The sequence below is a fragment of the Pithys albifrons genome, chromosome 4, assembly GCF_047495875.1.
Source record: "Pithys albifrons albifrons isolate INPA30051 chromosome 4, PitAlb_v1, whole genome shotgun sequence".
Classification (NCBI taxonomy): Eukaryota; Metazoa; Chordata; class Aves; order Passeriformes; family Thamnophilidae; genus Pithys; species Pithys albifrons.
The window spans coordinates 19,288,498-19,532,290 of NC_092461.1; the positions used below are offsets into that span (position 1 = coordinate 19,288,498).

General features: G+C 41.0%; 2 protein-coding genes and 2 long non-coding RNA genes across 6 annotated transcripts; 1 reads left to right on the plus strand and 3 right to left on the minus strand.

The window, feature by feature from the left end:
- Positions 1-9,494: 9,494 nt before the first annotated feature.
- On the minus strand, positions 9,495-19,867 carry LOC139670855 (uncharacterized). The gene is made up of 4 exons (XR_011697589.1): positions 19,744-19,867; positions 18,469-18,555; positions 9,946-10,027; positions 9,495-9,546 (listed from the first exon to the last, which is right to left on the minus strand). It is a non-coding gene; the product is annotated as an uncharacterized lncRNA (long non-coding RNA).
- Positions 19,868-96,047: 76,180 nt separating this feature from the next.
- On the minus strand, positions 96,048-182,858 carry LOC139671182 (uncharacterized). The gene is made up of 5 exons (XR_011697685.1): positions 179,482-182,858; positions 162,094-162,220; positions 103,491-103,784; positions 103,104-103,163; positions 96,048-96,193 (listed from the first exon to the last, which is right to left on the minus strand). It is a non-coding gene; the product is annotated as an uncharacterized lncRNA (long non-coding RNA).
- On the plus strand, positions 182,325-190,059 carry C4H18orf21 (chromosome 4 C18orf21 homolog). Its single transcript, XM_071553597.1, has 5 exons — positions 182,325-182,905; positions 183,408-183,430; positions 184,133-184,332; positions 187,628-187,836; positions 188,223-190,059. Exons 1-5 carry the CDS (start codon positions 182,487-182,489, stop codon positions 188,374-188,376), a joined length of 1,005 nt encoding a protein of 334 aa, XP_071409698.1. The 5' UTR covers positions 182,325-182,486; the 3' UTR covers positions 188,377-190,059.
- A 2,619-nt stretch (positions 190,060-192,678) lies between these two features.
- On the minus strand, positions 192,679-236,247 carry RPRD1A (regulation of nuclear pre-mRNA domain containing 1A). 3 transcript variants are annotated; one of them, XM_071553598.1, is made up of 7 exons: positions 235,848-236,247; positions 226,371-226,500; positions 225,549-225,655; positions 225,372-225,466; positions 224,343-224,469; positions 224,065-224,240; positions 192,679-197,256 (listed from the first exon to the last, which is right to left on the minus strand). In XM_071553598.1, exons 1-7 carry the CDS (start codon positions 235,996-235,998, stop codon positions 197,107-197,109), a joined length of 936 nt encoding a protein of 311 aa, XP_071409699.1. In that variant the 5' UTR covers positions 235,999-236,247; the 3' UTR covers positions 192,679-197,106. The 3 variants fall into 3 exon arrangements, with proteins under 3 accessions (XP_071409699.1, XP_071409702.1, XP_071409700.1); XM_071553601.1 differs by lacking the exon at positions 192,679-197,256 and adding an exon at positions 221,124-221,206; XM_071553599.1 differs by lacking the exon at positions 192,679-197,256 and adding an exon at positions 221,124-221,218.
- Between the last annotated feature and the right edge of the window lie 7,546 nt (positions 236,248-243,793).

Sequence of the window (243,793 nt, forward strand, 5' to 3'; positions counted from 1 at the left end):
GAAAATAATTTGCTAGGGAAAGTGGGAGAGGAGGCAGGGCAATGGTATGCAAAGCTCATGGAATAGGAAGGGAAGAGGGAGAATAGAAAATATCTGATACACATTCAGGTGTCCAGCTCAAGCTTAGGGGGCACACTGAGTGCAATGTTCTTACAGCAGGCATTTTCCACAGCTGATAGAGACAGAAGGAGAGATGTCTTGCAATGTGACCGATTCTCTCCAGAACTCAAACCCACGCAACACTGCAGTTAACTTAACCAAGGCAGTGGCTAGTGCTGGATAATGTCCTGGACCTCCTGGCCTGATCATCCTGACCTCTGCTTTGTCCCAGTTCTCCTGCTGCCCTTGGTGGAAGGAGTGGCCCAAGTACACTTGCATGGGGCAGAGAAAAAGAGGACCCAGCCAGGGGCAAGGTTGTGGGAGAAGAGGTAGTGCCATGTTCGTGGGCAGACAGTAAGAGAAGAGGTGAGACCAGGGCAGAAAGGCACATGTGAGGCAAGGTCTGGGAGTCACGGTGGGGAGTGGTTGAGGGCACTGAAGCAGCAGGGAATGAGGACATATAAAATGTTCCTCAAGGAGAACTAATGTACTTCGTCTTGCAAAGAGCTGGCCTACAGAAAAGTGTGACTTTCCCTCATCCTGCCAGCCTGCCAGATAACATTTGTCAAATGATTTGGGACGAGAGTATAGCAGCAAGATAAAGATGATATCATCTTCCATTATTAAATCCTGATGGAGGATTTCTTAAATGCAGACATTTGAGATGAATGTGTTATTTTTTCCCTTGACATGTGAGATAGTGAAAAAGTAGGACTTTCTCCTCCGAGTTTAGATTGTGGATTGTCACTGATTAGAGGAACCAGAACTTCTCTGTACTGAGTGGCTCTGAGCCATCTTCATGAGGCTGGTGCAGTAAACACACTCTGACAGTAGGAATTAATGTTATAATCATATCAGGACTGTGAACCATAACTTGTTGATGAAGTTGTGAGAAGTGCACTTACCAGATATAGAATGTATGCAGAGCATTTGATGCATTAAATGTCAGATCCCTACAGCCTACATTCCAGAAATAAAAAAGGATAATTAATTTCCATACATCTTGGCACACTCCATTAGAACAGTGACAGCAGAAGCAAATGCTGTTACAAGTAGTTGCTGAAAAACTCTATTGAATTTGGGGAATAAGAACAGCAATTCAGAATCAGTCTAAAAGTTCATCTCTCTCAGTATCTGCTCTCCATAATGGCTGGTGGCAGAGGCTTAAGCAAAATGTAGGAAGTGAGCGAGCACAAGGTGATTTTTCCCAGATCTTGTCCCACCTTCTAGAAGTCTGTAGTTCGTGGACTTCATGTATTTTCGTCATGTAGTTAAGAGCCCATGTTGAACCTAATTTTTTTTATTTGTCTAACCATTTTATTTCTAACCTTGTTTTATTTTTGACATCAGCAATGTCTCAGAGCAGTGAGTTTCACACTTATGTATACATGTGTGAAAGAGCAATTCCTTGTGTCTCTTTTTAAATCTGCCACCTGATAATTTCTCCAGTTCCCTCCTACTCCTTTCGTGGTGAAATATTATGAAACTCAATAACAGTCACTTGTTCACCATCTCCAGACTGCTTGTTAAGACACTGAGCTAGATTATTTTCAAGTTGAAAAGCTGTACGTCGTGTATTATGTCCTCTCCTCTGGCTCATCATAGCATGGCCTTTCAGTATTCCCTGTAGTAAGCAAGGAAGAGCTAAACTTCAGACTCATTTCTTCCCAGAACTGTTTGCCATCTGTTGTTCTACAGCTTCACCCTAAGTGGTTGTCCTCATCCTGCCTGGCACTACATTTCCTTTCAGGACAATCCATTTTGCTTAGGAACTCCTCGTACTTCACTTGAGTTCTTTTGAAGCACGGGCAGTTTCCCCCCATTTTAGAGACTCCTGGAAACTCTTCTTTTTTTGAACAGCAGCAAATCCAGAGCAGTATTTGGTAAGCAAGGCACTTATTCTACTTTCTTTTTTCAGCCTCTGGAGAATGAGTGAAGTCAGTCAGTACAGCTGTGCTACCCCGCCTGAGGGAAGACCTTCTATTTTACAGAGGAGAGGGAGGAATGCCAAAAAGGCACACAGATGTCAGTAAGGTGCAATGAAGATCTAAAAACCTAGAAATGTGCTTGGCTCAGGAAATTCCTGAACCACTTATAGGGCAAGGGAAAGTGCTCAAGAAAACTCTTGTGGCCAGTTCATATACTCTTTTCTAGATGACAACTTTTGGCCAGAGTTGGAGATAAAGTGCTAGGCTAAATGGACTTTTCGTCTCACCTACTGCAGATGCTGTTACTCTTAAACATGGATAGATCAGCGGAATCATGTTGAGCAGATGGGACACTTCCACTGGAATGGATGTAGACCTGCTGAGTACAGATGGGGAGTAGGGTTAGGACGGGAGGGAGAGTGTCAAGGCCTTTCCATCCTTGTGCTGGTTTAAAGATAAACCAGCAGGAGAAATGGATCCACCACAAGAGAGATTATAAATCAGAGTTACAATTTAATGAAAGATGTTACCATAAATACACTGACACAAAGAGAAATTGCTTTAAACTCACAAAACCTAACAGTACAACCCAGCGTCATGGGACACAAACCCAAAGGGGTTTGTTAGCCCTTGTGCTGAGACCCGCATGGTTCCCCCAAAGTCCAAAGCAAAAAGAAGTGAGAAACCTGTTAGTGCAGGTGATGGCTGTAGTCTGGTCGAGAGTGGCTGTCGTACTCTAGTCAAGAGCGGTGGTCTCCTCCTATCGAGGTCCTGCTGCTCCTCTGGATCCAACGAACCCTTCCCAAGGTCTTACCCACCCCTTATGTATCCTCAGGGAGCACCCAGTCCCTCCCCCTGGGCGGGGACTCACACAATAGGTGATTAACTCTGGGAGCCAGGGGGTACTGTTGAACCGTTGATGGCCCTTAGCAGCCATGCCCCACCCCCACCCCCCCTCCCAGGCTGGGTGTGAAAGTGCTAATGACTCTCTGGGCAGCTGCTGCTAATGGTCCATTGTCCTTGGGGAATTAATAGAGGGGGTAGAATACACAGCTTTGATCACCCCCACACAGTGATAGCTGGTCCCACCTGCTGAACTAGGACAATCCTCTAGCAAAGGTGTGTTAGCAAAGTAAAACACCTGTCAGTGCATGAGACATTCCCTGCTGGGATGTTCACTGAGATGGTTTTTGGCCTCAGTGGTCTCCAGCCTACTCCAAGCACCACTTAGATTCCTCCCTTTGAGGCTTGAGCAGTTTCTTGTTGCATTTGTGGACCACCAAAGGGAGAGGGGAACACGCTGAACCTCGGGATGGTGCTGCAATACTCACTCCTGATCTCCTCCTGAAGACACTTGCATCACTTTCCTTCCATTCTTGTTGGTAAACATATGTAAGCCTGTTTGAGCTGAAAAACCAGAAGAACTCCTACTAAGATTCATGAAACCTCTTCTCTGATGTAATCAGTTTCAAAAACTTCTATTCTGAAAGAAAATGGAAATGCTCAAAATATAGTTAATAGACAGATTTTCAGGAACAGACAAACATTTGTTGGGCTCTTATAATAAATACCTCTGGCACCTTTCTAAGGATTTCTCTCACTGTAGCTCTTGTGGTTTCATGAAGTTTGATAAATAGCCTTTGTGTCTAATTCCCATTCAACTGTTTCTAGATTATGGTATTCATGCACCTTCTACAGACAGAATTAAAATATAAAGTCATAGTCTACTCACTATCCCATGCTTTGGGTTGTGGTACTGACTGAATGGTAATAGGAATCATTTTACTGCATGGGAATAGTTAAGGAAGTGTCTCATTTGAACTGAAAAACAACAAAGAGTTCTGTGGTGAAGACTCCTCACATAAAGCAACATTATGTAACAATACTAGGATAATGCATTAAAGAAATAAGCAAGGAAAAATAGATCTGTCCTTACATACTCAGGATGACTAGGAAAAAGAAGGAAGAAATGACGACTATTATTTCAGGATCAGCCTTCTCTGTTCTGTAAGGGCTAATTACTAGTGGCAAAATTAGTTGCTGTTATCTGAATTATTATAAACTGTGAAAAGGTACTGGGATGAAAGGGCAGAGAAGCAGAAGAGGAAGAGTGCATAGTTACACTGGAGTTAAACTCTCTTTACAAGTATTAGCATTTCAGTGAGTAATCAAACCTCTGAACAGGGTCCTGATCTTGGAAGACTTTTAAACCTGTGAATGAGCAAATCTAACAGGTTTTATTGTACTCTGAATTACCTCTACAAATAATGTTCCTCTCTGTGCACATTACAGCTTGAGCACATGTAATCTCTCAGGTATGTTCCACAGCATGAAACACACCAAAGTCTACATCATGCACCTTGTCAGAGGTTTTCCTTGATGGATTTCCTTGACGACTGCTGGTGGAGGCCAAAAAATACTGTCTACTTTTTATCACAACTCTGTGGTACAGATTTGAAAGCCATCTACAGAAAAAAATGGGAACTTTTCTAGATTCTACCTGTAACACACATGGCTTAGAAAGGTTACATTAATCTGTTTGAATGTTCCCATTTAATTTGTATGTTATGTAGGAACCTTGTTCATTTGCAGAAGTTGAAGCTACACCTTGCTTTTCTTGACGTTCAGACTCTATTTTGGAAAGCTACCCTTTCTGTGAATTTATCCTTCTAGTCTTCTGTATTTAGCTTTGTAATTTTTTTACGCTTAGGGGTGGTTTATTCCTAAACTATAGACACTTTTGGGGAACTAGAGAAAATGTCAAATTGTTTCAGATACAATATGTATCCTTATGAACTCCTACTGGTTCTTAAAGCAGTTTCTTGCTTTCTCAGAGAGTAGGCACAGATATGCCACTATTTCTGCTTCAGGACAAATGAACTGGCATTGGAAATGACATTTTCTTTATGTTTCATCACATCCTTTTTTGTTTATGCGCATGATACCACTGAAGTTGCAAAGGTATCTTTTGTGCCAAGAACGAATACACAGAGTAGCTTATCCTGGTGTAACTTGACTGGTGTCAGTACAGTTGAGCTTGAAATGAGCGTTATGCGTTATATTCCTTTGCATAAGTGATGGTGCAGGAGTTGACTGCAGACATGCTAATATATCAAGTATGATGCACTGTTGCTGCATATTGCTCTTGCTGTGGTAGGAAGGGATGGTGCTCACACCCAGCATGTGGGGCTCTGTGCTGGGCACAGCTTGTTGCTGTGTAGGTCTCCATAGCATTTGCCTGAAGCCAGGATTATTTGCCATTTGCATCTTTCTAGTTCATGAAAGTGCCTTGCAGTCATTCCTGTTCAGTGGGGCTGGTGCCAAGACAAAGCCATTCAGGTTGATTTCTTCTTAAAAGAACTATTGTGCATGCCTGCCTTGGTAGCCCCTCATGTCAATAGTGGATTGGAGTAGTGAATTAGAAGGCACCGGGCACATAAAGACTCTCTCAAATGCCTTCTCAGCAGATGATTGATGAAGTATGAGAGACTGATTGGAAAGCCAGTAAACTTTTTTTCTTTTAGTCCTTGCCTACCTTGTTCTCTGCCAGCAGTGTTTTCATGCATTTCTTTTTGAAAGATCAGGTATTCATGACCTGCAGTTTTTATGTTTTTCAGAAATGTTTGGCAGAAAGATGAACACCTGCAAGGAGCAGCTGTGGGGCAAAGTCAACCATCAGGAAAGAAGCATTGAGTGCACTGCCTCAGGATTTTTCTTTTTTTTTTCTTAATTTTTTTTCATCCTCTCAGCATGCTTGTGCAATGGCTTTCTACATCTAAGGTGTCAGAAGTTAAATTTTAGCTGATATTTTTCTAACAGCTATATGGGACACTGGCACATGGCCATTTATTGCTCCAGGGTGCAGAACAACTCAGAGCTTCATTTTTGCTCTCTGGCCACTGAGGGAAACTGCCCTTCATGCAGGTCCTCAGCTTTGAGTTTATAGGTGGATGTCATTACCATGTTTACATATGAAAAAAAATTTCTGAACACTTCAGTTTTTAGTTTGAAAGAGTCAATACACCTAACTTGTTATTAAAACATGTCTAATGATTTTTGCACAGATATCTGCAGAAAAATAGTGAATATCTATACTCCAAAAAGTTATCTTGCAGATATTTCAGGCAAAGAACAGCTGTACCCCAAATTAGGAGACTCCATGAAAAATAGATGCCTCAGTCAGACTCTGTATGGGTCCTGCACCTGGATCAGGGCAATCCTAAGCACAAATAGACACTAGGCAGAGAGCAGCCCTGAGCAGAAAAACTTGGGGGTGGATGAGAAGCTCTGTAGAGCACTTGGTAATGCACACTTGTAGCCCAACTCTATGCTGGGCTGCATCAAAAGAAGTGTGACCAGCAGGCTGAGGGAGGTGATTCTACCTCTCTGCTCTGGTGAGACTCCACCTGGAGTCCTGTGTCCTGCTTCAGGGCCACCAGCATAAAGACGTTCACCTGTTGGAGCAACTCCAGAGGAGGGCCATGAAGATGATCAGAGGACTGGAGCACCTCACCTATGAAGAATTGAGAGAGCTGGGCTTCTTCAGTTTGGAGAGGAGCAGACTAGAGAGACCTTACAGTAGCCTTCCAGTACCTAAAATGGGGCTGCCAAGAAAGCTGGAGAGGTACTTTTCACAAGAGCATGTTGTGAAGGGCACAAGGGCCTGTAGTGACAGAACAAGGGGCAATAGCTTTAAAATGAAAGAGAGTGGGATTGGACTTGATATTAGGAAGAAATTCTTTATTATGAGGGTGGTAAAACACTGGAACAGGTTGTCCAGAGTTGTGGATGTCCCATCCCAGGAAGTGGTCAAGGTCAGGTTGGATGGGGCTTTGAGCAACCTGGTCTAGGGGAAGTTTTCCCTGCCCATAGTAGGGGCGTTGGAATTAGATGATCTTAAAGGTGCCTTCCAAGCCAAGCTATTTTATGATTCTCTGAAACCTTGACTTACTTTTGGAAAGTCTGAGCAGTGACAGGAAATGCTGGCTCTCCCTCCAGAGCAAGCCCCTCTCACACATCAGGACCCCAGTTTCCCTAGCCAAAATCTGGGCTCTGTATTCAGAAGTGCTCCAGAACTTCTTTCTGTGAGTACTGTGTTACAAATGATATAGCACTAGATAGTTGCTGGACACTACTACAAGCAGAAATAGCAGAAGACTTTGGCTTTTTTTCCCTCCCACTGTATACATCATCATGGCTAGGCTTCACGAATGAACATTTGGGAAGGGCTCTCCCCATGTGGGTGTGTCCTTTGAGCCTGCACAGTGGATTTTTAAGGTGAGGCACAGCGTGCACAGAACTGGCTCCACCCTTTACTCCTAAGGTTCATCTGCCATGGTCGTTTGAGCTTAGATGGTGATAATGAAGTCCTCAGGACTAGAATCTACAGCACCCGGTATTCCCAGAAGGTCTCCCATCCAACCATGGCTGAGTCTACTTAGCTTCTGAGATCTGACGGGATCGAGTGTCAAGGAGGCATTTAACTGCCTTATATATTTTCATTTACATTTACTTTGGATACAGAGTTTGTTTATCCATTCAAGAAATGCAAATCATTCCTCTGTTTTCCTTGTTCTGAAAAAGTGGAGGGCTACTGAGCTTGTGGAAATCCAGGTATCCCACTAGCACTGGCTCCTGCCTTGTAGTACTCAGCCTGTCAATGTCTTCATGTTTTGATTCACATGTATGATCTGTGTGATCAATTGCACAGATTCACTCCCTGTTACAAGGATTTTTTTTTTACTGATTAACTCATTTATAGTCTAAGTAGTCCCAAGCCTACAGTGAAGACATTTCACCATTAGAATATTTTACAAACACTTTTTCAATTATTAGGGATATTTATTTGAACAGCTGTAGTAATGACATGACTGGGGCTCAAAAGTGTATATTTGGAATAAAGTCATCCTTCCTTTAATTGCAAATTAGTGTAAATCTACCCTTCATAAAGCCACAGAGGCAGGAAAATGTCAAGGCTATTACAATGTGGTGTGTTATATTGGTGTAAGACACAATCAGTAAAGGCTCATTTCAATTATAGCAGGGCAATAGACAACTTTTGCTTTTTTAAAGGACTGGAAGGAGAGTTGGGGATAGCAGTTAATACCCTATTCCTTATCTTCCTATAGCATGGTCCAAATATCTTGCCCAATGATGGGAAATATATGTGCTTGCTTGCTCTGATTCAAGGAGCCTAAAGAACAAAGCCAAAGAGTAGCTCAAAAAGTAAATGAAACCAAGAGCTGGGGGTGAATACAAAGAAAAGAAAGTGAACTTGTGTCTGTATTTATATGTGTCCCATGTCCACTTTTTGTAATATTGCCCTAAAGGAAATATCAAAGTGCTTTACAAATGTGAGCTGAGCTATCTAGCTGTGTAATTATTTTTATCTGGAAATGCTATGCTACAATAATGAGCTTAAATCAGACCAGCTAGAAGTTTACCACCTTTAAAAATCTGGTAAAGGTGAGGTGAATGAAAAGGAGTGAGGAATGGAGGCCATAGTAGTGTTAAAAATGGATGTGGCAGACATTTCAGATATTTTTTTTCACTGATTTGACAAAGCTGTGTATTTGATATTTCTGAACATACTTTGTTTTCTCTACTAAGTTTGGAAAGTTCAGTTACTGAAGAGTGCATCCCTTTTCCTTATTAAATAATAATATTTCATATAACATTTTTTATAGAAGCTTGAGAACTTTTTTTTGCCTCTTCCACAGCTGGTGAAAGTTAGTGTGTTTATTTAAAGAATTAATGTCTTTCTTCTGTCCACGTGATGTGGCCATCTAATTGAGAAGATGTGCTGGTTTAAAGGCAAACTGGTAGGAGGAATGAACTCAATTCAAAAAGCAATTAAAAGTCAGAGTTACAATTTAATAAAAAGATTACAATAAATACAATGATACAGAGAAAATGTTGGTTTTAACCCACAAAACCCAGATGTATTACCCAGCCCCCTGGAACACGAACAGAATGATGTTTATTTGCCCCTGTGCTGAGGGCCACGTAGCCCTCCTGAGTCCAAAGTAAAGGGAAAGAAAAACCTGTTGATGAGAATGATGACCAGTCTGGTCAAGAGTGGCAGTCTCAATCCTGTTGGGGTTCTGTTCCTCCTCTGGATCTGATGAGATGTACCTTAAGTCCCAAACCTCAAGATTATATATGCTCAGGTTCAGATGGGAATGCCCACTGCCTCCTCCAGGGCAGGGAGTTCCCTAGTGGTTGATTTAACTCTGTGAGTCATGGGATATTTTTTAAATCTTTGATGGTCTCGGCAGTTGCAACTGCGTATTGTGCCAGTCCCTAATTGCCCATTAGCAGACATGACCCCTCAGGCTCGGTGTGAATGTGCTCGTGCCTCACTGGAGGGGAGTTATCACAGTTGAGTCTCTGGTGTGAAGACAGGAGCATTCCCATGCCTCACAGGTTCCTTTAACACCCAGCTTGTAGCCTGAGGGGTCAGGTGTGCCCTGGGAAGCTGCTGCAGATGATCCATGATTAACAGTTCATCAGAAATGACCTAGAGGATGTAGAATGCACAGTTTTGGTTATACACACATAGCAATAAACTGGTCCCAGCCTCTGTAACTAGGACAAAATTATAAGTCTGAATACTTGTAGTTCTTATCTTCATAATCAGGTTGCAAGTCTCCATGCTAACATGCCTGGCTAAAATGACTTTTTCTACATGGTTAAATGTAGGCCTACTTGAATTTATTTTTTTTTACTTTTGTCAGAGGCATTTTGTTTCAAAACAAGATGGAAATTTCTCAAGACTGAAACTTTCCCCAGTTTTTGATTAACCTCCTCTCAAAAATGGCAAATTTCAACAAAAACATTCTTTCTGCACACCATTTCAAAATTTCCTTTTCAATTTTTCTGTGCAAAGGTGTGTTTTTTATTTGCAAGTCAGCTTTACCTCAAAGGCTGTAGGAAAGCATCTCAGAAGCCACAGTTCTGTGATTCGGTCAGCAGATTTGCAGAACAGGGACTTTCTCCACCTGGGGGCAAAAATTTGTCTTTTTTAGATTTATAAAGCACTTTAGATACTCATGTTATTTTCCCCTAAAAAGTGTGTAAGCATGAGACAAAACACCAACTGAATGTCAGAGACTGGATCAGGCTATAGTAGTTCTAAGTCTTGCAATGTAAAGTCAGAAAATGACATCCCTAAAGGGCAGAAGGATGTGAAGGATGGAAGGCAGCAGCTATGCCACAGAGAATCATGCAGCTGTGTCCCACCTGCACTGGTTGCCCCTCAGTGACTTCATAAAGGAAGAGTTCTTCCACCCCTTGCTTTAGCTCATTACCATAGCTCCCACTACAAGAAAAGATGTCCACAGAGTGCCATGAAACCAGAGAGGAAAACGGTAAGTGAAGAACACTTAATGCTTCTAAATTACCTTCACTACTGTATTGTTAACTTGGCAACAAAATGAGTTTGGAACAGATCCTGGAATTTTTAATTGCTTGAGGCAATCACCTTAGTTATTAAGTCACTGAGGAGGATTCAGCTAAGGGAATCATACAGCAATGAAGTGATGCAGATCCATCACAGGTAGGTGCAAAATGATTCACTGCTTTCGTTTGGGTGCTACTATCAAAGTCATCACTGTAAATTCAGCGGAAACGAGCTAATCTTTCTGATGTGTTGCTGCTTTTTATAAAGAGGTGTCGGAAGGCCAACAAACTTACAATACAATAGAGCATAAGCTGTTAAGTTTGGCACCACAAATAGGATGAAGGGAAATTAGCAACTGATTAATGAACTGACAGTATACATGTTAATAAGGGAAACAAGACCCAGATGTCTACTCACTGTATGATCCCACTTCTGAAAGTATGAGCAACTTTGCAAATACCTGTCTGAGTAAGATAGGATCTGGTCTCTTGTGTTACAGAGCTTGTACAGCTGTAGAGCACATTGAGAGCAAAATGCCTAGGGGAGACATGACAAGAGAGAGAAGACATTTCAAGGACTACCTTAGACAGAGGACAATACTAGATACATAGTTTGAGAGGTATTACATAAGCCATAAAACCAGATGGATAAATATGTTTACAGAGAGACATCCTAAGCTTTGTAATTTTTAAGTGTCAGCCACTTGGCAAGCTATGATCTCTATCTTCTCTTTCTTTTGTGAAAATCATGGAAATTCATCTCAGTTTTCACTTGCTGTAAACTGGAATTGTTCTGTGAAAGCCAGAGGGTCTCAAGCAATTTACAACAGGTGAGGAACTGTGTTTTAAAAAAAGAAGACAAGCTCACAGTATCATGCAGGGCAAGAATTAAAAACTGCCAGGAGTCTCCACCTCTTCCTACAAGGTCTGTGAGATTGTGGAATACACTAGATTTCTGGTGACCCTGACCCACACCTGCTTTGGCTAGTCTGAATGCAAGGCAGATGAGATATTCCAGCTTTTTGTCTTTTACAACACACCACACAGTTTACAAGAAACTTTTCAGTAAATTATCTCAAGGCAATAGTACAACCAGCTGAGCCCTGCACTGTGCAGTCTGTCTGAACCAGTGTACCAGATTACACCTCACCTGAAAGGTGTCATTGCAGTTGTACAGTAGTTGTAGTTGATAATTATATGGGCTTTGCCAAGGCATGCAGAGATGCAGTTAGAAAAGCAAAAGTTCATCTTGTTTTGAAAGTCGTCAGAAATGGCAAAAATGACAAGAATGGGTTCTTCAGGTACATAAACAACAAGCAGAAGCAGAAGGAAAATAGTAGCCTGCTTTTAAACAGGAGAGGTGAATCACTTCCCAGTGATGCTGAAAAGGCAGAGATTCTCAACATGTCCTTCATCTCTGTCTTTACCAGTGCTGTAGGTCCCCAGGCCTTGATGACAAAAATCCAGGTTGATTTGAACTCAGACCCACTGTCAGTGAAACAATTGGTGTGTGAACATGAACTTGACCCCCACAAACTGATGGATGTTTTCTGAGAATGTTAAGAGAGCTGGTTGACAGCATTGTGAGGCCACCCTCCACAGTATTTGAGAAGTCTGGAGATTGAGGGATGTCCCGGAAGACTGGAAAAAGTCTGATGTCACTCCCATCTACAAGATCTTGGAGGGCCCAGGAAATTGTAGGTCCTGGGAAATTTATGAAATGAGTCACAGAATCACAGAATCTTTAGGATTAAAAGGCACCTCTGGAGATCATCTAGTCTAACCCACTGAGAAGGCAGAGTCACCTGAAGCAGGTTATACAGGAGCACATCCAGGTGAATTTGGAATGTCTCCAGAGAGAGAGACTCTATGACCTCCCTGGGCAGCCTGTGCCAGTGCTCTGCAGTGCAAAGTCCTCATGTTGAGGTGGAACTTATGTTTCCTTGTCCTGTCACTGGGCACCACTGAAAAGAGTCTGGCATCATCCTCTTGGCACCTGTCTTTAAGATATTTATATGCATTGATGAGATCCCCTCTCAGTCTTCTCTAGACCAGACAAGCTGAGTTCCAGCAGTCTCTCCTCATAAGAGAGACGCTCCAGGCCCCTAATCATCCTTCTGGACCTCTGTTGGACCCTCTCCAATAGATTCTTCTCTTTCTTGTACTGAGTAGCCCAGAACTGGACACAATACTTCAGATGTGTCCTCACTAGGGCCGAGTAGAGGGGGAGGATCACCTCCCTTGACCTGCTGGCCACACTCTCCCTGATGCACCCCAGGATGCCATTGGCCCTCCTGGCCACAAGGACACACTGCCACCTCATAGACTACTTGTCATTCACCAAGACTCCTTGGTCCTTCTCTGCAGAGCTACTCTCTAGTACGACAGGCCTCAACCTGTACTTATACTTGTGTTTTTTCCTTCCCAGTGGCAGTACCCTGCACTTGCCTTTGTTGAACCTCCTTAGGTTTCTCCCCACCCAACTCTCCAGTCTATGAAGGTCCCACTGAATTGCAGCACAACCTTCAGGCGTATCAGCCACTCCCCTCAGTTTCGTATCATCAGCAAACTTGCTGAAGGTACATTCTATCTCTTGGTCATTGATAAACAAGTTGAATATGACTGGACCCAGTATGGATCTCTGGGGACCACCACTGACTGCAAGCCTCCAACTGGATTCTACTCCACTGATCATGATCCTCTGAGCTCAACCAGTCCTTAATCCACCTCACTATCCATTCATCTCAATAACAGTTCCTGTGCTTACCTATGAAGGTGTTAGGGGAAACAGTGTCAAAAGCCTTGCTGAACTTGAGGTAGACAACATCCACTGCTTTCCTTCATTGACCCAACCTGCCATGCCATCATAGAAGGCTATCAGGCTGGTCAAGCATAATTTTGCGTTGATGAATCCATGCCTACTACTCCTGATGACCTTCTTTCACATGCTTGGTGATGGCCTCCAGAACAATTTGTTCCTTTAGCTTTCCAGGGATGGTGTTTAGGCTGACAGGTCAGTCTTTCTTGCCCTTTGTGAAGATGGGACTAACATTGGCTTTCCTCCACATCTGTTCTCCATGGCTTTTCAAGATGCTGGACAGTGGCTTAACAGCATCTGCCAGCTCCCTCAACACTCATGGGTGCATCTCAGGAGGGCCCATGAATTTATCTTCTTAATTTCCAACCATAGCTTCATCCTATGGGTTGAATTACAGTGTCTATAAAACTCATCACAGCTTTAATTGGACACTTTTAGACAAATGTTCACTATTGCCATGAGCACGTTATCTCCCCAACATTCCATTCCCATGGATAGAATGACTCAAAGCTTTCTTATTTCCTTTTGTTTTTGCTAAGGTCTGGTCTTTCTCACAGAATTAACTTAGCATCTGCAAATAGGCCTTAGAACTGCCTGCAAACCTTTTTCTCAACTCAAAAATCTTTCTTTCTCTCCACATGACATATGAGAAAAGGCTAAGAGAACTGAGAGTTTTCAGCCTTGAGAAAAAAAAAGGCTTAGAGGAGACCTTATCACCATGTTCCAGTATTTAAAGTGTGGCTGCAAAGAAGATGGAGAGTATCTTTTTACAAGATGTCACACAGAAAAGATTAGGGGTAATGTGTATAAGTTACATCTGAGGACATTCTGATTGGACACAAGAGGAAAATTCTTCACAATGAAAACAATTGGCCTTTAGAATAATCTTCCCAAGGAAGCGGTAAATTCCACAGCACTGGACACTTCCAAGATTTGGCTGGACAGGATGCTGACCTATCTTGTCTAGATTATGCTTCTACCATGCTTTTGCCAAGAAAGGTTGGACCAGATAATCCTTGAGTTCCCCATCCAGCCTGGTATTCTGTGAATAATGTCAATTTATTTTTAGAAAATTAAGTGCGGGTTCCAGGCAGTAGTCCTGGATCCTCAGGAGACAGCTTCTGATTTAATGTGAGTAGTCCCAGCTAGAGAAACCTTGCTTAGAAAAGTTGCTTCTCTGCAGGCAACTTGACATGCACAGACAACTTTTTTGTTACTTTTTTAGGGCAAGTGACATAAAACACAATATGCATAAGAAAAGGAGAGAGGTAAAAGCCGAAGTGTAAAGAAGGAGGAGGTCCTCAAAAGCCCCTGTGGTGACGTAAGGGAGAATTTACAAGGTCATGCTGAACCTACTTTAAAATGTGCTGATATAGAGAGGATGATGGGAACTCTTCAAGCCAACTGGGAATTGACTCACTTGTCCCTGTCTGACGCTGCCTCCGCCTGTGAGTAATATTTGCAGCTCACCTTTTTCTTCTTTAAGCAGCTGGTGAGCCTGATGCTGACTCAACTCCAGGGGATGGAAATGTAAGCCAGATTGAAGCCAGAGGTGATCTTGTTTCCATGCATGGGGTTTTATTTTTCATTGTTTTATTAGGATCACAGCCACATCAAAACAATTGGAGAAAAAAGAAGGCACAGTTTTTGCCCTTCATGAATGGCCTTCAGGAATTTTAGCTCTACCAATGGCAGGGGGGAGGTGTTACAGTTTACAACTGGATGAGCCAATTAATTTCTTTCCCTCTCAGCTCCCCCATCCCCCACTCCACCCCCCTCTTGCCATTCCCACACTTGTCTGAGCTCTTTTTGTAGAGAAAAGATAGGGGAAGGTGACTGCGACAGATGAAAGTGATGTTAGTTATGTCAGCTGCTGTTGGGAATGGAGCCGAGGAATCCACCTACTAAGAAATACAGCCAGAAAATAATCCATCCTAAAGAATTACTGCAGTCTCTGCATAGGGCACCTGAAGAAGCTTTTGAAGGACGTCTCTTTTCTTATTACAGTAATATTTTTCAGGTTCACAAGGTGAGCACTGTATATGGGATGCAGCTGGCTACAGTGATTAATGGCTCTTTCTGCTAAGAGTTCCTCTGCAGATCCTTTGGCATTTCATGTATTCAGCAAAGCTTATTTCCACTTAACTGCAGTCTTTCTTTGTGGCCCAACATTCATTTGGACTCTTATGAAGTGTATCTATGTGCTAGTTAATCTCTGCAGTTGGCAAAGGGTCTGCCTATGCAGCATGCTGCTGCTTCCTATTTCCCTTGCCTAGGATTAAGATGATATCTTCTTCCTAACTCAGGCTAGCTACATCATCCTACAAAATCTACTTTTGAAAATAAAATATTGACAACCGTTTCCTCTGAAGCACTTGGTTTTTTTCTTCTTAAAAAGGAAGTGGCATTTGCCTATTCAATACCATGCTTTGCTTAAGAAGATATCGCCTTATTAATACAGGCTATACCTACATCATCCTACAAAATCTCCTTTGGAAAATAAAAATTATTGATAGCCATTTCCTTTGAAGTACTTGTATGTTTTCATCTTGGAAAGGAAATGGTATTTGCCTGTTTGATACCATGCTCTTTAGGTTTGTGTAAGAGCTATCTTTCCCTCTTACGGATATCTAACATGCTTTGCATGAGCCAGTGAGGCTGCATGACTTGATATAGTAGTATCCTAAATGTAATCCATTTTGCAGCAACATCAGTTTGTGAAGGGGAGACAAGCAAGCAAGGGCAAGAATTTGTTTTGGAGGCAGAGCCTGCTGCTGACCAAGAGGTGGGGAGAGTTTCTCTGCTGTGTGAATTTCTCTGGCAGTGACTGTTACAACCTACAGAACCTGGTTGGAGAGGCTTTAAAACCACAAAGGATGTCCTTTATCTGTTTTCTCTCTCTCAAGTGCTCCTCTTGTAATGCCTTTTGTCCCTTCTTCTCTGACTTAGCTTCAAGGTAGGAGCACTGTGGAAAGAGGGGCTATTCAGGACATCAACATCAAGGTGCCTTTTAAAGAAGAAACAATTGCTGAAAATATGGGCAGAGGAAAATGTCTTGTGGTTGATAAAGAGAGCAATCCTCACTACTGGTGGATAGGCAGGTGGGGGAGACAGTAGCTTGGCCATCAATTGTGGCACCTCCTGGTTGGTACAAAGAGTCTCTGTAGCATTGTAGTTATCAAGAAGTAACTGAAATGCTCAGTCATCCTTTGTATTTACAATCGTCACCCCCACCCTTTTATGGCTTTTTGCTTGCTTAGTGACTGTCATGCTTTAGGAATGGTATTCTCCAATTTAGTAGTCCCACTAAAACCATATTGCCACACACTCTCCTCTCCGCATCCAGGTGGAGGCACAAAAGACAAAGATCACAGGTTAGAGAAAGAACAATTTACTGTAAACAGCAATGAGATAAGAAAACAAAGAGTAACAGCAACAATATTAATCACAAAATGTATAAGGCAAAGAAATTATTTACATGCAAAATCCCCCAACAATAAAAATATACCTGACCCTTCACCTGATATGTTTTCTCCCAACTGGAAGTAATGGCCTTCTTGGAAGCAAGAAAGATTCCCTTCCTCCCACCCCTGGCAATGACTTGAGGTGGTACCGAATAGCATTAGAGTCCTGGCCATGCTCCCTCCCAGCTATTGCAAAAAAGTTAAACCTGTCCTGGCTGAAACCAGGACAGTGGCACAACCAGGGTGACAGAAAAAACAGAGCTATAGATTTTCTTCCCTTCCTGTGTGCAACTATGTCACCCCATTGCATGGGAATTATTTCTCATACTCATTCCTTTCTGACTGTCCCTGCTGCCTGCTCTGCAGCCATGAAGTATATGCCAAATGCTGCTCTTTGTCATTTTTTGCTTTTTTACCAGTGTTATTTCAGGGCATGCTTACACTTTTCCATGCCGAGTTCTTTGCTAATTTGGGATTGACCACACAGCACTGCCCACTCACACTGTGTTTTACTTATAAGTTGCTCTCCTCCTTGTCAGAACTCTCTGTGGATTGCTCCGGGCTAACTTGTCTGTCTTGCTCTTCTTCTGACGATTTCTCTGACCTGTCACATAGCTTGGCTTTGGCTGGTGAGAGGTGTGTCTTCTCTCAAACCCATGTCAACCTGTGTCCTATGCATTCAAATCTCAGCTGAAATGTTTCCCCACTTCTGCTTCCTAATTCACCACTTCTTCCTTGGGTTATTATTATTAGGATGACTAATATATCGCATCTGTTTCTTGCATCTCTGCTGTGTTCCCAGCCTGACTCTGTGGGTAGTTCAAGTGAAAGTGAGTAATACAAAGGCAGAGAGCATGGTGGCTATTTAGAGATGGAAGATGGTGTATTCCAGGAGCATTAGTACTTGCTAGGCAAAGGCTTGAGGTGCTAGTGTACAGCTCTGAACTCTTGCAGGCTTTAAAGATAATTAAAACTTCAGTTTGCTGTCAGATAACTAGGATGAAGGAAAAGCTTCACAGTCAGAATGGGATACAAGTTCATCCCAGATGCTGATTCTTTTGATCTAGAGTTTAATTCATTGTATTTGTTGGGGTTTTGATGTTACTTTGGAGATCTCTCCTGGAAATGAGCTTTGTCATCATGTTTGCACGAGCATATGTCTCTTCTGCACAAACACAGCAGATGTGCTTCTGTGTTGAATATCTGTGTATCGGGGAGCCAGAGGAAGGTAAGACAAAGCTGGCAGATCTGACACAACTTGTGGCAGAATAGGGTGTCCAACACATCCTTCCAATCACACCTTACAGACCACAGTGCCTTTGTGTATGTTGCTGCTGATGGTGGCATAGCTAGAGAGATAAAGTAGAGAGGAAAGTTTCCTCCCACTTCTTTCACTTCTATACAGAGAAGGATGAGAATGAACCAGATGAAAAATGAGTTGTGTTTGCAAACAGTTGGCACATTTTGAAACCAAAGTGTGCCTTTTTTATGTGCATGCACCTTTTCAGAGGTCGTTGTTGTGCAAAGGGGAGGCATTGCTCATACCAACCAGGATGGCAATTTCAGTCCAATGGCTGGAATTCACATAACTGTCAAATTAAATGAGTCTGGAGTACAAGCAAAGAGGGCTTCAGAAGGTTAAATCTGGAAGCAAACACCAATACGTGCTTCAGGCTTTAAATTGTGAGTCATAAATGTTAAACACTTGCAGGTATCAGCATAGTATGCTATTTATCACAAAACAAACAACTTAACTCACTGAGCACATTTATAGAGGTCTTGTTCTTCTCCCACGCTTGGCTTCCAGGCAGATGCAGAACCACTTGTGTAAGGAAGGACTCCTTTTCTATAGGACAGAGAGACATGAAATGGCTAATGCTGAATGCAGATATTATTCCAAAGCTGCTCTATCATGAATCCACAAGCATTCTCCACAGTCATCTCTTAACAGTGCATTTACTCCTGTAGTGCATCTGAGAACCAAGTAAAAAAGCGTGTGTTAAGATGGAAAGGAGCCTCATTGTTCATACAGCAGAGTATTTTCATGCATGTTGTTTTCTGTGGCACAGAATAAGAGGAGCAGAAATAGGTCTCAGCATACCTGTGCCTGCACACACTCCCCAAAATCCCATAGCATAAGGTCCCCAGTGATTCCAAGTATGGTTTGCAGTGTCAGTTATGTGTACATTTTATGGTGTATCTATTCTGTGATAGGGTTAAGCCTTCTCCAGCTGACAGCCTCTAGCTGACCAAAAAGCAAGGCTTTGTCACACCCAACCCCCTTGTGAATAATGTTAAAAATAACAGGAGACACAAGCACTGGCCAGGGTTAGCTCCTAGACGCTCTGCAGGATCGTGCTGCAGCCCCCTAAGAGTTTCTACTGTTCCATGCCTGGAGCACAGCAGCAGACAGGAGGAGCTGTGGGAAATATGAGGCCACCGGGCCTCTGCAAGGAGCACTCTTAGTCCTTCTGTTGCAGTGGCTGTGCTGGTTGTCAGTCCTGCAGGAGACACTTGGCTTCCCCCACTGCCACTGGAGGTTGATGTTAGACACCTATGCAAGTCCCCATCTTCTCTACAGCTTCCCTTGTTGTGATTTGAAAGTCAGCTCCAAAGATAAAGCTGTATGATTAGTGTGTCTTTTAAACCAAAGTGTGTATCTTAATCAGTCTGATTTACTATCTGATTCAGCACATTAGCTGCAGACTGTGCAGCTTCCCAAACTCCATGGCGTAATGAATATGCATGCATTCAACAGTTGCAATTAGCAGGCAGCCACTGCTGGGGAAAACAAAATACCCAAGGTCTAATTCTACCCTTCCCATAGTGACTTCAGTGGGACATTAGCTTAAACACAAGCCACTGAATCCAACCTGCAAAGCAGTAGTTAATAGGCCCTAATGTTTCAAAAGCCTATTTAAATAGCAAGGTTTGGGTCAATTCTAATTTTACCTGAATGAGTTTGCCTATTCCTCTGTGACCCAGGAAGAGAAATTGAAAGTACAGAGCACGTACAGTACAGTACAGTACATACGTCAGTGTTTGTTTCAGGTGTTTGTTTCAGGACTGGTCATTTGGGTAAGCTGTCTCCTCTTGCTGAAAGAAATAGAATTAATTAGCAAACTTACAGAAAGTAAAAGGGTTAAGCTTTCCCATTGGGATTCCCAACAGATAGGTTCAGCATTATGCAATTGTCATGAGAATTAATGAGGAAGAAGCTACTGAAGTAGCTATGAAAAATATGAGCAATTAAAATTATATTTCTGTTCTTGTCCTTCAGCTTAACCTTTTGGTGGACCATAAGCCGAAATGTTTGTGGGTTTGTTTTTTATTTCCCCAAGGCTCTTCAGATAGACTAACACAAAATTGAAGCTATGATTGGTATATTCAAGCCCTAGGTTTACTTTCTGCTCACAGCTGATACAGTGACTTGCAAAGAAACACTTTCACATAGTTATTTCATGAAAAAAACATTTCTATTTCACATAAATCTGTCAAGCATTCAAAACCATATGTGAAGTAATTTAAAATGCTTACAGAGTCATGGAACATTGTGCTTTGCTGCATTCAGAGGCAGAAAGCAAGGGCCTGACCTGCAGCAATAGAAATCTGAGCTCAACGTTATCCAAAGATGGAAGAGATAAAGGGATCCTGTTGTTGTGTACACATACAAAAGGGAAGTGTGTAGCATCTCTCCATGTATCTAATTCCTCTTCACACTTGGCTTTTCCCCTTGTTCCACACCCCAGTCCCATCCTTATGCATGGATTGAGGTTGTTGAGATTTTGAGAGACTGTTAACCTCTTGACTAACAAATACCCATGTCTGCATCAAAATAATGTTCTTGTTTCATCTTGATGTCAGCCAAATCCACTGTGTGAGCAGCTCATGACAGCTCACCAATCAGAAGCTGTGACCACTTATGGAACAGTCACTCCTCTGATCAGATCCTCTTTCCTAGATACAACTTCAATAGCACCCCATTCAAGCCAGCTTCTTGCAGCCTGTCCGCTTCTGTGGGATTTTTTAAAAGTCTGTACTGGGGCAATGTCTCCATAATGCATATGGTAAATGTGCATTTGACATATGCAAAGTCCATAACACTCATAGAAACAAGCCGATGCTTATCCTGAGCAGAAGCTGCTAAGCATAAACTAAGTAAGAAACTCTTTTCAGAGCATGTGACCAGCTTCCTTTCCCTTCCTTTGGAAAGGTACTCAGTGTTCCAGGAAAAGGATGACTGGTGCTTCTTCACAGCATGCTAATGCGTCTAAAGATGACCAAAGAAAAGAGGAAAAGGAATACAAGGAATGCCACCTAGCCTAGATGTTTTTTTTTCTCATTTAACCCCAAATTTTCCAACATTAATTGTACATTCTCATCAAATCTGGCCCGTGAAAATTCAGAGAGACTGGTTTCACTTTTGCGAAGCTAAATAGTGACAGGGAAACAAGATCAGGCTTATAATGACAGGATATTTTCTACTTAGCTATGGTGATATTAGCTTCCCTCTATAGGTGCTGACTCTGAAGAGCCTTCTAATTCACACTGCTTGCATTTATTTATTTTAATAAAAAGGAAATAGTTGCATCTGTTTAAAAATAAATAAAAATTGCTGTATTCATAAGATCATTTGGGTTGGAAGGGACCTTTAAAGGTCAATAGTACAAGCTCCCTGTAATGAGCAAGGACATCTTCAACTAGAACAAATTGCTCAGAGCCCTACCAAACCAGACCTTGAATTTTTCCAAGGATAGAGCACCTGCTACCTCTCTGAGCCACCTATACTAGTGTCTCACCACCCTCATTATGGTAATTTAAGTCAACCCTCTTTTAGTTTAAAACCATTACCTCTTGTCTTATCACAACAGGCCCTGACTAAAAAGTTTGGCCCCATTGCAAAGCCCCTTTTACGTACTGGAAGGCTTCCCTAAGGTCTCCCTGGAGCCTTCTTTTCTCCACACTGGAAAAACCCATCTCTCTCAGCCTGTCTTCAAAGAAGAGGTATTCCATCTCTCCAATTTTGTGTCATTTTTCTGAGTCATGAAAACAGTGTGTGGGATTTGCCTACATGTTGTTTTGAAGTAAGAATGGAGCAAGCATTTTCAGGTCAATCCTAACGCCCCCTGTAGTGCATCAGTGCTCTTTCTGTGGTGATACACCAGGGTAAGGGAGCAACAAGCTCACTTTCTGTTTGGATGACCCTTTAGTGATGTGTAGACCTGGCTGGTAAAGGACTTTCTGAGGTCATGTCCAACATCACAAAAGAAAAGTTGGAAAAATGGCCAGTGGAAAAACCCAGGGCCAAAACTGACTGAAAATCTAGGAAACAAAGCTTTGAAATGGATGCATATATGAAGATTGCGCTCAAAAATTCTGACTTGGCACTCCACTAATTGCAATACCTGTATCTCTATTCACACATAGTATTGAGTATTAGATCTACTTGTACCAGGCTGTTGGTAGGACAGTAGAAGGAGGAATTTCTTTTCCCTGGTTCAAGATGTTGTCTTACTTTTAGATTAAAGAAATGTGCTTTGTGGAAAGGAATATATTGAAAGGAATATACTGAATTAATTCCTGAAGGGCAGAGGGAGAAAGGGAAAGGAGATGGCTAATGAATACAGCTTAAGAAGGAGAGTTATTTGGCAGATGCAGCCTCCTGGTCAATTTGTGCTCTCAAGTAGCTGCTGCGATGTCAGCTAGAGGGAAGAAAGAGAAAGGAAGGGAACTCAGCTCCATGATTGTGCATAAAAATAACATTAAAGCTGTCCTATAACCCTCTTCTATCCATCTCCTCCCAAATGAAAGTCTAAGTGGTTTGCAAAATCCTTTCAAATGAGTGTACCCTGGTTCAAACGTTGGGAAGTGCAGTGTGACAGGCTCTTAACGGCAGTAGGCACCATATGTAACTGTTGCTGTTCTTTGTCTATGTGCCGTGCATACATATGCTCAGCAATGAAACATGTGTATGGTAAGTGAATGAAAAGCAGTCCATGAACTCACTCCTTTTTTGTTTTCTCTGTATGAGGCAAGTGGATTTATGCATATCATGTGCACATACATCATGAGTGTGACAAACAACTGGAGCATTTGAAGGCTGTTTTGTGGATTACCTGTCTGATCCCCTGAGGTGTGCCTTGCTAATTTTATTTTCCTTTTAGATAGAATAATTTTCTTTTTTTTTGTTGTTTTTGTTGCTTTAAAAGAAAAAAAGAGAGAGAGAGAAAACCCAGCACATATGAAATGCACTTTTTTTTTCTAAAAAAGCACAGTTACAAATGCAGATTTGGGAGGAGGGGAAGCAAACCTCAGAATTAATTGCTTTCAATTCTGATACTATTTTTGAATGTGCATTCTGATGTCAGGGGTGAGAGGATGAGTAAGTTGAGCAGGGACTGGACTTGGAAAGGGCTGACTGTGCCTCAGAGGTCTTCCTTACAGTAGCAGGGTGGTCCTTCGCTGAGGAGCAGAGCAATCTACATCCCTTAGTACCATGTGGTGGTGGATCCAACCTCTGTGGACAACCAGGAGAGACTACAGTAGAGGTCAGCCCTAGTGGGAGCCCCTGTAGTAGATAAGCCTGATGACTTGCTCTGTCTTCTGATCTTTACAAGGGCCCTTCTGGAAATTAACCCTGTTGCTGAACAGAGTATCTTGCTCCCCCTTCCCACCAGCCTGGAATAGTGAGTGACTCACTTGTGCTAACAAGGAGTTTTCCTGCCATTCTCTGCAGGGACATATTATCCTTATTTTATGGGGAGCAGCAGCAGAAGTACTGCTGCTCTTTCCTGGTACAGAGCAACTTACTCCCCTGGGAAAGTCAGTCAGTTTAATACTTTTCTTCCTTAAGGAAAATAGGACCCCAGAGGCAGTGTGTGACTTGCCCAGACTGGTGTGGCAATTCTGTAGTGGCACTTGGAGTCTGTGAGAGCTGAGCTTGTGGATGTTGCTTCTCACTACCAGTTTGTGTGATCAATCAGCAGGGCCTGATGTGCCGCACCAGAGTAATTGTTACCTAAGCCTGCATGGCTGACTGCTCTTCGTGCTCCTGCATGCTCCCTGTGCATACATATTGACTGATGAATTCACGCCCTGTTGAGTGTTACTGCTTTCTTAATGTGCTGCAATTTTTCCTCCAATATCCTAACCGGGAATGATTGTTGCTATACAATGTCCTCTCTCCATTTGCCACAACCCATGTTTATTCACAAGAGCACATTTTGCATCATCTGTCACTCTGATCTCAGTGAAAGGGAAGTTTGAAGTTCACAGAACAATAAAAGATAAAAATTAGCTGTTATAATTAACTGAACAGCATGAGTGAGCTTTCAAACACCAGACTCTGTTAGGTCCTAATACAATATGCACACACAACAGCCTAAGCATATCTACCCTTCTGTCTGTCCTGGGGACTGGGCACTGCCTCTATCCTGATCTCCACCCAGCAGGCAGCGCTTCACACCACAATCCCAGCTAGGGTCAGGTTATGTACACAGAAAAGGGCTCACCCACACTAACCATCTTTTATTGATGCCTTTCACCATCCTCACTGGACCCCATAAGCAGTCCCAGAAGGGGAGGAGGAGAGACAAATGCCATATTCTTGGAGAAGTATATAATTTCCCAGCCTGTACAGTTTTGAAGGGAAATCCCGGCTGCCACCAATGTTTGTCTGCTGGCCCTTTCCATAAGGTTCAGGTAGTCAGGAGACCTTATTCTTCTTCTGGAGGGAATGTGGCAATTCTCTGGCAGAGTCTGCTGCAACTCCCCACCTGGAGCTGTGCCACCTAGGTGTTCACCCACACCATGCTCAACATCTAGAGTCTGGTTGCAAGAAACATCCATTACTTTCCTTTATGGACTCCTGCAAACCTCGTTTCTCCATGTCTATTTGACACGCTGGTTTGAAGGAGCTGAGCTGGGCCTCCATGGGTCAGTGGCAGTGCTAAAGCTTCTGGCAAGCCCCTGACGTGCCTGCAGTTAGTTCAGTTAGTTCATCATTCTGACAGGAGGTGATTCCATATGGGCAGGCCTCAGAGGCAGGAGCATTGCTCATTTTTAGGTGAGGGCAGTCAATAAACCTCTGGAAGGAGAGTTAAAACATGTCTTTCTCCAGTTATAGACTGGAGAAAGTCAGAGGCAGAGGTTTGGCTGACTACAGCCAAGGAAATGTTTATGTGGACAGTCAACATATATTCCCGTATCATAAGCATCCTCGGGGAAGGTCACTGTGCTTAGGAGCTGAATCCTTGCAGTGAGGCTTTACAGGTGTTCCGACAGCTTGTTAACAGCAGGGAACACAGAGAGTGCAAGCCCTTTTGTGGCTCATTAAAGCTCAGGTGGGTACATAAACTTGGTTTTGTGCTCTTTCTGACACCTGTTTTTGCTCTTTGAAATGGATGATCTGTGTTTAAATCCATGTAAGGTGAATTTTCCCTTATTTCTACTCAACATTTGGTTTTTTTGCTTTAAATGGACTCACATCTAAGAGCTCCATGTCGAGATGTGAGGCAGCCTTTACAGAAACAACACATTTGACTCTCTCTCCAACAAAGCCAACACCATGTTCTAGAGTGTTGAGCATTATGGAGAGGTTTTAATTAATGAATTATAATTAATGTTGAATAGATGTTTCTTGTCATACAGTATAGATATGGAAAGAGAGCATGAGCTTTTAGCACAGTTCAAAGGGGTCAGGAGACAGTTCAGTCTGTCCAAGTCTTTCATAGAACAACTATCATTTTTGATAAAATTTTGTATTGGAGAAAATGTTATACATTTATTGAACTTCTAATTTTTATGATATTGCTTTATATTATTGTTTTATATTAGTATTTTGTACCGTAGTGTTTTGACATTATTGAAACAAATTATTATTTTCTTGCTGGAGAAAATAACCAATGAAACAAAATGTTCTGAGAACTCCAAACTAATTTTTTATTCAGCTTTGGCATTGCATGGCAAATCTGAGACTACAGCTTTTCAGAAAGAAAAAAAATCATACTTCATCTATTGGAATTCCTGACCAGGGCTACTGTAATATTATACTACATGAACCCTCAAAGGATTAACAAACATTTAAATCAAAGCTGACTGAATAAATTGTGATGAATAATTTATTCAATTAATTTTGCTTCTGTTTTCTCTTTACCAGTTTGTCTGTTAATACACTGCGGCTAATTTAGTTGTTGTTTGAAATATTTTACTCACAATTTCTGTAAATTATCTGATTGGGAAAATAACAATCAAATTTAACAGAATATGTTACATAATACAGAATTTAAAAAGGAATTTTATAGCACCATAGGATGTAAATATTCTGGAACTGCTTTTTTGCAAAATATTATCTGATACACACAGGTGTTTGAACTAATTCCTATTTTGACATTTGCTGTTTTCATTGCTATTTTTTATATAAGAAAAATAATATGTAAGAGAATCTCAAGCTATTGGTGTGTATTCAGAAACAAGTCATAGGATGCATTTGATATTCAAATTTTCTTGAATTTTATTTGCATTCATAAGATACATAGCCCATGTTTATTTTCTGATTGGTTCATTTCAGCCTTTCAGATTATTTTCTTATGTGACTATTCAATTACATTTTAAATTCCAACCTCCAACAACATCCTAGAAGTCAATGTTTCAAGAAAGCTTTTGCCCTGAAGCCACTTACAGGTGTTTTTGATGTCCATAAAATGGATAGATAAAGGATGGGGCGTTTGAATAAATCAGGTCTGAAAAGATTGTGTTTTTCCATTTTGGTGGTTGTAATTCCTGAATGAAGTCAGAAGTTTTTAGGTGTTTATTTTGGAAAGGCACACAGTAGCACTTTTCAATGTTTAACTGACTTTACCCAAGGCAGTCTTGACCATTCTCTGCATATCTGCCCACTAGACTTTTTGTTTTTCTTTGAAGGGTGGGGTGTTTTTTTGGAAGACTGTCCCTACTTCCTTCTTCATTGCACTGGAAAACCTCTTTCAAGCTTGTCCCTCACAGCAGTGAACTCACTCACAGGAGGGGCAAGCCTAGCTGTGCCACCAGCCATGGTGTTAAGGAGCACTTCATGCTCCAGTTCCCCCCAGCACCACTGGGTTATGGCTTCTAAGATGGGAGGGGCATGTTACATTAAAACACACATATAGGCAAATAACTAGAAAGAAGAAAGAAAACTTGCTTCTTCTGTATATCAGCAGTGAACTGGTGGTGTGGCACTTTTCCTGCTGGGGCTTACGAGGGCTGAGCAGGCAGTGCAGTTGTGACAGTGACAGTGGCAGTGGCAGTGACAGTAGCAGTGAAGGCAGCAGCAGTGAGGAAAATACTCTCTCTAAGGTGGTCATCAGTACCTGACCTGTTGCTGTGTTCTGGCACCGCACTGCTGACTGAAGAGCTGAAAGCTTTGGGTGGGCAGAGTGAGAGGAAAATGGTTTGCTGTGCTTCATGTATTCTGGCTGTTTGACAGGCACACCTGTGTTTGACATACACTTATTTCTAAATTACTGTTTCATGTCTCTTGTGACCATCTCCTTGAAAATGTATGATATTGATCCAGCAAGGCCTGTAACTCCAATGTCTGAAAAATCATTAATAGTTTGCCAAGTGCATGCAGATTTCAACACATGTTCATAGCAAAGCATAATTGGTACCCTTGTAACCTGGCTGGGAATGGGGCAGTCAGGGCATCTCAGACACTGATCTAAGACATTCTGAAAATGTTGCCCCCTGCCTCATAGTTTTATCATGCTTTTATTAACAGATGAAAATGCTGATCCTAAATATGAAGGTTTCTAAGGTTTTTTCTTGCTTCCTATGTTTACTTGCATGAAACAAGATTACATTTTAACTATGTACACAGAATTTTGATTAAATTACTAACTTAGCCTGACTTTAAAATCTAACTTTAATTGGAACTCTGCTAGAAGCTAGAATAATTTTTCTCCCATCTTTCTTCATCTTTCCCTCACTGATGTAAGCTAAAACTCCTTTGCATAATGCTGTGCCCTGTTCCCACACAGCTGAAAATGTTAGCATGAGTCACCAGTGAACAAACTGTAGCATTCCCCCCAAAGACCACTGAACTGCTCCTATGCCTAGAACACTTTTGCATCACTTGATATCCTCTCTCTGTTACAGCTTGACTCCACTCTATGAAACAGAAATGTTTTCCCAGCTATGATAGCTTGTTCAGTTTGCGATCAGTTTCCCTGCAACAGTGATGGGATTGTGCCCAGAGAAGATTCTCCCTATCAGGCAGGTAAAGGGCAAGGGCCAGAGCCACTATAAGGCCAGGAACAAGCCTTCACAGAACATCTTGAGTACAAAGTGTGAGGATCTCATCTGTGTGACTGCTGAAGCAATAACATTTCTTCCTCAGGAATGTTGAGATTTCCAAACATAAAATAGAATGGGAAAGCTCTCCCGTTTTTCATTGTTTGATAGAGGATAAATATAACTTCCAGCTGTAGCTTTCTTGGGCAAAAGACCATTCTGAGCACACTGATTCCTGTGCAGGTGCTTCAATGGATTTTGAAAGAGACAAGACTTCGCCTCTTTTGCTGTTTAATTTATCTGGGCAGGACTCCATATACCGTTGACAGTAACTCAGTGCGATAGAGCAGGGTGCTTTAGTAAAAGGAGACTTGAAGATGGTGCTGTCAAAGCCAATGTGAAGGTAATTTAAACAATTTTGTCTTAAGAAATGGCTAACAACCTTTCCACATACCAGTAGGATGGTTCAGGAAAAGTTATCAGTTTCAGAGTGATTAATAAAACCTCACCTCTCACTTGGAGCTTAATTCTTCTGTTACAGGAACTATGGCTTTTGCTATTAGCAGAAAGTGGTCTGACCTTCAAATGGCATGACATGTGCTTCAGGAGGAGAAATAGTCTAGGGCCTGTTGGTATCACAGCCTCTGTATGTGCTTTGCAGGTATTTGCACATTTCTCTTCTGCCAGTTCTGATAAAGACCTTACTCTGAGCAAAATCTGGTCCATAACAGCTCTGGGTTATTCATCTGTTGCCTTGTGCAGTATGAATGATGCAGCCCATAACAGTGGACATGGACTCTACTCTGGTCATTTTAAATTACTTTTTTTTTTTTGTCAAGATTTTAGGCTTACTCCCAATAATCTTTTCTGGTTTGGGATTGAAAAGCATTTCTTCAAAGCATTTCTGTTCTGCTTTATTAATGTAACATAATAAATAAAGAAAATCGGGACATTCTTCTAATACTGTCAAAGCATTTAATAAGAAATGAAAGAGGATTTCTTTTGTTCCTACAATTATGACTAGTGAAGCAAACTGTGGTAGTGAACATTATTTGGTTTTTGATAATTTTGTTATTTGAGAGCAGCTTAAACTACTGTGCATACAGTTACAACCTGTTATCGCAGGAGAACATAAGGCAATGAATGCCACATGAGCAGCAATCTCATGCAGGCAGGGAGGAAACAGTGATTTCTGTGGCTAAAACATTCACTTAGGACATTAAAAATATCTGGTTTATGCATGTGCCTCAGCTATATGCTTTCTGTGGCCCTTGGAGGTGTTGTTCAAGGGCAAATCTTCAAAGCCATTTAGGCACACAGCTGTCGTGGGATTAAAAGGGACTTCACTATATAGGTTTTGTCTTTCTGGGTCTGGTTTCCACCAGGTTTCTTTTATATCATGTATATTGCCAATTGCAAGCTTTGGATAAAAAGCACTTTCTCTCAGTGTGTGTCATTTCATCAGTTGTGAAAATGGAGCCAAGAACCAAATATATGGAGACCAAGCATGCGTTATACTGTCCTGTATGTTGGGATGTGTTTATGTATTCATGTGCACACTGTCTCTCCAGTAACCTTTTCTGTCCCTATCTAACTTTGTTAGTGTCAAGGTAAAAATGTTTGCTCTGTCTTCCCTGTCTTCTTAAATGACTTTCCTGACTTTGTGTTCTTCATTTTTCATCTGATTTGAATCTAAGCTATGAAGGAAGATGAACATCCGACTTGCTGAAGAGCATAACTCTTGTGAATAAGAATCCATATTGAAAAATGTTTAAATTATCCACATAAACAAGTGCTTTAAAAGAAGTTAAATCTGTTTCCTTATGAGTTTGACTTCTCATTTTGCATTGTATTGCACTATACAATGTGCGAAACATACAAAGGGCAAATTGGAGTTCTATGAATATGCTCCTGACTATGTGCAATCTACTATATTATACAACAGGAAATTTGTTAAAAAGCTAGACAAAAAATTATTTCAGCACAGGATGACATAATGACGAAAGTATCATATGACTATATGGAAAGGTTATAACTGCGTATTTTAATCATAGCTTTTCCCCAGCTCACTTTTAGAAGGAAATTCTGGAAACTTTTAGGAAATCCCACAAAGCCCCCTGGTTTTAATAGAACTGCATGAACAGAATCTGGTTCCATAAAATTTGCTCAATGAAATCTATAAAAAACCTTAATTAAAACATGCTGTCTCTACCAGTGCTACAGGAAGTCAGATAACAAAGCAACAGCACCCAATATGCTGCTCTAGATGAAATAATTTCCTATTTCATTTGGAGTCCTAACCAATGCTTCGTTTTCTCTTCATTGAGTCCATATGCATCTTTCTTTGTCCTGAAGATAATATAACTGCTGGCACTGCAGGTTGTCCTTATACAATTGTTTTTTAAGACCATGAAGCACATGATACAGTTCTATAGAGCTGCCTTAATGAAATCAAAGGCATTGTGACGGTGCTCATAAGCATTTACACAACAGACTGATCCAGTGGCCAGCACCATGTAACATTTGTTCTGAAATTCAGAGGAGAGGCCACCAAATTCTTCCAGGATTTCACATCATGATAGAGAAAGCAAGTAGCCCCCATTATTTTATTTATTCTGTAAAAAATACTGATCTGAAAATTTTAATCCATGAAGGAAGAAGAGTGTCTAACCCACCTAATGCCTAAGTAGCTACTGTACCATGGGAAAAAGAAACTGAAAGAAAATCCAGTCAAAGTTCATTAGCCTGAAAAATCATCAGTCGTATTTCTCTTTGTGTGCTGATCCTGTTTACACTCAATGTGTTCACATATGAGTGGAAAGGAGATTTCAATCAAGAGTTTATGCAGCATGCCCAGTTTTCATGCATTCGTGTGTGACCTTTTCTTATCCTGAAGGTACAATTGGTTTCTCAGTGACATATATTTTATTAACTTTTTCATGCTGGGATTGCATTGAAGTGATGCTGCTTTTTCTGCCAGGAGTCACATCAGATGACAGGCTTTCCAATCACAATTTTCAGAAACGGTCTCCTGCAGATGTCCTAGGGAGGATGAGGATCTCTTACAGGGTGGAGAAACTGTCCCTACCACTTAGAGAGGTGACCCGGTATGGTTCATGAGCAATATCAGCCTGGTGGGCCCTTTAAAGCTATTTCCATTTTTATATATTCTTCACCACTCTCATCTTTTTTGTACATTTCAGTAGTTCTGCAGGGCTGTGAGATCCAGGGATTTCTTTTTCTGGCAGCAACCATTCAGCTTCATTGCTCCCCTGTAAAACTTTGTCTCTTCTCCTGGGAGTCAGCAAATACAGCATAGGGCAACCAGGGAGGGAAGCAGGGAAAATTGAGAGGCAGTGCAAAAAGAACTATGACCAGATTACTCAAGGAGCCAGCATTTCTGTCCAGGCTGGTCAGTGGCCCAGATGAGTGAGAAAGACAGAGGTTGATCAGACTACAGTGAAAAACAGCTAAGCGGCAGCAAAATCATTTTCCTTAACTGGAGATCTGATCAAAAGCCTGCTTAGGTCAGTGAAAAAAGAATTCCACTGAGATCAGTAGATTTTGGGTCTATCTTCCAAATGTGTTCCATCTTTGGTAATTAAAATATCTCTTGCCACTTCCCATTCGTTTTAGCGTCACAGATCCCACATTTCTGTTATGGAAGAAGTGGACTTGCATATGACTAACAGGTGGGGCATTGCAAGGAAGCTTCTCTGCAGAATCTGGCCTGTAAAATATTAATTACTAGTAAGGATGTGAGGAGAAGAAAAAATACAGAGTGGCTCTCAACCTCTTGGTGAGCTTCCAGAACAGCATGAGGCAGCAAATCCCCAGTTCAGTGACTGCAAAACAAGTTCTGTTCATTTGGAAATACCATGAAACAGAAGTCCAGAGCTTTGTTATTGCCACTTTGGAAGTCAAAAGGATGAAATGAACTGCTTGCTTTTATCATTGCTCCACCAGTGAGTTCCTGCAACAGCCTTGGTTAAGGAAATGGGAAATTATCATCCAAGTTCCCTTCTGAGATCTCATGCAATATTGTGGCCATTAAGAAAAAGGATTGCAGAATTGTAACTATTTGCTGCTATTTCTTTGGCCCAAACATCTCAAGGAATGTTATTCGTAAGAGGGACAGTTTCAGACATGAAGTATACATTTGGTGCTAGGATTCAGCAGGCAGGACCCAAAGATGCACATTCATCAAAGCCCAGTTCTGAGTCTTTTTGCTGCCTGTCATACAGCATCCCAGATGGTGCTGTCTCAGGGCTGGAGGTCTGCTTCCTGCTCTCCAGCACCCAGCACATTTTGAATGCCTCTGTGATACTGAACAGTAACAATGGTCCCGATTGCTAACAGCAAAAGAAGGGGTCAAGAGTGTTTATTTTGGTGCTCTGTCTGCATCTTTGTATGTATCCAGTGGTTTTATGTAGATATAGGCAGAGAGCAGAAGGAAACCCACAGCTCTTTTTCTACCAAGTGAGGAATTACAGAGAAGAAGTCCAGGGAATACAGTAAAAGAATATAAAAGAGAACATAACCGTAACTACCAACACAATACTGTGCATTTTGTTCTGACAACAGAGAAGTGAAGCAAATCTGCCTTTTTTTTCCCAACCATGGATGTTTTGATCACCATTCACAGCTAAACCTTTACCATGCTTAGAGATATAGCTGGGCACAGAACACCTGGGGAAACCAAAGGAGATACCAGGACTGCATTATCACATCCCTGAAGGAGATTCCTGTTGCATAAAATACTCCAGCGATCAAGCTGCAATTACCTACCTGTCAGCCTGAGGGAGAGCTTTGTGAGTGAAAGGCAATAACTGCTCTCCTGGAAGGAAAGCTGCTGCTTGCTTGCAGGTAAATAGGCATTGCTCATCTGCCACTAGCATTGCTGTGCTTGGTGTGATGCTGAACACAGCGAAGTCATGCTTTCAGCTATTCATGGGTACTTTTACCTGAATTTACCTGTATTTTGCATGCTCTTTCCTCTGTTCCCCTACTTGTCCAGCCCTCCCTCACATTAAAAGCTCTGCTGCTTGGTGTATCCTGGAGGGAGCAGTCTGTTTCAATTACTGTGGCAGCACTACACCTTCGCTGATAACAAATAGCCATTCGTGGTCACAGGAAAAGGCACTGTAGGGAATTGTGCCTCCAGTTTGCAGGCAACAGTTCAACTTCCTAATTTATTTTCAATATTCAAAATTTCACCCATGCCCTCTCAGTTTCCTCTGCCATCTACCAACCCAAAGGAAATGCTGGTGATTCTACACATCCAGTGATCCCAGATTTGCCCGGGGTAAAATGCAGCTTCATAACTTCCAAGATGAGTGAGAACACCAAAAATAAGCCCACCTTGATGTTTCTCAAAAAGATTGCTAGGAACTGTTCACAGAAAGGACATTTTCAGTACAATATGAGTTAAACCTCACCAAGACCTGTGAAGGGGAAAGATCTTCTGACTCCTTTGTGTATAGTCAGGACAGCACGAGATGACGTGAACTGCCTAGGGCAGTAGGCAGATGGCAACAGGGCCAAAAAGAGAGTGCCTCTTCCTATCTCCAGGCCCACAACTTTCTGCATGGAGGTCTTCTGTCATCTCAGATTAAATGGTTGAGCACAACAGGTCAGCATGAGCAGAGGTATAAAATAGCACAAGCAAATGTCTGTGTTAGATTTAATGATGTATGCTCAAAGTTGTACTTACCGGATAGCCTATGTTAGGATTGCCCTGGAATCATTGACCATAATTCTCCATGTGACAGCCTGTAATTTCTGAAAACACTACTTTTGCTTCTATTTTAAGTTGTATTTCCTATCATTTTCTTCATGGTTATTGAGGCTGGGTGGTTCTGTAAGAACTAAGTCAGCATGAGAGAAAACAGCAGCATGGGGGAAAAAGAGCAGTGACGGCAAACTTCAAAAGGTTTGGAGGTTCAGGCAGAAGTGTAAGCTTATCTGAACCTCCTTAGTGTGGAAATTGGTAGAGAGCTTCATGAAAAAAACCCTCAACTTCTTGTAAGACATCTGGCAGATCAGAGCTTCAGCTGGGTTTGAAGTAACTTGAGACTGACCTTTCCTGCACTGCTTCCATATTTCACCTTCCTGCCCACCACAAATGAGAAGTGGCAGAAGGACATGACTGGTTTTGGTACATGGGAACAGTCTCCCCACTTCCCCATCCTCTGTTCTTTGTTATCACCAAATTTAAGAGTCTAGCCTGCAAACAACAAAATCCCAGCTATCTAAAGTGTCTTTTCAAAGCTTTACAACAAGGTTTATGGAGGTTGGGAGAGGAAGCATGCAGAGGTGAATAATTATTTCACTTGAGAGGCTTGTTTGTATGGGATCATCCAGATCAACTGACAGCTTCATAATATGGAGGTGATATAAGGGTAAAAAGTAATGTAGAACTGTGCAGGATAAATTCTTCCTGACATACACCCCATGCCAACTTCAGAGAAATTGATGACTTGAGTGGATTGTAAAACGAGTAAAAATTTTGGCCTTTTGTTTTTATGCAAGGCTGCAAAATCCTGATGCTGTGATTGTTGCCCTTGATATGAAAGTCACATGCTATGATTCAGCAGTTTTAATTCTCCTTAAAAAGCTCATTAATCACTGATTATACATGTGTATAATCATTCTGCTGGAAATCTCAATCCAATTTTTTAATGTGAAAGTCAATAGTCATAAGCCTGTCAAGTCTATTCATTATAAAATCCTGTTGTCAAGAGTATATAACTGGACTGTAAACATTTGTTCTAATCTAAACAATTCCACAGAAAGAGTCTGATAAGGGAGGTAAATTAAAAAAAAAGAAAGAAAAAAAAAGAGAGAGAGAAATCCATGTGGCTGGTTTTAGTTATATGTCATTTACAGGAGGTAGCACTAGGTAGCCAGCTCTTCAGGCTCGGGATGAGCACAAGGCTGTGGTGCTCCTCTCTGCTCTGCCAGCAGAGGGAAAGAAAAGGCTGTTGTTACTTCCTTCTCCTTCACATGCTGCAGATGGTTTTCTGTCCCAGGCATAACAGCATTGCAGATCCCGGTGACAAAATCTGTGCTCCAGGCAGAGGTTTCTCTGCCATGAATAACTTTCTAGAACATTTCTTTATCCAAATCCAGGTCCATTCTGTGTTTTGTACAGAAGGGGCAATTGTAATACACAGGAAGTTCCATCAAATCATGTCGTGGTCCCTTCTGGCCTCAACTTTTGTACTAAGATACTCCAAACTAACCCCTGTACTGGGTTCTGGCAGGCAGACTGATGCAGCAGCAAATGTCAAGAATTTGTGCCACAGCCAGTGCTGGAGCCCCCCATGCTGTCATCCCATGCCTTGTGGGTGGGTTTGCTTGGGCGAATCTGACGTACTGCTCAGCAACACTGTCCCAGAATGTCCTGGCAGCCTGTGGCTGCATGCACAGATGGAATAGGGGCATGAGCTTGGATGGGGAGAGCAACCACCTAAAACATTCTGTTATATGTGAAGGTCTGCCTACAATTCATAGCAATTTTTGAGGTCCTCAGCACTGTCTCCACAGCCTTGGGACTTACATCAATTTTATAGCAGAGAGCTCTGTGTTGTTGTGTGGAGAAATTGTTACTTGGATGGGTAAGAAGGCCAGGATGATAAAATGTTTGAGTCCCATCCAGCAGGGGGAATATGGAGAGGCTCAGCCTCTAAGCCCTGAACACCTCCACCTCCACTGCCTAGGTAGTCATGCTGAAAATAACTTTCCCAATTTAGACAGAGAAGTCTCTGATGTTTCCCCTTACTCCCTGAAATCAGGCACAAGAGGAATGAGTCAAGCAAGAGGAAATCTCTGGCTTCTCAGTATGCTCTTTCAGGCAGGTACGGGGCTGTGTGTTTGCTTAGTAACCACAGAAATGGTTTGTGCAAGTCATTAGACATTTCAATATAGAATTGTTATGGCTGGAGAAGCACCTTTTACAGAACTAGATCACTGCATAAGCAACTCCCTGTGATAATAGTATTTTTAAATGGCTCAAGGTTCCAAACGGAGCAAGAAAGCATATCAACAAATACTTAGGGAAACAGTCGTACCTATGAGTCTCAGCTGCATATCCTCACGGCACCCTGTGCCTCTAGGAGTCTGCTGGTTAAAACAGGCCATCTAAATGGAAAGGAGGACAAAGCCTTCTGTAGCTAGGCACTAGATTAAAAAAAAACCTGAAAGTTTTCTCCTTCTTTCTGTGAGTGTTTCTGCTTTATGAAACAGAATCTGAGAGCTGATCCATGGTATCTATAGGATGGGCTCAAATGCACTGTTACTGCACTGACACTATGGCACTATAGGCTATAGTGTTACAATAGGGCTTGAAGGCAACAATTCTTGAAAGCCCCAGGTGTGCAGCAAAAGAGAAGGGTGGACTTCCCTGCCTCTCCCCGTCCTTGTGCTCCACCAAGATAACCACTGTATATAGTCCTCCCATGCAGTAGCCACAGTGTTGATCAATCAGTAGTGTTCAGTGCCTACAAGAACTGCAGAACCACATAGTCTGGAGGGAAGGGCTCTAGGGACATCCCATCTCTGGATCCAAGAAGAGCTAGTGTCAAATTCAAACTTGGCTTCTCTGGGCTCTATCCAGTCAGGCACTAGAAGCCTACAAGGATGGAGCCTACACAACTTTCTGGGGTAATCTGCTCCAAAGTCTGACTGCCCTCATGGTGTAAAGGTTTTTCCTTATAACCTGTCTGATGCATCCTATTTCATTTTGTGACCGCTGTCCAGTTCTATGATCATTCATCTCAGTGAAGAGCCTGGTTCCATCTTCTCAAAAACATCTTCTTAAGTACTGGCAGGCTGCTGGTAGGTCCCTCAATTTTATGAAATTTTTCTTCTCCCTGAGCTGAGCAAGCCTTGTTTTCTAAGCCCCATCTCACACAGCAAGTTCTGCCACCCCAAACATCATGGTGGCCCTTTGCTTAGCTCACTCTGTTGGTCAACATCCTTGTGTCTGGGGACACAAAACTGAAAATGGTATTTGCCATGCAGCTTGAGGAGTAAAGAGGAAATTTCATTGTTATTCACCGTTCTAAATTTAGAGACACTCTGATCAGAAATATTTTTAGTCCTTTGTGATTTAATGTTCAGAGATTTAACATTTATCTCAACCCTAAAATCAGGATGAAGCCCAAAAGAATACATTACTTTTTTTTTAACATTTTTCACAGCAGCACTAATAAAAAATTGCTGAAGATGTAAAAAGGATTCAAAGTCACAATTGTTCATCAACTGCAATTAAAAAATTCTGTTCTTTCATTTCAACGCTGCTGGTTCGTTTGTGCATCGGAGACCATGGGCCTGAGCAAGCACCACAGGTACAGATGTCAGCTGTGAGCCATTTTGGGGAGCAAGCCTGCTTGCCTCAGGATGTCTGAGGGAAGGGAGCAGCCAGCTCAGAAAGGCATGAAAAAATAGGATGGCTTAAGTGTTTCCAGACTAGGACTCTGAAGGTGTTCCTGAGTGTTATAGTGCTAACAGAATTGCACTTTTCCAAGGGGGGCATTAAACACAGTGCTGCTGAGCTTCTAATTCTCCTTGGTGACTTGGAAGGGTTTCTTGTATTGCTGCTGAAGCCTGTCGCTGCCACCTGAGATTACTTCCTCAGGAATTGCAGACTGGCAGAGTCAGTAATACCTCACAGTCCAGTAGAAATATTAATGTATTAAAATATATGTGTATATGAAAAATGTCACCAGTGAATGGCCAAAGCTAAAAGGCTCTGACTTTATTACCCAGACTTTTAGTGGTTCTTTTTCTTTTAATCCTCCAGGCAATACTTCCCCCATCTCTTTGCCTCTATAACCAGATTTAATTTTAATTTTTTTTGAGAATAAATTGCTGAAAATCTTTGGCGGGTCCTTAGAAATGTGATGGCTGCTGTGTCAGGCATTTTGGTTAAAGAAATTCTGCAGCTGAGTTGATGGAAAATAACCTATTGCTTGCTTTTATTAACCATTGCCTGAGCTGGGTTCTTTTTCCTAAAAAGCCAGAACTCTAACTGGTCACAAACTAGTGTTTCATCTAGGCAGAGATTAAGCCAAAAAGTGTCAGGAGTAAATAGCTAACTCACTGGGATAATGTTACCTTAAAAGTGCTAGGGGATTTGAATATATTTTGTGAGATGGCATTTTTGGATTTCTTCCCACTCTCGCTCCTTTGTTTTGAATGCAGATAGGTTAGATGAGCATTGTTTTAACTCACAAAAGCTTTCTGAATCTAAAATGAAGCATTTCAAAATTAAAAAAAAGCAAAGTCAGAAAGATTGAGACAGCATGCAGCCCTCTCAGAGAATGCTCTTTGGCAGTGGTATTATTAGAGGTGCTGGAGCTGCGTCACTAAATATGACTTTCAAAACCTCATAATATCTTCTGTAAAAGCTACCATCCTGTCAAATATTTTTGCAGTTGATCTCTTTGTGGCTGAAACTATAAAGAAAGCTCAACTAAAGTCACAACTATTTTTGCTATAAAAAAGCCACCTCCTTTTCCTTTCGTCTCCTTGCTCTAAACCCTTGGCTGTACAGCATTTGATCAAGCTTTCAAAAGACAAAACAAAATTCTCCCTCAGGCATAGAGCAATCTTGGGAAATTTTGGCTCAAGAGACAGATATTTCTGAGAAAATAAAAAGGAGATCTTGGAAACAAAATCCTGCAGCAGTCATAGCTGTGCATAGCTACGGTGGCTTTAATTATTACTTAGAAAGATGCAGTTAGATATTTAGAAAAGCTGGGGAATTGATATTACTTCTGAAAGACTGGAATGGGGCTGGCAGTTGTGATAAGGCCAGAGGACTCTAAAGAAGCACATCTGCTTTCCAGCTCTGTGTCAGGATAGGGCCATGCAGCAGCAGGCAGATGAAAGGAGGTGCTTTTGTGTCTTTTGTAGTCTCCCTGGTAAATCCTCTTCCAAAGGGAAATGCCGGAGAGTGAATGCAGCCAGAGTGCTCATTCTCCACATCATTCAGGCCGTCTGAGTCTTGAATTGGGAGCTGATGCTTAGCCATCAAAAGGATATTTCATACCTGTCTCGACCTGTTCAGTTACTGGCAATCAGGCAGCCTGCTGCTCTATGCATGTGTGTGAGCCCACACCTCTTTTGGACAGTTACCTACTAATAATAAGAGCTGAGCTGACAGCATGGGGTCATCAATGGTTATTAAGATTTTTATCAAATCTGTCTTGTGTCTAATTTAAATCAGGGTCTACAAATGGTAGCTGACCATCTCCATGACCTTCTGCTAAGCAGTTATATCAGCATTTAATAAATCAGATTTTTCCAACTGTATATATTCCCTCATTTCTATGTTATTCTGACACTATTTTCTCACCATTATATACCTATAATTTTCTTCAATAAACTGGCAAAATTACTATGTCTGTCTCTTTCAAGGCTGGAGAATGTATTCTTCAAACAGATGTTAAGCATTACAAATAGCAAGGAGTAATGATAAATAATAGGGATGATCTGAGTGAAAGATGGCAAGAAATAAAAGAAATAATTTAGGGGGAAAATATTCTAATATCATCAGACAGACAAAGTAAAATAAGAAAATAATTGCAGAAGTTGTGCTTAGTGTTCTTGAGGGACCTGAACACTGCCCCCTGACATGTCCGATGTGCGGTTAACATCTCTCTCAGCTAGGGCTGTGGAGATTATATTGTCCATGGGACAATCTAAAAGGTAGCTCTGTCTCATGTATATCAATGTTGGAGTCACCCAGATTTAGAAGCATGAATGTGTGGCTTAAGTCTGTGTCACTCCCCTTTTCTCTAAGCTGTGAAGTCTGATCTTTCCTTTTGAAAGAAACACAACAGAATCTCACTCCTTGCCTTTCCCATTTCTGTGGAGGTATGTGGGCTGCAGTAAATTCACAAATTTTGTCTCTGTGCCAGCAATTGAGCTACAGGCACCAGAAAAAGCGATTGTATGTGACCAGCCCTCAGACATCATTCTGCAATTTTCTCTGTGCAGGACTTGCAGTGGATGGCACGATTGAAGTCTTATCGTAACACAGCCAAGCTGTATAATGAAACTTTAATGTCATAGTCTCTCCTCAAATGCTATACCTTGACACCTTCATCCTTTTTGTCTTTTGTTCTTTGAACCATCTCCAGTGTTTCTAATTAGGTTGTCTTGTACCTAATGAGGGTTCTCAGTGTGGGCTGCCCTGTCTTGGCACTGCACAGGAGAGACAGTCCATCACCCTCTTCACTATGATCTACTGGCTATGTGGTGTTTCTTATCCATAATGTAAAAGCAGTGAACAACTTGCTGTCTGGTTTTGTTCTTTCTAAGTGCCTGGCATTATTTATTTTGGGTTTCTACTTCTTGGATGACATTGCTTTGGGTTGTGTTAGTAGGGGTTAGTGTAGGTTTTGTTTTACAGTGAATTTCCTTTTGTTACTTCTCACTTGTAATTCTGTAGATACATATGTATTGCTGTGCTTTCGCCCTTTCTCTTCTGTTCCTGAGTGTGCACTTTGCAACATCTTTTGCATCCCTAATGAAGGTATTACTCAGAGTCAAAACTGGAAGGACCTCTGTGAACATTTTGCTCCTGCTACTTCATCACTCTCTTTGCTGCAATTCTGTGTAGGTCTCCTTATCAGTCTCCTTTCTGCTGTGGCTTTTCCTGTAGGTCTTTCTTAAGCAAATTGTTTATGCTCGTTGCTGAACTTCAAGAATGCAAACAAGCATCAAGTTGCTCAAAACTGACTTGGAAAGATTTAAGCATGTGCTTAAGTGCTGCTGAAGGAAGTCTTCTGTTTCAATTTAATTACTTTTATCTCTTACCTTTTGATTCTAGTCTCCTATGTATAAAACTTCAATAACTCCCTCTAGAGTGGGTTCTTTCTTTATCCCATGCCACCTGTTGTTCATGTTTCCAATGCCCTCTTGAAGTTTTCTAATAGCTCTTTTTGTACTGCTTGGTCGATTATTTTACTGGAGATTGAAGATAAAAGTGCTGGGCAGTAATTGCCAAGATCATTCTTCCTTCTGTGTAAATCAATACTATATTTGCTTTATTTCCAGCCTTTGGGACTTCCATAGTTCTCCATGACTTTCAAAAATAATTGCCAATGGTTCTGTAAATTAACTGACTAATTCCCCCATCACCTGAGGATGAGTGCAACAAGACCAGCTGATTTGTACGATCGATATTCAAAATTTCCAACTGTTCCTGTAACCTGCACTACCTTAGTAGCTATTTGGGTAAGATTTTCATTATTTCCAGATGCTACATCCTTTTTTATGTTTTATTCTAGAAAAAAAAAAAACAGTAAGGAGGTAATTTGGCCTTAGAAGAAATACTGGGTTTTTTACCTTCCTCTCACTTATTAATGAAACTACTTTCTGCCCATCTTTATTTTCCCTACAAGGCATTTGAGGAAGACATTCTTATTCCCCAATACTTGAGTTAGCATAAAGTCAGCTAGGTTTCTCCTGTCCTTGTCATTTCTCTTTTCTCCTGTTTCTCCAATTTCTCTTCTATTTGCCGCTCCTCATTTCTGTGTTCTGTTACCTCTGAGTGCAGCAGCTTGCACTGCTGTCACTGACCTATTCCTACTAATAATTGGAAATGTAGCTGGTCCAGAAGGATCCAATCCATCACCTAATTCCGTCCCATCTCTCCCTTGCTGACCTTGTGTCCTCTCACACATGGAATTTTTCACTGTCTTTTATTTATCAGCAATGGAAAAGGAATAGCTTTAGGGCAGATATTTGTGACTGTCTTTCCAAAATACTTCTCCTTTCCAAGAGAGATGTAATAGGCAGGTGTCAAGATTAAGCAAGCCTTGTGTTGCTGGTTCCCCTGAGGTCACAGCAGAGCCCCTCCCTGGAGGTGGCTGCCCATTTTCTCTGCAATTTGCCACTGCAACCTCAGCCAGTGTATGATGTTCAAGCCCAGAGCACTTTTGTTGTTCTCTCTCTCCTGCACTTGTAAGGGCACTGACTTACATGACCTAGCAGGACTTTTCCATCTTTAACTTCTTTTACATGGTTTACCTTTCACAGCACCATTCTCTGAGTCTTTGATTTCTTGGTTGTTTCTTTTTCCCATGGGCTCAGTTTTATACCTCCCAGCTCTCAAAATGTCGTTACTTTAATAAATCATGGCAGTTTACAAGCTGTGTGTTAGACACTGTTCTTGTTGTGCTTGAAGTATTTCTGAATAGATAATTGTCAAAAACTCTTCCCAGATTTAGGGCAGAGTTTTTTTCCTGTCATTGTGGTGCCAGCTCTCAAACTGGTCTCTGCAGCTTTTAGAGTGAGTTGTTGTGTTGTCCTCAGAGTAATGTAATGTAATGTAACATAGTGTGTCAGGCAGCTCACACAACCTGTTTCTCATTTGAAGATGCTGCTATACTAAAAGTATGGTTTTAAGGAGGGAAATTCTTTATTCTCTTCTTTGATGTTGTTTCATGTTAATATGTCTCTATTATGCCCATTTTCCTCATGGTGGAGGCCACTTTCTTTGCTCCAATGACCAGATACTGGGAATGAAAACATTACCACCTACTTGTCTTAGAGGGAGTGCAGGAAAAAGGTTTGGGGGGAGAGCATCATCATTTTCTTTCTCAGCTTTGCTACCACACATATTTCCATGTTTCTGGCTTCCCACTGATTATCTATGATACCATATTCTAAAAACATATGGATAAGACTTAACATATTACAGGAAATATTAAAAGTACTGTCTTGTTACTAAATGCATAATTATTCTTCTTTTGAGAGTACCTTATAAAGACCAAATATGGTACCACAGATGGTGCAGTTGGAAACAAGGTGCTTAATTAAAAAAGAAAAAAAAAAGAAAGAAAAAAGGGAAAGAAACCCCCTGCAACTTTTAATTTGTACAGTGTCTTGATTTTTCTGCATAACCCCTATCACCATGCTGCTCCAGGAGCCTTGTGCCTCCCTCACCACGTTTTTGTGGAACACATGTTGTGTATTTTGCTCTGACAGAAGTAGTCCATGTCCCCTGTTAAATTTTTCTGTACTCACAGATGTTTCATCTCACATAGTTTAAATTTCATCATTACTCAAAAGAGAAAGCTGAATGTTTCATAACCCTTATAAAGGGATCACAGTGACTCCCTGATCATACTGCCCACTTTCTGCTCTTCAGTTGTTTTCTGAGTGGGACTCCATTCACATTAGGTGGGCATCTGTGTTGCCCTCAAAGAAAGCAAATGAAGTTGACTTCTTTCTTGCATGGTTGAAAATATTTTGATGTATGGAAGAAATTCACACTAAACCCTAAATAAACTAATAAAAGTCCAGCATGTTAACACAGTAGGTTGCTAGCTGAAGTCAGTGGCAGCATCTTTTGCTTCTAGGCAATTTGCCCACTATGACTTTGTTCTTTATTCCCTGCTGTCTCATACAGTCAAGAATAGAGTCGCAATTAATATTTGCCATGTTGTCTCATATTCAGACATCAGGTAACCTTGAAAACTGCCCATTCATTAGGCACTCCCACTTGAAATGTATGAGATGTTGTGTAGGAAGACCAAGAGATTGGAAGGTCCCAAAAAACTAATGGCAAACAGACAGCAACATTGACTTTGCGTAAATACCTAGGAGGATGCTCACCTTTGTTGTGGAGGCTGAGTTTTGCCTTTCTGTGCAGGGCTGCTGAAGACATCTCTGCAATTTTTTTCTACTTCTAGTGTCTTAGAGCTGAATGGACAATGACAAGATACAAAGGAATTTTAAAAACAAACAAAGACAATATGAATGCTGAAGAAATCATCCTCCAAGATTTCAGTTATCAAAGAGGTTTGGAGGTGTCTTGATCATGGTCCATTGATAACTATTTGAGGAGAAGGAAGAGTAGAGGGCTCTTAAATTCAGCAGGCAGAATCGTTAAGCAGTCCCTTCAGGCATGGGAAGTGTGTGTCTGAAGCCTTTGTCTCAGTCTTAGCTAGACTGATGGTTTCACAGTACCTAGGGAAACTGCAAGGGACAGGCAGATGCACCCTCCTAGATCACGGCAGCTGAAGAGGTGAATTTGTTTTGCCAGCACCAAGTTGGAGTTTGGCTGTTTTCCATTTAGATATAACCATCCACTTAAGGGTCACTCCACAATCAAATCTGCAGCTCAAGTGGAATGCATTCATGCAAAATCTACTCACTGATGCTGTGTCCATTTATCTCCCCGTCTGTAACACAGAGAAGTGTGTAATATTTTATTTTGTCACACATTGCCCACTTTCCCAAATCTTCTTGCAGCTGTGGGCTGCCTCAAAGATAACAATTCCACACCAAATATAGGTGTTTTGCCAAGACTAAAGCTGAAACAAAGTGTATGAAAGGCAGGTGAGCTCCGATGGTTCACATTTTGCGCTAGTCCTGTTATTTAATGAGAAAGTTCTCCTTATCTGTTCAAAATTTGTTTTGTCTTGCAATACTGTTCAGAAAATAATTTCTTCTACCTTTTGTCTCACAGCAGGTTATCCGGCTGCATTTGTTTTCAGGCTTGGTCTGATTGCAAATCTAAAATAAGGTTCTTTGTTCTTTTCAAACAAAGCAAAAACCCCTCTGAGCAGAATTTGAAGAAAATGATCCGTCTTCTTTTAAAGATGGTTTTGAAATATTTTGAAGGTTTTGAACCGTATAGGCAAATGATAACTGTAAAGTTTCTTTTGTATTGGCTCTATAACCTTGGTAGGATCTTGGAGCTCCTATTAGTCTAGGTAATGAGCAATAATAATAGTGATAATGACACTTCTGAATGTTTAAAATAGATTCTGTGACAATGTGCTGGTCGAATGTGAGATAATCTTAAGTCTAATACAGTTTTAATTCTCAAGCTGTATAAAAATCCAGTTTTGAGATGACATGCCATTCTGAGATAATCTTCCCTGCATAATAAATTAAGAAATTCAGCCCTTTCTACATGCCAGTCACTGAGTTTTTAATTTTATCTTGGAATTTGGATGCATCAGAAGAGTAATGAATAAGAGTTTACCAAGAATAAGGGACCTGCTAGCCCCTTATTTGAGGTGCTTAAAACACCAGCTATTGCAGACATAGCTTCCCATATTTCAAATTTAGTATTTTTTAATTTATTGAAATTAGCTGACTATGTTTGGGATCCTTCTTAAACAAGCAAAACATGAAGACATCAGTAGAAACCCAGCCTTCCAAGCCTGGGACAAGTTGTGAGATTTTGTTTAAAAAGCATGATAACTTCTAGCAAACTATGAATAAGAAGTCCCAGTTATTTTATTTCTTGGCCTAGCAGTTTCAGATGTGCCCAGCAGAGAGCTCTTTGACTCTAAAACTCTTATTTTCTAAGGAATGTGCCACAGAAAACTTAAGCATGAAGAAAGTCCACATCAGGTAGGAAAAGCAAACTATACTATAGCAATGTCTCAGGTCTGTCTTAAGTCAGCAAAAAGAAACTCACTGAGTTAACATCACCCCTGATCTAGGCTCCATTCTTGTAATATTGAAAACTAAGTTAAGCAAGGGTCACTAAAATGTGAAGGTTCAAGGATAAACAAGGATATTAGATAAAGTCAGTTGAAATTATTGTGTATCAAATTCCTTGTTAGTATTACTAAATTTTTTTCCCATTTTTTTAAGACCACCACAGAGCTCAGGCCTGGGTAATTCATGTTTAAAAGTAAATTTTCATCTTATTTAGGGAAACATATTTTGAAGAATATCTTGAAAGTCTGTTGCAGAGACTCTCTGCTGAATGCTGGTACAAAGTGCAGGTAATGGAAAGCTCCTGGCAAAATTTTCTATAAAAATGAAGTGAAAGAAAAATGTTCAAGTTCTAGAATTTTATAATTTATATCTATAATTCTAATTTTAAATATTTCTCCTGATCTCTCCATAACTTCTGTATTTAATTTGCTTAGTTTACAAAAAAAAAAAAAAAAAGAGATATTTCCCTGAAAATAATGATGAATTATTCACTTCTCTTCTTGTTCATGAGTTGTTCACAGACCTATATTTATGGAGTCATTTGTAGTAATCTGTTGTAATCTCTAACGATCTTTACTTTCTCCTTGCTGGGAAGCCCAACCAAATATTCATCATCAGATTTTCTCTGGACTTCATTGATTCACTTATTCATGCTGCCCAGGTCACCTAAAGTTTCAGTGTGGGGTCTCAGATCATTGAATCAGTGATGGCTGGTTTGGACCATGAGATAAAGCATAGGTCTGCAAGGAATATATTTCCCATGCACAAGGAATCTGGGCCCTACACAAATGCAGGCTTTGCAGAAAAAAGCTCAAACCTCTCTAAACATCCCTATGACCAAAGCTTACTCAATCTATTGTAGAGTAGATAGAAAGACGCAGAAAGTTGAAGAATTCACTGAATTCACTCGCACCCTTCTCTAGTTCATCAATGAGGAAGAAACCCAGGCTGCATCTGTTGGCAGAGTAAATGGAGACAGCCTCTTTCTTCTTGCCTGATCTAGAGCGTATTGGGAAATTATTCAGCTTAATGCTGCAATGACAATATTCATTATCAACTTTAGACAAGCAAGTTAGTTTTCTCATGGAAAAGCTTACATCATCACTTTTTATCCTTCTCACCCACAGTCTTTGCCTGAAGGTTGTGAATCTCTCTGAAACATATCAGTTTGGTTCCCTGGCCAACTGAGAAAGTTAATTAGCTGTTTTCTGCTTTTCTGTGCTTGTGTCTTAATGTGTGACAGAGAGTGAACAAATCTGCAGCCAGAATTTGGATGCCTGAGTGACAACACGAGCATTACAGTGTTGCCAGCCATCCCCACTATGATGTTTTCCACACACATAAGCAGGTTGGCCTACTGGAAACATAAGCTTTGTCATCTGCCCTCCTTGATCCCACACAAACCTTAAAAGCTGCAGGAGACCCTGAAAAAAGCTTCTCCACAGTTCAGAGTTCAGAGCTCCCTCTGTGCATCCCTGCCACTGCCCAGTGTTGAGGCACTCACACTCCCAGCCTGGGTGTGCACAGGGTTTGCTCCGGCTTCCAGGAATGCTGCAGCAGTCAGGGAAGCAGGAAAACCAGAGAGCAGATGAGAACAGGAAGGAACTACTGGTCTAACATGAGGGTTCTATACTCAATTTAGGATTAGCATGAGGAATGCACATTTACCCCGGCTGCAGAATTCTGGCAAGTTCCAGTGCATTTGAGAATTTACTGAGAAAAACTGTCATTAGCAAAGACCTGAATGCTTTTTCAAGTTTCTGAAGTTGCTCAGTAACTGAATCTGATCCCTGACAACAAAGATAAAATCTACCTGGTTTTAGTGTGGCTTGCCATTAATGTCTGAGGAGACTTTAATAACACCAGCACATAGTCATAAACTGATCCTTAGTGATTTGTGCATACATATCTCTATCTAACTAATATATCCTTCTGCCTTTCTGTCTAAGGCAGATTCTTTCTCTGCAATTTGTGAGCACATCCTGAAGAGCACTGACAACCTCCTTATTCAGTGGAGCCACCACACTGAGAAGTCATGGTACCCAGAAGGAAAAACAACACTTGGAAAGGGTCATATTCCAGTTTCTGGTATCATGGAAAGTTGTGTTATCTATTCTGCCTGAGTTGCAGCTGTTTATAAGCCTTGAGGGAGAAATACTAAATATCACTTTCATAAGAAAGATGATCTTATTTATTTGAACTGGATTTTGTTTATATGTCCTAAGCACCAAGCATAAATTTGGTGCTTCAGAACCATTCTGCCCTGAGCCTTTGGATCAGGTCACTCTGCCTTGGCACATATCTGACATTTCAATAGCATTTTATACTTACATGGTAGTTGAGATCTCCAAAGTCCCATAACAGAACACAGCCCTGCTTCATCCCCTGCAAAAATGACTGACTGACACAGTGATACTTCAGCTGTGTAATATTCCCATGGAGCTGGTCAGAAGATACAAGATTTAAAGCCCAAAGCTTCATAATGTTTTCATGGATCAGAAAATGTAAGACTTAAAACGCAAAGGTTCAAAATGTTTTCATATTGTGCATTCAAGCTGACCCGAGTTTTTTTCAGTTTCAAAGCTGATATATTTTTCTCAAAAACAGGACTGAGATCAGAAAGAGAATGGCACCACCAGTTTGTTCACAGTCATGAACTTATTTGGCTAAGATTTACAGTGGAAACAGTCTGCTAGAGAAAACATAAGCCATAGGGAAGCTGGGGGGGAAAAAGGGTTTGATCCATGTTTTAAAGGTGGGCCACTTGGATGGCTGCCCTTGCTGTTCAAATACATTTGGTTTATTCTGCTTCCTGGATCTGCCATCAGCTGAGAGAACTAGGAGTAAGAGATGTCAGCAAGCCCCAGGCTACCCAGCAGATCAATATCTGAGTCCAGATGAGAATATTGTTCTTACCTTCCAGGGCTGTGGTTGGACACAACTGCCTCTTCTGTGTTATCAGAAAAGCCCATTAAGAGCAACTAATTTACACCAGGACCAACAGATTTAATTTCTTCTTTCTTTTAAGTGTTTTCTAGTTCTCTGTCACCAAACATTGATTTAAAAATGGACATTTATCTTCCTTGGGCAGAACATTTCCAGAAATTTGCAATCCTTTGAACTTGCTCTCTAACACTGGAAAGTGATAATGCCAGTGAATTGAAGCCTGTGATAGACCTTTTAATAGGCAAATATTACCACCAGATTTACCTGCTGACAATGGAGTTGATGTTAATGGCAGACAGTATGAACTAGGAGAATTTGGGGGTCTTTTAATGCTAAAAGCCTGCAGCATATAGGTTTTTAATTTACAAGCTCCACTTAACATCTACTTGTTGGGAGCCTGAGGCTTGCAAATGGGTAAAAATGGATAAAGCAGTTTAAGAGGTGCTGAAATATTGTTAGGTGTGAAGCTCTGAGTGCAAATACTGTGTGCAATTGCTGCATTAGGTGTGTGCAGAGGTAGAGATGGTCACTGTCGGCTGGTGACAATGCATTAATGGGAGACCCACACACCTATTTGACTGTGTGTTAACAGCAAAGGCAGAATGGCAGCCTTAAGGTCAGCTGCATGCCAGCAGAAATGGGTAGCACTCAGGAAGCCGTTCTTAATAAGATTAGGCTTATGTATATTTTACATTTTGAAACAGGTTCCTCTTGGGAAAGAAAATTCAGTGCAGACATGCTGGAAATACGTTCTTAAGGTGCACCAGCCAGCCCTCCAGCAGGCAGCACTGGGCTGCGTGGGATGACTGGAGCCCTCAGTTGCATCAGTACTAAGATTTCAGGCAGGAAAAATTGTGCTCACCTGCTCACGTCTGCAAATAGCAGGAAAAGTCACAGTCTCTCTCACTGGGAGTTGGTATAACTAGCAATGGGGGACAGATCTGTGTACCAGATAGAACAGGTTTTGCTGTTCTTTGGTTTCAGTTTTGCTGGGGAATGTGAAAAGAAAGGGGAGATAATTATATGTGTTTAAATTATCAGAAACATTTTGTCTCCTTACATGAAGGACACTTACGAAAACAGGAACATCAGAGCAATGGGAGAGGCAACTTGACAAGAAGGAAGCACCTAATGCAGTTGTTTCATAGTGCACAATGAGATCAGGGTTATGAAGAAATCCAAACTGTCTCAGAGCTCCTTCTTTCAAACTAATGAATACCTTGATAACAGGAGCTGGAGTTTCTTGAGAAAGGAGATGGACTGTTTGCAGCAAAGTGGTGATGTCAGTGTCAGTAGCAGCACTGAGAGGTTAAAGACAGTAATTTAATTCACTTGGGCAAGAATGTGTCACCTTTTTGGTCAGGAGGGTCTGCACAAATTCCTCTTCTGGGTTCAAGTTCAACACTTTATCTTCAAAATATCAAGGCCAAACAGAGTTCAGTTTTACATGCTCGCATAGAAGTTCACCTTTTATTCACCAGAAATATCTTGTTTCATGGCTCATAAATATTAAACTAATATAAATGTAACCTCTGTGCTCTGAGGGCTGATCATGAGTAAGAGAATTTAAGAACTAAAATTTCCAAGCTGCAGTCTCTTTTTCTGTAGTTAGCACTCTCTGCTAGAGGCTGAACAAAGGCACCAACAACTGCGATCAACTCAAATGCAGAAAGGACGCTCATCTCGATTCCCACGTCCCCCTCTCTGACTACCTAGTTGCAGAAACTCAACCCAAATACTCCAGCCTGTCTTTGTGAGCTTTGAAAACAACAATAAAAACTCAAATGCCTTCAGTGCCTCATTCACAAGAGCCATGCCCCATGCAAGGCCATTATTGGTTTCTGTGGTGCTGTGGCCATCAGTGCTGCCACATCCTTCTTCAGTAATTTGTTGGCACACCAGTACAGTCTAGAAGTAACCAATAACAGAAATGTCCAAGTGATTTTGTACTTTAACTTCTGAGATGAAAAACTTGGCTGGGAAAAACAGAAGTCATAAGTCTATTCGTCTCACCTTCTTATTGTCTGCTTATCTGGAACAGCTTGTGACATTATTTGGAAACCTAATGTATTTAGCAGATAGAGACCAAGGCTCTGTGAGCTTGCCAAAAGTGAACTTTCATTCACAGTCTTGATATCATGGGAGAGCTATACTTCAAGTGGTCGGATGTAAGGCTTTTCTGATATATATGTGGTGAAATACAATTCAGTCCCATATTTAAAGGAGAAAAAAAAGCAGGTAGAAAAATAAAATCTCTTAGGAAAGCTTCAAGGATGATGACTAGCATTTAAAAGTTGCCCTGATCAGCCTCATTTCTTCTATGGGTCTCTGAGAAAGGTTCTGGGATTCTCCTTTTGTGAAAAAAAAAAGTAAAAATAGTTGACTTAGAATCTCAAAAAATCAAATATTTCCAGGTGCTCAATGCCTTCAACTCCTGCTATTTCTATCTGAGTTTATATAGTACCTAAGAAATCATAGACATACTTCTGAGTACTTCTGCCACTGAGCATGCCATGCTATTCCAGCTAGAATAGCTGTTTTAGCTCTCAGGCTACTCTTACTCCTCCTGCTTCCCTCTTGCCTTGCCTCTCCTGCTGAGCACCTTCCTCAGTCTTGTCTCCTGCCAGCTGTTTGCAGAGAAAGGACACAAAGGCTGCTGCCTTTCCTGATTTCAAACCTGATGCTCATCCCATACCCAAAGACTGAAGAGACAGTCTAAGTAGATGAGCAGAATGATAGAGAGTGGAATTAGCAATAAAAAAAATGATTAAAAGGCCATTCTGTAAATCTGCAGTGGCTAAAAAAAAAGTCCTGGCAGGGGTTGATGATCTCCTTTGCTGGAAATAGTCTCTGGGGCATTGTTATGCTCCCACACAGATGATGACAGATACACAAACCAAAAAGTGATGAGAGTATGAGGTACATTTGCGGAGGGAAGCTCCATCCTCCAGCCAAGCCACTGAACCTCTCCATCTGGAAAAGACCTTGTGCTGTAGTTGTGACTCACAGAGGATGTTATCTCCTCCCAGAGAAGGTAAGTGGGGTTGAGTATCTTTCTGAAGCCACTCAGCTGCTGGGCGTAGCACAGAAATAGGCTCAAACAGAAAAGCTGGTGTCCCAGAGAAGATATCTTAGAATCATAGAACCGATTTGGTTGGAAAAGAGCTCCGAGATTGAGTCCAACCCTTGGTCCAACTCTAGTCCATTTACTAGATCATGGCACTCAGCGCCACGTCCAATCTGCATTTAAAAATCTCTAGGGATGGTGAATCCACCACCTCTTTGGGCAGCCCATTCCAATGCCTGATTACTCTCTCTGGAAAGAATTTTTTCTGATATACAACTTAAATTTCCCCTGGCAGAGCTTAAGCCCATGCCCCCTTGTCCTATTACTGAGTGCCTGGGAGAAGAGACCAGCTCCCACCTGGCTAGAACTTCCCTTCAGGTAGTTCTAGACAGTGATGAGGTCACCTCTGAGCCTCCTCTTCTCCAGGCTAAACAACCCCAGCTCTCTCAGCCTCTCCCCATAGGGCTTGTGCTCCAGTCCCTTCACCAGCCTTGTTGCTCTTCTCTGGACTCGCTCCAGCACCTCAATATCCTTTCTGAACTGAGGGGCCCAGAACTGAACACAGCACTCAGGGTGTGGCCTCATCAATGCAGAGTACAGGGGAAGGATCACTTCCCTGGTCCTGCTGGCCACGCTAGTTTTGATACAGGACAGGATCCCATTGGCCTTCTTGGCCACCTGGGCACACTCTTGGCTCCTGTTGAGCTTCCTGTCAATTAGTATCCCAAGGTCCCTTTCCGCCTGGCTGCTCTCCAGCCACTCTGTGCCCAGCCTGTAGCGCTGCAGGGGGTTGTTGTGGCCAAAGTGCAGGACCTGGCACTTGGCCTTATTGAACTTCATCCCAGTGGAATAAGCCCATCTCTCAAGTCTATCCAGATCCCTCTGCAGAGCCCTCCTGCCTTCCAGCAGGTCGACACTTCCTCCCAACTTGGTGTCATCAGCAAATTTGCTGATGATGGACTCAATCCCCTCATCTACATCATCAATAAAGATGTTAAACAGGACTGGACCCAACACAGACCCCTGGGGAACACCACTAGTGACCGGCCGCCAGCTGGATGCAGCTCCATTCACCAGCACTCTCTGGGCCTGACCCTCCAGCCAGCTCCTAATCCAGGAGAGGGTACACTTGTCCAAGTCATGGGCTATCAGCTTTTCCAGGAGTATATTATGGGAGACAGTGTCAAAGGCCTTGCTGAAGTCCAGATAGACCACATCCACAGCCTTCCCCTCATCCACCAGGTGGGTCACCTGATCGTAAAAAGAGATCAGGTTGGTCAGACAGGACCTGCCCCTCCTAAACCCATGCTGGCTGGGTCTAATCCCTTGTCCACCCTGAAGATGCTGTGTGATTGCACTCAGGATGAACTGCTCCATAACCCTGCCAGGCACGGAGGTCAGGCTGACAGGCCTGTAGTTGCCGGGGTCAGCCTTGCAGCCCTTTTTGTGGATTGGGGTGACATTCCCCAACCTCCAATCATCTGGGACCTCCCCAGAGAGCCAGGACTGTTGGAAGATGGTGGAGAGCCGTTTGGCAAGCTCTACTACCAGCTCCCTCATCACCCTGGGAAGGAACCCATCTGGTTCCATAGACTTGTGAGGATCCAGCTGGCTCAATAAGTCAGTAACTATATCCTCCTGGAATACAGGAGGGCTATTCAGCTCCCTCTCCCTGTCTACCAGCTCCAGAGGCCAGTTGTCTTGAGGGCCACCTGTCTTACTGGTGAAAACCGAGGCAAAGTAGGTGTTAAGTACCTCAGCCTTCTCATCTTCCTTAACTATATTTCCCTCCAAGTCCAACAGAGAATGAAGGTTTTCCTTGCCCCTCCTTTTGTTATTAATGTATTTATAAAAGGACTTTTTGTTATCCCTAACTGAAATAGCCAAATTTACTTCAAATTCCACTTTTCTTTCCCTAATTTTATTCCTGCATGTCCTAGCTCCATCTGTAAATTCTTCATAAGTAGCCAGCCCTTTTTTCCATAGTCTGTAAACTTTCATTTTATCCCTGATTTCTTATTTTATCCCTGATTTTCTTATTTAACCAAGCTGGCCGTCTTCCCCTCCAGCTGGCCTTTTGGCACACTGGTATAGCCTGTTGCTGTGCACTCAAAATTTCCTTCTTAAAACATGTCCAATCCTCCTGGATCCCCTTGCCTTTAAGGGTTGTTTCCCAGGGTATGCTCTGAATCAGTTTTTTGAATAGGCCAAAATCTGCCCTCTGGAAGTCCAGAGTAGAGGTTTTAATGGTGGCTCTCCTTACCTCCTTGAGGACTGAAAATTCTATTATTTCATGGTCACTCTGCCCTAGGCGGCCTCCAACCACTACATCATCTACCAGCCCCTCTCTGTTTGTAAACAGTAGGTCTAGCGGGGCCTTACCCCTGGTAGGCACATTTACCAGCTGACGAAGGAAAATGTTCTCTATACACTCCAGGAACCTCCTTGACTGCCTCTTCTCTGCAGTATGAAGCTCCCAGCAGATATCTGGCAGGTTAAAGTCACCCACAAGAACAAGGGCTGGAGATTTTGAGACATCCGCCAGCTGCTTGTAGAACAATTCATCTCCATCATCCTGGTTGGGTGGTCTGTAACAGACTCCCACAAGGGTGTCAGCCTTGTTGGCCTTGCCCCTGATTCTGGCCCACAGGCACTCAACCTTGTCACTGCTGACCTCAACTTCAACAGAGTCAAGAGACTCTCTAACATATAAAGCCACCCCTCCACCTCTCCTTCCCTGCCTGTCCTTTCTGAAGAGCTTGTAGCCCCCCATAGCAGCACTCTGGTCGTGTGAGTCATCCCATCACGTTTCTGTGACAGCAACTATGTCATAGTTTTCCTACTGCACTATGGCTTCCAGTTCCTTTTGTTTGTTTCCCATACTGCTTGCATTGGTGTACATGCACTTCAGCTGGGCCATTGATTTCATTCTCAACTCAGGCTCTATGCTCTTAGGCCTCTCTCTGGAGAGTCCAGTTGCCATCCCTTCCCCCTTCAAACCTAGTTTAAAGCCCTCCTAACCAACCCTGCCAACTTATGGGCTACAGTTCTTTTGCCCTCCCTAGATAAATGAAGCCCATCTGCTTTGACGAGACTGGGCAACATGGAGTTTGCCCCATGATCAAAAAACCCAAAATTTTGACGATAGCACCATCCCCTAAGCCACCTATTGGTAAGCTGGGCTTTCCTAAACCTCTCCTCATTCATCCTGGCTAGCACAGGAACTGAGGCAATTACTACCTGTGCTCCTGTCCCATGGAGTGATCGGGTCAGTGCCTTGAAATCTTTTTTAATTACCCTGGTACTCCTTTTATTAATGTCATCACTTCCAATCTGGACAACCAACAGCGGGTCTGAGGGTTGGATAAGCTTAGGAAGTCTTTTGGTAATATCCCTAACCCTGGCCCCGGAAGGCAGCAAACTTCCCTGTGGGATGGGTCTGGCCAACATAGAGGGCCCTCAGTTCCCCTCAGAAGGGAGTCACCAATTACAGCAACCCTTCTCTTTGTCCTCTTACCTGTAGTTGTAACCCATCCGGTAGACTGGGGGTAACCAGAAGACCTTGTAGACAGATCCTCCTCCTGACTGTCCTCCAACAGACTGTCCGAGTCCAGGGCCATATACCTGTTTTTTAAGGGCACCCTGGCAGGTGAAAGGGGTCCAGAGGGGGTGTTTTTGCCTCTACGACCAGGCACCTGTTTCCATTCGTCCCCACCCATATGGTCTGTTCTGTCTGCCTGATGGCAGGAGGGGCTGGGCTTCCTTAGGAGTCGAAAGGGTGTGACTCCACCAGTCAATTTCCCTTTCACTCTCCCTTATCTTTCTGAGCCTATCCACCTCTTCCTTTAGCTCTGCCACCAGACACAGCAAATTGTTCACCTGCTCACATTGTATGCAGGTGCTTCTCACACTGTCCTCTGGTAGTAGGTCCAGACTCAAACAGCCTATGCAGCCGGAGGCCTGAGTGGCTGCATCCTTTTTAGAGGGTTCTGTCTGTACTGACACCCCTCTACTGATAACAGGAGCAACAGCTTTCATTTTTTTGGGAGGCATGACTGCCTTGAGCTGTGGGAAAAGGTAGAAAAGAGAAACATACAAACAAATGGAAAAAAAAAAAGGCCGCAGAAACACCCAGGCTTATGCCCTGCCTGTTTGCCCTGCCTGTGCAAAGTGCTGTGCCATGCCCTCACTGATGTGCCATGCCCCTGTTCGCCGCACTCCAGGTCGCTTGCGCTCCCTAGAGATGTTTTTAAAGCCTTCTCACTCTCCTGCTAACGAGCAAGCCATACCTCCAACTCCCCTCTGAGTCACCTGCTGATAGCTGAAGGAGCAGCAAACAAAGTCTGGCAGGAAATGAGCCAAGCAGCTCCCTTCCCTCCATTTAAAGCCTCTCACTCTCCTGCTAACAAGCAAGCCACGCCTCCAACTCCCCTCTGAGTCGCCTGCTGATAGCTGAAGGAGTAGCAAACAAAGCCTGGCAGGAAAAAACCTTACTATACAATTCACAGAGACTCAGTCTTCACATAGTGGGTAATCTTGAAGTCTGTGTGGAGCACCCATGATATCAAAAGCAGATTAGATCCTCTCCCCATGCTGTCCTGATGAGTCTTTCAACCTGTTTTATTCAAGAGCTGATGGCACTTTTTTTCATGGAGAAAGCCAGTGACTCTTGCCCTGTATGAACACATAATGTCCCACTTCAATTTCCATGGCATTTTGCTGTTCTTGGCCCAAATAATTGTTCAGTACTTGTGAGAGCCACAGTATTAAATAGCAAACTGTTTCAGCCCAGGCATAGTGGTATGACAAGACCTGTGACAAAACTTAACTTAGTGCTGGTTTATGTGTCTGTGAGGAGTCACTGTGGCTGTGGTGTGCATTCAAAGCCTCTTAGTACAATGAGAAACACTCCATCAGGCTAGACCTGAAAAGGTACCAGTGTGTCTAAACATCAGAGGTTGCAACACACAATGCTGAGACAAGCAATCCAGGATCTGGAGCCCTGCATTGGACATCCGTGTGCACAGGAAGTCCCACACTTCTGACAGAGGCTTCCAGGCCAGTGTGCTGAGCATGTGGGCTATGCTAACCAGAAGAGTAGCCTAGCCCAGGTGTGTGCTTGTGAGGCAGTAGGATGGTACTTTCATCCCTCAGGAATGGTAGTGTTCATGGGTCAGAAGACGCTTCTTTGTGTTTTCCTTGAAAAAAATGTGCAGATGTCCTGGAGGCCATGGCTTTCCCCAAGAGGCAAGATTTCATTCCCTCGTTAGTCTGGAAAGAACCAAATTCACACAAACTGGGAGGTGTAGACTAGAGGTGAGACATGGTGTGTGTGGGTTTGCCTCACTCTCATTTGAGGTCTTCTGCCTCCTAGGGCAGTGATAAAGGGATGATGGGTTTTGGCCTACTGCTGTCGTAAGAGAAGTCCCTATCTTCCTCTCATTACCGGGTTTGAAAAGAGAATGATGTCTGAAGATGTGGCATGAGTTAAGCATGTTCTGAAACCACCTTTCAGATCAGCTATCTTGAGGATCACAGTTAAAGGTCTAGTTTCCATACTATGGCAATATGTGCTTGCAGTGCAGAAAGCCAACGATGTCCTGGGCTGCATCAAAAGCAGCATGGCCAGCAGGGAGAGGGAGGCAATTCTGCCCCTCTACTCTACTCTGGTGAGACCCCACCTGGAGTCCTGCATCCCACTCTGGGGTCCTCAGCACAGGAAAGACATCAAGCTACTGGAGTATGTCCAGAGAAGGGCCACCAAAATTATTAAAGGGATGGAAGGAAAGGCAGAGAAAATTTGGATTGTTCAGCCTGAAGAAGAGAAGGCTTCAGAATGACCTAATTGCAGCCTTCCAGTACCTGAAGGAAGCTTACAAGAAAGATGGAGAGAGACTGTTTACAAGGGCACGTAGTGAAAGGACAAGGGGGAATGAATTTGAATGAGAGCAGTTTTGGATTAGAGACTACTTTTACTGTGATGGTGGTGAGGAACTGGAACAGGTTGCCCAGAGACACTGGATGTTTCATTCCTGGAAGAGTTCAAGGCCAGGCTGGATGGGGCTTTGAGAAACCAGGTCTGTGGAAGGTGTCCCTGCCAATGGCGGGGGGTTGGAACTGGAGGATCTTTAAGGTACCTTCCAATCAAAACCATTCTATGATTGTAGGTGGGCATAGACCACATGTCAAGCTCAAGGAAGGAGTATTTGCAAAAGCTCAACTTTAGGTGCCTGAGACACCTGAGTGAGTTAAGAAATCACACCAGAGAGCAGTCTGGGTGCCTCCTGGCCAGATGAGGATTTTTCTAATAGTAGTTTTAGATGCAGTGACATGCAGAGAGCTGGTGCTTATCCAGACTTTCAAGATTATTTTGATAAGACAGGAATGTTCTGGTGTATTTTGAAGAATTTGCTTTTGTCATGGAAAGTGATATTTGATAAAGGTTATGGTCCTCATGATCCTTTCTATCAAAGCAGCACACATTACTGCTAAATGAAGCCTGTGACTTGAGGTTCCATAAAATATGCTTAGAGTCTGCATTACAAGATGCAGTAATAGAAGAATTAGCTTATAGTGTACACAGGAGAAATGCTTTGCTCTGGGACAATTTACAGAGGTTCTGGAAAAGGATCGGCAATAATTTTGCTCTGAATCAAGCTGCTGCTTTTATAGCAATTTTTATTGCTAAGTTCATCCTCAAATGTGTTGTTTTATCATTATTTTCCTATTATTCACACTGAAAAAATATCACCATAAAAGTATTACTTGTTCCAGTATAAAACTCAGTTACTAAGGTTACTAGATGAGATCTGTTTGGAATGATTTACAGCTCCTAAACACTTTCCTCCCCCACCAAGCTGACTGAGAAGAAGAATCTGCCCTAATAAATTAACCATGGTAAATACAGACTGACCTACAAATTAAGAAATACAAGGTTAAATACAAACATCGATCAAAGGCAAGAACTATAAATAGATAATGAACTGAAGAAACAATGCCTGCAAAGCAAAAGGCTCTTGGAGTTTTCATGTTGGCAGGCAAATGCTACTTAAGTAGGCTGCTCAGCAGAAGACGAGGATACTGCTTACATGCATTCAGAGGAAATGTTATGCAGTAAGAAACCTCGTCACTTTTACCTAAAGTAAGTCAAGAAAAAATATAAAACATCCTCCATGAAACTTTGCAGGGAAGTCTAGCATAGCTCCTCCAGTGCCAAGGCTGTGACCAGATACTTGGTATCACTGCCTTCAAACAGATGAGAAATTGCTCCTTAGAGTGTGCATTTCCTGTTACTTGACAGACCACCGTGGTCCTGTAGTGCGAAGAGAAGAGTACTACATCCCAAAAGAGCAGCTGATGTTTTGAGACATTCTGGCAGTCAAGTCTGGGTTTCCTCCTGCTCCCTTTTTGAGCAAGTCTTTTTAAGCAGTTACTATGTTTTGCACTGTTCTTCACTTATTTTGGCTTTCTGCTGATGGTGGAATCCAAAGCTGTATTTTACAAATGGACTACCTCCTATCCTTCAGCTTTCTGGTGAATTGAAATCAGTAAAAGTGGGTGCAGTCATTAACATTGAAGCATAAATTATACAGGCAAATGAGCACATCCCTGTGTGTCATCACAAGTCTGTTGCCTTCAGGGTAGTCTCCTGACATGTAGTGAGTGAAGATCCAAAGTCATATGAATGGGGCCCTTAGAGGCAAGCTTTTTTTCCCAATTTTGGCATCTCTGTTTTGAAAGGCAAGGCCCCAAAGCACTCACCTACAGTGTCATTCTTTATCTGGAGCCCTATAATCCACCATCAAAGGTTTTGGGAACACATTGCTTCATTAAAGACATGATCCTTGCTGGTGGTCTCTGAGCCTGTATGGTGGTAAATAATGGATAGACAGCTACCCTTAGAGATGCAGGACATCCCATAGGGAGGTGAGGAGACTAGGAAATTTTCTCTTCTAATTAAAGTCCTCTTTTCATGTAACTGCCCCTGGCAATGGAGAATAGTGTATGTGGCACTGAAAGGAATGTAGAAGCAGATTTAGAACTGGAACGGTACTACTCAGATGAGAACATTGTCTTTGATAACCATGGAGGGAAAAAAACAAGATGGAAAGGATGTGGTTTAATTAGGTCACCAGTGTAATAACTCAGCTGGGGGTGCCACTTGGAAGTATGCTGTAGCAAACAAGCATCGTTTTTTACCCTTAAGCTTCTCTTTCCTTTGCAGGGCTGTGTCAGCTTTCCCACTGTCAAGGCCCTGAGGTTAAGGGAGCAGCATGGTTGAGTTTTGAAGAAGCCCCTGGAGATCATCTAGTCCAAACCCCCATGCTCAATGCAGCATCTCCTAGGGCACGTTACTCAGGATCAGGACTGTTAGCAGATTGCTCAAGCAGTTTTTCTGGTTCTGTTACCCTGCTTATTTCTGTTACCCTGTCTGTGCTGGTTTGATGACCACCATACCCTCTCCGTTGTATCTACCTGCGCCAGCCTTCTTTGTGTTCCCTGGGGCCCTTGTGTTCCCTTGATGACCCAGCTATTGGGTTGGATTGCTCTGTCTTGGTGCCCACCCTTGCTCAAGAGCCCCGGGGTTCTTGGGGTTTCTGTTACCCCGGTGCCTCGTGGCTGGGAGGGGGCAGGGGAGGAAGGCCAGGGCCCCCCGTCAGCCCTGGCCCTGGTCCAGTTCTATTGGTTAATGGACCTTTGACCCTGCCTTTTCCTCAGTTTTCACCCAATCCTGCCAAACCTGGGGACGGCCCCCAGGACTGGACATTACCTCGTGGTTTTTTGAATAAACAGTTTATTCTCTGCCTTGCAACTGCCTGGAACTCTTTGTCTCTCCCTCCCTTCTCTGCCCCCATGGAACAAAGGGAATAGCAGGGAAACCCTTCTCCCTTTCTGCACAGAAAAGACCCTTTTCCTTAAAGCCTATACTCATGTATGGTTTGTATTGGGGAACCCAGGCCTGGACCTGGCACTGCAGTTTCTGCCTCACTAGTGCTGAGAGAGGGGAAGAATACCCTCCCTTGACCTGTTGTTAGTGCTCTTCCTAATGCAGCCCAGGATGCTGCTGGCCTTACTTGCAGTGCACTTGTGGCTCATGGTCAGTTTGCTGTCCACTAGGATGCCAAAGTCCTCCTCTGCAGAGCTGCTTTCCAGTTGGTACGACCGCAACCTATACTGGTGCATACTGTTCCTCCTCAGGTGCAGGGCATTGCATCTATCTTTGTAGAACACTGTGTGGTTCCTGTCAGTCCATTTCTCCATCCTGCCAAAATCTGTATGAATGACAGCACATTCTCCATCCAATTTTGTGTCATCTGCACAACTTGATGAGGGTGAACAGTCAGGTCAGCCAGATCACTAATGCAGTTGTTAGATTGGGCCAGTTCTTAGGTCTGGCCCTGCTGTGGATCCCTGGGATACATATTAGTGGTCGTAGACTTCATGCTGCTGACTGAAATCTGTTGAGTGAATCAACCAGTCTGAAGTTCAACTCACTATCCACTTACCTAGCCTGTATTTCATCAATGCAACAATGATGGTGCTATGGGAGACAAGGTCTAAAGCTTTGATTAAGACAAGATGAACATGATACAGTGCTCTTCCCTCAAGTCCTATAATTGTAAAAAGCTGTCAACATATCTGAGCCTGATGATCCATGCTAATGACTTTGGGTCACCTTCTTGTCCTTCAGGTTTTTGGACATGATTCCCAGAGGGATTGGTCAACACCTTCACAGGGTTGTAAGTAAGGCATACATGTGTCTGTGTTCTCAGGAGATAATTCTCCCATCTTTGTATGTATGTAAATTAATTGTAACAAACTAAACTGGATGATAGAAGACTTCAGGTCCTGCAGACTTTTCTTTCAATTCCTGTCAACTGATTGTACTTATGGAAGAATAGTTGCTGCCCTAGCAAATTGCCATAAAGTGATGCTGCTTGTTAAATCTCTTTCTCCTCCATCCCAGCCTCCCAGTCTGAGTTCTTACAGACTTTATTTCCTCATTGCCATCAACTAAAGGCACATCTGCTTTCTGATTCACTTAAGATGATTTTTAAATCAGGCTGATTCTGCACTTGATTCTTTCTAATTGGTACACTCTGACTTATCACCTTGGAGAAGTCCTAGCTTTGTCCTAAATAATGATGATTAAGTCAGCCTCTTAATAATATCCCAAACAATTTCTATGCAGTTTAATATAATAACTTTTTAAGGCAGTTTCTTGGCCACAGAAATGTGTAGGAGTGATGTGAGCTTCTCTTGAAGCATACTGCTCTTCTTGATGCCAAACAAGAACCATCTTGTCATTGAGGCATTGCTGTATGGGCTATGCTTTCCTACCCTCCCTTTGCCAGCTGCTAAAATATCTTCCTTCTTATCCCTCCATTCTGGCCAGTTTAGTGACCTTTCTCAGGAAATCAGCTGTGTGGTTGCATACTGAGCACACCAAGTTATGCTTACGTACCTGGACACAGCTTCCTTGGCTCATTCACAGCCTCTTGGAGTGGGATTTGGAAAATCACAGAACCTGCTGTTCTGCAGTTCCTGAGTATACGTGGGGACTTTGGCATCTCATCTGTCCGTGATTTGACATTCTTCTGAATGACAGGACTTAAGAGGAAGGGTTTCCCTTTTATCAGGGGAACACAGTGAGCTCTCCCTTGCATGCTGCCACAACGGAGTTCATCTCTGCTCTGTCCTGTAGAGGAGAGGCAGGTGACCAGACCAGGCATGTAAAATGTCGTCTCAGTGTGGCATTGCCTATCCAATGTTTCTATTTTATGTGATCTATCACCCCAACATGGAGCTTTCAATTTCCTGGAAAGGGGGGCAGAGGGAAGGAGTCAATGGATAAATGAAGATGTCTTGACTACTGTTTCATCTTCTCTCTTCTGAATCCTGTGGGCCAAGGTTCCATGTAAACCCTTCCTAATGAACCCAACCCAGGCCCCGAGGAGCTACCTTCCTACAGGCCAAGTCATTTTACATTGTGACAACTATTCTTGAGGTGCAGCTGAAATGACCACAAAGAAGAAATAAGGTACTATGACCCAGGAAGAAAACCAGTAGTCCCACATACCGGGAGCCTAAACATTTTTAAGTGTTCCTTCTCTTCTACTCCCTGTCCTGAAATGGCAGTTTAGTGGGAACAAATTGAAGACGACACATACACACATACACACACAGAGACAGCTGAGCTTGAGGATGGCTGCCGAGATGTGCTCATTTCTGGCTTGCTGCCAAGTAAAAGCTGGAGAAAGCAGTGACAGCTAACAGGAAGCATTGCCTTCAGATCAGGCAATTTAGATGCTGTCATGGTGCCCTCTCACAGAGGTTTTACTTTCTCCTAATGAAAGATGTTCTGAAGGGGGTAAATCCCTCTGTTAATCCACTCCCACACCTTCATAAATTCACGACAGCTGATGGGCATCTTTTGTTCTAATTGCTTTGGTCCTTAGATGACTTCTTTACCAATGTGCCCATTGAATTTAAACTACTTTAACCAGCAGTGTTACCTGCCTGCATATCACTCAGCAGTTATATGTTTTAACTAAGGAATAGCACAGCTGAGTTCACACACTTATTATGTGATTTATAAAATTATAGAAAGATTTGTTCAGATAACCTTAGTGGATTTTATTAATACAGCACTATTAATTTAGAACTTTGATGGAAAGCAAAAAGACAGCTCCTGCAGGCATCTTCAACCTAATTTCTTTTTGGTCATAGGACAGGGTGCAGCAGCCTGTATATTCTGTTCAAGCCTCATCTTGAGGAGGGAAAGGAAAGGGCAGGTCTGTAACCCTTGGAAACTCATGCCCCCTTCTCAGTCTGGCTGTGCTGGCCATGGCCTTCTCATCACTCTAGATCTATGTAATGTGTCAGCCAAGGAATATCTGCCTACTTCAACCTCTCTGTTTTCCTTTAAAAGTTGTTTGTGTGGGTTTTTTCATGCAGAGTTGCTATTTTCTGGTCAGCAACCTTCATCAACAAAGAGAAGGTCATGTCTCTCTGATGGTACTGCCTTACATCAGTAGAACAGTGCCCAGCCTTGTTTTTCATTTAGGGCAAGGTCAGCACAATGACAGTGCATGCTTTGCTGTCAGGAATCTTGGATTGGGTTCACTTCCATGTCTAGTTCCTTTCTCCTGGCTCATTATGGCACAAACATGGTCATAACATCTGGACCTGTGATGAAAATGTTTCAGGATGAGCAGGTGGGAAGATATCCACCTCTGCTTTCAGGGTGAACCTACAAAGCTATAAGTTTAACAAACATGATGATGAAGGGATGTTTAAAGCATAAATGTTCTAAGGCAACCAGATATAAAGTTTGAGTCCTGACCAGATATGTCACAAGAAGCACAGGAAGGCTCTCTGTTAAAAGCAAGCCCTTTTAGACTGAATGATCAGAGAGTACTCATCTTCTGTAGTCTATAAAAGTAAGTTTATATACAGGGAAAACCTCTACAAAGTATAAACAAGATCAAAATGCAGCCTCATTACTGGTTACCCTGGTAAGTGCTGTGCAGCACAGAGCTCTACAGGAGAGTTTCTGAGGAGAAGAAATGAGCCAGCCAAAATATTATCTTCTAGGCTCATAGCCCACTGCTTTCTGTCAGTCACTAGATAAATTCTTTCTCAGGATGATTTCCTTTGCCAAAGGGAGCACAGTACTGCTGTCTGCAATATAGTTTCAAAAATTCAGGTTTCTGTTTATCATCTCAAGCGGTAGTTGGGCTTCTGTCCCTTCACTTGGGTTATCATGTCTTGTTGCTGGCATACGGGTGCAAATCAGGTGCCAGAGGAGAGTCAAATTTGATTTGATGTTGTAATTAATTCTATAGGAATAATAACGCTTGCAGGAATATGACAGCTCCTTCCGTTTTCAAACAGTGATGTTAGGTTTCAGCAAGAGTAAAAATACATCATATTTACTCAAATGCAAAGCATGGGATTAATTGTCAAGCACATTTCTGAACAGCTGAAAGTCTGCCTATCACAGAGAAAAAACGCAGCCTGTATCTGAATGCCTAGGCCCTGCTGAATTCCTTCAAGCCCTGAGAAGCAGCATCAAAGAAGGAAATTGGCAGCAACTATCTAGTTTTTTGTATCCTGCCTCAAACTAATGCAATGGTTCTTTTATCAATGAGCCTACAGGAACCCAGTAAGACTTGCATTCTCATGATGTGGTGAAGGACACCACAAGGTCAAGATACAGTGGACTTGGAAAATGGGAGTATTGAAAGGATCATGTCGTGGGAAGAGTTGTGGTTTGGAGGGATAGTATGATGGGGAAAGAGGAAGAAAGGGACCTAGAAGTGACACATATGCAATTTCTAGCTTATTATTCTATGAATTGGTCTCTAGCTTGATTTGAATTCTATTCATTGATTTCTAGCTTATTACTCATGAATTGATCTATAATGGATAATGAGCAAAAAGGGGTTGCTGTGTCAACCTTGCCCAAATTTTAGGCAAGCTGTCTTTGTAAGAATAATGTATGGCTAAGAAGGGGAAATTCACTGTTCCAATTCATGGGCAGGTTGTGGGATGCTGTTTCTTTGATTGCTCTTCCAATCATAATCTGAGGACTAAGGACTTCATGTCCCTTACATATATATCCCCACAGGGTCTGTTCTGCTATTGACCAGGTTTCATTCTGCCCATATGAGTTAACTAAGCTGATATGGACCAAGGCACAGAGTTTCCTTGTGGACTTGCTCTGAACCCTGGTTTCCATTCCCAGTGAAACAGGGCGTGTTCACAGGTTTGAAACAAGTTTAATGCCAAGGAGAGTCCTTTTTCTGCCCCAGCTCACAGATCCCCACACTCTGTGGACCGCCCAGGTGAGCCTGAAAGCAGTAGAGGTTCTACTGGGACATTGGTATGGCTGTGATATGTGCCATCCACTCCAGGCAAGGAGGGTGCTGCCACTACTCTGCACATAAAGTTCCTAAAAGGCAAGATTCTCAGTGTAGATAAATAGAATAAATACTAACTCTGGTAATATCTCTCCAGTGTGTAGAGAATTGCTTGTCGTGGTGTCTCATCATTCCACCACTCAGCTTTACTGTCATTTTTAGGATAACCTTGTTTTTTAAAAAGCTAAAAAATAGTTTTTCTTGAAGCTAGTTTTTTTGCCCACAGTGTGTTGTAATCCATGGGTGACCATATTAGCTTTGACATGAAAAATTCATGGCTGCAATGTCTTTCTCAAGAAAGAGGATAATGTAGAGGTTTATCACTGTAAAAGTACTAACATACTAATGGTTTTGTTTCAAAATGATGATATTGCAAGCATCTTGTGAAGACAGAAGAGAACCAGGGTAGGAAAGGTACTGCTTTTCATCAAGAATTGGGTGATTTGCAGGAATAACTCCTCTGACTTCAGTGACATAAGTGCTAACAGTAGCTAAAATTTAGAGGTGCAACATAATTATTTTTCCTGAAGTCTAGGACTTAGGGGCATGATTTGAAGAAAGACAGTACAGGGGGAAAAAAGAACTTTGTTGAGACAACTTGTAATAAAGATGTACTAATAATTCAAGTTTACTTCCTTACCAGCTACTATAGGTTCTGTAGCCTTTTCAGCTTGAAAGGTAGTCATAATTTTGCAATATTTTTCTTTTTTACATCATTGTTCTAATTTGTCTCACCTGTAACTATTATGTTCTGTTTTCACTGCTCTTCTGTGCATCCCTTCTCTTCTACGGATTCTGTCTCTACTCCTGAAGTGCTCCCCATAAAACTGGAAGTTCAGCATGGACCGATACAGATCACTCATTCAACCTCTGTCCTCTCTAATTTCTTGTCCATTCTCACCAGTATGTCATGATAAGGACAACAGCTGTATGACAACTGTTATTCCCTTCTGTCCCTATCCTGTCCCCTACCCCTGACCTCCTCTGTGTAGCAGTTCTGCTCCCTCCCAACTGTTTCAATGCTCCCTTTCAAGCTGTCACTTGCTCCCTGTGGGATGCCAGCAGCTGGACTGGTTCTTCTCTGCTGTGATACATCACATTGTCTAACACCTAGTGACACATCTTCATCTGACTGTGGGCCATGGCACTTCGTCTGCTTTCAAGGAGCACAGCTCCCTGCCCTCTGTCCCCAGATGGCCTTTGTCTTTCTGGAAGGCTGTTAGTTGTCATATCCTTCCTGCTGTGGTTGTTGCAGCACACGATGCTTTCTTTCTTTGGAAAGGAGTTTTAAAGGTCAAAACCACCGTGTTCTCTGTGCCTTTGTAGCTCACCAGTGACAAAGTCCAGCAAACTGTACACTGCTAATGACCTGTGCAGGAGAGGACCTGGTAAGGGGCTGCAGTGCAGGTCCCCATTTCTTATAATCTTCTGATAACAAGCGTCTTTGGTTAAGACTAGACTTTGTTTAGTGAAGTAGGGCCTGTAAATGACTGCACTCATTGGTCATTTTCCTTCACACACCCTGGTGTAAGAGCCACCCAGAAGACCAGTATAGATGCAACTTTACTGGGGCTGTTGATGGACAACTGCAGGGAGGCTCAGGTTTTTCTAGAGCAAGGTCTTGTTACATTTTGGAAGAGTTGTTTGGCACTCAGACAGTAGGTTGGGTTTTTTCTTTTTCAGGAAAAATGTAAAAATTCACATTGGTGTATTTCCTGTGATGTGCTTCTACCCTGCACAGAGCTGCATGTCATCCTTGCACCAGGATGGACCTGGTAACCTATCCTAGTCAGGGGGTTGTAGGTCAGTGTGGAATGAGAGCAAAATAGCAGTAATGTTTTATTTTAGTTGGATGACTCTGACAGCTGCTGCCAGTGCCTGGTCCTACCTCCAACCTGCCTCATTCTGAGTGCTCTTGGGGTCATAGTCCTGGAGCATATACCCATCCCTACATCTTTCTGCTCCCTGCATTCTTATTCTTATTGAACAAGGGAAATACATCATGTCTTTTTGTCCTGCCTTACCTCTCTTTCTCTAGGATAACTTCAATCTTCCCATCTTCTCCTCCTCCTCTGTGCTATTTATCCACATCTGTTGATACTCATGTGTCTCCTGCTTCATTGTTCCTCTTACTGTTTTAATTAGGATGTCTGGCACAGCTTAAGTTCATTTCATTTAATAATCTTTTATCTTACTCCTCATTACTCTTTCTCAGAACTTCACTTCTTGCTGTATTAATTCCTCTTGTTGATTCTTTGATTTAACAAAATGAGATATAATGACCATCTATTGAGATCCATTGTCCATTTATCCATGAAAGCATTATGGTCATTTTTGATTAAAATACAGATGGGCTTCAATGGATCTAAGGAATAATTAAAATGAAAGGAAACTCACATCAAGGCTTATTTAAAATTTCACCTGATGCCAAATCTGTATTTCTGCAACTTCACCCCAAATCTCCATTCTGTGCTCTTTTATATTCCACATATCTCTTCAGTATTAGGAATTCACAGACTATTTGTCTTTCATTACCTGTAGTGCTAGCATAGAGCTGAACTATCTAAGTCTCAATTTACCTCCCTAGAACTGAAAATTAGTCATCTGTAAGCAGTCAATTGTGCTGATTACAGTGATCACTAAACCAGCCACATCCTCAACTTACTTGCTCTGTTTTAGGACTGGAAGTGATTGCATCAGCTTAATTCCTGCTGCATGTTCTCACTCTTTACCTGTCTGCCTTTTTTTCCTTTTAATTCACATTTGTTTTGAACTGAAAATGAAGCCTCACAGATTATCCATAAAATATAGCTGCTAAAACTAAGGTACAGTCCTTCAAAAAACAACAGCTTTGCTGTTTCTCCTCTATGTTAGAGGATCTTAAATAAAGAGATTCCTTATAACTCCTTGATTAGGACTTTGTATCCTCCTCCTTGTGCTCATTTTTCTTCTGATTATTTTCCTCACCCCAGATGCAACACAATCCATTCATTGCATCCCAGGCAGGTCAACCCTTTTATAAGGATGACTTTCCACTTAGTGGCAGGTGGAGTCATTTCCCTGCAGCTATGCATCTGAGAGGCAGAGGGATAAGAGAGATTGGCCTAAGTGCTCCAAACTGCAGAGATTTCTCTTTTATGTCAGACATTGTATGTATATGGTATTTCACTGACTGCCAACATTAGTGCCAGCATTGATTCTCTTTGGAAATTCCATATTAAGTTGCTTTTCAAAGGCATAATGGAAAGCTGGTGACTGTTTCTGAAAGAGCAAGGGGTTTTCTATGCCTGGTCTACCTTGTAGCATCCATGTAATACCATTACAAATTCCCTTACTCTAAACTCTGAACAAGGAAATAGACATATGTTTAACACATCCTTCCTTCTTTTTCTCTCAATTTTCAGACCAAAAATAAATCTTTTCTCTTATTTAAACTGCAGTTGTAAGTGCATGTCAGATCACTGGAACCAAAGGATCCATGATTCTAGTATTCCCATCTCGCCATGTGCTTCTGGCTGTCAAAGCTGCTGAGCGTGAATGATATTGAGCTGTCCAGGTCTGCAGGTAAACTTTGCTTCTGGCTTTCTTCACTGAGACTCTGCAAACTGTCTTTGCTTTAAGACCTCTGCTATAAGAAGTCTGATCTCTGTTGTCTGCTCAAAGTGAAATACTTTTCTTTCTGTCCTACATAGTGTTATGTAGAATAGTTCCTCACAAAACACATTCCTCTCTAGGTATTTTTCTTTATGTTAAACCTAACTATTAATTGATTGTTCCCTAAAAAGTAAGCTTACTGAGATGGCAAGAACTGGGTAAGAGGAAGTGTGTCCTTGTGCTGCTGAGCACTGTCAATTGTGGCACTTTGTCTGTGTCTGTGGGTTCATGGAGGTTATCTCTGTCTCCTCAGTTCATCTGGCTGATGACACTTGTCAGGTGGCTTGTGGATGCACTTGATGGGTAATGCCTGAGCTACAACTCATTCCCAAAGAGCCTGAGTGCTGTAGGCTACGGGAAAATATTTGTTAAGGGATGCTGCAGCCTAGGGGATAGGAGAAAGACTTGAGAGCTATTAAAGCTGAAGGACTGGGTGTCTGAGCTCCTCTCTGATGTTGGTGGCACAAATATGTCCAGACGAGGACATGAGGCATGGGTCTCTCTCCCTCAACTCCCACAGTACACGAAGCACAGACAGGTTGTCTGGATGGATGGAGGACAGAGGGTTGCCCAAAAGCTTGCCACAGGAGTCATGCTACCCTTTGTCTGCTCCAGCATGCAGGCAAGGTGCGTGTGCACAGCCCAGCTGTGTCTGTGTCAAATGTTGCTGCAGGGTATTGGCAGCATGCGGCGCCTTCTCCTGTGGGTGGAGCAGTGCCATATCTGGCCTGGCAGGCAGCCCTCTATCCTTCAGGAGAAGGAGAGGTTTCCAACAGCTGGCTGGCTGAGTTGGTGTCTGTCCCAGCACCCTCTGTAGCCGACCTCATCACAGTGAAGGGGCGGGAAGAGTGAAGGGGAGGTACCAACTCGCTTCTCGGGGAATACAATTTCCTAGTTCTTTCTGCACTCATCAGGCACAGGTTATTTCTGCCTGCAGCCTTAATGAAGAAATGATGTCAAGAGACTGCAGTAGCAAACCCAGCCTGGCATCATCATCTTTCTGGTATGGGCTAGACCTGATATACTGCCATGACACTATTTAACTAAGTAGGGTCCATTCAGAGGAAATGCAGAGTGACTGAGCAGCAAGTTTACCATTTAAAGTGAAAATCAACACTTCCCAGCAGTGAGGCAGATCATTAAACATTTTGTTGCATGAGCCAGCATCACTTTTCTAAAGAAAAGTGTCAGGATGTTCAGCCAAATGAGCAATTCAGTTGGCTTAACTTTCCTGACCACTTTCTAATTTTGTTTTAATGAAGACATAATTAGAAGATAATGTCAGTAGAGCAGAACATTGTCACACAATAGCGGTCTCCTGCTGCTGTATAAATGGTAAATGCAGTAAATACAGAAGGAAAGCCAGAATGTTTATTTTCAAAGCAGGAAACATTGATCCTGGGACACTCTTCTGTTTTGATGCCTTTATTTCAAGAATGAGGGGCAGCAGATCCAATCCTTTTTGGCCTGCAGCCACTTCAGAGGGGTAGGAGGGATACTTTCAAGGTGGCTCTGCTGCAGTGGGGATGCAGGGGTGCTAATGGTGGTTCATGGGTGAGACTTCCAATTGCTCACTTTAACCTGATTGTCCTGTGGCCTTCGTGCTGCCATAGGGAATGCAGCAATTGAGTGCCTCAGTCAGCCCTCACTAAAGAATAACTTAGCCATTACAGGACTGTTTATGAAAGAAAACCACCTTTTAGAAACCAGCCTTTTTATTTTTTGACTGGCTGGAGTTTATGATGTTCGTTTTTTCTGGTGAGTAACGTCTGCCTTCCAGCACTGCAATAGCAGAAATAAGGATTTTATGTTCCAGCCTATACAGTTCACCTCCATTGCAATTCAGCCTGCAAAATTATTTCTGTTCTGAACTTCAGTTCCCATTTTTCTTTTAAGTTTTGCAAAACTTCTTTGGGGAGAAATTCTCTTCCAAGGCATTTAAGCCAAGTAATAGCTTTAACAGTTTTTGCATTATGAAGGCTGACAAGATATACTATCTCCTAAAGCTAAGACTGTTTTTTCAAGCAGAAAACTGCATGAAATAACTGCAAATGAGACATGCTAAAATATGGATAAATCTTGGAAGTTAAAACTTCCTGTGAAATTAGTACTTGTTGGAGAGCACTGCCTTTGTTCTGTCAGAAATATTTGATGTTTTGAATTTGCAAACTAATGACAATTTTAGAACACAAGGAATGAATCTTAAATCTTCCAAGACAGTCAAGAAATAATATCTCAATACTGCTTTTCATCAATGACTCTCAAAGTATTTTATCCTGATCAAAATGAGGGCTAGTCAGATATGGGTTCATTAAAAAAATCCAGGGTTTTTCCATTTTGAAGTAGAAGCAAATCCAACCTTTCAAAAATGCTAATAAAAACCAGGACACCCCTAGCACACTGTATGTTAACCACATAAAAGCTGAGGGGGGTTTACCTCCAAGTCCAGAGTAGGCCTTGCACTTAAATGTGCCCAAACCACTGCAATGTTTGCAGTCATTTTGCTCTTGTGGAGGGAGATTGTTCACATTGATGGGGACAAAACCAGCTCTGTGGATTTGTGACTGAGCAGTTGACTGGAAGACAGAAGCAACACTTCTGTATCCCAGTTTTGGCTCATGCAGGTTTGGTTCACGTCTGTCATCTTCTGCAATAGGATATGTTGTCCCTTCATCCATCCCAGTGACATTGTGGAAGTCAGATGCTCTTCACCTGTTTCTCCTTTGTGAATCACAACACTTACCAACTCCCTGCTGCTTTGCATGGAGCACTAAGAAGTTGTTTTAATTTACTCCTCTGCTGCTGAGGTAGAGGATTCTGATGAAATGGGACATCTCCCTCTGGACCAGAGAAACTTGCCTGCCACATAAAATTGTTATGACAGATATATTCCTATGAAAGGCTTGTTTTGTCATATCACTCTTTTATAGCCAGAAAAATTATTTTACCAACTTGCCAACCCTCAAGTCAGCATCTTAGTATCATCTCAGACAGGAAAACTAACATGAAACCCATGGCAGATCTCAGTGTGAGACATAAGCGCTCAGTGTTTTGCACTTTCAGCACATTGCCTGGAACCTGGCTGTGGAGAAAAATCACAATATATGTTGCAATATGTTTTCAGATGCAGTGCTGTGAATCTGGGTGACTACATGAAGGTAAGTGTCATGGACCTGCATTTATATCAGATTCACGTAGTCAGAATTTGGTTTGCAGTGCATCAAGCAATTTTTTGTCACTGCAGGCTGTGGTCTTTGCAATCCCTATCATTTAGCTGAAAAAATCACAGCAGGAGTTGTGTTTCAGGTAATGTTATCTTGTGCAGCCAAAGCAAATGATAGAAAGTGAAAGAAATACAAAGTAACAGGATTGCTCTTTCCCAAACCTGCTCCTGCTGAGACACAGGAGAGGGTCAGTTCCCCCAAACCAAGCTACTCCTCCACCAGATCAGTTTGAAAGCTCCTGTGGACAGCAAGAGGGTATTGTCCAGCTGTAAGCTTCCTTGAGGCCACTTATCTTCCAAGAAAATGCCTTATGCAGCTTACCTATAATGCCAGGAGCTAAAGGAAATAATGCTGGACTTCCCTATGCTTCCTGATGTGACAGCATCATGCTTAGGATGCTGTTTATACTCCTGGGTGAGGAAGTAACCCTCCTTCCCAAAACATGGCCTCTGGCAGCACTCCAAAGGGCAGGAGTCACTGCTCTGGTTCAGTCCCTTTGAGGAGGACACAGTGCATCCTTGCCCAGCTGAGAGAGGAGATTGGTGGATCCAGAGGGAGAAACCTCTGCCTGAGGCACAGTGCAAATAGCGGGAGGAAGTCAGTCACTGTAATGCAAAGACCATCTGAGGCTACTCTCCCACTTTTATTCAGGCCCCTGCAGAGAGGAGGCCGTGGCTTACTGGCAGAAGAGCAGCTGCAATGCCCTGGTGCTCTGGGCACCCCAAGCAGCTCAGAGAGGTGAGACACCAGCCAGAACAGCTGCCTGGGCTCAGCCACCCAGAAAAACTCTGAAGTCATGGCAGACAAAGGCAGCCCTGAAGCATTTACCTTAGCATGAGCAGCAAGGTATGAGATCTGCCTATCCCTAAACCACTCTGCGTTCAGAATGTACTCTCTGCTTCCCAACACCACCAAAGGGCTGTCACTAAAACAGATTTTTGGGGCTGTCTGCTGGAAAGTAAATCTGGAGACAGAAAAGCAAGAAGAAACACATTCCCCCTTAAATGAATAAGGAATTCTTAAGATTTTCCTTCAACCTTTGGGAACATTTAACTTTTCAGTGAACAGCACTAAATATTTCACCTATTGGTATGAAGTAAAGATGTTTTATGGTTGTCCAGACTGAGGTATGATTGACTTAAAGTCTAACAAATAATTTCCTTAAAATTTAACCAATCAATCTCCTCTCACTGTGCTCTTAACCACGCTACAGACACCACCCACTTTTCCTTTAAAGATAACTGGGGAAGGAGGGAACAGCTGTTACCAGTACTTAATGAATGAATGAATTTTGAGCCATCCTGTAATTTCCCTCTTCTTGACTATAAGAACATGAAGAAAACAAGCAGTGCAGAAATCCTCTGGCAAGAAGCAGACTGAGCTCCTGAGCGTCACATCACACCTGTGCTGTCAGGACGCAAACTGCTCCATGGGAAGTTGAAGCAGCTGCTTCCTTAGTAAGGTGTGGGGTGCTGAAGGAAGGATGAGGTCTCAATGGGAGCCTTGACACAAAGAGCTTTTTGTTGAAAGATGCTATGCAAAACTGGGTGTTGTGGCAAAGGGGACACAGTGAAGTATTTCCAGCAGGAGCTGCTAGATTTGTACCAAACCAGTGCGCATGTTATTTTCTCTGTTGGAATATTGTCATTGTCCTTTATTACATTAAAGGGGAACATCTTTATCTCATGGTGATTTGGGTGGGATGTGACATTGCATAATGTAAAAAGGGCCTGTAATATCAAGGAGACAACCGTGAAATAACACATTACACACTGAATTGAACAGCAGGCTCATTTACATCCCTTTAATTTGGAAATATGAACATTCAGAAACCCTCTTCTCCACTGGCATGCCCTTATTTGGGAAACATGTAAATTACATTTATGATAATTTAGTATTTAACTGGTACAAGCATTGCAAATTCCAGAATTTTAAAATAAGCAGGAGCTGTGCCAGCCTTCTTTGCAAATGCGTGTGGTAAAAGCCACCTCTGCGGATGACTTTGAACGCAGCACCTCCAGCTTCTGGACCTGCACTCACAAACACTTGTAAAGCAGATGGGGCAGCTGGGGTGAGGCTGGCAGGGCTGCATGTTTTGTCCCAGTCACAGTCTAGGCTTATCACATTTGGCAGATGGATTTAATTAATAAACCGTCTGTATCACCTCTTCTGCTGTGTGTAGAGTAATTTTTTTGCAGCCTCTGAGATCCTAGAATTGCAGATGAAAACAACAGCAAATGAGCTTTTAGATGTGCTGTGCTCAAATGGTGCGGAGAGGCCTCTTCTATGGTAATCCCACTGCTATGTTTTCCAGTTTCACCTTGGAAACCTTCTACCAATGGTGACTCATGTTCAGTTGCTCATCAGACAGTTTATTCTATTGCCTGTGTAATAGCCTTTATTATGAAGTCATTTCTCTTGTATTTTAATGGGATTGTTCCACTTTTAATTAGAGACCCTTTACCATCTCTGGTGCAGGGAAGATCCATCCTAACAGCACACAAATATTAACTCTCATGCTGATGTTAGCTTGGGCTCCATCCTGCCCTGTGAATTACTTTCCATCATACCCCCCACCCTGCAGTTCCCTTCACCATTCCTGCTGCCCACTCTCTGACACTTTGCAGTGTCCTTTTTAGAAAGTGAGGCTTAAAAATGCATGCTGTGCTCCAGCTCTGGCCTTGCCCAGACTGCATAATGCTGCACCCATCACTCCCTTTTTGCCACACAGTTCCCTCCTTATTCTGTACACCCTGGGACAGAGATTGCTCTCCTCACAGTGCAAGCTCTTATGCTTTTCATGACCTGCTACAACCCCAAGGTATTTTCCTATATTAATGTTTTCTAAATATTTGTGTTGATTGTTCTTATTTCTCTCCAGGTGCATTACTGTCACATTCATCAATATTAAGTAAATTTTATTTTGTTGACTTCTTCCTATGATTCAGAACCTGCCAGGTAATTCTGCAATTGGGATTTGCTATCCCTTTTCACCTATTCATTTTACATTTTATCACTTTCTGTGCTAGTAAGGTTAAACACAGCATTGTCTCATATAAATCAGATGTCCAGAGTACAAAATGAAATAAAAACATTTGGATAAATAATTGGAATTTGAAAGTAGGATTTTTATTTTCAAAGCAAGAAATACAAACTCTTTCTCATTAAATATAACAGCTGGATTTAAATTTTTTCCTCTTGCTCAAACTTGAATAAAAAGAGAGAAAATAAAAACCCCTCTACTATCTAGTTTTAAAAAATGTTGAAAATCTTTGTCAAATCTAAACTTTCATGTTGTCATTTTCATCTGAGCAGTACATCCTCTGGGGGCAAAAATATTCAGAGTAATTCTGACAGAGCCTGTGAGAATGCAATACCTGCCTTTTTTCCTGTCTGTTTCACAGAAGGGACAGTACAGAAATTATTGCTCTGAAAAACATTTGATCCCCTTTCAGGAGAGCTCTGAAACATTTGCCTGCAGTTAATCAGGAGCCATGGATCAATGAGCTTCCATGTGTCTTTGGTGTACAGAGCAGGGACTCAAGAAAACACATGCTGCAGAAACTCAGACAACAGCAGTCCCTAGAGCAAAATTTTACTAAAACAACAACAACAAAAAATCATGATAACACAAAACCAAACCCACCAAAAATATGTCTGAAAACCGGAAATGCAAGCATACTAATTTCTTGACATTGTCCATAACCATAGCCTTTTATATATTCATGCATAATTTCCTACAGAAACTTCCATAGAGAGACAGGACAAATCAGGGGAAATCCCATCTTTAATAAGAAAGGCACAACTAAACAGAGGTCTAGTTAATGCAAAAAGATATCTTTGCTCAGAGACACAAGTCAGCGGACTGAGCTGAGAGAAACAGACAAAAGTCTCATACCCATTCCTTAGGAACATTCACTTTCACCTGTCATGCACCATCATGTGCACTGAAACCCTATCAGAACACATACCTGCTACTGCAGAAAGGTGTAAGATGCTCTGGGCATATGTTGTTCATCAAGGGCTGCTGGTGCTTCTGAAAGTGGCCTCAGGTTATATCTGCTGTTTGGCACTAAAATAATCCTGATTCTTTTCATGGAGATACAAAGACAAACACCATTTGACATGTCCCTGTGGATGGCTGACTCCCAGATGCCATTATCAGCTTGTAGCAAACATTTTAATTTCATTAACCTTCTTAGTAAGTCTACATTGTACCTGTGTTGGTCATTCCCAACAGATTTGATGAACATCAGTTTTGGTTAACCCTAAGGCAAGGATGGGTAGAGGAGAGCCCAAACAGGACTCCTTGATTACCTGAGATTTGCTGTGACAGATTCATTTTCAGTAATTGCACCTGCACACCTGATTTAGGGCTCTTCAGCAGAGAGTAGTGCAAGCTGATTTCTTAGAAAGTAAATACCCAGCAGTCAGGACTATAACAGATGTTACAGATGGGACCAGTAATTCACTTAACTGTGTCTCAAAACTCCTCTTTTCTATACATTTCACCTCAATATTCTCCTGGGCAATCACTAGCCCTGCTAAATTTGTGGTTCTCATTTAATTCCCTGACATGTTCTTTTTAAGGCTTTATTTTCAGTTATTGAAGTACAAGAAATTGCTTTTGGCCTCAAGCCTTGGTTTCCAGAAAGGCAACAAGAGACTTCACTCTCGGTAACTAAAACATGTTTTCTGTTTTGGTATGAAAATCTCTGAGGACCTTTCTGAGCCCACCTGTACTTTTCCATGTTCCCAATGGAAGCAAATTATTTCCTTCTCTGCCAGTGGAGGGCACAGTGCTCTGACCAAGCCCTGGCTATAATGAAGTAACTTAATTTGAGATTAATGTCTTGGGCTTAGAGACTGTCAACATATCCTTCTGCCCTAGGGCTTCTTAATTTATCATGCAAACGGGGTGTCCCCGGACAAGGGGATCTAGCTGCAGGGAGTCAGGGTCAGGGACAGCCCTAGCAGGAGTGACCCAGTGGACACGAGTGCACATTTTTTGGAAACACGCCCATGGCCATATAGGCTGTGGTCACACAACCAGTGGTCATACAGCCTGTGACATGGCTCAAGTTAAGAGACAAGTGCTGCCTAGGACCCCTCCCTGTGGAGGGATGTGGATGCACACACAGAAGCCATGCACAAGTAGTCATTCTATCCACGGCATTGCATCAGAAATGTTACTGAAATACTTACAAATTATGTCTGCTGTATAATCTTTTCTTTCTTTTACCTGGTCTATAATTACAGCACTTACAAACAAACAAACAAAACTTATTGGATTTTTCTGTCATGATTTATGTTTAGGTCTTGGCAGGATCCAATTTTAATTTCAGCTTCAATGATAACACTTTATTACCCGTGTTCTTTATTTATAGTTACACAGTGCTTATTTATACTGATGTAAATATTTTTTGACTTGTATCCAGGGAAGTGCTGCTATCATTGGTTGAAAGAAAAGCAGCTTCTCCCTTTTGAATAACTGGTGTGATTTCAAAGAGATGGGGTCTACAATTTCATCTACCATCACAAAATTTAGCCCTTAATCTGTGCAGAAAATAAATGACAAATACATTACAAAACCCTTCCTGACAGAGTCTGTCCATGCTCTGTTTTCTTGGAATACTGCACAAGGTGACAACATGAATCCCAAATAACATTCAACATGAGCTTGAGCAAGCTAGAAAATGCTCTTTTTTTCTTTGGAGGAGGCAGAAATAAATTCTGTTGTCAAAACCAGAGATGAGCTGAGAAAAAAAAATGTTTTGAGTATTTTGTGCATTTAGATAGCCCAAGAAGATCCCATATGGAATATGAGCAAGTGTTAACAGAAAGATCATTAATCAAGTAATACGCCTACTGCAAGCAAGTCCTACAATGGCCCAGAAAAAAAACCCCAGAACCAGACAAGAAGTTAGCCCGTGGTTAGATAAATAAATGGATGTCAGTGTGGGAGCATTATTGCAGAAAGGAAGCAGTATGAGTTTGGGCAGGCACAGGTCAGGCATTTCATCATCCAACTCCCCAGTACCCCATCACTCCAGTAACAATCACCTGATACCCAATCAGCAAAAAAAGTTTCCTGAATCAAGGCTGCTTGCTAGAGAAAGAGAGCATGAGAGTGCCCACCAGGAGGAGAACTCTGGTTGATCCCCAAGACTGCAGTGTGATCTGTGTGGGCACAGAGACCAGGTTTCCTCTGACTCCAGTCAAGACGAAGGATTTCCCTGCATAGGAAAGTGGTGGGACTTTGGGCATGTTGTCCACATTCCTCCACCCACAATAGTCACTCCTCTCTCCAGGTACCCAGGAGGGACCTCCTTCCCCACCTTCTGCCAACGAGCAGGGCTGTCCAAAGCAGTGTTGCTGGGAACTCTTGTTGTCGCTCAGTAATGCTGAAAGCTGAGAAATACTATGTCAAAAATTTCATGCACAAATGGAAAGGCTTAACTTTGAAAGAATTTTTAATAGAACAAAGTAATTGGTCCCTACGTCAGAGTGTCACCAGGAGGTGGTCATAATTTCCATAACATGGGAGTTATTGGTTCAGAACTGCAGAGTGGGGGAATGGGAGATGATGGCTACTGTCTTGACACTGGCATTTTTGTTGAATTATTTGGCATAGCAAATAAAAAAAGTCAAGGCTATAACTGTTTCCTGTCGTTACCTTAATAATCCTAAATTCTTTGAGGAAATTGCTATTATGCATTTTACACAAAGTATTTGTGGAACAGGTCTTAAGAATTGCTGTTAGTAACAGAGTAACAGATATTAATGAGCATTTTCCCAAAGTTAGTGTACCAGCAGAGAATTTACAAGTCCTAGTGTGCACTAAATTCAAAAAGTACGACTTTAATTCTATCCTGAGGAGTATTTAAATCTGAAAGAAAATTACCATCGAACTAACTAGGGGATCTTGAGCACAATTGTCAGGGCTGAAATGTTGTTACTTACCCAGACAAAAGCAATCAATTCCACCAAAGGTTTTATTCAATAATCCATTGCCGGGAAATGTTTACAAATTCAGATGAAGGGAAAAAATAATAACAATCCTAAATATACCATTAAAAGCTTTGTGTAGCAAGTAAGACAGACATTAGGTCAACTTAGAATTCTTGATTTATGCCAGAGATGCAGCCATGCAGCGGTATGAGAGAGCTGAGTTCCCAGGACTTGTCTAATGAGATGTGATATTTTTCTACATGCAATGAACAGCTCTGTACCAAGTCAGAGGAGAAAGCAATCCTCCAAACCCTCCTTACTTTACAGGCTGGGCAGAGAGACTTTGGGATTAAGTCCAGTTCTTAAATAGGTCCAAATTAATAGCATTTTTTGTCTACACTGAAATTTGATGCACCTCAGAGAGGGAAGAAGGCTGAAGTTGGGAACTGAAAGAAGCAGACAGGATGCATCAGTTTGTCAGAGATGGTTCTCCCTATAACAGATGTTCTTTTAGCAATATGTGCATGAGCGAATAGGTACAGATGTGTGTGAAGATTGGGGGAAGCAAACCATGGTTTCTGAATATGCTCAGACTCTCAGCATGTACTTGTGTCTTGACATCAGTTCACCTTTGATGACACAATATTGGCAGCAAACCTCAGGAAGCATCTGGTTGCCTTGGTAGGTAAATGAGTAGCAGCTGGGAATAAAAAATAGAGTTCATGTGGGGACAGAGGCATTGAAGGGCTTTCTGAGCTATTGATTTTTGCATGTTCTCAAGGGAGCACAATGGGGAAACAGATTTTGTTTCAGCTCAGGTTACCCAGAAATTTCTATAGTTTGCTATCCAATCTAGTTGCCAGATTGATTGAACCTAGTTAGCACTGCATAATAACCAGCACAAATGATCTTTGAAGCAAAATGCTTGAGAAGAATTTGCTCCAAATCCTTGCTAATGGGTTTTTTATCTTAAGTTGCTACACACAATGTTTTCTGTGAATCACAGAATTATAGCATATCCTGAGTTGGAAGGTACCCACAAGGATCACCAAACTCCAACTACTGGCCTTGCACAGGACCACTCCAAGACATGTACTCTTGCTGTCCAAATGCTTCTTGAACTCTGGCTGGTGCTGTGTCCACTCTCCTGGGGAGCCTGTTCCAGTGTCCAAGCACCCTCTGGGTGAAGAACTTTTTCTGAATATTCAATCTAAACCATCCCTGACACAACTTCATGCCATTCCCTTGGGTCTTGTCACTGGCCACCACAGACAAGGTCAGTGCCCCTCCTTCTACCCTCACAAGGAAGTTGAAACTGCAATGAGGTCTCCACTCAGTCTCCTCTTCTCCAGGCTGAACAGACCAAGTGCCCTCAGTGGCTCCTCATACAGCTTCCCCTCAAGGCCCTTCACCATCTTTGTTGCCCTCCTTTGGACACTCTCTAATAGCTGAATATCTTTCTTATATTGTGGTGCCCAAAACTGCCCACAACATTCAAGGTGAGACTGCCCCAGTGCAGAGCAGAGCAGGACAATCCCCTCCCTTGACTGGCTGGTGATGCTGTGCCTGATGCCCCCCAGGACATGCTGGCCCTCCTGGCTGCCAGGGTTCTGCTGACTCATGTTCAACTTCCTATCAACCCGCACCCCAAGTCCTTTCCATGGCACTGCTTTCCAGCATCTCATTCCCTAGTCTGCACTAATATCAAGGGTTGCCCCATCCCAAGTGCAAAATATGGCACTTGCCTTTGTTAAACCTAATACAGTTGGGGATAACCCAGCTCTCTGATTTAACCAAGGTCTCTCTGCAGGGTCTCTCTGCCTCTGAGGTAGTTGACAATTCCTCCTGGTTTAGTTTCATCAGCAAACTTACTTGATATGCCTCTGAGTCTTATGTCCAAGTCATTTAAGAAGATGTTAAAGAGACAACATGTTGAAGTGAATACTGAGGTCAATCACAGTAGAAAGTCAATGGTGACCACCAGCTGGGATGGCCATTGCCCAGTTACATGGCCCAGCTATCCCTTTCTACAGGTGAGTGTCATGTATCAACAGGGTGTTGGGGTTATTCTTGCCCTCTGCTTCTGCCCTCTGCACTGCTGGATCTCAGGCATCCTGAGCCATTTAGCTGCTGAGTGAGCAGAGGACACAAGTCACAGCATCTCTTTCACCTATACTCCACAGATTCTCTTCTGCTGTCCAACCTCATTCTGCTCATACAGGCATTGCAGTCACTTTAATTTTGCAAGAACACTCATGATATTACAATGTATTTCCAAGCCCCTGTATTCCTTGGATTCCTTACATCTTTCCTCACAAGCACATGCATCCAGTGCAAAGGTTGCACTTGCTTTAGGACTGTAGCTCCTTCACATGATGCTGTGCTCACCCTTTTGCTGACACCTCTGAGTCAAAGATCCCCTCAAAATACTTCATACAGAGGTGCAAGATGGCAGTTAATAACTATTTTCACACAACTTTTGGAGAAATATCTTCACCCAGGGCCAATTCAAAACACACATCTGCTTTTCCATGCATCTTTTTCTCTGCTGCTTGCTTAGAGATCATTAGGACTTGATCGCTTCAGCAAAGATGAATGCATTGACAGGGTATTTTTGTGTCCTATTCTTCAGGAATCATTGTTCCTGACAAACAATAACTGTAATTACTACTTTTCTAGACCTTTGGCTGATTGTCTTAGCAGAAGAGGAAAAAAAAAGCAGTGGAAAAAAGAAGGTGCAAAATCAGACATCTTGGATATAAAAATAACCTCTTGACTCTTGCTATTAAAGTTGTTCCCTTTAGATCAGAGCCTATATGCACACACATGTGCACACATTGCTTCCTCTACTCCACAGTGCCTGGGATAATTTGTCTCATTTTAAATTGGTCAAAGTAGATGAAGGGTGGCAGAAGGTTATTTTTAATCTGTTAATATGTTATGGGAGACTGTTGCAGCAAGGAAGCATAGAAGGGGGGAAGCAGAGGGAAAATGTAAAATAAATTTGTCTGAATTAAAGGAGCACTTGATGTGAGAATGTCAAAGCTCCTGGTGCCAGACTTTTATAGTAGCAAAAAAGAACTTTTTTTTCTCCTCCTTTTCTTATTCCCTGAGAGGACATGTCCCTATGTAGAACATGGGAGTCTTGGCTTGACTGAGTCTGTGGTAAATGGATAAGGAACAGCCTCACAAGTGGACTATTCCAGAAAGTTTCTGGTTATTTACATAGCTCAGCATAACAAGGAGTGTCACCACTAATACACCCAGGAGCTATGGATTTTGCACCACACTCTTAGCCTGCCTGACTCTGAGAGATGGTCGGACCTGACCAGACAGACAATCAGAGGACATCCTTTTCCCTGGGCAGCTGTCAGGTCCCAGCTATTCCCACTCCTTTCTCTATGAAATGTCAATATATTCCTGCTTCTCAAGCTTGATATGTCTTCTTTTCTCCTTTTTTTTCTTCATTTTATATAAGAGAATTCTTAGCAATTTCAGACAGGTCCAGTTGTGGTTAATTTATCATGGAGAAAGTAATATCAAATGGAGCAGTTCTGGGGAAACAAACAACCCAGAGCAAAGCCTGCCCCTAATTGATTGATGAAAAGAAAATTAGGGCTGCCTCCAGAAACAATTTCCATAGCAATGGGAATAGAGAGGAAGCTGTGCTGAGGATTGTGGGCAACTCACCGCAGCTCTTTGGCCTCTGAATTGCTGGGCACATCGGTGCTGGCAGTGGGATGCTGGCCAGTGTGCCTGGGGCTGCCACCAGAAGCCAGCAAAGGATGCACCAGGTTAGCATGGGACCACTCTCCCACTGAAGACCCCAAGGGCAGGGCACAGCAGCGTCTGTGGTCAAGCCCAGTTAGGGGTTGTGAGCACAGTGCTGTACTGTGGTATGGACATTAGCTTTCTCCCACAACTCTGTTCCCCCCAAAAGAAACAGATGCTGCATTTTGTGGTCTTTTCTCTTCCCTTTGCATTTCTTTCAGGCATAAAGCAAGATTTTGCCTCAGCCTGAGTCCTGAATGCTACCACTTCAAGCAGACTGACTTTCTTCTATTTTCTCTGTAACAAAGTCATTCAGGAGACTTCCCAGCAAGAGTTTTTGCCCTTCAGAAAAAAATTTTTGGGTACTCTGGGCAATTGGGGCACAATGGCAATTATTGAAACCATAGTCTTTGTTTTTGATGGTTAAGGTATCTTGTTTTAAAATTGACTAATGATACATCATATGTCTTTTATTTGCTTGATTGGAGCTGTCCTAAGGAAGGCTTGACTCCAGGGAAGGAAGTCCACTGCAGGAGTCTCAGGGTGGGAAACCACAGTCATCCACATTGGTAGCTGCTTTTGAAAACTTTGGTCATGCAAATTTGTGTGTGTGGTTTTTTTGGGGGTTTTTTGTCAGGCAGGTCACGAAAAGCAAAATTAAGTTCCTGGCAGCTAAATAATGAACAGGTATTACTCTTAATTTGATGTAGCACAAAAGTACTAGTTTGCAAAATTTTAATATACCTCAGAGAAATAACAGCTCAGAGATAAAAAATATAACCCTAATTCTGGACTTGAAGATTGAAAAAACATATTAATCAATTTCCATAGTTGTCCATTGGCCACGCCTTCCCCAAGTCTTACATTTACCAAGGCTTGACTCCTGCTTTGTAATCACTCAATCCTTTGTAATCACTCAATCAGCACCCAGATAGGAGGAACCATTTCTCACAGCACACAGTGCTGTAGCTGGATTCACGTCTATGCTTTAAAACCATACCCTTTTCAAAGCCAGAACATACACTGCTGATTTTGGCAACATTTTCATTGCTGGTTATGTCCAAGACAACGTCAGAAGAAAAGAAAGACAAGGTTGATGTGATTTTTTTCCACACTGCCTTTGTCTGGCTCACCTTTTTCAACAGCCATTCCTGAAGTAAGTGGAAACACTGGTCACTAAAAAGCCTCTCTCCTAATGAGTGGCTTCTTCATTATTGTCATCAGTACCAGCAGTCTGGAGAACATGTAGAAGAAACTGCCTGAAAGGAAACAGCCCGAAGACAGAGAGGAAAACAAAGGTCTTTTCCAACCTAAACAATTCTATGACATGTAATGCACCCATTGACCTGAAGGCGGATTTCTCTCAAAGCAACATGACATATTTTTTATATTTTACAGCACTGCTTTTCGGGGCAGACAAAAGTTAGCAGACTCTGAGGAGCATACAAATTTCAGCAATTTGTAAAAATTTGAAGTGTCAGTGTATCAGACTTGAGGGACAAAAACAAACTGGAGAGAAAAGAAGTAAGTGGAAACAGCAATGCTGAAGTTGGGCATTGGCAGAAATTTATACTTCTTTGCTAACTGCCCTTTCAACAGCATCTGCTTTCTGGGAAAAACTCAAGCTTTCTGTTGAAAAGCTATGAAGTATTGTTATGATGGGGGCATTTTCGGATATCAGCTTTCTAGTGTAGTAATTAAAATCTGCCAGGGAGGGAAAACATTCTCCTCTGTTGTTATTGCTGTTGAGAATTTTTAGTAAGAAATCTATCCTTCCCTACCTTCACTAGGGAATGCACTTGATGAAGAGCTAGAGCAAAAGACAAACAAGTCGAATGACAAAATTAGACAAGTCAAAGCATTCTGATTTGTTTTTTATCTCCTCTTTGGTACTTTCTCTTCTTAGCTTCTTGTCTACCTTTTTTCTGCTTGTCAGGGCTCTTCTTTTAGTCTATCAGCTTTTTGCATAGGGATTGGTATTGAATTTTCACAAAGGTAATGTTGTGGGCTTGACTGTCAGAGGGTTAAGGGTTACTGCATATGCCAGTCACTGCAGACAGATATTTAGAAGGAAAGGTCATCTGGACAGCCCTTTGCTATAGTAAACAGCAGACAAATCCAAACAAGAAGGCTGAAGTACTGAATAAAAAAAAAATAAAATTAAAAAAGTGTGACTGGAGCCCTTGTTGTTCTGAAAGAGATTTAGGCAAACAACCAGCTGAAAACAATAACAAGCAGCAGTGCTGCTGTCTGAGCATTCGGTCAAACCCTTGAAAGTGTTGTTGCTAAAGGTTGGTAGTTTTGCTATGTGCCGTATTTGGCTCCAGCTTACAGTCTTATATGCCATCAACCCCAAGGCAAGACTACACATTTGCTAGATACACTTGAACATTCCTTCTCAGATTAAACTGAAGCACTTACTTTATGACCTTACTAAGTCTGGATTGGCAAGGCCCTGGTGCTTCTTCACAGGCACATGCAGAGAAGGCATGATGCTCCAGTGGAAGTGGCACTGCTTCTAGAGGAAACCATCAGGACTAATAGGGTAAACACAGAGCAGACATGATAGTGTCAGCTAGAGACAAGAGATGATACCACTAGGGTGGCATTTTAAATATACTTTTATATAGTTTATTTGCAAAGAATGAACATAATGCTCCAAGAGATGAAGAACTCCACCTGCTCTAGAGATGTAGCTATAGCAACATCCACATGATTACATTGCTAATCTGCAGGTGTTGAAGAGGCATAGATAGATGCTGTTGAGTAATTCAGCTTCAAATAGATACTTTGATCTGCATAACAGCTTGCATTCATGTCCCAAATATGGATCATTTCCAATTCTGTAATTTTTTCTTATGAAAGCAAAATTCCCATCCTTTGTTTTATAAGGGGAGTCTTAAAACTTGCCCATGTTAGCTCAGAAGATAACCAGGTCCCTTAACATTGGGTGGGGTAGGAGCAGGGGTAAAAGAAACCTTTTTACTTCCAAAAATGTCTGAACTGTTTCTTGCATATTTTATCTGAGTGACTCCTCAATGGGAATAAAACCAAACAAAAGAGAAAACTTGTTCTACTTTCCTGTATACATGATGTACTGATGAATCAGATGCATCTTCAAATTAAAGACAGTCTATTCTGCTGCAGACACTGGCAGCAGTGTCTGAGCATGTACCAGATCAGACCATGCTTCATTAGCAGCCACATCACTATTAAAAGCATCAAGCTAACATCTGTCCTGCTTTATTCTCCACAAGATATAATTGAACTTGGTGGGGTTGCCTAGGATGGAAGTCAGTGCAGAATATGGCTCATCATCAGAGAGCTCCAAAGGAACCTAGACCTTTGATAAGCAAAATCTGCAATTCACTGATTCAATAAAAGAAAGAAATTAAACAGCTCCAAGAGAAAAATGACCCTTCATTGTATTTCCTTCTAATCTGCTGGAGCACTCTTTTGGAAGGGTGGTTCAGCCACACACCCATCATTTCATGAAAGCTAGTTAAGGACATTTGATGAAGCTTCCAAAGTCTATATCACATGCCCCTTTCCTTCTCTCCTTTTTTAATTTTCTTGCCATCTGAGCAACCCACAGCCCAGTTGCTTCTTTCACTTCCTGAAGCACCTACACTTCCCCGCTTCCTGCCCCTGCTTCATTTATTTCTTCACAGGCAGAATTGTCTTATTTATTTATCTGAATGACTTCCTGTGTCAAAGAAAAACAAATGTTGAATGCTTGCCTTTCACATGAACTGCGTGCATGTGGCAATAAAGTGGACCACAGCACAACAGCCAACTGTTTGTTCCAAGGGAGCCTGTCTTGTCCCTTGCCTAGGATGCAGCACTTCCAGGAAATGCTATCTTATTGCTAAATTCAGACATTCTTCATTCTGCCCCAAAGCTCCCTGTCCCACTGCCTTTCCACTGCTCTTGCCTCCACTCTGCCCTCCTGCCCCACTGCCCCTCTGATCCTATCTTGGTGTCCTGTATTTTGTCACAGCCCCAGAACCCTTGCATCCACTGCCCTGGCCATCTCAGCTACCCCTGCCACCAGGAGCCACCAGACTCCTTGACCTTCTGCTCAGAGGGAACATTTCAGACTCTTTGGCCCTGGCTCCTGTGGCTTTTCCCTTGTGCTCCCCATCACTGCATGGTTCCAGCCACAGGGCCTAACCCAACCCTGGCAAGGTTAGGGGAAAACTGGAGAGGGGAATTACAGCATCTGTCTTGCACACTGAAGGGAAGTGGTGCCACGGTCTTTGTTGTCTTGGTTCTGGGTGTCCTGCACTCTCCAGCCTTGTGCATTGCACAGATCCATCCTGCCTGGTTGCCCTCTATCACTTCCCATTGCAGATGGTCAGTCTGAAATCACAAACTCCTCAGTAAGGCCACGTTAATTGTACATCTCTCTTCTCACTCTATTAATTAAGTCTTCCATTAGTTTCTCCTTTATGTTCCTGATATTGATATCAAACAAACTGGACCATATTTGTCTGCATGATTTCATTTGTCTCAGAATTTTTAATGCAATATTGACATTGAACTATGAGAATTTCCCCATTTTAAAAAAATTAATATTATTATTAAAAATTTACATACACATGCTAAAATATCCTGCACTGACTCTTGGGGGCAACTTCTGTGGACCTTCCAATTTAAAAAATGGTTAACCCCAGTGCAAGCTTTTCAATACATTTCTTAATTAGCAATGTGTCAGGAAATACATTACTCCAAATACAGAGCAGAAATAATTGTTGAACAGTTTGAGGTTTTTCTTTATTGTTATTAATGACTGGGTTGTCTTCAGCTAGTAATGAGTCTATGGCACTGATAGTTTTTCTGCTATTATTCATATGTTTTCAAGAAAATCCTTCTTAAACAAAATCTGAGCAGCCATGAAGTTTTTCTGATATTTTTAGTATCAAAAATATCTTTGATATATCAATTTGCTGCACCTCATGAACTCTTATTTATATGGATTTTTATTACCTCCCCCTTTTTGCCATATGTTGCATATTACTTTTTAATTTGTTATTCCTGCCTTCATTCTTCCACTGAAAGAAAATGTGCTTTTCACTAACATTATTCAGCTCCTTGTAATGGCTTTTTGGCCATTTAATATGTGCTTCTGCCTAATAAGTTTTTCCACTCAGGTTCACTGGTAACTTTTCTCAGTTTGAGAAACTAGTGCATGTGGCACTTAAGAGTCACACAACTTGTCAGGGCAGTGGTGGCAGCTGTGCTTAGGCAGCCTGTGACTTCTCCTTCAGCAGTTTCCTTGGCATACACTCCAATGCCGAAGGAGGACACCAGTCTGCATCTGGCCCAGGGCTGGAAAAGTTTTCTCCTCTCTGAACGACACTGTTTTGGTTTCTCAGATGTGTGCAGTTTACGAAGCAGTTCCCTGACACACAGGCAGAGGAGGTTTTCTGCCCCTGAGGTGCCTACAGTCCTCAAACCAGGAACAGTGGAGAATGTACCACCTCCCCTCTTACAGCCTGTGCCCTGCCCGGGCAGGTTCTATCCAGTGCTTTTAACACTGCCATGATACAAAGCCTTCCAGGCAGTTTCAGTAGGCCAGTTATATCAGATTTCTTCTCATTGGGGATTACTTTCATTTCCTGCTGCTTGTTTCCCAAGTTCCTTGCATTGGTCTATAGAAAACAAAGGCTCTGGTGACACAGGAGATGGGAAGGCTCTCTTGCCAAATGGGAGCCCCTGACCCACATGTGTCTGGCTCATCTTCGCGAACGAAGATTTGGGAAGGGCTGTCCCCACATGGGTGAGGCCTTCCAGCCTGCGCAGTGGATTTTTAGGTGAGGCTCAGCATGCGCAGAACTGGCCCCACCATTTAAGTCCTGAGGTTCATCTGCCACGGCCGAGCGAGCTTGGACAGTGACAGTGAAGTCCTCAGGACTAGAACCTACAGCACCCGGCATTTCCCAGGAGGTCTCCCATCCAAGTACTAATCCGGGGCTGACCCTGCTTAGCTTCCGACCCACATAGACTCGTGGGAATGGGAAGGTCAGAGGGAGAAATAGGTTGGCTCAGAGGTCAAGACAGCGTTGATCTGAACTCTCCCTTTTAATCCTCTGCCTTGACTGCAAGACTTATCCATCCTCCCAAATTGCTTTTGAGTTGTATTGCTCCCAGATGTGCAGAAGTGTTTTTAGCAAGCCCAAATAGCCTCTCAGTTATCTAAGCTGAGAGGGGAATGTCATATATTGCTGAAAGAAAATCTTAACTTTCTCTCTCTATGTGCATGCTGGTTCATAGCAGAAGTACTTCCATCTAGAAAAATATTATTTTGGGAATCAGAATCAGCACTTTTTTTGTGTTTGAATGTGCTATTTTTCACTTTGTTTGGCACTTCAAGTGCAAGGTCATGTGGCAAATCATTACACCAGCAATGTTTATCTCTGTTTGAAGAACTCTGTCAAGAATTGATTTGAAAAAGGTTTGGGTAGTGCCTTTTTGTTTTCCTTGACAACAGCTCCATTATTCAAAGCCTATTTATGCAAAATCATTTGCTGCAGAGACATCTTCAGTTTAATTATAGAAAGAAGCCTTAAAAAAAAAAAAAAGGAAATTCACCAATATTCTTGAAGTAGGAATAGTCTTTTTTAAAATCTTAATGTTAAATTGTATCAGATCCTCACTCATGGATTCTATTAGAAATTCAGGGAAGTATGGAATGGAAAGACCCCTGGGGACCATTTGGGCATGCCCTCGTTCTTGAAGCTGGAGCAGCATCAACCTAGCTCAGTCCAGCCTGTGCACTTACACATACACACACATTTCTGTCTCTGTCTGTGTGCCCATACACACCAAATGGCAACTTTCACTGGCCTTCACTAATTTTAGTAGCCTTTAAAACCTTACACAGGTGCCATATCTTAGAAATACAGCTTTTAACACCAGCTGTTTTCAGTCTGCTAAGTGTTTTATCTAGCAGATTAGATTACACACCCAAGGGAAGAAAGTGACTTAACCACATTGTACAGCAGGTAAAGTGCTTTGGGGTCTGTGTTGTGTCATTAAGACCAACAGGAGGAAGCAGCTAGACTTATCTTAATCTTGCTGATTGCCTCAATTAACACAGTCCCTATAGTGTCCTCCTTGATATCTAATCCCCGCAGTTTCTTGTTCTGCATTTTGCTCTGACAATGTTATCAGATCATTGCTAAGGGTATAAAAGTACATATTAAGTAAGCAAGGATGTGGCAGTTATTTAGAGAAGCCATGTGCTTAATTAACATGGAAATCAAGCAATGGACTATTAAGTCTTTCACATAAGAGAAGAAATGTGCCAGATACAGGCCCTAAAATAAAACGTTAATAGGAAAAAAAAAAAGGAAAGAGGAAAAGTATAGGGAAGGAGGGTAATTATAAGCAGAATTCAAATGTATTGCCATTCATAACAACTTGTCTACCCCTGGCAAACACTTTCATCATTTGGAAATAACTTCATACACAGTAACATCAGCAACGAGCAAAAAAGAAGGAGGCTGTCCTCCCACATATCACACATACAAGATGTAGTGAAATTATCTCTAGACTCATGGGACTTCTCCTTATTCCTGAGGGTAGCCTCTACTCCCAGAGCAGTCCTCAGTGCATTCCTCAGTCATGCAAAGACAAATAAACATGAAGATTCAGATCTAGGGAACTTGATGAAATGATGATCTATATCTTTCCAGCCAATTCAGCAAATGATGTCTCACATAAAAATTGCTGTGCCTAGAAAATAAAATAAAATAAAAAAGAATCCCTATCTGAGTGTAAAAGTCAGTTTTTGGAGGCCGGCAACCTTGAACTGGCAATGAGTGCTGCTACCAGAAGCAATCCTGTGGCTGAAATAGCTTTCTGCTCTCTGATGTGCCATCTGATGCTCTGGACAGATTTCAACAAGTGTCCCAGGGCCAGGATGCTGCAGTGGCTGAGCATGACCATCACAAGGAGAACACTTGTGGGTCCTTTCCCAGGACAGCAGGTAGGCAGACAACATTTCTCCTCCACTGCACACATCCTGTAATGAAACCTCACCCTGAGGAATGTGTCCCAACAGAATGAGCGTTCTTTTCTCTGAAGTCTCAGGATGAGAGCCTTCAGTGTACAGATTTTCCCTTCTTTTTCCTTTTTACTCATCCCATCTTCCCCACAGTGTGCGACATAAGGGATAGTGTTTTGGAGAAGAACAGTGGACAGAGAAACATTCATATCAATGCCTGCATATTTAATCATGTCAATCCTCAAATATTTTATCTGGATCAATCTTTTAAATCAGTTCAGCACTCACTGGCTCACTGGGTAACTGCCATGAAAGAGCACAGCAAAGGCTCTGGATGGTGAACAACTGCCACGAAGAGTTTTTTCTCTCTTCTTTCCTCTGCCAAAATTTTAAACTATGGACACCTGTTTCTAAGCCAGGAAACCCACCCTGTCTTTTGTATTGCCTTTCCTAACTGATTTCTTCACTATATGTTGCAGTGAGATGCCAAGACAGCACCAAAAGGAAACATTTCTTAAAGAGGAACAGATTTCTACTGGTGAAGTCCTGTGTAAGAATTTCCCATCCTTACTGCTCACAATGCAAACAGCATCTCATTTGCATTTCTGTGACTTGAATGTACGTGGTCTAAGATAAGTCATTGTCAGACTCCTGTAAATATTGATGACTGCTCCAGGACCTGGTTTGTAACCATTTCTTTCTCGTGTCAGTATCTGAGAGCAATGTATTAACAGAGATACCGATGGGAGGGAAATAAATACCTTTGCTTAGTGGGTGACAGCAAAAGAAAAGAAGAAAGCTAGGGAGGAAAATTTTCAGATGAATAATGAGTGGATTCAGGTTGGAGACGGGTCAGTCTTAATTAGGAACTGACATATCACTGGCCTCTCACCTTTGTGCTCCCCGCACTTGAAAGGGTGCTTGGCACCAGCCACAGGTCTGTGTTTTCCTCACTTGCTGGTGACTGAAATGCCAGTGATAGAGCCTGTTGTGAGACCAGCATGGCAACCCACCCAGGCTTGGAATGACACTACTCCTTCTTTCATGTGGACAAAAGGACAGAGAATGTGCCAGCCAAAATGCTGGGGAAAGGGGACTGTAGCCACCCCGCCTCCCTCCAGAGATTGTCAGCAGGTCTGGTGAATTGTATTCATGTTGTCTATTGTGAGTAGATCTTGATACCTCTTCTTTCTGCTTTTATCTTTTTTTTTCCTAATGACAGTTTCAACACTCCTATTTGAGATGTCTTGGTGAAGTGCCTGAAGTTACAGAGGGAGTGAGAACATCAATCTGCATCTGCTCTCTCCTGCAGAGAGTTGTCATCAGTCATCTTGTCTGAACTAGCAGGTGAGGGACAGCATGACCCAACAGGCAGCCTGCAGAACTAGGAGGCAGGTGAGGTTCTCCCAGACTGTGCTATGAGAAGGTCACGTCCTTGGGCCTCTTTTTCTCCATCTCTAAAATGAGAAAAACACTTATTGCTCCAATTTATTTCATGTCTTAGTGGAAAAGTACTCGATAAGTGCTATGGTTTATTATTCTAATGTGACTGTAAAATCATGATGTCTTTATTGCAAAATTATCTTTAAAACATGAAGCATTAGGATGGTGACTGAAATCATTAGTATCAAATTGTTCTGCTTTTGCCCTGTCACATTGAAACTTCAAAGCAAAATTGTCCTGTGGGTGTTTATAAGATTTTATGAGGATAACTTGTCTTTTCAAACCTTGTTCAGGAGGGCCAAAAAGCCCCCAGATGTTTTCTTAATGAAAAAGGGTTAAGGTATCTGGCTGTTTAATTCTGAAGTTGTCCCTTAATATTCAAACTCCATACCCACTAACAATCAACATGATGAACAATTAACAGGATAAAAATGAATATCCAATTGTTCAGAAGTGGTGCAGGCAGATGTTCCCCCACCTTGGTCCTATCCAAGGCTATTGAACACACTGAGACACTTAAGGGGTGACAGCTGAGGTGCCCCATCCCTCCCTCTGGCTGCAGCAGGGGAGCAGAGGTGTCTCTGCTCTCTGGAGTGAGTGTCCACCAGCAGGAACCAGGTTTCTCCGCTGCTTTGGGGTGCTTGACACCTCACACAGGGAAGCCACATCCACAACACAACTCTTTTGGGAACAACCTAAGCAGAAATACAGAACAAACAAGATGGCACTGTGCACTGCACACCTTCTGGGCTTGTACATTTTCTGGTCTCCAGAACTGTCCTGTCTTCTCTGTCTTACAGGTTATATTCCCACCAGGTTAATGAAGGTTTGAGGCTTTGTCATCCCCCTCCATCCTTGTTCAGGCTGGACTGCATTACAATGTTATGCTTCCTCTCCTGACAGAAAGTCCAAAGGCATTTCAGGAGTCTTGGTGAATGCTCTCTTCTTTGTGGGGACACAACCATGAACAACCTTCTCCATCAAGAGATCCACTGGAGCAACTTTCTCTCTCTCCTTTAACTTGTCATTCCTGAATCTTCCCTTCCCTTGCATACATGTTTTGCAGATCATGAACATGCTTGTGGTTGCCTATGGTTTCCCTATTTTGAACCAATCCACAAGTGCCAGGAGAGCTTTCTTCTCTTTTTCTTTTTTTTTTTTTTCATTTTTTCTTCATTTTTTCCCAGCCTGGCTATTTAGCAAAAAAAACTAATGGCAAATGTGTTTATTTGCTTTTTCATTCCCTTTTTTCTTCCCTTCCTGCATTTTTCCCCAGCCTGGCTATTTAGCAAAAAAACCTAATGGCAAATGTGTTTATTTGCTTTTTCATTCCCTTTTTTCTTCCCTTCCTGCTCTCCCAAATGATTTTGGGATTGGCTAGGCAGTTTCCAAACAAGTTTGATCAAATGGAAGTGGCTTCAAATGCTACAAATATAGCAATGAATTAGATATGTCTGGAGTTATTCCCTGGCACAGAACAGTTCTTGTACATGTGATTCAACTACTTTTTCCCCACACTGGATGGTCCTGGTCTGTACTCTTATATCATGTCCAGGAACTGCTGGGAGAGACCAAAATGAGGCAAGGGGTCACCATCATCATTGTTCTGTATAGAGGACTGTGTGTCTATAGCCACAGCTTAGTTTTTTAGGATAGATGTAACCAATGGATGTGCCAGCAAATTGAACAGAGATGGAAGCCAAATAGCAGGCAGCCAGAAATCTACACCAGGTTGTCTCCTGACACCAGAGAGCCTGGCCACAGAACATCACCTCCTGACAAACCAGATTTCATCAGCTCAGGAATGAGTTGGTAGTGACTGGCTGAATAGAGCAAGTGCTCCAGGTTTGTGCAGGTGGCCTGACCCAGGGACATTTGCTTGTACAGCACTGCTAATGACTGCTTCCAAAAATGGGTGTGAAAGTGCTATTTCCAAGCCCTTCACCAAAAATTTAACAAGGTCACTAGTTGTATGATGGGCAAAGGAGCCACCTCATCATCACCTCTGTCACATGGTCTGGGGCCCAGCCCTAGATGTCAGAGAGACCATGCTTTCCAGAGGCAATAATGGGGCTGGTCACGATTTAAATGGGAATAAAACCTTTGATGGGCTGTAAACCCACAATCTCACGGTGGGAATTGCCTGTGGTCCCTGAAGAAGTGCAACCCAATAGGCCTGCACAAAGCTGATAGAGGGACCTGAGTAAGACTGTTTTGAGGTCTCTGAACTATAGGGGACATCCTATAGGCAAAGCAGTGGACCACAGCAAGTCACCAGGTCCAGGGCAGGAAGAGACAAGTACTCCTGCCTTTAACTCTTCCTCAGGATTCCGCAAGTTCATATCTGGCTCTGCAATCAGATCTTCAAAGTCCACATGAACGGTTTCCATTTTTGAGAACTTAGTTTCTTCAGGATGACAGGGAAGCCCCTTTTTACATGGGTCTGTGATACACAGCAATACCTGTAAATTCAATGTCAAAAGTGAAGCCCAACAAAGGAAAGACCAATACTGTGGCTCTGAAGCAGCTATTGAAAATGACTACTACCTAGTTTTATTGCCAACCAGTTCATTAGCATTTAAATTGATTCTTAAATATTTTCCTAGAAATTCTCACAAATATAAGCCTTAAATCCAGGACTGGTAAAATTGTGGGGTTTATGTCTAATTTTAGATTTAATTTTTAGTCCAATATGTTGCAATTACATGGCCATGCAATTTCAGAGAGCTGCTTTAAAAGGCAGAGATTTGTGTTTGCCTTTAATGAGTACAAGAAAAAATTAAAAAAGGAAGTAGGCATTATCCCACGTTCCTATGCAAAACTGATGGCAAATCCTGATATTCTTGGACATAAGCACCTCGTGCATTCTAGTTGCACAGCTTACAAATTAAAAGCGGAGACCGAAGATGCATCTTCTAAGCTATGTACAGGGTACAAAATATAAATCCAAAGGACTTGGATAACCCTGTGAGTTAAATGGCGTAGATGTTGGCCAGTGAATACCTATATTCATAAAATCATAGGTTGGAAAAGACCTCCAAGATCATCAAGTCCAGCTTTTGACTGAACACCACCATATCAACTAAACCAGACTGTTCAGAACTTGGTGCAAAATACAAGTGAAAAGGCTTGAACGTCCTTCATCCAGCCTCTGTCTGCACCTGAGGGGGATCAGCCATCATAATGCTCTCTGACAGTACTTGCCCCACCAGGGACTCCATCTGGAGAGGAGCCATGGCTTGCAGGGCCCAGTCACACTCACAGTATGCTCACACTGATGCTCTGTGGACATAAGCGATGGGCCTTGCCCATCTCAGCTGTGTACCTCAGGCCATTAGTTTCTCTGCTAAGTTTCACCACCCACTCTGGAAGCATTAAAAAAATATTTCCTATGGGTACAAAAAGGCAAAACTCAGCACAAGCCAAACTTATGCGGCTTTTCAGTGACCTCTGCAATTGGGAGCATGTTTTCACTACCTTTATTTGATCCTGGTAGTTAATGTCAACCCAGGTCAATCCTTAAGAGTTTTGTGACTTTGAGAGGTGCAATTTCTCCAGATGCAGTTGGCTGAGAACTCTGCTGCCACTTACCTCAGTCATGACTGAAACATGAAAATCTTCAGAGACTGACAACTTAACAAATGGACACTTTAGCAATACTGTTCATCTGCTTGAATCTGTATTTTAATTAGCTGGAGGAAGATATGAAGGCTGCTTTTTCAGGTGTGAGGTACTAGAAGACCCTAGGGAAAAAGAAAGAACCTGTTGAAGGGAAAGATATGCTTGTGCTATTACAGCCACAGAAGACTGACTTCACACAGTTCTGCCCTGCTGAAAGTGCTCCTATCATTGTACATGAAACACACCTTCTCAGGCTTCTTCAGGAGCTCTGATGCAAGAGCCATTTCAGATGATGAAGTACCACAACACTGACAATCACACATATTTGATATTGCATTAAAAATGAAAAAAGGCTTGAAAACATCTTTGTTGAGTATTACTGAAAACACTTGATTTTGCTGTGAGAAAGGCTAGGTCAAGCTCTACATGTTTCTTATCCATGTAACAAGCATTACTACAGGGAGTCTAAGGGTAAAGAGAAATTACTGTCACAGAATTTTATTTTACTGGACTAAATCTTCAATGCAAAGGGTCTGACCACAGTTTTCCTTTAACAATAAAAGTTTGATTATGAACCAAATGTCACGAGTTCAGCAGAGTGCATTTCACTAAGTGCTAAGTTCAGTTCCTTGCCAGGAACATATATCTGTTCATAAAAACATCAGGCTACTTACAACAGATTTTGTACTGTATCAAAGAGGACACTGCACAGATAAGAGATGCACATTTCCTCTCATGGACTTCTTTTACAAAATTCACTGTACTTGTAAAAATCATACTTAAAAATTCAGAAACTTACGTGAAGAAGCAAGGTTAAATTAAGAGCTTACAAGCAAATCCTCTTAATGTGATTTGAATTCAAGGTTAGTAGCTGATCTGAATGGGATTGTGAACTTTCCATCTTTGACTACCTATATGATTTATGATAAAAGATAATACATTTATTTCCAAGAACCCAATCCAAATCCCAGTACAATCAAGAGAAACCTCACCCCTCACTTCAAATCCAAAATCTATCACAGTACCAAAAAAAAAAAAGCCAAACAAATGAATGATGGATTCTTCTGCCTCCACAGAGCAAAATGTGGCTTCATTTTTAATGCTCACACTTCAGCTTTAACTCCCAAACCTGTCTGTTTTGTGCATGTTGTGGAATGCCATATTTATTAAACCATTTTTCATAGATGTGCCAGAAGAATAAAGTAAAAACAAAACCTGCAAGTGTAGGGTTGTGCACAGTCCTGACACCCCAGTTCTGGTCCTGTGCTCAGGGCTTCATGCAACCTTGGTGCAAGTATGAAGAGGAAAACTTCCTACATGGTTTTAACCAGGGTTTGATTAGGCCCTTCACTTGGAGTATATGTTTGTATACTCCCAAAACAGACAGCTGAGCTCTTTCAGTGTTTCCATCATCCAGAGATGTCTGGCATGGCTGAACAATGCCTCACTCTCTCATAGTCCTGTGAGAGGGCTGGGAAAAAACGGTATTAGCAGGAAAGCTTGCAGAGGTGCTTGTACATCCCAAACTAAGATGAAGCAGATCCCTTGCTGAATATAGTGAAAGGGTACTGACCATAAAATAATCATTACTATTTATCTAAATGATCTTGCTGATATCTCCTTTTCTCAGTGACTACATCCTTTTCTATCTTATATAGTTGGAATACCAAATGCATAAACCTTTTCTTCTGATAGCCCATTAGGTATGCTTTTGAGGTACAACCTCAGTAATGACTTCTTTCCAATGTAATTGTATTTTAATTACACATTTAAGGCCAAATTCTTTCCTCATCTATCCCAACTAAAACTCTTTGAAACCTTATTAATTTTAATTAAGTAGAAGTTGATGCAAAATTTCTAAGTGCTGAATTTTGCATTAAAAGTTTTAAATTCATTTAAACATGGCTTTAATATCCATAAGCACTTCAGCTGGTAGTGTGCTCCCTCATTTAGCCTTTCAGAGCAATAACATCAAACATATGAAACATAATGTCCTTTCCAACAGATGATATTAGAACATAGCCCACCTTTGAATGCTTCCTCATTTGTCACAGCTACCTGAGGGATGTTTGCTAAAGGCTCTAACAGGACTTCTCTCTTATTAACAGCAGTGGCAGTGCTACTCCATAAGGGATGATAGAAATTACTTTTGAGTTCTTTTATTCAAGTATTTCTATATGCTCAGTTCCAGAGGAGGGAGGATCAGGCACAGGTTTCATGCAGGAAGCATTCAGAGATGACACCAGGGAGCACAGAGCAAGGAGGTGACCTGTGGCTGGAGATAAACCGTCCCTTTCTAAGAGGTGAGACAGAGCTCTGTCATCAGCCAGTGCACTACGCGCATCACTGCAGCAGCAGCCCTGCTGACAAATTCCCCATTGCATGGGCAAAGAAAGACAGCCTGGAAATGAAGCAAACAAACTGCCAAAAGGGGCTTGGGTCACTGAAAGCTCAAAAAAGCCAGTTTGAAGTGTCTATATGAGCACAGAGTTGATACGAGGAGTTGGCCATGAAAGACTGAGAAAACATGGAAGTAAAACTTTTTACTATCTCACTGAGCAAGGAGGACAAGAACTGACCTGAGAGAGTTGCTTATTATTTTCAAAATAATACTTGGAACAACTGAACCATCAAGAAAGTTATTTGAAGACTTGACCTGGACAGAATAAACTGTAAAGGGACTCAGTAATTGTGCTCAAAACTGAGAATAAAAATAAGGGGCAATAGAGCCTTATGTTTCAGATGTGAGATCTCTGACACTCTGTGTATCTTCAGACACAATATGGAGCCCCTAATTAAAAACAAGAGTTGCTTGTGGGATTCCAGTGTGTAAGGGAAATTATTAAGAGAAACAGATCTAGCCCTGGAGAGATTAGTCAGCATCACAAAGAAGTCACTGATGAGTGCTCAGACAACTATAACACATGTCACTGGGACTCCAAAGCTCTCAGGTGAGGAGAGGGTACTGCCCAGCAGTGTCTGGCAGTACAGCGGGCAGGGGATGGTATGTGGAGTACCACACAGATGTATGTTTGCAAAACCTTTACAGCCCAGAAGGAGGCTCCAGAAATTGCTATAACTTACTGCCCATAATGGGCACTGAGGGATGTGCCTGTGCTAACTCCCAGAATTTTTCTTAAGCAGCCACCCAGTAGCTGCAGCAAAGACCTTGCATCATTTACGCAACATACACTGAACATGTGGGAGACAGGCTTGCCTGAGCAAAGCCATGAAGCGTATCCTTTGGCCAAGCATGAGTGCCCACAGCAAACACTGTCAGACAGGGAAAACAGTGAGCTGGCAGGGAAATAGTCCAGCCTGACCCCTGGGATAAAAAAACAAAAACAAAACCACAAACAAACTGGACAGGTCTACTTGCTTTTAATAACAGAAATGTGTATAGCCACCCCAGCTCATTGCCCCAGCTCCACAGAGACCAGCTGCCTTAGAGCAGCTTTCTAGAATTTTGGGAGCCTTAAGTGTAAAGGGAGTGAGGTTGCAGCTTTTGATATGGAGCAAAACAATGGTGAAATCAGATTTGAAACTGAACAATGGAAGTAAAAGTATGCCTAAGAGAAATTCGTGGGAGAGAATTTTAAAAAACAGCAAACAGAGCTGTATCTCAGTAAGACAGAAGACATTACAGTCATGTTGGACATTATGTGCTGCATAAAAGAGCATGCAACAACAGGTCAGAAACTTGGTGTGAGTTTCAGGGGTACATCTCTAATTGCCAGTTGTGCACAAAGTCCCATGACAGAAAGAGGCAAGTGAGATCATACACGTCTATCTGACCCTTCTATTGCCTCTCCACCTTTGGTTCAAACACTCCTGGCCCTAGAGATTCAGGCAGTCTGTTATCAGCCTCTGCATCAGCTTCACACAAATCCTCAATGTCAAAATCACTTGAATTGTCATTTCTAATACAGACAGATACAGGGCACAGGAAGCCTGAAAACCATTGAAAAGTCTGGGAAAATCCTGAAGATGTTTATTATAAGTGTTGTCATTTATTGTTACAACCCATGGTATTGGCCGGATGTTACAAACCTTGTAGTGTGAAAGAGCCTCAGCACCTGACGCCAGCCTTAAGCCCAAGGGAAGAAGGTTACAAAGGCATTCAGCTTGTAAGGTCATGAACAGACAGGAGGCTGCTATTTGAGACCTCCTGTCTGAGACTGTACAGCCACCTGTCTCACCAGAACACCACAGCCTCAAAAAATCAGCACTCTTCCTCAGGAAGGGACAGCCAGCTGCAGTCACACCAGGAGAGAACAGCACCTACACTGTGGATGTTGTAGGCAGGGTGAAGCCAAAACTGAAATATCTCCCAGCATGAAACAGCAGAGCTGCAGATGAGTCAGGTGAGAGCTGGAGGTCAAAACAGCACAGGATGTCCCAGGGGCTCTCCTGACTCAGCAGACTGTGAGCAATTTAACAGGTCTATTTTACTATTGCTTGTTTCATGTTAATGTTTGCCATTAGTGTGTGTTGTTTGGGTAATGAAGGTGTAAAGAAAGGTAGGATGTTATGGCACAAGGCAGCTGGACTTGTCTCCTTGGGATTGTGGAGTCCCTGTTATCCATGTTACCTACCAAAACTGCTTAAAGCTGTTCCCTGGCAGGCTCCTGGGCTCTACCTGACGGCTGAGAAGCACAGCTACAGCATCATCTGCAGCTGTAATGATTCTTTTCAATAAGGAGCTTGGTCCATTTTTACAAGAAATGAAGGGCTTTTTGACTGCTGCTCAGCATGTGTTACCTGATATGCCAGGCATTCCTGGCAGCCATGAGGAGAGTCAGGTAGGGAGGAACTGCTCTGAATACTGAGCTAAACTTTCTCATTTTGCCAACTCTTGGCAGACAGGTACATTTTTTAAAGGTGATGCTTGCTTCTAAATGCAACACATAACTCGTTTTGCTGCAGTCTATCCATCTAGTGTGCTATGTTTGTGGGTACAAAGTTCCCAGTACCAGTTAGCATGACTCAGAATTAACAAGGAAATACATGTTTTTCTATCCAAAAAACAGCGGTTCACATTAAAATATTTCAAGGTATTCTGCAGTTCTGTCAAAGTTTGAAGCTCACTGTTCCTTTCCTTTTTAAATGCAGAGATGTGGAGCCTAATGATGCATTTCTACATAATTGAAAATGTGCAAACACAGGTAGAGAGGCAAAAAGAAAGAAAGCTAACTGAAAGCAATTTCCCAATATGTGCATGCCACTTGATCTTGGCCAACAGACCCTGCAGTTTCAAGCCATTTAAGCACTCTGGAAAATTCATTCTGGATATGAAACACCCTTATGGGGCAGCTGCAGCGCCTGTCAGCTCTGTGCTGCAGCCAGTCCTCGGGAAGGAGAGGTCTCTTGGTGCCTGCAGCCAGCAGCCTGGGCAGCTTCCAGTCCTCATCTCCTTCCAACAGTAAATAAAAGCATAATGTAATAAGAAAAGCTAATGCCAACGCCCAAGAGCTGATCCTGGAACAAGGAGCGTGAGACTGGAGAAGCACAAGCACAAGCAGCATCTTCCCTCTTCTCCAAGTACTTTACAGCCTTTTGCAGCCCAGACACATCCCAAGCCAGACTCATTTTCTATGTATGCAGTAGCTCTCAGGGGGTTTTCTTTTCCATGAATTCACTCAGCCTTCTCTCAAGGCTGCACTAGTGATCAATGTTTTCCACACAGCCAGTCACACCAAGGAAAAAGAGAATCAATATTCACTTTGGTCATGGCCTCTCCAATACTTGGCCATCCCGTTATGTGTTCTTGTGTTAACAACCACATGTGAGGGATAGGAATGAGATCAGCAGCTTCCAGCAGGGCCCTGTGCCACAGAAACTTCCAAATAATATTTCTTCTCTGTCTCTTAAGGACACAGACTGCAGCCAACACTCCTGTCTTGTTTTTGCACCTTTTTCTGTGCATACAATGCATCTGGCAAATACACATTAAATATAAGGAAAAAAAATCTCAAAAATGAAACCAAAAAGCAAAATCAATGTGAAAAGAGCGCTGCTGAGATTTTGTTCCAGGTACATATATGTATGTTTGTGTTTAGTAATATGCAGAAATTACAGGTGTAACTTAAGCCTTCTAAGACTTTATGCCAGTTTCTCCCTCTGCAAAATAAAAACCCCAGTGGAGAAAGCATGACACGAAAGAACCAAGAATTGTAATGACAAGATGGTCAGTATCACTGACATTTTTCCTTTCATATTTTAAATTGACAGAATTAGCTAAACACCTTTCATACAAGAATTAAGCTGAATTGAATTCAGTTGAGCTCCTGAGTGAAAGAATGAATTATTTTCTTCATTTCCCCTAGGAAATAAAGGTCTCTGCATTACTTGTACATACCATCAAATTAAAATGGTGTGAAGAAGTACAAGTTACTCAGCAGTAAAATGCTGTGGAGTAAATGGGTGGTGAATTTTAAAAATCCTCATCTGAGTAGCCAAGGAGAAACTTCTTTCATGATACACGTAAGCGACATAATCCTGGGAACACCCTTTCCCCAGGTGTGGGCCTTATTTTCAGACTCCTCATGAGAAATCTGCACATTGTTTGTCAACATGACTGTAGATTTATGTCTTTGTTTTCCTAGAAATATGAAACTTTGTACATGCATTCATTTTCAGTCTAGAATTAAACAATTACAATTAAGTCGCACACCAGTCCTTGTAAGCTTGCCACAGACTTTTAAGTTCTTCCTCCAAGTTCATATTTTCTAGCTGAATTGAAGCATGTCTTCTGCAATTAAAAAAAAAATCAAGCATTGATTTAAAGACATCAGACATCAGAAAACTGTCAGACAGAACCTGATTCCTGGTCCGAGTTGTCTCATGATTTTCATCATGTGGTTCATCAGTCCCTGGGCATCTGTGAACTACCCCTAATGTGATCATGAAATGTGATTGAGGAAATAAAGTTCTTGGTTTCTACATAGCAATTGACCTGTGTAAAATGTCCTTGAAAACTGGTATTTCCATTGGAAGAAACTGAAGAATCTATAAATTTAAAAAATTACTTACCTAGTGTCTAAAAGTACTAGCACTATACCCTTCAGAGGACGATGCCAGCAGTGCCATATTCTGCAATTATAAAGTAATGTGTCAGAAGGGGATACTATTCCTATCCCAACCTTTCATGAAGCTTGCCTATGCCCTGAAGCACAAGTTTATTTCACTTACTTTTTGAGACAACTTTTATTCCATCCTGTAACTCAGGGTGGCTTGTTGGAAAACACCAGGTTAGTGGTCAGTTTTCTAAACCCCAGTACAGTATCTATCACTCATCCCCTTCTTCAGCACTATTCTTCAAGAAATTACATAAATCTATTGTGTCTTATGTACAGCAGTTAGTGTATGTCAAAAGAAGAAAAAACTTTCCCAATTCTCATACTAATGTCTAAGTCTTACCTGAAGAGGCAAAGATGGGCTGTGCCATGCTGGAAAGTGCCTCCACAGTCACTGGGGAGAAGATGCTGAGTTGTGAGAGAGTTTCACTTCCACTTTAGTGAAACTGTTTACTAGACACTTGCGTGGAGACCTCAGCAACTTCCCTACTCCGTCTTTGGCTGAAGGCTGGTCACTTTTCATCTTGTACTGGCATGCTTTCACTGTTGTGTGTTGGACACCTTATCCTCCTCCTGTCCTTAGTCTTGATGACATTTGTGGGCATGCTGATGAGGGAGGCACAAGCCCAGACCTTGCCTTTGGGGAGGGAAAAAAAATTAGAAGTGAAATAGATTTTGAAGTAGGAAGCACTTTTCCCATGCTGAAGAGTTACAACATTTGCAAAATGAGAAGGCATATTTTAGTGATTAGTTGCAGTTAATCCTAACAATGCTTTAGGCTTGGTAATAAGTCAAACACAATATCCTTTCCTCCTTGGAGAAGTGAGATGTGGGGTTTCAGAGTGGAAGAACAAAAGCATTGCAAATGAGGTATTTGCAATAATTCCTCCACAGTGGCTATGCACACTACATACCATTTTTCCCTAAAACAGAAATCTGCCTTGAATAAAAGGAAGAAAATGACATTAGGAGAGAGAAGTCATATCTACAAACTGCATGTTAATCAGAAGTTCATTAGGGGAGTATGCAAAGAAGCTTTTGGAAGGTAATTTTACTACTAACTAGTTTTCACAAGAATTAAGTAAGGCTTCCAAAAACATCATTGCTCTAAGTAATTCAAATTATCTACTCTACCTGATACTATCTCTTCTCATGGAGATCACAAAGCAGTTAAATTTTTATTCTCTTTGTTACAGAAATCCCCAAGGAAGGTTTCAATCCATTTGCAAGCACTGCTGTTAAAAGGAAAGAAAAGATACCAGAAGTTTTCAAAACCACCTCCAGCACATCTAGTGTTAAATGCTTTTTGCAGTATTGCCTCTGTATCATAAAGTTCTTTGTTCAGAACTTACCACTGAGTCATGCAAAAAAACCCCCACTCTGGACCAAAACTCAGTCTTGCAAGAGTTCAGCCAAGAAACAATATTTCCTGGCACTTTGTCCCCTTCTTTTTTTATGGCACTTAAATAAAAAAGATTCTAAGTGCTCTGCTGTTTCAAAGTGTGAATGTGCTCCTATTACTCAGAAAATTAATTTTAAAACTAAATGTTGTCGGTTTATAGATGAGATTGTTGATGATGTTTCAAGTGTCAGGCAAGCTCCACATTGCAGGTGGCCACAGATGGCCCAGCCCTCATTCAGAGGTGTGCATATGCACCTCAGACATCTCCTGTTTTGTAGCAGTCCAAAGTCTCGCTTTTATTTAGGCAAATCCCACCTCTGCCACCCATAGGTGGCAAGGACCTTAAGGAAGGTATTGCTCAGTTTCTGGCCCTCTCCATAATGTGAGACCCACATTGTGCAGTGTACTTTGTAGAGACTCAAAAGTACTAGGACATCTTATCCCTCTCACAGTCCAGAGTAGCATTTTATTCTGGCTTGCCATGGAGCTGCACCAGACTCATTTTCCGGCAAGGTCGCTCCTCAGGGAAGCTGAAAGGGTTATGGATCGAGGCAGGTAAAAGCTGGCCCAGCTTCAATCGAAAGCATTTCTTGCTACAGTTTGGTACTGACATACAAGGGATTTCACTGCATTCTGTTTTGTGTACTGATGTTAGAACCACTGCAAACAGAAAAAAAAAGATGCAGAGGAGGAAGCCTATGTGGAATAAAAAGGTCAAAGAGTGAATCTTCCAATAAGCCCCTTTACAAGCACTGCTGTCTGCTATGCTTTGAAACCCATAGGTGAAAATCCAGGGATTCTGTGGACCAGAAGAGCTTTGCTTTCAGCTTTGGTGTACTTAGGCTTCCAGGCAAGGTCTCCATTTTGCTGTCTTACAGGTCCTGCAGCTTGTACCTGCCTGCATAGTTCCTGTGGGTCACAGCAGCTGCATCCTGAGCAGAGCAGAAGGAAAGCGATAGCAGGAAAGTTGACAGAAAGTGGTCTAGTGGAAGGTGAACCCTCCCATTGCAGTGGGGTTTGGAATCAGATGTTCTTAAAGGTCCCTTCCAACCCAAGACATTCTGTCATTCCATGAAAATACACCATTGTAGTAAAGTAGGCAATGTCTATATTACTGTGTTTGGCTGTTCCTCTCCCAGTTGCATCCTGCTGCCTGCATGAACACATGGCTAAATAAAGACTAGTTGTGAAACTGATCAACAGAAGACCAGTAGAAAAGGTGACATAATTGGGGTTTCTTGGTGGCCTACCTTCAATGCAGCTGGAATTTATCTGGGAGAGAAAGTTGCTCACCAGCTACATGGGATCTGGTGCATGAAGGAGTCTCTCAACAAAAAGCACAGCCTCAAGAAAGCCAGAGCTTCTAAAAATGATGATGTTGTATTAATTACTGAAGGAATTACGGAGCTAGAGGGACAAATACACAAATATCTTAAGATACGGCACCTATGACCTCTCACAGAAATAGTGTTGCATTCAGAGAGAAAGCAAAACATTTTTAGTGTTCCTCCAGCATTGCCTCTTGCATTTACTCCAGCACGCTATATTTGGTATGGTTGTTTCTGTAAGAGAGCTACTTTCTAACAACTGTCATCATGTAGAAGCAGCAAACCTCCTGAGAGTTTAAGGCAGCTTTTATTTAGACCTACACTTTGTTATGATACCAAGCTTAGCCTCAGCCATGCTGTATACTGAAATGCCAGTGTCTGTAGCTGCTCACAAGCTAAAGGTCCGTATATCCTTTGTTTCACTGTATGTCACAGTATCACTGCCCATGCAAAATTCTCCTCTTGTTAATCCAGACCTTTAACTGTAGCTCAGATATCTGGAGATGGAAAGCGAGGGTCTTGGCAAAGACAGCATGCAGTGCACACTGATTGGGGCAAGAAACAACTGTGTAGTTGTCAGCACAGAGAAAGGGAAGCTCATATTGCAGCAGCGATATTTGGGATAGAAGGCTGGAAGATCAATTTAATTTCTTTGATGTGCCATATCTTGCTCGTAAAGGTTCAATGCTATTTTTGTCTGCCACATTGATTTCCATTACCATGGATCCCCTTTTTTAGGTGAAGACTTTCTCTGAAAGGAGTTTCCTAAATGTTTTTAGCTTGGGATGATGTTATACTTTAAATTACAACACAAGTACACTCACACACATATGCACCAACTCATACTATCTGTAGGAGATCTATGTATGGTGCTGTGCAATTTTAGTTTTCCATCACAGCAGATTTCAAATTATGGATTTAAATAAAAAAAAAATTTAAAAAACCCCATAAATCATCCAACATGCAAATACAACATCCTGTCCTGTTTACTCCTTTTCCATTCACCAGGAGATTAGGAGATACTAAATGACACAAGACCTTTGAATCTCCCCCCTCAGAAACTCTGACAGCTCAGAAAATGGTTCATTCTCCATTATTGTTCCAGAATATCAGCTTGTACACTCCAGAACTATTTAAGAAATACTGATTTAACTATACTCCCCCACATTTTTGCAACTGCCATCTTTTACTGAGTGTTAATATGCTGAGTGGGACAATGGTGGTGCTTTGCTGCTGTAAAGAAAAATCTTTCTCCTCATAAATTCCAGGAATGGCTTCTTTCTGCTGTTTTAGCTGTTTCATGTAACAAACAATCTTTCCAATACGAGAATTTGGCTCATCATGCAGATTTGTGTCCTTTATAAGTGGAAAATAATAGCAGACAGTTTTCCCTCTGTGTCAGTGCTTTTATTCCAGTTAAAGCTGATAAAATATTTCTTGAAGAGAAACGTACAAATCAGCCTGCATAAGAAAACATGCCATTGCTGATGAGCACAAGTGTGGAGGTGATATTCTGGTGCAGTGCAGTCCCATCCCTGTACAAAGCCATCCTCACGCAAAGCTAAATTGCCACAGCCAAGGCAGGGGCTCTCCTGAGACACTGACCATCATACAAGCATGTAGGACCCTCCTCTGCCTCCACTGTAGGGACCGAGAGAGGTAATGGCTCATCCAGAGCAAAGCAACACATCTCAGCAGTAAACCTTTCAGTGATTGTTGGGTCAGGTTTGCGAGTCTGTGTCAGTGCTGTATGTCAGAGCAAGTCTACAGGAGGAGTCTGCTGTAATGGGGCTGGGGTGGTTTCAACACCGACCATGAAATCTCCCCTTCATGAAATCAAATGAGCAAGTGTGTGTACACCCATGTGGACATACTCACACATACATTTTTTAGGTCATGCAGAAGATCAGACAGCATTTGGGGTTTGACTGGTGGGGCTTGATAGGACACCAGTGAAAGTTCTTATCGCTGAGATGGAGACCATGCATGATGTTAGCACTGGAAGAGCTTTTCAGAGAAGCCTTAGGGTTCTTAGAATAGCACAGTTTCTCTAACATAGCTACAAGCACACATCAAGCTCCAAAGAGCTTCTTTTTTTAGGCTTGGATCTGAGGAGGTGGAGAGGGGTACAAGCAGTGGAAGGCTGACAATGACAAGCAGTAGGCATTTGTTTGAACGAAAATAATAAATATATTAAACTCTTAAAGACTTAAAGCATAAATTTTTGGGAATCTCATCAGTTTTCCTAAATACAATAATGTCAGGATTCTGATGTCTTTAGGAACAAAGAAACAGCATAATTATTAAGATTACAATGTGGCATTTGGCAACATTATAATTGCAATAAATACATCCTTATCTGGAAATACATGAAATAAATGTCTTCTTTTTTTTTTTTCTTTTTACTTCTTTTCTGGGCTGAAGCGTCACAGTTGCTCCTACATAATCATATACACCAGCCACACGATAGCACGAGAGGCCCTGACAGTGTAAAAACGCCACTGTATTCTGCAGTAATTGCGTTGTAATTTTAAGAAATATCCTGAACTCTTGGCATCTTATATCATATTTATTGTTTTGTATATTCACAGATATTTAATGTCCCTATTCTGGTTTTTGGCAGGGATTATCTGAGTGGTTGTTTTTCACTGCTTTCTGAAGGCTTCACCGACCTTCATGGTCAGTCTGGTGAGTTCAGTCCAGCATGTCCAAGTTCCTCTATGGGAATAAGGGGAAGATGTTGTGGTAAGACTCAGACATTTTATTTTCTTAGGCATCAGGTGCTTTCCTACCCTCTAGAGAGCTCAGATCTCTCGCGTACAGCTCTGGGCTTCCCTGCTGCCTTGGTCATGTGCAGAAAGTACAACCCAATTACTTCTTCCATGTGGAGAAGATGCAGAAAGTCAGCAGTGATAAATAGATCCCTGCAGGGCAGAAAGACCCATCCTCTGCAAAATACCAAATGCTGTAGCAAAAGAAAAAAAAAAACAAAACCACAACAAAACCTTGGAAAAACACAGCTTACAACGGAAGAGCCCACGGCCCTGAGTGGGCTGAAGTTGAAAGTTCACATAGTTTTGAATCATTGCTTCAGGCTCTCTTCACAGTCAAAGGGAACTCAACTTACACATTGGTTATATATTTAATCCTGCTTTAGCAGCTGCAATCAAGTCAAAAGTTTTTACTGTTTGGGAGGGGTTTGAGTAAAAGCTGATCCTGCATGTGGGGAGAAAGAGCTTTCTTCAATTCAACAGACCTGAAATAATTAGTACCGCAGTGTGAGCTCCATTTTGTTCAGATGCAGTGTTGGACAAAACTTCTTTGCTAGTCCAGGACTGCTGTTCTGAATATTCTTCAAAGAGGTGTGAGCGCAGACATTTCTGAAGCAAGCACTGGCATTATCAATCACAGCAGCACCCGAGCAAGTGATCTGATTTTAAAAATGATGAAATGAAAGCTGTTGGTGATTTTTCACCTCTGAACATCAGTCAGTGTGTTCACAGCCTTCTCTGGATGGAGGCATTTGATACTAGCCACTGTTTTGAAGTTTTCCCCCTTACTATGTTATGAATGTGGATGCAAAAACCTAAGTACCAGTACCACTATGGTTTGCAGTAAGAAGCACTCAACATTGCTGAATCATGATCATATTAGTTACAAATACAGGTAATGGCCTGTCTTAGATGTCATTGCATTCATCGTTATGATTTCTTTTCCTACTGACGAAATCAGGATATTTGGGGATCTTTCTAATGAAAACAGTGGCATTTGGATATGTATAAAATTCTAGATATTTCAAAACAATTTTCTGTAGATTTCTAAACTTTCCCCTCCTCCCCAAGCCCAATTTTGCCAGTTATGGATCTGTGATGTATAAACATCATTCACTATGTGGCAGAGCACAGCTTGGAAAACCTTGGAAAACCTTGTCCACCTTGCAGATATGGCAATGTTCACTTTTGCAGCTTACCAAGAAGCCTGAATAGATACTATAAATTCAAGTTCCCAGTTTACACATTGTGCTGGTTTAAATGTAAACTACAAAAGAGATTGTAAGTCAGAGCTACAATTTAACAACAATATTACAATAAATGCAATGGCACAAAAAGCAAATGGTTTTAACCCACAAAACACAGAAGTATAACCCAGCACCCTGGGGTACAAACCCCACGTGGCTCCCCCAAGTCCAAAGTAAAAGGAAGCGAGAAACTTGTTGGTGCAGATGACAGTCCCAGTCTGGTTGAGAGTGGTGGTCACAGTCTGATTGAAAGTGGTGGTCTCCTCCTATCAAGGTCCTGCTCCTCCTCTGGATCTGTTGAGTGGTTCCCCAAGGTCTTCAAACCCCCAGATTATGCACCCTCAGGTCCAAGTGGGAGCACCCAGTACCTTCCCCAGGGCAGGGAGTCACAAAATGGGTCATCTGATCCGTGAGTCATGGGGTATTTTGGAACCGTTGATGGCCCCTTAGCAGACACGCCCCCTCAGGCTGGGTGTTAAGGTGTTAATGACCCCCTGGAGGGGAGTTATCACAGCTCTTATCTCACAGGTGTCTTTCACACCCAGCTCATAACCTGAGGAGTCGGGTGTGCCCTGGGCAGCTGCCACAAATGGTACATTGTTCTTGGGAAATGAATAGAGGGGGTAGAATACATAGCTTTGGTCTCCCTCACACAGTGATAAACTGGTCCTACCTGCTGAACTAGGACACACATGCACTGGTGTATTTTACAAGCAGCAGCACATGGTCTGCCTTCAGCTAAGCCTGGCCTGGGTGATGGCAGCCTTGCTCTGGTGGAGCAGCATCTGCATCTGCAGATGATTTCAGAAAAATAAGAGGGCACCACAAAAATACTCTGTGAGTGTAGGACCTCTTCCCAGGTGACCTGCACATCAGAAATGTTTTTATTTCTGAAGAAGCTGACAAATGCATTTGAAATATATACTGATATTTTTCAGGCTGTTTAAGCCATTCAGGGGAACTTCTGTGGGCTGCAGAATAAGTGGGTGCAGTTCCAAAAACCTCTACCCTCTTCTAATAGTCTGATGCCTAATAACAATGAGTTTATTAGCCTTTCCACCCATAAGGCATAAGCATCTGTTTCCATCCATCATGGACAAACTGAATTGCCTCCTATACTGCTGACCCCCGCCCCCGTCAAAAGTCATTGGCAGCAGCTCAGCAGGATCAAAGTATGGTATGGGGCTTGCAGAAAGTGCACCTGCCACCCACCCACACATCCTCACCCAGACAAGCTGCATTGCATAAACCTCAATTCTTTAGGAATCTAGCCCCCAGAATTAATTTTTTTGTATTCTTAATACTCTGCACTTCATTCAGCTGTGCTTCAATCAGTCTTTGCCAGCCTTTCTTGCTCTTGTGAGGCTGGAGAAGTCATAAATATGGCAGCTTCCTTTGAGTGTTAATGCTGGATGCTGTCCATGACTGCTGAGCTGCAATATGTGAGCCAGTGATATCACAAAGTGAGAGTTTATATTTCTTCCTTATTGCATATTTTAGGGTGTAAATCCACAGAGCAAAAAAAATTTATAGGAGAATGAGTGGTCATGGGGAAAGTAATCTCCATATAAATCAGTGGCACATAACCTCTTTCTGCCTGGGACTCCTTCTGTTGGGAAGTTTCCCACCAGACTGAACAAAACCTTCAACCACGGGTGTTCTTTTCTTGTGCCTCACTTAAGGGCAAGGGGGTCACTGACATTGCTTATCCATTATTCATTTAAGAATGGCTCCAGGAAGCAACTTAATGCCATGTATTTTTCACTTACATGAATTACAATAAACTTGCTGCTTCTTCAAGCCTGCCTTCACTGGAAAAATTTTCTAAATTGCTAGCTGGCCAGCATAACTTAAACTGCTTGGGGGCTGCAGCAAAGATCTGGCTACAGACAGCATGAGGTAAGTGATCAGTTTTACCAATGTGGCTCCAGACTGTGGCACTAACTACACTTACTAAAACCTGAATTATTAAGACTACATAACCCAGAAGTATCTGGGCTTTGTTGAAATACACAATATCTATCTCCCTTGCACTGAAAATACTTCTATTTCACAAATTGCCCATTCTCCCTTGAAAGGATTGGCTTTCAGTGGGAGATTTGAGGTTTTCTTGCTTTGCTCTCCTAGCCTTCTTTAAAGTGGGTATTTTAAGTCAATATATCACTAACAAGCCCAGATGAGATTTCAGTGCAGCCTTTACTGTCAGAATCAAAATTACATGAAGTACTGTGCTTTGAGACTGTGATATGTGTGCAGCCAAGAGGATGTAGATTCTGATCTGGCTGGGTGAAATGTTCCTGGTTAAATCCCATCACGTGTGAGACTTTGTGCAACAAACAATTCTGCACTAATAAAACTGAGGGGCTGGAAAGAGGAAAACTTTTCTTTCTGGATCTAATAGGAAGGACATGAATAAATCACAGCTGAAAACATGGAGCAGAAAAGCTTGGTTGATCCTCAAGAGACAGAGATGGTAGATCCTTTGTTGAAGGAAGGCAGCTGAGAAGGAGATGCTATACAGAAGCAAACATCCATCTCTGCCCCCAAGACCTCCTGGCCCTGACCTGAGCAATATCTGGGTCACTGGATGTGGCAGATTAAAAATGATCCAGTTGGCACAAAGAAACATTTTCTGAAGACTAGTGAGATTTGCTGAATTTCAGCTGGAGTCAGATGCTGGAGTCACTCCTTAAGACAGTCTCCAGAAATAGTAGAAGCAAGGTGGGTTGTTAAAGCACATGTTGAAGTCCTTGTGTGAAAACACTTCCCTTGGTGTGGGAGGCAGTCCTACTTCAAGATAAGGTACTGGCCAGATAAGAGTAGCAGAGACCATTCCCAGGGGGCCATAGTCAGTCAGATGTGCTCAGTCTGTGTCCCAGGAGCACCAGAACACCCCACTTTTCCTGAAAGTCCTGTCTCCTCTCCCTGCTGGGCTTCTGGCAGGGGCTGTGATTTGCAATGTGCCAGAGATGAGGGCACAGGGAAGAGGGTAAAGAAGGCAATGAAAACTAGTTTCTTCTCAGCCTCTGCCAAGACATTTTTCTTCTGAAACTTGATCCAGGGCTCTCTGTGAAATCAGGAGGCATGTGGTCATATGACGAGGCAGTAGGTCCATCCCAACAGAGGGAGAGAGACTCCTCAGAAGCAGAAATTGGCTGTATTTCCCTTCAGTGCTCTCCTATCTTCTCAGGTGGGCTGTGGTCTCCTCTCAGGCCATCCCTGGAGTGGGTTTGACTTCCAGGTTCCCCACATCTTTGGGGAACAGTAAGAGGTAACTGGAACTGTTCACTGACCTCTGCAAAGAGATTTCTTGGTCACCTTTTCTTTCTAGGGCCAGCCAGAAAGTATATTCAGTAGTCTGTTGGCAAGGTTGCAAACCCTGGTTTACACCAGCTCATGAAGATCTCCCTGTGCACTGGAGTCACTAGCTTGTTCACACCTCCATGTCATCTACCTGCCCAGCATGCCTGATTCCCAGGCTGGAGTTTCTGGCTAGCCAAGCAACCCAGCAAAGGACCCTGCCCTGTCTGCTGTGAAATCCCACTGGAAGGAAGTGTCTGTCTTCCCACCTGTACCCCACCCCACAGTCAAGCAGGTTTATACCTCAGGGTTAAAGCTAGGTGCTCAAAGTTAGAGTACCATGCAAGTCTCCCTTGAGCTCTGAGTGGGAAGGATGCCTGAGAGCACAGGTCACCTTTCCATTATCCCAGAATTAGTTTCTGTGCAAAAGAGTTGTGTACTTGCAGACAGTGAGGGTGTCATGTCCCTACTTGTCTTGCCTCCCAGAAGCTGAAATTCTCACATAAAGTCCAGATGAAGATGATTTTGGTGGGATACTCAATAAAAAGCATACTGAATGGTGAGACAACAAATCATTTATGTCTCTGAGAAATTATTGCATGGGATCCTTAGTGCTAAGTCCAGATTGTCTTCCATCTAAGGAACCCTTATCTTGCCTCTATCAAACATTAAACTATAATTTAGACTTTACAAATTCGCTTTAGTTGATTCTTACTCCAGCTGACACTGTGGTAGAGAATTGCCTTACTAACTCTCGTGGGGCATTTCTGGTGGCTCTTCAGGTTGCTACATCACCCTCCATACAGATCCTCTCAGAACTGGTGGCTGAGACACACCTCCCATGCCCTTTCTAGGCTAGACTGAAGGATGGAGACCAAGGGATTACACTGACCACTGTGACAAAGGCAGCAGGCACCCCTCATCCTCACACAACCACTGCTCAAGTTCAGATCTGCAGTGAGTTCTTCTCTCCCTATGCAGTCATGCAGATTACAGGCAGCACAACATGGATCACGAACTGTCAGAAAACTTCCCTCCATTTTCTCCATGGCAGACAGATGTGTAGGTGGGGCTTTTTTTGGTCTCAGAAGCCTGCAGCTTGATGATTCACCAGCACAAAGTTTCATGACTTGTACCTTCCAGTGTTGTTCCCTCTTCTGGCTGATTGCGGTGCTCAGTTGGAAAGCTGAGGAGGAAATCTGCACAGAGAGGGTGTGCTGGAGCCAAAGGACTCTTGCAGTGAAGAAATCAGCCTGTGTCTTGAGTGTCATCCCCTTCTAAAATGGTCAGGCATCCCCTTGGAGAGTCTGTGCCTCTCCCAGCTACATGTTAGCCAATGCATTCCTGTGGCATACAAAAATATAGGAGGGTGAGACCCTTTCCAGGCTCTATTGGAAGCTACTTGTCAGTGTCTTCCCATCCTGGCCACAGATGCAGTCAAAGACTGAGCTCTTTCCCAGAATATGGACTGTGCTTTGGTGTGTCACGGTCTCCTGCTGTGGCCTAAATGGAGGTACATCTCCAGCTATGGCCCCATGTAGGTGATCCTGCTCTGCCACAAGCAGGCACTCATATAGCCAAAGCAGGGAATGGCAGCAGGTCACCAGTGTTAGCCCTCTCAAAAAAGGGCAGGTCCTCCCCAGAGAGAAGGTAGGCTGCAATGCACCATAAGTGGGAATTTGAAGCACACAGTTTGGGTAACATAACATCAACTACAGACTACTGAAGAGCAAAGAGCAACATTATTTCTCATACATGCAAGGCTAATACTTTCTACCTCATTTATTACCTATGCTTAATTTACATTCTTTTTCATTTGGCTGTGAAAACACTGTCATAAAGGGAATGCAAACACCATTTAAATACCTATATTTATTTTCATTCTTCCCCTTTCAGTGAAAGTTTTGGTGGCAGACAAACTTCTGATGGACAACTTGCATTCATATCTGTGGGTTTTTAGGTCTGCTGTAGAAATAAATTAGTTCATAGCCAGATATTGCCTTAATTGTTTACATACTAACTTAGGACAGATAATTTATAGTCTTGGTTTATTTAGCAATTTATACTTGAAATTTTCCTGAGTTGTTTGTAGACAAAACATCACATTGTGAGGTGTTTTTTTCCCCCACTCTATAATATTTTACTTTGATTAAAGCTGTACTGAGGTAAAATTGCACATCTCACGCAAAAAGCAATTTACCTCGGTTCTTATTGAAGTTAACCATACTTATTTGTCCTAGCATAATGTATTTTTCTAGCTGCATTCTAACTGCAGTGCTTTATCATATGAACCAAGTTAGATTTAATCAAATTCAGTTTGTGTTGTGAATTTTAAGACATTTGTTCAATTAGTTGGAATAAAAGCAAGACATTTGGAAGGAAGATTAAAGCTAAAAAATGCTGTTGCTCAGCTGGGCATACAGCTCTCCTTGTGCACCTTTCTCATACCCAAATATTTCTCATGCTTGAAAAGGTCCCCCAGTCATTCTTTTCTCTTGCTGTTTCTCAGGTTGCTGGTGATGCTCATGGAATGCGGAAGAGAAGTCATTTTATCAGGTTCCAACACTCAAGGGTAAAACCTAACCATTTTTCCTCCTGTTGTGTCTGTCAGGAGCCTCTTCTGGGCTCTGGTGGATAGGACCCCATTCAGACTTTTTCATGTGTTGGAGTCCACTGGGAAGCCCCAGTGCTGCTACTCAGTTCCTCTTTAGTCTTTCCAGTGCCCCTCGACTGCTTTCATATTACTCTCCTTGTTGCTACCTCGTGGAAAAATTGCCATCACTCACTTGTGTTGGCCCTTCAGACTTGGGTGTGCAGCTCAGGGGAACCAGTGCAGAGGCTGAGGGACACCAGCCACCAGCCTCTAATGACACCTTCCAGCAAGCAAACTACTTTCTCCTTTCACCCTTGCTATTATTTCCACCTCAAATGGCTTTTCTGCACACGTACAAAGTACTTTTGGGCTATCAGGATGTTTTTACTGTTTGCCCTGCATACTAAATACAACATCCATTAATTATTAGCATATCACCTTTATTAAGAATTTTTGATGCATGTTGTTACTGTGTCTTGTTTTCCTCATCTGGGAATTCTTGCCTGACTTGGCTTAGACTCACCAGCCTGAATGACTTGAAAAAGTCATTGTAAAAAAACTGAGAGAAATAAAAATGTCTTAGTGCAGTCAGAGTCCACTCTCTCAATTGAAAATTGTGGTGCTTTTATATTTTGAGACAGTTTCTCAGACAGCCAGACGAGGTGACATTAAACAAATCATGCTAATTACAACACAATTTATGTAGAGAGGTTTTACTGGCCTGCTAGTACTTGGCAGGAGCTGTCAAGTACTAATGTTTCAAAAAAGAGCATTTCCAGTACTAACTTTTTTGGTTCTTAGGGAAATTGAATGATGGAGCCTGTTGAGCTCCCTTGTTTGTGCCAAGGGAAGCAGACCTCAGCCCAAGAGCAGGAGCATGACCTGAGTCCAGCCCGCAGCTTTCAGATAGAGTTGCACAGGCTGTGCTGTGGCCCCAGGCAGATCACTCCTTAATGCACCCCATGCCAAAGAAAATCAGCAAGAATTTCTGTGATCCCTGGAGGCTTTGCATCTGTCTGGCTTTCATTATCCCACACCAGGCATCCTGCTGTGTGTGTGTCATGCCCAGAGGTGCAGACAAGACCATTCCATTCTGATGTGGAGACATTTTGCATGGTTGATGGTATGCTGTACAACCAAGGGGAAGATCACATGCTCTGTGCATTAGTTGCCTTATTAACAGAACAAGGATTAAACACTTACCTATAAAACTTGCCAACAGAGCAGCAAAATTTGTTTCCCAGGAGCTTGTAAAATTCTTTAAGCTTAAACCTGAGAGAAATGCACGGCTTTGCCTCCTATTAACTTACTTTAAGACTGTGTTCATGTCAGTGCTGCTTCCCATCATCCAACCCCAGCTAGTGGTTACCTTCACCTTCACAGAACCAACACAAGAGTGTGGGGCACCCCCTCCTCACCTACGTTGGTGCTTCCACCATAGCTTAAACAGTGGAGCTTACAAGAAGCCACCCTAGTCCTGGGAAGTGTTCAGGTGCATCATGCTGATTTTGCTGCAGGGACAACAGAGCAAAGCTCTGGGTTAGTCCCCTAACTCAAGGGAGAGTGAGATGGCAATGAGAAGGGTCCTCAAAACCCTGTGGCTCAGAGCTAAATGAACTCAGACCCATCATCTGCTTCTCTGAGACAGCTGGAAAGAAAGGCCAAACAGATAACCATCTCTCTCTGGAACAGTGGAAATATGCTAGCAAGATTTTACTCATGTGCTCAAAGGAAGATGGTGTGAATAAATGTGATTTGGAGATTTTCAAATAGTCTGGTGGGTGGGATGATCTTGATCTGGAGGTAGGTTCAGATCCTCCTCCAAAGCAACTCTCTGAATTGGGCTTCCCACACCCAGCTAAGTTGTTCTCATTCTCCAACAGTCATTTGTGTAGCCCATGCCTGGCTTTGGTATCACTTGGAAATGTCTGTAAGCTTGGGCATACCTCTGCAGAGCTTGGACATATTCTTTCTGGGCTTCTTATGTATTTCTCTGAGGTAGATTTGCAAGCAACTCTGCATCTATGCTTCAAGAGCTTCATGCTGCCAGTGGGAGTTTATGATCTCTGATGAGTCCTGGACAGTTGTGGAAATTGCCCAGGAAGTAAGCTGTATTTTTGAAAGGGTCATAAGGACTCTAAATAGTATATTTAGCATCAGCTGGAGACAGGAAGACCTTAATGGGCCTTGGTGGAGGTGGCACTTTTTGCATGAATAAAGGAAATGCAAACTCCTGCTAACCATAATAGCACCATTAAGTCCCACAGTACATGCACATCCAGTGAGTATTTGCAAAAGTTATGTAGAAGAGGCTTGCAGGGTATTACAAGGGATGAAGCTTTCTGGTCTCACCAGCCACAGCAATTTCTGGAAACTGAAGGTGATCAATCAGCGTCTCGACTCAGCAACCTTAGTACCTGCAAACAGCCTCCTGTGGTGGTGACACACAGAGTTCATTCTCCTTTACAGCTGCACCCGATGGCACATATGACTGTCACTTGCTGTGTACAGACACAGTTTCACACTTGACTCACGGTTAGTCCAGTGCCACAAGCCAAAACTGCCGGTGGTTACATGGAAATTCAGTAGGATTGAGACCACATAGAGCAGGGGAGAGAAACAGGCCAGAAGAGTTATTTCAAGCAGATGTTGGTGATAGCTGTTAGTAGAAACACTAAGTTATCAGAAAGAAATACACATATATATCTTTTCAGAATTAAAAACCAGCATCTGCACTTGAACAGGGTTTAGTGATTGCTGAATGGCTCCATAGGCAAGAGAAGAGCTTTATGAACAGAAGGTGTTGCATGAAACAGTTGTTGTTTACACCTGAAACTGGTGTACAAATAAAGCCATCACTATTTACTGCCAAGTCGCCTCTGTTCTGAGCCAGAGCAGCCTGTGGAGCTGCATGACAGCCCTCCCTGCAATTGTTCCTCACAGGTGTAGCTTTTATACATGCTTGCCAATGGTTGTCCAGGTCAACTCACACACTGAGCCATTTAATTCAACAAAGCAACATGTTAAAAAAAGCAGAGAAGGCATTATTCAGAAAGGGGAACTTTGGCCTTTGATGGAAAAAGGAGAACATGGAGTTAATTTTCTGCTTTGAATTGTCCTGCAGCGTTAAGCTTTTTCCAGTGAGTGTCCAGTGTAACCCATGGACAGAGGACACCATGGACAGAAGTTTCCTTGTGCAGCTGTCTCCCTTGCTTTCCCTTTCACAGGCAGCAATCACAGCCCCACAGACTAAATTGTAAAACACCATTAAATATTTGGTCTGAAATCCAACCACTTCCTTCCTTCCCATTTCTGTTCCTTTAATACCCCATATCATCTTTAATAACCACTATCATTTGTTACTCCTGTATCTTTCTCCTTGCTAAAGTAGGTCATATGATGTTCCTTCACCTTGAGAAGATCAATTTTGGGAGTTGTGACCCTCTGGTACCTCTTGTTGCAGCTGCACAGTCCCGGTGATGGCAAACCCCAGCTGCTTCAGAAATGACAGGGAGCCCTATGAACCTCAGCACCACAACTGTCCTCTGCCAAGTGTATGTTTGACTTGAAGGAGCCAGCAAGCTCTGGGTGATTGTGCCCCTGCAAGCCACAAGGAGCCTGGGGTGAGAAATCCACTGATAGAGGGGACATGAGATGTGGACCAAGGGACTAAAGTCCTGCTATGCTCACTGGACTGGGAGGAGCACAAGGAGGTGGTGAGGAGGGCAAGTCTGGCAAAGGAAATAAAGAGGGAAGATGGGGGCTGGAGTAACACCAGGAAGAAGGAGTTGGAGAAGCAGAAAGGATTAGCAAGGTAAAGAGGTAGTGATGGCAGTAGAAAGCATTTTTATACTGTGCTGCATAATCATAGTGCAGTGTAGTCACAGCTACACTTAAAACCCCACAAGTTAGATCTCAGAAAAGCTTAAAATTTACTGCTTAAAACAGTAGGTTTTACCCTTTTCCTTTTCACTTCTCATTGAGAAAAGAGGACTCTGGTCATGTCTTCAGGGTTTTTTTCTGGAAATTAACATTTAAGAAAACAATTCTCACCAAGCTGTGTGACTCAAAGAACTGGGGCACTGGGGAAAACACCAGTTATCACAAACCTTACCACTACATGGCAAGCACCATCAAGTGGGGGATTAGGTTTTCTCTGGACCTGCCCCTTTAAGTTCCTGGTGGCTTTGATCTAGCAGCACAGAACTGAGGTGGGAGGACAGATCACATACTCCTTCCTGGATACTTTCCTTTTGTAGTTTCAGGTGAAGCTGTCATTTAATCTTGTCTAGAAATGGGAACTGACAGTTTCTCTTTGTCTGGGGAGCGTAGATACATTCCATGCAGGCATTCTCAGCCATCCTTAGGTTTGAAGAGCCAATGGGAACCTGAGTCCAGCCCCAGCTAACATGGATTCAGGGGGCATTTTCCAAGCAGAGATTATTCTGGAGTTCACAGTCTGGTACCTGGGCACAAACACAGCAAGAAGCCACACTACATACCCGTACCCCAGCTGTGAAGTACCACAAGGCACAGTGTTGTCCCCTTGGCAAGCTTTGTTTAGCACTCAGCAACTTCTGGCGAACAGCCAAAGTCTCCAAATTGTGTCTGGACAAACTTTCCAAATGGAAAAAGAGCATATTTCTTAGTGAAATATGGGCTGCATTCAAAGCCAAAAAAATCCAGTTTCCCATTCAGACACCAAGTGATAGCCATCCCCAGCCTTCAGATTCACAAATACAAACCCAGATCACCACATCTCTTTAGGCAATGTGAAAGATAATTTGGACATTTACAGAAAATCCAGATAAAATCAAGCTCATCTTAATCCTTCATCCAATGAGACATTTGATGTGTTTGAAAGTCTGTCTCATCTTTTAAAATCACCTGTGGCTCACTTTTAAAGTCTGAAATCATTACATCCACAGTAAATCTCTTCATGGAAGTTCAGCTTCTTGCATTAAATTAGAATAGGAAGTGGATGTATAGACAGATACACAAAATAAAACAGGCAGGCTGGCTTATGGTGATATATACTGTATCTAAGGAAATACATTGGTGGTTCCCTTTATAAAAAACACCTTTCTACAACTATGGCATGTATTAAATGACACTTTTTAATGCATTTTTTTTCTTCTCCAGTAAGAAAAAGTGATTTGCCTGGATATCTCACTTGTCTGAGCCAAACCCCAGGGTTTGTATTGTCATCTGTGACACTGTAAATATGTCTTGGTTTGAGATAAACAACTGCCAACCCCACCCAAGCACAGAGAGAAAAGCCTCCCTCCTAACACCAGGGAAAGGGAGGAAAAGAGAGGGGAAAGAAAAAAAATCACTTCAAACCACGTTTATACTAAAACTACATATATTTCTACAGAAAGGAAGAGACAATTAGAAGAGAGTACAAATATACACTCACACAAGTCTGCAACAACAAGTTCCCCACCTCAACTTCTTAACGAACACACAAATTCTACTGTCTTAACTACACATTACTTAAGAAAATACTTATTCCCCAGGGAGACAAACTCAAGCAGAAAGGAGAGACCCAGAACAACACAATTTACTTTCCTGAGGTACCCTGTGAGCCAGTGGTGGGCCTGGTCCTCTCCATCCCCCCTGGGACAGCATCGTGCGTCCTCCCAAGAGGAGGGCTGAGAAGCGACTGCCTTAACCACTCCCACACTGGTTCCTACTTCCCTGGAGATGATGTCATAATGTGGTATGGAATATAAAATTACTGGCTAGAAGAGGTCAGCTGTTAGCTCAGCCCAGCTCAAGTCAGCTGACAGCTTCGGCCTAGTCCAAACTTCAGAGCCCAAATCTAGGCCCACCTAGGTGAACCCATAACAATTAGATCGCTTTCTGAGGAGTCCAAGCTGACATGATCAAAAGCAACAAATAAGACATGGCTTAAGTTTACTTCCTTGCTTACATGTTTTCTGTCTCTTGAAACATTTCTTACGAGCATGATGAGTATGAACTGGAAGAAATAATATTCAAATTCATAAAGATATGCATGTATATATTAGTCCAATGCAAGATTTAGATTATAGATCTTTCCATTAAATGTAAACCACTCATTTTTCTATTTTATATTTGCTTTTTCTTTAAAACTGCTATATTTTCTGAGATTTGATAGACCACCCAAAGGCACAGATGCTCACATCAACTCTCAAGCAAGTCTTCATGATTCCTTGGAATTCTACTTTTTCCCAGGAAAAAAACCCGAACCAGTAGTTTTTGCCTACTATGTAAATCTATGTTTAAACTATTTATTACCCAAGAGGTTTACACAGTTAAAACTCCGCTAGATGTGAAGCAGCTCCTGATGACATCAGGTATCATTGTCGAAAGTCAACACCAGGAAAACAAAATAACTGCTTCAAGAAACACTACTGCACAGTTTGAGAGATTTCCCATCAGATACAGTTAGCACAGACCTGGCAGAGGCCCTTTTTGGAACAGTCCTCTGTTTAGGAGCACTCTTGGGCTTGTGCTGAGGCTCTCTGGGGCACTGCATCACATCCTCCATCACTGAAATGTCCCTTCCCCTCTGCTCCAACTGCACTGGGTGACAGTGTTTGTCCTCTGTCTTCTTCAGCCTAGGCTGGCATTGAGTATCTTTAGAGAACTTTATGCAGACTGAGTTTTATCTGCACGTTGGCAGGGGATTTATGTCTGCTTCTGCATGGCTTACTGGATGCACCAGCTCTGGTTTCCCACTCAGTGTCTTCTCCTGCTTGACCATGGATGGCAAGAGAAGCCAGCCAGTAAGCCCTTTCCCTTTTCAGCAGTTTCCCAGGGAAAGAAGCATTAACATGTCAGACTGCCAGACAAAACACCACAGAGATTCTCCCACATATTGCTTCGTTCTTACTTTTTTCATGTCAAGAGCTAAAGAGGTGGGTGACAGATTTCCAGTGGGGGTGGAGGGGGCAGGAATTTATGCTGAGCACTGCTATTGCGACCTCTCTGTCTTTTACACTTCAGCGCAAAGGGGCACTGCAGTGAGGCACTAAAACCAACAGCCTATCCATGAAGCCCCTGGATAATTAGTCATTAAAAAAATAAAAAATAAAATAAAAATAATTGTAATCTGCCAAGGGAGGCAAGAGGGCTTTAAAAGGATATACCATTACAGCTATAAATAGGTAAAGGAATAATATACGAAGGATAATGTACAGGATAATGTACAAAGGTCAATTAAATGAAAGGAGGGAAAGAGACACCTGAGTCTCCTTAAAGCCACCAGCGAGACAGCTGTGCTCAGTGTGCTTGTTGCACATATATGTAGCAGGATAATTGCTTGGTTAGAAACTGAAATAGCAGCATGTGGGCATCATCCAAAGGAGCAAGTAGATACACGGAAAGCAAAATCACCATTCCAGCCGTGGGCAAAGTTTCACTGCATGCAGAGTAGATCAACAATTTATTTCTGAAATTTGCACTTTGTAAAGCATAAATAAGCAGAGAGGATCAGCATGCACCCCAGCAATGTACATACCCTCTGACAGATACTGTGTTTGGCTGTATCTAATGAGTGCAGCCCCAGAAACGAGACTGCAGCCCTGAAGGAGCTGTGTGCTCTCACATTGTGGTTTTTTTTAGAAAGCAGCTCAATTAATCTGAAGGTTAACTTAATTAAGTAAATCTCACCTCCTTATCAGGCTCTTCTAGGCTTTTACACCCTACCAGGTACTGTGAAGCCATCCATTAGGCCTTACAATGTGCTAGGTAAATATGTGCTAAATGTATTTCACAGAGAGTTCAGAAAAAAGAAGTAGAGTTAAGCTGAAAATTTTGAGCTTCTGGCCCTGGGAGTTGTGTAGGGCTGCAAAGGAAGATCTGGGTCAGAGCACCCAGCACCCATGGGACTGTGGGAGCTGGACAAAGGAGGAGAAGGTGACCAGAAATGAACCTTCTCTCGAAACACCAACGGGTGTTCACTAAGTCCCAATTTGTGTGCTGCACATTCAGGGAGGGCCACCAAGGCTCTTGGGGCTGGGATTGACTGGAGAAAAAGCACAGCCACCCCACGCCTGCAGCGGGACACCCCGGGGTGCCAAGGGCTCCAGGATACTGGGATAGTAAAAATCACTTCCTACCCATTTTAGAGTCTTGCCTTCCTCTTAGAAAAAAGGAGAGCTCACACCAGCCACTGGATGTCTTCCCCAGCAGGGCGGTCACAGAGCAAACATCCATGGGAACCTATGTGCAAACACGACTGGTGTCACCTATGTCACCTGCAGACAGCGAGCAAACCAAGACACAACAGCCCTGTGCTTCTCATGCACACCAATATGTTGGTGACAGTGCAACATGGAGTCAGTGCAGGGATGCATGCATGTGAACATTGGAGACTGCGGGGAACTGTCTCTTATTCTCACATGATGGAGAATGGAGTTTGTCTTCCCATCTTACAGTCACATGCACTGCAGTAACAAAACCATAAAAGAATGGGACAATGTCACAGAAAGAGAAAAATAAGTCTGAAAGAGGTTTTCAAGGCATCCTACCTTGAATCTGTGTCCCACTTACAGTCTTCCTTCCTGTCCTCACATTCCCAAGTTATAATTCCTTACCTCCACTTTTCCCATAAAAGAACAAAACAAATGTAATATTTCTTGTTGCAGTGAGTGCAATGCCATAATCATGTTAAGAAAACAATTGACTCACTGCTGATGTATATTACTGAAAACTTAATTCTGAAAAGCTTCATCTGCTCATTGGGGACACTTGTCTTGTTTATAATGTCACTTCTGTTACAAGTGTTTTTAAGGACAGATACTTCTGGGAATGAGAGAAGCCTGACAGTCTTGTGAACTTGGCATGCAAATTTGCCAGGCAGATTCAGCCTCTGCTCCCTGCCCTACCAGTGCAAATTAAAAACATGTGCATTAGCCTCATTAGAAGAAAGAAAGAAACGAGAGACACAAAAAGAGGAAGAAGGAAAGGAGGAAGTATGTGGACCTAGAGCAGCAGGGCAGCAGAGGTGAGAAGAGCTGTTTGTACATCACTACTGCTCTGTCCCTCTTTCTGTTAGCACTCCTCCAGTTCTGTACCTGCCTTGAAAATGTTTCTTGATGCTGCTTAATTACTGCAGTCACTGACATTTCAGAGACAAACACATCTCCCAATAACCCTATATTCACCTTTTCCTATTGGCATTTTCAAAAATGCACCACCTCCCATCCCACTCAAACCAGTCATATTAATCTTTTTCCATCTTACTTCAGGATTCCTCAGCAATTTTTACACCTATGTACATGAATCAAAGTAGTTGGTTTCAAAGCTGATTTTCCCCATTTGCTGCTGCTTTGGAGGCATCAGCCCCATAAGTAGGTTAGGATTTTCCCTTTCACCTACTAGAACTGAGTCCATGTTTTAAGGACACATCTTTCTCACCTTCATGTTCATGTCTGCCTCACTTTAGACAAGCAAACATTTCTTTTGAAAAAAATCATATTTGTGGCCCAACCTCCAAAATTTGTCCTAGAGGAACAGCTACATTCACTCTATGCAGGAGATCAGTAGTCAATACCCTGTGGAGGTGAGAGTGTCTCTTCACTGCCTAACCTGGAGAAGACTTGGGCACACATGGATTTGCAGCTTTAAGAAGGCTCCTAAATCTTAGCTGTTTTTGAGGAACTTTAGATGATCTTCATTCCAGTGTCTCTGTCCTCAAATTAAATCACACATGTTGTGAGCAGCCTAACACAGCTAGCACAGCTCTTCATGGTGTTTTTCTAAACCAGGAGCCTTTGGCACGTGAGGTCACACTCAGCCAACAGCACGGAAGTGTCCTCTCTAAAACAGGAAGGACCTATTTCATTGCAAACCACCAGCAGCAAGAGATTACACTTAGACGGCAAATTATGAAAGCATGGCAAAAGCCTGTCCTCTTTCCCCCCTCTTGATCCTTTTATCATTTTTTTCTTACATAAAATCAATAACCTGCCACCTTCCAGCAATATCTTCATTTATAGAAGGCTCAGAGTCCCCCTGAGTTTTGAGAGGTTGACTCTTCAGTAAAGAGCCACATGGGTTCATGCAGACCTCTCCTGGCTCACTGGGAAGGTTAGGAGGAGTGCTCAGGGTGGTGTGCCAGCAGACTGGAGCTGAGCAGTACATGCTGAAGTAGTCCTGTAAACAGTCTTGTGAAGCAAAACAAAACAGCAGCAGAGCTGGACACACTTTGTTGAAAGAAGTGTTAAGTGGAAACATTTGCCAAGCAGTACAGGACTGCCAAACCCATAAACAATTTGAGTCTACCTCCCAGTCCTTGGAAAATGGCTTGGAAAATGTATTCTGTGTAAAAAGCTACACATGATCCTAAGAGTGCATAATTTAGCCTAAAAGTCAGTCTGAATAATTTGTATGCAGGCTGGGAGTGGGAGCAACAGAATAGAGTTGGGGGAAAAGTCAAGTAATCAAAACAAAATACACTTCAGAGTTATGGTGGAGGTACTGGGTGCTATTAACAGTCACTGGGATTGATGCTGGGGCACTTTTAGAAAAGCCAGCAGATAATAAGAAGCAGCAGTAAGGACAAATCGAGGTGGGAAAAATTTAATGCTGTCTCCACTGAGACTGTGGATGGAAAATTTGGAGAGAGATGGTGAAAATACTAAAAGAGGCCAAACAAAAAATTCCGCTAGAATACCAGCAGTGTTTTTAAAGCATGTCCTTTAATAATCTATCATTTGCATTACTGTAACATGTCATTGCATTATTCGGGTAAGCAAACAATTGTTGAGTTCTCAACTTCTGCTGCTGGAAAAGATTATGACCTGGGGGAAAGAATTTCTGTAGTAAATACCTCAGCATGAATAATAAGATGAGGTTATTTAAGCAACAGCTCCTTGAAAAATTAGCGTAACTTCCTAATAACTGTACTACATAGCTTAAAGAAATCTAATTTTATCTCTGCCTCCCACACAGTAAATCTCCCTATCACATTCTTTCCTTGCTTCATTGCTATTTCTTTGCTTAATAATCACCTACTTAAAAGATTGGGGATAGTGTTAATAATGGGCAAATTAGATACACAGAAAAGCAATGTTTTCTGTGCTTTCAGAGGTACCCAGTATGACAGTCATTAAACCAAAACTGAGGCTTGAGAACCGAGCACAGAATCTTGGGCAGGCTGCAGTGGAACAGGGCAAGGATTCTGGCTAACTTAGTGTTGAGCAGACAACATTAGTCAGTGTTGCAATGTTAAAATAGTTAACAACGGGAGCAGCTCTCCCCTTTAGCATTTTTCTCCCATAAATTAATTAAGCTATAATATTATGAGCACTTCCTTTGAGGCTGGGCTTTCCTCTTAGCATGTCTATGGGCAGGCTGGGCAAAGCTGGGTTATCACTGTGATGAAAAAAATGGCACTACATTTTGCCTCTGTCTCCTTTGTTATGTTTTTTAAGCTCTACACAAAGCCACTCACATGCCCAATGGCTCAATCTCACTTCCAATTAAGTCAATGATAAAACTCATATTGACTTAAATGGGAGCAGGTTTGCATCCCAAAGGCTAACAGTCAAGGCTTTTAACAGTCAGACTACTAATAGGGAAAGTAGAAAGAGTTAGAAAATGTCATCATCTTCTCTTTTCTTAGGAGCAGTAATTCAAAGTGAATAGAGTAGGCATGTTCGGTTTGAAATTATTTTCAGGGAGAAAAAATACATAGTGAGTCTATTTATAATGCAGTGATTCAGCTTTCTTATAATACGTGTGGATGGATCTGTTTCAGAGAAGAAGACAGCCCATAAGAATTATTGATTCTCTCTTTAAATAGTTTGCAAGGCCTTTCTTAGCCCTTATTATATTCAGCCCTTACTGTATCACCTAACCCATGCAGCAGCGTACACTGCTAATAAGAGGGTTTGGCCACTTAACTTGGTTATATTGGAGTCCACTGCTGAAAAAAGAGCAATAGACCTGGAATGTTCCAGGTGCTTCCTCAGCACTGGCTCCTGCTATGGACAGAGACAATAGAAGGCCTAGGAAAAAAGATAATTTTGTTTTTCATTTTACGCATTGACAAAAGTAAGGAAAAGGAAGAGATTAAATTAACAATGACCGCATCAATACTGATTTCTCTTGCATGAATAAACATACTTTTGAGAGAGGAGGAGTAATCCACAAATAAAAAAACCTGGAGACAGGGCTGTGAAGACAGCCTGCTAGAGAAGTCCAGCATTTAAATTTCCCACGACCCTTTCAAAGGTAAATGCTCCCATCAACCCAGCTTTCCCAGCATCTGTGTGATTCCCACTCCTCACAGAGGCCAGAGGCACCCACACAGAAGTGCAGCCCTCTGGGAGCAGTGTTTCAGGTCGTGACAGCCTTCTGGTGGTCATAACCAATTTCTTCTCCTTTCCCCCCACACCAGCAAAGACAGAGGAATGCAGAGTGACTAAGCTTCAGTCCCCAGCACACAGGCACTTCTGCTGGCAGGGAGTGAGAAGGGAGGACATTGCCACCACCAACTGGCTTTGAAATCTGCTACCTTGCAGGTCACTGTGCTGCAGTGAGCCAGTGCCCAGTGGATATTCAGCTCATCTTGGCGTGCACCTGGAGCACTGCCAGTGGAGCTCTGTGGCTCCGTCTGGAACTGCCCCAGTACACATGATGAGGCATTCTGGGGAAATTGACACCATGGAAAGTCTGGAACCCTCTGCCAGCTGGACTTGGTGTTCCTTCAGGATGTCCATGACTGTCTCAATTGTAATGGCACACCATGTGTGGGAACAGGGGAGCCTGCCCTGCCCTGCCACTGTTTTGAAAGTATTTTCCATCTATCCCGAGTATTGTTTGTTCATCACCTGGTGGATGCATTCCACCTGTAGTTATGTCTTTCATCTCAGTGCCTTTTCTACTCCTTGCTTTTCCCCTGTTGGCAGAGTGGAAGGAAGCATGTTTGTCTTTTGCAGTGTTTATGATCAAATTCAAACAGAGAATGCTGAACTGTAGCACTGCATGAGTAACCTGGTGTGATATGCCCACACAGAAGAGACAGGTAAACGGAATAGCTTTTGTGAATGACATTCAGGTTCAGCTTGCAGGTTTGCAACTCTTCGGAAAAATTGAAGTGGCTCATGCAGCAAAGCCTGTAAGCAAAGTCTCATGACCCGTTACTCTAACAGGAAGCCAGGTGGCTCAGCAGAAGTTGATGGATTTGCTCTGGATGAACACAAGGGAAACAAACATCTTTTACATCTGCTCCCAAATGTTTGCACTTTTTCTCTCAGTCCGTGATTGGGAAAGTACACCTGCACACACCCACACATGCTCTGTTTTTGTCTCCTTTTCTGTACCACTCTCCTTTCTATGTTTTTTTGATTGTCATGGCTTCAAAATTCAAAACAGTCCCAGTCTCCTTCTGTAATTAAAGCAGAGATTGTGGTTTTGCATTTCTGAGTCAAATATTGAGGACCAATGGCATTCCAAACAACCACAAAGTTGACTCTGAAATAGTAGCTTGGTATAAGTACATACTGCAAAACCTCCTGGAGGGGGAGGCTGTGCAGTCCTGAGGGATGTGGGTCTGGATCTCCTTTTTCTCTCTCTCTTCCTCACCTCCCGATTCTTTCTCCTTCCCAGCCCACTTAGAGCAGAATGACCTATGCTGGGGACCTTTGCCTGCTCCCATTCTATCCTAATGGAATGCCCTAATCCCAACACTGTTCCCTCCTGCTCCAGCTGTACCATATGACCTACAGACCCCTGCTGGGTTCATATAGCTGAGAGCTCTTCTCTGTCACAGTGATGGTGAGGAAAAGATGTACCAATGGCATTGTGTAGAAAATCTCATCAATCTCCCTTCTGCTGCTGGTTCTATCTCATCTTTGGAGAGGAGGAAGAAGGGAGAAAAGCATCAGAAGTGTAGTAGGACCAGACAAGAGCCCACTCTTGACATGAGAGCCAATGGTCTGATACTACGTGCATGATGACTGGCAATGCTGCCATGGTGCCATTGTGTCAACCAGCAGCTGGATGCAGGAGGGTTCAGGACAGGGCTTGTACTGCTACAGAAGCCACTCTGCCTTTAAAAAGGCAGACAACTTTGAAAAATGTCCTTTCATAGCTAGCTTTGCAGGCCAGTGTGAAGAGGGAAGAAAGTTCCTCCCCACTCTCCTGCTGCCACAGGCACTGATCTCACTCACACCATCCCTCTGCCTGGGATTCTGTGTCAACCCTCTGTCAGAGTTATGGGATTGCTCTGCCAGATCTTGTCGTGCTCCCTTCCTTCACTCACACGGAGGGGGACTGTCCCCTGCAACTGGCCAGCCTTGCCCAGCCTGGCCCCATTCAAGGAGCACTATGGGGACCTGCATGCTCACAATGCCCGTTTGGCTTGGCTTAATTTACAGGGACAATCTCTTTTCTGACTACTGGAAGTTCACCCAAGGCTGTTAATGGATGTTTTCCCTGCATCATGACTACTGATAAACATTCTTCATTAAAGTAGTAAATTAATCTCTGCTGAATATATGTGACACAGCCTGAAGCCCACCTCAATCTCCATTAGCTGCATTGTTCTTGCAGTCAAGAGAAGTAAGATTTATTTTAGTCAGTAAAGTGAACAAACACCACCTGTGATCCACTCAGGAAGCTGACCTGAGCTAGAAGGTGATATTTTTACTGTTACATTTTGACTATAACCAAGGCTAATGGTGCATGGATTATTTAGCTTCCAGCAAAGCTGCCTTTTTCAGTTGAAAATGAGGTTTTTGTCAATTAAATACTCAGTGAAACAAAGAAGTGTACTATACATTTAATAATTCAATTTAAAAAACATACTGAAAGAAAGGAGCTTTAAAGTATGGTGCTATAACTGACAGATGACTTTTTTGTGGTCTGACTGAATTGTCACTTTTATTCTCATGCTCTACATAGTGGTCACAGATTGAATCAGCCTTTGCCTTCTATGCAACTCACTGGCTAAAGTAACTTATATAGTGCCACTGTTTTATGGATAAACAGGCTAAGTCAGTTCCTTTATCCTGTCACTATGGAGCTCTGAAAATCAGTAAGTTCCATGTTTTGAAGAAGGATTGAGAAACTCTTTCAGTGAACTGCATGGGACTTTCAAAGTCTAAGTAGAGCTTAAGTGAGGACAAGGATAGTTCCTTATTACATCTCTTTTTCACAGTTAATGCAACTCCTGGAAAATTCAGAGCCCATAAAAGTGCAGGCTTTTTTCCATACAGGTTTCCTCCAGCAGTTTTCCTCCAGCAAAGTCAGAACAGTATGTGCCCATGAGACAATGCCTTCCCGCTTTGTCCTTCAAGACATACTGTGCTGAATTTCCTGCACAAGGATGACAGATAAAAATACAGTTGAGAATTACATATTAGACCTTGCATTCTGCTACATGCTCTGTTCTGGGACTGTCTAAGGGTCTGAGCCTTAATAGGGCTTAACAATTTTAATGCTCATTAAACCAGAGGGGCTGAGGGTACTCAGAGAAGGGGAGGAGGAGAATGGGAAAGCAGAGGACAGGGGAAATCACAAAATGTTCGGGCATGCTTATATAAACCTTGAGGTCCCACACGCAGTCTCCTCTATGACCATCTGAGAACACAAGATGAAATCAGAGCCTCTATGGAGAGAACTGGGATGATCATGTAGACTTGTGCTGATCTCTACAAGAAGTCAGACAAGATGGGAATCACATGTTGCAATTCAGAACCCAAAGGATGGATAAACCTCATATGAAAGGAGAGGAGAAAGAGCCTTTTAAAGGGATACTTTAGGTCTGTTCAGAACTAAGCTTTGGTTCATTATTTGAAGAAAATCTCTTGAAGCAGATAAATTAAAGACAGTAAGACTAATGCTGTGGTGATTATTACTGTCAAAGGCACCTAACTCCTTCAGATTCCCTGGAAAATCCCTGTTCTGCTGCATGTTGCACTGACAGAACTGAGTAAGGGCTCTGACTAATACAGGAAGAAATAGCTCACACCATTTTCATGCTTCATCTATGGTTTCCATAGCAGATTTGGCAGTATCTCAAAGCTTCCTCAGCCGTATACCTATTATCAGTTAAGTTACATTACAGTGCTGCATTTTAATTGCTGGGTTTTCTAAGACAGAGGGAGCTGAATCTAAATATATCTTGAACGCCAGCAGTGATATTTAGTACAGCTACTGTAATTAAGTATTCAGCCATTGCCAACAAATAAACTTCTCACTTGAGCAAATAGGTTTTCTAAAAAACACCTGAATGTTTGACGAAATTCCATTTTCTGTTATTTTAATATCTTTAGGAGGCCTTGGCTTTCTTGATTGGCAGGGTGGCATCTATACTCCCAAGAAATTACCCGTTTTCTATCACAGCTCCTTTCCTTTTATAAATGCAGACACTGACAGCTCTAACAAAGATGCTCAGTTAGGAAGCTTTTGCTCTTGTAAGAGAAATGAAATACTGCTGAGTTAAAACCACTAATTACAGTTTATAATAACAATACTTCCCGGGGGCAAAAAAAAATTAAACTATACTTAACTGCTGGGGTTTGAGTTTTTTTCTTTAAAATAAGGGTTTGGCTACAATCTGATGGCTAACTACTAGGAAAAATGTTCTCAACTGGTACAATCTATCTGGTAGATTCCAGAACAGAAAAAATACCTCTCTCCTGCAGTATAGGCATATTTTTCTGTCAAACCATTTGCTTTTTAATTCCAGTGCAAACTTAATGTATGCAATAGGAAGCAAAGTATTTGAATAAAGATCACTGAAAAAAACCCAAAGTACATCCTTCACTCTGAGTATTTTAGAAAGATCTTGGAATTTTTGCTAGCCCATATGGGATAGTTCAGAAAGGGAAAAATCACTAGGTAAAATGCTTAGGCTCTAGTAAACTTTGCAACTGCAGATTTACACCCAGAGCTCTGCTCTTCTATCCAAGAATGCATTTCTGTTTTTGCCTGAAGTGTTGATACCTCCAAGGTCTTTCACTGGAATGGGAAAGTTTTCTCATTCCCTTTTCCCTTCGAAGATGTCTGAACATGACTTGTATTTACAAATACTGACAAATGGATCTTCTCTAGCAAAAATTTTCAGATTATCGGGTTTTATGGTCCCAGGATTGAAAAAGGCACTGGATGCGGAGATGCACACACAGAGATACAACAACTGGACTTTTCAACCCAGTGGGAATTAAAGGGGTAATAGATGGCAATGGACTATCAGCCTCTAAAGGATTATTTTGCTAATTCATTCTGCTGAACTTGTACCAAAGCTCAGAAGAACAAACAGAAGAGTGTAAATGACATTGAAAACTAAGCCAGGAGTACTGACCCAGAAGGACACTTTCTTCATGAAAGCAGTCTCTGCTGTTTGAATGATAACTACACAGAGTGTCCAGAAAACACCAAGCCTGATCAGAGAAGTGAAGGTAAGAATATTTATTTACATTTCTTATAACTATTTTCCACCCCCCCCCCCCTCCCCCCACCCTGGAAATAGCAATTTAAATACTTATTTTGTAAAGGCAATCTTCAAAAAAATCTATCTTGTGATGATACAAGGTTTAGCTCCTGCTCTTCTTATCCCCTTGAACAGGCATGTTTTGTGTGTGTTGCCACTGAAATCAATCAATACAGAATGGGGCAAAGTCTGAGTGATCAGAGACAGTCTGGAAAAATGCTCTAAATTATTCAGCTCTTATACCAAAATCTAAACATTTCTATTGCCATTTGAGGAGACGTCTCTTGTATCTTCCTAAAAGTCATCAAAATGAAGGCCTGGAACATAACCATTTTTAATAATCCTTGTTATTTTAATGACTCAAAATACAAATCCAGAGTTCTCTTCTGAGTATTTCAGTATTTCAATGTATTTTTAATGCATATATTTAAAACAATATGCCCCAGAACATCCAGGCTAATGCAGCATTAAAACCAAGGTGTCCCTTGAGTACACTTTATTAGATGGGACATAAAGACATGCAATGTTTTAAACAAGTGGCAAAGTTAAGCCAAAACAAAGAAACCGTGTTGCAGCTCCTACCCAAGTTCAGGCACAACTTGAAATCAGCTGCTGAAAAAGTGAAAAATTTGTCCCAGTGAGAAACAAAAAAGTTCAATGCTAATCATAGGCATGCTCTCGGCTCAAAACATGTGAGGGTACTTAATTCTATTTCTACGGAAAACTCGCACCTACAACTGCTGAAGTATAGAAACAAAACTGCTGAGTTACAAAAGCACTGATCATGAGATACTTGCAAACTGTATAGTTTAATTCAGTGATTCTAGTCAAATTTGTAGAAAGAAACAAAAAGATCAATGCCAGTGGCATTGCAAGTACAGTAAGTTTTACTACCTGATTCAGGTCTTTCAATCTGCACTAAAGAACAGGCAGAAATATGACATCTCTGGATCTAGAAGAAAGCTTCAAAGGCTAATGCCAAGGATCACATTCCTGAAACTGCTTCTCTTAGATGTTCAGTGAAGACCCATGCCTGTACCGTGTCTCACTTTCTCTTTACATCTCTTTCATGTCGGTTTCTTCTCCTTGTCTCAGACTCAGTTGAAAAGATGTGCCCCTCTGGCTGCAACACAAGACACGAGGGTTCAGAAAAGCTCCCATGTCCTGTGTTGTAGCCGGAGGTCTCACAATAGTTTAGAGTAAACCCTCAGGCATGCAGGTTCGCTTTGTGGGCAAAGCTCTTTTCCTGCACTTTTGAATTCAACCTATGTGTCAGTCTGTGAAAGAGAAGTGGAGAAGGATGGAAATCACATGCACAGATAACACTGTGTGCTATTGCTACTGTCAACACAGCAAATGGAAAAAGGACCCAAGTAGCCGGCAACCTGGAGCAGAAAGGCCACATTCTGACCTGGAATTAAAAGCTGCCATTCAGTTGACCTCAGCAAGGACACACCAGCTCACAGCAGTTTGTATCAGCCCTACTGCCTTTCCAGCATGATCTCCAGATCTTGAAGGCTGAAAGCATTTCTTTGGTAACTTTGCTAGCACCTGTTCTTTCAATAGTAGATAAAGCTAAGCAAATAATCAGCAACTAATCATGTAAAAACAAATGCTGCCTTTTGTTTCTTGTTTGCAAATTGCCCTTACATGGATCACAACATTTTCAAATTTGTTATGCAGAATTATTTATGAATGCCTCCATAATTCATAATTCCAGGTCTGCAGATCACTCATAAGGAGTTGTGAACATTTGCAAATCACACTGCATTTCTTAATTATATAAGCCATGTAAAACTTATTCCTGATGAGGTTAGTTGTCTAATTAACTAACTGACACTGTGGATACACAGCTCAAGAAATCACTTTTGGTGAACATCCAAACTTTCGAATTTAAAAGAGGCACTGCTGAGAACAGTTTCTGCTAATCAAGGTTGGTACCAAATATCCACAGAAAACAACCCCTTGAAAAAGTTCAAAGAATTAAATTGAAATTCACTTTTGGATCCAACCAGATATTCATAGGTCAGCATATTTTTTTACTGCTTGCTCAACTCAAGTCATAAATTAATGCTAACGAAAATATTCCGAGCTGTTGTTGAATTTCTTATGAGCACAGTATTTACTTGTGTGTGTTCTTTTCCTTGTTGACTTACAATTCGTTCCCAATTGAAATGCCTTGAAAAGCAGAGCTTGAAAATCCCTTTACATGTATATATATATAAATATATAAATGTCAATCCAGTACTGCATATTGCTGTGCATTACAATACAGATCAGTACTTTGGAGCCAGGTATACAAGACAAGATTATTGCTTTCTCTGTTCAAAATATCTTTGGCAGATTTATTGGTTTTTTGTCCCTGACTCTCCATATATTACTTTTATGCTGTCGCTACTTCGTTTGGTACTTTTGCTTCTCCAAACAAACTGGAAGAAGTGGGAGAGGTAATGAAGTGTACTTAGCTGCTGTTTTTATGAAGATGACCGACTGAAAGCCTGTACTGGCACTCTGATAAGTACTCACATTAACAGAACTTAACAAATTGCATAAGCTGTTTGCTCTAAAATGTCAAACTTCTGTTCAAAAGATTTTAATTTTTATTTAAGCTTTCCTATCTACTTTAAATAAAACTCACAGCTATCAACTGTGTTCATTTCCAGATTTATCTCACATGAATAAAGTACAGGTTACAGCTCAGATTAGGCAAAGGACAAAGCTATGAATTAAAAGGTCTTTCTATATGAGGGCATTTAAAGGAATGCCATCAGTATTTTTGACAATAACATGGTTCTTAAGGTTGTCTAATGATGAGTGCAACAACAGTTTACAGCCATTAGTCTGCAGCTTGAAGAACCCCCAAATCTCTGTGTGTATATATTCTGAGATTTTTGCTATGAATTATATAGTTTATCTAGAAATCAGTTATTTTCAGCCACCTGCCTTTCATATCTCAGCTCCATAGTGGAAAAAAAAAAACACTCAACCATTTTTACATTCAGTGTGAAAAAAAAAATCATGCCAAGCTCCATCTGTCTTACCAATTCCCTAAACTATGCCTGTATATACACTAAAAGGAAATCAAAACAGAGTACTAGATACTTGGGACTCAGAATTAATCTGCTTTTTACAGAAAAATTATGTTCAGATAAAGCTAAATGATTCACTCTATCCCATTTCCACAGCAAGGAAATTCAAGGTTAGAGCTGAAATTGCATCCTTAAATATCTGCTGATGCCCTATGGGAAAGCATGAAAATCATTTGAGTTAGAGAAGATTACATTTAATTATTCTATGTTTCCTTTCTTGTGTCTCCTCTTTTTTGTTCACTGAAGACATTTCCAAGAGAAGTTGGTCTGACTTCACAAGCCTCTGTGGAAGGGTGTCATTGTCTGCTCTGTGCAATTTCTCACATAGTAAGTAGGATGCATTAGCACAGACACCTGCTCTATGCAGCGCATCCTTTTACCTTTTTTATGCTACCAACAATGGTAAGTCGATTTATGGATAAATGGGAAACCTCATTCCTCAGGATCCATTTCCCTAGTCTGACAGTGCAATCATCTTTCACTCCACAGCTATAAACTTTGAGTCATGATGAATACTGATGGAGGGATGGAGAGAGATTTGCAAATCACCTCTTGCCTTGTGTTTCACTCCCCTCTCTTCCTGATGTGAGAGGAAGTTGGAAGCTGCAGTGAATGATCATTGAAATTTGGCCTCTCAGCTATACTGGCCAGTGTAATCTTCCCAGTGAGCCATTTGAGAACAATCAGTGGTGATATCAGACAGTCATTACTCCTGTGGTTTGCATAAGTAGAAAGAACAGATATAACACACTCATGTGACCTCAGAGGTGTCCAAAGAGTACTTCTCCGGGTCGGGCAGATGCCATTCCAGACCTGACCATCAAATCAAACCTATAAACTGGAGGTCTGAGAGGAATCCTGACTTTTACCACCAAACCCACACTTAAAATTTGTTGATGTGGCTGGCCCCAAAATGGGATGGGGGTTATTTTGCAGTTCCAGAAATACATCACAGGAATCCTGAAGACACAGAATGTGAGTATGAACTCAAGACAGGGTGATTCTTTTCATCATCCTTAAGCCATTAAACATAAACTAGCACTTTCCTTTGGATATGGATACTGCCTTCTCCATTCACTACTATTACTATTTAAGGGACAAATTTCTTGCCACTGTTAGAATCAATTTTCTTTCCCAGCCCCCAATCTTTGTTACAATTTTTGAGTTTGAGACAAATACCCTTTAGTTCTTCTAATTAAATTTCACTTATGTTCCACACCAGTTCACCTTTTTCTTTGATAAGGACAGTTTTGCTGGAGCACACTAAAAATGGCAGTCATTTTAGAGAAAAATAACTGTGGTTATGTGTTACAGATTACCTAACCACTGTGAATTAATTTGCTGTTTAAGGTGAAACTGTAATAATTACATTTCAGTACATTAAAGTAGCTGCTGGCTCTAATAATTTCTCTTTGAATGAACAGTGCACGCTTCCAACAAACTCCTCAAGAACTGTTTTAGAATGCAAGAAAGAATTAATCAATTCTCTTGTTGCAACACAGAGCAAAGAATTGGCTAACTTTATTTTTAAGAAGATCAAACTCTAATTATTAGTGGTAAAACAATTTTGACAACAAACATAAACCCCTGTGGTATGCAATAGGTACACATCATCTCAGGCAGAATTTGGCCCTCAGCTCTCCACGAACTTCATCTTCTGATCTGTATCCATGGTGAGATTTCCCTCATTCCAGACTCCAAAGCCTATAACTGTGCAGTCTAGGACAAGACCTCTGTGCGACATGTGGCAGTTCTGCTTTGACATGGCCATGCATAAGCATGATCATTATCAGTGATGACTGTTAAACTTTAACCATCATAATTTTTGAGAGTGAAAGAAAGGAATTTACTTTTAAACATGGAAAGCTTTGTATGATATTTTCTGAATTAAAGACTGCAATTTAAAATAATCCTGTAAATTGAAAATCTGTATCTGATGGGGCTGAAGGGGGACTTCTAGACCTAGCTGTCTTAAATATAGATTTTAAATCAATATGAGTAGTTTGGGAACATTTCCATTCAAGGATTTTGTGCCACTGCTGTTAAAGCATTATTAATTCATGCTCTTATCTTTCTCATTTCATAAAGTGTAAGGGTTTGGGTTTTTTTCTGCAAGTCTATTAATGTATGAACTATAATCCATCTTTTTCTATTTCGCCTTGGTATTGTTTCACCAGATCAAAGTTAGATTATAACATAGAGTGAATTTCATAAATTATTTTGAATGATTTTAGAGAAAAAAAAAAAAGAAAGGAGAAAAAAATCCAGGTTAAAGTCAGAAGCACATCACATATCATACAATTTACCAAGAAGCAGTCAAGACTGCTTGAAATAATCTGCTAAAACTCAGCAATAAAAAGTTTGTTTAATTTCTAAAAATGGCAGATGTCATAAAAACAGAGGCTGATGCAAAAATAAAGCCTCCAGAGTCTGGCAGTTCTGTTTGGATGTCAATAAAAGATAATGTAACCTGTCAAATTTGCAAGCATGTTTTATCTGACTACCGTATTCTACCTTCACCACTCAAGCATTACCTTCCAAGAAACATCCGCATCTGCCTGATTATCTTAAAGTAATTCTGATGAAGAGAGCAAGTTGCAAATTAAAAGTGTCTTTCTCTTACTAGTTTTCTCTCTCCCCCATCCTCACTTTTTAATCCTTTAATTTTTACAGTTTCTTGAAAGGTTAAGGAGCTGGCAATTATTTCAATAGCTCTTGCAGCTTTAGGGTAAGTGTCTCATCTTACCTTTATTTCAAGGAGCTTCCCTTCATTCTTCATACTCAATGTCTCTTGCTGAACACTGAGATTACTCCAGAGTTCTGTAACTTGGAGATACTTAGCCATGTTCCTACCAGAGCATACACACCATGGTATTGAAATGGCCTGCAGTTGCCATGGATGGGCTGTCATGCTTCACACTCCACTGAGCTGGGGTTGCACCACCAGAAAAAATTCTAAAGGGTAGTGGTTGTTTTATGCTGATGTAGATATCTTACCTGTCAGGAAAGATTTTTTAACCCCTATATCCATTATGAATTTTCCAAACATTTCATTTTGTCTCCTGTCAGTCAGTACTCACTTTCTTTTACCACCAGTTCATACATTGTGACTCTGCAGAGTTTTGGAGGTTGCTCGACGTTTTCCATTGTTTATGTTCAATTCTGAAAAGTGGCCCAAAATAAGCATGCAATATCAACAAACTGGGCATTTATTTTGAGGCTTCTGCTGACAGTCCTCATCACTGAACTGAGAGAGTTTGCATGATATCCCCATGATATCTCCTCACGTTGTTATGCTTCATGGATTGAATCACCCTGGCCATTGTGTTTCTGGAGAATCTTTCCAAATTCTGCATCAACCTCCAAAGAAAGTCTGAAAGTCATAAAGTTTTTCTTGTTGCTAGTTTTTCAGTTGTACAGCAAACATGCATAAAAAGCATTAATTAATCAAAATCACAGCTATTTCAGGAGCCCAGAAGGATGGAACATTGGGATAAGGTGAAAATGATTGTGCTAGTGATCCTTTGGGATTAGTATTTAGCAAATTTGTCCCTGTGCAAGCGTTCCCTCTTTAGGCAAAGCTAATATATGCTGTGAAAGGGCTGCAGTTCATTATCTAGTGGGTTAAGTAGCACAGGCGGTCCCACGGTGTAAAGGAGAGCACTCTGGACTCTGAATCCCAAGGACCTGAGTTCAAGTCTCAGTGGAGACTGTCCCAGGCAGTTAAATGCCTCTCTGCCATCTGATCCCATCAGATCTTGGATGCTCAGCAGGGTCACCCCGGTTAGTACCAGGTGCTGTGACATCCCCGAGGACTTCACTGTCACTGTCCAAGCTCCCTCAGCTGTGGCAGATGGACCTTAGGACTTAAACAGTGGGGCCAGTTCTACACACGCTGTGCCTCACCTAAAAAATCCACTGCACAGGCTGGAAGGGCACACGCACGTGGGGAGAGCCCTTCCCAAATCTGCGTTCACGAAGTCTGGCTATACATACATAGGTAGCACAGAGAAAACCCACCTCCACAAGCAAAACCAAAACTGAGTCAGGCATTAATTCCTAAATAAAAAGTGTGTCTTTCTTAAATCAAGGAAAAGAGAGTGGAAGGTGGCACAGCACTTCCACTCACTGCAGAAGAAAACCTGCAAAATGGCCACTTTCACCACAGGACTGGCATCAGTTTTGGAGAAAGACCACGGACAGAAATTCTCTCTTGTCAGGCAGTGATGTTCTCCCATGGCCTTTCTCTGCACTGACATGCTTTTCCCTCTGGGCAGCCACCAGCACACACCTGCTGCTGTGCGTGCAGATCCTCCAACGAGGATGCTGTGGTTTGCACAGTTCAGGCTGCTTTGCCTCGCTGTTCCTGCTGGGTGAGGATGCACAAGGAGACTGTCACTGTGATTTTGACAGGCCTTAATTTTTTTTCCACTTCTCATTCGGCTGTGATTCAAGCTGTCCTTCTCCCAAAGAAACACACTTGTGTAACAGCATCCATGTCCTGCCTGCGTGCACTTAACACAATCCTTTCACTGCTTTCTGGATACCAATTTACAAAGCAGAGTTAGGCAGTTAGTAATTAAAACCAACCTAATTACTTAAATAACATAGCACCAAGGGAAGGCATGTGGCTATACACTTGGACTGATATAAAAGTTTCATCTAGTGGTGTCTTTAATGGATACAGTGACCCTCAGACCAATGCCTCCATGGGCTAGAGACATGCCACTGAATATTTCTTTCTGGACAATGAGCAGCTATTGCAGGTTAGCTATTGCAGTTTATTCCAGAAAAACTGGGAGCCCTGCCTTTCACTAGCTTATCTACAGTTATCTGGAAAGTGTGAGGCAGAATCAACAATGCAAATAAGATCTTAAAGGTGGGACTGAACAGGTATCTGCTGCTGTATGTGAAAATGCTTGGCAGGCTTAGAGCTGGTGTTCAGAGGGCACCAGAAAACAGGGTTGGACACAGCCTAACATACAGAAACAAGCCTCCCAGATGTCATCAGCTACATGCAGCACTTGCCACATAGCTCCTTCCAGTTAGCCTATGGATCCAAAAGGCAAATAAAGCCTGTAAACTTCAATTTTGCAGAAACTTATTCCTATATTCACTATCAAGCCCCTGTTGGTGTTGTCAGTGGTATATCACTGAAACATGGTTTCATGAAGAATGGAACTGATGGTAGATTTAGAGATGCTCTAAATTTGCCAGTCTGCAGGTGGTTTGTGCACTGCTTTCTTCTAGTACTAAGAACTGACTATTGCTCCCAGAATTAAATACTATATATGAAAAAATTGTTCCCACAGCACAACTGACAGAAATTTGAAATGAAATAATAATAATGTACAGTCCATTTGCTGTCTAATGTATGTGTGGGATTGCATAGCGCTTTGCAATACATTTCCTTCTTGCTAAATTACTCTAACTTCAAGCTGAATTAAAGTACTTAGTTGCCACTACACCATTGAACTTTGATAGCTGGATCCATTCCAAAAGTTGGCACTGCAGTTGATTTTCTTGCAGAAACTCACAAATAAGGGAAAAGGACAGAATCTATTAAAAAAAACCCCCACATACACACAAGAAAAACCAAACCAAAACAAAACAAGCTTTTTCCATTTTCTAAGCTCTGCTTCCCTTACCAGTCTGGCAAGTGTGATTAGGATGTGAAACATGTATTAGGTGGAAACACCCCACCCAGGCAGGGGTCTGCTGCACATGCGTTCCCAGTCTCTTCTTGCCTTGCAGTAGTACAGCTACAGCTCTGACTGAAGCTCTGTGTTTAAGCCATGCACCAATCAATAAGCTCAAGAAAAACACCCCTGCTGGTAAGTTTTGTGAAACCGTGTGGATACCTGCTACCAAATTCAGTGCAACAGCTTCTAACACCATTAGCTCATGCCCTTCTGTCTTCCATTCGTGACAGCTATGCTGGATTGTGTGGGTACACACCAAATTATGGAGAATACAAAATTGTATTTAACTATTACACTATACAAATACTACACCCAGTTACGCTATGCAAATATTACATGTAGAATCCTACCCACAGGGCACATATTAGCTATAGCTTAGTTGCTGCTTAGGCAAGTTAGGCTATAGCTATGGCTGTACTGAGTCAGGCACTCAGGCATAGCCATTTACTAAAGCACCTACACTACAGTTGACAACAGTATCTGCTTTCAAATGGTCCCATGTTGGTGAAGGAGCAAAGTCAGAAACAACCTGCACTCACCATGTCTTGTACCTGTCTGCTCTGCACAGACCTCCTGCTTTATTGAATTTGCTTGTGAAGGATGTAGGCAGATACAGCCTGTTGGAATGGCTACCAGAGAATCATCCTGCTGTATTCTTTTTGTCTTTGATTACTCTTCAGTTCAGGGAAAATTTGTGCAAAGCCCTTCTGACTCTCAAAAAGCATATGTATGTTCATTCCAGTTCTTAAGAACATTAAAGAACATAAAAGACTATGATACCATCCTGTCCATAGATGCCCTCCTGTTACCCAGCCCCCATGGAGAGCACATGCTTTCACTTAAGGAAGGAATAACATGCAAGGCATTTTTTGAAGTTCACACTATAGAAGTGAAGTTTTTGAGCACTTCATATACTTCAATGACTATTCTTGCAGCTAGCTGCAGAGGAAGAAGGATAGATGAACAAAAATAGTAAGTAACTAGACTGAGGTCACACAGACCATGACTGCAGTGTCTGGCAGGGACAGGATCAAAGTTTAAATATTCTCAAAACTAAACATGTCTGCTGTACAGGGATGAGCCTAAAAGCACATTAGCAGGTACAGCTGAGAAATGCCCTTCAGAGCATGTGCCCTAGCAAGATCAGCCCATTAGTATAGAGCTTTCACAGCCTCCTCACAGACCCCATCCACTGCCTGCCTCAAGACAGCCACTTCAAGGAAGTGAAAGGAGGCAAAGGATATCATCCTTGCAACTGCTCTGGGGACAATCCATTCAAAGGGCTGTAGATAGATCTAGGACACTGAACTTGAAGGTGATTTAATGTTTTCCCCAATACTGCAGGATCAAAGGTGATTTAGGAAAACCACAAATTTTGGGCAACTTCAGGGGCATCATGTCCAACTCTGGGAATGATATCACAGATAAGAGAAGAGAAAGTTCTCAAAGATAGCTGCATGAGTGAAAATGGGAAAAGGAAAACAAAGGAATCAAGCATCTATACATTCCTCACAGGAATCATTCAGTAGTATAGCCTTTGATTGCTATAGGTGCCACTAGCTCTTTTGTGATGTTCATTAATAAAAGCACAAAAAAGTACTTTGGCCAGAGTTTGTACTTAATTAAAATGGCTTAGATTGATCAGCAATTGTGCATTTACACAAAATGCATGTGCCATTTGGGTAAAGTGTCTCTAAGAAAATCTAGATTAATACTTGTGGTTCAATTTTAAGTGAATTGTCTGTAAATTAATTTCAATACAGTAAATGGTGGCCAGAGCATGCTAAGGATGCTTGGTTTATTGTGGGCTGAGCTCCAGTAGAGAGGCTATCCAGTGATAGCAAACACGGTTGAGCTGGATGCCAAGGGTCAGGAGGGAAGTGTTTGGTGGGACATGACATAAACTTGGAGCTCTGAAGAGTTTCTACAGTCAGTTTGACAAGAGGACAGAACTAGAGAAAGTTTATAGCTATGCATGTGTGAAACACAGTGAGAAACATTGGTAATTTTCAGTGAGATGATTGCAGCAGTCTGGACCTCTGTGTGTGAGAAGTAGCACAAGGTGACCAGCACAGGTTGTGGGTACATATGATATAGCAGGGGAATGTGATGCTGAGAGCTGATCCTGTTGATGGAACTGGTGGTGAACTGTAATGGTTCAGTTTTTGCCTGCTCTCCAGTGCAACAGGGCTAAAATCCGTCAGGCACCAACCTCTTGTCAGCTTCAAGAGAACAATATGAGCTTAAATTATCTTGAGGATTTGTGTATCAAAAGGTAACGCTGCCGTCATCTGTCAATTCACTCAGGGAATTCTTCATCTCCATCTTGGGAAATACTGCTTAACAGAGGTGGGAGAAAGTGGAGGTCTGGGAAACTTGTGAAACAATATATTTGTATAGACAACAAAAAATATTACAATAAAGGGAATACTAATATTCAGCAAATAAGGACTTCTATTTCTCCTTAAGAAGCCACAGACAGGTAAAATTAGCCCCTGTAGCTGTTTTAGTGCTCAGACAGACAGATTACTTTTGTAGTCCCACACAAAAGAATGTGGGTAAAGGAGAATTTAACTATTGAATAAAAACCTTCTCTGAGGTTCAAATGTTCAAAAATTTTCCCTCTGTAAATACTGTTTTTGCAGTTCAAACCTATGCAAAATAAAAAAAAAAAAGTAAAGCAATCTCCATAACTCAAAATTACACTCATTTACAAAACATACAGAAACATGCTCTACAACAAATCTCTGTGTCTTGTTATAAGAAAGGAGGCATCAAAATCCATAATAACTGCATTTATAAGAGAAAGATCAATATAGCATCTGGTATTTCAAAGGCAGAAAATGATTCTATTAAATTTCTACTGGTAGAAAATGCACTGAACAAAATGTCTAAAACCCACAGTGAGTTTCAGCCTCTCACACTGTGCCACTAGATAAATTACAGGGAAACCATCAAAAAATTCTTTGTGAAAGATGCACTAGGATCTGCTTCACCCTCTTCTAATTGAAACAACAGCTCTCCAAGAGAAGATTGTGGCCGAGGATGTCACTGACATCTTCCAACTTGCACCTTATCAGAGCATCTCTGTTGCCATTGGGATGTGGAGGTAAAGTATAAGGTTTGGAGTTTTTTGCCCTGGGTGCCACTGTTCTAATATTGTCTCTGTGTGTGTATAACTAATTTAGTTGTGCTACAGGAAAAAAAATGAAAAGGATAAATAAGAGTGAAATGCTCTGTTATGGTTCCCATTTTAGATGCATAAAAGTAAAACCTAAGAATGACTACTGTGCATTAGACCAAAGGTCTGTCCACTCTGGCAGATCACACTGTTTTTACAAGAATTGACATTAAGAGATCTCTGAATACACTGACAATCTCTTGATTAAAAAAACTGTAAAGTATGGCCATAAGAGGATGATTGTTGAATCAAAAGAACAGGACAACTGTATGTGAAACAATCTGTCTGCCTTTAATGATTTTAGCTCAGAACCTTATTTCTCTGAATGTGGGCTTCAAGTATTTTGCAATGCTCAGTGGATTTATTTTCATGAGCTTCAGTCATCCCTTGTAAATTTTTAGAATCTACCATATCCTTTGGCAAGGACTTTCACAAGTGATCTACCTGTCATGGGAAGAACAGAATGAGACAGCCTTAGCCGGTGGGAAGTTCTGGTGTCAGTCCACTGGCTGTCAGTGTTGTCATGTACTCTGTTGGCAACTCATAAACGGAACTACAGAGCAAACCAGTTTTGAAGTGTGATGATGAAGTAGATGTTGATGGATATTTGCAGAGGGTAGTCCCTCACCATGAGAGACATCAGAGGAGAAAGCATGAAAGTGGCTGCTTGCAAACGTTAGGTGGCCTGCAGGCAGGACCAACATATTGGGTTACCTGCAGGGAGAAGATACCCAATATAGCCCTGAAGAGAAGCTCAGGAGGAGCAATATAGAGTCAGGCTCTGTTTCAAATAAAAGACAAGACAGATACCACTAAGCCAGGAAGAAGCCTGGAAAGTTTTATCTTTGTTCTTTAACCTTTGTATAAGTGATCAATCATACAGTTCCTTCATTTCTGCAAGACATGGAATGACTGTGCATTCAGAGAGGAGGCTAGACCAAAGCATTAGCTCCACTTTTCCCCTTGAAACCTGTGTGAAGGCCCATTTTGCTGCAATGAACTGACCCTTTTTACAGACAAATACAAATACAGCTATTCATGACACCTGTAAATGGTTTTGTCTTAGTGTAATGCTCAGTGATGAAGACAGTGACATTAAATTAACTTAGAGACTGGATTTTTAGATGCATCCGAGATAAAAACATAGCAACCGGTATGGGGCCTTAGAAATTTGTACATTGGTAGCAATTAATACTACTCATTAACCTGGGAGCTACAAGGGCTTATAGTGTCTGAAGGCCTCCAGTGGTTGCTAATAAATCCAGGTTTTGTACAAGGAACAGAGCAGTTATGGATAAAAGCAGTAGGATGTATGTGACAACCAGCAATTTTAACTCATCACCTTGGAGCTTTATTTTTGAAAGCTTTTACTTCCCACTGATTGCAGGCTTCCAATTTTGTGTTGTCATGTAATAAATTACAAAAATTATCTTCTTTTTTTTTTTGGCATAGTGCTTCATAGACAAAGTGTCTAAAAAGCTTCTTTTTTTAACTAAATGAGTTAAGTATTGCTGCCATGGTGATTATAAGAACAAATTAGCATTAAACAGTAGCCTAGAAATCTAGATACTCAAAATTCTCAGTAGCCAAGGTATTTTGTTTGAGTCCTTTCTAGCAGGAGCCTTTTACTGTGTATATGAAAGGAATGGGGGTGGAAGACTGGAATAGAGAGGTCATTTTGAAAAGCAAATCTTTAACACTTTTCCTGAAAGGAGAGGACTGTCTAACTTACTAATACGTCTAAGGAGATCGGAAGTATATCACTCCTAGCAGGGAGGTCACCTCCTCCTCTCAGCAGGGGTGTGAAGGAGAAGGCATCATCATTCCTGACGTGGCTATAGGAATGGCACCACTGTGCCAATCATTTAAAAGCCGCCCCATCTGACCAGGATCTTTCATATTTAGCAATAAGGTAGTTTCAATTCTTGCATTTATTAGCATTCACCGCCACATTTACTGCTCACTGAATTCATATACTAAATAAGTATTCTAGAGCAAAAAGTCTACTTGTCTATTTTACTTACAGTGCACATGCTTGATCATAACCATCACAAAAAGTCACCAATGAACGCAAAGAGAAATTGTGAAGCTGGTAATAATGTTTTCAATATTTAATTAGTTATCTCCTATGTATCACCCACAAGAGGACAAAGATGTTGTGGGTTAATTAGAGACCTAAAAGCACAAAGACATAAAGAAATTACTTACTCAAACCTGCAGCTTTTCTAGAGCAGATTTAAAAACAGCAATAGGCTGTTAAGTACTTGATTATAGGGTAATGCCTTTGCAACAGAAAAAGGTACTGAGATCAAAGATGGAGAGTTTCTGCCATTAATGACTCAAATGCTGGCTTGAGAAGGAATTGACAGCTAAACAGAACTCTTCCAGGGACGTGAAGGTGGTCAATTCAAACTGCTCTGTTCCCTATCATGTATGGCATTTAAGATAGGTCACATTTTACGGTCAGTGACCTTAAGCTATTTCATAGTGATCTACGTGCTATAAGTTATATTATATTACTTAGAATATTTTAATCACCTAAAGTTCAGAGACCTCGAAGCACATATTAATTAATGCTTATTTTAATTAGCTCTGCCTCAGAGAGAGGAAGAAGACAAAACTGTGAAGCCTTATTACCACAACACTCCAGATCCATAATTAAACCCAGAACACACAACATAATATGCATCAGAACTTAAAGCAGTGGAAGGCTGGCCACCACCACAGCAGCCTCCCACTCCTATGATTTTCTTTTTGCTTAACATCTTATTTCTTTCCTCCCTAAGTTTTCCACAGTGAATGGCAGTTTCCACAAGGGAAAAGGCAAAAGATTTCTGCACCTCATGGCCTAACTCAGCTCTGTTCTTGCAGTAACAGTATCATCTTTGGTGGAATTATTCTATATTCCATTGTACTCAAAGGAATATACTATTATTAAGAGGAAAAATCTTTTTGTGCAGGTATCTTCACAAGCAACTTTTTCCTCTATTTGGCTACCAGACATGTGGATGTGTCTGCAGGCATAGAAACCTCTGCTTGGCTGCCTTCAAGTACTCTGCCTCTTTCCCTATCCAAGAATTGCTGAAGATGCTTTATTTTAAATTTCACAGCTGAAAGGGAAAAAAAATGGGTTCTTCTTATTTTCTGACTCTTCATAATAAATTAACTGTATCAGGCAAGTCAGTGTGCAAAGGTCATAGAGCCAGTCAGTGGAAAGGCATTAATACAACACTCAGTAGGAGCAGTCTCCAGCATCCTACCCTTGTCTGCCAAATGACCAAGCTAGGAAATTCCAACCACTGCTATTCAAGCATCTTCCTATGTACATTAAAGACACTTAAGACAAATAAAACTGCAATAAACTGAGATGTTGATTCTAAGTCCCTGAAAGTCAATATGTTTTCCTTTTGACTTAAAAGTTTTTAGAATAAGATCTTAAGAACTTAATAATGATACTGGAAAAAAATTATCTAACTCTCTACTAGTAATGTTATATAGCATTAGTTTTCAACCTTTTTTTGTTTGCAGCTCTTTGAAATTTACTCAATAGACTTGATTTTCTTAGCAAAGTTCTACAGACACCTTAAGAGGGGTTCTCATACTGTCAGACAGGTTTGGGTCATGCACTAAAAACATCTACTAAGGGGAAGGAAAAGACATTCATATAAAAAACCCCCTCAAAATCTTATCAGTAACTACAGGAGAGTTTTGTTTTCTCTTTCTTATTTCACACTAATTACCATTTTTTTTCAACTCTAAATTGCAAAAAATACCCTCAATTTCACTTCCCCTGCTCCATTCCATAAAATTTCTCCAAATAAATAATGAAATTGAATAGTTAAGCTTGCAGACGTTGCTATTACTTTACCAATGCCTGAGCCAACAAAAGCATTTTTCATGCACCTGCATAAAAGAGAAGGAACTGAATAGCTTTTAAGAAATGTGCTACATTTTAATATGTTCTTGTAGCATATGGAAGCATATCTACAGTTCTGAAAGGAGTGGAGATGGAAGAATGGGTGGAGAGCGAAATTTTGTACACTCATGCTCCTTTGTAACGATTTTACTGATGTTAGAATAAACAGGCATGCCTTGCTCCAGAAACAGTCCTTCACCAATAAATTTTGCATCAAATCCTAAGTCGTCATTTTAATAATTTCTAAAATGCAGACCAATGTTAATGTTTCTGTATCTTTTACTCTTAAATGTAGTATTTCACTTTATTTACTTGCATTTGCTATTATTTTGACTTATTGTATTATAATTTATTTTGCAATTGTAGCTAAATTTGTGATATATTTAAAGTATTTTAATTCTGATAGTTTTGCTAACAAAACACAGCAGCTCTTTTAGTGGATTATAGCAGGATTACTTCTACCTCTCAGCACCAAGCAACAGTAGAGACATTAATGTATGCATAAATTAAACCCAAGCAGCAAGTGAGTTTCCCCAAAGTTTTAGAGGAGCTCATCGATATTACTCTGCAAACATCTATAGTCTTATGATGGAGCAATTATGTGGTATGGTTTTGATATTTTCTTGCCAAGCTCCCAGTGCCTTGCAAGCACTTGACTTTTTATGCCCTGTTATTCTCAGTGACAGTTTTCAAGTTTTATCATCACAATTCTTAATTTTGACTCCTCCCATAAAATAGTTACCTGATGTCCTCCTTATATTTTGCAAGTTTATTAGAAGGACCAAGAAGAAAGGGAAAACAAAAGGCCAGGGTGTCATCATTCTATGTCTATGAATAGTGCTTGACTCCATAAATAATCCATTCATCATCATCATGGCTAGGCTTCACAAACAAAGATTTGGGAAGGGCACTACCCACACTTGCTGCAAGCGTGCTGGTGGCTAAAAAGGCGGATATGAGATAGGCAAATCAGGTCACAAAAGGCACAGCAGAACGTCTCCTTTGGTAATATTGGTGAGGAATGGTTCTTTCTGCATTTTCTTTTCTCCTCAAGACTGACTCTCCGTGCGTTCTCAAAGGAAGCAGCAGCGTCATGAATGGTGTGTCTCCATGAATCCTGACTGAAGGCCAGAGTGGACCACTGATGGGAGTCAATATGGCCAAGGCTGAGGTGTTGTTTCAGGGAATCCTTGTATCTCTTCTTCGGGGTTCCTCTCTTGCGGCAGTCGGTGGCGAGTTCACCATAGAGCACAATATTCGGGAGGCGGTGATCCTCCATCCTGGAGACGTGCCCTGCCCAGCACAGCTGCGTTCTCATCAGCATGGCCTTGATACTGCTGACCCCTGCCTGTTCAAGAACAGACACATTGGTCATGAAATCAGACCAGTGGATGTTTAGGATTGTATGGAGGCAGCACTGACGGAAGCATTCGAGGAGCTGCAGGTGATCCATGATTCAGACCCATATAAAAGAGCAGACAGTACAATGGCTCTGTAGACACTGATCTTTGTACTTTTCTTCAGGTGTTTATTGGACCAGACTCTTTTATGCAGTTTTCTGAAGCCTCTGTATGCCTTTCCTAGCCTGTTGTCTACCTCTTTGTCAATCTTACCGTCTGAGGAAATGATACTTCCCAGATAAGTGAATTGCTGAACTGAATTAAGCTCTGATTCACCTATGGTGATGTGGGGATGAGGGAAGATTTCCTGGTAGAGAACTTCTGTCTTCTTCAAGCTGACTTCCAGCCCAAAAAGCTCAGCAGCCTCTGCAAAGCAGGATGTTAAGCACTGCAGAGCTGCTTCTGTGTGAACAACGAGAGCAGCATCGTCAGCAAAAGGCGGCTCATGGACTAAGGGTGATTTAGGGTCTGAGTTTGGGCCTTCAGTCGCCTTAGGTTGAATAGACTTCCATCGGTACAATATTGGATGTAGATGCTGTTTTCTTCATCGAGGTCTGTCGTGGCTCTTTGGAGCATCATGCTGAAGAAGATTGTGAATAGAGTTGGTGCAAGAATGCAACCTTGTTTCACACCAGTGGTTATTGGAAAGGGCTCAGAGAGTGCATTGCCATATCTGACTTGTCCACGCTGATCCTCATGTAGCAGGATGATCATTTTGAGGAACTTGGGGGGACATCCTAAACGTTCCAAGATCTGCCACAGGCCTTTTCTGCTCACAGTGTTGGAAGTTTTGGAGGTCAATGAAGGTTACATAGACCTTTGTTCTGTTCCGTACACTTCTCTTGCAGTTGTCTGAGAACAAATACCATGTCTGTGGTACTCCTATTGGCTCTGAAACCACATTGGCTTTCAGGCAGAAGTTCTTCTGCAATAGTGGGTACTAATCTGTTCAGAAGTATTCTTGCAAGGATTTTACTAGCAATGGAGAGCAAAGTAATACCAAGGTAATTTGAGCAGTCTGATTTTTCTCCTTTCTTCTTGTAGAGGGTGATGATGACTGCATCATGGAGATCCTATGGTAGTTCACCTTGTTCCCAGCAATGCACAACAAGCTCATGGAATTTGGCATGGAGTGCTTGACCTCCATGCTTCCAGATTTTGGGTGGAATTCCATCAACCCCAGCTGCCTTGACAGTTTTCACTTGTTGTATGGCCTTGAGTATCTCTCCCATAGTAGGGGCTGCATCCAATTCATTTTTCACTGGTTGTTGTGTAATGTGCTGAATTGCTGAGCCTTGGACTACACGGCTGGCACTAAAGAGAGTCTGAAAATGTTCAGACCATCAGTTCAGAATGGAGGTTTTATCTGTGAGAAGCATTTGACCATCTGCACTGAGTAGGGTGCTTTGAACCTGATGTGTGGGTGTGTACACTGCTTTCAGGGCCTCATAGAATCCTCTTTGGTCACCCAAGTCTGCACATAGTTGTGTTCTTTCTGCTCGTTTGAGCCACCATTTGTTCTGGATGTCTCGAAGTTTCTGTTGGAGCTTGCTGCATGCAAGATGAAAGGCGGCTTTTCTTATATGGCAAGGTGGCTGAGCAAGGTGTGCTTGGTCAGCAGTTCTCTTCTTCAACAATTCCTGGATCTCTTGATAGTTTTCGTCAAACCAGTCTTCGTTTTTCTTGGAGGAGAACCCTAAGGACTCTTCAGAGGACCGCGGGATGCAATTTTTAATATGTTGCCAAAGCACTTCAGGAGAGGGATCTATGGGATTATCTTTAAGTCTAGTTTGAAGGTTTCCCTGGAAGCTGTCTCTCACTGTGGCTGTTTGAAGATTGCTGACTTGGAGCCTCCTCCTTGGAATGCCACCTCTCTTAGGTTTGGGCTTGAAGTAGAGGTTAAGTTTGCAGCGCACAAGGCGGTGGTCTGTTTGATATTCTGCACTCGGCATCACTCGAGTATGATGGACATCACTGACATTTCTCTGTTGTACTAAGACACAGTCAATGAGGTGCCAGTGCTTGGATCGAGGATGCATCCAGGTTGTCTTCAGGCTGTCTTTCTGTTGAAAGATAGTGTTGGTGATGGTGAGCTGCCGTTCTGCACAAAACTCTAGCAGGAGGCGTCCATTGTCGTTGCAGCTTCCAACGCCACGCTTGCCCAGGACTTCTTTCCAGGCTTCAGAGTTCTTACCTACTCTGGCATTGAAGTCACCAAGGATTATGTTCTTGTCATCTGCAGGAACATTTTGGGTGAGGCGGCGCAGGTCGGTGTAGAATTTGTCTTTTTCCACTGGCTCAGCTTGGAGAGTTGGGGCATATACACTAAAAAGAACAACATGTTGCTTGTTGTGTAGTGGGAGGCGTAAGGACATAATGCAGTTGGAATGACCCATTGGCAAATTTTCAGGTTTGGAGGCAATGGAATTTTTGATCATGAAGCCAACTCCTGAAAGGTGTCTTTCGGTTTTGGGTTTGCCTGACCAGTAGAGTGTGTAGCCAGCACCATGTTCTTTAAGGCTGCCTTCCTCATGAAGACGAACTTCACTGAGAGCAGCAATAGCAATGTTGAGCCGTGACAGTTCGTGGGCAATTAGAGCAGAATGACACTCAGGACGCCCACTATCCATAGTATCAAGCATGGTTCTGATGTTCCAACATGTGAGTGTTAGTTTGAGCACACCTTTGCAGGCAGGTGTATGCCTTTGAAATCTCTTTGGTTTTGTTTGACCACATGGAAGATGCCGGTTGGCCGTGGTTATCCAACTGGGTGTGGAGATGAGCTTTGTTTAGGCCACCTTTGCTAGGCCCCTCTCCATGTGAAGCAAGCAGTGCTGTCCCTAGGAAAGGCTGCTTGGTTGTTCAGGATGCTGCCGCAAGAGACTGTCATCTCTGGGGTCAAGTCTCGAATGACCAATATCCTGAACCGCCTGCATGCAGGGTTGGGTCTGCGGCTTCCAGCTGCTTCCTATCACCTGCCGTTTTCAACCCTCACCTGTCGCTACAGGACTTTGCAATGTGGGTGAACCCTTTGAGCCTGCGCAATGGATTTTTTAGGTGAGGCACAGTGTACGCAGAACTGGCCCCACCCTTTACTCCTAAGGTTCATCTGCCACGGCCTAGCGAGCTTGGACGGTGACAGTGAATACCTCAGGACGTAGGTTTGGTTAGAGTATCCTTCTCTTAGATGGCTGGCCTTACAGGGCTAAGCGAGTTCCATCTGCCTGGGGTTGGGGTTGGAGTTGTCCTTCTCCTAAGGTGGTTGCCAGACGGCTAGCGAGCCCATCCTGCCTGTGGACACACTTTATCTGACCCTTCAGCTGAGACCTGTCTGGCATGGGAGACCCTACCGGTGGCACAAACCACCACCAGCATAGCTCTCAACCTCATGAGGGCACACAAGCTTCTCCCCCGCGACAAGGAGGTGTCCCCAGAGAAGAAATAATCCACTAAACTCATAGTATATGGCACAGGTGTTAGCATGTCATGGGTTAGCTTCATATGGATATGACCAATATATTTATGAACATTTGGGGATTGGGAGAAGACTTGCTTGTCATTTGAAGCTGAAAATAACAAAAATCAACTAAAAATTTAGGAAAAATATTTAGAATGAAAAATACACAGTTTCATTGGTATTTCAGTAGCTGAACTCCATTCTTAGGACTCAGCTTAAGAGAAAATCTCCTCTCAGAATGGCTTAAATTTGTACGTATGCAAAACTGAACGGGTTCCTGGAGAAATCTTTAAATAGAGCATAACAGAATGTTCAGTTTACTGGGGGCAAACGCTACAGACAACATTCATTGAAAACCTACTTCATTTTCTCACCCAGATTCTGCTTTCTCATTCATGTATATCCATCTATAAATTCTGAAAGTCTAACAAAGATTTTAAAGAAAAAACAAAACAAAACTAACAGGTTGAATTACCTCTGTAAAACATTTGCAGAAACTCTTGGATCTCAGACTAGAATCTGTTAAATCAAAGAAGGGCAGATGGATGGACACAAACTTTCCACAGAAAGCTGGCAATTATTTTGGAAATATAGGAAAAAATGTAATTATTTCCCCCTGTCCCCAGCTTCTTTCTTCTTTTTAACTCTCAAGGATCTAACTTCTTTTTAACCATGAACGCAAGTGAATTGAGGTGACTTAATTTCAATAAATTAGGCAACAGGTGTTCTTTTTAAAGCTCTAGTTGTAAAAATTTATTAATTAAGTATTAAACATTTAATCATTAAATATACTTCCTACATGAATGCCTTCTAAAATGCAAAATGCTCGACCTACTTTTTTTGCTTTCTACATTCAGGTGGCAGAGGTAGAAGCAGAAACCAGATGGAACAAGGCAGATGGGTATTCTGATGCTGCAAAGAAGTCTCTCGAGCTGTAAAAGGTAATGCAGTCCAGTTTCTGGAAACTGTACTTCAGGCAAGATGACTAACTAGAATAATCAGCAATATAAAGGAAAATATAACTTTCTGTAACAAAATGAGAAAGGCATGCAAAGATAGAGTCAAACTAGGAGGCTGACTTTGCAACCCCTTGTGGTAATGAGCACTGATCAAGATTACAAAGAAGAGGTTCATGCCTGTTGGCCTGCTTCCTTCAAGTATAGCAGTCGAACTAATAAAAGATAATATCTCCCCTAAAACCTTCCCCCTCTTAGATATTTAATCCATTCTGAATAGAAAAACTATTGCTATTTCATTTTTCATTTCGAGATTTTAAAGAGCTTTACAAAGAGGTTTACAGATACCACTGGGATTCTGATGTATAAAATATGATGGATTACATCCTCAGAAGTACTCCTTGATGCTTTGACACTTTACAAACTGTATCCTGACTTAGATATTGCTGAACTACCATATAGTGCATGGGGACAGACAGGCGCTTCAGTAGGGGACATATGGAAGGCCAATCTGATGAAGCTGAAAGTGTGGCACTGATGGAGGTGGAGGTGCCCTTTTCTTTTCCCCTTCCTCCCCAAAATAGGAGCTATCCTGAGCTGCAGCTGACTCTTCTGCAATTCATAGCTACAAACCATCTCCTGAAGATGGATACTTAAGCCATTCCTCACTCATAAAATACAGATAAGATCCACTCCAACCTTCTTGGAATTCTCACTTGGGATCTCAAATTCAAGCTTCAAGTCCTTCAAATATCTGAAAATGTTTGGCTCCTTCTCCTCTACCCCTTGGTACATTTCATTCACTCTCCTCCTGCCTCCTCCATCGATCCTCTTCCCCCCAGTCCAACAAACATTTAATCACTTCATAGAAATCAGAACAGCTAGAGCCAAAGGAAGGACAACTTTTTGTCCCAATACTATTTCTCAAAGCTTACTCTTATAGCCCATTGTTTAAGGCACTTCCCCTGTAAGGCAGAAAATTCAAATTCATATCTACTTAGGCAGAATGCCACTAGAGTAGACCGAGGGTGTCGATGTCATGCTCAAAGAACATCTGTAACATTGAATCTGGCAGGTGAGCCATCCATTTCTAACTTTGAAATCCTGACAGGTCTGAGGTGCAAAACATGATGAAGTGCTCAAAGTGCCAAGGCTGGAGACATGCTGGGCACGTAGAGGAGCAAGATATAAGGCACACCAGGAACATCTTAACATTAGATGCTTAGACTAGACTTGATATTCGGAGACAAATGGTTCTGCCCATATGTGATTGCAAAGAACTATATATTTTTTATATCTTGGAAATAAATACCTTCACACTTTCAGAACATCCTAGCACCACCAAGTTGCAGATCTAGAGCACAGAGCAGCAGGATATGAACAAAAGAGAAATCTATGGCACAGTAATTCAAGATTTGTAAATTAATAGCTAAACTGCACATTAAAATCCTGGATACTATAGAAAGGTGGAGAAACCTGGTGATAGCATGAAGGTGTGCTGGGAGAAAGAATATACAGTCAAAGCTCTGCATACCTTCTAATCTGTCTCAGTTGAGTTCTGTTTATTTCAAGCACAGTTTCACAAGTGAAGGTTACCTGTGCAGCTGAGCACAGCTGGGCATGAACTCGTCTGAATCCATTCCCATTCAGACTACAGGCACAATCCTGTGAAGACCATGAATTATACCCTGAACTTTGCACAAATCTCTCTATGTAAGTAATTTTACATTCATACCAAAGGAGGCTTTAATATCCTTTTCCAGACAGCTACTGAAATTTCATGGGTGTATGAGATGGACACATTTTATGACTCTTTAACTAATTGTTGTGCCATTACTACCCTTGGTCTTTCTGCATTGGCTGACCTCAGACTACCCTTACAAACCTCTCTTCACATGATTTCAGGCTGAGTATGACTTTCCTCCCATATTCATTTTCATTTAACTCTGATCTGTCCCTTTTTTGAAATTCTGAGCTGGTTTTCATAAAAATCTTATCTACAATCAAAGCTCTGTTTCTCTGTAATGCTTTGGGACATGGCCTTATCTCATGTTATTATTAAAAACTGAAAGCTCTTTTATACAGGTATGTTTTTGACCTCTGCTCTTCTCTGTTTGGATCAAAATCTGCAGCAGCATGACCAAGAATAGACACATCATTCAGCTCCCAATTCTATACTTTAACCACTAGATGATGCCTCCTGCGAGTATATAAAATTTCATTTAAATGCAAAATCTCATTATGCTTGCTTACACTTATATTGTGTTAATATTATTTTTTATATCCTGCCTCTCCTTGACCTCCCTTGTCCTCCGGGGCTCAGCAGATTTTCAAGGTCCATTACAATGTGGAAGGACATTTATGTGACTTGTTATCACTCAGCCTCTTTGTGAAAGGTTCCTATCAAACAGCTGGGGACATTTATTACACCACAGTCAGCCCTGTTTGAACAAAGGACTCAATGACTCTGTGAACAAAACTTCTGACAATGCAGATATTGTAGGAAATGAGCAGAAACATTTTGAGAACCTTATCATCAGCCAGGCACTTGTATTACACAAGAGTCCCGAACTTTCAGTATGTGATGAAATGTCAAGAAGTCCTTTTTTTTGCAGCATATGTGTAAATGGGGGATGCATTCCAATTAAACAGAGGATGCTATATTTATATAAAATAGTGTAAAGACACTGTCAATCCCAGATCATCACCATTACAGTAGAAGAAAAACACTGTGGCTCTGTAGATAAAGTTACCAATTAACTGGTGAGTAGATAAGGAGTTGTTGTTAGTATATTGTGTTCTGCCAAGAAATTAAGACTAACAAGAAATTAACAAATATGTAGAAATTAATAAAAGGCTCAATAAAAGAGGCTATACTGGACATCAATTGTAAAAGCTTTTAATAGTAAAGCTATTACTTATTTGTGTCTATGGGACTTACTCCTGGCTATGGCTTATTTCTGACTGTACGTCATGAAATTGTTTTCTGAGTGCAGAAGGAAGGTAAAAGAAACTCTATTTTCTACAAAAGCTTGTGTTCTATTTAAAAATCTTGTCAACCAGAAATGGAGAGGAATGTCTGAGTAAGAGTACCTGTAAAAAGACTCATTATCTTGTGAAAAATCAAGGCATCACAGACAATGTATTTGTCCAGCAGTCTTATCATATGTTCATATTATTTTGATCAGGAATAACATTAGCCAGCTAAGCTCCAAATATGAACAGCACTTTAGTACCCAGCTTTTCATTGAATTGGCAAACAGTCACAGTGAATTACGTACTCACTGCACTGAGAGGTGGTCAAAATTGAAATTTCTGTTCTGCAGGAAACCCTGACCCCTCAAAATTTGATTATGTTCTAACTCAGAAAAATGTCACTGCTTGAGAATTTCCCATTAAACAAATGTCTTGAAGAAAAGATACTCAGGTATCTAAACCAGAAGTATTTTGGTAAGTACAAAACAATTTATTTTGATACAATTGAATGGTTTTAGTTTGATATAGTAAGAACCTTTACATCAATTGTATCTAAATGCAGTCTTGAACCATTTTAGATTACATTTCATGTCATCATAGCAATATGGTGAATATTAATATATAATGTGAAAGTCAAGACTAAAATAAAGAACTAGAATTACTAAAGCAGGTTTTTACAAAACTGAAATAATTATTTTGTACAGGTCTCCATGGACATCTGTACTGTATATGTTATAAAACCTTAAAATATGACTACCCTTCATTCACTACTGAAAACCAGAACAATCCTCCCTTTCCCTGCCCCAAAGTAACTTAAATCACTTAAAAATGTGATTAGGTCTGGCCTTTCTGAAGTGACTGGCAGTTCTGGCATTGACATCAGCTAAGTCAGAGTTTTATTCACTGATTTCGAAAGGACTATCTCAGTACTTGAACACATGCAAACATAAGTCCTGTATTGATCTGGAACCTTAACAATAAAACTTCAAAGAAAATGATCCCATCTAAATCTCAGCTGAGAGAACAGAGAAAGACTCTTAAAACAAAAGCTCTCAGAAAAGCAAAACCAATGTCTAGCCAGATTCCGAGACCATTTTCCATTAATCTTCATCATCTAGAACAAAATCAAAAATAGATTATTTCAAAATCAGTATGACCAGTCCACCAATTTTAAAGTATTTTCAACCACAGGAAAATAGTGGCACTATTTCTGTTCTACACATTGAAAAAATCATTACTGTTACTGCATTATTAAAATCTGCATACCTATAAATAAGACAGTGATTTTCAACTTTAAGGAGATGCTGTTCTCAACACTCAATATAATGAAACTAAACATGTAGTAAGATAAACAAGAAGAGAATTCACCAAATGTGGGTGAATATGCCTCAGGCACCACCTATTATGTGCACATCTGCCTACAGAGCAGATTGCTATCATCTAGCGTTATCAAAAGGCTCTGTGTATTTCTCAGGAAACAAGCACACACTTCCAATAAATCATGGTCCTAAATATATGTTCCTCTGTCAGTAAGACATTGCCTTCCATCTTGGTTATGCCCGAGAGAGAATGTTTCTTTTTTTTTACTTTTTTACTGAGTTCAGATAAAAAAAAAGAGTAGATTCTCCTCTTTTCTCCTGCCTAAACCCTTGAGCATGTGTTTTATTGCAGACTTGAAAAACCTCATGGGGCCCTTTTGTCATGGAACAGTCAGGGTTTCATTGCCAAGCCCATCTACACTGCTCACCACTTTTCTGATGGTACCTAGGGGACAAATTCTTTTGGATGTCCACTGGCCTGGATATAAACATGAAGTTAAAGGTCCTTACATCATTTTAGGCCAATATAGTCTGAAGGGACTTCCCCACTACTGCAAATCATAAAAGAATAGCAACCATCTCCACCTACCTCCAAAACTATCAGCTAGTGCAAAGTAAAAGATATCTTAATTTCCAACAATAGAGAAGCATATTTAACAGAAAGTAGAAAAAAATATTTCAAGTATGAATCATGCAACACAAATGACTGCAAAATGACATTGAAATTTTCAGAATGATCACTTAAAAGGCTCCTTGTTTTCTTTAAACAAATGTTTATTTTTGGTACACTAAGTATTTTTGGTATCAGTAGGTGGAATGCACACTCCAGTATAAACTTCATAAGAGTATTAGCGGGAGCTTTGCAAACGCTTTCATCCAAAGAGATGACGTCATTTAATACTACAGTATAACCTTGCCTAGTTTCCAAAATATATTTGCAAAGGAAATGGGTTACTCTGAGGATAATTAATGTGATTGGGAGGGGTTTTTTTGGTTTGGCTTTGGTTTGTTTCATTTTTTTTTTATCTTGATGTCATTATTTGAAACTGGCTAAAGTAAATTGCTGCATTAAGTAACCTGGGGCACCAATTGGAATTTGAACCCAACTTTCTAGGTACAGCAATATAGTAGCAAAAAAAAACCTGTGCCACAAAGCAGACTATTCAAGCATAAGAAAGTAGCCCTGTCAACCCTAGGCCAAGAGTGACTCATGTTCCCAGTGCAAATACCCCACTGAGATGGAAGCTGAGCAGGGATCTCCCAGTTACCAAGGTCTTCAGGACAAGTCCCAACCATTCCCAACCATGGAACAACCTGCAGTGACCCCACTGGGTCTGTATTAGGGCTGTGACTGCCAGATACAAGACAGAACAGAGATGGGAAACAAGTAAGCACCCACTAAAATGCTAGGCTAAGGATCAACTGTCTGTGCTGTACCATTTCAACAATGCATTTCCACTGACGTTCTCTAATCTCCATTAAGTATTTTGCTGGATATTATTAGTATTTCTACATATTTTAAATGTACAAAGAAATATTAAAGAAATATTAAACACCTTGCTCTATCAATGCAAATTTTTACCTATGTTTATTAATTATCTCTGTAGACAACAGTGATGAGAATGGCCTTGGTAGAACGTGCAAAAATTTCACTAGAAACTTGTGGCTAATGGCCAGAGGACAACGTTACCACAAGCATAAAACTGGAGTAATTGCAAGGATGATTCCAGACCAACTAAACTTCAGAAAACAACCAGCATCTGTGGGTTCCTTATGGTTTTTATTAAGCCAGAATGAAAGCATTATACTCACAATTCTGTACTCTTTTTTCTTTTTTTTTCTTTATGTTTAAAATATTTGCTGCATTTAAGCACTTTTGGTGTCTTTTCTTCTTTTTCTTTGCAGCAATTTTGCCTGAGCACTCCTGGGACTGGTGTTGCATTACAGATTCATCAATGACTTGATGCTTACTCTACATTATCCCACAAGTGCTGAGGCAAACAGTTCTCTGCCAGGATCAAATGATGTTCTATATTCGCCTGCAGTTTAAAACCTTGTTAATGTTGACACTTCTGATGAAGGCTCTGCAGTGACACTGGAATGAGTGTAATCTGCAGGCTTTGGTGACTGCCAAGTAAACAGGTACCCAGGGTACAAAAGTTTTTTTATGTCCTCTACATGCCCATTCAGACATCATCAACTTAGGCAACATCTTTACCAGAAACAACACCAAACAGAACAGTTAACACACGCTGTCTGTAATTGATGTTGCTGATGGGTGACAGAGTGACTCTTTGCTGTGTTGCTAAACCAGTGCATCTGAGAAAGAGTTTTGCTCTAAAGTCAATTAAATTTAATGGAAAGCCTCCTAATTACTTCAATGATCTTTGGATCAAGCTCAATAACAACTAATTAGGTCTCCATCCCAAAGGTTACTTGTCAGAATTGTTTATGGCCTTTTGTTTGTTTGTTTTTAATATTGGGCAAGAGAGTCTTTTAACTATATGGAGGAACTGACATCACTTTGAAAGTCATAAGTTGAAAATACAGGTTCCAGTATTAAAAAAATTAATTTCGGGTAATCAGACAAGAAGAAAAGTTTTACACACAGTGCAAATGTAATCCACATCATGTAGACCAAGGAAATACAAACTACAGTTAGTGACACCTGTAAAATTCTGTGGTATTTACTACACTCCACAGACCTACCAAACCTTACACGTGTTCCATGAGAATACAACTAAGTTTACTGACTATAGCTTCCAGTTCTGACAACAAAATCGAGGATCTAGTCCAGGGCTGGACTTTTCAGAACTCATCTCTCTCCCTCTGATTAAAACTCCAACACAGAAGATTATATGTCTGAAAAACTTACCACAGGAGAGAACATAGCTGAAGAAAGAGAGTGATGCAGGTTCCTCATGTAGTAGTGATACCATAGCAAATGTATGAGCAGTCTCAGCACTATCTCTGATTTATTTATTCTGTCAGCAGATCATCACCTGAAAATGAAATTAAGAAATCCTCAAAATGGGAAAGTCACAAATTAGACTGGAGTGAATTATAAGATATCATTTATCTCACTATTTTCTTCCAAGTTTTTTCTTCCTTTATTTTCCTGGAAACTGCAGGAAATACTTAAAGCTCAAAGTACAGTAAGTACAATACAATCAAATTGCATTTACAGCATACAAGACAGGAAGCAGAGATGTTGTTCTTCACTATGAATTGGTCAGACAACAAAATGGAGTGTAGTCTTAAAAAAAAAAAAAAAAAGAAAGCCTAAAATCAGCTTTTGAATACTAGGGTCCAATTCTTGCTGGCACCAACAAAATGTAATTTTCTGGTAGAACATGGGTCTGCATCTTTGCTGCTGAGCTCTGAAAACCTCTGAAATAGGAGGTGAGGAGAGTCTGTCTCTGTGGTATAATGAAGAGGATGAGATCAAAGACACAGGCCACACCCTCACATGGTGCATACAAAGGCAGAGAGCCAAAAACCTCTTCCTATGGGCAGGAACTTCCCTTCTTTCTCCACGACAGAGACTAACCCCCCTGAAAGGGAGTAAAGGAGGAGCGCTGCTCCTCTCTCATCCATCTCCTGTTCATCCTGTCCGTCACCAAAGGGCCAAGCTCAAGTGAACTCTGGCACAGAGGTTTTCCACAGGCTGCTCCCACCTGCTCCTTTGCCAGAGGCCTTTTCAGCTGAAATGTGTACCTGCTCTGTACCCACTTCAAGTCACAGGTCACCTACTGTCTTAAAGCAAATGAGACACTTGGGTACAAATGGCATGCACTGAAGGGCACCTGACAAAAGTCAGGGTGGGCACAGGTACATGCACAGACTCATCATTCACTCTATGTTTGGACACAAATCCCTGGCAAACAGGTTTGGTCTGGAGGCCTGGGCTGCAGTTACCACTCTTGCAGAGTTTTAGGTCAATGCATAGATGTGCTGTTTAGAAGCAGTGACACTTGACTGAAGACAATGCCGATGTGCTCGAACAGCCTTTCTGAAAATCAGTTTCTCAACAGTCATAGAAGCATAGAACCACAGAATGTATTGAGTTGGAAGAGACCTTAAAGATGCTGTAATTCCAACCTCCTGCCATGGGCAGGGACACCTTTCACTAGAGCAGGTTGCTCAGAGCTCCCTCCAACTTGACCTTGAGCACTTCCAGGGATGGAGCCTTCACAGCTTCTCTGGGCAGTCTTGTAGTTGCACTGAGTAACAATTACTCAGATTTTTAATTAATAGACAGACAATACAAAATATTTTGGATTAATATGAAGAAAAAATGGAAGAGTTTAGATGCACTACATCTCTGTGTCAACCCCAGCCTAAAGTCTCAATTATGATGTGTAAGCATCTTTGCAACTTGTGTTAAAAATAATAATAAAACTGGCATTAAATTATGCCCAGTCAATCAGAATGATCTGCAATGTGGAAGTTTTTAACAAGATGCTGTCCAGCATTTTTGAGATGTTTTAAAACCAGCCATCCTGATCAGCCCTGTAGAAACTAATGCTTCTAAGCTTAATGACTCTCCAAGGAGGAGAAAGCATAAAGATTTAGCAACTCAGTAGATATGACTGCATGGACCTCTGCAGCCAGCTTGGAAATGACAAATGATTTGTTAATAGAGAAGCTTTCTCTTTGTACTATTTTTTTGCCAATGAAGTGAAAACAGAGCATTGATTAAGCAATCCAAGCTGAGAATATTCTATCCAAATTGGAGAGCTTTCATACCAGCTGCTGGTTACAAGGCTCTGAAATACTTCTGCTTGTTGCTTAAAGATACCTATCCTGGAGCCACTGACAGTAATTGATGTCAAGCAGACACAGATGAATTTCAGGTCTGTGGGCCATGCCACATGCACAATACTTGTGCAAAAAAAATGATTTCTGTCTCAAATGCTACAAACTAAGAGAAAGGATTAATAGAGACATCAACAAAAAAGTTCTCTGTTCCAATAGAATATGGCTGAAGAATACCAATAGCCCAACAGACTCTTGCCTCACCATCACCCTTCTCTCCCACCTGTCAGATGAAATCATTTGTACAAAAATTCAGACTGAGCCTTTCACTCACAATGCTGTATTTCTGCACAACTCAAATCCTAACCTCATTCCCCAGGAAATCATTTTACAGAAGTCATCCTACATATTCAACAGTAAATAAAAACTAGGTGTCTAGAGGGAATTAAAAATATTTGTGGGGATTTCCCCCCCTGCAGAAAAGACTCAATGTTCACAGAAGCCTTAAACACAAGCTTTTGGCCCTCACAGATGTTACAATTTGAGTGACTCATATTCCCATTCTCTTGTGTAGCTACATTATTAGACTGTATTTTCCTCAATTCATCAGAGAACATGCTATGTCCATAACCATAAAGCAGAGACAGTGGCATGTCATGGAAGACTAGGTCCAGACAGGAAAACAAGCCCCTAAGCAGAACAAGAGCAAAAACCATCTAAACTGTAATACTCAGAAGGCATTACAGAGCCTTTTTTAAATTAAAAAATGTATGATTTTGTGGTTGAATACTTGGGTTTTTTTTTAATTAACATGAAGAAGGAACATGATTTTCACTACAAATATCCTAACACACCAATAGAAAACTGCTGCAATGAGAAATTTTCACCCTAATCAGGTCAGTTTGTTTGGATGACTGCTGAGTAAATAGCTATGCCATGCTATTTGTATTGCAGCTCATGCTCGAGAGCTAAGAAAAATCAACATAGGCATATAAGCCAAGTAAAAAATATGCTTTATTTTAAACAAATAAGCATTACAAGAAATAGTATGTTTATTCAACTAGTGATCTGTACGTTTTACACGTCTGAAAATTAAACCAGTTATTTTTGTCTCTCTGGATTTTAAATTAACACCCATCACCCTAAAAGGCTGTTAACAGTGGGATTGTCCTTAAGGTAGCAGAATTGTCCTCCTCTGTGAACTTTTCAGCAAAACTAATTCTAAGGCTAAGATCCTGTTTTCTGAAAATTTTGCTCAGAAGAGAAGCACATATACTGGAAGGGGCAGATTTCCATTACTGTGATTTAACATACCCATTCGATCTATTATCTCCACATTCTTGATGGGGAAGTTTCCAACTGTTTACCTACCTCCTTCTTCCCTAAAAAGACCCTAAACAATCAGAAAAAGGGAACAAATATTTGTGTTGACTGTTTTAGCACAGAGACTGAGGAAAAACCCACTATTAGTGACAAAATTATTTGGATTTTGTTGGTGTTGTTGAAATGAATTACTGAGCTGGAGATTTGTTGGGTGAGTAACTGCAAACTGGTGCCAGCAGAAACCTTCTCCTAGTGCTCTTTCCAACACTGTGCTGGTACCCGACATTCTAGTCATAGTCTGAGTACCATCTTGAACAGATTTTCTTTGAAAATCCTTAACATTATGCAAGCACTTCTATGAGATTTATTGCTCTTCTTTTGGCAAATCATGAAACCACAGAATGAGTCGTAGGATCATAGATGTTAAGGGTTGGAAGGATCTTAAAGATCATCAATTCCCAAACTCCCCTGCCATGGGCAGCAGGGACACCTCCCACCAGACTAGGTTGCTCAAGGCCTTAAACTGCCAGAGCTGGGGCATCCACAACCTCCCTGGGAAACCTGTTCCAGTATCTCACCTGATATTAATGTAGTTCTTCCTAAGTACAGTTAGTACTATTTCTTTCATCCTAAATATCGTACATGGCTTCACTGCCAGAGAGGGAAGTAATAGCTCTGTACATGCATGAGATGACACTTTACAAAACAAAATTCTGCTTATTTTTCATTCCTATGACCCAGGATCCTGTCTTGATGTGAAGATGACACAGCAAGTAAGTACTGAAACACATACAGATTCCTTACCAATGTCTCCTGAATCTTCGTGACATAGAGACAAGTGACATTTCAGCTGAGTTTTATCACTCAGACTTAGATTCACAGATGCTGCTGAAATAAATGGATGTATTTATACACAAGAGAGATTTGAAGAGGATTTTTTCCTTCTCACAGCAAAAAATTACATTATTAAAAGTAGCTGTGTCCATTAGATTTAAAAAAAAACAAAACCATTTCTTTTGTCATTAACTCATTCTTTTAAATATTTCATAATTTATTGTATTGGAAAAAGGATTTATAAGTAGAAACCACAAGAGTCATAATTCAGGTCACATTTGTGCAACTCACTAGCTAATCTGAAAATCTAAATCTACTGAGACTTTGTAATATCTTCTTGGAATTGTGTGTCATATTACTTATGAACAGACTCAATTCAAATGGAAGTTTTTTAAATACCAAAAAATATTTTCTGCTTTGTCATCTACTTCTTTGTTCAGTCAGCTTAAGCTTTCTGTTTTAAATTTGTAAATGAACAGGCAAAGTGGGTTTTGACCCATCCACGGCCTCCTCCCTGTAAGAGATTAATGGCTAACATATAATCCTACTGAATTGGCTAAAAAATGCAATGGCACCAGTAGAGAACATACCATGCCTCCTCCTTTTACCAATTGCTTTGTATATAGTGACACATTATTAAAGTAAGTGAAACAGCAGGAAAATAAATGAAATTTTGTCTCCTTTCATTCCCAGTATCCTACTGTAATTTCCTACTCCTACTAATGGATCCACTCTGGTGGATGAAAATGAGGAAAACCTTCCTGCAGCTGAGAGAAAGATTGAGAAGTCAAGGGGACTGGATGCAGCTACTGGTCATGCTCCAGATGAGTGACCAGTGGGCTTATTTCCCACATTTCACAGCAACCATGAAAAGAACGTTTGCTTCCTTTGGCCCTGGTTGTATTTTATATGTTTCAATTGCAAGCTCTTTGGGACACAGCCTTCTACTGAATATGTGTTTCTAGTGTTACTGCAACAGAGCCATGACATATCTTGAGACCCAACAAAAATCCCAGCAATAAGTAGTTACCAAGGAAGTTTTACCATGCAACAATTTAGTTCTGTGAAAGGCCATTTTCCCAAGCACTCAGTACAGTACTTGTATATTAGCAAATTGCCAGGGTGCCAAAAAAAAATCTAATAATACTTAAAAGACAGAAATAAAAAATTAGTCAAGTGGAAAAAGGCTATTAGTATTAGAGAAGTACTGGTCACCTGAACAAATCCATGCATCCTTCAGTTTCATGTTCCAAAATACTTTGCATTTCTTTTGATAATCATGTATATCTCTTAAACAGCTAATAAAGCCACCACTGTGCAAAAATGCTGCACCTGGTGAAAGTACCTCAAGGAATGTAGACCCTGATCTGAAATCCTTTTCTCACACATATAATCTTGATAACTTTGATTATGACGTTAGTAGGATTATTTCTACAAGAGAGAAGAAAGGTAGGCATGGGAACTTAGGAATTGCACTAACATGGTAAAGCATTGTAAAATGAAATAAAACACTAAAATTTGCATTTAAGCTTTCTCAAGTTATGTCTATTCTGTAGTACAGAAAAGGACAGTAAATTGAACAAGTAGCTTCAACAAAGCTGCAGCCAGCAATTAATGGGAGCTTGTGAAAAGAAGGTACTGGAAAAAAGCAGAGTCCACACAGAATGCCAGAGGTACTGTGCACGAACTAGAAACATCTGAGAAGTCAAGAAGCACAAAGTTTGAACTCCCAAGAACTTAACTGAGTTCTGCCCTGCAAAGAATATGAAAACATATAGTAAAATGCTCCTTGGTTGTAAAAAGAACCTCAAACAAACCAAAACACAAAAACAAAAAACCAAAACACCTCAAAGCAAACAAAAACAAAAACCAACACAAACAAACAAAAATACCAAAACCAAGATGATGTGCCACTGTGGAAGAAGGATGGAGAAAAGACAACACAAGGAAGGCCTTCAATAAGTATTTTCCTATAGTTTTCAATCAGAAATTTTTAGGTTAAAAGTTAGAGACAAATTTAGGGTGAATAATGAGAACGTGGGTATGCAAATAGAAACTCCCACACCTAACAAAGAATTTGATTAAAAAAGTTAAATGCATCAGTCTTGAAGTCTGATTAATCACTATCACACACATCTAAAAATTTCCTTCACATGTTCTGCTGGTCCAGTGACAAATATTTCTAATAGCACCATCAAGTTGCGAGTGAAACTGAAAAATAGTAGATATGCTTTCCTTAGTTACAAAAAATCTGTGAAGAAAAATAAGAGGAGATGGCAGTTGGGAAATTACAAGCTATTTTCTTGGATCTCATTAGTATGAAAGGCCTTAAAACACATTTTGAGAGAGACAATATATAAAGACACAGAGGTAAATGAAAAATGGGATAAAATGCAACAGTAATTTCCCAAAAGGACACCACACAAATCATCCATCTAGTTTTCTTAGATGAGGCAAGTGATTTTGTGAAGAGATGAAGTGTAATAGATCTCATCTTTCAGGACTTTAGGAATGCATTTGACACCGTGTTATATGTCATTAAGGAATCTGAGGACTAAGACTTTTGGTGGTTAAAAAAACAGCTAAAGGAGAACTAATAACAGGCAAGTGCCTTTAAGAAGGGATGCATCAAATCAATTGAGATTAGCAGTGAGAGTCTTCAGGATCCATCCTGGGCCTTTTGTTGTCCTTCCATAGCTCTTGACTACCTGCACACTCTTGTACTGTCAGTAAAGAAGAGTAGGGAAACTGTACAAGTAGAGCAGCTCGAAGACAGAAGGTAAAGAAATGGGGTAAGCAGCAAGGTCTTGGGCAGAAAATTCAAATGTAACCCTGGGAGATGAAACAGTAGTGACAATTTAGGACTGTGGTTGTCAATGAGAAAATAGCTAAACAGGTAACACAATGAAAAAAGTAAGTAAGGTTGTAGGACAATGAGGACATAGATTCTCAGTAGAACCTGGGAGGCATGGGGATTCTCTGTCTAAAGATATTAACAGAACTAAGATGTTCAGCCTAGCAATAGTTAAGTAAGAGTTAAGTAATCATATTACTTCTGTCTAGAATGTCTTGAGGAAGATGCCTCCAGGTGGGAGAAGTGTTATTTAATTTAAAGAGCAGCAACAACATGGGCAGGGGGAAGAAACTATACAGGCCACACATTCATGTAGGTTGTAAAGAAGGGAAGTGCCAATAAGCCTATGAGTTTCTCAAATAGTCTCCCAGGTAAGAGAGCAAGAACAAAATTACAACCTTCAAGGTGGAGAATGAAATACAGTTGGAAGTGTCACATGCTGGAATGTCCTTCACAATTTCCTGGACCCATTGCTTGCATCTACTGGTCACACAGGGTCCTTAAGCAACTCCATTAATAGTGTGGTTGTGCTACTTATAGTGCTTCAGTGTCACTGGTGTCATTTTGGGGAACATAACCAAGGACATTTACCATTCCATTTTTCACAAAAGGTTTTCATTGCAAAATCCATGTAAGACTAATTACACAGATAAAGGCTTTTGCAATAATGCAGGCTACTTGCAAGTGGAAAATAAATAAATAGAAGAATGTAGAGCCCAAGATTATTTGAACAGCTAGGGCTCACACAAATACAATCAATGAAAATTTTAATTAAGAATAATTAATTATTTTGTGAAATAATCCAGGGCAAACTGTGGAATTGTTTTAAAATTGTTACTAGCTGCTTAGATGGAATTTGTCAGATGAGTGCTTTAAAGCTGAGAAATTTAACAGAAACTGTGTTTTCAGAACTTGTGGAGAGACACAATTCTGCTGAAGAGAGAGGAGATTTGGCACTTCATACATGCAGAGACGATCTGGCCCAAACATTCATGTTTGCAGATGATGACTCTCCTACATTATTCACTTTGTCTTGGCACAGTCAATCAACAGAGGAAGTGCAGCAGAAATAACTAAGCCTTTTCTCTATTTGCTGATAACATTTTTAGCACGTTTAAGGAGAAATTTGAAGAACCACAGTAATTACTACATTCATGAAAATGTGTTCAACAGAGAGAAAAGGACAGAGGGGATATCAGTACTTGCAAAATACAAAACAAAATACCAAAAAGCGTCTACATAAGGGGAATCTGAAGTATAATCCTTAAAATACATGTAAGAAAGTATTTGAAAGAATCTTTCCAGGAAATAGTGCCTATTCATACCCATTAAGTTAACACCTATTCAAAAACAAATCAGTGGATACTATAGTAGGGATGAATCTAACCCTTGTATCCAAAATAATAGGTTCAGGGATTAACCAGGACAACAGTATTTCTGTCAAACAGAATTCATTTGTATCCATTCTCACATTATCAGAAAAGCAGCTCTCTCCTAATTAGCAGATCTCGAACATTAACCTTTTGTCTTGACTGCAATCTCTTCGATTAGTGGTAATGTTCAGCCTCCTCAAAACTTCTTTCATAAATTGACTATTCCCATGGTAACAGCTGCTACTTTCATTATACAAACACCAAGAAAATGTGATTTGCTTTATATCAGTGGGCCAGGCTAGGTGTGCAACTTTGGTCTTCATTGATGCTCTTTTCAGACAAAGCTGTTTATTCCAGAAGAACAGGAAACAGCTGCAAGCACAATTCAGGAGGCAGTTGTTGACTGATCCACAAAGGAGGACTGGCAATGCTTTGAAAGGAAACTGTTGACAACCTACCTGCAATGCCAGTATGTTTTGCAGCTGCATAAGGGAAGGCAAAGCACATTCAACAGCAGCCACCAAACTTAAATCAATATATTCTGTGGGGGTTTGTTTGGTTGGGGGGTTATTGATTTTTTTTTCTTTTTGCTTGTTTCTTTGATGGCTCCACAGACAGTTAAAAGACATCAGCTTAATATCCACACAAGAATAGTTGAGAAACAGTTAATGTAAATCAAGCATTCTCATTCAAAGAACATTGAACTTTAGCCAAAAAGAACATCAATTCATTACTGAGACGCTGACACAGCTTTAATGACCAGTGTTTTCATCTTCAACACTCACACCAGTCTATAACAAAAGTCTGAGTCTCAGCTGAAGTGAATTCCCAAAGGAGTATCAACTTTGGTGGGACCAGCAAACATTCACAGCAAAGGTACTTTGTCTCCAGCAAGTCATGGGAAATTTTTCTGAAAGTTTATCAAATCTGAGGCTTTTTCCAGAAAATCCATCTGTTGCACATGAACTCATCTGACACCTTTACTGTCTTTGAAACTGAAAGTTTCCAAGTCAATCCATTAAGGTGAGAATGGATAAAGTGAGATTCATATCTACTCCTCCAACAATCCACTGAAATAATCAAGTTTTCTCTTAGTCACATGTGTAATCTGTAAGATTCTGTCAGAAAAGAGAGCTGCAGTTTTCCAAAGTTAGCACTGCTCGTTCAGTTCCTTAAATTGTTTTTAAAATATAATTTTAACTTTTTAAGAAATTTTTAGCATTTGTGTAAAGGATTGGCAGACAGCAGAGACTGAAAAATTAAACACACCTCTAGAAGCATTTACGTTTTTCTTCTCCTTAGTTCCTCATTAACCGTTTCATCACCAGCCCAGGTGATTGTTTTCCTTGCCTTACAATACTTTTGATTCCAGGCATACCAATACCTGTTGTTAACTAAACACGTTGAAAACTTGAACTCAGTTTGGATTTGGGCCTCCTGCTTTAAGCCAAAATTATCAAGTGTCTGAGGACAGAAAAACCATGGATCTCCTATTATGAAAGTGAACAGTCAATGGCTGCAGTTATGCAACCTACATAAACTCTGTCTCTGCCCATTCCTACAGAAGTTGAGATTGTTTAGAAATGGACTCATTTCTGATCATCACTTCTGAGCATTTATTATGTTTCTACATATCTGCAGATTTTGTTACTATCAAAAGGACCAAATCCAGCACCAACAGTAAGGCCCACAGCTTCTCCCACTGGAGCCAAAAAGGAAAACACCATGAGTCAGAAATGAATAGGAGGCTGTAAACATATTGCAAGCACTAAGCCCATATATTTACACGAGTATCACAGATGCTTCATGCCATTCAGACTCAAAATCTAATTCTGACACTGGATCATAATCCATAACAGGCCAAATTAAATCTCTTGGTTCTGGGCCAACAGTGGGTAAGTCCTGGTTTGAGTCTGCACTAAGCATCCCAAGCTTGTGTTTATTTTCACTCCAACTCCAAAAAATCTTGGTGAACAATCCAGAACTGCTCATCCAGGAAAGATTGGAAAGACTTGCCAAGTTCCAGACAACAGTCCATGGAAAAATCCAAGTGCACAAATTTGTTGGCAAGAGATGCCTCTATCCATGCTCAATTTGCACATGATCTAGGGTGGTTCTCAAAAATGGAGCAACCATAGAAAAAGAAAGATCAGGGATTTAATTGCACCCTACCTGTGAACAGCATGAATACCCCTCAGCTTTAATGCACAGGAATACAAAAAAAATGATTCAAAATAAGCAAAGCAACCAAAAGTATCCAAAGTAACCAAAGTCACCAAAAGAAAAAGGAACCAAAAAATTACTGCATGTTAATAAAAAGGAGGCAGGAAGGGTTGCCTGTATGACTGGCAATACTACAGCAAAAAAATTATTTTACACAAAAACTTGTATTCTGATGCCAGTTTTGCAATCATAGTATGGGCACCAGGATTGTTAAAGTATTACTTCCACAACCCACAATACTACCCCATAACCCATTTGGTGTCTTCCTCTGCACTTAGGCCCATTTTCTACCTGGGAGAGGGCTGTGACTACCTGCACTTGCGCTGGAGTCAGAAGAGGCAGAGGAGGCAAGCACTGCCCATTTTCCACTTTCCTCAAGGTTTGTTTTTTCACTCCAGTAAAACATCAGAGCACCAGAGCTGTTACCTGTATGTTTTACAAAGATTTGTGCATCCTAGAGAGTTCCAAGCACTAGATGATGCCAAGGTGGAAAGTCTCATACACAGAAGAACAGACAGAGAGGAGAGGATCACAATTCCAATGCCTTCCCCATTAAATCCTTATAGGTTAAGTCCTTGCTACTCTCCCACCACCCCTGTAACAACATCAGCTCAGATCTTACAGGCAGCAGGCTAGGGAGGAGACCACTGTACTGACCCATAAGTCCTACAGGTCTCACTCACTCTTTGGCTCACAAACAATTATAGGATTGCCATAGTTAGTGGCTCTACTGTACTTAAAAAAAAAAAAAAAGCAAACAACCAAACCTCAGTAAAATGGGGGATTCAAATGCTGTTGCTTTGTCTTCCCACTTGTGTCTCCAACTCCTGCCAAGCAGACCCTTCCTACCTCATCCTGGGGAGACATAAGAAGCATCCCAGCATCACTGTTTGAGTTTTGAGGTGTTCTGCATGCTTTTACCATGTGTTAGTGGAACTTGTCCAACACCACTTGGTGACCTAATTGCTGTCAGAGCAGATGGTAAGATAGGCCTGAAAAAAATATTTGGTACCTTTATATTATGTGAGGGAAATGTAAGAGGGAAAGGATGTCTTTTTCCTCTCCTGTGGGCTGAAACAAAATCAAAGAAAGCTATGAAGATCAGTGGAGTTTGAAGGACAATTATCCAGCTCCAGTGGATGCATACCTTGCATGTAACTCCACCTGATCCCCTCCTGTCTGTGTGGTTTAGTTTTCCTCCTGGGCATGCCATGTTCTGGGGGTTCATAGACTGCCAGCATGCTACTTCTATCTGCTCCAGGCACCAGTGTTCAGAGAGCAACATTGTGAAGCAATTCAGGATACCAAACCAGGAGCAAACTCATAAGGTGTTCATGATAAAGAGATAACATTTGTTTCCATATTCTGTGCAGTTATCTTGGAGGGATGCTAGCACAGCAATGCCTCAGTGGGAAACTACTGCTCAGTGCTAACCTCCCAGTGGTGGTCACCATTAATATTCAAACTGAGATATAAGTAGCACAGTGCTATAAAAAGTAACAACAGCAACAGAGGTCTGTGCAAGGATCAGACTTCAAAACGTGATACTGCAGAAGAGACACTGCATTGGAGCTGTTCAGGCACAAGGCTTCCCATTTGGAGATGAAGGAAGAACAGCTTGCCAATTGGCATTCTGGCAGTTAGTTGCTGGCCAAGATTTTCAAGGTTGAACTTTATACCCGTAGCTTCTCAAAGGTCACACTTAGCAAACTGCTGGGGCTTAACAGACCGAGGATGCCTTTGGCTCTTATTCCAAGGCTCTTTCCTTGATGATAATATTGATGACAGTGGAACTAACATCTCAATAGCTGCACAGAAAGGCCAATGCACAAATGTGCAATACTCAACATATGGAAGAAGCCTGAAACCTTTCAAACCACTTAATGAGAAAGATACGAATATCAATAGCAGAAGGAAATAAATCTAAAATGAGAGGAAGAAGCCTATATCCTACCATGGTAATTTATATTACTAGAGAGGAAAGTAAGCTGCAGTGTTAGCTATGCTGAGGAGTTTCAAAAGGTCTATTTATTTTTGGTTTTCTTTCAAAAATAATGTTCCAATAAACATGCAGCACGCTGAGTTTGTGGCAATGGTAGTGTGTCCATCACTATGGTACCTGAGCACTCAAGCAAATGATTAACCAGCAGAGCAAATGAAACAGAAGCTGAGAGCCATCAGGCACTGTGACAAGCTCTCATAGACCTTGTGAATGCCAGTACATCTTTGTCTGGATTTTTACTCCTTCAGGCTTTCCATTTTCCTACCTTTCCTGTTTTTATGATAGCCAGGTCTTTTTTTCCAAGCAGTGATAAGGAAGGCAGAGATCTCAGGCTGTCTTTGGAGAAAGGATGAGATAAAAAACAAACAAACAAAAAACAAACAAACAAACAAAAACAACAAACAAACAAACCCCCAAACTACACATTTTCATCAGGAAAACATTACTTAAGGACATAGTAAGGAAAAAATAATTTTCATTTGCACAAACTGATTATGAATTAACAAACTTTGTTATGTCTGCGCTGCCATCAGCCTAGCCCTTAAATTACTTCTCTGAAGAAGGAAAACAAGTCTTTCTCCACTGAGGGCCAAAATGATTTTTCAGGAGACTGATGCAGACCATACTTGAACACTATTGTTAGCATTATCTAATAATAATGAAAAGAATACATAAAAGCATATGTCTATGTGTCTTCTTGAAAAACTCCAGAGACTGCATCAGGCCCTTCCCACACTTCAAATATGTAGCAAGTTAATAACAATTCTGCTGATGTTTGTTTAACATACGTGCATGTAACTACTCTTAGCTTTTTCTGGCTTGGGATGCTTAAGCAGAGACCTCTGGGGTTTTAGAAAACAAAAAAATCTTCTGTTGAATCATCTACCCCTTGCTGTTTTGTTTTCTGTATAAAATCTCTGAGTGGCACAGGAAAGCAGAGGGCCTTGCTTGCAGGCCAAATTTACAAAGCCTAGATCCTTTCAATACTGGAGAATTGTGCAGCAATAATACAACCCTCGTTGAAGAAGTTTCCTGTTTTCCATCACTAATCAAGGCAATGATACTGCATTCTAGTTAAATTAGTGTCACATGGAGTTGTTCCTCTTTACTGTAGCTGCTTCAGACCTAGCAAGTAGTTACATCCTCTCCATTCCAGCTTATTATCCTTTAAAAGAGGAGTAAGGTTTGGGGACAATGCCACATTTGCCAGCAGTGATGACTCAAGTGCTCACTTGGCAGTGCAGGTACAATATGCTGTGCTGCCACTGTGTCTCAGCAGCAGTCTTGAAGCACATAAGGAGCACTGCACCACCCACCTACATCTGACTGTGAATCTCTGGATTAAAGTTCACTCTAGGCATCAGTTTGATTCTGTTACCTCTCCTGTGTCTAAATTATGTCCATCACTGTCATCTCTAAAGATTCAGATCTTCTGTGCACTTTATCAGGCATTATAATCAAAGTTAATGAAAGATGTGTTTGTTTGGCTGTTGTAAATGGCTTTGAAGATCTAGGTTTCAGCAAGAGTGATGAATTAAGGATGTCAGCTGGGCAAACAGTTTAATTTTGAACAAGCTTAGCTAAAATGGATTACTGAAAAACCAACATGTATTTTTCAAATTCATATTATTTCACTTACTTTACCAGTAAATATTTCACCCCCTCTTGCCATCTGACTCACTAAGCATAAAACTGAAAGGATTAACAATGACATTCAGCTTCTCAAGCATGAGACCAACTTTGGATACCACAAACAGGTGTGAGAAGCCACTTTTTGACTGCAGCAGGGAGTACACCTCTGAAACAATTTAGCCCTCAGCAGACTAAATTTCTGCATAATAGCAATTCTATAAAGCAGGCTGAACATGGTAATCAAAGCATTTTATGACAAAATTCAGAAACAAACAATTGCAAAGAACTATTCCATAACACAGTTATTTATTGAAAGTACCTGTTTTGTACTTTCCCTGGTCCATATTCAAATGAATTAAAATAATAACTTAAGGGGAAAGCAAATTATCTTAAAATAGTATTTTTTTTTTCCTCTCTCAGGTAATTTGGAGTCAGGAGGAATCCAAAATAACAGCATAATTGTTTAAAATTACAGGGTAGAGTTGGAAACCTCTAGAGGTCATCTAGACCAACCTCATGCTCAAACCAGTGCCACCTTAGAACAGGTTGCTCAGAATTAAAAGCAAAAATGTAATTTAAGGAAAAAGAAATAAAAAAGGACAAGCCTTCCTCTATCCCCTTTTGCATCAGAAGAGGAAAAAAAGTACAAAGAAATATTTTCTTGAAGCATATAACTCTTCTGTGTTGTTTGTTAGTAAATATGACCAATATGGAAAATAGGTTTAAGTTGTCTCCTCTGATTGACCTAGTTCCCTTTCTGTCTTGATGCAGGTAACATTTAGCACAATGCGTGGCAAACTCCAACTCATTTGCCAGCAGTGCTCTGCCACACTGCTGGCCAGAAGAGGTTAGGAATGCTGCAAGTTCAGCTCCAGTAACAGACAAAACGCTCCATTATCATTCATTAGCAGTCTGCTCCAAGTTTATTAAGGAATGGAGCCGACAGCTACTGAAGAGGGTTCCACGCCATCTTTCCCTAAGAAAGCAAGGTCTCTAGGGCAGAGCCTGGACTCTACAGCAAAGAAAAATAGGGTGGGGAAATCTTACAAGATCTCAGCAAAACCCAGCTGAGTCATCATAAAATAAAACGTTTCTATTTTGGCAAGAGGCTGAAATAGTAGTCCAGGGTTGTTCTGCAGCACAGCAATACATGACCCTGAGCACTTGGGACAAACTCCTGTGCACATTGATATTCCTAGCAGTAGGGGCTATTTCACATCTCATTAAACAAAGAGGTTTACATGACAATTAACACATTAATTAGCACCATCTTTTTCACAGTTGGAACTTCCAGCTTGAGATTTCAACATTTTTAGACAACTGTTTTGTGAGGGAAAATGAAGGAATAGTTTTTTTATGACTCAAGGCAACAGGGACTCCTATGCAGAACTGGCATAGGAGTATATTTGTCTGTGTACTGAAGGACACTGCAACCAGTTGATGGCCTTTCCCATAACTTCCATGCAAGGAGGGTCTCCTTGTACAATCTGCATCCTGCCATTCAAAGCCCAGCCCTTAGTCTGGGCAAGGTGCCAGGCTGACCACTTCATAAGCTGCCCATAAACAAGCCAAACATACTCCAAAGTCACACAGGACAAAGCAAAGCTCAGATTTCAACAAGCAGTAGTTCCCATTCCTCAGCCCCAGCCGCTCACCTGTGTGGCTCCCCACTACAACAATACCTTTGACTGTATCCATAGAGATTCCACCTGTGGGAAAACTCTTCAGCAAACACCAAAAAGCAACCCTGCTAATTTCACTGAAAATAGGTAATAGCTATAAAAGAATGTTTATTGCCCTAGAGCTTCACATTTAAATACAGAGCTAATAATTTCTACAAGAAACCACTTTAAAAAGAGCTGGCACACAAGTATAGATATCCTTAAATTGCAGGTATATTTCTCTCTAAGGGTTTGGTTCTATACCATCTTTAATTTCTATTTTCTTTTGAGAGAATGGATTTGTAAGTATACAATAAGATGTAGAATACTGCAAATCAAATGAAAGGAAGAAAAAATTGGAAACTGGAACTTGTAGCTTTCAAGATCAGGTGGATTCTGATATTCATGAGGTCCATTCCTTATCAGATGGATGTTGCCAAACCATGGAAAACAGTGACATGGTTTGTATATGTTGTCTTTCACCTCCCTCAGGTACATAATGCAAGGAAGTATGTATAAACAGTAATAAACAGTGTATAAACTAACAATAATCTTTTACATGTCTTTTTTTTCACTCAAGGCACAGATAAACCATTATGTCATAGCCTTACCTATCATAACCATGCTCAGGAGGAACACCAGATAACTTTTCCTTTAATTAGTTTTTCAAAATCTATTAAACTTTTTAGAATATGATTTATTTCTTTTATTTATCACCCTGCCTTATTTCAGATGGGTACTGTTTAACTGACCTCTAGTTACCCTTGCACTTGCTCTGTGATATCCTCAGAATGTCAGTGCTTTGATTCTTCATCTTTCATTTCCTAAAGGTTTCTTATTGGTCACTTCTGCTACCAGTGGCAGCTGAAGTGGAAGTTTATCCTCTGATAATCTGTACTGCTTTAATGGTTCCCAACATCCTGAGGGTATTTTCCAAGTGTTATGGTGACACCAGCTGAGGTCTTGGCAATAGAAAAGTGTTTCATATGCTTATTTCCTAACTTAGTCTTTGGGGTTTTTTCTGCTTTCCCAACCCTCCCTCACTCTGTTTATTTCTATGGCTTATCTCATTTTGTTATTGCTATATTCTTTGTTATCACTTCTCAGTATCTTTCTGATCATAAAGCCTTTGAAGAACCTGAGGGCATTCCCACCATGCATCCAAAAATCTCTTACTAAATTCCTCCAAACCTCCAAGTCACATTTGTTCAAAAGCTGAGCAAAAATCTCTACTAAAAGGAACAACAATAATCACATTTTATTTATATATTTATCTGTAAACTAGAATCTAGGAACTATAGCACATAAACCTTGCAAAATGATAAGCATGTTTCAAACAGTTCTAATATAACATATGACACATAAAACAGGTCACCAGTTTTAGCATGTCTCCAAAATAACATATGCTTAGAAACGCTTATCCCTGTAGCATCATTATCCTTCTTTTTTTTTTTTTAACAGAAAATTAATCTTGCACCAGCATGCCTGAAAAGCAAAATTCTCATATAATTTCAATCACTCACTTCAGTTTGCTCATGACTTTTATATGGCTGACTGAACATCTATTATCTCATGCAAAAAAAGAAGCTGTGAGTTTGCTCACCTCGGTCACCTGCAGGATCTTTGAAATGCCTCCTCTTCTGTTCCCTCCAAAGAGTGCCTTTCTGCATCTCCCAGTCCATTCCCGAATCCACTGAACATGCAGACATCAATAAGTTCTGGCTAAGTTATCCCACGTAACTCTGAAGAAAAAAAGGAGGTATTTGCAGATGCTGCAGTAGGTCTTCTTTCCTCTCTTTGAAAATTTTGTGTCCTCCGTGGTCTGTCACAGTCGGGTCTCCGGTAGTAAACTGAACAACCTATCCTCCTGGCTCTTCTTTTCTTCTTTTTCTTTTCTGTAAACACATAATCAGGGCTTCAAATCCTTTAGGCATCACAAACTGTATTTCTCTATTGCCCTCTACTGACTGCTGGGTAACGCCGCCTTCCCGGGGAACTGGAAGCAACAGATACACCGTAGCGCGTTCCCACCGCCCTCCCCGGATCGATAATGATACACGATGACCAAAGTCAACACAAATCATTCTGTTTTCACTTTGTTACAAAACACCAGGCAAGATGAACAGCTTGTTGGCCAGCCGTGGTAGCTACAAACCACTAAATAACAGAAGCAGGAAACAGTAACATGGCTCTGCCAGTGTGTTGCTTGGGGGTTTTGGTTGGTTTCTGTTTTGGGGGGAGGGTTTTGGTGAACAAAAGCCAGGAGAAAGTGAGATGAAGGTATTTCTGTCTTGAAATGTGGATGAGTTCACAACATTGATGCCACAAATACTGCACAGAGGATCTGAAGGTTGTCTGGTTTTAAGGGTTTGGTTCTGCCAGCAGTGGATGCACAGAAACTGACTTTTTATGGGAGTTCTGCAGGAAGGCACTGGCAGAGAGCCATGAATTCAAGACCGTGGGTTTTGGTTATTTCCCCTTGGTCTCTCGAGTTTTGTTTAGCACACTCAGCACCACACCTCACATGGGAACCATCATGTGACAGGACTCGGGACAGGACACATAGTGTGTATGAATGGCACTGGGAGGGGCTGTTTGCACTCCCCGTCTGACAAAGGATCCATAATGCACAGAGACCCCAGCGAGCTAAGATAAAAAAGGGGATGGCCCAGCGTTGTTTCAGGAGCAGAAGGGGGAAAAAATAAACAAACAAACATTTCAGCGAGACTGATAGAGGCTGAGAAGAACAAAGTAGAGATAAGGGGGAGGGGGCACAGGGGGAGCGGGTGGTGGAGAAATCAAAATTAATCTTTAGCATTGTATTAGTCACTGCTTAATAAGTAAAGCACAGTGCTTGTTAATCAAGTCACTCGAGCACTTGTTCTCACAAAAAAAAAGCTGGCGCTGGTGCAAGTGTTGTAGTGCACCTGCACCATTCCACAGGCAAGGAGGGGTCAGTCTGTCAGCTCCAGGCAACAGAATAAATCCCCAGCACATCTCTCGTTTGCTAGGCCAGGCCTAGGACAAAACATGGCATTATCTTGCCTTGCCATTCTTCCTCTGCAACCAACTCTCCTAGGGAGCAAACATAGCTAAAAAATTACTAAAACAGACCCATCCCCCCTAAAAGTGTTGGAACTATTTTTGCTCACTTGTGTTGAAAAAATAGTTTCATTTTTTCCCACCAGTATTAGTAACAGGGGCTATTTCATTTGCCAAAAAATCTGTTGACTGATGAACACAGGTCATGTTTTAAATAGATATTATATGATATCCCTCCTCTTCCACTTAGGAAAGAGAGTTCACACAAAAATCATGATCAGCTAAGCCAGCAACATGGAACCAAAGTATAATCTTGAGAGGTTCATTGAAAAATTATTTTCAATTCAAAAATAAAGTCCTCTGAGGCCTTAATTTTAGCTATTAGGAACATTTCATTAACAAGCCCGGATTTACTGACTGCATTGTAAAGCTCTATTTAAGAAAGCCCTAAAATTACTTTCTCCCCTACGTTTTTTCTATTTCTAAAGCCACGGCTACTCCATGTTAGAAAATAAGAAATAATTATATTTTTTCAAATTCCTTGATAGAAGATCGAAGCCTGCTCAGCTGAATACCTCTCCTAAGTGACCACCACCACCATAGCCAGGCTTCGCGAATGGAGATTTGGGAAGGGCACTACCCACACTTGCTGCAAGTGTGCTGGTGGCTAAAAAGGCCGATACGGGATAGGCAGGTCTGGTCACAAAAGGCACAGTGGAACGTCTCCCTAGGTGACATTGGCAAGGAACGGTTCTTTCTGCGTTGTCTTTTCTCCTCAAGACTGATTCTCCGTGCATACTCAAAAGAAGCAGCAGCGTCATGAATGGTGTGTCTCCCTGAATCCTGATTGGAGGCCAGAGTGGACCATTGGTGGCAGTCAATATGGCCAAGGCTGAGGTGTTGTTTTAGGGAATCCTTGTATCTCTTCTTCGGGGCTCCTCTCTTGCGGCAGCCGGTGGCGAGTTCACCATAGAGCACAATCTTCGGGAGGCGGTGATCCTCCATCCTGGAGACGTGCCCTGCTCAGCGCAGCTGCGTTCTCATCAGCGTGGCCTCGATACTGCTGACCCCTGCCTGTTCAAGAACAGACACATTGGTCACGTAATCAGACCAGTGGATGTTTAGGATTGAACGGAGGCAGCACTGATGGAAGCGTTCGAGAAGCCGCAGATCATCTCCTAAGTGAACACCATTAGCAAGAGACCAAAAAGAAACACGTCTAGCAAATGAATGGGGCCAAGGGCGCACACTAGACGGGGAAAAGCTGAGGGTTTGTACTTGGGTTTTGTTTGGTTGAGGATTTTTAATGGGAGCGCATTTGCTGAGCGATAAAGCAAAGTAGGCATTTTCGAAATTCAGGATCGGGCAGCTCATCCCGGGCGGGAGGGGAAGTCCTGGAGCTGCAGCTGCGGCAAACCCGGCCGAGGCATCCACGGCAGTCCCTCGGGGTCTGGGGGGTTCCACAGGATCGTGAGGTCGGAAGGGCCCTCTGGAGAGCACCCAGCCCAACCCGAGCGAGGCAGGGGCACCCGGAGCAGGTGGCACAGGGATCCTTGCGGGTTTGGGATGCCTCCGGAGCGCGAGATGCACAGCGTCCCCGGGCAGCTGTGCCAGCGCTCTGCCACCCTCAGCCTGCACAAAACATGCTTCCTCATGTTTCCTTCCCCTGAGTTAAAAGTTTGCTTTCCCACAGGAAAAACTTTCCACGCCGCGTTCCGAGCGGGCGGTGGGTGCGGCTCGGTTTTCCCCCGGCCCGTCCGGCCTTTCCCTGGCCCTGCCGACCCTCAGCGCCGCCTCGGCCCTTCCCGTCCCCGGCCCGCCCGAGCGCGGTACCCGGAGCTGCGGCCGCGGCTCCGCCGGGGCTCGGCCGGCGCTGCACAGCGCCCCTGCTTCCCTTCCGGCGGGGCCATGGGCCGGCGGCGGCTGCTGGTTGGGGCGGCGGCGCGACTGGCGGAGGCCTGCCCGGGACAGGCGCGGTTCCTGCTGTGAGCGGCGGCGGGAGGGCCCGGCGGGGCAGGGCTGGGCGGGGAGCTCGGCGGGAGCAGGGGCGGGAGCAGGGGCAGGGGCAGGGGCAGGGGCAGGGGCAGAGCTCGGCGGAGCAGGAGCAGGAGCAGGAGCAGGGGCAGGGGCAGGGGCAGGGGCAGGGCTAGGGCTGGGAAGGGAGCTCGGCAGGTTCAGGGGTAGGGGCAGAGCTCGGCGGGGCAGGGGCAGGGGTGGGAGAGGAGCTCGGCGGGGCCAGGGGCAGGGGCAGGGGCAGGGCTGGGAGGGGAGCTCTGCGGGGCAGGTGCAGGGATGGCGGCAGAGCTCGGCAGAGGCAGGGGTGGGAGGGAAGCTTGGCAGGGGCAGGGGTGAGAGGGGAGCTCGAGGGGGGCAGGGGCAGGGGTGGCGGGGGAGCTCTGCGGTGACGCGCGGGTGTTCCCCCGGGCCGGGCCGTGACGATGTCCTTCTCTCCCTCTCTCTCTCTCTCCTTCCCTCTCCCCCGCACAGGTGGACGCTCCGCAGCTGCCGAGGCGAGTGAGGGTCCCGGGGCCGGAGGAGGAGAGCGGCTTCGGAGCGGGGGCTCCTGCGGTGGGGGAGCGGCGCCAGAGGCAGCCGAGGGGCAGGAGCGTGGGAATGCCGGCTGCTCCCTTTTCCTCCGTTTCCCTTCCCTTCCTGCTGCCCCCGGAGGGTTGTGCCGCCAGGAATGTGGGACTTGCCGGAGGGCAGGGCCCGGGTGTTCCCCGGAGGGATAGGAACAGGGGCTTGAGTCCGGCTCTGGCAGCAGGAGCTGGGGAGGCAGATACAGGAGCCTTTTACTGGGTCTGAAATTTACCTCAGAGCATTTCTTCATCCTAGGCTGAGGTTCTGCCGTTTTCTCGCACTTAAAATGGGCAAAGAGTTTGACAAGGCTCTGGTGTCCCTGAACTGGTGAAAGAGTGTGCCTACAAGGGAATTCCTTGTGGAATTGTGAGCCTCCATTGTTAAAAGATTGTTAGGGAGGAATTCTGTTTTTCAGTAAAATCTGCAGTTGCAATATCGTGTAAACTTACGCCATACATAACCTTACCTTGAATTGTGCTTAGCTGAGCACACACTGGTGCTCAGCTGCCTCTGGTGCCCCAGGTGTATGGCAAACACAAAAGCACGTACCTAGGTATTGATAAAATTGAAACATACCATGTTAATGTTTGCTCATTAAAAAATAATTATTTCATCCTTTTATTTGTCTGTAGCTAAAGAATGTGGATTAGAAAGGGTATGTCCTTACTGCTTCCAGTTCCTGGTTCCTGACGGCTACCGGGTGCGTCTCAAACCAAAGATGAAAGTGTCTCCACAGATAGAGAAAGTTCTTAAACAAGAGGCGAAGAACCATAAACTTAACATGAAACAGACAAAGCTTTTGAAAAAGTACAGGGAGTCAAGAAGTGTTCTGGTAAGGTCATTTATTTGGAACTGATGAGTACATGGTATTTCCCTCAATTTCATGTCCCTGTTTCAGTGGCATAAAAAACAAGATAAAGAAACCTTTCAGAAGAGGAGTCCACACCTACACATCTCTTTTTCATGAGCATATGACTCTTCCTTTCTTTTGGAATAACTTTATAATCAAAATTTTTAAACTCTACCTACCACAGTAGATAGATCATGAACACAATGACTAGAACAGTAAGATTTTCCCTCCCCAACCCCCTCTGTGACCCCACATTGTCAGAGAAGCTACACAAACAGCTCTGCCTTTTCTGTGGTATCTTTAGCAGCAGTCTGAGTAGACTCTGCAGATGTCTAAGCTCTTGCTGAAAAGTAAGAAGTTTCTTCCTGCCAGGAAGCTCTGGTATTTCCACTGTCAGCTTCTGTATCATTAGCATAGCTTTGCAAAAAATGACACAAGTGGCAGATTTCTTCCTGTTCCTTTTATTCCTATAAATGTGGCAGAACTAGTTCCAGGCAACTGTACTAGATGCAGAGCTTTAATACACCTATGTAAAACCTAAATCCATTGCTAAGAATACTCCCATACTTAAGAAGCAAAACATGTCATTGGCTGAAATCAGGCTTCTTACGGTAACTTGACATTTAATGACTTTGTTTCAGTTTTATCGGTTGTTGAGTTTAGCAAATGTATTTTGACACAAGCTTTACTTCATTTTGTTTCCCTCATGGCTGCATCAATTGATTGTTACCTTCTGTATTAATTGAATTTTTCACATTTGTCTGAATACTGATGTTTATAGGAAGTCTTTCAAAACTTAACTACAAAGGTAATTTCAACAGGCTGATGTTGCTCTTGGGGCTTCAGTTATTTTTCCTACATGTACTCAGGAATGAGACTTAATTACTATTTTTTATAATAACTACTATTTGAAAAATAATAGTATACATTTAATCTAGTGTTGCCAGGGTATGTACTACTTTTAGAACATGTTACATGAATGGCAGTTGTAATAAATGAAACAGCACCCACTTGTGCACAGCAGCTACTGGAACAGTTGGTCTTTTCTTGGATTAGCATGTGCTGGTTTGGGGAGTAAAATTTGTGAAACCATCAATTATTAAAGACTTAGTAAAATTAAACTGAGGGAATATCACTGAGGTTCTCTGCTGTCAGCACAAAATAAAATGCTCCATAAAGCACTCTCCCCAAATGGTAGATCATAGTTGAGCTTCAGAAAGGACATCTGAAAAGATTCTTCCCCCAGAGGGTAGTTGGGCACTGAACAGGCTCCCCAGGGCAGTGGTCCCAGCACCAGGCCTGACAGCGTTCATGAAGCATTTGGACAAGGCTCTCAGGCACATGGTGTGACTCTTGGGGTGTCCTGTGCAGGGCCAGGAGTTGGACTTTGATGATGCTTGTGGATCCCTTCCAACTCAGGATATTCTATGATTCTGTGAGCTAAAATCTTGGCTTTATTTTTCTGGGATCACAGATGTTTAAGGGCACATTAAGAACTGTTTCTTTAAGCAGCTGATGAACAGAACAGTGTCCTATGAAATAACGATGGGTTCTTGGACTTACTCTGTAGCAGGAGAGGGTTTGTAAGGACACCCTGTGCATTCGTGTAAGTAGTTTAAAATTCAGTGTCAAATAGGTCCAGTTTAAACTCCGGATAATATTTTAATCTTGGTATGTAATTACAATTTGCTGCACTTGTGTTCCTTCAGTTTGCATTTGTCCTGCAGATTATGATTTGAGTATTTCTCATCTGAAGTGTTTAAAATGCTGTCAGCAACTGGCAGCTTTCAAAATTAGCAATGTAGATCCCAGTAATCTAATAGCTGAAAATGAAAATTCAAGTGTGGTTGGAAATTAAAGTGAGCAACACTGTGACAGGTTGTACCTCTGATACCTTTCTTAGCAAGCAGAACTTGATTTTAGTCTGCTTCTGCTATGAAAAGACATATAACATAGGGACTATTTCACGGCTTAAAACATTTTTGGAGTTAACGTCATTTCCAGCTCAGGGAGTGGAAACTAGTTGTGAAGTGCTTATGATTAATCCACTAATTCCTGCATTGTAAGGTGATCACCTCTGTTTATTTTCCACAGAGTGCTAAGTGATGCTGGGTTTTTTTCCCACATGAATTTCATTTAGAACTAAAAATACATCAATACTTAAGCAGTAAAAGTTAATGCTATTTCTTTTTTTTTAGTTCGTTGGACTGACAAAACAACGTCTAGAGACAGTCAAAATACCCAAGTAACTGAAAACATTTCATTTTGGCATCTCTAAATGTAATTTTTTTCTAAACAATCTGAATTTAGTTTAATTTACACACTTTGAAATGAAGAATGATTTTGTATAGGTGTTTTCAAACTTGCTTAGACATTTTTGTGACAGTCTTTTGAGTGTGTTTTTTTAACCAGAACCATCACGTAACTGTTTTTCTGTCAGTGTAATTGTGTGCCTCAGAAAGTTGTCTGGCTGTATTACTCTCATGTCTCTTAATATGGATAGTTGCCATGGCAGTAAGGGATATCAGGAATATCTGACAGTCTCTGTGACTCTCTGACATTATCTGTTCTGATGCACCTCTCAACTTACTGTGCTGCTGGAAGTTCCCTGAAGCCTAGAAGTAAACAGAAGAGAAAGCGCCCTTTGTTTGGAACATCCTCCTTATTGTAGGAAGTATTTTTGCCCTAGTAGAAACCCTGGTCTTTGTTCACTGAGACTTGCTGTTATTAGTTAAATGGATGACAGGTTTTTTGAGTTTGGTAATTTAAATATTTTATCTCAAGACTCCCTGAAAAGTGTTTGATATAACTTTATCAGGGGTAAAATACACTAAGGAATTTAGATCACATAGTATGTTATGGTTTTCAGCCAAATATGAGTACCACATGTGTAGGGGTACTCTTGTATACCCAATGTATCTTGTATACCCAACATACCCTAGGCCCAGTTCAGATGCTGTTTCATTGATCTTGAAGGGGTTTTGTGTATTTCACTATACAGTGTTAAGTTCAGAGTTACATGTTTACTGAAGTTAGTTGTTATGAAATTGGAGTAATTTCTAGATAAACTTCCTATAGGAAGTGTTTGTCTTAAGAAACCTGAATTAAAATACCAGTTGTAAAGTATATGTTACTTTTTAATATCTCTTTTTTTACTTAAGCAAATATTTGTGTCATGGTATTTGGAGAATAGTGTGAATAACTCTTCAAATTGCTTTAGAACATCAAGGTGGAAAGACTGGAAGAAGGCTTGATATTTCCTTTCTTCTCTCCATAGCTGGTCACTTGCAAATCATGCAACAAGACAACAAGACATTATGGTAAAAGCAGGGATTTTCTGGCAACCAAGACACAAAATTCTGGCACTCCAAGTATTAAATCTAACCTCAGGACACCAGATGTAAAAATTCCATCTGCAAAGAAAATCACACCTGTAAGCTGCAGTAGGTTGGGATCTAAAGGGAACAGTCCCTCAACACTTCCCAGGTACCTGTTTCTCTCCTATTCAAAGAAGCACTTTGCCAAGTAGACTGTATTATGTCATGTTGATTTTAGATCAGTAATTTAGTAAACTTTAAATTGATAACTAAGTGTTTTTCTCAGTGGTATCATTGAGGAGATCAATTTTAACTTTCCAACCTTTAAGATCAAACATTCTCATGAAAAGCCAATTATGTTTGTGCCATTAATGTGAAATGTCTGTCTTAAAATTTGCATAACAAAGTTATACTTCTGACTGCTCACTTTGACATGAAAATACACTACTTGCCTTGAAAATTTTTCATCAAATTATATATGTGCACTTTCACAGTTACTTTATGTTTTAATTCTGATTTCTCACCTTTAAGACATTTGAGTCTTTTGTTTTTCAGAACATGTGAATCTGGACAGGCAACAACCAACTCTGCTTCCAAGACTCCCCGAAACTCCAAATTTCACTTTTCTAAACTAAAACAGATGCTCGACCTAGAAAAAAAAGAGAGAAGCCAGAAGGCAGATTTCAAAACCTTCTTGACTTTACTTTAGTTATATATTATTTCAAAGTAATAAAGATTACAGCAATAAATATTGTTCCAGTTTTAGTAAATCAGTGAAGTGGTTTTAAAAGCTCAAGCTAACAGGCTGTACCCTGTGAAACCATAAGCCATATTTTTTGGAAGCAAGATGTGTTTCAAAGGGGAGTGATTGTCTGCCAGAGGAAGATGAGAACACGGCCATATGTATGGGAACCTTGAATGTGTCTTGCAGTTCTGATAGCCCAAGAATTAAAAGCCAGGATTTATCCTTTGAAGGAAGCTGGTGATACTGGATCAGCCTGTGGGTCCATCAGGACCAACAGATAGGTTGGCTGACCAGAAAGCAGTTTGGGGATGGGAAGGTCGCAGTTTGCTCTGCTTCACTGTTCCACTATTTTTAAGATAATTCATCACAACAGAGTTTAAAAAATCTCACCCCTGCATTGCATGTTTGAGTAAAACAAAGGCACTGTCTCTGGCACCTTCTGCAGGTGCGGTAGTTTCAAGGGTCTAATGTAGTGTCCTGTAGTGTCACTGTATTTTGATAGCTGTGGCAATTGAAGCACAGCCTTTACAATAACTTCCTTTTTAAGACAGCACTCATACAGACAGAGACAACTATCACCAGATTTAAATTTCTTCATTTTCATAAGAACGTTCTCTGATTCAGACTGCAGATGATACTAGTCCCAGGATAACACAGAGCCGTGGATGCACTATCTGCACTTGGATATGGGATGCTCTCAGTACCAACAACTTCACACTCGACTGGTATCGGTACTCTGATCAGTTACTGATAGAAGAGTGGCACAGTCCTACAGAATGGGCTGCTTCCTTTCCAGTTGCTCCAGTGCTACCAAAATGGGTCATTTTGTCTCAATTGTAAATGATTATGGAGAGAACCTGTTTCTTAAATATCTTGTGGTTTTGTCAGGCATCAGAGTTACTTCTTTCCTGGACTTGAGTCTGTAAAACTACCTTTGCCCTGGACAGTAGGGGAGTTGTTGCACCAAAGCATTTTGAAAAGGAACAGGGAAAAGGTGATTGTCAAAATTAAAGCAGTCTCCAGTGTCAGATTTCCAAGTTAAGTTTGGTACAGAGATGAGACAGGACAGTATACTGTTCAGGACTGAAGTTATAGCCTGTCCTGCATACCGTCTGCAGTGATAGTTCAGATTTCCCCTGAAAAAAACAATTACGTTCTTGGATTTAAAGGTCTGTATTTTCCTTTTTTTTTTCCTAGTCTAATGAATAGTTTCCTTTAAGTATTTCCAGACTCAGCAAACACAGCTTAAGAAATAGTACCAGGAATTAAGTTGACAGACTGGAAAGCAATCCAGGGCAGGGGAGAACAGTTTGTTGTAAATCGTACTTACAGTCTCAAAGACTGGCGTGTAACATTTTTATATCTTCTGTACACTTGCACAGTAACTGAAAGATTCACTCCCATTTGTCTTTTCTGTATGTGTAGGATCAAATTATCTGTCATTCTTTGATCAACATGCAGACCTTGGAGTGATGCCTTTTCCAATATAGAACTTGGCATTATTTCACCTGTTGCTGCATTTATGATCCAGTCCTCTGGAAAAATACTTCAATCTGGTTGATGGAAAATGTGCATTGTACAAAAGTATTTGAAAAAACAAGTTTTGCAATAAATTTTCCTATTAAAAGTGCACACATTAGCTATGCTACTGCTGTCCTTCCCATGAGGCTCATGTGAAACCAGCGTGGGCTGTGTTTTAAAGTGCCCCAACATTAAGGTGTGAGATAAAAGTGTATCTTCCAATTGTCCCTGTTTACTGTGTTCTTAGGCAACACAACGTGGTCTCAAGAGTGCATTCCTTTTGGATAAAACTACAGATAAAGGATAAAAGATATGATGGAGGGGCACAACCAGTGTGATGCAAAAGTTAATGGGCAATCTATCCACAGGATCACAGGAATGCACATCTGAATTACATGTCTCCAAAAAGTGTATTGTGGGGGGCAGGCACTGAGCTACAGGTATTCTGCACTCCAAGTGCACTCTAAAACTATTCCAGCATGCTATTTGTTAACAGAGACAAGAGTCTGGTCATGCTCCAAACATCTTTTTTTCTTTGGAATTACCAGAGTTAGCAGATACGTCCAGATGTGTTGTTAAAAGGAATCATTATTGTGAGCTGTGAGACTTTATTCTGGGGAAAAAAGGTCATTTGGTATGTGCCTTTCCTTGTTTTACAAGTGTGCTTCAAAATGCTGGGTAGAAATGATCTCTAGTGCTTTTATGTTATTCTAAGACTTTAATACAGTCTTCTCTTACTGCACTTTCACAGAATCAGTGAAATGTATTGAAAAACATACAGACACATATATATGTATATACATAATTCTAAAAATAACATATAGGTGTATACATACACATCAAATGTATATATGTATGCATGTATTACACACATAGGGGCAATCCCATGGCATAAAGGAGAGCACTCTGGACTCTGAATCCCAATGACCTGAGTTCGAGTCTCAGTGGGGACCGTCCCCTATCAGCGGATTGTCAAAGTCCATTGATACAGTGGGTAGAGGATCCAGTCTCTAGGAGCAGGGCTCAAAAAGCAGGGATATAAGCTCCCGAGAATCAAGCCCCTTAGAAGCTTGGGATGGCTCCTCCCACTCCTGGCCCGGTGGCAGCCCCTCGAAGGAAGAAGGTCCACACAGGTCAGGAGTCAACGCAGAGAAGTAAGTTTATTGGAACGCACCGGCTTATAAAGGGTGGCATGGGACTTTCTAGAACTTGGGCAGAGAAATGTGAGGAGATGGGGAGGGGCAATGCACCTCATTGGGTGGTACCTAAATTAGGAGGAGGGGTGAAGGAGGAGCAGAGAGTGAACCAATGGGAGGACGGGATTCAAACATGACCAAATAGGGAAAGTGGTGCAGTGCAGCAAACGGGGGCCAATCAGGAGCAAGTTGGCGGGAAACTGCCCTAAGGGTTTGTGGGAAGAAGAAACTTGGATAGGGATGACTAAGGGAAAATGAATAGGGTAGACATATTGGGTATAGAATCATTCAAACTGGGGAAACATCAATGTAGCTCCTGACACCATCATAGTTCTTGTTCAACTGCTGCGAAGTTTCTCCATTAAGAAATGTAGGGTCTTGAACCTCTGTGTTCTCGTCAACCCATCTTTTATAGTAGCGTTGCCACTTGATAAACTCCTCATCTCTCTGCTGTCCTCCAACAGTCCCCCTGGCAGTTCAAAGCCTCCCTGCCATCCGATCCCGTCAGATCTCGGATCCTCAGCAGGGTCAGCCCTGGTTAGTACCGGGTGCTGTGACAGTCCCGAGGACTTCACTGTCACTGTCCAAGCTCGCTCGGCCGTGGCAAACGGACTTAAATGGTGTGGTCAGTTCTGCGCACGCTGTGCCTCACCTAAGAAATCCACTGAGCAGGCTGGAAGGGCACACCTAGGCGGGGAAAGCCCTTCCCAAATCTTCATTCGCAAAGCCTGGCCATACATACATTACACACATGGATGCATCTCATGCTCCCTTCCTTTCAGAATACATTACATTCCTGTACTTAATGAAATACTGAAGATCATCTGTTGGCTGCAATGGACCATTGCTGAGCCTCCTCACCAAACCTCTGCCAGGCCTTGTTACTGGATTGTGTTTGAAGAGCTAGAAGAACAACTCCAGAAAGAAAACACCCTCACTGATTTCAGTGAGGGCAGAATTTCACCCACACTTTTTAAAGCAAGACTCTGTTAAGTGTACAGCCCTGCATATATTTACTTACAGACTGGGAATTATTTTCCAGCTCATACAAATTCTACTTATGCAATGGTAGGTGTATCACTGGCAGTAGTAGCGTCATACCATATCGGAAATGTTACTGTGTTTTACTGTTACTAGCTTAACTAAAGCATGTTTTATTTTGAAACATCAGTTTGAGCCACTTTCCCATTCTTTGAGTACTGGCAATGTCAAGCTAACATATTTCAACTGGTTCCCTCATACCCATCCCCACCTCCAAAGAAAGGCAAATTTTGGCCAAACTAGATGGTATATGAACAGTATTTCTTTTAAGAATTTAGAGTTCTAAAGCTAGGACCTCAGACCCTTTAATGCACTGCTTCCTCACTGAAAATTGTCACCCAAAATACAAATACAGAGAGTAATAAACCTTGAAATTAGTATAAACTGTTTCCCCAGCATTATCATTACGAGATCTTGTTTGACTCCTAAGTATAGGGAGCATTTACATGAAAGATGTTTCCCACCACAAGACTGAGTAGGCAAGCAATAAACAGTAATTTCAAGGATGTTTTTACAACAATGTTTTATTAAATATGAAAGAGTGTACATACAGGTGTGTTATTCTGAGGACATAAATTACACAAGGATTACAGGTTCTGTCAAAAAAGCACAATAATGAAACATCTTTACATTTCAAACTTTTCTTGTTAGCTTTTAACAAATGAATCTATTTCTGTTGCAAACAAGTAACGAGTGCTATTGAACTTCTGCAAATTCCCACAAAAACATCATGCTTAGTAGGATAATTTAAATATTGTAAATATGAATTCAGAATTAAGATTCCTAAATAACACGATGGGAGAGATTTACTACTTAATCAAGATAAATGACACACTGAAATAGTAGCCAAGACAAAACTGGTCATTCATTAAAAAAAAATTCCACTTCAGACACTACATTTGGGTCTGCTTTCTTTACTCACAGGAACAGTCACTGTGATTGGATGCATGAGGAATGAGTAGAACTGGCCCTAAATATTATAGAAGTAGCCATCAATTTTAGATGTGCTGGTTTTCACTGATTTTCCCACTGAAAAAACCACACCCCCAGATATATTTGCTTACATTTCAAAGGGCTGACAACCAGCTCTTCTGTAGAGGGCCAGTCAAGCCTGTGTATGATTTCCATGTTTTTCATGGTCGTCTGCACAGCTGGCATCCTATGTATGTATTTTGGGTCATCATTGAAGTACCAGACTGCATCACCACTGACTTGTGAGAGCAGCATTAGTCCGTGGAAGTCTTAACACACTGTCTTTTTAGACTTCAGGTAAACAGGAATGTAGTTTTGTCATAATGAAAGCTCTCAGTTTGACACTCAGAAGACTACTGAGATAAAATACATGATAAGCATGTAGTTTGGGTTGTGTTGCTAGGGATTAACAGAGGTGTTTTAATATACTAATACAAACATTAACAGAGTGAATCAGACAAGCTAATATTACTGCAGGCTGTAGTTTAATTTCCAAAAGAAGTAATGAAACACAATTTCTAAGAATGGTAATTTTTGTAACTAAAGACTTCACATATATTTTTAAAACCACAGAATTGGGGTAATATTCCTGGTATCTTTCAAAACATTCTGCAAAAAACACAGCTTGAGCCTGCAAACACTAGAATATACAAACAGTCCCAGTGACCTCCAAGATAAGCATTCTCATATGGCAAAGTGCTGCAGGAATCTCTTTGCTTTTATCGGAGAATGCTCAATAAAAGTGCAATATAGTGAGGCAAATAATATAATTATTAAACTTTTATTATTAGATGAAAAATGTTCAGATATTTTATAACTGTGCCTTTTTTGGGGTGGGCATTCTGGTCTGCGTTGAGTCAGACCACGTTAGAAGAGGCAGATGGGGTGTCCCCACACATTTTCTTTCCCAGGTGGCAACACCCCAAAGCAGTTCTATTGTGCAATCCACTTGCAGCTAAAACATTGTCCTGCCCAGTTTCACAGTTATTTCTGTGTGGTCTAGAGTTGACATCTGGTTTGCTTTATACTCCTTTTCAGCTCCTAGGCACCCTACCCTTCCCCACCCAGCCTCTTTTCTTCCTGAGATGTCAGAAGTATGTACATTAAGCTCTGGAACCTGAGAATTTGGAGGTATTTTTTGACATTACAGGGCTGCATTTGTATCGTACCATGTTATCTCCTGCTATACTATTATAGTCACAATATAAATCTTCTAACTACTTGATACCTGATGCCTTTCCCATATAAATAAAAAAACCCAATGTACCATCCAGCCACTTAAATACAACACTTGTTGTAAGCGTGACCTTTGCCTTCAACAAGTCCTCTTTCCCAAGCAAATATTGAGGGATCATTTCCAAAACCCCAGCTATGAAAACTCCTTGAAGGAAACAATTTCACAGTAAAATGAAGAAAAATATATCCAGAAAATAACACTCTCTTAAAATTAAAACTTATATACATCAAGAAGAAGTTGAGGTTTTTTCCTCATTTTTTACTCAATTCTACATGATCAGTAGACAAGCAATGTTACCAGAAAGAGTTATTAACAGGAAAAACAAATCTAGTGAAGTAAGTGTTATGTCTTTTTTAAAACCCTCGAGAGATCAAGAAAATTAGTCATACAACTTTATCAATATAATTATTTTCAATTAAGGCAGCAAAAGACTGTTTAAACAGTTCCTTATGATTTTGAGTATCCAAGACAGATCCTTCAATGCAGTCTAACAAGCCATGTCACTGCACTTATAATCACCTCTGGGTACAAATTAAGTTTTCCATGGATGGGATTCAACTGTGAACTCACTATTTATCCGTGCTTTATGATTTGTTTTATAATTCTTACAAGCTAATTTAATGTTTACTACAAATTTGGTGCTATTCTTTAGCAAGACTGAGCTTTAACTGCAGCTGTAATGCACATACATGTGCATAAGGACTTACGAGCTGAGTTTAACATACTAGAACGGAAATATTTAAAACATTAAAATCGTATCAGAATATATTCTTATCAAGAATCTACACTGAAAACATGCCAATACATGTTATTTAATTTTGCATATTAGGTTTAAACTAAAGAAACACTCCTCTGAAATCATTTTAGTTAGGTCTTTTTTATTATGGACTGGAAAATTGGCACTCAGAATAAATCTTTGAACAGCGAGTTTGCTCTGATAAGCTTTTCTTAGTACTCCTATCTGTCAGAATATTTGAGGAAATCAGTATTCTACATTGCATGGTATGGAATTCTATGCCAACAGCTTGTATTTTTATCTTTTGAAGCTTTTTTCCTACTTAACTGAGGTCTAATTCACAGCAGTTTCCATGAGAAAAGATAACTGGACTGAGATGCTTATGTCCAAATGTTCTCCATTCACATCTAACAAGTACTCTAGATATTAGCCTTGCAGAATTCAATAACAAGTGGCAGATCACTATCTTTAATAATTTCACTCCAGAACTATTTTGATCTGTTGTTTTTGAAAAGAAAAAATAGTTTTTTGTAAAAAAATTTGCTTTCATGTGAGAAGTATTGAAACTGTAAACTGTGAAGTTAACTGATGCAAAACATCTGACAAGTGCAAAACCATGAACAAAATGCAATCATTAAATACTCCTATGATATATTCAACTGAAACACTTGCAGCCCCGATTTTTAAGGTCACCTAAATGCCAAAGGTACAGGAAGGCATTTTTAAAATCACTCCTCAACAATTACATGCCTTATTCTGATTGACTGAAAAGCCTAAACTTTCTGGCAATCTGCTGGATGTCTGTCTGTATCTTTCAGTTTTTAAGGGAACTTAAAAGCTCATGCGTAGTCCAGTAACAGGGATTCACCCCAAATTCAGCTGTTCATAGACATACCACATTTGTGCCATGCAGAGGAGTCCTTTAACTTTGGCAACAATTTTCCACTGTTTGACTTACACACAGGTCTGAACTGTCTCCTCCTATTGTTTGAGAAAGAGATGATCAAGCTCTAGAAACACTTGCTGGGGCAGGTCAAGGTGGGGAGCTGGTGGCCCATGCTGGTCTCCAGGGTTTCTTGGTGCAAGAGGATGTACAGCATGGCTGTATCATCATCGTGTTTCATGTAGGGATGGTACAGTGTCGCCACACTTTAATAATGGGCATTTAGCTATTGAGACAGTTTAGAGAATGACCTTTGAATTTAATTAAAGCTGTAAAATTGCTTCACATTTCTGGGATTAACCTTTTTAGATGGAGATAGATGTTCCAGAAAGAGATTAGAGTACAAATGAATGGTCCCTCAATTTAGAAACTAAGCATCTGTAAAAAGTTACATTTTTGAAACATAATTAAACTGGTCAATTATATAGTTTCTACACAGTGACTTTTAAATGATACAAAAATATTGCATTTTGAGTCATTTAAAGATCTGCTCAGTGTTATATGATTTATGTTTTCCAACAGAAAATTGATTATCATTTACCTCAATAAACCTACTTGTTTTGGGAGTAGGTAATTTAAATGTAATGGACAGTAAGATCACTTTTAACTTTGCATTAAATTGCATTGACCTTCTTGCAAACATAAGCCTGTGATTTCCACATTTCACTCCCTCATTAGCAACGGAAATGTCTCAAGTTAGAATTATGTTTTGATTATATGCTGATCTACATTAAATATAAGGTACATAAGAAAAATCTTAGCATGTTTTTTACAGGGCACCCAACTAAAATCTTTACAAAAGATAAGATAATTATTTATTCTTCAGTGTAACAGACACACATGCCACTTTTATAAATGTACCCTTATGTCCACTCGCCAATAAAATAGTAGACAAATCAACTTTTTAAACCATTTTTTATAAATTATTGAAGTATTTTTACTGACACTCTCCAACAATATACAAAAATAATACTACAAGAGTACTAATCGGTCTGGCCTACTCCTCATTTCACAGAAAAGCAGAGGTTATGGAAGGGTGTTCTAGTAATCACTCATCACTGTAGATGTCTCCTGCAAACGGTAGGTGTACATGGCTGCCTGTAACGTTGGGGAGCCGAGAGAGATCAGGCAGGTTCTGGATCCTTGACCTGAGTTCTTTCCGTACCTGGGACACTCTGGCCAACTTGCGTTTGTACTCCTGTAACACAGAAGAATTCAATATGAGGGTCTTTTCCTAATACCATCCCTACTCCTTACTACACTTGAGGTTTTACAAATTAATTATTCCTTCTGCAAGTCAGATAAACAGCCTTTAACAGGTGAGAAGCCTGAGAACTGGGTATTTTGGAGACAGAGGCATCAGCTCTAGCATATTCTCAGCAACTGACTACAAAAGCATAGCCATGGGATTATTTTGCTTTGAATTCTAAGTACATAAATGCTAAACAAGGAAGACAATCCCAGTTAATGCAACTGCAGACTTTTTTCCATGTAACTAGTAAAATGGAATTATTCTTAAAACTTTATTATGGATAGTTGATACACATACTCTATTATCACTCTCAGACTACGGGAGTATAAACTTAACTCATGTCATAGAAGTTACTTTCATCTCATACTGATGAAACAATAAAAAACAACCAACTACCCCCCAACCAGGCTTGTTGATAAGCCCCACCAAGCTGAACAAGTTTGTATTAACTTTTATAATAAAAAAACATATTTCGTCAGTGCATTTATGGATTTAACCCTGAGTTTTGAGGAACTTTTTGACTTGGGAGTTTAGGATTTCACACTGTGTTGGAATATGACTTGTACTCAATACATTTAATGATCATGAGGCACTTTTCTTTTGAAAACAACATTATGCAAGATAAAGCATTTAACATTGTAAATCAGTGCACTGGAATGTAGTTAGTGCTCACCTATCAAGAACATGAGATATAATGGAGAAGAATACCAGTTTGTATAAAATGTAAACAGCTATTCCACAACATAGGAAGATTAAGGTATAATTCACAGAAATATTTAAACTTCAAATACTTGGAAACTTTGGAAAACAGAAGAAACTAAGCATTAGCAGGCAAAGTGGTGTTCATGGAAAAATACCACAATTCACAACACATTAACGCAGATGTGTTCTAGTGTGGCTGAGGGCTTTGCTGCAGCCTGGGAATGGCTGGAAATAACAATGAATAGTTAACCTACAGCTTGGATAATAAACCCATGGATAACCACACTCTCATGATTATAAACACTTCTAAGTAATAGTGGGGGGAATAAAATCTACATCATCCCCCAACAGTGCCAAAACACTTCAAAGTTTCAGCAAGTATAAAAACACTATGCAAATATCTACAAAAGATGACAGTCATGCTGTTTATTTACAAGGTCTGAACATAATTTAAAACTGTTACTATACTGTTAGTAGCATGGACTAGTAAGGAAGGACAACGAAAAGACCTTGTGGTAGTAGAACTCAACAGTGTAGTAAAAGTTACAGTCCTGAAGGATGATAAAGTTTATTGGACAAGGTCCAACACACACTAAAAAATTTGCAATTACTAGCAGCAGCATGACCTTCTTACCAAGGGCAGTAAGAGAGCCACAAGATACCTTAAGTTCTTAACAAGAAGGCAACGCAGAGCTAAAAAAACCTCTAAATCTTCAGAGAGAAAGAGAGGAAAAAAGTATCCCTGAATTAGGATCATCCATTCTTTGGTATCATTTATATTTCAAAATCAAGTATTACGTACAGTTCAGAGTCTTACGAGACACTGAACACAGTGAAAATACTACAGATACCCAGTCGGTGGAACTGTAAACCCCTGGTAACAGCACACAGGGTAAAGCAGCATTCCTTTTATGATACAGATGACCAAAGAAGTCTTACCACTGCGAGTCCCTTGATCCTGGGAAAACCATCACTTGCTCGCACTTGCCCAAAACATTCTCTCCAGTACAAAAGGACACAGCTGAGGAAATGAAGGTCTGTATCCTGATACTGTATCCTTACAGTAATGCCAAAGGTCACAAATACTTTACTGTTTCATATCTAATATTACAGAAGCATTCAGAGGCCTTAGTGAGGTGAGTCTGTGCAAGATGCATCGTCTTTTACCATCATGTAAAAAGCTTGTAACAGGCTACTTCTTGCCCTTTTCACTATGCATTTTAGCCCAGGTTGCAGAGATACACTCCTGACTATTATTTTAGGGATTTTCATGTCAGAGGAAAACACAGGTTCCATTGCTTAGTAAAACAACCAGTTTAGCAATATACAGAATTTTAGTCAATTAATACACTCAAAAGGCCTAAAATTCATAAAATATATTAACTATAAAATCTCTCTGGCAGTTAATTCTTGTAAATGGCTGAATCCTGTCCAAGTTTACTCTGTGTCATTGAAGAATGTGAAACAACAAAGCAGTATCCCTTCATAAGCTCAAAGCTGATGCTAGTCAAATATGCACAATCACTAATGACAGACTTAGCAGCTACATTCTCCAAAGACTTTACTCCAAAACCTGAAATATGCCTCATATTAGACTGTCAGTTGCTTGACTCCCTTAAGATTCCCTTTAGCTGATAATGAATCATTTCCATAACAACATCACTTTTCTGACACCCAGCATTTTCCATATAAATTTTGCCTGGCCCTTGTTGCCTAGTGACTATCAGCCTGATCAGTATTACTGACAGTAGGTTCCTTTTTCTCACTAGGGAAAATGTTCTCATAAATTCAGTCTCCCATATAACACAGTCATCTTCCTCTCGCCAAAAGCTCTGGTGTAAGGAACCCTTTTGGGAGTCAAAACGTGTTTCTTGTGCTTTCTCAGAAACAGAGAACCCTGAAAAAGTTTGTTTTAAGCTTTTACTGTAAAACTACAGTATATAAAAAAATAGATAAGGTTTTGTAGCTGATCATATTATTGATGCAGTTTAAGGCACAGAATGCAATTTTAATCCAATTTTGGTAATCCAAAGCATATGTGAGATCTAACTGCAGGTTAGATGTTCATAGCAATCCTCCCCCCAAGAAGAAAAATTATTCACCTTATCCAGAGCACTTCATTTCCCATGACACTCCTGAAACCATTCTAGAAATCACTGGGAATGTCCAGTTTTTAAGCCCACTATGCAAGTGCAAAAATTGGTTGATTTTCAAGTGTTTTCAGCAGTTTTGAGGTACTTCCAATATGGCTGCTTATCACAGTTTGTTTCTATTTAAAATCACTCAACACTTCTGAAAGGGTTTGCTTGTATAATTTTAAGGCTGCTACGATAGTTCTGGAATTACCTAAGTAGTTCTGGACTGTTGGAGTACAAGTATCAACTACTCATTACCAACAATACTCCTTATATATATGGGCTTTATTGTTTTATCATAATAGCATGCACATGTACCTACAACCTTCTTCCTCAGTGTGTGTGTTGAAAATGTGACAATTAAAGCAGAGGCACAGGAATGGGGATACCTTGGCATTATTTCTGATATCCTTGCTCCATTAGAAATGCTGTACACTATACAATCAAGTAACAATTTAACCATATTTTAGACACTTTTAACTGTGGAAATCCTCATGGAGAATTTCCATTTCATTTTCATTATGCTGATTTTTAAGACATACTTCCAATTACCCCTGTGTAAATGAGGCAAGATTCAAGCTATTTACTTCAAACAGTCAAGGACAGGCAGAAGTATGCTGCTTTCTTTTGTTACACTGAGAATAATTTGCATTCTTTCCTACCTATGGAGAATGTTACTCTTGGGATATATGAGCAACCTGATATATGGAATTCAAGTTTCTTTGATTTCACCAGTGGCTTAAGATAACGCTACTTTCAAGCAATAATGTTTTGTACTTGCAGTCATAAAAACAGGTTTATGAGATAATTAGAAGAACTTATTTCGCTCACTAGAATCCTACTGATTACTACAGTTTTCATTACCTGACAGTGTAGAATATGGGTATTTTGTGAAAGCAATGCTAACAACATATGGATTCAGCATCGAGATTAATCGTAATTCTCTATCAAATAAGCACCAGGAAAAAAAAGATAAATAATTTTGGTTAGACACTACAGATAATAAAAAGGTGGGCAGGCTAAACTGGCCATGTACTGAAGAGAGTATTTTGCCTTCTAACTAAAACAGATCTTAATATAAAGTTTTGCAATTACCATAGGAAGGTGGTAGAGATAAAGCAACTTGAAACTTCATGGATATGCTTTCCCTTTACAATGTTGGTATTACTTTGAACCCTCATCTGATCACAGAGGCTATGGCATGCAACAAAATACTGTGTGGTAGGAAATGTATAGCAAAGTGAGAATAAAAGGTTTGCAGAAAAGACTAATATGTAGTCTGCAGTCCTGTTAGCTACACAGAGAAAGTTAATGTGAAAATCAATATTTTCAACACAGAAAAGCAAACCTCAAAAGACTTAAAGGGGCTTTAACGTGTTGAGGGCATGTGTGTATATCAGCATCCATGGCTTGCATGTACACCCTATTTACAACTGTGATCTTTGACTTTGTAAATCTGTTCCAGCCTTCTAGTTTCAGGTGCAGATGTCAGAGCTGCATCACAGAGGAAAGGGTTCTCACATGCTGTGTGCAACAGTGGAGAGATCACTACAAATTTTCAAAGGTTCAGAAGACAGCAAATGTCATATGATAGCCTCATATCTAGATTTTGAAGTTCAGAATCACAGTAATTGTTTATAGACTCCACATTGCCAAAATCAAATGGCTCACCCAGTCTGGGTATTTTTCTGCAAGGAAGACTGACATCTAGACTTAAAGGAGCCAGAAAAATCTATCACCCTGGAAAACAGATGAGCAGGGTGAAATTTTGTTCTGCCCTAAAAAGTTTGGCACAGCTCACATTCTTCAGCAGTATGATTAAAAGCTCAATCTATTTCCCAGTGTTAAGGATAAACAAAGCCCTGAAATACCTTTCATTTAAGACACTGAACTGAGTTTGAACACACCTATATGCTTCACACACAACGTTGAAAAACCTAGGACAGCTTAGGAAAGGACTGACTTGTCTAACCTTCCACTGCACATTGCCTATTTCCTAGAAAACAGATTATTGGAAGAAAACTTCAACTTTTCAGAATGTTAGCATCTGACTATTTTCTAGTCTTGTCACATTTAGAACTAAATAAATAGCATTGAAGCAATGAGCAAACCTACCTTGCAACTGCTTTGTTTATTCCTTTGTGCTACACATTGCACCCCACATTACATACTGCACCCAATACTCTTTGTGTAGATTCATGTTTTTCTAATGGCATGGTCACCATTACAAAACAGTATTTATGCTTCAGAAGCATTCTCTTAGCTGACAGATCAAAATGAAATGCATCCTCTAATTCTGGGTACTCCATTTTTTTAGTACTTAAAATTACCAAGAACTTAACACTTCAAACCCAATATTGTAAAATAAGTTGAAGTATTAGAGACTCCTGAGCTTGTCAGCAAATGAAGTAACAGGAAGCAATGAACTCAGAAGTGTGAAACATCTGAGGAAAGCTTGATGAAGTGTCTACCATCAACTGCTATGCTGTGGTACAGACTGGAATACACTGCAGATCTTCAAATCACAGATTTCTGAGTGGAGCAGTAGTAAATAGGAATAAAGCATTTTATCAGGACATTTCCCATCTGAAGAGTGATTATCAGAAATGCAAAGTCACAAACTTCTCTTTCCATTCCTTCAATATGCAATTTCTCTGTCCATCTCCTTCCAGTCTAAAATTGCATCTCAAATCTCATTCACTGCACTCTTGACTCCTTGTCTCCATCTCCATTCCTCAAACACTGTTGCTAGAACACACCTTTGTACAGCAAGAATGTTTAATGCCTCTCAGACTCCTACTATGCCTGCATTCACAACTGGTTTTTGCCTGCCTCTTTTTATTTCCATCTCTTCTGTTTCCGTATCTAAATTTCTCCCTCTCCAATCCTGGTTTGCACTTATAATTCTGTCTATAGTTTTGTATCAGTTACACCTGCTTCTCCCCAGTCCCATACTTGGCCTGTCCCTATTCTCTGCCTTTATAATGTCTTCATCAGATGTCTCTATCACCTCATACCAGTTTTTGCTTCCATTCTCTAAGTCCAAATGAATTTCAGTTTCTCCCACTTCAATCCTACATGATGTTACACTTTTCTGACTGGTCACTTCTTTCTCAGCCAGCTGATCTCTTCATCCATTCTGTACTGTAATATCTCCTCATGGATCCTTTCTTATCTGCAAAGTCTCTCGTGCCAAGTTCCATGTGAATTTGTCCAAATTTTGCATTCAAACCCATCAGCTTCCAACTTTCCATTGCTTAGACTCACAGGAGCCATGGACAACCCACCCATGGAAGAAGTTCTCTGCTCTAACATCATAGAGAGGAAATGGCCCACAGTCTGCCTAGAGAACAACTGTACACAGTTGCAATTGCAGAAGTCTTCTTTAGCCCAAGCTGGAAAACGTTCTGGCACAGAAGCTCTTCATAGAAGTTAGCAGTGTTTTAAGAAATCTCTGATGAGCACATTTAAAGTATGATTTTTCTAAAACCTTTCAATTTCATTAAATTCAGGTTGATTTTACCTAGTATATCAAAATGCACATCCCCTCAGAAAGAAGTTTTCCCCCCATTCTGTAATAGTTTGAGAAAGAACATGAATTATTGATCTCAAAGAAAAGGTCATTTTTATCACAAACTTGTCCTTAGCTTTATTATTGAGGATTGTGGCATTGTTGGCCAAGAGTTGCTCAATGTTTGGGAAAGTTGAAGAAAAGAAAACAGGGACTTACAAGCCTTCAGGAAGGTGGTTGAGTCACCATCCCTGAAGGTGTTTAAGAGGTGTCTGGATCTGGTGTTGGACGATATGGTTTAGTGGTTTAGGCATTACAGCGACAGTGCTGGCTGGACGGTTAGACTGGATGATCTTGAACATCTCTTCCAACCTTGATGATTCTATGATTAAGCTTAATTAGCAGAAGTATTACTACTTACTTAGTTTATATTTATCTCCACTCAATCATAAAAGGTCCAGGGTGATGAAGATTAATGTATAAAATAAACTACTATATAAATACTTGATTTAATTAGACAATCTCTATGGGAAATTGATTTAATTTAAAGCATTCTGGGATGGCAGATATGAGCAGCAGCTCAAGTGAAAGATGCCTTATTGAGGTTATATTTGTTCTCCTTGTGGTTTATTATCTGATACAGCATTTTTATCCGATTGAAAATTTAGCCAATATAATAAAGCTACACACTTCCAAGAGATGCCTAAAGTCTACTGTATCCTCCAGTTTCAAACCTTGGCTGAAAGAATGAAGGTTTGGAGAACTTTTGATGAGAAGCAATCAAGTACTTCAGAACAATTTTGAGCAATTGTGCTCCAATACTCCAGGTGATACTCTATACAGACACAGAAGGAATAAAGCAGAACAGTTTTGAAAATAATAAAAAAATTAAATGGCTTGAGGCTTATAGATAGCTTCTTAGTTTCAACCATTCACAAAGATTCTAAAGGAAATCTAAATTAAAGGATATCAGGTTTTAATTTTAAAGGAATCCAGGAATGAAAAATTCTGATGGTCTAAAAGAAAAACATGCCTTTAGAAACACATTTAAAAACAGTTGGGTAAAGTCTTTAGGCTCAAATATTTACTGTACCTAACAGCTGAACTATAAAAATTGTGTGTCAGATGCACATTCCTCTTTTCAGGCACCCCTTGCCTGTAAGTCATTACAACAGTCTCAGCTTCAACTTCAGATTCCACACATGCAACTTATCTTTCTAAATCTAATGCTCTGAGTGTTGAGCCACAAAAATGTGGAATTTGAAGTTAATTATTTAGCAGAGACAAATGGACATCCAAAAGCATGAAACTGCTGTAAAGTCAAGACTTCATGTACTTATTTTGAAGATGAAAAGTGAATCTGAGAAAGAAAGTACCGTTGAAGGTCATTAGGTAAGGATTTATCTACTGTTAGCTCTGTTACAACTGTCTCAGGTCGTTTTCTTTTGTCAGACAGATCTACATAAAGAGGTATAAAACCTAGTTTTATTGGAGCAAGGCTAAGCACTATTAGTCTAATCCAAGCAGTAGAGAACTTAAGGCAGGCTAAAGTATATACAGCTTTTGCAACTGCAGCATAGAGCCATTCACTGTTAACCTGCGAGCAAGAAAGAAAATGAGAACTGTTTGATTCGAAGTGCATTATTGACCTGAGATTGGGTGTTAGCTATATTTAGGGCAAAATAAATAAAAGCAATGCAGATAGAAGACTCCAAATTTCTGTTACAGGTGAGCTGAGACTATTGACCTTGTTCATTTAAAAAATAAGTGCATGTCTATCTGCACAAAAGTGATCTTGGACATGTTGAATAAGCTCTTCCAACTCTATTTCTTTTAGTTATTCATATTTGTCTTTTGCTTTCCAAATTACTCTTCTCCAACTTGAAGAAAGGGCTGTGAAGGACATCCACATCAACCCAAAAAAGCCTTACCTGAAGAGCATGTAGCTATTTCTTAGAGATTTTTAAAGAACAGTTCTCAAAATAAGCCAAGAAATGCTGTGAGACATCCAATATGTATACACTCTAATGAATTTTATCAGCTAGACAGTTTCATATTACACCTGTCAACTCATTCTCACATTTTCATTAAGTAGGTTGAAACATCCATTTTAGAGACATGGATTCTAAAAACGAGCATGAAGTTGCAGCTCAAAGATAAGCATTCACAAGCCTGATTTGCTAAACGGTAGTTGAAACTGCTCAGTGTCAACTAATAATTGAAACTAGAGTTTACATGGCTAATGAGAGTAATTGTCTGTGTCAGATAAATTGTTCATATGCTCTATGGTGATTTCTGTGGTTTTCTCTCATTTGGTTTGAATTAGATACTTCAAATGCAGTGTTCAGCAATGGGGATGGGAGTGTAAGAAAGGTAAAGTTGGAAAGGAGCACTACACATCAGCAGCAGATATTCTGATTTACTTGCCTTCCATATGCCCTGTGGGATTATCTCCAACGAAAATTCTACTAAGCAAACCACCACACCCCTTCTACAACCAACAAGAATCAGAATGTAAATTTTCCAACAATGCACACAGATACAAGTTCTGTCATTAAAAACAAGTGCTTACCCTCAAGCTTCAGTATTAAAATATTATGAAGAGAAAAATCTGCCTTAGCAAAGTGATAACAATAGAGAGCACAAAGCAATTACAAGAAAAATTCACAGTGTAAAAGTCTCTTATCAATCAACCAATTTCAGGCAGCAAATTTGGCACTCCACATTTTTACATTATTTACCAGCTTCCAAATTGCTCAAATAGCAGGCTTTATTTTATAATAAAAAGCACGTAAAAAAGAGGCTGTCGGGGCAGAAATCATGAATAACAAGAGAAGAAAAGTCCAGAGAGAAAGCAGACCATAGAACAAGTAAACAACACTAAAAAGAAAAAGGAAAGACATTTACAATGGCTTTCCTGAACTTTTCTCTCCCATTATGAACTATTTTGTTCCCAAAAGCTTGCAATAACCCCACTAATGCACCTCTTTCTCTGATCTACTGATGACAGGTATCAGAGGTTAGCAATCATTTCAATCCAAAACATCTTAGCTTTTTAAAGCCTGTTTCATCTATTCAAGCCACCTGTATTTCATTAAAAGGATCCTTAAAATCATTATTGTGGTTTAAACAGAAGCTCTAAGAGTACTTGTGGGGTTTTCTATTTTGTAGGTCTATGTTTCTCTCCAGTTGTGCATGAAGCAACTTTGGAAGATCAGGTCATGAGGCAAACACAGTAAGTAAGTTAAATGTTGTTAAAGTAATTTACTACTGATATTTACAAATAAATGCCTAAGTATGTAAAAAAATTCTTTTGTTCTTTCAACTTTTGTCCAATTTTTAATACATGTGTTATTTTGGAAGGGAGGGGATCACAGGGAAGAACCATTGTTTTCAAAGTAGAGTATTTCAGATATTTCTGATAAAGATTTTAATTAATGAGATTTTTGACTATTCAGTAGGCATTAATAAAATATCTAAACACAGTTACTCTTCATCAGTTTCTCTACTATATTTTCTAAACCAGTTATTTCTGTTTTCAGAGTTGAAAAAAATAGAATTACACCAAGTAATAAATCACTTCAATTCTCTTTTCTGCCATGTGCTTCTTGCATGTCAGAATGCAAGTCGCTTGGATGTATTTCCACCAACTTGGTTTCTTGTATGACAGACGCTCCAATCTTCTCCCTTATTGACACTAAATCTGCTCTCACGAACTTGATACTGCTTTAAATTTGTACCAAACGTTCTATGGAAAGCTTCAGGCTCTACTTCCATTTGTACGGGCTAAAAAAAGAACCTAAAATCTTTTAGTAAGTTGTTTCTGCTTACAATGTCTCAGGAAGGCAAGGAAGTACATGGGTTTTAGCAGATTTGATGTCCAAATTGCAAAACAACATCAGTCCCATTTCACTGGTGAGCTGCTTCAAATTCCTTGAGTAAACAAGACCTGAAGCAATTGAAACTCTTGCTGCAGAAAAGGGCTTGACACGGCGGCAAACTGAACACAAATCCATTATACACAGCTAGCAGGGCTAGTTAAAAACTTTTTCGTTAATTTGCTATCCCTACTTGAACAGTAAACCATTAAGACTGGTCTGTCCATAAGTTCATGTTTCCAGATCTCTTGTAAATGTGAAGTTTGAAAGAAAAATCAAAATAAAGTACGCTCAGCACTTCATGTCTGTGACTTCCATCCAGGGAAACAAAACCAGCAGGTGTGAACATGCAGCTGCAGTTTGGGCAAGAGCTGGATTGACTGGCTGGCACAGCAAAACCCGCCTGCCAGGACATGTTTTAATATTTCTGGTGCGATGGACATGGTCTGTGGCAGACTAGGATAGGTGTTTATGAAGAACTACCTAATACCCTCTGGGTATATGTTTCTACCCTTCTATGAGGCAGAGGGCTCAAGTACTAGGGCTGGGTGTGCCACTTTGCTGTCATTCTGCAGCGGAATCAGCACGCAAAAGGGCAACATTTCCCCCATGCAGGGGTGAGGGGAAACATGACAATAAACAGCACTAAATCCAAGATACACTTACAGTAAATGATTTAGCCATGACTTATAATACAATACAAAGACTAGCACCCAAACTTAAGATACTATCTTAAAGTGTGATTGTTCAAGTCACCATGCATTTAAAATTTTTCTAATTTTTTTTAAAGGGCAAGGCAATTTCTATACTGACACCCTGGAAATGCAATGATGCAGGAAGGATTTTTGATTTGATTTTCACATTTTATAGATTTTAGGAACACTAGCTGTAGCAAAGTAGATCTAGGGTGTTAATAATTCTAGCAGCTTGAGTTTAATGTCTTTCCATCACTCCCCTTGTCCCAGAACAGTAAGCTCAAATTCCTTTCGCGTTTAGTCTTTTTCAAGGTAGAAGGCTGAAGAATATCAAAAGAAGACATAAACACAGGGCAGAGTAACCCAGAAGTCAGAACACTGAAAGAACTCCAGAAGCTGGAAGACAAGGACTGATGAGGAGGTCTCACCGACCCCAGACTCAAATCCTGAGGGGGTGGGAAAAAGGTTGAACTTGAAATATGTAAAGTAATGACTGGATGGATCATATTATAAAAGCCATGGAAATTAAAGCCTGCCCACGCATGCGTTGATATATTCCTGGGTGAGCCTGGGCACTCGTTAAAGTCACTACCCTGTTATCTTATCTCCTACCAAAATTTGACTTGGGAGTCTTTTTTACAGACTTTTCAGGCATCAGCAAGGTAGCCAGGCACCAAAAGCTGAATGGCTTAGCAGCCCAAATATATCCCTCAGTGACTTCCAGCCAGCTCTAGCAGATGTTTGGTAGTGCAATAATACAGCAAGAGGAGCCTTTGCTGAGAGGACAAGTACCTGGTAATGGTGCAGAGAGGACACACCTGTCCACCTTTTCACAGCTGAAAATAATAAACTACAAACCCATGCTTTTGCCACTGCTCAGGGAAAGTGAGTTGCTCACAACTACATTATCAAGAAGATAACGGCAAATAAAACCAGCAAAAAAACCCTCCTCAAGTTCATTCATGTAGGGGCAGAAATCTGCAGTTGTGGGGGGAGTATTTCACTATGTTTCCAGAACAATGGAAGTTTGTAGGAGAAAGTGTATTGTGCAATATGGCAAAAGCTGTGTGACATCACATAAAAGCATGCTAGGTACCCCAAAGCTGGAAGAAAAAGCATTGGTAGTCACACATGCATATGCAAAAGTGAGGAATGTGCTTCAACAAGTCTGTATGCAGTGGCATTAAGAGAAAGCTTTTTTGCCATTAAACATTTTGAGGGATGTGTAGAACATGTGTCCTGTGGAAATTATTTCAAGGAAACTCTGAACCTCACAGCACTGTCATAATGCACAGTATCCCCTCCTCCAACAGCAGCACTGAGAGCCTGCCTGCTGACCTTCACAACAGTGTCTGTGCATGTACATTTTTCACTAGTAGCTTTATTTTTACTGGAGCTCTAATGAAATTCAGTATTTTTCAGCACCCTCCACCTACTGAAACTTGTGTGCTAGATCAGATGTAGAAAATAAATTTACTCTAAACCTCAAAACATATAATACAATTATGAGTCCTTAAATTAGAAAATATATATTTAAATGCTAAATCTTTATTCATTAAATTGGAAGATGCAATTCTGGTATTTCTGTTTAGCATTTTATAATTGAAGATCATTAAAACCTACATTAGGCATCCCAGTCTTTATTACTTTTGCTATTTTTAAGAGTAGTTTCTGTAAATCTCTTGCTCTTTCAGTTATTACCTAACTGGATGTTAGCTATCCAGACACCAGAAGACAATGAATACTTACAGATAAATCCAAACCTCAAGTTCAAGTGAGCAAGATTATTCTACAGCCCACAGAATTTACAGTCAGAAGCCTAAGAATTATTATTTGCTGGTTAACAGGAGCATGAAGTTAAAACCTACAAGCTGCTATTGAGTGTGTAGAATTCTTCTGATCATGTTGCACGAAAAGAACATTAATTTACCACTGACTTCAGTGCTGCTATCCAGCACGGCTTCAGGGGTTTGGGGCTAGGATATTTGCCAAGTTCTACATGCACATATAGAGGACATAAATGGAATAAGTGAAATGCACAAGTCAGCACAGTGATAGGAATCTTCTCTATCTTGAACTGTTAGATTTGAAAAAAATATGCTAATAATAAATTTTGTGTTTTACATATGCATCAACACAATGATTTTCAACTACCTGGCTTGAAAGCAGTTGCATGCAGTATTAGTAACACCCAATAATAAAGCAGCATCTTTCTAGGGCTCAAGGATTAGCACAAAGCATTACAGCTCTACTGGAGTGTGGGTTGGGAAAAAAGGAAGATCTTGGTGTTCCAGAAAACTGGCCTGGATTCTTCTGTCTGCCGAAAGCAGAAGACACTAATCAGCCACGAGATTTTAGAAAGAAAAAAGGTTCAAGGTGTTTCTTTCTAGAAATGCTGAGAACATGGGTACAAAACAGCTGCAGAAGAAACAGCCCATACATTTTCAGTGACATCAAGATGACTTTCACTTACAGGAGCTGCAGCAAGGAATGCATTGACAATCTGTATAAATTATAGGTGAGAAGCTAGCCAGGAAACCAAAGGAGGAGTGGTTTAAAGACTGCTTCCAAAAGGATAGCTTTGGCAAGCTACATTTCTTGCTGCTGTGTTCTAAGACAGCACTATTGTACAAGAAGAAATCCAGAAAACTATGAATTATTAATTCTTGAGAAGAATGTGTTGACTGAAAAAGCTCATGAAGGTTCCTCAAAATCAAACCAGTGTGTAGTGACTGTACTTTCTGCTTTGAGTTTGCATCTCCATCACTGCTTTATTCCACAATCTTTCAACCTGATAATAAAAAGGCTTTGTGAGATAACATTGCTGAGCAAGAATGACTGCTTTCTTCCTCAGAGAACAATATTATAAATAAGGACCTTCTACTCCCACATCTTCAGATAAGCTAAGCACAGTAATTGTGTTATAGCCAAGGGAGCAAATTAATAGGTATATATGCAGACAGAATTTAATTCTCTCTACATCATCCTGTGCCAAACAATGAGTTTCTCTACTGGAAACAGCACTCAATTCACTACACATGTGACAGCAAGCACAAGAAATGCCTGGCTTTCATGGTGGCATGCTAAATTGTTTTGTTCAAACTGTCAGTGCATACAATAGTAATTACAGTGGTACTGATTCTAGATTTAAATCATCTACAACCAAAGATTTTTTAATGTACCAGTGGTTTAAAACACAACAGCAGCAACAAAAACTGCCCCCACCAAAAAGCTTTCCTAGGGCAGAGGACAGAAAGTGGGGAAAGATGAAACCATGATCTACTCACACCCATGCAGCATCGCTCACTTACATTGGTTATTATGGAATCATCGTAGATGAGTTAGACTGAAAAGATATGGCTGGAAGCTACCCATCAAATATCAGTTTAACAAAACCCTTGATTTTCTCTGGATGCCAAATACCTCAAATATGCTGATCTTATAAAGGAGGCACCACCTTTAGCACATGGTTCACTACAGCTGATGGATGTCAACTACCTCCATCAGAAAACAAATAACTTAAGATGGGAAATTTTATTATGTTTCTAGAACAAATTTCGAATTTAATTTGGCTTCATCTTGATACTCCAAAATCTTAGGCAATGAAAAGCACCAGATTCAGCTTTCACTGTTGAGTCTGGATGTGTAGGATAGCACAGACAAGGTGGAGAGAAGCAAAGAAAAGCAAGTGCAACGTTCTCAGTGTTCTATTAGTAACTGTGGTTTGAGGAGAATGCAGAATAAGTGATCGTGCAGATAAGAAATAAAGTGATGGGTCACTACAAATAGCAAATAGGGATGTGAGGCAGAAAATTAGTGCCCTTGCAGAATTGTTCCTCCTACTCTGGTAGCTACTAGCAATCTAGAAATAAATTACATCAAAACTTTGTATATTTGAAACGTTGCTAAATGTAACACTTGGGGGAGTTACACCACCTGCTGTCTCCTGCCTTCTATCATCCTCAGGATTAAAGGGCTCACATTTACTGAAAACACAACAGTTCTGAGGCTGGTCTTTAAAGAAGTTATAAGGAGCTCAGTGGTTTACATAAAATCTGAGAACTGTTACAAGCAAAAATAATTGTGGCACAAACACACAATGATGTCCTTCTACCTCCTTTGCTGTCCAATGAACTAAACATTTGGGCTGGAGTAAAATGAACCTTTGATACTGATGAAAGAGAAATAAATACATACATACATAATGAGGAATGGAAATGGGTCACAAAAACCTAACATTTCATTGAATTTTACAGTGATTTCTATGTATTTCTTAACACCAGCCTACACTTAAATCTCACAGGACAGTTTCAAATACTTCAGGATTTGTGCTAAATCACAAAATACTGATTAGTATCCCAGCCCTCTGGTGTACAGCTACTGTAACTTCTACAATTATTCTAGAAAGTATGTGGCATTATTCCTACGTTTCAGCTTCCTCCCTCACCTCCAGTTAAAAATTATGCGTATGCTGTGGAAAAGAAATGCAGGCATGGAGATAAAGTCTCTTTTGCACTGAGAAATGAGCCTGATTCAGGGGGATAAGGCTTGGGCCAGATAACACTCTTAACAATACTTATTCTCACCAGAGTCCTTTTTTCTTCCACTAATCAATTTTTAACATATTTGTCTTTGCCTAAAAAGTCACAGTACATTGCTCTCCTACCTATGCTCCTCAAAAATACTATTCTTATTGACTTAACTGGGGTTTTTCAGTTTGGTAGTGTAGAAGTGTGGAAAAGCAAGTAGCTAAAATTCCTTTTTGACACTTGGACAACAAACATTTCAAATGTTTCCATGTAAATATGGACCATCTCATTGCAAGTACCAAAGCTCTTTTTGATTACAAAAAGTTGTAACAGATTTTTCTTCTTTTTCTTGATGGACAGATGTAATTTACTTGATAACTACATGTAGGGTTGGGGTTTTTAAATCAGTTTGAATTCATGATATATTTCTTAATTACCAACCCAGTGAGAATTTAGAAACTGCTGTGAGGTGAATTTCACAGATGAAGAAAATTAAACAAAGGTGCCTTTGTGAAAAACAAAAAAGAATTTAATACTGAATCAGGCAAGAAAATAAAACAGCTGGTGATATTGGATAGAACATCTAAAAACACTGGCACTTTAGACTACTACTTTCAGAGAATACTGTTTCAATTCCATTATCACATGCAGGTATTTAACACCCGCAGTACTACCATTTATTTAAGTTGAGGCAGCACAGCGATACAACAACACTCAGGGAATAATGATGCTATTTGATTCCTGTAAACAAACGACCAAATGTCTGAACTCCACCCGTTAGCCCAATTCTCCATCCCACCGTAAGTCCCACCCAGTGTGCCCCCTCCAACGCTCCCCTTTCCACCCCAATATCCCTTGATGTTCTACATTGCTCAACTACTGTGGCAAAGAGCAGCAGAGGTTATGGCTGGTTCCATGCTACACAGACTGACTGGACAGCAGACAGGCAGAAGAGATACTGAGGCTTTCCTTTATGCCTCTCTTCTAGTTACGTGTTCACAGAAGTAATTTTATCAAACTTTCAAGAATAATTGTTTCCCTGTCAAATTAAACAATTGATATGACTGGCAGTATAACTGCAACAGTCAAGTATCCCAAGAAATTGGACAATACCTGTAAGCCTTATGAAACAGCAAGTCACTCTCCTCTTCTGCCAATCACTGCCAGCAGTAGCTGAGAAACATGACAAAAATGTTTTGTCCTCTCTAATCCAGTCAACTTAATGCACTTTTTATCTCAGAGATACATCTTCATATGATATAAATGAAACAAAATTCCAAGACAATATGGAGCTATTTACAGGATTTATACATCATCTTGAGTTGTTTCCCAGCATTCTGCTTCTCCTTACTTTCATCAATTTTAGTCAACAGCATTCTAGACTCTGGCAGTGGAAAAACTTTACCAACTCCAAATTAAATCAATGCAAACTATTCTTTTACTTTTGGCAGAACTGAAAAACACCACAACTGTTTCAGCCTGAATGCAGAAGTAAATGTACTCTGGCTATTTCTTTGGTTTAGAATAAAATTTTAAGGCAAATCTAAGGACCACTTTACACACTTATCAGTGGTGAGCACTCCTGTGGCAAAATTTAACTTCCATTTCTTCCCAGTTATTAATTCTCAGCAAGCACAACTGACGTGGAATACACTGTTTCCTCACTTTTGTTAAAACAGGTCTCTTAATTAGTCTTCCATTACACACCCTCAGAATAACTAATACCCACAGCATCAAAATGAGAGCTGCTGTTTCCACACTGTCCTCAGTTACGTTTTAATTCATAGCTTCCAAGTTGTTCACCCTGCCCTGCAGACACACGTACCATATCCTGCTCAGTCAGGGAAATCTAGATATGAAGAAATTTATCTAGGTTCTAAACCAACATATTTTGTAATAAAATGCCAGGAAAAACAAACAAAAAAAGCAGTGGGCATATGACTAAACATACACATGATCATAAATCTCAGCTTCCAATAAATGCCAGGTAGCTGTAGCATCATGTGAAAGCTTTGGAGTTCTCCTACTTCCCTTCCTACATCAGGATTTTGACTCGGACTACACATGTTGCATGTTTCAGTATGGAGGCAAGCCTTCCACACTGGCTGCCCTAGGAAAAATGGGTATCATTATTCTTGGAGATGAATTTCCAGAATCAGACCAGTATTAATTGAACTACAATTGCTACTAGCTGAAAAGAAACATTACTCAAAACTCTGTTTTTCACCAGTGAGTTTTAATACAAAGATAAAGAGTTTTTAAGAACTGCATTTTTTCAGCACCACTCAGCTAAGAATTATGTTTCCCAACCGTTTTCGTATTTTGTCAGCTGAGGCTCTTGACCTACTGCTCTTTAAGCTTTTTAGGAATGAGGAATAGTTGATTAACAACAACAACAAAAAGTCATCTGAGTTTTATTTAAGTAAAATTTAAGTTTACTATACTGACTAATACATTGGTTTAACTGGAAAACTTTTGAGCTATAAAATTCAGATTCATTTTGAGTACTGCTGAAGAGTATTCCTGCTCTCTACATTTAGCCTCAGCTGAAGAGATGGAAGTTGTCTGCAACAGTCACAATAAACCCTGGGACTACTTTAGTAGGACTATTATGTAAGATCATAATGAATTTAAACTAGGAAAACAGAATAGCTTTGGTGCCTGATTAAAGCAGCTCAACTATGAACTCTCTTCCTTTTGATTCACACGAACTCAAATCATGTTGATAACAAAATTATTAAAACTAAAAGGGATTGGTATGTCATGTAAGATCCATATGAATTCTTGAGTGTTCTTATTTTCAGTGATATTTTACCCATAACAGATGGCCTTATTAATTAAGGTGAATTTCAATTCAGAATTTAGATTTAAAAGCAAAACAAACCAAACCACGTGGAAAGCACACAGTCCTTGTATACTACAACACACTGACATATCCCAAACCAGGAACATTTCACTGCAATTTTTTTTAAATGCAGACAGTATTTCATCAGAAAAGTTTCACTTATACTTACTGGTTTGCACAAGTTAACTTTTCTTCCCTTCCCCTATGCTGACATTAAAATAACCGGTAACAGAGGTAATTTATTATTTCATTAACAAGATCTGAAAATATTTGCCATGCCCAATGATCACTTAAGCTGTTATTTTCCTATGTAGATGTGAGGACAGAGGTTAATACAAGCACTCTGCCCAAGATGTACAGCAACTACACTGGATGCACATTTTCTTTAAATGCCATCTCACAAACAGCTGGTTGCTGTCCACCTGAAGTCTGTTTCCTTGTTGTGCACATTCAAATTCTTCAAAAAGGTATCAGCTCTGTCCACAAAAGCCTGAGTGCTGCTATGTTCCACCTCAGCTTTTACACAAATTGTTTCTGTGTAACACTACAGTGGTTTGAAGAGAAAAATCAGAAGTCTGTCACTGAGATAAAATGAAATCTGCTTTGTGTTGTTTCAGCAAGGCTGAGAGGAGCACCAAGCTGATGTTCTAGTCATTTCTCTTCTTATTTCTGTCAGAGGTTCCTAGAAGCAGCTCTCAACAGCCCTTCCAACCAACCAGGCAAATCATCATCAGAAATGCAGAAAAAAATCTTACTGGAATAGGTCAGTAAAGTGTAACTGAGCATGGTGCTCCAACTTTATAGAGAACTCATTAGACAAAAACATTGTAATAAAGTTTCTAGATCATAAAGGTGGCCAAAAAATTTCCAACTGTAACTTCTGAGTATCAGCCTAATGATACAGGCGTTAATTAGGACACTATTTAAAGAAAACACTAAGGAGCACAGCTTTTGAGTCAGACACAATTATCTTCAAATACACATGGCTTATTTTCCTATTAAATGAAACTACCAGAAGATATTAGCTAGAGCAAGAGCTTTCAATTCAGTTTGTTTATACAGGTCATCTCCAACTGTGCAGCACAGCTTTCCAATACATTCCCTTCTCTCTTGCTTTCCATCCACAACATTCTTTTTTGAAACTAGTATACAAGTGTTTCCTTTGTAACTCCTAAACTGAGAGAGAAAGGCAAATGTTTAGTCTGTGCAATTACTACTTGTCATCCCAATGTGGACTTATATTCCTACTTGAGAGTTTACAGCTGCTTCAACAACTAATTCCAAAAGCAAGCTTCTAGATGTAGGAGGGATACAGGCAGGGTTTATAGTTCCGCTTTGTATTCACAATACAGATGGAAAAAAAATAATAAGTCAACACTAACATCAGAATTTCAGGAAGTCTTAAACAGTATTACTGTGGGAAATTAAGGCTTGCAGAAAAGGTGTAGCCTTAACTTGAAAAGTCTCTCTACTACTGACACAAACAGGCATTACAGTTTCAGTGTTTCTTATATCCAGGTTTTCTTTTTCTTACCGCAAACCTGATCAAAGAAAACATCTGTTGCAGAAAGCACATGAACTCACTTGCCAGTCTACAGCTGTCCTTCAAAAAACTTACAGAGTTCTAGATAGAGCACTGACTGTTCCATTTCCAATTTCCCATCATCTAGATGTGTGTGCAAGGCTTTACATACCTGCAAAACTTGTTCTTCTGAGGATGACACAAACAGATCCATTCATTTTGATTAACAGTATGAAGCTTATGGCTGGCAATAGCCAGGAACATTCTGTCTAGAAGTCTTGCAGACAATAGCAAGTCCTACTTAGGTAAGACCAGTATCTTCTCTCAGTAATTTTAGAATGAATTCAAAAGGTACCTCAAAGGTATTAATAGTACCTGATATCTTGTGGTATCTTGTACTCCCCCCCACCCCCCCCTTCAAACAAAAAGTATTGGGTAAGCTGCAGACTGAAAGTCAAAAAGCCCACCCTTCACAAGTAATAAGGGTGAAATTGCTAATAGATGTATATATAATTACAAAAGTCACAACATTTTTATTACCCTGTTTCAAAACCAGAGCATATTCAAGTGACACGCAATGCCTTAAAATGGGAACTGAAGCAAAGGGTTGTCCTTACTTTACAAGGATGAGTAAAGTACAACCTACAACCTGCCCAATCTGTTAGTAAAAGCCAGGATTAATATTCAGAAATGTGGTAAGTTGGTTTAAAAAGTAGAAGTTTTCAAATGTTTCTGCTGTTCTGAATTGAATTGTGAAGTCCCATACTCTTTCAGGTACAAACTGAGTAACTATGTATACGGTACCTAAGCCTGCAATTCTTAAGTCACTATATGAAAAAGGTGTTTTTATTACTCAGAGAGGTTATAAACTTGTTATGAGAAATGTGTCAAATAAGCACTATTCTCATAAAATGCATACAACACAGGGCAACAAAAGGCACTGATCACCTGACTGCTTTGCTGTGTTATCCACTCTAGTCCCGCAAATTACTTCTACAAAACTCTATAACTGTACCTTTTGCCACTCACAAAAGTGTCTATGGAAACAAAGAAACCACATTTAAAAGATAGATTAGCAACCTGCAAAAATGCCTACAAGCCTATTTCTATTGCAGAAAACAGATGCAACCTACATCTTATTTTAAACATCCCCTCATCTTAACTTCTAACCAAATATGCCTTAAGGAGAGATGAGTATTTCAGTGATCACTTAATTCTCCCCAGTCACCTTTAGGTAGATAATTGAAACTACTGAACTCACCAAAGTTTAGAAGTTTCGTTTTGGGGGGTTATGTTTGTTTGAATAAACAATTCCAGTGACGATGTTCATTAAAAGATTCACACTGTGCAACTCAACTTCAGTAAAAGATTTACACTACACCAAGTCAACTCGAGCAAGAGCTTTCAACTGATCTATACAAATATCAAGGCATAGAGGCCTGTTTCCAAAGCACATTCCATTTCATATAGGACAGGATTGGGAGAGCCAGGATGAAGAGAATTCATCCATTAAAGATCCTCAGCCTATATTTCCTTCCTGATTTTTAAGAGCTACATAGATTTCTCCAAAAAACAGTGCAAGTTACTTGAAACTGGGCCACAAAAGAAAGAAATTATGGCTAAGGTTCTCCTTCCTTTACTACTAAAAAAAAAAAAAAGAGGTCTACAGTCACATTCCCCTTGGCACAAGAACATCTGAATCAGCTCAAACAGCTCTTTCTGTAGAAGTCATATACTCCTCAAACTGGACACACTGCCCACTCAGCTTCAATTTTTGAAGGTGCAATCCTGAATGCAATGGTTCATAAAGTCAACAGCTAACACACCATGTTCTGTTTGGTACCATGATTTCTGTTGCCAAGCATGTATCACAAGATCTTAACTATTCAAAACAGTCCTGATGAGTATGGATGAACCTTACTGCCCAATTTCTGACACGTCCCAGCCACCAGTAATCATTGCACTGTCAGCAGCTCAGCTCTAACTCCATGTTAACTTGTTACTGTGCTGCTGCCACATTTAGGGAGCTGTAGATCACCTACAACACTGCAAACTCCTCCCCGTAACAAAGGGCAGGGTAGGGCTCATGCTACAAATCAGTCTTTGACTTCTACCAAAGCTCAGCACAGTACTTTAGCTGCTCAGTTGCAATTATTTGAAGTGGACTTGAAAAGTAGGAAATGTGATTGAATATATTACCTTAAGTAATCTGTTACTGAACAAGAAAAGGTTCTAAGGAAGTATAAGGGGTATAAAGAAAAAGAATAGCAAGCAAAGTGCTACACACTGTGATAACGTGAAGGCCGTGGTGGAAGGCAACAGTCGACAATATTACCAAACTAGCATTGCATTGCAAAACAAAACCTAAGGACACCAGGCCTGTTATACCACTGCCATCCCTAAATTGTTTGCTTAACTTTTTGTCTGCATTTGGAACCATTAAGTGTGAACTGAGCAGGAAAAAAAAGGCCTTTGAGTTCAGAGCTACAAACCAGGGAGAATAACTTTTTGCTGTTTACCCCATGACAAAATTAAAACCTTTCGGAAGACAAGTAAAGCTACACTGAGCTATAAAGCTCAGTCATGAAATGAGTGTATTGAACATTCAACATGCTAAGAAACCACAATTACAAAGAGATGTGTGAGAGTAAGAGTATGAATATTGTTTATATACCTGTAAAAAATCAGGAATGCAAGACAGCAGCATCAACAATAAAACTGTCTTAATTAAAAGCAAACCACTAAAACACAGCAGTGTTTTACTTCCCAGAGTAGCATTTCCTTCATAAAAACTTGGATCTAGTGACAATTTAAATTGGTAAGTTGATAGAAATAGTATATAAGAAACTGAGTCATTCAGTATATGCTACATGTAGCAATGCTACATTTCCCCATAATGTCAAAATGAATGAGAGAGGCTGACGGTTTCCTGGAATACGATTGTATGATCCCCTACTTATACTTGTTAGTAAGTCATGAAAGATTTCAAACTATCAAATCCTTTATTTGAAATGTAGTAAGAGACTATTTACTCTGTAACCATTGAGTCTGTGGAAGAGGCAAAAGCAAAATACTCTTCTTATTCATTTCATTTTTAAGGCCATGTTCATTCCAGAATGTCTACAGGACAGTCTTATCAAAAGGACATGAATGCACCTGGGGAACAATTTATTTATATGAAATTCTCTATTCCTGTATAACATAAAAAGTTATTTTTATCAGCCTTCAGTGAGACTAAGACACTAACCAACACTTCTGTTCAAAATCTAGAGGATAGGCAGGAAGTTAGGAGGTGGATATGACAAGGAAGCAGGGAGAGCAAAAAGTCAATCAAACTACTAGAAAACAGGAAATGGCATTAGCCCTCTAAGTGTTCATAAAAAAAGTTTCGCAAAAATATTTCTGCAAATATTTCCTTTTCTCTAATTGACAGAATCACATGTCAATAGAAATTTGAGACAGAGCTGCAGTACACTGAACCTTAAATATTTATACTAAATTAACAAAAGTGAAGTACTCTTTAGGATGATTCTGAATTTGAGGGGGATTCCAAAGAGGCATAAGTGGCACAAAACACACCTTCTCCATTACCTAATACAATTTTTTATTGTGTTTATGAAGGACAAGACCTCCATTTATCACTTCTCATTTCTGACCATGTAATCCCAACAGCTAGAGTGTAAGTGAAAAGTCTGAAAAAGTCTTGTTTGCATAGGTGTCTCTTTTGGGTAATGGCAGCTTCAATGCTAAGTGACCCCCAAAATTCTGCATTGCAAATTTGAATGATTTCACCAAAAGAACCTGGGAGTTTTAGGAACAACCATGTGAAAGATTTAACCTTCAAGAAAAAAGAATGACACTGGATAAATACTTATCCATCTCAGGCATAAACTCGGCAATGTTTGTGAGAATATAGATGAAAATAGCAGAGGTTTGGTATGAGTAGTTACAGAATTTCTCCTCTTCAAGCTTTCAAGAACAACAGACAATACAAGATTTTGATTCTTAAATTTATTTTTAGCAGGATGTGTGTATTAATGGATGGTGACATCATTAGAAGATAGGTCCATATCCACCACCTGCAACAGAAGCTAGAAAGACATTAAAGAAAACAATTTAAAGAGATAGAGATGACACTACTTACCCCGAACAGACTTAGGAAAGTCACCTACTAGGCAGTATTGCCAGCTTTGGATGCAGACACAGTATTATTTATCTGTTACCAAAATCTCCTGTCAAGATCTAATGCATACATTACCTTGATTTTGATGGGAATCATGTACTTTGTTTCAGAAATAACTATTAAAGAAACTCTTATTCTTCAAAAATTACTCATGGAAAGATTAGTTATTCAGAATTACTCACCTGTAAATTTTCTCTAGAAGATCTGCAAATTTAGGTCTAAAGTTCCCATCTAAAGTTGAAAGCTAATGAGAATTCTCTGGGAATTAGATTTCTAACACTGTTAAACCAGGTCAACAGCAAATGCCATTTCCAGATTCAACTAATACATCCACTTGTTTCTTCCCATACCTGGGTGATTGCCAAATCTGTAAGCTAGGATCTCAGCACTATACTCACAGATTGGTGATACTAATTCAGGAAGAAATGAAGACTTAACATATTACAACCCAGAGACCATGTTATACTAAGAAAAATCTCAATAGCCAGAAGTCTAACAAAAGAAACAAGCTTGTCTAGAACAAATTAATTTCACCAGATATCAAATTTGAGGAGCCAAACCCTAGGGACAAACAGTTCAGAGAAATATATTCCCAAAGAATTATGTGACAAGCCCCTTTCCCAGTGCTATTTCAAATGTGAAGCCAAAAAGCAAGGCTCAATTTGAGGAATGGAATTTCCCAAGACTGTAAAAAGAGAGTCCTTTCTTCATTTCCATTTCTTAATAGCTATAAACAAAACACATGAGCTAAATCAGCAGGCTGTGCAGTAGGTACTATGAAAACATCCTAAGCTCACATTTCAAAACTTCAGAATGTTTACAGCCTCCACTTCCCAAAGTAAGAAGCACTATTGGTGGTGGGCACAAAGTTACTTCATTTATATTAACACTGGTTTAAAACTTCGTTTTAAAGTTCTTGCTCTTTACAATCTCTTGGCTCATATGACTGTATTAGTAACCTGGATTGATAGCATCTTGACTCACAGTTCTTTATTAGTAACTCACATTTATACCACACCAATCAGCCTAAAAACATTCTTATGGTATACTTCAACATCCTAGGACTTCATCTGTTTGTAAAAGAGACTGCTGCAGCTACTGATGACTGTCTTCTACTTTTTAAAGAAAGACCTTAAACTAGTCCAAAACAGGAACTGTGCTGTATTAGAATGAAATTCGTCAGCAGTTTAAATAATTCAGCCAAGAACCTCATTTTAAGGACTATGACAGCCCAGTAATATGCAATCATTTTCTCTTAAAATTACAAGTTCTCTAATCCAGTAACAGTAGGAAACTAAACTGGTTTGTATTTGTTGAAAACAACCAACAAGGGTGGATTCTGTTCACAGCTGCACTACCATTTGTGATTTCTTTTTAATTGAGCTCTCTCCTTCTCACAGAAGTATAAATCTGTCTGAAAGACTAAGTCACTGCCTTTTGAGTAACTCACTATCCCAGTGGTCTACTATATATAAACAAGGTATAATTGCTGGTAAAGAGCTACAAAAACAAGCCAGTGTCTCTAGACAATGAGTCCTTCATGGAACCTGTGGGAATTTGTCCTTCAAACCCATTACACACACACAGGGCAGGTAGGACACATGATGAAAAGCTTAAGGCCTCCTGTTCTTTAATCTTCCAGGTTTCATTATGCAGATGTGTCAGTTGCTATGGCAATCACAACTACCATGGTACCGCCTATCTTACATGAAGTTGGTCGATATTCATCCCACAGGATAAACACAGTAATGTTGATAAGAAGAACCTCGATCAATTGCTTTTTGGTGAGGCATAAAGTCAGGAATTAAGAGTAGCGTGGGAATGATACAACTGATCTGAATGATGACTTCAGATACATCGTGAACAGCATTTTCCTGAAAAAAGGCACCAGAAAATCTGAATTCAAGTTATAAAAAGGTAAAAAACTCTGAGGCAAAGAAAGTGTTCCTGACAGACCTGCATGATGAAACCTCAAGAGTAATTAATTTGGGCACTATATATGCACATGCTGCAGTTACAGGGCACTGCAATTGTTTAGATATCTCCCTTTGCAAAATGATGCAGCTTCAGTTCTATTACTGTAATACCCAAGTTAGCACTGGGCAGCAATTGACATAAAATTATGGAAATACTCTAAATATGTGGGATGTTCAACAGGAGGCTTTACAGTACTACATGGTGGGAAAGAAAAACAGATGACTGAGAATAGCAAAGAACAGAATAACTTAGGAGATCATTTGCTCATAAGGAGCTGCTCACTCTGTATCCTTCTTTTATTGTGATCTGTTCAGTCCTAATGGTGCTAGTACTGCTAATCAGCTGTGTTAGAAGCTGTAGAGGCTAAAACTGCATTTTACTGGGTTTAATGAATGCTTGAATATGCTTAAAAAGTTATGCTGAAACCAGTGACTAAATACTTATCCTTTAGCAAATACATAACTAAGACTTAGAACAAGGAATGAAAAGAGCATGGGAAAAAAAGTTACCGTGAAGAATTACATTTGTAACATTCAGGGAAAGACTTTCTATCTGCACTATTAAAACTAAGTCTGTAGGTATAACAAAGACAGAATAGATTAAAAAAATGAAAGGGCTGGTTTGGTTCTAGTGTTCTAAACCTGTTAAAATGTGGTGGAAGCAAAGATGTAACAGTGGTAATTAAATATCTTTGGAGAGAAAAGTTGCTTAGGGTGACTAAAACATTTGCAAGAACAAGCTTTAGTGAAGAATGGACTAAAACAAAACATTACGCACTTCCAGCTTATGTTCTTTCTCTGCAAGGAATTCTTTTTGACACCGGAGAAAGTCTGATAACATTCGAGTTAGCTGTTTTCTATCATCTATTTCAGCTGCCAACCTGCCATTGTAATCCGCCAGCAACATACATGCATCATCTACCATTTTGGAAAGTTGCTCTCCAGATTCCTTATCTAAAAAGCAAGCAGAGAAAAATAAGTAAAGCATGACTTAATCAATCACACACCATGAAGTTCTCAGAACAGCATTTTGGTTAGTACATCCTCAACCCTCACCTGTTATCCTGTCTAACAGGGACACATCTTGGACCTCTAAAGGCAGAGAGGCTATTCTCTGATGAACTGCTGCATCCCCAGAGGCAGCATTTTCTAGTTCTTGTAATGCTCTAATGAGATCTGTGGTCTGCAAAAAGCATGCAAAATGGAGAACTAGTTTAAGTAAACAGATCCCAGAACAAAACAGTATTTTACAATAAGCTTATGGAATTGATTTGATGGTAATTTCAACAGCATTCACAGTATCAGCTTCTAGACTGAAACAAACCAAAACTACACCTTTAATTCTCAGCACAATATTGCAGTGCTCCTAGTTCTAAAGGTCACCTTCCTATAGCAGATTTTGTCAATTACATTCTTGGTATATAAGGAAAATTTATACATCTTTTAATCTTTACTGATTATTTTACCTTTCATTTTACTATGGATTTTAAAATTAATTTTCTTGCCATTTTACTTCACTATTGCATCAGCCTAGATCAGTGTACTTCTTCTGAAAGTAGAGTTGATCACAGAAACCCAGAAGTCTGTTACAAAGCACACTAAACTGTGACTGGGGACAGTCATTCCCTGCCATAACAAAAAGCCTTTTGAGGTGAGGCAACAGCATAAAAAACCACAAGAAGAACAGCTGTAACCATGCAATGTAGACAATTTTTCCCAACCATCATGCTTGCAACACTGAGAAATATTTTATTGATAAATCCATAACGATCTTACTCTAATACATACATTACTCATTACAACCCTGGAAACTGAATGAAAACCTAAAACAGTGAAGAAACTACCACTGAAATCCTGATGGAGCAAAACTGAACATACAGTTCATATATTTAGCTGTAAAGTCATATGACTAAAGCCACAACATACTTGTAACCTGAAGAGTACTGTAGAAAGTTTCAGGTGTAGTCACTCCTGCTTAGAAACAGTACCTCATTAAAAACAGAGACCATTCAAAAACTGAAGAGTAACTGAAAAATTCTCTATGAAAGGCTATGCAAATACAGAATTTTATAAACATGCTTTTACCTGAGGAGGGTCAGTGGGAGAACTTCGAGGTGAACAGTTATTTTCATCAACTTTTATCTGTTCATATGTGCGCTTCCTCACCTTTCTATCTCCATCTAAATGAAAACAAACAGAGCACTCAGGGAAATAATATTTCAAACAACAGACTGAGCCTTTATACACACACAAAATACTTACACAAAGCTTGCCTAAGTTGTTCTAACACATCATTTTCATAAACAGACCTTTCTTCCCAGATAGACAGCACTCGGCCAAGGTGTTTCTTACAACTCTCATCAGACTCACTGTTACAAGGAAAAAAGAGCAAGTATCAGCAAGACAGAAGCACAGCACTGCCATATGATTATTTCTCACAGAAGGACCTTCACATACCTTAGCAATATCCGAGCATCAGAAGTCAAATAATCTCATCTCAGAAAACAACAAAATCACATTTTAAAGAAAAGAAAGGAAATGCCAATTTGTGGTATCGTCTCAGCAAGCACATAAATAAAAAAGGGCCAATGCCCAGCTCTGTTTCCTTGCTCAACCCATAAATCTGTAGGTCCGTAACCCTACTATGCAAACACTGCAAATAGGTTTGTGTTGTTTCAACTGCTGTGTACCATTGTGAAAATAATCCTGTATCAAGACTAGCTTCCTAATGCAATTACATTAATGTTAGTTGGGGAAAAACAAATCATGCAACACCAATAATGAAAAACATCAAACTGTTGCAGCTCAAACACACATTGAAAGCAAGTCCTGGTTTCAGGAATAGCTAACAGCTTTCCAAAGCAGAAGGGACTGAATGCTGATGAATTTACCATGAAACTTCCTCCAATTGCATTAGGACTATGCGAGATCAAAAGAACACTGAATAAATTAAATTAACAAGACCTCAAGTACAGAAATAGAATACAAAAATGAGCTGGGCCAGAAGGGATCAACTGAGGACTTCTCTAAATCCCTCTCAAATCCAGTATGAGGAACAACACTGCACACACAAGTTTACTGTACCTTGAAACATGCTTAAAAGCCTCCACTATTACTGGAGCAAAGTCTTTTGTAAATTCTGGTCCTTTCCTTTTGCTGTTCTGTATGACATCATTGGCCAAGTACAGGAATGTCAGTTTCCTATTTGGTTTTGCTAGTAAAAAAAAAGAATAAAGAATAATTAGAAACTTTAATTCCTTTAACTAATACCTACTTATCCACATTTATACTGAATACAAACATCCCCTGCACCTCCTTCACCCTGAAACCAAAGGTGTCTTTCCTGTTTTCATTGCTGTTTACAACATTTCACATTTTCAACATTTTCACGTGAAAAGACTCTGGTCACCCATTGCATTTTCTCTCCCTTCAGCTCTGTTTAAATTCTTCTTCCTTCATAATATAAAAACTTCCCTTTAGCACCATCTTTAAAAACAAACAGAAAAAAACTCAGATATGTCAAAGCGTCCTTCAGACCCCAACTATTTTCAGGTGTTTTTCTGGGCCTTTTGTGATTTGTCTGTTAGGTAGCCCTCAGGAATTTCTTTCAAGTATTTCAGCTTTTCTTTGAACCTGCACAAATTTCTTACATTCATGAAGTTCTCTGAGAAGGCACTTCACAGATCCACAGTCATTCATTTCTGTGAAGAACCTGCTCTTTTTCAGTCTGAATTTCACTAAGTCTTATGTATCCACTTCTCATTCTCACATTGGAGCAAAATGAAATGTCAAGCCCTAGTCAGCCTCCCTGTATCACAGTGTCCCTCCCTCATATCCTAATTGTTAAAACACTCACGTTCCAGCAGCTGTAATACCAAGAGAACATATTCAAAAACCACTTTCAAGCTTCTCTGGTGTATCCCTTCTCCAAACATCCTAAGCATTGTACCTCATCTCCATTAAAGTGAAACAGATTACAAGCTTCCAATTTACAAGTTGCTTTTGAGAATCTATTCCACATTTTCTAAGTGTTCCTGCCTGAGTATTTTCATTGACATTCATACTTCATCCAATCTTCACTAGTCCACAAGCTTCTTGGAGCTGAAACTCTTCTTGTAACACTTTTACCCTTGGTTAACACCAGAATATCATTACCACCACATAGTCGTAGTGTGTACACTTTGATTTTAAAAATCAGTTTCTCTTGAAAGACGAGTTTTTTTCTACCCTCTCAAGGAAAGCAGCACTGTAGTAAAGCCAATCTAGGACTGCTTATAATTCATGCTTAGTCCCCAATACAATTTGATTTTGTTAATTTCCACTCCAGCCTCTCAGACATGCAGAACCACCACCCTCACATACAAAGAGAAAATTCAATGTTGGATATGCTTTCACTCAAGGGAAATGTTTTTGAGAATAAATTCTGCACTACAGAAAGACTCCTCTGGAGGATTTCTGCTTGAAGTACTGAATTTTTTCATCCTCTTGGACAGAGATATCTAACAAGTTGAGAGTTCTGAATTAAGTGGAGGAAAAAACCCCTCTCTGTTGAATGTAAAAATGCACTCTTACAATCAAGGCAAACTAAAGAGTGCTAAAAAAAAGAATTAGCTTGGAAGAGCTGGACAAGGTAGAACTATTAAAATGCTACTTCCAACAGTGAAATCGCGACATGCAAGAACCCAGGTAATTAATCTATTTGTGTCAATATCTGACTGATCTAAAATGCAGACTTTATAAACTTACGCTACTCAATTTCTGTATTAAAACTGATGTCACAACAACACATCTCCTACCTGTGTTTCAGGTAAATCAAAGCTCTGACACACAGCAACCTATGGATTATTCTAAGAGAAAATCTTAGAAAACACACATTGTCTCACAGGCATACCGAAAAGTAACGAGCATCTGTCACAGACAACCCTGCACCTTTTTCCATTTCTTAAATGAGCCCAGATTTAGGAGTCAAAACTCTAATTAAGCAGGCTGCTCCACAGACTATCCTCTGGAAGTGCATGAGGATGGGTCCTTGTCCATCCATTTTACAGAAAAAAAAAAAGTCATGTTTTAATCCACAGTGCTGTAACTCGCCTGTGACAGACCTCAGCTTCCCTTTCCAAGGAAAAGCCAGAACGACTGGGCTGGCAAAGACAAGAGACGCACACACAGTGCCACAAAGTCAGGTAAGGCTGATCCTCACAAACCCCAGACTTTATTCACTACAGTGAACAGATTCATGTAGCATGTTTGGAAAAAGCATGGGAAAACCGAGAAAGTCACTCTCAGGCTTATTTCACCTGGTGCTGCCTTTTCAGAGTTCAACATAAACAAAGCTGCATAAAATGAACAGAAATCCTAACCCCACAATAAAGCTACCTGTGGCTTTGGTTAAAAATTCAATCAATACTGTACCCTTCTGTTCACAAAGAAAATTTTGAAGTAAAATTTAATTCCTCTTGCTGTAAGAATGTGCTGCACAAAATTCCAATGCTAAACATTATGCCTAATCTTGAGAATTTTTCCCTTTCACTTCACCAATCTTCAAGACTTACACACTGATCTACTGGCACTCTGCCTTATACATGAGCATAAAGTACAACATAACCTCTGGCAACTGAGCCTGACAAATTTGAGCTGAACAGCATTCTACTATCACTGTAAATTAACTACTGAAGTCTGAAATACAAAGTTGAATTCAGGACCAAATAGATCTGGAAAAAAAAATAATGTTAAAAGCATTTCTCTTTGATAGTAGTGACAATAACTTTCCAGCCCTGGGCTTTGATAAATCTCGTAACATCAAAATGGATCAAACAGATTATTTTAAAGTGTCCTCAACACACGGTAAGACTATTAGCAAAAGCATTATTACTGTCAAAAGAAAGTTAAGGGAAAAAACCACCATAAGTTAAGTTAAAGAAGGACCTGAAAGGCATATAATACTGCCAGAGTGTACAGTATTAGGAGTAGCCAGCCCTCAGTATCTCTGGTGCAATAACAGCACAGTCTGCAAACACAAAACTGCTAAGAAATCATCCACCTTGCAGAGTCATCTTTTCAGAAGATCTGTGCAGTGTTCCCATAACTCCTCTGTTTGTTTCAGATTTACCACTGAGCCACCAAAGTAGTGCCCTGAAGCACTGGATTCTGAAATATTTTAACATGTCAACAGTGCTAGTTCATATAAGAGCCATATTAATCAGATCATTCTGATTAAAAAGTATCCACAATGAGACTAAGGGGGATTACTACCTTGCAAATGAAACTATGTCTGTCTTAAAAATGTATCTGACATTTAAATGCCAATGAATATCCTTCAGATATTAATGACATTTCACCTAAAATTAGTATACTGAGGCTTCTACTGTGGAGACTACATTATTAAGTCTTCGCTTTTGGCAAGCCATCCTTCTTAGGAAAGCACACCTGTTAGCCCAGTCCGGGCACGCCTGGCTCTTTGCCAGTTCAACATGGATGCCCTGACATTATACGCTTTAGTCTGTAACACTCAGAGAACTCTTAACACTGATAAGCCACCATTTTAGTCCCAGAAACCAGTATTGTACCTGGAAAGGCAATAAGCTGCTCATTTTCACTGTGGTTAGCTCTGGCAATCAGAGTCAGCATGATCACCTAAATTTGTCTTCTCCAGGTTTACCTCCTGCATTTGAAATTGAGTTCCCATAAAGAGGGCCAGAAACAAGCCCATTAGTTTCTTGCTGTCCTACCCTTCTTCCCTAGAGACAAGAGATACTTGCTGTCTTAGATACACTGGAAGAAACTACAGAAAAATGCACAGGCATAAGAGATTTCATTTAGATCTCACTACAGGACTGACTGAGCCATCTGAAAATGTTACATCAGGCTTTAAGGTCCTACAGGTCAGCTCTGTGTCAACTGACTTTCAAAGAAAATACCACCTAACAAGAGGTTTTGAGACAATAAGCACCAGAATGTTAAAATCCCACAACAGTTATCAGCACTAAAGAGATTATTTAATACACTAAAGTTCTCTAATATGGATTCAAATAAAGACTTGGCTCAACTGCTATTGAATTACTTCAATCTACATATATGCAGGAGAGAATATGAGTGTCAGCACTTCTCCTAAAATCTCCAGGACACTTCCTATCTCACAACACACTTCACACCTTTGCAGGAGAAGTTCATGACATCCCTGTAAAGACCTGACAAGCTTTCAAGCCTTTTATTACAAGACCAAACATCTTAAAGTCAGCAGCACTGAAAGGAGCACAAGATCATTGATCCTCCACACTGAGGAGAGCTGACCTGAGTTCTTATGCAAGCTGATGAAGTGCAGCAGCTTTGGTAACATGACTGTAAAACTTGAGAGGCTGCCACCAGAAAGGGCAATTAAAAGATAATATAATCTATAAAAGGCATGTTACAATGAGCACTTAAAATTAATTAACTTTCTTGTAAGAAAAAGTTAATCTAAGTGTTCACCATTGCACAGCCATCTGATTCTCCTCATGAATTTTAGCAAGGTTTGATAACTGTTGTGTTTTCAAAGAGGGGAATGGGATTGCCCTGATGTGCTCATCATTTGAGGGCCCAAGTGTTTTTGACTTTGAGTTTGGAGGTTAGTAACAAAGGGAACACAGCACACAGACCCTTCTGGGAAAAAGGCCATAAGCAGCATCAAATTACAGCAGGATGCAAGAAAGCTGGTCACAGACCAGACCAAGGAAACTGTTCCAACACAATTACATTGCAGAAGCTTCTCACTGCACTTAGTCTATCTTGAATTACCTGGACACATGAAACAAATCCATTTCTTTGCTTGCCCTACCTGGCTGGTACAATGCCAAGATGAATATGAATTAACAGCAACAACAGTTTCAGGACAGGAAAAAGACATTATACTTAAGTCATCAGAATTAGAATGGTGAAAGACAGACAGGTACAAGTAAGATACAAGGTCACGAGAGATATAGCAACAAATTAATACAGACTTGGATTACACAATCCAAATGTAACTATTTTAAGTGAAAGACGTTATATTGCTACTCTTTTCTTCCTAACTGTAGGTCATTTTGTAAATCCTGTGTGTAGCAAATATGTTTCTCTAACTTGATTCAACAATTCCAATTCACTTAAAGTTTTGCCTGTTTGTTGATCTCCAAACCTCTTGGCATAAATGAGAGGATTCATGTGGATGAGCAGGAAGGTACCCACAAGCACCTCTGTCAAGTATTCTTATGGGCCTCCTCAAGAACACCTACTAACCAGGTGAAATCAGGAAACTGTAGTTTTCTTTCTTTCAAATAAAACAAGATCCATTTATTCTCTCACATGGGCCAATGACACTGTATCACATTAAGTAAAATAACCTTTCATTCCACAGTACAGAAAGATTCCGTCTCCTAACAGAAAAAACTACATGACATAGTCCAGAAAATATTGGCTTTAAATCAGGAACTGGTTTTCTGGTATCCACTTCCCATCTGCAAGACAATATACTGCAACCAGTTTTGGCTGTAGTTGTGTTCCAAAGCAGTTGACTGAGTATCAGAGTAATTCAGACGTAATACAACTTTCAAATCTGCTTTCACTGTTGCGAGGCCTTCTCAATCTGCCTACTAAAATCCTCCGCCTTCCAAATTCCAGCAGCTGCCACAACAGGCAGTAGCTTCAGGAAGACAGATTGCATCAATGCCAAAAGCTACCCTGAGTCAGGACCCAAACAACATCATATGTCCCAGTAGCTGAAGTTACAGACAAACAACCCATAAATAAGCAAAGAACAGCAGCTTCTCATACCACTGATGGACTGCAAAACCACAAAACAAACAAACAAGCACCCTAAACTGAAACAGCAGGTACACTGCCAGAGAAGCACCAAAAAACACGTCCACCCCTCTGTAGCAGCCCGAATGTACTCACACAGTTGTGGCTGTCAAAGCTCCTAACGTAGAAAAGCTCTGCAGGGAAGGCAGAGATCACTGTGGCTCAGGTGGGGTGACAGGTGACAGCCAAAATGAGATGGGGGCAAGTGATTACGGAGGGGAGGGACAGTCAGCATCAGTTTCTCAAACTGACTAATCAATGAGATGCCACCTGGGCTCTGAGGAAAGATACTTGAATCTGAAATTAGGTTTAAAGATACAACACAATGATGTCCTGTACAGAGTCAAGAGATGGACTTGATGGCTCTTGTGGATCCTTTCCAACTCAGAACATTCTGTGATTATTAGATAACTGGGACATAAATACCTAAGACAGACAGAGCTGGACCTAACACAAAAGCTAACAGAAAGAGATGACAGGAAAAGATTATTACAGTGGAGCTTAAAAAAACAACTCCCACGTATCACAAACTTTTAGCAATTTAGGGGTTTTTTTCCTTTGAAAAAGAACGCATTTTAACCCAGTACTGCAAATTGCACATTGAGCCTACCGAACAAGCACTTACTGTTCACCCTTCAAGGCTAATGATTTGAATTATGGAACTGATTTTTTTCCTTTCAAAACAAAACACATAAACAAGTAACAAACACCTACAGTTTCAGAGAATGCTGAAAAAATCAGGCAGCAAGAGAGGAATGCAAGGGAACATACCTGATTTGCAAATAACAAAAAATAATTCTCAACAGGCTCCATCTCCGAAGAGCCTGTTCAAAAGGGTTCCTGGGGGTTTTCCCAGCAGCCACTGACTGCAGTTTACACAACAAATTTGTATGTGCTGTGCCACTACTCAGTTTTTTAAAAAAAGGCATTGCATCATTCTCTTTATTGACACACAAAATTACATAGTTTAAATGGGCCCACCAGTTGCATTTTAGGAATGACTGATGTATTCACTTGACAAGTTAATTACTTAGTACTACTTAACTACTTAAACACTGAAAAAGCTTATGATTACCAAGTAATTAACTATTTAACTTCAAGTGTAATATTTTATACATCTGAAATTAGCCGGAGCAGGAACATTTTCCTCAGCATGCACTTTTCAAGAACGTCTGTACATGGAGGTGGATGGAGCTGATCATCTCTAGAGAGGCCAGAATATGGGACTTGACCACTTCCAATTAATCCAAGTGAACAGAAAGGCAGTAAGGTTTTATACTGTGCAAATTATACGCACATTGGAAAAGCTGCCTCTTCACCTCTACTCCAATATGGTATATAGACAATTACTATTTGAAAAATAAAAGAATCAGAACCAAACATTTAGGAACTAAAGAGCTCTCATCTTAGTACTCATTTTCATGAACCACTAGAAACATGTTCAGAAAGGCCCATGCAAGCTCATCTGACTCAAGTGATCTTTCACCAAAACTGAAATAATCCAGAAGAAATGTAACATCCCACTGTATTGTGCACAACTCAGTTCCACAGGCGTGAAAGGGAGTAGGCTGTAAGGAAGGTCTGGAGATGAGAATGGCAATACAAAAAGGGACACAATGAAAGGAACAAAATCTAGAAAGGCAAGGTTCAATTTTCAGTTCTGGTACACTGCTGGCCAGCAATAGCAGCTGACAATGCCGGTAATGTTTGTGTCCATATTCTCCAAGTATGTAATTTTCCTCTCAAGTAGGAGAGAAACCATGTTTCTGTGGCATGGGCAGCAGACAAGTCAGGAGCCTTAACCTTACTCTATTTCCAGCCTCATTGCCAGCATTCTGCTTTGTGCACATCAATTCACCACTGTACACTGGTTTTCGTTCTCATCCTCCACATGCTGTCTGCCTAGATGGCTACATCCACCCTTTGGGGATCAGGGACCATCTTACAATTCCATGCTGCAATCAGCAAAAAGTATTGGATCAATACAAGGTAACATTTTTCAACTTCAGGTACTACTGCTGGAGATGAAAAATTAGAATATATCCTGTGTACATTAACTATGTCAGCTTCAAAACCTGGATGACAACTTCATCAGACTCCAGACAAAACCAATCATGGCAGCTATGCTCACTCAGAGCTCCAAACAGGATTAGAAATGGAAGCCAGACACTGAAAGCTGAGAAAAAGCACAGCATTCCTGAGTTCTTAAGAAGATTGTTATCCTTGCCTCTCAATGCCACCTTCAGACATGTAGCCCATGTTTCAAAGACTTCATTTCTTCACTTAGTCAAACACCACAACAGTAAAATTAAGGTTAAGGACTGAACATTAACATCTTGGATTATTATGAACTAGTGTTGTGCTCATTAATTAAGATGAGCAATCAAAACTCTGATTCCATTTCAATTAGTTTAAGATGCCTTTCTGCTATCATTCAGAATCCCAAACATTCAAGTTGCTGATTAGAAGGCCCAGAAATGTGGCGTGTTTCAGACACAGAGGGGACACTCACTAATTTGTTCCTGGAAGAAGAAAGTAACTTTGCAACAAACATATAGTAAAAATGTGTTTATGTCATAAGATGAAATACACCAAGTAAGCCTTTCTTCAGGCAATAGTAAAAAAAGAATTCAACTCTTGCTTGAAAGTTCAAAAGATAACATTTCACACAAAGAGAGTATTTTAAACAAAAACATAATAGCCATGTTACATGAAACTCAGTGGTTCCTCTTTCATAAGTCCTGTAATAGCTTAGTGCTATTTTTCCTCTCCACTTGAAAGCCCAGTCTTCTACTTTTCCCATTATAAGATCCATATATTAGCGAGACTCCAAAGGAAGCTATTGGAAGGCAGCAACATTTCCTAGAGCAAAGCAGAGATCTATCAAGTGAGTTTTCTTTTTCTTAAAATGAATTAAGATGAAATTATTTTCCAGTCACGTCAAATAATCCTTCACATGCCATTTCTCCCTTTCAGTCCCTTAACACAGCTAAAGAAATGCACACTTTTATTATTATTCTAACACTGGTAGTAAACATCTGGCAAAACCAGGAAGTAAATACGACTTTGGACACAAATTGCTCCTCGCCAGGGTATTCCCATCCTCAGCTGCCCTACAAGAAGAGTTTCTGGCATGAGTGGACAAGAAATTCAAGTAATTCTACAGCTAACCATCATTAGAGATTATGAAAAGCAATGCCTAAAAGGCTCCGTCCTGGGAGGGCTATAATATTAATAACAGAAAGCCCTAAATCCCGTCCATCCCACTTCCCACTTTCCTCTCTCCTTCCACAAGAAAACGGGAGGCAAAATGCGAGGGGCAGCCTCCTCAGAGGCATCTCGCTGACGGAGGGGATAATGGGAAGGAAAAGACAGGAGCGAGGGGGTGGAGAAAAGAGAAGAGCGAGGAGAAGCACCTCCCAGCCCGCGGCCATCAGGAAACAGAGCCGAGGTGTAGCAGCCGCGCCAGGGGCTGCGCTCTCTGCTGGGGCTGGAGCCCACCCTGCCCCTGCCCCTGCCCTGCCCGCTCTCCCGAGAGGGGCTGAAGCCCACCCTGCCCCTGTCCTGCCCGCTCCCCCAAAAGGGGCTGAAGCCCACCCTGCTCCTGCCCTGTCCTGCCCGTTCCCTCGGCAAAGGCTGAAGCCCACCCTCCCGCTCCCCTGCCCGCCTCCCCGACTCCCCAGGCCGGGCACCCCTCCTGCCTCCCCGACACACACCGAACGGGGGCGGCCCGGCCGGCTGCGGCCTCACCTTTGCGCAGCTCCCGCTCCCACACGCTGACGATGAGCGCCGAGTGCTTGCGGTGGTGGATGAGCCACAGGCTCAGGGTCTGCACGCTCTGCTGCGAGTTGCTCAGCTCCGACAGCTTCCGCTCCAGGGCCGCCTCCGAGAACGCCGACATCGCCGCGCCACGCTCGGCCCCGCTCTCCGTCCCGTCCCGGCCGGGCCGCGCTCAGTGCCCGCCCCTCGGGCCCGGCAAGGGAGGAGCTCCGGGCGACTCGGGCCTGTCCCGTCCCGGCCGGGCCGCGCTCAGTGCCCGCCCCCCGGGCCCGGCAGGGGAGGAGCTCCGGGCGATCCCGGCCCGTCCCGCCCCGCCAGCAGCGCCCAGCGCCGGCAAAATGGCGGCGGCCGAGCCCCGCCGGGAGCCTCGCGGCCCTGCCCCTTCCCTTCCTCGCCTCTTCCCGCCCCTTCCCTTCCTTTCCCTTCTCCGCCCCTTCCCTCCCACTCTCAGTTCAGGCCGGGGGCGGCGCTGCCTGGGACCCGCACTGAGCTGCGGGGTCGACGGCGGGAGGGACCTCTGGAGATCGGCCAGTCCATCCTCCCGGCCAGGGCAGGTCACCCAGGAACGCGCCCTGGGCGGTTTGGAATGTGTCTGGAGAGGGAGACTGCACAGCCTCCCTGGGCAGCCTGTTCAGTGCACGGCCACCCGCACAGTAAAGAAGTTCTTCTCAGGGGAAATTTAAGTTAGATATCAGAAAAAAATTATTTCCAGAGAGAGTAATCAGGCATTGGAATGGCCTGCCCAGAGAGGTGGTGGATTCACCTTCCCTGGAGGTTTTTAAACTGAGATTGGATGTGGCACTGAGTGCCATGATCTAGTAAACGGACTGGAGTTGGACCAAGGTTTAGACTTGATGATCTTGGAGATCTTTTCCAATCCAATCGATTCTATGGTTCTATGATTCATATTCAAGTGGAATTTCCTGTGCATCATTTTCTGCCCGTTCCTTCTTGTCCTGCTGCTTGGCATCCCCGAGAAGAGCCTGGCTCCATTCTCCCGACACCCTCCCTGCGGAGACTTACAGTGATGAGATCCCCTCTCATCCTCTTGGTGCTGAACAGGCCCAGTTCCCTCAGCCTTCCCTCATAAGGGTGATCCTCCAGTCCCTTAATCATCTTCACAGACCTTTGCTGGATCTGCTCCAAGACCTTCATGTCTCTCCTGTCCCGAGGAGCCCAGAACTGGACACAGCTCTCCAGATGTGGCCTCATCAGGGCTGAGTGGAGGGGCAGGATCACCTCCCTCAACCTGCTGGCAATGCAGCAGGTCCTAATGCAGCCCAGGACACCATTGGCCTCCTTGGCCACAAGGACCCACTGCTGGCTCATGGAGAGCTTGTCCACCAGGACCCCCAGGTCCTTCTCTGCAAAGCTGCTTTCCAGCAGGTTGTCCCCCAGTCTGTGCTGGTGATGGGGGCTGTTCCTCTTCACGTGCAGGACGCTGCATTTGCCTTTGTTGAATTTCAGAAGGTTCCTCTCTGCCCATCTCTCCAAGCTGTTGAGGTCCTTCTGAAGGGCTGCACAGCACATTAGGGTATCGGTCACTCCTCCAAGCCTTTGTTTTTTAAAATTTTATGAACTTTGCTCTCTGTTTCATGTCTGACATTCAGACATTTTAGGCAATTTTTCTAATATTTATTCTTAGTGAAATCTTCTCATTAAAAAATGAACTTTTATGAGGGCTAAGTGGGAGTGTTAGGAGGTTTTAATGTGAATTCTATTTACAAAATCATCTGTAGCATGAATGATTTAGGGGAACTGGAGAGGATTTTGCAAAAATGCTTTTGACAGAGAAATTTAAGTGAGAAGCTGTACAGATCCTTATATAGTCACTTATTCACTGGCTTTTGATCACTATGACTGAAAGAACCTGTAATATATTGCTATTTTTGCTATGTACAGCAGAGGACACTCTGGCATTAAGTAGAACTGGCCAGTGAAGTAAAATTAAGACAAGAGTTAGCTAACATGGATTCACCCATTAGAAAAATGAAATATGAATGGTAATCTAGTAATCAACATCCAAATACCAGTTCTTGGAGGCATATATATTCAGATTTTAGCAAAAGAAACCTGTGGGCAACTATGGAAAAGGAAGTATTTCTCTCACATATAAGATTAGGCTATAAAGTAATTAGCAACAGACAGTAAAATTTACATAATAAAACAAAAAAGAAAAAAAAGGATATTAGCAAAGAATTTTAGTAATAGTTGTAGAAATGTTTATTGCTACTTCCTCTGCATCTTCCATCCCAGATTATCAGAATATTTTACAAAGAAAGAATATATCCTCTGATAGTTTTACTGTAAATAAATATATTTAAATACCGAGAGATTCATCTTCTGTGTCTGTATAATATACTACACAGCAAAACAGAGATTTCATTTTCCATTAAACCATAATAGCACATTTTAAGTTTGTAATAATAAGTGTTTACATCAGCAACCTAATTTAAAAGCTATGTTTGATCCAGTAACTGAATGGAAGTTTGCCCTGAGACTTACACAAAGCAAAGTAACTCTCAGAGAGGGCTCATTTGTGGCAGAGCTTGGAAAACCTCAGTATTCATTCAGAAGCAATTCATATGTTATTTGCATGGGTTTATTCACCTACACCCACAGAAGCAGAGCTGCCAACAGATGGCAAGTTTTCTTCCACCCATTCCTGTGTTCAAACTGTGATAGCATCTTCCCTCTGGTTTCCAGGAAGCAAAGTTCTGTGCTGCTTCCCCTCTGTCTGGGTAGTCCACTGTGTTCTCCCACTCTGGAAGAAAGGTGCTGTATGCAATGACTGTGAATACATTACTTGGGTGACGTTTCTGTAGAACATGAGACTGGGAAGCTCTAGGTAGTTCAGAGATGTCATCACAGTCACCAAGAGGCTGTACATCATGTTTACTTCATGTGCATGTCACAAATTTTTTCTTTCTTTATCCCTCACCTAAGGACATCCACATAAAACCTTTCACAAGAAGGGAGTTTAACCCAAGAAACAAGTGGAAGTTTTAACATCTGGTACCTTGAAGGAATCCTAGGAAGCATTTAAGCTCATCTGTGTCTGAAATAGCAATGCTTATGGTTCCTTGAGGGAAAGGTAAAAAAAAATCAAACCGAAACAACACATCAGTCCACATCTTTGTGAGGTTTTTTGTGGTTATTTTTTTTCTTTTTTTTTTTCTTTTTTCCCTTGCCAAATATTTGAGCAAATCTATTATCCAGTTGTAATTTAAAGAGATATCTTGCTTCTACTTAGGTGCTACATCTTGATTCTACTATAGGGTTCTCTCAAAAAAGCAACTATTCCGAGGCACAAACCTATATGAGTTCTCTTTCTCTGTCTGAACCACTCACGCTGATCATCAGAACACTGAGCCCCGTTTCTTGGACTGTCCTGCAGCAAATCTAGCTAGCTTAGCTCCCAGTACTCTTGCAGGAATGATCAAAGTGAAACTGCCACGAGACAGGAACATGATTTATTATCAGTAAGCATTTTAAAGGTTTCATATGGGTTTAGGTATTTTCTCTGAAACAGGCAAGAAAAAACAAAATTCAAAACGTGATCAATATCAGGGCAGATTGTCTATACTATCTCTCACCTTTCAGGTAGGACCAAAAGAATGGCAGTTTGTGTTGGCTAACAGTGCCAAGAGAGGCAAAATGGGCAAAGCCCTGGGGAAAGTGGCTTGCCTGCTCCAGTGATCTTGTAGTTCAGTGTGAATGGGCTGCTACTGCTCTACAGACCAACACTGCCTGCCAAATCCAAGAGGTATAGGCTACATTAAAAATACACCCCACCTGACTACTTCGTTGTTCACGAAGCCTGTGTATCTCATTGCATGTTTTGTTGATATGAACATGTTTTAATCTCAGAGTCAATTTTAACTTTATTTGTTTCCTCCAGGGTACTCCCCACAAACAGCTGTCATCTTCAGAAGTAATTTTCTCTTGAAGCTTAGAGAGGTAACTGGATGATTTATTTATCCTCAGCCATATTCTATGCTTCACTGGAATTTTTTTAGGAACCCTTATTTTACACCACTACACAGAGCAGTAAAACAGTCCATGTATGTGTAGTTTTACTGGTTTACTAAACATTGCTTATCAACTGTGTAGGATTTGAGTTGAAAACAGCTTTTGCACCAGAAAAGACCAGATCTTTCTCTGTATAAGGATGGCCTTTTCTCATTTCAGTCTTTATTTTGTAGCTCTTTCTCACCCAGGAGATGTAATAATATTAAAGGAAAAATGTGATTTCTCTAGTCTTGTTTCCTGTCTGAGAATTGGTGTTAGTCATACCAATCACTACCCAGATCTCAAAAATACAACACTGGCAGATCAGTTCTGTTTCATTGTTCCAAGTGTCTGGTCCATCCATTGAAACAGTTTCTGAAGTCTCATATTTAAAAGTATTTTTCCATCCATCACAACATGCTTGTTCATCTCACAACCCCATTCTATGTAAGTGATCCTACTTGCTTATCTCAATAAGAACATGAAAAATGGAGATATGCAAAAAGAAGACCCTGAAATATAGCTGAAGTGATTCTTGACTGAGTGACAGCAATTCGACTGGGTCATTTCTTCAATAACACTAAATCCCATTTGTTACCTGAATAACAAGAGGACATATCTTGGCAGAAATTTTAAATAAATAAATGCATGTATGAAAAAAAATAGTTGAATCATTGTGAAGTTCAGCAGCCTGAGAACAAAAGAAAGCTTAAATGTAAGGAAAAAGCCCTCTGAAGGAACATACAGGAGCTGCCCACTGGAGCCAAAAACCTTGGGTTGATTAATAGTGCTTTTACATGAGTTCCTGCCACTAAGGCACTTCACATTCTAATGTAATTCATTAAAGACAGAAATTATTTGCTACTTAGGAGATTAACATAAAACACACTCTGAGATATGTATACATGATCCAGCAAGGCATTCCCATATATTATAGAGAAAGATAGATTGTACAATCTAAAAAAAATATCTTTAGCATTTCTGTGATTTCTTTGGCCCTCTGTGGAGATTTAAAGATGTTTGTGGAAAGCCTTCCTTTTTTCCTAAGTCAGGCATTTAGCCAGACAGTTATGTACATCCGGCTTCTTCATCATTGCTCTATTAAGTGAAGTCATATTATGTAAACATACACTGTGATTAATATATGGATGCAATCAAGTCCCAGTTTTCCTTAGCAGAGAGTGCTGTAACTAAGCAAGAAAGCACTCCAGGGTATGTATTAACTCAGGTGTGTAGAAAGACACAAATCATTAGGCTGAGTAATTTTAAACACCTGAGCAATATATTAATGGAGCATTAATATGTGCCCTAGAGTGCATTTAGCTCTTAGTCACAGAATAAAACTAATAAAGCACATTCTTGACAATAAATAATGTTATCTTTCAAGGAAAAGGAAAACACTGCAATGTATTGACATACTGTGTGAAGAACCTTCTTGAAATTACTGAAAATGCAAATTTAAATTTGACTTTAAATCACAGGAAATTGGCTGATTCACATTTGTGGTCCAGTAGAGGACACGATGTCCCAGAAGCCGTTTAACTGTAGGAAGCAGACACTATATTTTTGTTACTGTGTACTCAGCTCATGGTTTTGGAGGTGGTTGCTGCCAGCATACTGTGCTGTACTACCACAAGCATAGCCAGAGAGCTGAGGGAAGCTCTTACTCACCTTTGCTCTGCACGGATTCAACCACATCTGGAGTAGTGCACTCAGTTTTGGTCTCCCCTAGTACAGGAAAAATTATTTATATGCTTGAGTAAGTCCAGCAGAAGGCCACCAAGATGGAACACAGAAACCAAGTGTGGAGACAGAGGAAACTGGGCTTGCATGACCTGGAGAAGTAAAGGCTTTGGTGCAACCTAATGGCAGCTTTCCAGTACCTACAAGAAGGTAACTGAAAACATGGTGCAACTCATGGACATGCATGATGACAGACTGACACACAATGGTGATAAACTGAAATGGAATTTCCAACTAGATGGAATGAAAAAGATTTTTCACCACAGGGAAAGTCAGACAGTGGAACAGGTTCCCCAGAAAGGCTCTGCAGTTTCTATCCTTGATTATTTTCAAGAATCGACTTTGTAAAATTCTCACAACCCTCATATGTGACCCTGCTTTATGCAAGGGGATGGTGGAGTAATGCTCCAGATTATGTCTGTACACTGTACTACTGCCATTTGTGATGTATTTGTGCAGCTTGGTTTGTCCTTGTACAGGTTTGAGTACATATTTGCATGGTTGGGCGTAGCTTGCTAGGCTTGTATCATTTGGATCTACAGAGCACAACAGGTTGTCCAGTGACACAGCGTTACTCTCCTATGATGTAGAGCACTTCAGGTTAATTTGAAAGACAGTGTGATCCTTCAGTACAGAGGGTACTTGTTGTCTGGAGTGTTGTACTGGTTTAAAGGAGAAATGAACCACCTCAGGAGAGATTATAAATCAGAGTTACAATTTAATAAAAAATATTACAATAAATACAATGACACAAAGAGAAATTGCTTTTAACCCACCAAATCCAGTAGTATAGCCCAGTGCCCTGGGGCACAAACACAAAGGGGTTTGTTAGCCCCTGTGCTGAGCCCCAAGTGGTTTCCCTGAGTCCAAAGCAAAAGGAGGTAAAGAACCTGTTGGTGCATATGACAGTCGCAGTGTGGTGAAGAGTGGTGTTCACAGTCTGACTGAGAGTGGTGGCCTCTTCCTGTCGAGGTTCTGGTCCTACCCTGGGTCCGACAAGTGGTTCCCTGAGGTCTTCAAACCCCAAGATTGTGTAGCCCCAGGTTCAGGTGGGAGCACCCAGTACCTTTCCCCAGGGCGGGGAGTTACACAATGGATGATCTGACTCTTTGAGTCAGGGGGTATTTGGAATTGTTGCTGGCCCATTAGCAGACACACACCCTCAGGCTGGGTGTGAAGGTGCTAACGACTTCCTGGAGGGGAGTTATCACAGCTCTTACCTCATAGGTGTCTTTCACACCCAGCTCACACCCTGAGGAGTTGGGTGTGCCCTGGGCAGCTGCTGAAAATGGTTCATTGTTAACAGTTCTTTGGAAAACAAATAGAGAGTGTGGAACACATAGCTTTGGTCACCCCCACACAGTGATAAACTGGTCCCACCTGCTGAACTGAGACAGGTGTGCTTACCCCTAAACTCGTATTGAACAGTAAACAGGCAGAGTAGGATGAAAAGATCTGCTGTAAGAATTGTTACTGTACAGCTATCAGCCATATCTTCTACATATTGACCCTCAGTTATGTAGTCAAAAGCATCAATTACTTTAGTAGCCACAGTTTTCTGAAATGTATGGGGGCCCGTAAATACAATCAATGCATTTTCTCATGCATGCTGACTCTCTTCTCTTCTTTAAATGGAAAAGAACGTCTGGGAATTGCCAGACTGCTAGGTGGCTATTCCCTATGGGTATTTATTTTTCACCCCAAAACTGTATTTTTAAGCCAACTGTTTGAGGAAAGAACAATAATTGAAGAGAGTTTATGAAGAAAGAAAGATTGAGCAGGGAGTAGGAGCTCTTGGTTTGCTCTTGCAACATCTTCAGGAACATGACTTAAGGAGAGTAATTTTGTCAGTCATTGTTAATGACCTGGGCCTCTCCTGTACTTGTTTTCTATGCCATCATTTTGCTATATCTGACTCAAAACCAAGTCAGAGTTGGTGATGGATAAGCAGCTGTGTGCAAGAGTCAGCTGTGAATGCAATGGAAAGTCCATGTTTCTTCAGACATCTGTGGTTTATAAAGTGGTGACCAGACATGCTGTCATGGTCTGGTAGTGGTCCAAGGCCACCATAGGTGTTATTGCTATAATGCCTAAGGATTTCAGTGTGTATTTTGTAGATTTTAGAATTATATAGGTTGAATAGATTTTCCTGGGTTGGTCAC

Coding starts and splice junctions, on each gene's coding strand:
- C4H18orf21 (XM_071553597.1), top strand. CDS start 182,487: ATGCCTCCGGAGCGCGAGATGCACAGCGTCCCCGGGCAGCTGTGCCAG. Junction 182,906..183,407: donor GGACAGGCGCGGTTCCTGCT/GTGAGCGGCGGC, acceptor TCCCCCGCACAG/GTGGACGCTCCGCAGCTGCC. Junction 184,333..187,627: donor GGGAGTCAAGAAGTGTTCTG/GTAAGGTCATTT, acceptor TTCTCTCCATAG/CTGGTCACTTGCAAATCATG.
- RPRD1A (XM_071553598.1), bottom strand. CDS start 235,998: ATGTCGGCGTTCTCGGAGGCGGCCCTGGAGCGGAAGCTGTCGGAGCTG. Junction 225,467..225,548: donor ACAACTTAGGCAAGCTTTGT/GTAAGTATTTTG, acceptor GTTTTCATTTAG/ATGGAGATAGAAAGGTGAGG. Junction 224,241..224,342: donor CCTGTTAGACAGGATAACAG/GTGAGGGTTGAG, acceptor CTTGCTTTTTAG/ATAAGGAATCTGGAGAGCAA.